Source organism: Lygodium microphyllum, chromosome 18 (assembly GCF_053477565.2).
Source record: "Lygodium microphyllum isolate KBCC chromosome 18, Lygodium_microphyllum_v1.1.10, whole genome shotgun sequence".
NCBI lineage: Eukaryota > Viridiplantae > Streptophyta > Polypodiopsida > Schizaeales > Lygodiaceae > Lygodium > Lygodium microphyllum.
Genome location: NC_141152.1, coordinates 112,066,331 through 112,354,688, shown reverse-complemented (window position 1 = coordinate 112,354,688; position 288,358 = coordinate 112,066,331). Strand labels below are relative to the sequence as shown.

Sequence of the window (288,358 nt, the reverse complement as noted above, 5' to 3'; positions counted from 1 at the left end):
CATCTTGGGGGATTGTTCCGCCAAATCTTGAACCACTTGCTTGAAGTTTCGGCCCAGTGGTGGATCTACGATGCGCCTTTCGCTCTATGTAGCCTATGGGGTCAATTTTGGGGTTCAGAGTTTTCCTAATTCGTTGCCTCATTCGTTTTTGGGTCTAGTCAGACTTTTCCACTCAGCGGGTTGCATCTAAGTCCCTGGTCTCGCAACTGCCTACCCCTAGCTACTAAGCGGCTGTGCCCTATGATTTTGCCTATTCCATGTGCCAGAATCAAGTTCTGAGTGTCCTAAGGGCTTCTGACAGTTCGAGCTGCTGAGTGTTAGTTGGGTCACGTAAAGTTTTTTGAAAATTTGGTCAAACTGCATACTTAGCCCAACTGGTCCGAGTTGCAGGGCCCAAGTGCCCGGTTCGACACGTCCGAGGGCGGAGTGGTAAGGGTCGTGTGTGACTGTCCGACTGAAAAATTCTACCAGTCTGAACCCGAGTGTCGAAGGGCTGAGTAGGGCGAGGCTGAGTCAGAGGGTCGAGTAGGCCGAGGCCGAGTCAGGTGGCTGAGTAGGCCAAGGCCGAGTCAGGTGGCCGAGTGGGTCGAGTCGAGCCGTCTGAGAGCCGAGTCTGGGCCTCAGACCAGAGTCGTCATTACTCGGATGCGCTGAGCGCCGCTCGTCTTTTCGCTGACTCTCACGAAATTCATCGTGCCGGGTGCTGGAGGCCTTCCCCCTTGTCGAGCAGCTCCAGATTGGTCCTACTGCTGTAGGGGAAGGTGTAGAATTACCTGGGCTGGCCAGAGATCTCTCTGATGCTAAGATTGAAGCAGATTCCCTCACCAAGCTTTCCCCTTCTCTCTTGCTCTCCTGAAACCCTGCAATGCACAATGTGGCCTTTCTTGCCACTTTTGGCCCTTATACCCCTTTTCGAGTATGGTATTGGCACCCCCAATAACTCACTTGCCGACCTTAGGTGTCACAAGCGAGTTTTTTACCACTTTTGCATGATTCTTGCCCTGTTTTGCTCTGTTTTGCAACAGTAACCCTAATGCTTATTTTCTTTGTTTTTCTTTGTTTTCTCCTACTCTAATGCATCCAAATCACAAAGTAAATACCTACGCTACTCCATCTCACAACATAAATCTCAAAAAGCAAAAAGCCTACTTCCCAAGGATATCGAATACCATCTTCGACCCCCTCACTTCCTACCTATCTCAAGCACCGGTTCGGGGGACAACCCTTACTTTGATGCTCGATTCGAAGTGCGCAAGCACTCAAGCTTGAATTCGTTGGTCCCGGCAACGGAACCAAAATGTTGGAGCCTTCACTCAACCGCCAAGACCCACAGACCGCTTATTGTTTCAAGCGTTCCAAGCCGAGCACTAATGGCTACCTCTCACATAGTCGACGTGCCATCCATATCTACGGGTGTAATGAGCTTACCTCCATGCCGTTCAAGTTACCTCCTCTCCCGCGCACTCCGGTTGCTTCACGATCCAAGTGCAAGCTTCAAGCAATCTCCATCCTCAAGCTCCACGCTCCAAGCTCCATAGCCGTGAGCAAGAGAAGAGAAAAGAAGAGAAGAGAAGAAGGGAGGAGAAGATGGAGAGCTTCTCCTCCTCGGTCCCTCACCCTCACACACTCACTCCCTCACACTCTTACACTCCCTCTCTCAAGCACAAGCTCAAGCAAGCAAGAACAAGAAGGAGAAGAAGAAGAGGAGAGCCACTTTTTTGCCACACATAAGAATGAGCTTCTCATTCACTTTTCAACTTTATATACAAAACCCTAAATCCCTTTTGGGCGGTCATTCCCTTTTTTACATGGTCGACCGTAGCCTAGACCCTTTTTCCCATTGTCCTTCTATCTTCCTAGCTTCCTTTCCACTTCCCGTCTACATTTACAAATTGCACGGCCGGCGCTCCTTGAATTAAACCATGGTGTGCTTGCGCTCTTTTACAAAAGTTCTAACTTGTGCTTTTCCTTGCGCGCCTTTGTCTTCCGTTTTTCTTTGCCTTGGTCTTTGTCTTTGTCTTCTATCTTAGCTTTCTAGATTTTCCACCGCCTAGCCCTCTTTTACAAGATTTCAAGGTGCACCTTTGTATTTTAAAATGTACCTTTTCCCTTTTGCATTTGCCTTGGACTTTTTAGGTTGCCCTTGCGTTTTTGGCCTTTTCTCCTCTTCTTTCTTCAGTCGAGCTACCTTTTTTCCGCCTTTGGCCTGCATCTTTTTTATTTCCTTTTGCTTTCTTTGTGTTGGGGTTAACACTCATCTTCTGGACATGGGATATACTTGATCAAGGGCCCATAAGACTTCTTGACCTGACTGTCGCCCTTGAGCATCGAGGAGATGGCATCCAAGTTGACTGGTGAGGTTTTCTAAGTGTCCATCTCCACCCTCACAGCTTCCATCCTGTTGCCTAAGAATATCAAGCTGTTACCCCAATCTTCAAAAACTCTAGCATTGCGCATCTAGGGCTGGCCTAAGAGGACATCGTAGTCCACCCCCTTCATGACTATAAAGTCTACAGAGAACTGGACACGTGCGATTTTCACTGGCCAGTTTTTAAGTACCCCGAATGGCCTCACCCTCATGCCGTTTGCTAATGTGACATTAAACCGAGCGGTCTCAACAGGTGGGTTTCCCCAGGTTTGTAGTACTGCATGGCTTAGAACACTAACCCTAGCTCCCATTTCTACAATTCCCTTTCTTGTTGTGTCTCCTAAGGCTAGGACGGGTAACATTGCATGCATCTCGGTGCCTTCCCAGAAAGCGTTAATCTGCAAGGATTTTGGCACAAAGTGTAGCATTAGACTTGGTATTTGTGTTTCTGCGTCTTGATTTGTGGGCCTTCAGCATCAAGGTTTGCCCTAAGGGGTGCCGTCTGGGGTGCAGTTGCCCTTCCTGGGTTGAGGGGGTGAGTCTGCCGTGGTCATGCTGATGAGATCCTCGCTCTCGTCCTCTAGGATGGACTCAACGTCTCTTAAGTTCACTTGTGCCTTTTTACCCAGTCCCTCACCTTCTCTATGGCCTCGAGTCGGCTCTTCGGATGTGGGTACTCCCCTACATTAGGACTCTCCTTTTCGGCCATCTTGGGGGTTGAAGTTTTCTTCTCTGCATCCTCGACTTTCTTTCCAACAGGTAGAGTTGTAGCACTCTCAGCTTTCAGTGCGATCTTAGCCTCCGGCCTCCTCTTCCTTCGCCTGCGGCTATTTTTCCCCATCGAGGTTGCATCGAGTTTGCTGGGCCATGGTAGTGATATGCCAGCCTGCTTTATCTGGGCACGGGTCATGACCCGCAATGGGATGGATGTGGCCTCCCCATCAAGGTTCTCGATGCCAAGTAGCCCCAATGGGACAGATGGTACTTTGGCTGAATTTGTAGAAGGTTTTCGCTTTGGGCAATCGACGAAGAGATGGGTAATTCCATACTCTACACACCTTAGGTCAGCTTTGTCTCTGTTCTGTAACTCCCTCTAAAGGCAATGTGATGAGACATGGCCTAGGTGTCCACAGGTCCAATAGATGATTGGATCCTGCATCTGCCCCCTAGGTCTCTACCTCGTTCTCTTCCCAATGCCATCACTGGTACTGGTCGATAGTCCATGAGGACGGCATTGCCCTCTTTGTTGTGAGAGACATAAGGGTATAAGTAAATCTCTTCCTCATTTGGCTCTTCCACGTAGTGGACTATGGGTCACATAGGGACCGGGCGGCCTAGGTATACCTGTAGGGTTTATGTCCATCCTGGGGGCAGTCGACTTCATATCATTAGGCGCAGGAAGGTCTAATGGGGCTCCCCTTCCGAAAAATGGCTGCGGTCTATTTGCTAGGTAAGGCTGACCATATGGTTGGGAGTACAGAAGTCTCCTGGGTAATCTGCAATGCATAGCGTCATGACCGAACCTGCCACAGTTAGTGCAAGGTCTCGACTGAGGGTCTTGACACTCGATTGGCAAATGATTTTTGCCATAGTACACACATTGGATGTGTGGCCACGTTGGTCGTCTCCACAGGTCTTGCAGCTTGACTATCTCCATCTTGACATCAGCTAAGTCATGGTTTGTCTCGATGGCCTTTCCCTTATCTTGGGATGATGGTGCTGGTCGCTCACTAGAGGTTGGTGCTCTTTCCAAACCTCATGAGATGGTTTCTTCTAAGTTGGAGTTCCTAGAGCTCCTCTCTTTCAATTGATTTTCAACTCTGATAGCTTCCTCAAAAACCCTAGCTAGCATGTCTCGCTGCAAGCTCGAGTTGGCTACCAAAGCCTTATACAGTTCCTCGTTTCGAAATCCGTTGATGAACACAGTTGAAATTGCTCCTTCAATCGATCATTCACCTATAGAGATTCTCTTGAAGAGGCTCCTTACTACGTGGGTTACGTAATCGTGAATATCCTCCTTCTCTTTCTACTTGACATTCATCAATTGCACCAGCAGATTGTTTGAGTAGCCAGGCTCGACAAATCTCTTAATGAAGAGATCCTTGAGGCTATTGAAGTTTGCCTGCTCTGCAGCATTTAAGCTTGTATACCAGGTCCTGCCCTTGTCACCTAAGCAGAGTCCAAACGCTCGAGAATGCTAAGTCAGGTCGCTGAGGCCGTTGGCTTCGCAAACTTGCTCAAACTGCTCTACAAAGTGTTGAGATATCGAGCTCCACTCGTGATATGCCAGGGTGACCGTTGTGCATTTATGTCATCGACGTGTCAGTTGCAGATGCGGTTGGTACACCGCCCATGAATAATAGCTACATGATAGCTATCCTTATCTATTCTAGTTCGTGGCTCAGTTAGTATGCCACCTTAGTTAGTTGAGTTCGGTTTGAGACCCATATATAGGGTTCTTCTATTTCTTTGTACTTGAGTTCTTTTGGCTTACACAACTAAGAAGAGGAAAACTGTTTTTCAGCCTCCACCCTTTGTGTATTCCCCCATTGTGCAAGCAAGAAAGCTACAAGTGAGACTCCTTCCTTCTCTCCCACAATCTTAACATGGTATCAGAGCCTTGTTCATGGTAAGGAGCTCAAGAAAGCAAGCCAAGCTCGCGGTGTTCTGGTAAGAGGAGCAGTGTTGCTTTCATTTTCTGTTTTGGGAGCAGATCTCTGCAGGTAGCACAGCCGGAAATTGCAAGAGTGCATTGTCTCAGGTTGAGACGCCCTTCGCGGTGAAGCAAGAGGGCAGTATATGCTGCGGGTAAGAGCTTTAGCTCTTGGCGACCTTGTTTTTTTGATTTGAGGCCATTTCAGGGCCTGTTTTGGAGGCGGAAGTTTTCTGCACGCACTTAAGAAAAGGCCCAGTTTTATGCTGTGCGACCACTGTTCTACAGGTCGGTGAAAAGTTACTGTAGAAATTGCATTGTATGCCTATGCACAGAGACATTGGGAGTTACAAAATCATCCCTGTTGCCTGTTGATGCAAAATCGTCACTAGGAAGTGACTGTGTGGTCAAATACCACTTTTGTCAGTTTTGCAGATTAGCCCTTGTGAGGCTGAAGCTGTGTTCTTTGCAGTGACAGAATTTTTTGCAGTGTTCTGTAATGGCGTCCGATTCTCTTTCACAGATTGTCACTGAAAAGCTTGACAAGAACAACTTCCAAGCATGGAAGTTTAGAATGACAAATTTCCTTATGGGAAAAGGATATTGGGAATTTGTTGCAGGAAATGAAGAAGAACTAGTTCTTCCTGATGTTCCCAATCAACAGCAAATGCACGCATTTAAAGCATGGCATGAGAGAGCCAGGAAAGCTATGTATTGGCTGTCTATCAGCATTTCAGACTCTATGATTGTGCATATTCAGGATGCAAGTACGCCAAAGGAGGCATGGGATACTTTGTCAAAAATGTATAGCACAAATATGCAAGCCAGGAAAATGTAGCTCAAGCAAGAGTTGCATAATGTGCAAAGAGAAAGTATGAGCATCAACGACTACCACATGAAGGTGAAGAAGATTGCAGATGCACTTGCTTCCATTGGGTCGCCAGTGGAAGATGATGATTTAGTTTCCGTGACCTTGAATGGTCTAGGAAAGGATTATGCACAGTTCCGAACATCCATTTCCGTCCGTGAAAGATTTTCTGATTTTGAGGAGTTGACTGGTCTTCTAATTTCTGAGGAGCAGAGAAATGGTGGTGCATCTTCTTCAGGAGGAACTTCAAAAGAAGCTGTCTTCTACTCAAATGCTGGAAGAGGTAGAGGAGAGGTAGAGGAGGCCGATATGGAGGCCGTGGTAGAAATCAGAATATGCAGCAAACTCAAGAAAACCAGTCCTATGGAGGAGGACGTGGTAACTCTAGAGGCAGGGGGAGCCAAAGAGGTCGTGGTGGATGGCAAAGAGGCCAAAATGCAAACAGTAATGTTGAATGCTACTATTGTGGTAAAATGGGTCATATGGCTAAAGACTGCTATAAAAAGCAGAATGACATCATGAATGGAAAACTGCAACAAGGAAATTATGCATCTTCTAGTAGACAGGGTGATGACAGAAATGAACATTTGTTTATGGTACAACACATGAACAATTCTGTGACAAGTGCAGAAGAAAGCAACGAAGTGTGGTATGTTGACTCAGGTGCATCAAACCACATGACAGGTCATGCAGAATGGATGGAGGATGAAAGGAAAATGGAAAAACCAGGATTTGTGGAGATTGGTGATGATACTGCATATCCTATTGTGCAGATTGGAAAAATTCCTTTCTCTATGCAGGATGGGAAAAAGAAAATACCTGTCAGATGTATTTCATGTCCCGAATATCACCAAGAATCTGGTTTCTGTTGGTCAAATGGTTGAGCAGGGCTTGCAGGTCAGATTTAATCCTCATGGATGCTTTGTTGAGGATATGAAAAATAAAGGTCCCTTGATAGCAAAAGGAAAGAAAAAGGGCAGAATGTTTACATTGGATGCAGACATGTCTGAATTGAGTGCAGTAATGTTTGCACATGGGACCGGTGTAGTTGCAGATATTGATATCTGGCATAAATGCATTGGTCATGTTAATGTACATCGACTTAAATCAATGCAGGCCCAAAATATTGTTGCAGGATTGCCCAAATTCAAGGTTGCAGAAATGCATAAGGTATGTGAAGCCTGTCAATTTGGAAAACAGGCAAGGAAACCATTTCCTAGACATGTTCAAGAGAGTGAGAAGCCATTGGAATTAATCCACTCTGATGTGTGGACTACTAAAGCTGCATCTCTTGGAGGCTATCATTATTTTGTCAGTTTTATTGATGACTATAGCAGAAAAGTTTGGGTGTATTTTATGAAAAAGAAAAGTGAAGTTTTTGGGCATTTCAAAACTCTTAAAGCTATGGTTGAAAAAGAAACAGGCCTACAGATAAAATGCCTAAGGTCAGATGGAGGGGGAGAGTACCTCTCAAATGAGTTTGCAAAGTTCTTGCAGGAGCATGGCATAAAGCAGCAATATTCATGCAGTTATACCCCACAACAAAATGGAATTGCAGAAATGAAAAACAGGCATATTGGAGAGGTATCTCGTGCCATGCTCAATGAAAAAGACTTGCCAGATTTTTATTGGGCTGAAGCAATTGCTACAGCAGTCTACATAATGAACAGGACTCCCACTGCAGCAATACATGGAATGAATCCAGAGGAGAGGTATACTGGTAGGAAACCAGATATTTCTCATTTGAAAATTTTTGGTTGCATTGCCTATGTACATGTGCCAGATGAGCTGAGATCCAAGTTGGATCCAAAAGCTGAGAAGTGCATCTTTATTGGTTACTCTCTGCAGCAAAAAGGGTATAGATGCTATAATCCTTCTACTCGTAAGTTTACAATGAGCAGAGATGTTTTTTTTGATGAGATGAGTAGCTGGTATAAACCAGTAAATGTGATTGATGATGTAGATGTAGAAAATGGTAATGCTGCACAAAATTCACAGGAGCAGTCACAAAATATTAGTGGACCTGGAGCGTCCTCTAGCAGTGGTTCACATTCTTCGCCATGGACAGGCAGATTGAGATCAGGAAAATCTTCTCAAAGCAATGCAGATAGTGGTATGCAGGTATCACGAAAAGGAAAAGAGAAGGTTGATCAGCCCATGTTTGATGTGAATGCAGGTCACTCTTATGTGGATGGTGAATCCAGTGGCTCAGAACAGAGCATTGATGATGAGTTGGGCATTCCTTCTATTGTTACACCTGGAGTAAGGAAAACCAGGGATGTTTTGAGAGCACCTGGGAGTGAACCTACTTTGCGCAGGTCTACCAGAGTTAGGTATCCTGTGGATAGGCTGAAATATGATGGATTTACAGCCATTCACTATGCATATATGGTTAAAGTGATACAGGAACCAGAACCCACTTCTTTTGAGGAAGCCATGGGAAAAGAAAAATGGGAGAAAGCCATGGATGAAGAAATGGATGCCTTGGAAGCAAATGCTACATGGGAATTGGTACCTTTGCCTAAAGGTAAAAATGCAATTGGCTGTAAGTGGGTTTATAAGGTGAAGCACAATGCAGATGGTTTTGTGAACAGATACAAGGCAAGATTAGTAGTCAAGGGATATGCACAAACATATGGCATTGACTATGAAGAAACATTCAGTCTGGTTGTAAGGATGGCAACCGTAAGAGCAGTCATTGCTATGGCTGCGTCAAAGGGATGGTCTTTACATCAGATGGATGTAAAGAATTCCTTCTTGCATGGTGATTTGCAAGAAGAGGTCTATATGGAGCAGCCACCAGGTTATGTGCATGCTGTTCATCCTGAGTTTGTTTGCAGGTTGAAGAAAGCTTTGTATGGCTTGAAGTAAGCACCTAGAGCATGGTCTGACAAGATAGGACAGTATCTTGTCACTATTGGCTTTCAGATTTCCAAGGCAGATTTCTCACTTTATGTGAGAAAAACAGAGAAAGGTATTATGCTACTTGTCATTTATGTTGATGATTTGATTATGACAGGTGACAGTGATGAAGATATCCTTCATGTGAAAATGCTATTGAAGTAGAAGTTTGAGATGAAGGATTTGGGAGAGTTGCGTTATTTCTTGGGCATTGAGGTGATTAGATCACCAAGTGGGATACAGCTCTTGCAGAGGCAGTATGGATTGGACATGCTGTCCAAATATGGGATGACAGGCTGTAAGCCTATTTCAGTTCCTTTGGAGCAGAATGTGAAGCTGAGCGCAGATGCAGGTGAGCTTCTAGAAGACCCTACTATGTACAGACGCATAGTAGGAAGTTTTATTTATATGACTATTACCAGGCCAGATTTGAGCTATGCTGTTGGATTGGTAAGTCAGTTTATGCAGGCTCCAAGGAAACCACATTTGGATGCGGCTAGACGCATACTCAGGTATGTGAAGTCCACATTGCAGTATGGACTATTTTATGAGACTGGGGTTCAGATACAGTTGCATGGATACACTGATGCTGATTGGGCTGGTAGCATTTCTGATAGACGATCTACAAGTGGATATGTGTTCTCTTTTGGGAGTGCTGCAGTCACTTGGAGCAGCAAGAAACAGCCTACAGTTGCCTTGTCGAGCACAGAGGCCGAGTACAGGGGTGCAGCAATGGCTGCATGTGAGGTAGCTTGGTTGCATAAGCTACTTTATGATATGCATCAGCCTACAGATGGGCCAGTTGTCATTTATTGTGATAACATGAGCAGTATACACTTGGCAAATAACCCTGTCTATCATGTTAGAACAAAGCACATTGAGGTGCATTATCACTATGTGCGGGAGAGGGTTTTACTAGGTCTTATTGATCTAGTTTATGTCAGCACAGAGGATCAGGTAGCTGACATATTCACGAAGGCATTGGGCGCAGAGAAGCTGCGCAAGTTCAGAGACCTGCTTGGTGTGCAGGAATTGGGATTGAGCTCGAGGGGGAGTGTTGAGATATCGAGCTCCACTCGTGATACGCCAGGGTGACCGTTGTGCATTTATGTCACCGACGTGTCAGTTGCAGATGCGGTTGGTACACTGCCCATGAATAATAGCTACATGATAGCTATCCTTATCTATTCTAGTTCATGGCTCAGTTAGTATGCCACCTTAGTTAGTTGAGTTTGGTTTGAGACCCATATATAGGGTTCTTCTATTTCTTTGTACTTGAGTTCTTTTGGCTTACACAACTAAGAAGAGGAAAACTGTTTTTCAGCCTCCACCCTTTGTGTATTCCCCCATTGTGCAAGCAAGAAAGCTACAAGTGAGACTCCTTCCTTCTCTCCCACAATCTTGACACAAAGCTATATGGGTTGTCATGGGGTTGGTACTTGTCGAGCTGCTTTGCGACTATCGAGATTTTAGACTCGCTCTTAGAGCCTTGGGTTGCTCCTAACCCTGCCAGCAGTGAGGTTGCTAATGTTGCAGCACTTTGCTCTGCTGCAGTGTTGTCTAACAATTGCTCCATAAGAAGTTCGCTCATCGTTAAGTCTCCTTCTAGGGCTCTCTCGTGATCCATTCGGTTTCTGCCAGCTAAGTTCAGCACTCGCTGTACCTCAGGCAACTCCATGCTTTGCCTTTGACTCATGCTAGTCTCTATTGTACGCGGCTATGCCTTGCAACAACTTATGGGCTAGCTTCCTCTCTTCTTCTAAGTCTACAATGATAGCATCTACTGTCCAACCACAGTGCTCATTCCGGGCGTGCGCATTGTAACTGTTGACCAATTGCTAAATAGCCTCTGGGAAGATGCCCAAGTCGAGTTCCTCGTTAGACCTGAGGTTCGAGCTTTCCTCCGCCATAGTCGAGTTCTCTGCTTCGCCAAGCTATCAATCGAATTGAGTGGGTTTGTCAAATCCCCTTTGTTTGCGCCGCTTGCTTGGTCCTACTTTGTGTGTTGATGGTTTGTCTCCGTTTGTGGGTTCTCTCCTATTCGTGGATTTCTTGAGTGGCTTATCTGAGTGAGTTCCTTGACTTATTAAATGCAGTCCTCAAGTTATCTCCACTCCGTGCATGTGTTCTTTCTGGTGCACATGTGTTCAATCAAGCTTTTAATTTTTCTTAAGTGCACTTCAAGTGCGGAAATTCAAGGTGAGTGCAGCAAACAACCTCCAAGTGTCTCATGCACCCTCGGGCCTGATAGGTTTGGTAGATCAATTCTCTGGCCATCTAGACGTGATTTCGGTCCTTTCAGCTACGTTGTCTTGCCATTTTTTGGGCTTGATCAGGGTTTTATGGCTTGGCGGGTCACCTCTAGGTCTCTGGGTTTCTAGGTATCGCAATAGCCTACTCAAACTGTTAAGCGGACATGCCTTACGATTTTGTCTACTTAGTGTGCCAGAATCAGGCTTTAAACATCACGAAGGCTTACGACAAGTTGCATCGCTGAGCTCCAGTTGCGTCAAGTCAAATCTCTGAGACTGAGTTAGGGCCCAATTGGTCCGAATTGTAGGGGCCGAAAGAGTGACTCGGACGGGCCGAATCTCTCCTGACCAAATGCAAAAGTTTTTTTGTAGGCCGAGGTCTGAGTGGAGTAACTCGGACGATCCGAGCCAGATGTTGGGTCGAGGGCCGAGTATTGTGTCTTGGGCCGAGTGGACATTCGGGCTGAGTGGACTTCGGGCCGAGTGTTGGTTTGGTCAAAAGGCCGAGCCAAGTAACTCGGACAGGCCGAGTCGAGTATCGAGTTTGAGGGCCGATTGGGATTTTCAGGTCGAGGTCCGAATGGGCAGGTCCGAGGGCCAAGTCTGGGACTCGGCCTGACAAGGGCTGTTCAAACGGACTGAACGCGGTGCGACAAATGCCGCGCAATGACGATTTCGATTGAATCTCCCTAGTCAGGTAATCATCCCCTACATAAACTTCCAGATCCTGGCTAAGGCACCAAGGGAAGTGATTGGTATACCTGGGGTGAGCAGTAGGCTCTTCGATGATGCGATTGAATCGAATCTTTGCGGGCTCTCTCTCTCTCTCTCTCTCTCTCACTGCAATGGTTGCAAATGAGCTCTCCCTTGGCCTCCTGGCCCTTAAACCCCTTCCCGGGCAGGGCTTTGACACTCTCAATCACTCACTTGCTAGCATTAAGCATCCCAAGCTAGCTTTCTGCCATTTTTTATATGTTTTATGCCCTGTTTTGCCTTGTTTGCAATAGTAAACCCTACCCTTTTCCGGTTCGATTTCCTAATGCTATCCTACACTAAATGCAATGAGAATCGAAAGCAACAAATTGACATGATTTCTCCCTATTTTCCAATCATCAAACAAACAAACAAACCTAAAATACTTACTTGTTTCGAAGATCTTCCTACCACACAAGCTCCGTTTCGGGGGAGAATCCCTTACTTCGATGCTTGATATGGGGCGCGCAAGCACTCAAGCTTGAATCTGTTGGTCCCAGCAACGGAACTAAAATGTGAGAGCTTTTTCTCAATCGCCAAGACCCACGGACCGCTTATTGTTTCAAGCGTTCTAAGCATGGCTACCTCTCACATAGCCGACGCGCCCTCGATCCTACAAGTGTATGAGCTTACCTTGATGCCGATATGAGTTTCCTCCTCTCTTTCGCACTCCGGTAGCTCCACGATCCTAGATGCTAGCTCAAGCATGCTCAAGCCTCCTCCTTCTCCAAGATCCAACCGCCATAGCCGCGCGCACAAGAGAAGGAAAGAGAAGAGAAGATGGTGAAGAGCTTCACCCCCTTGATCCCTCACTCCCACTCACTCCCTCCCTTACACTCACAATCACTCCCTCTCTCAAGAGCACACACAAGCAAGGAGAGGAGAAGAAGAGAAGAAGAGAAGAGCTCTTGTTGGGCACACACCAAAGAATGAGCTTCCATTCACTTTTTGAACTTTATATGTACAAACCCTAAAACCCCATGGGCACCCATCCTTTTTACATGACCGGCCATTGTGGCAAGGTTCCTTTTTCTAATTCCCTCTTTTTGCTTCATGCCCTAGGCCTATATTCGACTATTTTTTTACAGGTGGCACAGGAGGGAGCCTGGCGCTCTTTTACAAGAGTTTTTGGAGTTTTTGAGGCGCCTTTTATTTAAAACTATGCTTTTGGCCCCGGCTTAGCTTTGGAGACTGCCTGTGTGTCCTTGCTTCTTTTCCATATTCTTTCCGCTTTTTCATTCGTCCTTCCGCCTTTTCGGCTTGGGGTTAACAGAGGTGTGGATTGTATTTAAGTTGTCCTTACTAAGTCTCAAGATTACTATGATTTCTACTATGAAATCAGGAAGGGTATTTGGTATGGAAAAATCCTAACGTAAGTCTCCTAGGAAGTTAAGAGGATTACAAACCCTAAAATGTTAGGAGTAGAGGATTTCTTTCAAGCCCTATCCTGCCTAAACCTTAAAGGAATTCAAAAACCTTAAGTAATTTTATGAGTTACGTGACAAACCCTCATTCACGGAATGGGTAGGATTTCATTGTAGTAAAGCCAATGTCCCAAATTGCAATCAACATTGCAAGGATACTCCTTTATTCAAAAGAATGAGGAAATTAAATTAGGTTATCTCTGGAAATCTCAGACAATAATGGGGATAAAGCCGAGACTAGATGCTATCTTATCAAATTGAAATTTCCTTTGGCAGAGAGAACAAAGAGTTGTCTAGTAGATATTGTGTACTTCTGCTTGTGTTTGTACTTAGGAACACCTATTTGGAAAAGGAGTCATCTAACAAAGGAATTGATAAGAAGAAAATCTTTCAAATTGGATTCAGGTTGAAACACCTGGGAAAGGCGTGTTCAGCACCCCCAGCTAGCCGCCAACCCTATCAAATGGGGTTTTTGATAGCCGTGTCGGGAATGTGGACCGAACCTATCATGAGAAGTCTCTCCGTAGAAATGTCTGTTTGTAGGAGGATGCTTGGGTGCTAGGGGGCTCTGGCTATAAATGCCTTGCCTTCGGGTCCTCCTCAGATGGTCTACATGACTCGGGAAGGAATGTCGAGGTCCTGTTACTAGTGCAAGGGTGGAAACTTGGAGGGAAATAAGATGCATCCTTACAGATTGTAGGAATTGTCCTATGGATGGGAGTTGTATCTCAGTTAAAATTTTTATATTTTCAAGGAATTTGTTTGAACTGTTTTCATGCTAGTGCATAAAATTACATAAAGGAACATGTGACTAACGAGTTAATTAAGGAAGCTGCTTGTATGTGTTACTACTAATGTGCCCTTAGGTAAGTAGGAAACTAAAGCTATCAAGGGAAGTGGGTGGATAGAACCCTCAACGGGTCCTATGCCAAGGTGCTCCCAAAGAACTAGGAGGCTTCTCAACATTCAATTCACGATGACGTCTTGACCTTAGATAATGTAGGGTAGAATCTTGGCTCATATCATTTTAGGGGACTAGAATGGGAGTTTACCCTATGGGTAGAGAGGTCAAGCGATACATCCCTCTCGTTTTCCATTCTCTTTGAACCAAGTGCAATATGAGTTCGTCACCTCAGTTTAGATGCTCTGCGCAAAGTAGATCAACATTATAAGGCTATAGAATGACTTGACCATTAGAAACCCAAGAGGATTTAGGTCGATCCTAATAGAGTTGGCCGATATGCTTTGTTGGGGGTAGACTCGGGATTCGCTTTTTGACAAACCCTGTGACATTCCGTGGGAGTACCAAGCAGCGTCTTTTAGATTAGACTCTCGATGGATTGCAAAAATGTGTCGCGACCTAGGCACGCTACAATGAAGGAGGGGGAAGTGTGTGGGATGACAATCTTGCCATGGGACCAAATAAGGCCATGCTTGTGCTAATATTGGGAGTTTTCAGCCCCATGACCCCATGCTATAATTTCTAGAAGATGTGGCTGAAGTTATCATCTAATAATTAAGCTTCTATGAAGACTATGCCACTCTGAAGTAGAGGATACTCTGCATGGCCACATCCGAGAGAGTGAACCAGCCATGATATTATCTTTGCCTTGAGTGTGAGAAATATCAAAATCATAGTTTTGGAATGTTGCCACACATTGCCTTTGCTTAGGAGTCAAAGTGGACTAAGATAAGAAGTACTGGAGGACTCGGTGGTAGTCACTTTTTACTTAGAAGTGGATGCATTACAAATAGTCAAGCTTGCGGCTCTCAAATGCAATCATACCATGCTCTTGCAATACTGCACCAATACCCCTGCACTAGCATCACAATGAATGTTAAACAACTTAGAGAAGTTAGGGCAGACAAGGATAGGGGTGGAAGTAATCACGTCCTTTAACTGCTTGAAGCTATGATCAATAGTGGCATCCCAAAAGAATGATTCATTTTTTAATTGATTAGCCAAAGGTGTTGCAATGGTGTCATAGTACTTAATGAAGCATCTATAGAATGAAGAGAGACCAAGGAAGCACACAATGAAGTGGTGGTGGAGGGAGTGGGCCAATTCGGTACATTTTCTCTCCTTAGCAAAAGAGTCAACACTCTCTTAATATGTCAAACATCCTTATGACATGTGCCAAGTGCTCCTTTGGTGACTTGCTGTAAATGAGTATGCCATCAATGAAAATGAGCACAAACTTGAATAGAAAGGGTTGAAAGATTTTGTTCATGAGACTTTGAAATGCGGCAAGGGCATTAGTCAATCCAAAAGATATCACTAGAAAATGATAAAACCCACAATTAGTCTTGAAGGCCATTTTGATCTCATCTCCCTCTCTTATACAAATCTAATAGTAGCCAGAGCGTAAGTTAGAGCGTAAGTCAATCTTAGTGAAAAAGCATGCCCCTTTCAACTCATCCAGCAAGTCATCAATCCATGGGATGGGATAGCAGTTCTTCACTATGATTTTGTTCAAGTCTCCATAGTTGATGCACATGCGGAAAGAGACATATTTCTTCTTGACTAATAGGACATTAGATGCATAAGGGGAAGAACTCGGTTCAATGAAACTCATCTCCAACAAATCCTTGAATTGCTTTGTAACCTCTTCACATTCACACTTGGAGAGTTTGTAAGGTGGCCTGTTTGTTGGCTTGGAATGGGGCTCTAAATCAAGTAGGCATCTGAAATAGATCATTGTACTCCTCAAGTAGGGCCTGCAAGACTGAATCATTAGATACTTCAGAGGGATGACCTAAATTATCCTTATTCAATTGCAAGATAAAGATTTTGTGAGCGTTTCTTAAACTCCCGTTTGAGTTTCTTTGCTATAATGAGTTGAAAATCAACATGATCTTGAACTCCCCCTATGTGGATGAGCTATCCATGCATCACAAACTCCATGTAAAGCTGAGAGAAGTCCATAGCATTTTTTTCCAATTGTGTTAGACAATCACAACCCAAGACAACATTCATGGGATCCATATCTAGAGCAATTAGGTCAACCAATGTTGAGATATCGAGCTCCACTCGTGATATGCCAGGGTGACCGTTGTGCATTTATGTCACCGACTTGTCAGTTGTAGATGCGGTTGGTACACCGCCCATGAATAATAGCTACATGACAGCTATCCTTATCTACTCTAGTTCGTGGCTCAGTTAGTATGCCACCTTAGTTAGTTGAGTTTGGTTTGAGACCCATATATAGGGTTCTTCTATTTCTTTGTACTTGAGTTCTTTTTGGCTTACACAACTAAGAAGAGGAAAACTGTTTTCAGCCTCCACCTTTGTGTGTATTCCCCCATTGTGCAAGCAAGAAAGCTACAAGTGAGACTCCTTCCTTCTCTCCCACAATCTTGACATGGTATCAGAGCCTTGTTCATGGTAAGGAGCTCAAGAAAGCAAGCCAAGCTCGCGGTGTTCTGGTAAGAGAAGCAGTGTTGCTTTCATTTTCTGTTTTGGGAGCAAATCTCTGTAGGTAGCACAGCCGGAAATTGCAAGAGTGCATTGTCTCAGGTTGAGACGCCCTTCGCGGTGAAGCAAGAGGGTAGTATATGTTGCGGAAGAGGGCTTTAGCCCATGGCGACCCTATTTTTTTGATTTGAGGCCATTTCGGGGCTTGTTTTGGAGGCGGAAGTTTTCTGCACGCACTCAGGAAAAGGCCCAGTTTTATGCTGTGCAGCCACTGTTCTACAGGTCGGTGAAAAGTTACTATAGAAATTGCATTGTATGCCTGTGCGCAGAGACATTGGGAGTTACAGAATCATCCATGTTGCCTGTTGATGCAAAATCGTCACTAGGAAGTGACTATGTGGTCAAATACCACTTTCGTCAATTTTGTAGATTTGCCCTTGTGAGGCTGAAGTTGTGTTCTTTGCAGTGACAGAATTTTTTGCAGTGTTCTGTAATGGCGTCTGATTCTCTTTCACAGATTGTCACTGAAAAGCTTGACAAGAACAACTTCCAAGCATGGAAGTTTAGAATGACGAATTTCCTTATGGGAAAAGGATATTGGGAATTTATTGCAGGAAATGAAGAAGAACCAGTTCTTCCTGATGTTCCCAATCAACAGCAAATGTAGGCATTTAAAGCATGGCATGAGAGAGCCAGGAAAGTTATGTACTGGTTTTCTATCAGCATTTCAGACTCTATGATTGTGCATGTTCAGGATGCAAGTATGCCAAAGGAGGCATGGGATATTCTATCAAAAATGTATAGCACAAATACGCAAGCGAGGAAAATGCAGCTCAAGCAAGAGTTGCACAATGTGCAAAGAGAAAATATGAGCATCAATGACTACCACATGAAGGTGAAGAAGATCGCAGATGCACTTGCTTCCATTGGGTCGCCAGTGGAAGATGATGATTTAGTTTCTGTGACCTTGAATGGTCTAGGAAAGGATTATGCACAGTTTCGGACATCCATTTCAGTTTGTGAAAGATTTCCTGATTTTGAGGAGTTGATTGCTCTTCTAATTTCTGAGGAGCAGAGAAATGGTGGTGCATCTTCTTCAGGAGGAACTTCAAAAGAAGCTGTCTTCTACTCAAATGCTGGAAGAGGTAGAGGCAGAGGTAGAGGAGGCCAATTTGGAGGCCGTGGTAGAAATCAGAATATGCAGCAAACTCAAGAAAACCAGTCCTATGGAGGAGGACGTGGTAACTCTAGAGGCAGGGGGAGCCAAAGAGGTCGTGGTGGATGGCAAAGAGGCCAAAATGCAAACAGTAATGCTGAATGCTACTACTGTGGTAAAATGGGTCATATGGCTAAAGACTGCTATAAAAAGCAGAATGACATCATGAATGGAAAAGTGCAACAATGAAATTATGCATCTTCTAGTAGACAGGGTGATGACAGAAATGAACATTTGTTTATGGTACAACGCATGAACAATTCTGTGACAAGTGCAGAAGAAAGCAACGAAGTGTGGTATGTTGACTCAGGTGCATCAAACCACATGACAGGTCATGCAGAATGGATGGAGGATGAAAGGAAAATGGAAAAACCAGGATTTGTGGAGACTGGTGATGATATTGCATATCCTATTATGCAGATTGGAAAAATTCCTTTGTCTATGCAGGATGGGAAAAAGAAATACCTGTCAGATGTATTTCATGTCCCGAATATCACCAAGAATCTGGTTTCTGTTGGTCAAATGGTTGAGCAGGGCTTGCAGGTCAGATTTAATCCTCATGGATGCTTTGTTGAGGATATGAAAAATAAAGGTCGCTTGATAGCAAAAGGAAAGAAAAAGGGAAGAATGTTTACGTTGGATGCAGACATGCCTGAATTGAGTGCAGCAATGTTTGCACATGGGACCGGTGTAGTTGCAGATATTGATATCTGGCATAAACGCATTGGTCATGTTAATGTACAGCGACTTAAATCAATGCAGGCCCAAAATATTGTTGCAGGATTGCCTAAATTCAAGGTTGTAGAAATGCATAAGGTATGTGAAGCCTGTCAGTTTGGAAAATAGGCAAGGAAACCATTTCCTAGACATGTTCAAGAGAGTAAGAAGCCATTGGAATTAATCCACTCTGATGTGTGGACTACTAAAGCTACATCTCTTGGAGGCTGTCATTATTTTGTCAGTTTTATTGATGACTATAGCAGAAAAGTTTGGATGTATTTTATGAAAAAGAAAAGTGAAGTTTTTGGGCATTTCAAAACTCTTAAAGCTATGGTTGAAAAAGAAACAGGCCTGCAAATAAAATGCCTAAGGTCAGATGGAGGGGGAGAGTACCTCTCAAATGAGTTTGCAAGGTTCATGCAGGAGCATGGCATAAAGCAGCAATATTCATGCAGTCATACCCCACAACAAAATGGAGTTGCAGAAAGGAAAAACAGGCATATTGGAGAGGTATCTCGTGCCATGCTCAACGAAAAATACTTGCCGGCTGAAGCAGTTGCTACGGCAGTCTATATAATGAACAGGACTCCCACTGCAGCAATACATGGGATGACTCCAGAGGAGAGGTATACTGGTAGGAAACCAGATGTTTCTCATTTGAAAATTTTTGGTTGCATTGCCTATGTACATGTGCCAGATGAGTTGAGATCCAAGTTGGATCCAAAAGCTGAGAAGTGCATCTTTATTGGTTACTCTCTGCAGCAAAAAGGGTATAGATGCTATAACCCTTCTACTCGTAAGTTTACAGTGAGCAGAGATGTTGTTTTTGATGAGATGAGTAGCTAGTATAAACCAGTAAATGTCATTGATGATGTAGATGCACAAAATGGTAATGCTGCACATAATTCACAGCAGCAGTCACAAAATATTAGTGGACCTAGAGCGTCCTCTAGCAGTGGTTCATATTCTTCGCCATGGACAGGCAGATTGCAATCAGGAGAATCTTCTCAAAGCAATGCAGATAGTGGTATGCAGGTATCACGAAAAGGAAAAGAGAAGGTTGATCAGCCCATGTTTGATATGAATGGAGGTCACTCTTATGTGGATGGTGAATCCAGTGGCTCAGAACAGAGCATTTGGATGCAGGCTCAGTCAGTTTATGCAGGCTCCAAGGAAACCGCATTTGGATGCGGCTAGACGCATACTCAGGTATGTGAAGTCCACATTGCAGTATGGACTATTTTATGAGACTGGGGTTCAGATACAATTGCATGGATACACTGATGCTGATTGGGCTGGTAGCATTTCTGATAGACGATCTACCAGTGGATATGTGTTCTCTTTTGGGAGTGCTGCAGTCACTTGGAGCAGCAAGAAACAGCCTACAGTTGCCTTGTCGAGCACAGAGGCCGAGTACAGGGGTGCAGCAATGGCTGCATGTGAGGTAGCTTGGTTGCATAAGCTACTTTATGATATGCATCAGCCTACAGATGGGCCAGTTGTCATTTATTGTGATAACATGAGCAGTATACACTTGGCAAATAACCCTGTCTATCATGCTAGAACAAAGCACATTGAGGTGCATTATCACTATGTGCGGGAGAGGGTTTTACTAGGTCTTATTGATATAGTTTATGTCAGCACAGAGGATCAGGTAGCTGACATATTCACAAAGGCATTGGACGCAGAGAAGCTGCGCAAGTTCAGAGACCTGCTTGGTGTGCAGGAATTGGGATTGAGCTCGAGGGGGAGTGTTGAGATATCGAGCTCCACTCGTGATACGCCAGGGTGACCGTTGTGTATTTATGTCACCGACTTGTCAGTTGTAGATGCGGTTGGTACACCGCCCATGAATAATAGCTACATGACAGCTATCCTTATCTACTCTAGTTCGTGGCTCAGTTAGTATGCCACCTTAGTTAGTTGAGTTTGGTTTGAGACCCATATATAGGGTTCTTCTATTTCTTTGTACTTGAGTTCTTTTTGGCTTACACAACTAAGAAGAGGAAAACTGTTTTCAGCCTCCACCTTTGTGTGTATTCCCCCATTGTGCAAGCAAGAAAGCTACAAGTGAGACTCCTTCCTTCTCTCCCACAATCTTGACAACCAATGCTACATAATTTTCAGCCAAGCATAAGGGGACTACGGGACATACATGTGTAAATTCGTAGGGGTGCATTTCAATTGGTCAATGGCTGATTTATTGACAAAACTGTGAGCACTACCACTATCCACAAGGATGAAAACATGCTTCCCATGGATACTTCCTTGAATGAGTAGGATATTGGGGGTTCAAGAACCCATCCAAGCGTCCAAGGAGATGGAGCAAAGGGAAGTGGTAGGTGCGTGGGATATCAAATCAGGTATTTGTGATGGACTTATCTAGGTCAAAAGGAAACCCATCCTCTGGGTCATAGAATTGCTCGTTATCCACCTCCTCAACATGCTCAACATGGTCAGTGGGTAGGTCATCCTCATCATTGTGCCAATCTTCCATGGCATACATGCTATGGATTTTGACCTTAGCTGTCTTGTAAGGGCCCTTGGAGGCATGGTCAATAGTGTAATTATTCCCACATTTAAAGCATAGGCCTTTTTCCTTCTGTTCCTTCACAACATTCAGAGAAATGAAGCATTGGCCATTGGAGCCATGGGAAGGTGATGGAGAAGAATGTTTATTTTCAGCATACTTATTTTCAGCATTAGAGCCAAATGCAGTCCCAAAAGTGCCTGATTTCCTTTCAACATGGAAGGTAGGGTAAGTGGATATTTTGGGGCTATTACTAGGCATAGAAGTGCCATTGAAACCACCTCCATATGGGGCTGATCCTAAAGGGATATGGGGATGTCCAGAACCTTGCTGAAAATGTTTATTCTTACAATACTTCCTTACATATCTCTTAGCCAGTTCAATTGCTTCAAATAGTGTGGTAGGCTTTTGGGCTATGACATCTGTCGACGGTAGGCTCGGTTCCAACCCATAGATATACTTGTGCAATTTAGCATCATTGTTAATGCTCTTCACATACATAGTCAAGTTTATAGACTGATTTGTGTACTCACGTACAGTGAGGTTACGTTGGTCAAGAGTGTACCACCATCTTGCCAACTACTCTTTTTTCACAGGGGACACAAATACTTAGACCATATGCATTTTAAAATCTTTCCATTCAATAATCTGATGATTCTCTCGGTTGATATAGTGCCACCATGTGCGGAAAAATCATTCCAAGTGGAGAGAAGCAAAGATAATCTTTTGATCATCAATGAGGGGGTATATATTGAAGTAGGATTCCAACTTGGACGTCCATTCCTTCAAGTCTGATGGTGAGGGAGATTGCCCATTGTACTTAGTGAGGATAATCTTGTCACGTAGATAATGAGGTCCTTGCTACCCATGAAACCCTTGCTCTCCATACAACCCATGATGTCCATACATACCTTGCTGCCCATATATACCATGTGGTGCATTTATTCCATGCTATCCATTATAGCCATGTTGCCCATGATTTCCATGCTAGCCATTGGTACCATATTGTCCATGATGGGGCTGATTCATATAGGTTGCATGGGGGCTCTTAGGGAGAGCGGGGGAATTTCTATCAAGGGTGGGAGAGGGCCTCAGTGGGGTGTTGGCTACATGTTTGATGGGGGAGCTCAACAGAGGCTCATCATGTGCATGAGAGGGTTCACTAATCTCATAGGTAGAAGAGGGGATTCCCTTAGCATCAAGTATGCCTTGTGGACCATGCAATGGCTCCTAAGGTAGTGGATGTCTAGATTCATGCCTAGAGTCGTTTTCCTTCAATTGGGATGAAGTTGTACCTAGCTAAGGAACAAGAGTGGTGCGCTACTCCAAGGTTTGTTGAGTCATCGAGTTTGAAAGGGACATTTACTCAATTGCTTCATCAAACTTGGACATCATTTGGCATTTATTGGTGACCATGTCATTATGCCATTTCATGTGACGAAGCTCATGCTAACAAAGGGTGTGGTTGAGCATGTTGTAGGGATTTGTATCGGGCATTTCCTCTTGCATATCACCATGGTAATCTTGTGCCAAGCTTGGTTCATCATTCATAGGTCTTGGAGTCTCTAATCTCCCTCTGGAGTTCTTCATGGGTCTTACTTTTGCCTTTTTGGCGAGCCATTTGGATGCAATCCACACAGGATCCGCTATTAGTAAATGGGGTGTAACTTTTGGTAGGAAACTTTGATTGGAGAGATTTTGATTCAGATTGGAGGGGACAAAGCCTCTTTGAGATGAGCTATTAATCTTTGTGATAGAAAATGATTAGAATATTTTGCAATGGGATTTATGTGCTATCTTGGAGCGGTTTGCACCCTATCCACAGTGACCCTAGTGCACAAAAATGGGTATAACTTTCAGATCATAGCTCTGATTGGGGAGATTTTTTATTCAAACGAGGGGAAAAATCCCTCTTTGAGATGACCTATGGGTTTACTCCCAAATTCAATACACTTTTTTTTTGTAATAGGATCGTTATGGCTGTCCCACTGGTTTGACTATGACCAAAAACATTGTTTGTCCCTTAGTGCAAAAGCATTATATAGTTGAGTCACATGCTGAGAGGCTTGACCAACATTATGATTAGCATCTTGAGCACATTGATCACTATCCCAAGCATCATTGCATATCCATATGCTCTGTCATCAATGCATAAGTGAAGTTTACTACCATACATCTCTTCTGATTGCATGCAATTCAAGTGTCATACATGGGTACCATTAGTACTGAAAGGGTATCTAAGGTGGATCATTGCATCAGGAGAGGTGGTGATCATGGGAGAGTACCTACACTTGCATACAAGTATCGGCAGCTATGGATCACCAGGAGGTGGGCAAAGTCCCCCCCCCCCCCCGGGTTGTGTATCCCTTCAAGGTCTTAAGTGGTAAAGGAGGGTCACGTCTCTTTTGTCTTATCACCTCGCTTGACATCAGCATTTTTCCTTAGCCAGAGTATACATGGTAGACATTTTTATTAAACAATCAGTAGGAGATACATTGGAAAGAAAAGATTGGGGTTTTTCATGAGATGCAAGGATGAACAAATGCTTGGATAGGGGTTACCTTGGCAGTCCAATGACTCACTAGCTACTACTTACCAATTTACAAATGCTATTACTCACTTTGAGGCTTATCTAAGGCACACAAGACAAAGATGGGGGTTAATGTTAGCCAATACATTTGATTCATGATTAGTTATGATGCATTAGGAAGCAAAGGGGAATATTGACTTTCAGTAGATGCAATGCATAAGTGAAATTTACTACCATACATCTCTTTTCACTGCATGCACTTTAAGTGTCATGCATGGGTGCCATTACCACTAAAAGAGTATCCAAGGGGGATCATTGCATTAGGAGAGGTGGTGATCATGGGAGAGTACCTACACCTGCATACAAGTATGAGGCTCTAGATCACCGAGAGGTGGGCAAAGTTCCCCCCGGGCTGGGTTGTGCACTCCTTCAGGGTCTTAAGTGGTAAAGGAGGGTCACCTCTCTTTTGTTTTACCACCTCTCCTGACATCGATATTTTTCCTCAGGCTGGAGTATACATGGCATACATTTTTATTAAGAAATCATCATGAGATACATTGGAAAGGAAACATTGGGTTGTTTCATGAGATGTATGTAAACGCCCCGAACAACGTAGTATGCTTAACAATTATGATATTCACTTGTTTTTGAGATTTAATATAAAAGAGAATGAACACTTAAAGCTGAAAATGAAAATTACTCACAAAATTATAGCCATGAAAATGTAAAAGTAATGGAGACAAGATTGAGGGTTGAAGATGGGCAACCCCCTCGATGGAATGTATTTCTGCTCAACCCAAGTCCCTTAGGGAAGAGCTCAATTACAATCAACCTGAGAGTGAGAAGAAGTAATTCTTACTCTCACAAGATCATGCAAAGATGTACAAGCACAAATGCATTATCTATTATGCAATGATAAGAACTGATTTCTTTACAGTATGAGAGAAGAAAAAGGGGAAATCAGCCTTCTCCATCGTTGAACAGTAGTACATGGATAGGGCTTGCTTCTTGTTGCTAAAATGGAAGAAAGAGCTTGAAAAGGAGGTGCTGTAATGAATTTACAGGCTTGTTGTCCTGTAAAACAGTAGTGATAGAAGAGGGAATATGGAGGAATTTGATGGATGGGGTCAGTTTCGAGCTATCTGTGGGTGCTGTATATGAGTTTACATCAAAGAAAAATGATGCTAAATGAAGAAAAACGAGATCTTATTTATAGGAGAGGGAAGAGCTACTACAAAAGGGGAAAGTGGAGTAGCACAAGACAAGTGTCCAGCCACATGTCATGAGATGTGACAAGTGGTGGGACACTTGGAAACTTGTGTGACAAGTGTCTTGACACTTGTCTCTTCTCTATGGCCTTCCTTTTTGGGTTGAACACTGTCAAGAATAGAAACAACCAAATTTAGTAAGCACAGTTAGAGTACTGAATTTACTATTTTTAGGATGACATCCCTATTTTTTAGGACTAGCATTTTTAGGCTAATTCGAGGCTCCTAAAATTAAGGGACCTCCTAAAATTTAGGGACCCCCCAATATGGGTGTCATATGAAAGCTTTTTCCGTGTACATCGCAAAAACGGTATCAGAATCTTCATGTGACTTTCCTATGCAAAGAAATGTGCAGTTTAAGCTTTCAGCCCACACATGCACATTGTACAAGCATTTCATGATCATGCCATCTTGTTGATTGTAAATGTCTATTCTGGCGGATCTAGCCCATACTTCAAGGCATCAATCCTTTCTGTGTGCGAGTCTAACCCTAATATACGTGAGTTCTGGTCACAGGCGCCCAATCGGGCCGTGTAGGTGGAAGTGTGAACTATCTTTTCTCTAACCCACCACGTGGGTCCACCATAACCTGTGACCACTCATCAGTGGCCAGCTCCGATGCACTTTTCTTTATATCTAATTAGTGCAAAGGAAATAAATTTAATAAATCATTATATAGACAAATTAATGAAAAAGGATACAAATTCTGTTTCTATAGAGTTGTGACAGCCCTCTGGCTTTTATTCAGCTGTCCTCAGCTGAAAAGCTTCTTGATATTGCTGTAGAATATTTGGGTAATCCTTCATGAATTTTTCATCTATCCACTGTGCATCTGTTGTGGGTAGATTCTTGAATTTTAGTAAGAATTTTCGTGTCACAAGGCCACTTCTCGTGGTTCGATCCTTGAGAAACAAAATCTTTTCAGGTTCCAAGAGTTGCTCTGTTTCTTCAACTTCTGGGGGATCTTCAGTAATGGGTTCCTTTGGTTCTAGTCCTATGTAAGGTTTTAGCAAACTCACATGAAAAGCATTGTGTATTTTCCAATGAGTAGGAAGCTCAAGTCGATAAGAAACTTCATTTATTTTCTCAATCACTTTGAAGGGTCCAAAGTATCTACTGGAGAGCTTTGGAAAAGATGAATTTTGACCAGAACCTTGTTTGAGCCTGCTTTTATCAAACTTTAGCAAGACATATTGACCTTTTTCAAAAGCCAAAGGTCTTCTTCGTTTATCTGCTTGCTTCTTTTGTCGCTCTTGGGCAACTTTGATAGTGGCTCGAACTTGATCCATTGCGGTTTTTAAATCTGAAGCAAACTCATCAGCAGCAAAAATCTTATCTTTAGTGCGAATAATTGGAGGAGGAATCACTTTATCCTGTACTATTCCTGTGGATGAGTGCACTGTATTGTTGTAAGCAAACTCCAATAATGGAAGATATTTCTCCCATTGTGACTTATGTTCACTAACATAAGCTTTCAACATATCCAAAAGAGTGAGATTCATCACCTCTGTTTGGCCGTCAGTTTGAGGATGAAAAGCTGAGGAGAACTTTAAAGCGGTTCCCAAATTCTCAAATAAAGCACGCCAAAAGTTACTTGTGAATTTGGAGTCTCTATCTGAAATGATCTCAGAAGGCATACCATGTAATCTGAAGATATGTTGAATGAAAAGTCTTGCAGGTTGTGCGGATTTCAATGTTTTATGACATGGAATAAAATGTGATTGTTTGCTGAATCTATCAATTATGACCCAAATCATATCATGACCTTGAGGTGTTCTTGGAATACCTGAGATGAAATCCATTGTGATAGATTCCCATGGATCTTTGGGCACTGGAAGAGGTTGCAACAATCCTGGAATCTTCTGCCTATCATATTTGGATTTTTGGCATACCAGACAAGCCTCAATGAAGTTATGTGTATCTCTTCGTAATGTTGGCCAATAAAAGTATCGCTCAATTGCACTTAGAGTGGCTGCCCTCCCTCTATGCCTTGCATAAGGGGGTTCATGACTTTCTTTAAGCACCTTTTGTCGAACAAGAAGAGTGACACAAAGGCGATTGTTCATGAGAAGGTAACAATCTTTGATGGAATAATCTGGATGAGAACCTCCTTGCTGTAAATTTGACCAAATTTCTGCAAAATCAGTATCTTCATCATAAGTATTCTTCATCGTTTGAAAATCTTCATGATGAGCCACTGTAATAGTTGCAATGCGAGGCACTCGAGAAAGTGCATCAGCAACTACATTTTGTTTCCCTGGAGTGTACATAATTTGAAAATGAAACATAGACAAGAATTTTTCCCATCTTGCATGTTTCTCCTGCAAATGCTTTTGAGTCTTGAAATACTTCAAGCTTTGATGATCAGTTTTAATAAGGAATTCATTGCCTAAAAGATAATGTTTCCATATCTTTAAAGCATGAACCACTGCTAAGAGCTCCTTTTCATAAATGTCATACATTTTCTCCATATCATTTAGATGGCGGCTTTCAAAGGCTACGGCATGGCCTTCTTGATTTAGCACTGCACCAATACAATCACCGTAAGCATCTGCTTCCACCACAAATGGTTTTACCAGATCTAGAATGATAAGAACAGGTCCAGAAGTAAGAGTTGTTTTCAGCCTTTTGAAGGCTGCCTTCTCCTTTTCCTTCCATTGGAAAGAGATCTTCTTCTTTGTAAGGTCATGAAGTGGAGAAGCCATATGTGCAAAATGCTTGATGAAGCGGCGGTAATAAGAACATAAGCCAAGAAACGATCGCACCTCATGTACATCATGAAGATGAGGCCATTCTTGGATTATCCTGATCTTTTCAGGATCCATCTAAATCCCTTCAGAAGAGATGGCATGCCCAAGGTAATTTATTTTATGCATGAAAAATTCACTCTTTTTACCATTTACCAAGAGTTGATTTTGTTGTAGTAATTGTGGAACAATTTCCAAGTGTTGATGATGCTCCTCTTCATTCTTGCTAAAGACAAGAATATCATCAAAGAAAGTACCGACATATTGTCAATGCTCTCTAAAGATGCGCTCCATCATTCGATTAAAGGTGGCTGGTGCATTGGTTAATCTGAAAGGAACCACCAAAAATTCATAAAGACCGTATGAAGTGCGGAAAGTAGTTTTGTGTACATCTTGTGGTATTACCCTAATTTGATGATAACCACTCTTTAGATCAATGCGACTTAAAACCTTTGAGCCTCCTAGACGATCCAAAATGTCGTCATTTCTGGGAATAGGAAACCGATTCTTCACAGTGATTTTTTTGAGGGCTTGATAATCAATGCACATCCTGAATGTGCCATCTTTCTTTTGAACAAGAAGAACCGGTGAACAAAATGGTGAGCTACTTGGCCTAATTAGCCCACAGTTGAGTAGGTCTTCGACCGGCTTTCTGATTTCTTCTTGTTGAGGACGGCTCACACAGTATGGTGCTATATTAGGAGGAGAACTGCCCGGAATAATATCAATATGATGGTCTTCTGGCCTTTCTGGGGGAAGTTGATAAGGAAGATCTTCCGAAAAACAATCTTTATACTTTTCCAAGAGCTGAAGTCGCTCTTGGTTTTCAGCATTCATATTATCTTTTACATCAGTGACATAAAGCAAACAACATTGAACACAATCCTTAATTGGTCTAGAGACTTGCATATGTCTTACCATATGTATGGTGTCTCCAGAAACTCCAGCTTGGATCTTGTACTTCTTGCCTTTGTTGGTGAGTTCTACCTTCTTTTTCTAAGAGAAGATGGTTGAATCTACTCTATGATTCCAGGGCATGCCAAGAATCACATCGCAACCATCAAGGTCTCGGATACAGAAGGTATCTTCGTCTCTGTAGTCTTGAATTTGAAACTTGAGCTTGCCAATGTAGGGTATCATAGTCTTCACTGTGTCACCTTCATCAACATTTAAAGCTTGGTGAACTTCTGTTGGCGGAGTGTCCCTCTCTTCATTCTTTAATCCAAGCTCTTTAGCTTGTAACTGTCCCCAAGCTTTTAATAATTTGCGTGTCTCTGGAGTGTGAGTTGTGTTTGCAACTACATCACTGATAGCATTGATTTTCACTGGCGACTTAGGCTTGTTGTCAGAAACCTTGCTTTGTCCCTTGTTTGGACATTGCTTTGCTATGTGGCCTGTTTGTCCACATTTAAAGCACTTCCCTTCTTTCATGAAGCGTTGCTTTTCTTCTTCGAAAAGTTGCTTTGCTTGTGGGTATAGATTGGAGCGAAATTGAGGAGCATTAGGAGGTGCATAGGGCTTCATCTTCTTTTGATTTGATGGCTGCTTTTGTCGCTGTTTTTGTCCTTCATTTGGGGCTGAATACTCCTCATCGTCAGCTACTCTCTTGTTATCATTCTTTTGGAATGATTTGTTGCCATCGTGCTCCATTTCCCATGTCTCAACATGGTCAATGAGTTCCCTGAGACTAGAACACTGGTGCGCAGATCGGTCGCAGAATGCTCACGTAGTGAATTCCGGAAGGTCCCCAAGAACAAAGAACTCTACCTTTTTGCACAAAAAACAATGTAAAAGCATGAACGACAAGAAGCAAGAGACCAATTGGGTTCAATCTCCCCCCATGCCTTGTGTGAGCGCTTCACAAAGCATGTATTTTATGTATATTTCCATCTTCATGCTCAATAATAGCCCAATTTACAAAAATATGACAAGCTTTTAGCTTTTGAGTTTGCTTTCTACAAAAATAGGAAATAAAGCTAATGAACGATGCCCATAGAGTCTGGCATGCCCAATCTCAATGTCCAAAATAGAAATAACATATCCGTGCGCATAGGCGCATACAAAATAATAATCAATAATCGATGTCTCAATAGACATAACAAAATATAGGCGTGGCGCCTATCAAAATATAATCCAAAGGTTGAATAATCGCTAGACTCCAATGCTTTCCTCCGCCACTGCTGGTATCTCTACACATCAACTGAAGCATTCACAATCGTTAGTAAAATAATACAATTAAACCGACAAAAGTGAATACCTAGCAGTCTTCAGCTATATAAATAAATCAATTGGTTAGAAATATATCCTAACCTTAATTAATTACGAGTGCGCACTCTAAACTCATAAACGTTTATTAATTTAATATGCATTTTGCGGAATCACCCGCTATGGAATCACCCATGTACACACTAAATTAATGAAACGACCGAAAAGGACAGGCGTCCCCATCAACTTCTCGCACAAAGAATCCTCTTTGTGTATGAGCCCCGGTTATCTAAGTTTACGGAATCCATCGTAAAACCTCACGGAATCCACCGTGGAATATGCCTCCTGGCATCATACCCCCGCGGTGGGATAGCAATTGACCTCAATTGCTATTAGCTCAATGTGGAGCTAACAGAGTGGGGAAATCATTTAAGTCTCTAGCGTGCATCCATTGTGCTTCCTCTACAGGATGGTTCTCAAATTTTACTAGGTATCTAGAATACCTTCGGCCAGTTCTAGTGGTCATGTAGTCAGTGTCTATGATGGCTTCTGGTTCAAGTATTTCAGTCTCTTCCTCTAATAAAGGTGGGTTTTCATAAACAGGGTGGACAGGTAATTGGCCTCTAAATGGTCTCAATAAACTGATATGAAATGTATTATGAATTTTCCAATGAGATGGTAATTCTAACTTGAATGCATTATCATTAATCTTATGAATGATTCTAAATGGTCCATAGAATCTAGGAGCTAATTTGACAACTGGATGTCTATCTACACTTTGCAGTCTATGTTTTTCTATTCTCAGCCAAACATAATCATCAATTTTGAAATTCATGGCTTGTCTTTTCTTGTTAGCTTGTTTGGTATATGATTGCTGGGCTTTAGCAATCATATCCTTAACCTCATCAAAAATACTGTTATGCATACTAGCAATATCATCAGCACTCTGAATTCTATTAGACAAAGATGCAACATGTGTAGATAATCTATATCCATAAATGACTTCAAAAGGTGCTTTCTTTGTAGATGTGTGCGGTGTATTGTTGTATGCAAACTGTAATAAATGCAAATGAGTATCCCATGTCTGAGGTTTGGAGATAGTATATGCACGTAAAAGATCTAGAATGGTGCTATTTGTGGCTTCTGTTTGTCCATTTGTTTCTGGATGAAATGCAGATGAGAAATCAATCTTTGTGCCTAGATTTGCAAACAGTGTAATCCAAAAATTATTACAAAATCTAGAATCACGATATGAAATAATCACTTTTGGCAATCCATGGTTAGTAAAAACAGTTTTCAAAAATAACTGTGCTGCTTGTGATGCTGTTAAAGTTTTCTTACATGGAATGAAATATGCTTGCTTACTAAATCTATCTACAACTGTCCAAATCATGTCATTGTTAGATTTAGTATTTGGTAAACCAGTAATGAAATCCATAGAAATATGTTCCCAAGGTTTAGATGGAATAGACAAAGGCATTAGTAATCCATACTGTTTACCATGATGTCTCTTTATTCTTTGACAAATCAAACATTCAGAAACGAAATTAGATACATCTGCATCCATATGCGGCCAATAAAAATCTTCAGTTAACATGCGTAATGTAGATATGATACCTCTATGACCTTGATATGGGGGACAATGAATTTCATTCAAAACAAAAGATCGGAATGAAATAGTAACACACAGTCTCTTTTCATAAAACATAAATCCATCATTATATGACAATGAATCAACAGGAATGAAATTATTTTGAACTAATTTTTGCCAACCAGAATGAAAAGTAATATCCTGGTGATATGTATCTTTCATAGCAATCAAAGAATCAAAAGATATGACAGAAATATTATGAATTGCAGGTCTTCTACTCAATGCATCAGCAACTACATTTTCTTTTCCAGGTTGGTATTGAATGATAGGATAAAAACTTTGAATGAAGGAAGCTCATTTGATATGACGGTCAGAGATTTGGGGTTGGCTAAGTAAATGTCTAATGCTTTGCTGGTCGGTCTTTATCATGAATTCTGAACCCATTAAGTAGTGTTTCCACTGTTTTAATGCTTGTACAACTGCTAATAGTTCTTTGTCATAAGTGGAATATTTCAGCTTAGAGGGTTTCAGCTTAGAACTAGAATATGCTATTGGATGATTGTCTTGCATTAGTACGGCTCCTATTCCTGATCCGCTAGCATAGGTCACAACTAAAAAGAATGGTCTATTAAAGTCAGGCAATTGTAGAACAGGGGCATTGGTTAATGCACGTTTCAGTAAGTCAAAGGATTTTTGCTGAGTTTCAGTCCATTGATAAACAATTCCTTTCTTAAGAAGTTTGGTTAATGGTAAAGCAAGTAATGAAAAATTACGTACAAACTTCCTATAGAAACTAGCAAGACCAAGGAATGAGCGTAACTCATGCACGTTTTTAGGAACAGGCCAATGCAATATTGCATCAATTTTCTTAGGATCAACTTTAATTCCTTCTTTTGATACAATATGACCTAAATATTCAATTTCTTTCTTAAAGAATTCACTCTTTTCAAGATTTGCAAACAATTGATTTTCTTTCAGTAATTGAAAAACTAATGATAAATGCTCATAATGCTCTTTTTCACTTTGACTAAACACCAAAATATCATCAAAGAAAACAATCAGACAGTACTGATATTTCAGAAAGTTACGGTTCATCATTCTATTGAAAGTGGCAGGTGCATTAGTCAATCCGAATGGCATGACTAAGAATTCGTAATGGCCAAACTGTGTTCTGAATGCAGTCTTAAATATGTCAGATTTATCTAGCCTCACCTGATGATATCCAGACTTAAGGTCAATTTTACTAAATATAGAAGATACTTGCAGTTTGTCCATAAGGTCATCAACTCTAGGTATAGGATACCTATTCTTTACAGTGATCTTATTTAAAGCTCGGTAGTCAATACACATACGATAGGTATTATTCTTTTTCTTGACTAAGAGTACAGGTGCACCGAATGGAGAACTGCTAGGTCGAATTAAGCCTCTATTTAGTAATTCTTCAACTTGAATCTGGATTTCTTTTTGCTCTATTTGATTGTGCCTATATGGTGCTTTGCAAGGTGGTTGTGTGCCAGGGATTAAATCAATCTTATGGTCTTCTGGTCGTGAAGGTGGTAAACCTGGTGGTAGATCTTCTACAAAACAGTCCTTAAAATATGCAAGAAATTCCTTATGCCTAGGGTGCATATGATTTTCCTTTGCTTGCAATTCATTCACCCAAATGAGATATGATTTAGTACTCTTTCGTAATGCACATTTTGCTTGAGTATGCGAAAGCAGTGGAAAGACATTAGATGCATGCATACCATATAATGTAATAGATTTTCCTTGAAAATTAATATTCATTGTGTGCGTGGAATAATCTATATTTAGATTATGCTGGTGTCTCCAAGGCATTCCTAGAATAATGTCACTCGACTATAATGGAACAACTAAGAAATTTCTTCTTTCAATATATGAACCAATTTGAATCTCTAAATCTTGTACTTCTTGTGTGCCATTGTACCTAGTGCCTAAAAATGCAGCTTTTATGCGATAATGCATAGGTACAGTCTGTAATTTCAATTCCTTTACCAATTTTGCTGAAATAAAGTCATGAGTACTACCGTCATCATGCAAGATAGTTCTTTCCTTTCCATGCACCAAACATTTCATAGTCAATAATGAATGTGGAGTAGGCATACCTGGTAAAGTGTCGGAAGTAGTAGTAGGATCATCCTCATCTTCAGTGAAATCAGGCATATCCTCATGCTTATCTTCGTCCATGGCTCCAAGATAGTTGATATGTGCTGGTGGCTTCTTTGAATGACAATTTGCTGCGAGATGCCCCGGATGGTGACATTTATAGCATACTATTGGCTTGGCTTTGGTTACATTATTTGCAATGGCTGGAAGTCTGGGTACATTTGGATTTGCTTGTGGAATAGGCTTAGGATTTGGATTGAGGTTGGATGGTAATGCAGGTGGTTTAGCCCAATTCTTGCGGAAAGATGGTGATGAGAAATGACCTGGATTAAACCTTCTAAAATTGTAATTGAATTGTTTAGATCCATAATTACCATTGGCTTGGAATTGCTGTGGTCGTCTGTCCCTTCCGCATAACTTATCTTCAGTGTCGTGAGCTAGTGAGATGGCGTCTTCAAGAGTAGCAGGCTTGAACATGTTCACTTCAGCGTAGTAATGTCCAAGAAGTCCAGACATATACTTCTGCTTATGTGTCATCTCTGGTACGTCTTCAAGCATGCGTAGCTATAGGAGTGCATTCCAAAAACGCTCTGTATATTGTGGAATAGGCTCACGATCCCGTTGTTGAAGTAAATCCCATTGCTTGATAGCCTTCTTATGAAATTGCGGTGGAAGGAAATTTTGCATGAACTTCTTCTTGAAATCTTCCCAAGTAGCAGGACATTCTATGCTCTTGCGTACTACAGTCCACCAAAGTGATGCTCTGTCTATCAGATGATTAGTAACACACTTGATTTTATCTTTTTCTGGATAGGTTTCCTCATGGAAATAGTCATCAAACTGACTAATGAATGATAAAACAGTCTTTCCTTCTCATATGCCATTGAAAGTGCGAAATTTGAAACTTCGTTTACTTATCTTGGATTCCTTGCGAATGGTTTGTGCTTCAAGAGTGGCGTCGATGGTACGTCGAATCAAATCTTCAGCTTGTGGTTCTTCTTTGTCGGTGGATGCTCTTTGTAATTTTGTCAATTGCGCTTGCAATGCTTGCCTAGCCCTTCGCTCTTCTTCCAATTGCAGCATGATTAGATCCATCTTTTGTTCCATGGTAGGCTCAGGTAAGTCATCTTCAGTCATAGGATCATCCATATGTGGAGTCGTCATCCTGTAAAACTCAATAAACCTTTCTCACTCAAAATCAGGTTAGCGGGATGAGCGTAGCTCAAATTCGGGGTTACAAGGCTATGTATTTTTTTGGGTATTTCTTCCTCAATTTTCAGAAAATCTGCAATATTTCCGTCTTCGTTTGCTGAAAATACTTCAGCGGACCTGTAGATAGGTAGAACACTTTGCCACGAACAACTTTCCAGTTTAGAGTTTTTGTGTAGGAACAAGCCTTCTAGGAGTGTTGAACACTAGTCAGTTCTGACTCCAGTTGACTAGTCTGACTTGCAGAGTTGTAGACTTAGCCGACTTACAGAGTTGCAGACTTACAGAACTTAGGCCGACTTGATGAACTTGCAGGACTTGATTCCAGTTGACTTGCAGAACTTGACTTCTGGTGCGCAGGACCCGGAGTTTGGTGACTTTCTTGCCCTGTGTGACTTGCAGAACCTTGCTTTGACTTAGGAGATTAAGCTTAAAAAGCTTAAACAGTAGGTCGTCTGATTTCGTGGGGGGGGCCGTTTTTGTGACGGTGCGAAAAACGCGCGGGGGTCCTTTGATACCACGATGAAAAATTGGGAAGCTTAAAGCTTCTTCTAAGCTTAAGTAAGCTTAAACTTATGAGAGATGAAAGATATTAATTTTTTTTTTCTCACTGTTTCTTGACGACTTGATGAAGGAGATGGATGCGTGGTCCTCCGCTTGCACAGCCTGGTCCTTCGCGATCTGACAGTAGAAACAGGGGTTCTTGATTGCTAGAAGTCTGCCTGTATCGATGGTTCGCGATGAGATTGATTGTAGAGCCCGATCGTTCCTGGAGCTCCGCCTTCGCTCAAGATGGGTAGCGATTGGAAGCTCTTGATCTCAGCTCCGCTCTGATACCACTGGTGCGCAGATCGGTCGCAGAATGCTCACGTAGTAAATCCCGAAAGGTCCCCAAGAACAATGAACTCTACCTTTTTGCACAAAAAACAATGTAAAAGCATGAACGACAAGAAGCAAGAGACCAATTGGGTTCAATCTCCCCCCATGCCTTGTGTGAGCGCTTCACAAAGCATGTATTTTATGTATATTTCCATCTTCATGCTCAATAATAGCCCAATTTACAAAAATATGACAAGCTTTTAGCTTTTGAGTTTGCTTTCTACAAAAATAGGAAATAAAGCTAATGGACGGTGCCCATAGAGTCTGGCACGCCCAATCTCAATGTCCAAAATAGAAATAACATATCCGTGCGCATAGGCGCATACAAAATAATAATCAATAATTGATGTCTCAATAGACATAACAAAATATAGGCGTGGCGCCTATCAAAATATAATCCAAAGGTCGAATACTCGCTAGACTCCAATGCTTTCCTCCGCCACTGCTGCTATCTCTACACATCAACTGAAGCATTCACAATCGTTAGTAAAATAATACAATTAAACCGACAAAAGTGAATACCTAGCAGTCTTCAGCTACATAAATAAATCAACTGGTTAGAAATAAATCCTAACCTTAATTAATTACGAGTGCGCACTCTAAACTCATAAACGTTTATTAATTTAATATGCATTTTGCGGAATCACCCGCTATGCAATCACCCATGTACACACTAAATTAATGAAACGCCCGAAAAGGACAGGCGTCCCCATCAACTTCTCGCACAAAGAATCCTCTTTGTGTATGAGCTCCGGTCATCTAAGTTTACGGAATCCACCATAAAACCTCATGGAATCCACCGTGGAATATGCCTCCTGGCATCAAGAACAATGATAATGACTAAGAGCAGTACGAAGTTTAAAATGCAAACCTCCTTGAAACTTCCTAAGCTTTTTCGAACTGCTGATCTTCTTGAAATGTTGGACCTTCAAAAGTAGCTCCCAAAATCTCTTGGTATAGTCACCAAGTGACTCATTTTTCCTTTGCCAAAGACGATCCCATTCCATTTTTACATCTCTTTTGAAATGAACAGGAAGAAATTGGCTTTGTATCATGCGAACAAAGGACCGCCATGATTTTGAGGCAGCATGATCATATTCCAACCCCGTCCACCAAGTATGGGCTAAGTCGATTAAATGTAAAGCTGCAAACTTAATCTTTTCTTTTTCTTTATACTTGTCACGACCATACAAAATTTGAAATTGACAAATAAACTTCAGAAGAAGATTAGGATTTCGGAAACCATCATACATACTGAACTTGATCTTCTTTTCAAGATAAGATAGTGACTTAGTCTTCTTCTTCTTCTTATGCCTTCGTCTATGCTCGGATCTTGAGGTTGAAGATGATGAAGTGCTTGATGGGGATGAAGATGGAGACGAGGGTGAAGAATGTCAATGCCTTTGACGATGATGAGGTCTTCCACGAGAAGGGTGTGACTCTTCGTTACTAGAAGAGGATCCATCAGAATAGGCACCAGATGACTTTGAAGAAGAGGATGAGCTTCGACGCGATCTCTTTCTTTGTCTTGAAGTAGAATGGGACTGCCTCTTAGAAGTAGTTGGACTTCTTGATCAGCTCCTTTCATTGGTATGGCTTTGTCTCCTTGAAGTAGATGGGCTTCTTTCCTTGAATTCTTTGGGATTCTCAACTTTTTCTAGTTTGAGAAGTTGCTCACGAATTTGCTGATTCTCCTCTCTAAGACTTTGAATGGCTTGAAGGATAGCACTCGATTGATCCATTGAGACTCTTAAGAAAAAAAAAATATGCTCAAGCACTCAATGCAAGGGTTGAAAACAAACAAACTTATTGTTGTAAGCACTACCAGTGTTGGGGGTGAGGACCGAGCCAGAGCTCTAATACCACTGTAAACGCCCCGAACAACGTAGTATGCTTAACAATTATGATATTCGCTTGTTTTTGAGATTTAATATAAAAGAGAATGAACACTTAAAGTTGAAAATGAAAATTACTCACAAAATTACAGCCATGAAAATGTAAAAGTAATGGAGACAAGATTGAGGGTTGAAGATGGGCAACCCCCCCCCCCCCCCCCCCCCCCCCCCGAAGGAATGTATTTCTGCTCAACCCAAGTCCCTTAGGGAAGAGCTCAGTTACAATCAACCTGAGAGTGAGAAGAAGTAATTCTCACTCTCACAAGATCATGCAAAGATGTACAAACACAAATGCATTATCTATTATGCAATGATAAGAACTGATTTCTTTACAGTATGAGAGAAGAAAAAGGGGAAATCAGCCTTCTCCATCGTTGAACAGTAGTACATGGATAGGGCTTGCTTCTTGTTGCTAAAATGGAAGAAAGAGCTTGAAAAGGAGGTGCTGTAATGAATTTACAGGCTTGTTGTCTTGTAAAACAGTAGTGATAGAAGAGGGAATATGGAGGAATTTGATAATGGAGAAGTGGGGGATGATGATGGGGATGGATGGGGTCAGTTTCGAGCTATCTGTGGTGCTGTACATGAGTTTACAGCAAAGAAAAATGATGCTGAATGAAGAAAAATGAGATCTTATTTATAGGAGAGGGAAGAGCTACTACAAAAGGGGAAAGTGGAGTAGCACAAGACAAGTGTCCAGCCACATGTCATGAGATGTGACAAGTGGTGGGACACTTGGAAACTTGTGTGACAAGTGTCTTGACACTTGTCTCTTCTCTATGGCCTTCCTTTTTGGGTTGAATACTGTCAAGAATAGAAACAACCAAATTTAGTAAGCACAGTTAGAGTACTGAACTTACTATTTTTAGGATGACATCCCTATTTTTTAGGACTAGCATTTTTAGGCTAATTCGAGGCTCCTAAAATTAAGGGACCTCCTAAAATTTAGGGATCTCCTAAAATTTAGGGACCCCCCAATATGGGTGTCATATGAAAGCTTTTTCTGTATACATCGCAAAAATGGTATCCGAATCTTCATGTGACTTTCCTATGCAAAGAAATGTGCATTTCAAGCTTTCAGCCCACACATGCACATTATACAAGCATTTCATGATCATGCCATCTTGTTGATTGTAACTATCTGTTCTGGTGGATCTAGCCCACACTTCAAGGCATCAATCCTTTCTGTGTGCGAGTCTAACCCTGATATGCGTGAGTTCTAGTCAGAGGTGCCCAATCGGGCCATATAGGTGGAAGTGTGAACTATCTTTTCTCTAACCCACCGCGTGGGTCCACCATAACCTGTGACCACTCATCAGTGGCCAGCTCCAATGCACTTTTCTTTATATCTAATTAATGCAAAGGAAATAAATTTAATAAATCATTATATAGACAAATTAATGAAAAAGGATACAAATTCTGTTTCTATAGAGTTGTGACAATGTAAGGATGGACAAAGACTTGGATAGGGGTTACCCTGGCAGTCCACTGACTCACTAGCTACTACTTACCCATTTACAAAGGCTATTACTCACTTTGAAGCTTATCCAAGGCACATAAGATAAAGATGGGGGTTAATGTTAGCCAATACATTTGATTCAGGATTAGTTATGATGCATTAGGAAGCAAAGGGGAATATTGACTTTCAGTAAATGCAATGCATAAATGAAGTTTACTACCATACATCTCTTCTGACTACATGCACTTCAAGTGTCATACATGGGTGCCATTAGCACTGAAAGGGCATCCAAGGGGAATCATTGCATCATGAGAGGTGGTGTTCATGGGAGAGTACCTACACCTACATACAAGTATCGGGCTCCAGATCATTGGGAGGTGGACAAAGTTCCCCCCGTGCCGGGTTGTGCACCCCTTCAGGGTCTTAAGTGGTAAGGGAGGGTCGTGTCTCTTTTATCTTACCACCTCACTTGACATTGGCATTTTTCCTCAGGCCAAAGTATACATGGAAGACATTTTTATTTAGTAATTAGCATGAGATACATTGGAAAGGAAACATTGGGTTGTTTCATGAGATGCAAGGATGAACAAAGGCTTTGATAGGGGTTACCATGGCAATCCAGTGACTCATTGGCTACTAATTACCCATTTACAAATGCTATTACTCACTTTGAGGTTTATCCAAGGCACACAAGACAAAGATGGGGGTTATTGTCAGCCAATACATTTGATTTAGGATTGGTTATGATGCATTAGGAAGCAAAGGGGAATATTGACTTTCAGTAGTAGATGCATGCATACAAGAGGGATTGAACTAGTAAAACCTATACAAAATTTAATCTCTCCAACAAAGGGATTAAGCTCAACAAGTGGATAAACATGAGAAATTAAGATCAAATTGACATACCTTTTCAATGTGCTTGAAGAAGACGGTTGATGATGCACATTTGCTCCATCAAGCAAGCCCGGTTGGTTGGGGAATTTCCATGGAAGAAGACTCCGGCATTTAAATGCTTCCACTAATGATGAGGGCTCCCGTGCTTGTTTCCGAGCTTGAACTTCTAAGATGAAAAGCTTAAAATGGAGCTTTCATGGCTGCCCGCAAGAAGCCTATGCATGCTGATCTCCATATCTTCAATTGGGTAAGAAAGAGGAAATAAGGATTAAAGGTCCCTTGAGGGGCTGAGCTCCAGAGTTTGTGGGCTAGATTGCGAGCTTTAGCCGAGCTGTGATGGTTGCCCACATGCAGTGTACAACAGGGTGTTCAATTGGGAGCTCAATGTCAAAGGAAAAAGTGCCAAATCTTGCTGAAGGAGGATTTAGCCCTTGCCCTAAGGTCTAGGAATGCCAAGGGAGAGGCTAGGAGCTAGAGTAGGAGGTAGGAGGAGGGCAAGGGTGTCAGGATTGTGGGAGAGAAGGAAGGAGTCTCACTTGTAGCTTTCTCACTTACACAATGGGGGAATACACACAAAGGTGGAGGCTGAAAACAATTTTCATCTTCTTAGTTGTGTAAGCCAAAAAAGAACACTAGTACAGAGAAATAGAAGAATCCTATATATGGGTCTCAAACCAAACTCAACTAACTAAGGTGGCATACTAACTGAGCCACAAACTAGAGTAGATAAGGATAGCTGTCATCTAGCTATTATTCATGGGCGATGTACCAACCGCATCTGTAGCTAACAAGTCGGTGACATAAATGCACAATGGTCACCCTGGCATATCACGAGTGGAGCTTGATATCTTAACACTCCCCCTTGAGCTCAATCCCAATTCATGCACACCAAGCAGGTCTCTAAACTTGCGCAGATTCTCTGCGCCCAATGCCTTCGTAAATATGTCAACTACCTGATCCTCTGTGTGCTAACATAAACTAGATCAATAAGACCTAGTAAAACCCTCTCCCGCATATAGTGATAATGCAACTCAATGTGCTTTGTTCTAGCATGATAGACTGGGTTATTTGCCAAGTGTATACTACTCATGTTGTCACAATAAATACCAACTAGCCCATCTGTAGGTTGATGCATATCATAAAGTAGCTTATGCAACCAGGCTACCTCACATGCAGGCATTGCTGTACCCCTATACTCAGCCTCTGTGCTCGACAAGGCAACTGCAGGTTGTTTCTTGCTGCTCCAAGTGACTGCAGCACTCCCAAAAGAGAACACATATCCACTAGTAGATCGTCTATCAGAAATACTACCAGCCCAATCAGCATCAGTGTATCTATGCAATTGTATCTAAACCCCAGTCTCATAAAATAGTCCATACTGCAATGTGGACTTCACATACCTGAGTATGCATCTAGCCGCATCCAAATGCGGTTTCCTTGGGGCCTGCATAAACTGACTTACCAATCCAATAGCATAGCTCAAATCAAGCCTGGTAATAGTCATATAAATCAAACTTCCTACTATGCATCTATACATAGTAGGGTATTCCAGATGCTCACCTGCATTTGCGCTCGGCTTCACATTCTGCTCCAAAGGAACTGAAATAGGCTTATAGCCTATCATCCCATATTTGGACAGCATGTCCAATCCATATTGCCTCTGCAAGAGCCATATCCCACTTGGTGATCTAATCACCTAAATGCCCAAGAAATAACGCAGCTCTCCCAAATCCTTCATCTCAAACTTCTGCTTCAATAGCATTTTCACATGAAGGATATCTTCATCATTATCATCTGTGATAATCAAATCATCAACATAAATGACAAGCAGCATAATACCTTCCTCTGTTTTTCTCACATAAAGTGAGAAATCTGCCTTGGAAATTTGAAAGCCAATGACAAGATACTGTCCTATCTTGTCACACCATGCTCTAGGTGCTTGCTTCAAGCCATACAAGGCTTTCTTCAACCTGCAAACAAACTCAGAATGAACAGCATGCACATAACTTGGTGGCTGCTCCATATAGACCTCTTTTTGCAAATCACCATGCAAGAAGGCATTATTTACATCCATCTGATGTAAAGACCATCCCTTTGATGTAGCCATAGCAATGACTGCTCTTACGGTTGCCATCCTTGAGATCGGACTGAATGTTTCTTCATAATCAATGCCATATGTTTGTGCATACCCCTTGACTACTAATCTTGCCTTGTATCTGTTCACACAGAACCATCTGCATTGTGCTTCACCTTATAAACCCACTTACAACCAATTGCATTCTTATCTTTAGGCAAAGGTACCAATTCCCATGTAGCATTTTCTTCCAAGGCATCCATTTCCTCATCCATGGCTTTCTCCCATTTTTCTTTTCCCATGGCTTGCTCAAAAGAAGTGGGTTCTAGTTCCTGTATCACTTTGACTATATAGGCATGGTGAATGGCTGTAAATCCATCATATTTCAGCCTATCCATAGGATACCTAGCTCTGGTAGAACTGCGCAAAGTAGGCTCACTTCTAGGTGCTCTCAAAACATCCCTGGTCTTCCTTACTCCAGGTGTAACAATAGAAGGAATACCCAACTCATCATCAATGCTCTGTTCTGAGCCACTAGATTCACCATCCACATAAGAGTGACCTGCATTCACATCAAACATGGGCTAATCTACCTTCTCTTTTCCTTTTTGTGATACTTGCATACCATTATCTGCATTGGTTTGAGAAGATTATCCTGATCTCAATCTGCCCTGTCCATGGCAAAGAATGTGAACCACTGCTAGAGGACACTCTAGGTCAACTAATATCTTGTGACTGCTGCTGTGAATTCTGTGTAACATTACCATTTTGTGCATCTACATTATCAATCACATTTACTAGTTTATACCAGCTACTCATCTAATTAAAAACAACATCTCTGCTCACTGTAAACTTACGAGTAGAAGGGTTATAACATCTATACCCTTTCTGTTGTAGAGAGTAACCAATAAAGATGCACTTCTCAGCTTTTGGATCCAACTTGGATCTCAACTCATATGGCACATGAACATAGGCAATGCAACCAAAAATTTTTAAATGAGAAATATCTGGTTTCCTACCAGTATACCTCTCCTTTGGAGTCATGCCATGTATTGCTGTAGTGGGAGTCCTATTCATTATATAGAGTGCTGTAGCAAGTGCCTTAGCCCAGTAAAAATCTGGCAGGTCTTTTTCATTGATCATGGCACGAGATACCTCTCTAATATGCCTGTTTTTTCTTTCTGCAATTCCATTTTGTTGTGGGGTATGACTATATGAATATTGTTGCTTTATGCCATGCTCCTGCAACAATAACCTTGCAAACTCATTTGAGAGGTACTCTCCCCCTCCATTTGGCCTTAGACATTTTATTTGCAGGCCTATTTCTTTTTCAACCATAGCTTTAAGAGTTTTGAAATGCCCAAAAACTTCACTTTTCTTTTCCATAAAATACACCCAAACTTTTCTGCTATAGTCATCAATAAAAGTGAGAAAATAATGACAGCCTCCAATAGATGCAACTTTAGTAGTCCACACATCAGAGTGGATTAATTCCAATGGCTTCTTACTCTCTTGAACATGTCTAGGAAATGGTTTCCTTGCCTATTTTCCAAATTGACAGGCTTCACATACCTTATGCATTTCTGCAACCTTGAATTTAGGAAATCCTGCAACAATATTTTGGGCTTGCATTGATTTAAGTCGCTGTACATTAACATGACCAATGCGTTTATGCCAGATATCAATATCTGCAACTACACTGGTCCCATGTGCAAACATTGCTGCACTCAATTCAAGCATGTCTGCATCCAACATAAACATTCTGCCCTTCTTCTTTCCTTTTGCTATCAAGTGACCTTTATTTTTCATATCCTCAACAAAGCATCCATGAGGATTACATCTGACTTGCAAGCCATGCTCAACCATTTGACCAACAGAAACCAGGTTCTTGGTGATATTCGGGACATGAAATACATCCGACAGGTATTTCTTTTTCCCATCCTGCATAGACAAATGAATTTTTCCAATCTGCACAATGGGGTGTGCAATATCATCACCAGTCTCCAGAAATCCTGGTTTTTCCATTTTCCTTTCATCTTGCATCCATTCTGCATGACCTATCATGTGGTTTGATGCACCTGAGTCAACATACCACACATCATTGCTTTCTTCTACACTTGTCACAGAATTGGTCATGTGCTGCACCATAAACAAATGCTCATTTCTGTTATTACCATGTCTACTAGAAGATGCATAATTCCCTTGTTGCAATTTTCCATTCATGATGTCATTCTACTTTTTATAGCAATCTTTAGCCATATGACCCATTTTACCACAGTAGTAGCATTCAACATTGCTATTTGCATTTTGCCGTCTTTGCCATCCACCACGACCTCTTTGGCTCCCCCTGCCTCTAGAGTTACCACGTCCTCCTCCATAGGACTGGTTTTCTTGAGTTTGCTGCATATTCTGATTTCTACCACGACCTCCAAATCGGCCTCCTCTACCTCTGCCTCTATCTCTTCCAGCATTTGAGTAGAAGACAACTTCTTTTGAAGTTCCTCCTGAAGAAGATGCACCACCGTTTCTCTGCTCCTCAGAAATTAGAAGAGCAATCAACTCCTCAAAATCAGGAAATCTTTCACGAACGGAAATGGATGTTTGGAACTGTGCATAATCTTTTCCTAGACCATTCAAGGTCACAGAAACTAAATCATCATCTTCCACTGGCGACCCAATGGAAGCAAGTGCATCTGCAATCTTCTTCACCTTCATGTGGTAGTCATTGATGCTCATACTTTCTCTTTGCACATTGTGCAACTCTTGCTTGAGCTGCATTTTCCTGGCTTGCGTATTTGTGCTGTACATTTTTGACAAAGTATCCCATGCCTCCTTTGGCGTACTTGTATCCTGAATATGCACAATCATAGAGTCTGAAATACTGATAGACATCCAGTACATAACTTTTCTGGCTCTCTCATGCCATCCTTTAAATGCCTGCATTTGCTGTTGATTGGGAACATTAGAAAGAACTGGTTCTTCTTCATTTCCTGCAACAAATTCCCAATATCCTTTTCCCATAAGGAAATTCATCATTCTAAACTTCCATGCTTGGAAGTTGTTTTTGTCAAGCTTTTCAATGAAACAATTTGTGAAAGAGAATCAGACGCCATTACAGAACACTGCAAAAAATTCTGTCACTGCAAAAAACACAGCTTCAGCCTCACAAGGGCAAATCTGCAAAACTGATGAAAGTGGTATTTGACCACACAATCCCTTCCTAGTGACGATTTTGCATCAACAGGCAACAAAGATGATTCTGTAACTCCCAATGTCTCTACGCACAGGCATATGATGCAATTTCTATGGTATCTTTTCACTGACTTGTAGAACAGTGGTCGCACAGCAAAAAACAAGGCCTTTTTCTGAGTGCGTGCGGAAAACTTCGGCCTCCAAAACAGGCCCTAAAATGGCCTCGAATAAAAAAAACAGGGCAACCAAGGGCTAAAGCCCCCTCTCGCAGCATATACTACCCTCTTGCTACACCGCGAAGGGCGTCTCAATCTGAGACAATGCACTCTTGCACTTTCCGGCTGTACTACCTGCAGAGACTTGCTCCCAAACTCGAAAAATGAAAGCAATATTGGTCCTCTTACTAGAACACCATGAACTTGGTTTGCTTTCTTGAGCTCCTTACCATGAACCAGGCTCTAATACCATGTCAGGATTGTGGGAGAGAAGGAAGGAGTCTCACTTGTAGCTTTCTCACTTACACAATGGGGGAATACACACAAAGATGGAGGCTGAAAACAGTTTTTCTCTTCTTAGTTGTGTAAGCCAAAAAAGAACATTAGTACAGAGAAATAGAAGAAACCTATATATGGGTCTCAAACCAAAATCAACTAACTAAGGTGACATACTAACTGAGCCACGAACTAGAGTAGATAAGGATAGCTGTCATCTAGCTATTATTCATGGGCGGTGTACCAACCGCATCTGCAGCTAACAAGTCGGTGACATAAATGCACAACGGTCACCCTGGCATATCACGAGTGGAGCTTGATATCTTAACAAAGGGGAGCAACACAATTTGCATTGCAAATTGCAGGCTACTTCCTGGAGCCCATAGTAGGGTTTTCTTGGCCTCTAGGGTGTGCAAATTGACACTGAGGATGTGGGGGATTAGTTCCTGGTGGCAATTGATGGCCTAGAGGAGGCTAGAGCAAGCTAGGGAAGGTTGTAGGAGATGGCAACCATGGTAGCTTGTAGGAGAGGTGAGAGAAGGAGTGTTGAGGCAAAAAGTAATTGAGGTTTTGCCTTCTTCTAACTCTTGAGACTCTAAAATTGGCTTGGAACCCCTAAAATTTATATGAAAAGAAGTGACGACTTCCTAGTTGAACCATTTTACCTCTAGTTATGTCTAAATCTCTAGCCACAGCTCTTACTTGCTTCAAAAAGTTGAGACTAACTATAGTCCTTCTTATTGTACCTGTACCTGTAACCTAAGTAACTAGGGTTTTGGGGATTTGAGAAAGGAGAAAGGGGAAAGAAGAAAAGGACCAAAGCCTAATGCTCTGATACCACTTGTAATGAATGAAGCTAAGAGGAGAGAGGAAAGAGCTGAAGAGAGAGAAAGAGAACAAGAAGAAGAGAAGAGAAGACTAGAAGAAGAGAGAGAAAGACAAAAAATAGGAGAGAAGGAAGGAGCAAGTTGAAGATGAAGGTGAAGAGTATGTTCTTGATAATCATTGGTTGCCCTAAACTGGGACTCTTACACCTTATATACCCTGGTTAGTGTGATTGGGTGTGTCTAGCCCCTAGTTTCTATGTATTCTGCTTGTTACATGACATACCCATGTCAGTGGGATGGAGACCCATGGCTCGCCTACCTGTCCAAGGACTTACACTGCCAGATGTATCCTAAATAGATCCATTGATAGAAGAAGTGCCTTGCTGTCCATTTTTAGCATATGTGCCCTATGAAGTGCCATCATATATTGCAACCTACTTAACACCATACCAAGATGCTAACTCATCAAATATGACATCACGACTAAGCAATATCTCTCATGTAGTCAAAACAATGCACTTATATGCCTTTCTTTCATGTGAGTATCCAATGAAAACACACTTCATTTCTTTAGGGTCAAGTTTCTTCCTTTTTTCATTAGGAACATAAACATAGGCAATATTACCAAGTACTTTCAAATGTCATATGTCAAGCTTGTAGCCATATAGTTGCTCATAAGGTGTCTTTTCATGTATTCCTATATAGTAGGTGTTCTATTCATAACATAGACAATCATAAGTGCTGGTTCAGCCCAATAAGACAAAGGCATAGCCTTCTCATTTAACATGACCCTGGTGGCTACCTCTATAATTACCTTGTTCTTTCTTTCAGCAACTTTGTTCTACTCTAGAGTATAGTTGTAAGTCAATTGCCTCCTGATCCCATGCTTTGCTTAATCTCCGTCGAACTCCTTTGAGACGTACTCTCCACCACCATCAGATCATAAGCATGAGACATAATAGTTAAGATATTTTCAACATGAGTTTTAAAATCCATAAAGCTATCCAACACCTCATCTTTATGCTTTAAGATGTATATCCATGTGTACTTGCTATAGTCATCCAAAAAAGTCACATAGTATTGAGACCCACCAAGTGATGCATTATGCCCAGGTACCTAGACATTTGATTGCACAAGCTATAAGGGTTGTTGCTATTACGTGTATTCCTAGCAAATGGAAACTTGGTTTGTTTCCCAAATCAACATGCTGAGCATACATGTCCCAAATCAATATACTTAAACCTTGGTAGCCCTATAATAAGATCCTTATGATGCATATTTTTAGTTTTTTCTTCACGAACTTACTCTTTCGCTTCCAACCTCCATAGCTTCCGCCTCAAGCCATGTTCTAGATCCATGTTTTTTAATGGTATTAGAGCAATGGTGAGCATGGCATACATTAGTTAAGATTATTAAATCGCCCTTCCAGTCTCTCTCAAACTCTGATCAGCTCAAGTAAAACCAATGAGTTCATTTTCTTACTCTATCTTCACTAATCTTCCATGGCAACCATAGCTAGGCAGTACCAACCTTGCTTGGAGTTCTTATATCTCCACATCCAAGAATTATCTCTACACGCTTCCTTCTAAGGAATTATCCTTGACTTCAAGGCGCTTCATATTGTCACAAAAATTGTCCACATTAGGCAACCCATAGCCTAGCATTGCCGTTTTCTTAGCTTGTTGCCTCATTCTGCACCTGTCTGCGTTCATACAATGGCATGCTCTCTGCGATGCACAATATGGCAGGGGATCATGGGGCTTTGGTAGCCTATCTACCAAGCTTCATTTCTATATAAAAAGTTTTGGAAATGATGCACTACAGCAAAGCCATATCCAAGAACTCAAAGCTTCAACTTTCCATTATTTTCTCTCTCATGACACTCAAACCAAGTCTTTGCCACTCTGATCCAGTGAATATGAAGTTTTCTAGCATTTTTTTCAGCATCAAATCAAGCAGGGGAGATTCTGAAGTCTCAAGCTTCGAGCCATAAGCATCAATATCTCTTGATACTATTCATCTAGTTTTTTTTGGCACTTGTGCTTATCAAGTACACTCAAGATCAAGACTTCTGCTACTACTGAAATCTAATAATTTTCAAGTTGATTTGCTGCTGAGCCTCCAACTCCAGCATGGGCAAGGACTCTTCGATAGTTTGCTTCAAAGGGGTCAAGTTTCACACCTGGTAGACCCGCATCAAGCCTGGTAGACCTGATCACCAGTGGCAAAGAGAAGAAGCCTCATGATGTGGACCTTGCAGTCACCTGGCAAAAGAATGATGATAAGGCTCAAGCCATTATCAAATTGGAGCTAGATGACAACTATATCCACCATGTGGATAACTATGATACTTCATAGGATACTTGGAAGAGACTTGACACTCTATTGGTGCACAGTCTAAGTCATCAAAGTATGGTCTCTTGATTGAAATTTTCAGGCTTGAAATGAAGTCCAGCACATCACTTGCGACACATCTAAATTACATGAAGGACTTCTAACCCAACTTGCAGGAATCAACATCAAAATGGAAGAAGATGTTTGCATTGGTGTTCTGCTTAAAAGTTTGCCTCCTAAACATAATAATTTCTCAACAATTCTAATCAATATGCCAAACCCCAAGCTTGTTGATATCCTGGCATCACTATTAAAGGAGGAAAAGAAGGTAAAAACTAAGGAAGAACCAAGCACCTCTAGAGATGAACAAGCATTATACGTTGGCAACAGGTATAAAGGCAAGAAGGACCAGCTTTTCTATGATTTTTGCAAAAGGATCAGACACACCGAGAAGTTCTACCACGCCAAAAAGAGGTCCCAAAAGGCCTATCTAGTTGCTGTTAAAGAAGAAGAAGAACATGGAGCAAAAGAAGAAGAAGATGAAGAAGACCACAAGGAGAAGGATAAACCTCATCAATCCTTCTATTCAGATATATATTTTTAGCATTGTATCCCCTAGTCCTAATGGTTCGGACATAAACTTGTAAACTCTTCATATAGCCTTGTACTATAGCCTTTGTACACTTTGTGAGGCCCTTGTTATAGCCTTTGGATGTCCACCATGTTTATGGTACCCAGCCTCTGGTGCTTTGCCATGTTTATGGTGTATCCATACATTGCAGGTGTTGCTCTCACTGAAGTCTCTACACAGTTTGTACTTCTAGTTGTGATTGAGGAGGGGTGTTGAGATTTCTACAATCACACCTACTTAGCCTCTTTGTATGGAGCAGTTGTGGGCTCAGGACTAGAGTCCCATAAGCACAGTGGGAGAAGTGCTACCATCCAATTTCCTATAAAACATTGTACTTGCTCTCTTTTCTAATGCAATGTCATAGTACTTTTGTCCTTCAGTAAAGTCTCTGTGTCATTGTCAGTCTATACACAAGATTGTGTTTATGAGTCCAAGCTTCCATCTCAGAACCTAATTCAATTGTGTAATAGTCAGTCATGTCAATGTCTTCATGAACTCACCCTTTCTCTTCCAACCTGCATAGCTTTTGCCTCAAGCCATGTTCTAGATCCATGTTTTTTTAAAATCCACAAAGTCCAAGGCATATACATTGCCAAACATATCATGTACTTGTTTGTGCCCAACACAAGCCTTTCAAGGCTAAATAATTTCCACAATCCAAGCATGAAGAAGCATAGTTTCAGCCTGTTTACAATGGTTTCCAGGTTCAAACATGGGTTTCTCCTATTGTGATTAGTGCTGCTAATAATGCTTTCTTTGATTACTTCTAACTAAGCTCTATAAACTTCATGACCTCAAGCATATAGTTCATGAATACTCAATTCAAACATGGATGCATTATCCCAAAGTGTGATAGCCCAAAAACATGAGCATTTTACCTTGTTCATGTTTTTTGACACTCACTGCCCTTTTTGATGTTAGTGCTCATTCATATGGCAAGAAACCCCCTACAAAGCCTCAATAGGCTTTGGTCAACTCAAACACAATATACATACCAATGAACAAAGTTATGGTTGCCATTTCTGCATGACATTTCTGGATAGCTCTTCTTTTTCATGTAGACCACTTTAGATCTCTTCATTCCAGCTCTTGAATTTAGGCTCCAGCTCTCCAATAGGGGCAGAAGAGAGCACATAGCTCTCAATGTTCTTCTTCTTTATAATGCATCACACTTTTTCTAACTAATTAACAAAAATACAATGTACTACAATCTAAGTCAAGTAGTGTAAATGGAATTAGTCTAACTGTACCAACTAAGTCTGACCGACTTTATTACACACACATGTCATCCAACTAATCTATTACTAGATAGTGTCGACATGTAGTAGGTAGGCTGAGCTTGCATATCTCAATAGATTGTGATTGTTTCATATTTTTTTAATCTTGTCCACTAATGATCAAAGTCAAAGTTGGTTGCAAGCATCGATTCATTGCCTATACTTTTGTAACCTAACATGGAATTTGGTGTGTTGGCTAATCATTGATGTTGCAATTGAAAATAGGAGTGAAAATTGTAAGTGGGATACATGTAATGAAGAGAGTGAATGGGAAAGGTAATACCCTATCCTTAGCTCATTACAATTTAATTAATTCCTAGTTCTCACTTGCATTTCATTAAAGGATTCAAAGAAATTTTTTGCTAATGTATAGCATCACTATTTCCTTAGCCAAGTAGCATGTACTTGCCATGTTCATTCCTGTAAGAACAAAGTGGATGCCAGGTGAGTCAGGAAGACAATAGAGAGGTGACTCTCCCTTCTTGATTTTATAATATTGAAGGGGCGTATCAATTGGCTTGAAGAGGGACTTGGTATACCCCTCAAGTCTTGAAACTCACACAAATTTCAAGTTTAGGTGTAAGTATATCATCTTTGGTAGTGGTTGAAAATGGTACAACAATATCTCAACCCATTTAGACATTGGAACAAATAATGGAAGAGGAGTAGGGTATCTCTTGCTCTCTTGATACCTATAGATTGCTACAGGTCTTGCAAGTTTTCACATCATGTATCCATTATTATACAAGTCTACCTTGAACCCCACATGTGCCCAATAACCATTTCCAGGTCCCTAGAGGTGCTTGCATGATTTGTTGTACACAAGAAACTCCTACAAGTCTAAACAACAAGGCATTTACAAGTAGTAGATAGGGTGCAAGGAACTTCTATACAGTAGTAATGATCTTATTACAAAACTTTCTGCATTGACCCATAATTGGAGCTTGATAGCTCGATATGTAGAGGGGATATTAATCTTTGTTTGAATAAAAAATATCATCGATCCAATATCGAAAGCTCAAGATATTTCAAATTTACTGATAGTAGGTATAGTGGGACAACACTTGCACAACATAACATGATATATGTGTAAGGTTGGCCAATATTTTTCCACATGGGAAGAGTTCAAACAAGCCATGCTTGATGTTTTCATTTCCCCTTTGGAAAAAGAAAGACTTCAAAGAAGATGGTATGCATAGGTCCAAAGAGGGACGTTCGTTAGAGATTATTCAAATATACCTATTTGAATCTCTCTATGTATGTTAAGTGCATTTTAGATTTTGCAAAGCTAAACAAGTATATATTTGGCCTTGATCCCCATAGGAGGTGGGAGCTCAACAATCAAAAACCTTATATGAAGCAATTTAGTTGACTGAAAGATATTCTTAGAAATATAAGAGAGATGCAGGGAATTTTCAGGAAAAGAAGTTTGGGGAGTAATTCCTCCAATCAACCTACAAGATATGGACACATTTTCAACCAATTGAGAGAGGATTTCAAGCAAAACAACAAGGGTTTCAGGAGTCATAACAATAATTACAACAAAGTGCCAATTTTTTCTACTATTTATGCTTTAAAATAGGGTGGGAATTATGCTCCAAAATAGGGGCAATGTTTAAAAAATATGACTAAGACAAAATGAAATTTTCAAGGGCTAAAAGTGCTCCAAAACTCACCCAAATCAGTTCTAACAACAAGTTCCTTCTTCCTGACAAGCTTAGGGAAATACACTCCAAAGGATTGTGCTTTAAATGTGGAGAGAAGTGGTTTCAAGTTCATAAGTTGAAGTACAAGGCTAAAAACTCCAAAATCAACACCATGATTACTCAAGATTTGAAACAAAAGGAAAATTTATTGCATGTTGATACTTATTTGATGGTGGAAGAAATGCACAAAGAAGAAGATGTTACCAATGAGGACTTTTATGATCCTATAGATGGTTTCCATTTTATTTGGGTGGTACCAATGATTTTCATTGTTCCTTATGTGCTATTTCACATGATGCATGGATGTGGGCTACAAGGGAGAAAATACACTTAGAATCAAAGATATCATTAATGGTAAGGTTGCACATATTCTTATGGATATGAACATCACTCATAGCTTCGTCAATACTAAATCTTTGACTAGGCTAAAATTGTTATCCATTGATGTAGAATCATCCTTATTGATACAAGTTGCAAATGGTGCATATGAGTCTAGTAAAGAAGTGTGTCCATGTACTTCTATTGAATTGTCACCTACTTGCAAATTTACTTTGGATTTGGAACAAAAGATAATTGAATTTAATTGGCAAGGGCAACATATAGAATTGAAGGGCATTGACCATAAACACATGGAGCTCATCTCCATGAAGAAATTGCAAAATGAAATCAATGTCAAGTCATTCATCTTTGTTAGAATATCAAGCTCGTACTTGTGTGTTGACCGACATGAGCTGGACACAGCTAGTCTAGCCAGATCAGTTAGGTGTATTAAATAAGTCGGTGTTACTTCTAGTGTGAATGGTCTTTATGACCTTAGGTTGTATATGCACTATGGGGGTGTGCTAAATGAATAATAAGAAGAATAGAGAGTGTAACCATGTTGCTTCGCTTTGTGTTGCTCTCCTTCCTGCTTCCATGAAATCTAACATGGTATCAGAGCCATGAATCGTCAAAGACCGGGTGCCTGGGAGTGTGGCATTGGACTTGCAGGAGTTGAAGTCAGAGGAAAGGTCATTCTTCTTCAAACAGGCTGAAGCCATTGAACGATGGAAGGTATGCAGTGTATGGTTGTATGCTCAATGATCAAAGGCATTGTCAAAGGCTTGTTTGTAGCCTTGAGAGGGATGTGTTGAGCACCTTGGAGTGCTTCATTGCCATGGTTAACAAAAACGTGAGCTGTGCTACCCCTCCTACCAGTCTGCGCTGTTGCGCCAGATCCATATTCATGTCCTCCAGCTTCAAAACGAGGCATTAAGCATCTTGTACATGCTCTATGAAGTGTATGCTGACCCTGGGGTGTGACCTTGAAGGTCTGACAAGTCAATGGAAGCTTGGGTGATGAGGCATGGACTGTTATGCAGGTATACAGGTCTGAAATTGAATGTACACCGCTGAATACAGTGATTTACATCACTGTTTTGATCCTAAAGAGCACTTGAAGCTCCCTAATATGCTGGGAAGATTGCATTGCAGACAACACAAGTCAAGAAGTCATATGTACTTGATGTGAAGTACTTGAGCTGAATTTTCTCATTAAAATATTCAGATCTGAGAACTGTTTTACTACTGAAAACTGTCATATACTATCAGTGACAAGCATTGGATACTACTGATGCAATACAGGTCATTTTTAGAGCTCTATCACCTATGAGAGCTGACATATACATGCTGGATGTATGGAGGCTTGAAAATGCAATGAGCATCATTGAAAACTGAAGTCTGGAGCTGAAGTAAATGCAGACATATTGTCTTGGTCAAGTACAAATGGTTCATGAAGGTTGATGCTTCGGTCAATGAAAACAGGTTGCCTATGTATACCCAGATGCTCATGTATTGACCTTGTCATTACGAAGTAAATGTATGACATGATTGGAAGACAGTTTGGGGCTGATTGGAACTTGATATGCTGAACTTTGGTTGATTGCAACCTGCAACTAAATTTGTTGACACTTATATATGCTGGTTATGCACTGTTCCGTGACTCTATGCTCTTGTCATGACTGCCAAGTGTACTAGCAGCTATCTGGGAGTTTTTGGGACATGTGTGACATGATTACCACTCAGTTTTGGACTTGAAAGTGCTGCTGATTATTTACAGTTTACAGTTTTCAAACTGCATATATGTACCCTGGCAGTGAGGTTGCAGGAGTTCAAACCGAAGTGAATACATAGAATTTGCATTGACTGCTTTACTCACAGGTTAAGCCACTTGGTGTGAGCTGTTTTGGACTGTTAGTGGGCTGAAATACCGTGGTTTTTTACTACAATTAATTGCAAAAAACTGTCATAAACAGTTCCGGGCTGAAGTTGAACCATTAAGAAGATCTTGGTTTGCAGGTAGTCATGCAAGGTCTGCAACATGGCAAATGCTGATAGAACTGATAATGTAACCCAGATTGTGGGAGAAAAGCTTGATAGCAACAATTATGCAATATGGAAGTTCCGCATGGAGAACTTTCTGATAGGCAAAGGATATTGGGACTTAGTGACAGGTGTTGAGGCTGAACCTGAAGTTCAAGATAGGAATCCTACAGCTGATCAAAGACGAGCGCATCGAGCCTAGATGGAAAGAGCTCGCAGAGTGTTACATTGGCTGTCATTATGTATCTCGGATGCTATGGTGATGCAGATCATGAACTGTAAATCCCCACCAGATGCATGGAACATATTGGTCAGATATTATGGCACAACTACGAGTGCCAGGAAAATACAACTGAAGCAAAAATTCAACAACATAGAGAGGAAGAACAAATCCATACAGGACTATGTCACGGAGATTAAAACCTTAGCAGGTCAGCTCGCATCTGTTGGCTCATAGGTAGAAGATGAGGATATGGTTGCAGTGACCTTAAATGGCTTGGGTCTGGAGTACAAGTCTTTTGACACTTCAGTATCTGTGCGGGCTGAGATGCCTGATTTTAATGAGCTAGTTGCATTATTGATTCATGAAGAGGTGAAGCTTGGCTTAGCTACAGGGTCAAGCAGCTCCAAGAACAAGGATGCAGTTTTTTATTCGAATCAGCGTGGTCGTGGTAGCCGTGGTAGAGGCTATGGATCTGGCAGAGGAAGCCAGCAGAATGCATCCTATAGTAATAGCAATTAGCAGTCATCAAATGCAAGAGGTAGTGGAAACTTTCGAGGCAGGGGGAGATCTAACTCCCGTGGCAGAGGCTCTTGGCAGCAGCAGCGTCAGTCAGACAATCCAAATAAAGATAAGGATTGTCACTACTGCGGAAAGTATGGGCATATTGCAAAGGATTGTTGGAAGAAGCAGGGAAATCAGAAGGGCAAGCAGCATGGACATTTTGCTACGTCTAGTCAGGCAGATGACTCTAGTGATAGACTGTTTGCCATGCAGTATGTTAAAGATAAGGCTGCTGAAAAATCATCTGATGATGTAGTATGGTATATTGATTCAGGGGCATCAAACCATATGACCCCACATGGTGACTGGTTCACTGAGATGATTGCAGATAAGCATGGCTATGTTTGCACAGGAGATGATATGGAGCATAGCATAGAGCACAAGGGGAAAGTGCCTCTGGTTGTACATGATGGCAGGAAGAAGAATCTTCATGATGTTTTGCATGCCCCTTCGATTACGAAGAACCTATTGTCTGTGGGCCAGATGACAGAGCAGAACTTGCAGGTTCGCTTCAATAAGCATGGCTGCTTTATTGAAGAGTTTGGCAATGGATGCAAGTTGATCGCGAAAGGCCACAGAAATGGAAGAATGTTCACTCTTGATGCTACACTGCCAGAGCTGAACTCCGCTATGTTTGCCCAGGGTTCTGGCACTATCAGGGACTTAGAGATTTGGCACAAGAGAGTGGGGCATGTCAATTTGCAGAGGCTGTAGACCATGCAGAAGAAGCAGCTGGTAACAGGGTTACCTAGATTCCAATATTCAGATATTGGTCATGTATGCGAGGCTTGCCAGTTTGGTAAGCAGTCACGATTGCCGTTTGTCAGGCATGTAAGACAGAGTACATGACCACTGCAGTTAGTGCACTCTGATGTTTGGGGACCAGCTCATAATGCATCTATGGGGGGTTCCAGATATTATGTATCTTTCATTGATGACTACAGTCGATATACCTGGCTTTACATATTGAAAACAAAAGATGAGGTCTTTGCCGTTTTTCAGAAATTTAAAGCACAGGTTGAGAAGGAATTTGAATGTTACATCTCTTGCTTGAGATCTGATAGCGGTGGGGAGTATGTCTCCAATGAATTTGCTAATTTTTTGGCTGAAAATGGCATTCGTAGGTAGCTAACCTGCAGCTACACTCCGTAGCAAAATGGAGTAGTTGAAAGGAAGAACAGGGTTCTGATGGAAGCTGCTAGGGCCATGATGAATGAGAAGCATATGCCGCTTTACTATTGGGCAGAGGCTGTTGTGATAGCTGCATATATTCTGAACAGGACTCCCACTGCAGGCATTCATGACATGACACCGTTTGAAAGGCTCTATGGCTATAAGCCAGATGTAAGACACATGAAGGTCTTTGGCTGTCTTACTTATGTGCACATTCCAGATGAGAAAAGGAAAAAGCTCGATCCCAAAGCGCATAAGAGTGTGTTCATTGGATACTCGCAGGAGAAGAAGGCATACAAATGTTATGATCCCTCTACCAGGGAGACTTTGGTAAGCAGGGATGTCATCTTTGATGAGATGGGTTCTTGGTATGTATCACTAGTTGCAGTGCCATCCGATATGCCTTCCACTCATGTCTCTACAGTTGATATGCAGCAGAGCACTGCTACGACAGGACCTATCAGTCAGACAGTATCCCCATGGACAGGGAGATTGAGGAGCTCACTGTCCACTGACACGGGTATGTCAGTGAGGGGGAGACATGATGTCTTGGACAGCAAAGGAAAAGAGAAAGTTATTGAGGATGATATGATGACACCTGGCAGAATGACTTCGGGCTATGAGTCTAGTGATACTTTAGACAGCGAACTTGGTATTCCGACTGTCTATACGCCTGGCACGAGGTAGAACAGGTACATTTTGCCTCATGAGAGAGGTGAATCAAGTAGTGCACCACAGCTTAGACGCTCGCAGAGGGTCAGATACCCTGTTGACAGGTTGACATATAGTGGCTACTCTACAAAGCATTATGCGTACATGACAAAAGTGATGGAGATCAAAGAACTAGGTACTTATGCTGAAGCAGCAAAGGATGAAAATTGGTGCATGGGTATGGACGAAGAGATGAAAGCCTTGGCTGAAAATCAGACTTGGGATTTGGTACCACTACCTGAAGGGAAAAAGCCTGTTGGCTGAAAATGGGTTTATAAAATCAAATGTAAGTTTGATGGCAGCGTGGAAAGGTACAAAGCAAGGCTGGTCGCTAAAGGATATGCTCAACAGTATGGCTTGGATTATGATGAAACATTCAGCCCGGTTGCAAAAATGGCAACCATACGAACTGTTATTGCCTTGGCTGCTGCTAAAGGCTAGAAATTACAGCAGATGGATGTTAAGAATGCATTTCTTAACGGTGACCTAGCAAAGGATGTCTATATGGTTCAGCCGGAAGGGTATGTGCACCCTGATTTTCAGCATTATGTATGCAGGCTGAAAAAGGCATTATATGGGCTGGAACAGGCTCCGAGAGCTTGGCATGCTAGGATCAGTAACTACTTGTAGAGATTGGGGTTTGCTGTTGGTAGGGCTGATCATAGCCTATTTACAAAGAAGACTGACAGTGGCTTGGTAGTGCTGGTCATATATGTTGATGACCTGATAATCACTGGAGATGATGACATGGAAATTCAGCATGCTATGAAGATGCTGAAATCTGAATTTGACATGAAAGATCTGGGAGATCTGAAGTATTTCTTGGGTATTGAGGTTGTACCAGCTGAAAATGGCTTATGGCTGATGCAGAAGCACTATGCCGTGGAAATGCTTAAGAAGTATGGCATGGCTGAATGCAAACCACTGGATACACCTCTGGACCAGAATGTAAAGCTAGACATGAACACTGGGGCTGAAGTAGAAGATGTGACTATGTACAGGCAGATGGTTGGCAGTCTGATTTACTTGACCATCACTAGGCCTAACTTGAGCTATGCAGTAGGGCTGATAAGCCAGTTTATGCAGAAGCCGAGAAAGCCGCACTTGGATGCAGTTAGACGCATCATGAGGTATGTTAAGTCCACTGTAGACTATGGGTTGTTCTATGTCAGAGATAAGCCCTTGACACTGATTGGATACATAGATGCAGATTGGGCAGGATGCTCAACTGACAGACGATCTACGAGTGGCTATGCCTTTGGCTTTGGTAGTGGCATGATCAGTTGGAGCAGCAAGAAGCAGCCTACGGTTGCTTTATCTAGTACTGAGGCAGAGTACAGGGGGGCTGCATTGGCAGCATGTGAGATTGCTTGGCTACTCAAGCTTATGGCTGACTTGGATATTCAGGTTGATGCTCCAGTGAAATTGTTATGTGATAATCTGAGTAGTGTACTCCTGGCCATGAATCCAGTTTACCATGCCAGGACAAAACACATAGAGGTACACTACCACTTTATTCGTGAGATGGTCCTTGCAGGAAAGGTTGATCTTATGCATGTGAGGACTGATGAGCAGGTAGTAGATATCTTTACCAAGTCTTTGGGTAAAGAAAAGTTTTGTGGTTTTAGACAGCTACTTGGAGTACATATGCTGTCTTGAGCTTGAGGGGGAGTGTTAGAATATCAAGCTCGTACTTGTGTGTTGACCGACATGAGCTGGACACAGCTAGTCTAGCCAGATCAGTTAGGTGTATTAAATAAGTCGGTGTTACTTCTAGTGTGAATGGTCTTTATGACCTTAGGTTGTATATGCACTATGGGGGTGTGCTAAATGAATAATAAGAAGAATAGAGAGTGTAAGCATGTTGCTTCACTCCGTGTTGCTCTCCTTCCTACTTCCATGAAATCTAACAATCTTCACTCGTTTTCTTACAAAAATAGATGAAGGTCAGTCACCACCAAATCAGAAATCTTTTTCTCAAAAGAAAAGAGACCCAAGATTGAAAGAGCTATTAGGAAGGAATATAAGGATTTGTTTCAGTGAGCATCTCCATTGTTGCTATCTTCTCGGGATTTAAGCCTCAACTCCTCCTCCATTAGTAGTACACAAAATTCCTCAAACGTCAAGGCTTGGAGTCTCACCTGAGTATTTAGGGAAGTTACCAATTCATCAAACTTTGGTGGAAAAATCTAAAGATACCTCCAAGCTAGCTCCTCACTAGTCTATTCTATCCCAGTGCCAACCATATGGTCATGTAGATTCTTGATCCGAGTAATGAATACTTCAGTTGTCTCTACTAAAACAAAAACTTCTCTACTGCTAGTAGCTGATTCTCCAAGTTCTGAATCCTTGTTTGATTTCGTGTCTCTAGTGACTCCTCAATATGTTTCAAGCCTCTAATGCCTTAGTTGCATGCTAAATCAAGATCAAAACACTATCAAAATAGCTTGTAACTAAGGTACACAGTGCATCTATATTCCTTTGTTTCCAAGCTCATAGAAGATTTGCATTTGGTAGAATTAGAACACTCAAATTTGATGGGTCGGGGGTGGGCTGTGGTTTTGGGTCAATCCCCAGCACCGTCTCTAGAAGCTCATAAGAATCAAGGATAGTTGTGATTTTAAGTATAGTTTGCACCATCTAACTTGCCTTTGCTAAAGGTTGACGGATGAATCCTCATCGTTTGAATTGCTGATATAGTAGTAGCACCACTTGATGCGCTAACACTACTACTTGATACAACATACAACATTTCTTCTCTTTATTGTTGAAGCCCTTGCCTCTCACATACTCTTTCTTGCGTACTCTTGACTCCTCAAAGCCCCTTGGATTTCAAACAAATCGATACAAAGATGGTTCTACCCGCCCGTGTGCTTTCATTGTGAAGCTTAGATGGCGATCCAAATAGATAATAGGTGAATAGCTTAGAAGTTTAACTAGGTGAGCTAGATTAATGATGGCTTTAGAGGGGTCTTCCTTTTATAGCATCGGAAGGTAGTCTAGTCGACAAGTCAGAGACTATATTATGAACCTTCCCTAGTTGGCCAGGGAATATTCCCTTTACCATCGAGCCGAGGACGCTGCCCTTGAACCCTCATTAGGGGGGCTATTGGCCCCCTTGAGATCCCCTCCTCCCCTAGCTAGGGGCCACTTTTGTAGCCCTCAGACAATAAAATAGGGGTCCCTGATAACTCCCACACCCCGAAACTCGATGCATTGTGGCTCGAGTTGATACCAGCATAACTATTCTATCTAACCCAAAGGCTAAATCCACAAAGACCACATTTTTACCATTTGGTCACACAAACATCATCTCACATATAAGTCAGGATCCACCCACACATGGGTTCTCCTCATAATGGGGGCCTTACAACTTTGACCACCATGGATCATTGGTGGCATCTTATGAGGGTGGGACATTCAACATATCTTAATAGAGGACCATCAAGATGAAAGGAGATCTTCTCAAGGACAATCATGTTTTCAAAGGCAACCATTACTTGAATAGCCTTCTTTGTAAAATATTACACGGCGCAGCGAACAGAATCTGAGAAAGAGATAGAGAGTACACAACAGATAAGAGGAGAATCAGTAAATTCTTTAACTCCAAACAACTGATACAAAGATGGCTCTGTCCACCCATGCGCTTCCACTGTGTGAAGCTTAGATGGCGATCTAGACAGAAGATAGGTGAAGAGCTTAAGGCTAGTTGGAACAACAACTCTGACTGGGTGAAAGATGAGCGAGAGATGGTTGCGAAGGGGTTTAGCTTTTATAGCACGCGAAGGTCGTTAGGTCAGACCTACCATATGAGCCTCCACTAGTCGTCCAGGGAATATTCCCTTTACCATCGGGCCGGGGGCGCTACCCCCGGACCCCCGCCAGGGGGGCCGCTGGCCCCCCTGGGACCCCCTAGCTAGGGGCCACTTCCGCGGCCCTCGGACCCCACAATAGGGGCCCCTTTTAACTCCCTTACACCGCAACTCAATGCAATGCGCCTCAAGTTGCTACCAGCTTAAGCACTCTGTCTAACCCAAAGATTAGACCCACAACAGTCACCTTTTTGCCATCCGGTCACATAGACCTCATCTGATATACAAGTCAGGACTCAACCAATGTCTGGGCTCACATTTGGCTTCTCCTCATAATGGGGGCCTTACAACTTTGAGCACCATGGATCATTGGTAGCACCTAATGAGGGTGGGGCATTGATCATATCTAACATTCTTTTGGTAAGCCCTCATATGGGCAACAACATTCGTTTGGACAAGATATTCACACATAGTACTCTTTTGGATAGCATAGCAATGGATAGTGATACCATTTCAATGGAGATTATAAAGAGAAAATCAATATTCCTAACTTCAAATTTGACAATCCATCTCCCATGGAGTTAGACAAATGAGTGAACAAGTTGAAAATGCACTTTTCTTTCTAGCCAAGGATAGATAAAGCAAAGATATATAATGTTTCCCTACATCTTGAAGGCTATGGTCACATATAGTGGTGCTACATGAATAAGATAAGTGTTTCAATCTTGGGAAGCCTTTAAGAAAGCTATGGTTGATGTATTTGTTTTGGCTATGGAGAAAAAAATGTTGAAAAGGAAGCAGTACACACTTCAACAAAGGCCCATGATAGTGATAGATTATTTTGTTCTTGAAACTATCAATGTATGTTGAAGGCATATTAAACTCGACAAACTTGAATAAATACATATTTTTCCTTAAACCAAGTTTATCTTCAAAGGTTGATGCCATGCAACTTGCCACTACACATAATGCCATTCAACTTGTTGAGAGATATAACCAAAAACATCCAAGGGATGCATCTAATTTTTAGCGAAGAATAGTGAAAAAAATATAAAATACATCAATCCACATAATCATGCTAGTATTTCATCCAAAAAAGAGAAGGTTCAGACAAGAGTAAATGTCTCCAAGCACCTATAAAAGGTCATAACATTTTCTACAGATTATGGATCAAAATATGGCACACACTTTAAGCCTATTTGTTGAAGAAAAAACTAAATATAAAAGGGAAAGTTGTAGGGGAAAACCTTCAATAATGCATAATGATCAAGGTAAGCATGTATCTAATGATAACTTGAAGTATGTGTATACCAATGGTTTATATTTCAAAGGAGGTGTGAAGTGGACCCTTGATCATAATGCAAAATATAAAGAAAAGAATGCTAAGGTTAGCATGATAATTGAAGATGATTTGGGTGATGAAGCACATAAGGGAGAATTTTTCCAAGTAGAGGCTTTTCCTACCTGTAAAGAACCAGAGCAAGGAGGAAAACCATAAAAAATTCTATGATTAGATGGATGGATTTCCTATCTACCCTGGTGGATTTTATATGGATGAATCATGGGATGATATATGTTTTCCAATGTTGTGGTCAATCTCTCATAATACTTGGATGGGACCTAAAGGAGAGAACAAACTTTATCTCAAAGGGACAATCAATGGAAGAGTGGCTCATATTGACATTGACATGGGGAGCACTCATAGTTTTATCAATGTTAAGTCTCTTAACGGGCAGAAATTTTTTCCTCAAGAAACGGATTATTCATTGTTGCAAGTACAAGTGGAAAATGGAGTGCATGAATCAACAAGAAATTATATCCATGAATTTCCATAGCTTTACCTCTATCATCACTACTTTAATGGATCTGATTGCCTTAAACATCTTGGAAAATTTTCTGTGTATCTTAACAAGATGCACATAGAGTTTTAACTAGCAAGGATAGCAAGTTCTTCTTCATGGAATTCAGAGTAGAAAAGTGAAGTTGATAAGCCCAAAGAAGATTAAGAAAGAGATCAATGTCATGTCATGTATCTTTACTCTTCTACTATCAAAAGTTGATGAAAATCGACCATCTTCCTCTTTGAAAGAAATGGTTCTATGCTTTTGTAATTACCACCCCAAGAGAGAAGTAGATCATCAGATTGACTCAGCACCCAAGAATAAACCTATCAACAAATCAACCTATTGTTTATTACAATATGAGTGCAAACAGGTGGAGAAACAAGTGAAGAAATTACTAGAAATTGATTCTACTAAGCTTAGTCAATCGCCTTTTGCTTCTTCGGCACTTCTTGTTAAGAGGAAGGATGGATCATTTTGCATGTGCATAGACTATAGAGATCTCCATCAAAGCACTATCAAGAATCAATATTCTATTCCTTGCATAGATGGTATATTGGATGAGCTTAAGGATACTAGTGTTCACTAAGATTGACTTAAGATTGGAATATCATCAAATAAGGATGAAGAAAGGGGATAAATAATGAAGTGTTTTGTATAGAGTGGGATCTCTGAAATTTATCACTTACTCATAAAACCACATTTTATCTCACATGTATCTTGTATTTGGAAGGCTGTTGATGCTCACTAACTGTCGTTAATGCTCTTCCAAACATTGATATATGCTCCATCATGTCTCAACATCATCTCCCAATTAAAATCTCTCAAATCAGCCCATCCCCTTCGCTCATAGGTTGAACCATAGAAACATTCATCAAGAGGAGAGAGGAGAGAGGAGAGAGGAGAGAGGAGAGAGGAGAGAGGAGAGAGGAGAGAGGAGAGAGGAGAGAGGAGAGAGGAGAGAGGAGAGAGGAGAGAGGAAATAGGAGAGAGGAGAGAGGAGAGAGGAGAGAGGAGAGAGGAGAGAGGAGAGAGGAGAGAGGAGAGAGGAGAGAGGAGAGAGGAGAGAGGAGAGAGGAGAGAGGAGAGAGGAGAGAGGAGAGAGGAGAGAGGAGAGAGGAGAGAGGAGAGAGAAAGAATAAATTCTGAAGTTTCCATTCAGGCAGCCATTTTACGTGATACATCTCAGGCAATGAAGAGCAAAGAATTTGAGAAATTCATGGCATTGATTAGATTGGTTGCTTGCTTTTAGCCCCTCCATGCCCCATCCATCAAATCGACATGAAGAAGCGTCGTTTTGATTAGCACGTATTGTTTTTCAACATCCCCTCCTAATTGAATAATTATTTTAATTAGGCCATTTTTTGGGCCCCAAAGGCCATGCCCAACTCAGTTTTGGTTAATTTTTTACCTTCCAGGTGCCCTACTCCAATTTCTTCCCCGTTCAATGACAATTGATTCGAGGTCTGAAAAATTGTGTGTGTCTGGTGCTTGAGGTCTTGAATGGTAGGGAACTCATCCTGCTTCAATCCGGCACTTGAAAAATTTATGAAAAATTAGCAACCACTAAAAAGGTCAAAATTTGTATTCCCATATTCTACCATCACTTAAAATTGTCGATCCTCGTCTTCTGCTTCCATTGGGCTTTAAATTCCGTGTCAAATTTGTATCATTCCACTCTTTTTAGGCATGTCTTGGGTATTAAATCCCACTATCATTGGTGACCATGAGATAGGGTGACTCAGTGTGTTGAATCCACAAACTGATCTACACAAACAACAACCATAAAAAGCATCAAGTGGCCACAAAATAGAATATTTAACAAAGTACAAACACAGCTCTCACCCTACCCACAAGAGAGAGGTCCAACATAATTTGACAAAAATCTAGAGCAAATCGCTAACCAAATGCTCCAAATAGACTGGCTAAAAAGAACCATCAAAGAAGTCATCCTAGGTGGTGGCCTAAAATACCTACCCAACTTAGGACAATTGGACTAGGAACTCCTACTAAGCGAGGACTCCTATAGCAGCCTGGTCAACATATATTTTCATTTTATGATATTTTCCTCCAATTTTCCATACTTGAGTGTGTAAAAAGGAGGGAGTTGAGTGTAGTGACCTAAGGAGAACAGAGCATCAGCCTCAGGGTCGTCTTGACTCAGTACCCAAGAACCTACCAAGCCCTCACGAGGCAACACTTAAATCTTTGTTTCTTCCACTCACTTTTATTTTCACTTCAACTTGCCTTAGTATTTTTTCTAGCTATATGCCACCCCTAGGAAGATAAGGCATCGACCTCCTTGGGTGTCCTGACTCGATACCCAAGAACCTACCAAGCCCTTTCAAGGCAATGATCATTTTCTCTTTAGATCTTTCTTCTTTTCCTTTTCTATTTGAGAGATTTGAACCCCTTTTTACACACCTCTGTATTTTTATATTTCAAGTATATTTAAAATTTTCTCTTCTTTTTATTTTTCTAGGCTTCTCTAACCACCTTACTACTAACAAAATCTCTCCTAGAAACAGGTGCCTAGTAGGCTAGCAAAACATGGTCACTAGGACTACCTTCTAAAACTGTTCTTAGAATGCCTAACAATGTCTTGAGATAGGAGGCCAACAACTACTTAGACCTCCCTTAGACACACCTAACCTAACCCTGGGACTTCATGCCTTGATTACCAGTTCTCCCAACAAAAGAAAAATCCCCCACAAGTACATATGCATAAATAGCACAGAGAGAAAGTACTCGTAAAGGAAAACTATCACTTAGACTTGGCCACAAGAAGCTTCTACACGATAAGAGGCTCCCCTAGGTTTCGTTGAATCTGTATAGCACATCAGTAAAAAACAAAAACCATTACTTTTACTCGCACTAGACAAACACATGATCCTCTTGGCCTAATGAAGTATAGCACTTCACTACAGAATAATTGGCCCTTTTAGCCTAACAAAATAATTCAGGAAATGACCATTCAACAAGGTACTGCTGAAACAAGCCCTTGGTTCTGACATAACTTTATTGAAGCATAAAATTGACCAAGCTTAAGGACTCCTTTGGCCCTACACTAAGTGCATAAGGTATTTGGCTAACCCTCTTGCATAAATAGCAAGGGGTGTTTGATGAATATGACGATAAACAATTCTGTGCATCCATGATAGAATGGAAAGGTGATCAACTGCCACCTTACTCATAATCCATACTAACCATTGGTGGCCAAAATAGGACACATCAGCAAAGAAATCCCCAAATTAGCCCTGAGCTGATATTAGGAGGCAATTGTAAGAGCACCCAAGACTACAATTGAAAAAGATATCCTCAACAAAAGCTTAATCGGCCAAGGAATCTGCAAAGTAGCCCTGAGCTGATATTAGGAGGCAATTGTAAGAGCACCCAAGACTACAATTGAAAAAGATATCCTCAACAAAAGATTAATCGGCCAAGGAATCTGCAAAGTGATTCCACTATCGAGGAATAAGTTGGCAAGTCACTACCTCAAAAATATGTATCATATCCAAGGCTACATGGTGGTACATTCACAGAATAGGATCCCTCACACTATAGGTACCATTCAATTGATTGATCACTAGTTGTGAGTCACCTTTTCCTAATAACCAATGGATACCACCATGTCAGGCTACATTCAGTCCCATAATCAAGGCCTTGTATTTTGCCATGTTATTCGTAAAAGTAATGCTTAAATATGCTCTGATTTTTATAACAACTCTACATTGGTGATCTTTAATGACCACACTAATACTCATATCCTTAGTGGGCTCTCTAGAAGCTCTGTTAAAATACAAAGTATAGACCTAGTCTTCATTTTGATAGGCCACACCATATTGCTTAGCTCACTCATACTTATGATAAACAAAGTTGAGCCGAGAGAGAGGATGTGTAACAAGTAAGATCCCTCCTTCCTTATTGCTGAACTTGATAAGGATACTCATACGAATCCTTTGACAATGGTGGCAGTAGACCTTAATATCCCACGTGAAAGATCCATCTTGCCACTCAATAACCTGATAACCTTTACTCCACCAAATTATTCGACCTTGGTGTTAACGATGCTCTAAATATGGATGGTCAAGATAAGGAATGATTCTTCCCATCTGATTGTCTTGGTACCTCTATTGTAAGTTAAAGCTAAATCCTAAAGGACCTACACATGCACCAAGCCCAACATCAGCCCTTACATGTACTAAAGCTTCACCTTATTAAAGTTTACCTTATTTTTAAACTCTATCCCCTGCAAGTTTGCTAAAAGGGCTATAGAACCATTCTTTCCTATACATAAAATTTTATATGGCCCATCCCATTGGGGTTCTAGTTTACCAAGAAGTAGCTCATGACGAGCATCATAGTATAGCACCAATTGACCCTTTATAAATTTATATTTTTTAGCCTAAAGGTTGTGAAGACCTTTCATTCGCTTCTTCCCTAGCTCTTGATGTGATAGAGCCTACAATCAAATTTCATAAAGATGCGCAAGAGAAATATATATTTCATGCAATGCCTTTACCTCATCCAACAAATGATTGAGAGAAAATCGCATAATGGACAACTCTATTTCCAATGGTAAGACACACTCTTCCCCATATACCAGGTTGAACGGGGTGTGGCCTATAGATATCTTAAATGTCGTATTATAAGCCCAAATTGCCACATATAATTTATTATCCCAATCTCGCTTACTTTCAGACACTATCTTAGATAAAATCCCCACAAGCTATTTATTCATGCTCTCAACTTGACCATTTGCTTACGGATTATATGGGGTGGTTTTATTGTGTTTAATCTTCAAAGCTGTTGTTAACACTACTATAACCTTATTTAGAAAGTGTGTCCCTCAGTCAGACACTAACTCTTTAGGTAGACCAAAATGGAAAATAATTTACTCCATAATAATACTGGTCATCTCCTTAGTGTTATCATTTATTGTTGCTCAAGCTTTCGACCATTTTGAAAATTAGTCCTTCACTACAATGATATATCACTTCCATGTAATCGATGAAGGGTGTATTGGTCCAACAAAATCGATACCCCATTTTTCGAAGGGCAATGTTACTAAAATAGGATTCAATTTCTTCTTACAATTCTCCATGGTATCATGTCTTTCACAAACATCATAGCACTTAACATAATTGAAAGCAACTTGAAAAATCGGTGGCCACCAATATCTAGCACATAGAGCTTTTTGGGCAGTAAGCCACCCAACAAAATGCCCCCCCACATGTTGAATCATGGCATTCCTCAAGAATAAATGGTACCTCATTAGGTAAATGGTACTTCATTAGGTACTACACATCAACCATAAATCTTCTCTACACCTTTCCGGTACAAGACGCCTGCTATGTTAGATATGATCAATGCCCCACCCTCATTAGGTGCTATATTTTCTTATCAGTTGCTGCCATAACTGATCTTGGTCATGAAGTGAGGTTCAAGAAGACAGGTGCAGAAATTATTGATAGTGCTGACACAATTGTTGGCAAAGGAGAAAGAAGGAACAACTTGTATGAGCTAAGTGCTCTTACAGCCACCGTTGGAGTGGGCACAAGTAAGCTTTGGCATGAAAGGTTTGGACACATCGGATTTGCAGTATTGAAGGAGATGCAAAAGCAAGGTATGGTTGCTCACCTATCTACAATAACTAAATTGAAGGAACCATGTGAAGCTTATATGATGGGCAAAATGGTCACCATTTAAGAACGTTGATTTAACATCCATTTGGTACACTGGCCACTTCTTGTGGGTAGCCACTGCAAGTACTGTGCGAATAGTGGTCATTCTGGCAGTTGGGGCAAATGACTCTTGAAAATCAAACCCTTCAACTTGTGAAAATCCTTGGGCAACCAGTCTAGCTTTGTACTTTTCTAAGGTACCATCAGCCTTGTACTTTACCTTCCACATCCACTTGGTGCCAATAACCTTCCGCTTTGCTGGTCGATCCACTAGCTCCCAAGTGTCATTCTTCATTATGCTGTCATACTCCGCCTGCATAGCATCCTTCCATGATGGATCTGCAAGTGCTTCTTCTAAGTCAGTTGGCTCCTTTACTTCTCTCATAATCTCAACCATCAAGGCCATATTGACTATGTGAGCAGAAGCCCTCCTTTGCTCCTCTATTCTCTGAGACCTCCTTGGTTCGTCTGCCTTCTCCTCAACAGATGCAGGCATAGGATTATTGTGGTCATAGAGCTGCTTCACCCAGCGCGGCAATGGCTTTTCTGGTGGGGTGATGTCAGGTTGGTGAACTTTTTCCTCATCATCTGAAGATGATGCTTCCTCCTCCTTAAGGATACGGATAGCTCTCGAGACAGGTTCATAATGGACTACTTCTTCGCGTGATGATAAAGTGGAAGAACTTGCCTTCTCCTCCTCCACTGTATGCGGCTCCTCCTTGAACACCACATCACGACTCGCGATGATCTTCTTTGCCTCTTGGTCATATAACTTGTAAGCCTTCTGCTGATCACTATAACCCAAGAAGATACATTTTCTGCTTTTTGGTTGTAACTTGTTTCTCTTCTCATCTGGAACATGTGCATAACATTCACATCCAAAAATTTTGAAATGTGAAACAGATGGTTTCTTACCAGTGTAAGCCTCATGAGGTGTTTTTCCCTTGAGAGCCTTTGTATAGCTCCGATTTAGAATGTAGACTGCAGTATTAACAGCTTCAGCCCAAAAATGGTTAGGCAATCCCTTGCCCTTTAGCATGCATCTTGCCATCTCCACAATGGTGCGATTCCTGCGTTCCACAACACCGTTCTGCTGAGGTGTGTGAGGCGTCGTCAATTGACGCTTGATCCCTTTGCTCTTGCAAAAGCCTTCAAACTCCTTTGAGTTGAACTCACCACCACCATCTGTTCTAAATTTCTTCACACTTTTCCCTGTTTCATTCTCAACAAGTATTAGCCATTCTTTAAACTTACCAAAAGCTTGAGCCTTATCATGAAGGAAGTACACCCACATCTTCCTACTGTAGTCGTCGACAATCAACATAAAATAAGAAGATCCCCCCAAGGCCTGTGTAGGCATCTTACCACACAAGTCAGCATGCACCAACTCTAGAGAAGCCTGTGCTCTATTCTTGCTTTCTTGTGGAAATGCCTTTCTTCAACCTGAAGTATTTAGATATATTCTCATCCTTTAGTTCATTGAGCAAACAATGCAAACAGTGCTTTCTAAACTGTTACAAGCACAATCAATTTCCAGTGATCGTTTAGCTGGCAAACTGTTAAGGAGTGACTCCTTTTCTCCGAATGCAACCTGCATTCGCTCTGGAATCAATTGCAACTTGGCAAGATTCCTATCATTCTTGGGTTAGGGTCATACCCTACCAATACTTTAGGTTTTGTTATGGTAGATTCCAGCGACCATGTCACTTCAATTTATTGATTGGTCAATTGCTTCCAGGCAAATACCTAACTTTCCTTTTCCTTGGCAATTATTCCCCCAAGAAAAGTGATGTACCGAAGCAGAGTACAAGGCAGCTTGTTTTGCTGCATGTGAGGCCGTATGGTTGAGAAGGATTCTATGGCATATGGGAGTGTAGAATGAAGAACCAACTGTGCTGAGATGTGACAATCAGAGTTGCATCGCCATTGCCAAAAATCCAGTGTTTCATGCACGCACCAAACATATAGAGATCCAGTATCACTATGTGCGTGATTTGATGGAGGATGGGATAGTGGAATTGGTCTACTGTCCAACAGAGGAGAATGGAGCAGATATCTTCACCAAAGCACTTACGAAGGATCTGTTTCAAGTTCATCTTCAGAGACTCGGCATTGGGCCGAGGAGATAGTTCACCTATGGGTGGACATTGGGGGGGGTGTTAGATATGATCAATGCCCCACCCTCATTAGGTGCTACCAATGATCCATGGTGCTCAAAGTTGTAAGGCCCCCATTATGAGGAGAAGCCAAATGTGAGCCCGGACATTGGTTGAGTCCTGACTTGTATATCAGATAAGGTCTATGTGATCGGATGGCAAAAAGGTGACTGTTGTGGGTCTAATCTTTGGGTTAGACGGAGTGGTTAAGCTGGTAGCAACTCGAGGCACATTGCATTGAGTTGCGTGGTAAGGGAGTTAAAAGGGGCCCCTATTGTGGGGTCCGGGGGCCGCGGAAGCGGCCCCTGGTTGGGGGGTCCCAGGGGGGCCAGCGGCACCCCTGGCGGGGGTCCGGGGGCAGTGCCCCCGGCCCGATGGTAAAGGGAATATTCCTTGGAATATTCCCTGGCCGTCTAGTGGAGGCTCATATGGTAGGTCGGTCAACAGGCCAACCTAACAACCTTCGCGGGCTATAAAGGCTAAACCCCTTCGCAGCCATCACACACTCATCTTTCACCCAGTCAAAGTTGTTGTTCCAGCTAGCCTTAAACTCTTCACCTATCTTCTGTCTAGATCGCCATCTAAGCTTCACACAGTGGAAGCGCACGGGTGGACAGAGCCATCTTTGTATCAGTTGTTTGGAGTTAAAGAATTTACTGATTCTCCTCTTATCTGTTGTGTACTCTCTATCTCTTTCTCAGATTCTGTTCGCTGCGCCGTGTAATATTTTACATGCTATAATCGAAAAGCGTAGTGCTTGTTGTTGCTGCTTAATCTTTCTCTTATCAGACTTTGATGGAGAATCCCCAACCTCTCCTATAGATAGATAATGTATTACAGTTGCATGCCAAGAAGGGATGGAAGCTATATCAAACTTTCAATGTTGCTTCCTTCAGCCAAAATTTCATTTGGCTCCCCGAAATCCATAAGACATTCCAAAATGCCTACAGCTTTGGTGGCTTACTCCTAATCTCATAATCAAACTCCTACAAAGTGATTAACCACTTTACTAAATAGTCAAGTGGTTGCAACTTGTTCATCAATAGTCTAAGTCATTTCACCTTTGTAAAAAATACCACCTTCTCATAGAGAATATAGTGTCTGAATTTCTTTATCACATGAAAACCATTCCAAGGCACAATTTCTCCATATAAGTATAACCCAAATTTAAGGCTAGCAAAGGCAATTGGATGATACCATTTCTTTTTCCAAATTTAGGCTAAACAACAACTAATACTATGCATTGTTGCTATGCTGAAAATAAATAGAAGACCTCACCTCTTTTGGGTGCTTTTAGGATTGGCACTTTTGCTAGTTCCTCCTTCACATCCTCAAAAGATGCCTGACATGCTTCACTCCAATTAAACAGACAGTTGAAAGATAACAGGCTCTCAATGCCGATTTTCTATCTACCAATGCATTGATAAATCTCTGATAATATCCCACTCATGATAAAAAGATGTATACCTCTTTTGAAGTGCATGGCGGACTCATAGTGAGTATGACCTTTATATTTTCAAGGTCAATTGCGATACCAACCCAACTAACCACATGGCCTAATAATAGCCAATAGGGCACCCCAAAACACACTTTCATGGATTAAGAGAAATGGAGAACTTCATGCAATGCTCAAAACATTTATTTAAACTGATCAATTGTCTATACCTTATGGTGGATGCCCCCAGATCATCGATGAAATCTTTTAACTCCTCTAAGGAGATGCCGCCAAAAGTCTTATCAACTGTTCATTGCCAAGAATTAGGTGCATTGCATAACCCAAAGGCCATCATGTGATACACAAAGTTATTGAAGCTAGTGATAAATATCGTTTTTAGCTTATCCTCCTCTGTTGTATCCAACAAACCAATCCATAAATGAATAGATTTTCCTACCTACTAAATGATTTAAAATTTGATCAATGAATGGTATAATTGATAGTAATCCTTAACTATCTGCTTATTAAGCTCTTTGAAATCTACGCAAAGCTGAATTTGATTATTATTATTCTTCCTGATAATGACTAGTGAACACCACTCTGTGTGTTATACCAAAAATATAAAGCCAGCTTTCTATAATTTTGTTAAATCCTTGAATAACATGTCTCTTAGTTTGAGAGACATACGCATTACCTTTTGTTGCATAGGGTGGCTACCTTCCTTTAGGGGAATGGTATGAATAGCTAGGCTAGGAGGAATACCTCTCAGCTTGTCATAACCCTATGTCATAACCCCAAGCAAAGATGTCATGGAATTCCTGAACCAAGGACACATAGTCCTCCCTTTCTTCCCAACTCAATTACGTTCGCATCTCTTATCCTATCCTAAGGCTCTATCGATTCATTCAAAGTTATTTGATAGATATCCTCTATAATGGACCCCTCTTTGGATTAGTCACTCGATGACATCTCACTAGCAGATGGATCCTCTAGCATATCTAACTCTGTAGAGGATAAAGGAACTCTCTCATTTAGAGGAGATTTAGGGTAGGCATCTACTACTATATGTCTGGCACCTCTAGCAAAGATCAATTGACTAGTGGGTATATCAAACTGATAGTTGGCTTGTAAGATCCATGGCCTACCTAGCAATACTTGATAGCTAGGCCACCTTCCAAATGTGATAACCCTAAAGTCCAGAATGCATTCCACATTAGCGATAGTTACATGGACTTTAATGATGCAACCTTTAGATTTCCTTAAACTATCATCAGCAATTCAGAGAATCATGGAGACATCCTTTTGGATTTCTAACCCTAATCTTTCCATCAATTCCGAACTCATGATGTTGATAGAGAATCCCGTATCTACAATAGTGTATTCTACTAATATACCATCAACGTATGTTGATAGCCTTGGACAATGCTTTTCAGCGTGCTCAAACCAATCATCTCCTACCCATGCTATTCCCAAGGGCTCAATGATATAGCCAATGTGTAGAATGTCGGTACAAAAAATGGGCCCGACACTAGCTCTCTAGCATTAGTCGAACCTCTAAAACACACAAGATACCCCACAACACCTCATGGCCAGGAGTGTCTAAGGCTCACACTACACTAAAATCTAATATCGGTTTTGTGTTTGTAATAGAACACAATCAAACGCTTGCCTTCCCTACTCCTCAGAGGGAGATCTCATACACATAAGTATAACACCTCGTATCACATACATAGGAGGCAACCCCTTGGTTGAAACATCGTGGCCTCACTGCAGCTCTCCCATATCAAGGGGATTGGCCCCAAGATGCACTGCCTCAACATATAAGACACATGATACATAGTCCACTCTTCGATTTATTGAACGATCCAGGAGTTGATATTTCCTCACTAAACTTACCCCAAGGAGCCGCTTGTCTAACCTATAGAAAAGGACTTCCTCACACTCTTAACGTTGGTCAATGTTTGGCATACAAGTGCTATGCATCCAGGGGATTATACCATGTGGCATGCAAAATGCAAAAGTAGATGCTTATTATGCATAAAAAATTTATTTTAAAACAAATCAGTAAAGTGGAGTGTAAAAATCAGTCCTTCAATTATTTTCAATCTATTCGTTGTTGTTGCGTTGCTAGAGAGTAGCATCGAGTTACCTTGTGCTACTAGCCTCTTAAAACTTAAATGATTATCATCCTATGTGACGTGCACAAAAAAAATATCAGACTTTACTTCATTTTCAGCACTTAAACACTTCCACAACCCTCCTTTTCCCCCTACCCTTTATGTGTTGTATCGTTGCATAGGTATAGGGTTTTTTTTTTGTCATTTTCAATGTATAAAGAAATAAAAATGCTCTAAAACATACAGACAGGGGTGAGCTGAGGCTATATCTCATGTCTCAACCTTGCCAAACATGCAGGAACATTATCCATATTTTTTTGCATTTTTCGAAGCACAAAAACCTATTTTTTTCTATTTTTTGCTATTTTCACTATCTATTTATGTATAAAAATAGGTTATTTTTAAATCTATGCTTAGTGATTGATTATGACAGTTGAGAAATGTGTTTTATCATAATTTTATTCCATGTGCATCTCCACCCAAAACCAACAAAATCTTCATTTTCACTCTAAAAATGCACTTTTTGGATTGTAATTTAATTATTGCGACTATTTATCATTACGGTTTTGCATTTCTTTTATGCACAACCCTCAATCATGATGCAAACAAGATCCAAACAAAATTTTGTTCCATATGAATTTCATTTCAACCATCAAACATAAAAAAGAAGCAAAATTCCTTTGTAAAAATGAGGCATACCGCTTATGTGCATGTTGCAGGTTTTTTAATAATTGATACGGACTGCCAATGGACCATCCGATGATCATTCTTCAGTGTTGAACACCTTCCCTCGGCCTTCTCTTGATCTTGGAGCAATTGGACAAGCATCCTTTAGCCCCTCTTCTTCTTGATTTCTCCCACATGAACTGCCGCTTGGAAGAGAGAGAGGGAGGAGAGAGAAAGACTAGGTTCTGATCAGACCATTCGAGCAGCCATTCCTGAAGCTGAGAGTGGAAAGAACATGCATCTTGCTATTGCGATCAATCTATGGGGTTGCATTGAAGTGGGATATGCCCTCTCCTCCCCTTCATGAATTCGTCACCCCCTACAGCCATGGCGCCTCTTTTTTTCCCCCTCATTAAACCCTACCCCTCCCATTGCGTGAGAAATTGGGGGATGGGAGACCCCAAGGATCACCAGCTTGGGCTATTGAGCCCATTTACATTTGGCCTCTTTCGGTCTTGGCCTCGATCACGTCCGTTTCCACGTCCGGGCCTTCGTTTGATGAGCTGAAAATTTTTGCCTGATCATCTCAGGGTCCCCCCACTGATGGGCACTTCTAGAAGTCTTATTTGACATTTGGAGAAATTATGAAAATTCCCCAAGCATTGCTCGGTGGGTCTTTAAAGCACTTTTGAAACTCGTCGACTGCCGCTGCTGCTTAAAATCGATCCAATTGTCTCTACCACCTTCAACGAAATCCAAATTTTCCTTGAAATTTAGATTTTTGGGAAAATTTTGAGCACTTTTCTAGGCCCAAAATCCATCGCTCATTGGCGACCATGGGATAGAGCGACTCAATCTACTGAATCCCACGAACAAATTTGCACATCAACACACCAAAAAAAGCATCAAGCTCGTACAGAAAGTACTCAACAAAACAGATCACAGCTCTCACCCTACCCCCTTGTCAAAAGCAAGGTATGAAATCCACGAGGAGTAGGTCGAGTATAGTCTAATAGAAAACCTAAAGCTAGTCACTAACCAATTGCTCCAACACAGCCAAGCTAAAAAGTACTATCAAAAAGGTAATCCTAAGTGGTGGTCTGAACTACCTTCCTAATTGAGGACAACTCAACGAGGAGCTCTTGCTAAGCGAGGACTCCTATAGCCTGATCAAGAGGTATTATCTTTGAGCACATTCTTTTCTTTTAGGCCTTTATTTTCGATACTCGGGCATGTAAAACGGAGGGAGCTGAGTGTAGTGACCCAAGGAGAACATGGCATTGGCCTTACATCTTGTCTCGGTACCCAAGAACCTACCAAGCCCTCAGGAGGTGACACTTAATCCTTTTCTAATGCTCACTTTTATTTTCACTCCAACCTTCCTTTCCTTTTCTTATTTGTCAACTAGATGCCACCCCCAAGAAGACAAGGCATCGACCCTGAGTCTTGCTCATCCCCAGGAACCTACCAAGCCTTTGCAAGGTGATGAACAACTGCGCAATGATTTTTCTTTCTTTCCTTTTCTATTGTTATAGAGGTGAGAACTTCTTTTTACACACCTCTGTATATTTATCTTTAGATAGATTCAAAACTTGCTCGTCTCTTGGGATTTAGCTGTAGGCTTCTTTAACTGCCTCACACTCTCAGAAACTCCTAGAATAGTTGCCTAGCAGGTCAGTAGAATAGGGTCACTAGAACTTCCTTCGAAAATAGATCTTTTAGTGCTTGACAATGCCTTTGTAGGAGGCAATGACTACTCAGACCTCCCTTAGACATTCCTAATCTAAAGCTCGGACTTCATGCCTTGATCCGGTCCCCAACAAACGAAAAGAAAGTAGCCCCTACATGCACATATATAATTTTTGACTTAAGGGAAAAAGACTCAGAAAGGGGGACAAAACCACCTGGAATGGCCACAAAAAGCTCCTCCGCAGCAAAGGCTCCCTCTAATGACTTCATCAACTTGTATGGTGCAACCATTAAAATAAAAAACCATTAAATGTACCTACACCAATCAGACATATGGCCCTCTTGGCCTAATGAAAATCAAGCATTAAAACCCTTAAAGCAACCAGTCCTCTTGGCCTAAAGACATCAAGCAAACCAGCTCATATATATTCCCCCTTAGAAAATTTTATGAATAGGCAACCAGATGCTCCAACGCCCAAGGAGGAAATAGGACTCCTGCCTTAAACTAAATGCATCATATTGTCACCCATCCCTCTTGCATAAATAGCAAGATGGGTACGCATAACATATCGTCTAACCAACCTATGGGTTCAAGATAACATAGGCAAATGGGTCTCGGTCACCCTTTGCATTAGCCATACTAACCATCACCTATCATATAGGGCATGTTTGGATAAAAGCCCCCATAATCGACTGGGTCCTATCTCATCATCCATAGAGATATCCAAACTAGGACCATCGTTAAAGAAAAGTTCTTCTTCATAAGTGAAGTGTGCTGATGAATCCACAAACTGATTCCAATAATGTGGAACCAGCTGAGGAGACACTTTCTGAAACTCATTGAGCAGGGTCATAGCAATGCGATAATACATAGAAAGTATAGGATCTTGAACCGTATATGTTCCATTTAGTTGGTTCAATATACCAATTGGGAATCCCCCTTTACCAACAACTGATGGATACCAACTTTATTAGCAATATTTAACCCCATAATTAAGGATTTGTATTCTGCCATGTTATTGGTAAATCCAACCCTGAGATAAATGGCTAATTTCATCACAACCCTACGTCACGGTCTTTAATGACTACCCTTATACTCCCTTTCTTGTTGGGACCCCTGGACGCTCCATCAAAGTACATTGTGTATGTCCACAATTGGTTCACATAGCTAACCATTGTCAAGTCTACTCACAATTATGATACTCAAACTTTAGCACATGTGCAGAGGATGTATTGAAGGCTCCATCCCACCCTCTTCATTAAATGTAATAGGGATGCTTGTCAAGATTTGTAAGCAGTGATGACATAAGACTTTGATTTCCCAAACAAATGATCTATCTTCTTGCTCAATCACCTTATATCCTTTACTCCACCAGATAAGCTTCCCCTGATGATATCTCTGCTCCAAGTATGGGTGTTCCAAATAAGGAATCAGCCGCCCCATCAACCTCTTCCATCTCGTGCAGGTTTTTGATCAGCCTAGTATTGACTTGCAAGATATTTACTATGTTAGTGCATTTAGAAATAATAAGGTTTAATCTTATTAAGATTAACCTTATTTTAAAATTCCACTTCCTCAAGATCAGCCCGTAATGCCATGGATTTATTCTTCCCTATTCTTACAATCATGTAGGGACCATCCCATTTGCGTTCAAGATTTCCTGGAAACGGTTCTCTCCGTACATCATAATAAAGAACTAAATGCCATTTCTTAAATGTATATTTCTTCACTTTTAAATCATGTAGTCGCTTCATCTGACACTTAGCTACTTCCTAGTGCAATAGACTCTGCAATTTGAGCTCATCTAAGTGGGCTAGGGTCATAAAACACTCGAATAGTGCAACCTCATCACCCAAAGAATGATTGATTGTGAATCTTATGGTCAGCAACTCAATCTTTAAGGGCAAGACACACTCCTCCCCATAAACTAATTTGAATGGGGTGTGGCCAGTGGCTTGTTTAAATCTCATGTTATACACCCACACCGTTGCATACAAATTTTTATCCCAGTCACACTTCTTTTCAGAAACTAGTTTTGATAAAATATCCACAAGCTGCTTGTTAGTGCTTTCAACTTGCCCATTTGCCTACGGGTTATAAGGAGTTGTCTTGTTATGCTTAATTTTCCATGCTTCAGTCAAGATTTTAATCACCTTGTTTAGAAAATGGGTTCTATGGTCCGATACTATTTCTTTTGGCAAACCAAATCGGCATATAATATGCTCTAATAGGAAACTAGCAGTCTCTTTTGCATCATCTTTCCTTGTTGCTCGTGCTTTTGACCACTTTGTAAAGTAGTCAGTTACCATGATAATATATCGCTTTTGTGTAGTGGACGAGGGAGTAATAGGACCCACAAAATTGATACCCCACTTTTCAAATGGAAGTATAGCCATAATCAGAGTAAGTGGTCACTTCGTGTTCTCCCTACTGTCATGTCGTTGACAAATATCACATCTCTTAACATACTCAAATGGATCTTGGAAAATGGGCGGCCACCAATATCTAGCCCTTAAAGTCTTCTGTGCCCCCAACAAAGTGCCCCCCACAAGTGGAGTCATGGCACTCCTCCAGGATAAATGGAACCTCATCAGGCATCACACATCGGCGATAGATATCATCAACCCCTTGCCTATACAGGGTTCCTACAATTAACATGAATTTTAAGCCTATTGTTGAATCTTTCTCTTCTCAAATTTGATAGAGTAGCTCCAGTCTCTCTTGTAGATAGATAGTGTGTTATAGCAGCATACCAGGAGGGAATATACGCCATATCAATCTTAAACAATGTTTCCATGCCACTTCCTTCAGTCATCAAGACCTCTTTTGGCTCTTCGAAATCCACAAGACATTCTACAATGCCATGTAGCTTTGGTGGCTTTCTCTTGATCTCATAATCAAACTCTTGCAAAGTGATTAACCACTTTACTAAATGATCAGGCAGCTGTAACTTGTTCAACAACAATCGAAGCCCTTCCGCCTTTGTATAAAAAACCACCTTCTCATAAAGAATGTAGTGTCTGAACTTCTTGGTCACAAATACCATCGCAAGGCAAAACTTCTCCATATAGGTGTAGCTAATTTTTTATATACCCAACTTTTGACTAGCAAAGGCTATTGGACGGTACCATTTTTTCTCCCAAATTTGGGCTTAATAGTAGCTAATATCATGCATTATTGCTGCTAAAAATATATAAAACATATCGCCCCTTTTAGGTGCTTTTAAAACAGGTGCTTTGGCAAGCTCCAGCTTCACATAATCAAAAGATTCTTTGCAAGAATCAGTCCATGATGCAAACAGACAGTTAAAGGACAATAGGTTCATCAGTGGCAATGTTCTTTTTGCCAGGGCATTTATAAACCTTCGATAATACCCTACTTATGACAAAAGCTATGTACCTCCTTTGGAGTACGCGACGGAATCATGGCAACTATAACCTTGATCTTTTTAGGGTCAATCGCGATCCTTACTGAACTAACCACATGACCTAACAATAGCCCATAAGGTACCCCAAAGACGCACTTCCGTGGGTTAAGAGCTATGCATAATTGTCTACAACGCTCAAAATACTTCCACAAAATAATCAACTGCCTTTCTGTTATGGTGGCTTCCGCCAGGTCATCAATAAATACTTTCAACTCCTCTGGGGAGATGTCACCAAAGGTCTTATCAACTGTTCTTTCCCATGAACCAGGTGCATTACATAAACCAAATGCCGTCACATGGTACGCAAAGGTACCAAAGCTAGTATTAAATATCATTTTCAACTTGTCTTGCTTAGCACAATCGCCATTTGGTTATACCCCGCAAAACAATCCATGAACGAATATATTTCCTTACCCACTAGTTGATCCAAAATTTGGTCAATAAATGACAATGTGTAGTAGTCATTAATAGTCTGCTAATTCAACTCTCTAAAGTCTACACAAAGCCGGATTTGATTCTTCTTCTTCTTTTTTATCACAACTGGTGAATATCATTCAGTATGATGAGCAAGGAAGATCAAACCCTCTTTCCACAACTTATGTAGCTCCTCAAACAGACCATCCCTTAGTTCGAAAGTCATGCGCCTTACTTTCTGAAGTACAGGCCGACTTCCTGTAATATTTTCACACAATAGAAGTTAGTTGGTTAGTTCGAAAGTTAGTTACTAAATTAATAAGTTAGTAAGATTACTAACTAAAGACTAATTAAAGTAAAATAGAACTAACTAACGTTAATAATTAAGGAGTTTTATTTAATTAAAAATATGTGAAAAAAATCGAGAGTCGTAAATCTAATATTTTTCTCGGATTGACAAGGATCGTAGCCACCCTTCATGTAAGTTACAATGTGAACGAGACTTATGAGCTATATTAATCACTAGTATTAATGTGCATAGTTTGGATGGTCCAAATATATTAGATTTTGGGTAAAACTAGTATATTTTAGATATTTTAGATATTATCCTTAAAAAAAGATATGGAGATTTCTAGAACTGAATGTCATTTAAAAGAAAAGACGTGATGTTTTAGTTAGATTTGGAGATTTTATAATCAGAAAAAATAAAGAGAGGGATTTGTGATATCATGCGCGCCGCGATCGCAGTCCACAGACAGAAAACAACACTTCAAACAATAGAGAAAAGAAGGAGTGAACTGAGAGCTTTCTAACCAAGTGTCTTGCAAGTGTCTTGTGGTTTTACCCCCCTTTCAGAGCCAATGGAACCATCAGATTTATGATCTGAGCATTAGATCACTGATTTTTCCAAGATCCCCCCTCCACAAAGAACTCATTTTCTCAACCACAAGCCTCTTCTCTAATTCATTATAAATATGAGCCATGGGGAGGCATAAGAAGGCATAAGGAGACCCCGAGAGGCTGGGAGAGAGAGGTAGAGAGAAGGATACCCTCCAAGAGATTGTGACAGAAAGCTTGAGAGAGAGAGAGAGAGAGAGAGAGAGAGAGAGAGAGAGAGAGGAGTTACCCCGAGAGGCTACACAATTTCCTCTATCTTGATCCTCGACTTAACCATCTTCTCTTACGCTCTCCCATCTTGAATCTATTCCGCCTTCTTTATCTCTTGAATCTACTTGCGGACGATAGCCCCCAAGCAAAGAATGTCACGTGTGGATAGCAATCCCACAACCAGCAATGAAGCTTCGAGCAAAGGCATCATTGTCAATCCAATTACGGTTCCGATCGTAAGTAATGTATTTCCAAATTGATATATGAGATACGTTAGGCCCATACTATGATGCACGAGTATAGGTCATCGAAAGGGATAAATTTTATCTCATGTATTCAAAAGATCGAGCTTGCAAAGTGCATGTATTAAGGAAAGTTAATTGCACCTAGTTGCATATGGCTTGTTCGTTGATAGAGCAATTACAAGGAGGAATCAGTCAAGGGTTATGGATGGCATAATCATGACATTAAAATTTGTGCATACAAGAGTTAAGTAAATTTTACATAGAATCCCACTTTGATCCCAAGGGGAAGAGCAAATATGGATGGAAATACTATCGCAACTATTCTTGCATTGTTTGTGAAGAATACAATTGGCTTTTTTTAAATTGGTTGATCGAACAACATCCTAAATGATTTTGCATTCAATTGGTTGTTAGTTTGTTGTTTGGATGATTGTTCCAAGTGCTTGTGATTTATGCTAAATGCATGGCAAGGGTTTGTGATGACAAGTTGCCATGGGGATAAAGGAATGTTTTTCTAGAAAATGATATTAGGGCTGAATGACTTGTTGTGCTGGATTCCTAAAGGATTTAATTAAGGAAGGATATATTGCACGGGTGGATCACCTCCATGATCGCACTGCGTATTAACCCAAACAGGGCACTGCTCGATTCATGGGCCAAAGGTCGAGTGGTCAAAAGGCCAACCACGAGAATGATGTTTTGCTCCTAGACAGCTTGCGGGTCAGATGGAGCTCTAGACACCCCTTGCTAGGTCTAGAATGGAGTTGAAGACCTCAGTGGCCCCCAAAATCTGGGCATGTTGGGAGATCCTATTCTAGATAAAGGATTGAATTTGGGGTGCCATGTGATTTGGACCAGTTACTTCTACAGAGCAGAAGGGATACTTTTGTTGGACAGAAGGGATACATAATTCTCTTATATGGGTGGGAGATAAAGATTAACTTAAAGATAAGTTAAGGAACTTGTTTGAACTTGTTTTTCAATAGATTGTTTTACTCTGTTTTTGTGTATGTGTTGTAAGTTATGCGAACAAACCCTATTCCCTAAAAGGATTAATTAATGAAGCTGGCTTTAAGTGTCACACATAAATGTGGTAGGACCTAATTAGAAAACTAAAGCTATTAAGGGAAGCGGGTGGGCGAAACCCTTGACGGGTCCGTCCTATGATAGGGTGGTCCCAGAGAACTGGGAGACTTCTCACAAGATTTTACCGTCGTTCGACCTTTAGGTATTGTTAGGTTAGAACCCGATTCATGCCGTTTTAGGGGACCCGAATGGGACTATGCCCTACGGGCAAAGAGGTTGAGCGGTGCATCCCTCTCATTTCCCATTCTCTTTGAACCAAGTGCGGCATGGGTTTGCTTCGGCTTGGGTATCTCTGCGTAAAGTAGGATGCCGAGGATCCGATGCTAGAATGCTGTTAGAAGACCTTGGCCACTAGGAGCCCAAATTTCAAGTTGATCCTAGTGGGTTCAGTCGTGAACGTTCCATTGCGAGGTGGATTTAGGAAACCCTAGGCGACAAAACTCGAAACATTCCATGGGAGTACCGGGCAACAACACGTAGATTTGCTTCTCGATAGACCGCTAAAAGTGTGCCTGGATACGGGCACCTTACACTTCCCTCCTTTAGAGGAATGGTATGCATATCCAGGCTAGGAGGAATGCCTCTAAGTTCATCATAGCTCCAAGCAAAGATGTTGCACAATTCTTGAATTAAGGACACATAGTCCTCTCTTTCTTTCGAACTAAGCATGGAACCTAATTTGATTGGCCGCAAATCATTTGGCGTACCAAGGTCCAACTCAATTACATCTGCGTCTCTTATCCTATCTTGTGGCTTTATCGGTTCATTCAAAGTTATCTGATAAATATCCTACAGTAGTGGATCCTTCTTTAGATCCATTGCTCGATGATGTCTCACTACTAGATGGATCATCTACTGTTTCTAGTTTAGTAGAGGATAAAGGAGCTGTCTCACTCTGAGGAGACTCAGGGTAAGCATCCACTATTACACAATTGGCACCTCTACCTAGAATCAGTCAACTAGTGGGTATATCGACTTGATAGTCTATTCGTAAAATCCATGGCCTACCTAGAAAAACTTGATAGCAAGGATGTCATGTAAACCTTATCACCCTAAAGTCCAGATAGTATTCCACGCTTGCAATGGTAACATGGACTTTAATGATGCAACCTTTTGGTTGCCTTAGAGTGTCATCAGCCACATCCTAAGAAGTGTGGAGCCATCTTTTTGGATCTCTAGACTTAGCCTCTCCATCAAGTCTAAACTCATGATATTGACGAAGAATCTAGTGTCCACAATAGCATGCTCCACTAATATTCCATCCACATATGTTGGAATCCTGGGACAATGCTTTTCAGCACAATTGAGCGAATCTTCTCCCACTCGTGCTATGCCCAAAGGCTCTATAATATACCTAATACACATGATTTTCTTGAATTCCTTGCATACTCCTGGAGACAGTTTAATTAATTGCAGGAGATTCACCTCTAGTTTAACTTCGCAAAGAGAACTTGCTAAATCAAAGTTGTGGTAGTTAGCCAAAGTTCTCTTCTCTCACCAAACCAGTCTCTCCTTTGGTCTCTGGACTGGGCTTTGGTGCCTCTTTTTTAACTTTTTCCTTCTTTCTTGATAATTCTTTATCCTTCTTGGGATCAACTTTACTATCAATAGGCCTTAGAGTTCCACCTTCCATATCAGGATTCAGGACTTGCTTCCCCCTAGCATCTTGCTTAGGGTTTCCCTCGACAGGTTTTATAGTTCCTTTGTCATCCTCTCTAGTCTTTTGACCTCTTGTTACGGCTCGTAGATTAGAAGTTTCAGCATCATTGACACATACAGCCTCAATAAGACTGAATCCACTGCCATGAGGAAAATCCTTTACAATAGCCTTTCCTCTTTGCAGTATTTGTCTTGGTCCATCATCTTGCTGGAGATTTTTCCCTTGTGCGTGATGATTAACTGGACTTGGTTGTTTACTTTCTTATTGGAGAGAACTGATCTTACTCCAATAGGTAGCAGCTAAGTGTCCAAACATTCTGCAAATATCACATTTGAAATTTGGACAATTCCTAGGGAAATGTTGGCCACCACACCACTTATAGCTAAATCTTGAGGGGGCACCCTCTTCAGGGTGTTGACTCCCTATCAAATTCTGCTGCTTCTTAAGGAAATTAACATCCACATCTATTTGTCTATACTGTTTGGTAATCATGTCAATGTAGTGCTTCATCATATCCTTAACTTCACCAAGGACATTTGAGGCACTTGTCTCATAGCCGCGATCGTCTATCTGTCGTCCCATTGGTCTAATCACTTGATTGGGGATCGACCATTGACTTACTAGGACAACATTCGGGTTTGTTGTTTGGCCTCCACTATTCAATGGGGCCATCTAACTAGCCATAGGCATAGTCAAATTGGGAGGAGTTGGTAACATAGGAAAATTTGGCATGATACTCCCTCTTCCATTCGCATTTGACATGGGGTCCCCTTGACTCCAATTGGTCAGTACCAAATTATTGCCATTCCAATTTACCCTTGCTGCATAAGCCGCTTGCAAGCGTGACTCTACTCCTTCTACTTGGATAATAGCAATGTCAATGTCGGTCAAAGCAACACTATTAAGTTTCACCTGGATGTTGAAATCTAATCTATGTAGGAAATATTGCAATTGTGCAGCCGGTGGAATGGAAATATGTGAGAAAGCAGAGTTGCAGCATTGGAATGTGTGCACAAGAGGAAGGAGAGAGCTCAAAATACAAGAACAACATCTTGTTTACTAAGTTTCTTACTGGTACAACTTGGGTACACTCTCCCACACATGATAGTGATCCATAGGCTATTTATATAGCCTCTGCCAAGCTAGGGTTAGGGTTTCCCCTACCCCTAAGGCTATTCACACCCATCTTCCCTCATGCACCCTTGCTTACAGTGGGTTCCTATGCCTATCTTCTAACACCCCCCCTCAATGCCAAGGTGGCATTGGATTACAAGGCATGTAAGATGCCCCCCCTTTAAACAACCGGAATGCCTTTATAAATCATGCTACAAGAGTGTTTTTAGGTAGATGGTTTAAAGACTCAAAAAAGTCGATCTTCAGATGAATTGGAGGCATAATTGACCACCAGTTCTTTGGGTACATCAGGAGTGTTGGGGCATTTACTAGTGATATTCCCTGTCTTCTTGCATTTGTTACATTTCATTTTCTCATGATACTTCTTCCAATAGTTGTTTACAAGATGTCCTTTTTTCTTACAAAAAGAACATCTAGTGAGAGCTATATGTACCAATACTTGATCACGGGAAGTTGAAGATGCCTGACTGTTGCTGCCTTCTTTTGGTTCCTCTTTTCTTTATCCAAACAGGATTGGATGGTACTTGCCAATGTAGGATTTGGAATGTTAGTGGTTACAAGAGTAGGAAACACCTATTTTATAGCTTTTAGGAGAATAGCAATAGCATCTTCTTCATGTATTGGAGCTTGTACTGAGGCAAGCTGTGCCATAAGTCTCTTCATGTGAGAGATAAATTTTCGCAAGTCTTCTCCTGATCGATATTCCAAGCTAAAGAATTCAATTTTAAGAAAGATTTTAGTATTTTTACGAGTGGCTCCATAGAGCTTTTCAAGCTCATCCCATTTTTCTTTAACAATATTTAGTTGATCAACATGATGAACCAATGACTCATCTAAGTGTAACATAATGATTGCCTGGGCATGTTGGTCATCCTCTATATCAACTAGATTTGCAGAGTTAACAGCTCTAGTGCCTTGAATGAGAGCCGAATACCCTCTCTCCATCATCTTATACTTGATAAGTACCTACCATGTGTGGAAATCTTTGCCATCAAATTTTTGAATTTGAGTACGGACATCAGCATATGTTGTGGCCATTGGGAAGGTCTTACCATTTGTTAGAACAAGGGCAGTATCTAGTCCCTTATAATTTTTCCACTAAATGCGGAAGCAATTCAAAGTTGTAATGAGGAGAAAGGCTAAAAATCATACATATGTAATATTTCAAAATATGACTTTGGTGGTCCTTTCTTAGGAGCAATGTTCTTCTGAGGTTTAATGGTCTTTTTAGGCTTCAATGATTTGAACCTAGACTAGACTTCGGGCTCCTCCTTGTGGTATGGCTCAATGGATGACCCCTATGTAGGACAAGGACGGTCTATGCTTTCAATGCTTGTTGCTGATGATTTTGAGGAGAGTACAATGACACTCATCCCTCTAATTTCATTGACCAATATACTTAAGAAGAAATCACTCAAGATATGCAATACACTTCTAGTTTATAATGGTCTATGTGTTTATAGTTGTACACATAGCCTTACAACTTGAAGCAAGGTACTTAGTTGTTTTATTTTCCTGATGAAAAACATTTAGATTATGTAAGCATTAGTAGCAATGATGATTAAGCAATGTGCCTTAGTGTTTGCAAGCACTCATCTATAGCTCATGTTGCTAGAGATGGTAAATGCCGGTCTTAATGAGCTTGATGATGACCCTTTGAGTAGAGGAACCTATAAAATGAAGTTTCCAGGTTCATAACTCACTCTCGAAGAGTTAACTCAGTGATTAAAATCATTGTTGATGACCAAACATTGAAAATTTGAAGATGGAAGAAGCTTGAAGCTCCTGGCTATGGCTACCAGTGACTCACAATTAGGGTTTGGCTTGTAGCATCCAATAAAGGTCAAATTTTCTAGAGCCCTCTTAGGAGTAGTTGGCCCACTAAGCCGGCCACAAATTCCCTATGGTGGCTGCCTTCAATGCGTCTCCCACAACCCGCGCTTCAGTACGAATTGGCCGCCTACCTAGAACTGCGTTGATCTGCATTTTTTGATAATATTTCTCACCATGACGTCTAATTTTAGGGATTAATGTGCCACGCTGATTTTCCTAGTGCTTAGGAGAATATCTCTAGAAGAAACCAGATATTGAAACCCCTTCTATTTCCCACACCAGCTCCTCCAAGGTCAGGGGGTCTGGCTGGCTATGGAGTTTGAAGGTCCAAAATGAGAGAGATGGAGATTGTCTTGTGCAGTTAGTGGAGCTGCGATTTGAGGAAGCTGAGGGGATTAGAGGAGGCACTAATACCATGTGAGAAAGAAGACTTGGAGCATTGGAATGTGTGCACAAGAGGAAGGAGAGAGCTCAAAGTACAAGAACAACATCATGTTTACTAAGTTGCTTACAAGTACAACTTGGGTACACTCTCCAACACATGATAGTGACCCATAGGCTGTTTATATAGCCTCTACCAAGCTAGGGTTAGGGTTTTCCCTACCTTTAAGGCTATTCACACCCATCTTCCCTCATGCACCCTTGCTTACAGTGGGTTCCTATGCCTATCTTCTAACACCCCCCCTCAATGCTAGGGTGGCATTGGATTACAAGGCATGTAAGATGCCCCCCCCTTTAAACAACCGGAATGCCTTTATAAATCATGCTACAAGAGTGTTTTTAGGTAGATGGTTTAAAGACTCAAAAAAGTCGATCTTCAGATGAATTGGAGGCATAATTGACCACCAGTTCTTTGGGTACATCAGGAGTGTTGGGGCATTTACTAGTGATATGCCCTGTCTTCTTGCATTTGTTACGTTTCATTTCCTCGAGATACTTCTTCCAACAGTTGTTTACAAGATGTCCTTTTTTCTTACAGAAAGAACATCTAGTGAGAGCTATATGTACCAACACTTGATCGCGGGAAGTTGAAGATGCCTTACTATTGTTGCCTTCTTTGTGGTTCCTCTTTTCTTCATCCAAACAGGATTGGATGGTACTTGCCAATGTAGGATTTGGAATGTTAGTGGTTACAAGAGTAGAAAACACCTATTTTATAGCTTTTAGGAGAATAGCAATAGCATCTTCTTCATTTATTGGAGCTTGTACTGAGGAAAATTGTGCCATAAGTCCCTTCATGTGAGAGATGAATTTTCCCAAGTCTTCTCCTGATCGATATTCCAAGCTAAAGAATTCAATTTTAAGGAAGATTTTAGTATTTTTATGAGTGGCTCCATAGAGCTTTTCAAGCTCATCCCATTTTTCTTTAACAGTATTTAGTTGATCAACATGATGAATCAATGACTCATCTAAGTGTAACATAATGATTGCTTGGGCATGTTGATCATTCTCTATATCAACTAGATTTGCAAAGTTAACAGCTCTAGTGCCTTGAATGAGAGGCCAATACCCTCTCTCCATCGTCTTATACTTGATAAGTATCTGCCATGGGTGGAAATATTTGCCATGAAATTTTTAAATTTGAGGATGGACATCGGCATATGTTGTGGCCATTGGGAAGGTCTTACCACTTGTTAGAACAAGGGTAGTGTCTAGTCCCTTACAAGTTTGCCACTAAATGCGGAAGCAATTCAAAGTTGTAATGAGGAGAAAGGCTAAAAATCATACGTATGTAATATTTCAAAATATGACTTTGATGGTCCTTTCTTAGGAGTGATCTTCTTCCGAGGTTTAATGGTCTTTTTAGGCTTCAATGATTTGAACCTAGACTGGGCTTCGGGCTCCTCCTTGTGGTATGGCTCAATGGATGACTCCTGTGTAGGACAAGGACGGTCTATGATTTCAATGCTTGTTGCTAATGATTCTGAGGAGAGTACAATGACACTCATCCTTCTAATTTCATTGACCAATATACTTAAGAAGAAATCACTCAAGATAAGCGATACACTTCTAGTGTATGATGGTCTATGTGTTTATAGTTGTACACATAGCCTTACCACTTGAAGAAAGGTACTTAGTTGTTTTATTTTCATGATGAAAAACATTTAGATTATGTAAGTATTAGTAGCAATGATGATTAAGCAATGTGCCTTAGTGTTTACAAGCACTCATCTATAGCTCATATTGCTAGAGATGGTAAATGTCGGTCTTAATGAGCTTGATGATGACCCTTTGAGTAGAGGAACCTCTAAAATGAAGTTTCTAGGTTCACAGCTCACTCTTGAAGAGTTAACTCAGTGATTAAAATCATTGTTGATGACCAAACATTGAAAAAAATTGAAGATGGAAGAAGCTTGAAGCTCCTAGCTATGGTTGCCAGTGGATTGATAGTTAGGGTTTGGCTTGTAGCATCCAATAGAGGCCAAATTTTCCAGAGCCCTCTTAGGAGTAGTTGGCCCACTAAGGGGGCTACAAAATCCCCATGGTGGCTACCTTCAATGCATCTCCCACAGCCCGCACTTTAGTATGAATTGGCCGCCTACCCAGAACTGCACTGATCTTTGTTTTTTGATAATATTGCTCACCATGATGTCCAATGTTAGGGATTAATGTGCCACGATGATTTTCCTAATGCTTAGGAGAAGATCTCCAGAAGAAACGAGACTGAAACCCCTTCTATTGCCCACACCAACTCCTCCAAGGTCAAGGGGTCTAGCTGGCTATGGAGTTTGAAGGTCCAAAATGAGAGAGATGGAGATTGTCTTGTGCACTTAGTGGAGCTGAGATTTGAGGAAGCTGAATGGATCACAGGAGGCTCTAATACCATGTGAGAAAGAAGATTTTCAGCATTGGAATGTTTGCACAAGAGAAAGGAGAGAGCTCAAAGTACAAGAACAACATCTTGTTTACTAAGTTGCTTACAAGTACAACTTGGGTGCACTCTCCCACACATGGTAGTGACCCATAGGTTGTTTATATAGCCTCTTCCAAGCTAGGGTTAGGGTTTTCCCGTCCCTTAGGCTATTCACACCCATCTGCCCTCATGCACCCTTGCTTACGGTGGGTTCCTATGCCTATCTTCTAACAAAATATAAGTATCAAGTTAACAAAGAACTTGCTTTAGTTTCTTGGCATAGGCATGGGCATTCCCATTTGGCTCCTAGCGTGTTATATTCAAGACACGCAAACAATACTTTCCACTCCTCTCAGGGGAAAACTCTCTACAGAAGGCCATGAAGAATTGGTCAATGCTAGTTATGGTTCCGACTTCTAGACTATGATACCATATTGCTTCCCTTCCTTTTATTGTGATGTTGAAGAACACCATCAAGTGTCCTTCAACTTAGATTCGATAGTTGAACATGAGTTTTTGAAACTCATTGATATGGAGTTTGTGCATCTTCTACAACTGAATTGCAATGGGTTGTGCCATGGCTACAACTGAATTGACAATAGGAGTTTGTGTAGGTAAAACTACACCCCCACTTGAAGTGGGTTGATTGACTGGAAGACGGGAAGTATTAAGGCTTCCTCTTGCACTCAAAGGGTTGCTTGTGACACTTGGGTTATTAAAACCACTACTGCTTATGCGTATCAAGTTGCTCCTTTGAGGAGAATAACGCCTTAGAATCTCAGCCCACCATCTAGCCCTCTTAGCATGTTCCTCTTTTTGTATTTCAGCTTAACGGTTCTTGTTTAGAGGACATAAACCAACTATTTGGTGCCCTAGAGACCCTAGATTTGGAACCACCACTTATTGGCGGCTCTAGGCAAACACACCACCTGTCGAGACCAAAAACGGGCCCGACACTAGCTCTCTAGCACTAGCCAGACCTCTAAGATACATAAGACACCCCACACGGCCTCGTGACTAGGAGCATCTAATGCTCACACTACACTAAACACTAATATCGATTTTGTGTTTGTAATAGAACACAGTACAATGTTTACCTTCCAAACACTAAGATCGATTTTGTGTTTGTAATAGAACATAGTGCAACGTTTGCCTTCCAAACACTAAGATTGATTTTGCGTTTGTAATAGAACACAGTGCAACGTTTGCTTTTCCGTACTCCTCAGAGGGAGATCTCGTACACATCAGTATAACACCTCATATCATATACACAGGAGGCAACCCCTCAGCTGAAACACCATAGCCTCACTATAGCTCTCCTACATCAAGGGGATTGGCCCCAAGATGTGCTGCCTCAACATATAAGACACACAATACATAGTCCACTCTTTGATTTATCGAATGATCCAGGAGTTGATATTTCCTCACTGAACTTACCCCAAGAAACCGCTTGTCTAACCTACAGCAAAGGACTTCCTCACACTCTTAGCGTTGGTCAATGTTCGACATACAAGTGTTATGCATCCAAGGGATTATACCATGTGGCATGCAAAATGCAAAAGTGGATGCTTATTGTGCACAAACATTTTATTTTAAAGCAAATCAGCAAAGTGGAGTGTAAAAATCAACTCTTCAATGATTTTCAATCTATTCGTTGTTGATGCGTAGCAATTCAGAGAATCATGGAGACATTATTTTGGATTTCTAACCCTAGTCTTTCCATCAATTCCGAACTCATGATGTTGATGGAGGATCCTGTATCTACAATAGCGTATTCTACTAATATACCATCAACATATGTTGATAGCCTTGGACAATGCTTTTCAGCATGCTCAAACCAATAATCTCCTACCCATGCTATTCCCAAGGGCTCAATGATATAGCCAATGTGCAGAATGTTAGTACAAAAAATGGGCTCGACACTGGCTCTCGCAATAGTCGAACCTCTAAAACACACAAGACACCCCACAAGACCTCGCGGCTAGGAGTGTCTAAGGCTCACACTACAGTAAACTCTAATATCGATTTTGTATTTGTAATAGAACACAATCAAACGCTTGCCTTCCCCTACTCCTCAGAGGGAGATCTCGTACACATTGTCAAGATTGTGGGAGAGAAGGAAGGAGTCTCACTTGTAGCTTTCTTGCTTGCATAATGGGGGAATACACACAAGGGTGGAGGCTGAAAACAGTTTTTCTCTTCTTAGTTGTGTAAGCCAAAAAAGGACTCTAGTACATAGAAATAGAAGAACCCTATATACGCGTCTCAAACCAAACTCAACTAACTAAGGTGGCATACTAATTGAGCCACGAACTAGAGTAGATAAGGATAGTTGTCATCTAGCTATTATTCATGGGCGGTGTACCAACTGCATCTACAGCTAACAAGTCGGTGACATAAATGCACAACGGTCACCCTGGCATATCACGAGTGGAGCTCGATATCTCAACACTCCCCCTCGAGCTCAATCCCAATTCCTGCACACCAAGCAGGACTCTGAACTTGCGCAGCTTCTCTGTGCCCAATGCCTTCGTAAATATGTCAGCTACCTGATCCTCTGTGCTGACATAAACTAGATCAATAAGACCTAGTAAAACCCTCTCCCGCACATAGTGATAATGCACCTCAATGTGCTTTGTTCTAGCATGATAGACTGGGTTATTTGTCAAGTGTATATTGCTCATGTTGTCACAATAAATGACAACTGGCCCATCTGTAGGTTGATGCATATCATAAAGTAGCTTATGCAACCAAGCTACCTCACATGCAGCCATTGCTGCACCCCTGTACTCAGCCTCTGTGCTCGATAAGGCAACTGTAGGTTGTTTCTTACTGCTCCAAGTGACTGCAGCACTCCCAAAAGAGAACACATACCCACTGATAGATCGTCTATAAGAAATACTACTAGCCCAATCAGCATCAGTGTATCCATGCAACTGTATCTGAACCCCAGTCTCATAAAGTAGTCCATACTGCAATGTGGACTTCACATACCTAAGTATGCGTCTAGCTGCATCCAAATGCGGTTTCCTTAGAGCCTGCATAAACTGACTTACCAATCCAACAGCATAGCTCAAATCTGGCCTAGTAATAGTCATATAAATCAAACTTCCTACTATGCGTCTGTACATAGTAGGGTCTTCCAGAAGCTCATCTGCATCTGCACTCAGCTTCACATTCTGTTCCAAAGGAACTGAAATAGGCTTACAGCCTGTCATTCCATATTTGGACAGCATGTCCAATCCATACTGCCTCTGCAAGAGCCATATCCCACTTGGTGATCTAATCACCTCAATGCCCAAGAAATAACGCAGCTCTCCCAAATCCTTCATCTCAAACTTCTGCTTCAATAGCATTTTCACATGAAGGATATCTTCATCACTATTACCTGTCATAATCAAATCATCAACATAAATGACAAGTAGCATAATACCTTTTTCCGTTTTTCTCACATTAAGTGAGAAATCTGCCTTGGAAATCTGAAAGCCAATAGTGACAAGATACTGTCCTATATTGTCAGACCATGCTCTAGGTGCTTGCTTCAAGCCATACAATGCTTTCTTCAACCTGCAAACAAACTCAAGATGAACATCATGCACATAACCTAGTGGCTACTCCATATATACCTCTTCTTGCAAATTACCATGCAAGAAGGCATTCTTTACATCCATCTGATGTAAAGACCATTCCTTTGATGCAGCCATAGCAATGACTACTCTTACGGTTGCCATCCTTGCAACCACACTGAATGTTTCTTCATAATCAATGCCATATGTTTGTGCATACCCCTTGACTACTAATCTTGCCTTGTATCTATTCACAGAACCATCTGCATTGTGTTTCACCTTATAAACCCACTTACAACCAATTGCATTCTTATCTTTAGGCAAAGGTATCAATTCCCATGTAGCATTTGCTTCCAAGGCATCCATTTCTTCATCCATGGCTTTCTCCCATTTTTCTTTTCCCATGGCTTGCTTTTGCTTCTCTTTTCCTTTTCGTGATACATGCATACCACTATCTGCATTGCTTTGAGAAGATTCTCCTGATCTCAATCTGTCTGTCCATGGCGAAGAATGTGAACCACTGCTAGAGGATGCTCTAGGTCAACTAATATCTTGTGACTGCTGCTGTGAATTCTGTGCAGCATTACCATTTTGTGCATCTACATTATCAATCACATTTACTGGTTTATACTAGCTACTCATCTCATAAAAAACAACATCTCTGCTCACTGTAAACTTACGAGTAGAAGGGTTATAGCATCTATACCCTTTCTGCAAAGAGTAACCAATAAATATGCACTTCTCAGCTTTTGGATCCAACTCGGATCTCAACTCATCTGGCACATGAACATAGGCAATGCAACCAAAAATTTTCAAATGAGAAATATCTGGTTTCCTACCAGTATACCTCTCCTCTGGAGTCATCCCATGTATTGCTGTAGTGGGAGTCCTGTTCATTATGTAGACTGCTGTAGCAACTGCCTCAGCCCAATAAAAATCTGGCAGGTCTTTTTCATTGAGCATGGCACGAGATACCTCTCCAATATGCCTGTTTTTCCTTTCTGCAATTCCATTTTGTTGTGGGGTATGACTGCATGAATATTGCTGCTTTATGCCATGCTCCTGCAAGAACCTTACAAACTCATTTGAGAGGTACTCTCCCCCTCCATCTGACCTTAGGCATTTTATTTGCAGGCCTGTTTCTTTTTCAACCATAGCTTTAAGAGTTTTGAAATGTCCAAAAACTTCACTTTTCTTTTTCATAAAATACACCCAAAATTTTCTGCTATAGTCATCAATAAAAGTGACAAAATAATGACAGCCTCCAAGAGATGCAACTTTAGTAGTCCACACATCAGAGTGGATTAATTCCAATGGCTTCTCACTCTCTTGAACTTGTCTAGGAAATGGTTTCCTTGCCTGTTTTCCAAATTGACAGGCTTCACATACCTTATGCATTTCTGCAACCTTGAATTTAGGCAATCTTGTAACAATATTTTGGGCCTGCATTGATTTAAGTCGTTCTACATTAACATGACCAATGCGTTTATGCCAGATATCAATATCTGCAACTACACCGGTCCCATGTGCAAACATTGCTGCACTCAATTCAGACATGTCTGCATCCAATGTAAACATTCTGCCCTTCTTCTTTCCTTTTGCTATCAAGCGACCTTTATTTTTCATATCCTCAACAAAGCATCCATGAGGATTAAATCTGACCTGCAAGCCCTGCTTAACCATTTGACCAACAGAAACCAGATTCTTGGTGATATTCGGGACATGAAATACATATGACATGTATTTCTTTTTCCCATCCTGCATAGACAAATGAATTTTTCCAATCTACACAATAGGATGTGCAGTATCATCACCAGTCTCCACAAATCCTGGTTTTTCCATTTTTCTTGCATCCGGCATCCATTCTACATGACCTCTCATGTGGTTTGATGCACCTGAGTCAACATACCACACTTCGTTGCTTTCTTCTGCACTTGTCATAGAATTATTCATGTACTGCACCATAAATAAATGCTCATTTCTGTCATCACCTTGTCTACTAGAAGATGCATAATTTCCTTGTTGCAATTTTCCATTCATGATGTCATTCTGCTTTTTATAGCAGTCTTTAGCCATATGACCCATTTTACCACAGTAGTAGCATTCAACATTGCTATTTGCATTTTGGCCTCTTTGCCATCCACCACTGCCTCTAGAGTTACCACGTCCTCCTCCATAGGACTGGTTTTCTTGAGTCTGCTGCATATTCTGATTTCTACCACCATTTCTTGAGACAGTTTCTTTTGAAGTTCCTCCTGAAGAAGATGCACCACCATTTCTCTGCTCCTCAGAAATTAGAAGAGCAATCAACTCCTCAAAATCAGGAAATCTTTCACGAACTGAAATGGATGTCCGAAACTATGCATAATCCTTTCCTAGACCATTCAAGGTCACAGAAACTAAATCATCATCTTCCACTGGTGACCCAATGGAAGCAAGTACATCTGCAATCTTCTTCACCTTCATGTGGTAGTCATTGATGCTCATACTTTCTCTTTGCACATTATGCAACTCTTGCTTGAGCTGCATTTTCCTGGCTTGCGTATTTGTGCTATACATTTTTGACAAAGTATCCCGTGCCTCCTTTGGCGTACTTGCATCCTGAATATGCACAATCATAGAGTCTAAAATACTGATAGACAGCCAGTACATAACTTTCCTGGCTCTCTCATACCATGCTTTAAATGCCTGCATTTGCTGTTGATTGGGAACATCAGGAAGAACTGGTTCTTCTTCATTTCCTGCAACAAATTCCCAATATCCTTTTCCCATAAGGAAATTCGTCATTCTAAACTTCCATGCTTGGAAGTTGTTCTTGTCAAGCTTTTCAGTTACAATCTGTGAAAGAGAATCAGACGCCATTACAGAACACTGCAAAAAATTCTGTCACTGCAAAAAACACAGCTTCACCCTCACAAGGGCAAATCTGCAAAACTGGCGAAAGTGATATTTGACCACACAGTCACTTCCTAGTGACGATTTTGCATAAGCAGGAACCAAGGATGATTCTGTAACTCCCAATGTCTCTGCACACAAGCATACGATGCAATTTCTGTGGTAAAGCCCTTTTCCCGCAGCATATACTGCCCTCTTGCTACACCGCAAAGGGCGTCTCAATCTGAGACAATGCACTCTTGCACTTTCCGGCTGTGCTACCTGCAGAGACTTGCTCCCAAAACAGAAAAATGAAAGCAACACTGGTCCTCTTACCAAAACACCGTGAACTTGGCTTGCTTTCTTGAGCTCCTTACCACAAACAAGGCTCTGATACCATGTCAAGATTGTGGGAGAGAAGGAAGGAGTCTCACTTGTAGCTTTCTTGCTTGCACAATGGGGGAATACACACAAGGGTGGAGGCTGAAAATAGTTTTTCTCTTCTTAGTTGTGTAAGCCAAAAAAGAACTCTAGTACATAGAAATAGAAGAACCCTATATACGGGTCTCAAACCAAACTCAACTAACTAAGGTGGCATACTAACTGAGCCACGAACTAGAGTAGATAAGGATAGTTGTCATCTAGCTATTATTCATGGGCGGTGTACCAACCGCATCTACAGCTAACAAGTCGGTGACATAAATGCACAACGGTCACCCTGACATATCACGAGTGGAGCTCGATATCTCAACACACATAAGTATAACACCTCGTATCACATACATAGGAGGCAACCCCTTGGTTGAAACATTGCGGCCTCACTGCAGCTCTCCTACATCAAGGGGATTGGCCCCAAGATGTGCTGCCTCAACATATAAGACACACGATAGATAGTCCACTCTTCGATTTATTGAATGATCCAGGAGTTGATATTTCCTCACTAAACTTACCCCAAGGAACCACTTGTCTAACCTACAGTAAAGGCCTTCCTCACACTCTTAACATTGGTCATACAAGTGCTATGCATCTAGGGGATTATACCATGTGGCATGCAAAATGAAAAAGTAGATTTTATTGTGCATAAAATTTTTATTTTAAAACAAATCAGTAAAGTGGAGTGTAAAAATCAGCCCTTCAATGATTTTCAATCTATTCGTTGTTGTTGCATTGCTAGAGACTAGCATCGAGTTACCTCATGCTACTAGCCTCTTAAAACTTAAATGATTATCGTCCTATGTGACATGCACAAGCAAAAGATCAGACTTTACTTTATTTTCAGCAATTAAACATTTCCACAACCTTCCTTTTCCCCCTACCGTTTATGTGTTACATCGTTGCATAGGTGTAGGGTTTTTTTTTTGGGTCATTTTTAATGTATAAAGCAATAAAAAAATGCACTAAAACATACAAATAGGGGTGAGATGAGGCCATACCTCATGCCTCAATCTTTCTAAACATGCATAGACATTAACCATATTTTTTCACATTTTTTGAAGCACAAAAACCTATTTTTTTCTATTTTTGCTATTTTCACTATCTATTTATGTATAAAAATAGGTTATTTTTTTATATATGCTTAGTGACTGATTATGATAGTTGAGAAATGTGTTTTATCAGAATTTTATTCCATGTGCATCTCTTTTCCCCACCCAAAACCAACAAAATCTTCATTTTCACTCTAAAAATGCGCTTTTTGGATTGTAATTTAATTATTACGACTATTTATCATTACAGTTTTGCATTTATTTTATGCAGAACCCTCAATCATGATGCAACCAAGATCCAAACAAATTTTTGTTCCATATGAATTTCATTTCAAACATCAAACATAAAAAAGAAGCAAATTTCCTTTGTAAAAATGAGGCATACCACTTATGTGCGTGTTGCAGGTTTTTTTAATAATTGATACGGACTACCAATGGACCATCCAATGATCATTCTTCAGTGTTGAACACTTTTCCTTAGCCTCCTCTTGAACTTGGAGCAATCCGATTGTTGCCAGACAAGCATCCTTTAGCCCCTCTTCTTCTTGATTTCTCCCACATGAACTGCCGCTTGGAAGAGAGAGAGGGTGGAGAGAGACAGACTAGATTCTAATCAAACCATTCGGGTAGCCATTCCTGAAGCCGAGAGTGGGGATGGAGAGTGGAAAGAACATGCATCTTGCTGCTATGATCAATCTATGGGGTTGCATTGAAGTGGGATATGCCCTCCCCCCCTTCATGAATTCGTCGCCCCCTACAGCCATGGCGCCTCTTTTTTTTCCCCTCATTAAACCCCCCCTCCCATTGCATGAGAAATTGGGGGGTGGGAGACCCCAAGGGTCACCCCCTTTGGCTATTGAGTCCATTTACATTTGGCCTCTTTCGGTCTTGGCCTCGAACATGCCCGTTTCTGCATCCGGCCTCCGTTTGATGAGTTGAAAATTTCTACTTGACTGTCTCAGGGTCCCCCACTGCCAGGCACTTCTAGAAGTCTTATCTGACATCCGAAGAAATTATGAAATTTCCCCAACTGTTGCTCGGTGGGTTTTTAAAGCACTTCTAGAACCCCCTGACTGTTGTTGCTTAAAATCTACACAATTGCCTCTGTCGCCTTCAACGGAATCCAATTTTCCCTTGGAATTCAGATTTTTTGGCAATTTTTGAGCACTTTTCTAGGCCCAAACTCCACTGCTCACAGAATCTTCTTGAATTCCTTGCACACTCCTGGAGATAACTTAATCAACTATAGGAGATTTATATCAAGCTTAATCTCACAAAGAGAACTTGCTAAATCAAATTCATGATAGTTAGCAATGGTTCTCTTCTCATGTTGGGCCATTCTTTCTCTTGGTCATTGAACAAGTTTTGACGTCTCTTTCTTAGCTTTTGCCTTCTTCTTTAGCAATTCCTTATCCTTCTTGGGTCAACTTTACTATCAACGGCTTTTAGAGGTCTTCCTTTCATGTCAGGATTAAGGACTTATGTCCCCTTAAAATTTTGTTTAAGATTTCCCTTGACAAGTTTTACCTTGTCTATGTCACCATCTTTACCCTTTTAACCTCTTGTAATGACTCGTAGATTAGAAGCTTCAGTGCCATTGACATGTACAGCTTCAATAAGGCTGACTCCACTGCCACTAGGCAGCTCCTCTAAAATAGTCTTCCCTCTATACAGTATTTGTTTCGGTCCCTCATCTTGCTAACGATTACTTCCTTCTTGCGCTCGACCTAGTTGTTTACTTCCTTGTTAAAGAGAGCTAATCTTGCTCCAACAATAGGTACTTGCTAAGTAGTCGGACTTACCGCATATGTCACATTTAGCATTTGGACAATTCCTAGGAAAATGTTGATCACCACACTTACAATTGAATGTTAATGGACTAACTTCTTCAGGGTATCAATTCCCTATCAAATTCTATTGCATTTTATGGAAGTTAACATCAATAACTATCTGCCCATATTTTTCGATGATCATGTCGGTACAGTACTTTATCATATCCTTAGCTTTACTAAGGACATTCGATGCATTTGACTCATAGCCATGATCATCTACCTATCGTTCCATTGGCCTAACCACTTGATTAGGAATTGGCTACTGATTCCCTGGACTGGCTTCCAACATTTGGTGGGGCCATCTGACTAACCATAGACATGGTCCCACTGGGACGAGATGACAACATGGGCACATTCTAAATCATCCTTTCTCTCCCATTGGAAGTACTCATGGTGTCCCTTGATCTCTATTTGTTAGTGCCAATGTATTTCTAGCACCTAGACTCGGATTCCACTTTTCTCTAGAGCTATAGGCCTCTTGTAAAATCGTGACTCTACATCCTTTGCTTGTGTAATAGCTGTATCAATGTCGACAAGAATAACAGTACTCAAGGGCATCTGGATGTTAAAGTCCAGCCCATGCAAAAAGTATTGTAGCTGAGTAGCAGGCAGAATGGGAATATAAGTATGTAACTTACGAAATACTTCCTTTAGTTTCTTGGCATAGACTTGAACATTCTTGTGAGGTTCTTAACATGTTACATTCAGAACACATAGCCAATTCTGACCTCCCCTTTCAAGGGAAAACTCTCTTCGGAAGGCCACAAAAAATAGATCAATCATAGTTATGGTTCCAGCCTCTAGGCTGTGATACCATACTGCAGCTCGTTCTTTTAAAGTCATATTAAAGAACATCATCAAGTATCCTTCATCTTAGATTCGACAATTAAACATTAACTTTTGGAACTCATTAATATGAAGTTCCACATCTTCCTCTGCTAACCCATTAAAAATGGGAAGAGGAAATCCTAAGGCTAGCAAATCTAACATTCGGGATTGCAATGGGTTGTGCCATTACCACTAGATTCACTAACGATTCTTGAACTATGGGAATTATGGCCCCACTTGAAGTGGACTGACCGCTTATGACAGAGGGAGTACTGGAACTTCCTTCTCCTCCTAGCAAGAATATTCCTGGAACTAGGATTGCAAAGACCCCTCCCTTGTAGGGATATCGGAGCACTCCGTTGAGGAGAATGTCACCTAATTATCTCAGCCCGCCGTCGAGCCCTTTTAGATATTTCTTACTTCTAAATCTTGGCTTGATGGTCTTTGGGTCTATTTCATTGCCTTTTGACATACACCAATAAAATGGTTCCTATTGACCAAGACTTGGACACCCCACTTATTAATGGCTCCTGGTAAAATGCACCACTTGTTGGGACACTAGCTCTAAGGCTCTAGTTGGGCCTCTATGCTTAACCAAAACACCCCACGGTCTCATGGCTAGGAGCATTCGAAGGCTACACACTAATCTAACCAAATAAGCATTTGCAACATTTATAGTCCAACACATAGGGAGCCCCTACACATATTGGTAATATACACCACATAAAATGGACATAGGGAGTACTCCTTGGCCAATTGTTGTGACTTGGCTCTGCTACACCCTAGGGATTGGCCCCAAGATGTGCCATTCAAACATAAAGCACATATAATACATACTCCTCTCTTTTAATCAATCATTTTAGGGGATAGAATATGATCCTCACTATACACTCCCCAAAGAAACTGATCGCTAGCCCTATGGCTTGGGATACCTCACCCTCAACGTGGGTTAATCTTTATGAAAAAAATTGCCATGCATCTAGGATTATACCATGTGTTGAACGCAATGCAATTGTAAATGATTTATAGTGCTCAGCCATTTTTATTCACTTAAAAAAGCATTGTGACAATGCGAAACCATATCTTTTTACGCTTTCATTCTAAACGTAATTACTGTGTTGTATAGGATAAGCACAGAGCATGCTCGTGCTAATGAATCCTTTAATTCTAAAAAAACATGTATCCTATATGCAAAATGTATAAGAGAAAATTAGATTTAGCATGTAATTAGCACTTATTACCCCCTTCTCTCCCTACTATTTAGGGTTGTACATTCGGTGATAGGTTTAGAGACCATTTTGATGTATTTTTTGGATACTCACTTTAACATAAAGATAGAGGTAAACTGAGGCTAAACCTCATGCTTCAGTCCTACCATACATCCACAGACATATATTATTTTTCTCTATTTTTTTAGTGCTAAAAATCTATTTTTTCTCATTTTTATCTAATTTTCTCTATTTATTTATCAATAAATATTGATATAATTTTATTTTTTGATATGACTTGATTAGACTTGCTGAGAGTTATTTTAATTCCTTGTTTCATCCATGAGAACACCATTGACACATCAAAACCCCTAAAATCCATGATTTACCCTGAAATCACAATTTTGTAGGTTTTGCATGTTTATGGAAAAATCAATAGACGATTGATTCTTGCTAATTTTCTTAATTTTTCTCATAATTTATCCTGAAATCACAATTTTGTAGGTTTTGCATGTTTATGGAAAAATCAATAGACGATTGATTCTTGCTAATTTTCTTAATTTTTCTCATAAAATATATCATTGACAATCAAGAGCAATCATTTTCAACCATTTTCAATTAAGGTCTATCGTAAAACAATGAAATTTATCACTTACTCATAAAATCACACTTTATCTCACATGTATCTTGCATTTGGAAGGCCATTGATGCTCAATAACAATTGTTAACACTCCTCCAAACATCAATTTATTCTCCATTGTGTCTTACCATCATGTCCCAATTGAAATATCTCAAATTAGGCCACCCCCTTCTCTCATAAATTGAACCATAGAAACATGTATCAAGAGGAGAGAGGAGAGAGGAATACTAAATTTTAAAGTTTTCATTGAGGCAGCCATTTTACATGAGACATCATGCGATGGAGTAAAGAATTTGTGAAATCCATAGCATTGATTAGATTAGTTGCTTGCTTTCAGTCCCTCCATCCCCTATCCATTAAAATGACATGAAGAAGTGTTGTTCTAATTAGTGTGTGCAATTTTTTCAAACCATTCCCCCCTATTTGAAAAATTCTTTTAAGTAGGCCCTTTTTTGGGCCCCAAAGGCCATGCCCAACTCAATTTTGGTCAAATTTTGACCTTTTAGGTGCCCAACTCCAGTTTCTTCCATGTTGGGTGTGATTGATTCGAGGTCTAAAAAATCATCTGCGTCCTGCTTGAGGTTATGATGGGAACTTGTCTTGCTTCAATCCAGCACTCGAAAAAATCATGAAAAATCCACAACCACTGCAAAGGTCAAAATTTGTATTCCCATCTTCCATGGTCACTTAAAATCATCAGATTTGCATTTCAACATGTCTTAGGTATTAAATCCTGCTCTCACCCTCTCTGAAGCACAAGCATAAGCAAGAACAAGAAGAAGAAGGGAAGAAGAGAGCTAGTTTTGGTCACACACAAGAATGAGCTTCTTCATTCACTTTTGCCTTTTATACAAGCCCTAATCCCCTTTGGGCACCCATCCCCTTTTTTACATGACCAACCATTTTAGCCTATGTTCTCTTTTTCTATTTCCTTCCTATTTACATTGTGCCTTCACCCATGCCCATCTAAACTTACAAATTGCACAGGAGGGAGCCTAGCACTCTCTCATAAAAATTTAGGGTGTGCTTCTCTTACAAAAAATTAGGGTACACCTTTGCATTTAAAATACGTCTTCCCTCTTTTGTGCTTGCCTTGAACTTTTAAGGTTGAGCTTGTGCTTTTGCCTTTTTCCTCCTATTTCTTCAGTTGGACTACCTTTTTTGCTTTGCCCTATATCTTTTTAATTTTCTTTGCACTAGGATTAACACTATCCCCCTCCTAGCCGAGTGCAAGTCCCGTGGCACTTGCTGGTACTTTTTGATGAGGGCTTGAGTAGTTGAAGGGTTGCCATGTGGGTCCATGATGGGGCTTTGTGGAGATTGGACGTGGAGAAGAAGCATCACAAAATGGATTTGAGGTTGTGGAGGACGAGAGTAGATTGAGTGGGTGGTGGGGGTCTCCAAAGTCAATGGTTGGTCTCGCAAACTGTTGAATATACCTAGAAAGGAAAAGGAAGTGCACTACCTAGGGAGTGTGCCTATCTCACCGTGTAGTGTGGGGAGTCCATGTGCCAGTGAAACTGGTAGTTGGGTCAAGAACCTCAGGGAAGCCTATGGTGTTTTCCCACACTTGAGGACCCAGTTTGTGTACAAGGGGAGGTGTTATGGGTGTGACTTAGAGAGACATGTCTAGTACAAACTCTCTAGGTGTGTCATGCCCTTGATGTGCCCTAAGTGTGAAGTGGGGGGGATAGGGAGGGCTAGGGGGTTAGGCACAGAGCTAGCATCAAGACCACCAGACACTTATTAGAGCGTAAAGTTACAACAAAACAATTTCAAGAAATCTCCTTCTCTTGAGATTTGTGACTATCATCTTGTTTGAAAGGGGGAAGCTTCTAGAGTATCGAGGACAAATGAGGTATCTTTCCAAATGCACTTGATGATCATACTAGTGTGTACATAGTCACACTACCCTTGCACATATTAATGGCATTACAAATAGTTACACTAGTGTATATTGCATACCTTGCATCCATATAAGCTAGACTAAAGTACACTGCATGCCATGCACATGCACTAGGTGTTGAGATGTTTGTAATCACACCTACTTCCATCTCTTTGGAAGGAGCAATGAGGGCTTAGGACTAGAATCCCATAAGCACAGTAGGAGAAGTGCTACCATCTAGTTTCCTATAAAGCATTGTATTTGCTCTCTTTTCTAATGCAATGTCATAGTACTTTTGTCCTTCAATAAAGTCTTTATGTCATTGTCAGTCTATACACAAGATTGTGTTTATGAGTCCAAGCTTTCATCTTGGAACCTAATTCACTTGTGTAATAGTTAGTCAAGTAAGTGTCTTCATGAACTCACTCTTTCTCTTCCAACCTCCATAGTTTCCGCCTCAAGCCATGTTCAAGATCCATGTTTTTACATGGTATCAGAGCCATGGTGAGCATGGCATACATCAATTCTAATCAGTAAACCTCCCTTCTAACCTCTCTCTAACTCTACTCAGCTCAAGTCCAACCAATGAGTTCATTTTCTTACTCTATCTTCACAAATCTTCCATGGTAGCCATAGCTAGGCAGTACCAACCTTGCTTGGAGCTCTTATATCTCCACATCCAGCCCATATTAGCTCACAATTCCTTCTAGGGACTTGTTTCTCTACTCAAGGCGTTGGTTCCTGGCACCTTAGTGTGCAACATTGGCCATCATATGCTTCAACATTGTTGAAATCTTGTCACGATGTCCAGAATTTCATAGGTGTTGATTGTACACCTGATCTGTCTCCATGCAATGCGATGTTGACCATCATCATAGGGCATTGATAGCCCATGAAGTAAGCTTCATTTCTATTTTAAAAAATTTGGAAATGATGCACTAGAGCTTTTGCAATCTATGAAAAAACAGGCTGCCTTGCAAACCCTAACTGTGACTCCCATAGCCAAGAACTCAAAGCTTCATCTTTCCATTATTTTCTCTCTCTCTTGACACTCAAACCAAGCCTCTCCCACTCTAATCCACTGAATCTGAAGTTTTCCAGCACTTTTTTTAGCATCAAATCAAGGAGAGGGGATTCTGAATGTCTCAAGCTTTGAGCCACAAGCATCAGTATCTCTTGATACTATTCATCTAGTGTCTTTTGGCACTTGTGCTTATCAAGTACACTCAAGATCAAGTCTTATACTACGAAATCTAAGAATTTTAAAGATTGATTTGATGTTGATCCTCCAACTCTATCATGGGCAAGGAGTCTCCAATAGTTCGCTTCAAGGGGTTGGATTTCACACCTGGCAAACGTGCATTAAGCTCATCCTAATGAAGAAGGGCCTTTGGGCCATCACCAGTGGCAAAGAGAAGAAGCCTCGTGATGCAGACCTTGTAGTCACTTGGCAAAAGAATGATGATAAGGCTCAGGCCATTATCGAATTCAAGCTAGATGACAACTATATCCACCATGTGGATAACTATGATACTTCACAGGATACATGGAAGAGACTTGAAGCTTTGTTTGGTGCACAGTCTAAGTCATCAAAGTATGGTCTCTTGATTGAAATTTTCAAGCTTGAAATGAAGTCCAACACATCACTTGCCACATATTTAAATTACATGATGGAAGGGCTTCTAACCAACTTGCAGGAATCAATATTAAAATGGAAGAAGATGTTTGCATTGGTGTTCTGCTCAAAAGTTTACCTCCTGAATATAATAATGTGTCAACAACTCTAATCAATATGCCAAACCCTGAGCTTGTTGATATCCAGGCTGATATCACTATTAGAGGAGGAAAATAAGCTTAAAACTAAGGAAGAACCAAGCATATCTAGAGATGAATAAGCATTATATGTTGGCAACAGGTACAAAGGCAAGAAGGCCTAGCTTTTCTGTGACTTTTGCAAAAGGACTCGACACACCGAGAAGTTCTACCATGCCAGAAAGAGATCCCAAAAGGCCTATCTAGTTGCAGTTAAAGAAGATAAAGAACATGGACCAAAAGAAGAATAAGAAGAAGAAGAAGAAGAAGACCACCATGAGGACAAACCTCATCAGTCCTTCTATTCTAATAGACGTTTTTAGCCTTATATTGCCTAGCCCTAATGCTTCTTACATAAACTTGTAAACTCCTCATGTAGCCTTGTACTACAGCATCTATACACTTTGTGAGGCCCCTATTACAGCCTCTGGATGTCCACCATGTTTTTGGTACCCACATTTATCCTTTTCTATAACAACCTCTAGTGTTTTGCCATGTCTATGGTGTGCCCACACTTTGCAGGTGTTACTCTCACTAAATCCTCTACACACTTTGTACTTCTGGTTGTGATTGAGGAGGGGTGTTGAGATGTTTGCAATCACACCTACTTCAGTCTGTTTGGAAGGAGCAATGAGGGCTTAGGACTAGAATCCCATAAGCACAGTAGGAGAAAAGCTACCATCTAGTTTCCTATAAAGCTTTATACTTGCTCTCTTTTCTAATGCAATGTCATAGTACTTTTGTCCTTCCGTAAAGTATATGTGTCATTGTCAGTCTATACTCAAGATTGTGTTTATGAGTCCAAGATTCCTTCTTGGAACCTAATTCACTTTTGTAACAGTCGGTCATGTCAGTGTCTTCATGAACTCACTCTTTCTCTTCCAACCTCCATAGCTTCCGCCTCAAGCCATGTTCAAGATCCATGTTTTTACATAGGGAACACCTAGTTGTTAAGGTGAAAAGCTCAACACATGCAGATATTGATGATGGACTACTTGGGTGGATGGATCTTCATGTTTCCACTTGTTGTGTCAGTGGTCATTATGATTCTCACATGGCCACTAACTTATCACTTATTATATCTAGTCTATTGCATCTACCTATAGCTAGTATAGTTATAGTGGTTGTCGATTAGTATAGTCGGTTATGCATAGTTTGATGTAGTAGGTCACTTTGCTTTATGTTTTATATTATCTATACTTTGTGTACATTCTATTGTGTGAGGAAGAAGAAGAAAAAACCAACAAGAAAAAGGTTGCTTGGTGTATTACTATACACTTGTTGCAAAAGGTTCCAAAAGACTTGCTTGTTGGTTTGTATTATTTTTGTGATAATGGAAGAAAATAATTAAAATCCCATCATTAAGAAGCTACACAAGAACAACTATCCATCATGGAAATTCTGTCTAATGAACTTTCTTATTGGAAAATGCATTTACAAGTTCATTTCAAGTAAAGAAAATGAGTGAGCAGAGTAACCCTATGACTACAGATGACTTAAAGGCGTGGAGAGAATGGAATGCAAAGGAAAAAAAGGTAATGTATTGGTTATATGTAGTCATTGATAATACTATGCTTGGGGTATATCAAAAATGTACAAACTCATATGTAGCTTATACAATTTTTAAGAACACGTTTTTAATAAATACAAAGGCACAAAAGATTCAACTCAAGCTATAGTTGAATACTTTGAAGAAATGATTTTTTTTTGTAAATGAGTATATTTTGAAGGTGAGGAGAGCATTGCAAATGCTTTTGTAGCAATTGATGCAATGCTTGATGATGATAATTTGGTTTCATCTACTTTGGGTGGCCTTAATAATGAAAAGGCTTGAAAATCATTTTTCACTTCTATATATGTTCGAAAGCCATTTCTAGATTTTGACAAGTTGTTACCTCTCATGATTATTGAAGAGATCAATATGCAAAGTGACTTATCTGAAAGAAATGGTAACAAGGTCCAAGAATTTTACTTAAGTTCAAAAAGGGGATCTAGCAAATCCTCTTCAAGAGGCCGTGGTCTGGAATATGCCAATGATAACCAGCAAAACAAGTCAAATAAGCAATTCGGTAAAATGCATGTTTTAGGATGCCTTGAAAACTTTAGCGGTAGGGGGAGCTTTAGAGGAAGAGCTTGATAGTAGAATAGAGATTTTGACAACTCTAGTATTGTTTGTCATTATTGTTACAAAATAGGTCATATTCCAATCCATTGTCATGTTAAGAACAATGATATCCATAGTGGTAAATTGTAGCAATGAAACTATACATCGTCTTTACGACAAAATGAAGACAAAAATGAGTATCTATTTGTTATGTGTAGTATATGATGAATGCTATTATAGGAAAGGGGACACATGATTATATATGGCATATTGATTTAGGTGCATCTAATTATATGACCTTTCATGTTGAATAGTTTGGAGAGATGCATGATTTGCAAAATCCAGTTTATGTATAGATAGATGATGATTCATGTCATCCAATTTCACACATTGAAAAGGTTTCCCTGTCCTTGCATGATGACCAGATAAAGAGTTTGTCAAATATATTATATGTGCCATCAATCACAAAGATTTTAGTGTCAGTCGGCCAAATGGTAGTAGAGCAAGAATTTCACATTCCATTTAATGCAAAAGATTATTTTATAGAAGACTTTAATAATAAGTGCATGTTGGTCGCAAAAGGAAGTAGAATTGACGAGATGTTTACCTTAGATGCTGGAATTCTTGCTATGAATGCTACCCTATATGCTAAAGGAAAAGGAGTAGTTGCAAACATTGAAATATGGCACAAACATATTGTATATGTAAATGTGCAAAGGTTAAAATTAATACAATCCAAAGGATTGGTTACATGGTTGTGTGCTTTTAGAGTTGTAGAATTTCATAAAGTATATGAAGCATGTCAATTTGGTAAGCACACAATACAATTTTTTTCACATGACAGAGATGTGAGAAAAAATATACTTGATGTTGTGCATACAGATGTTCGGGGGCCTACACAAAAAATGTCTCTTGGTGCTAGTAAATAATTTGTTAGGTTTATTGATGATTGTTCAAGAAAACTATATGTATATTTCATAAAGAATAAGAGTGATGTATTTAAGCACTTCGAAACTTTCAAGGATGCTATTGAAATAGAAATTGACTTGAAAGTTAAGTGCCTCAGGTTAGATGGAGGGAGAGAGTACCTCTCTAATGAGTTTAGTGACTTTTTGAGGTTTCATGGGATAAAAAGATAGTTTATTTATAGGTTATCCCACAATAAAGTGGAGTTATAGAAAGGAAAAATATATATTGTAAAAGTTGCACGGACATTGATGGGCTGAAAAGTATATGCCAAAATACTTTTGGTCTAAAATTGTTCATATTGCTATCTATATTTAGAACAGAACTCCCACAAGTGTAGTTCATGGGATAATCCCTAAAGAATGCTTTTATAGGTAAGAAGCTCGATGTGTCACACTTAAAAGTGTTTGGCTATAGAGGGAGCTCATGCTCAACCACCAAGACCCATGGACCACTTATGCCTTCAAGTGTTTCAACCGAGCACCTATGGCCATCTCTCACCTAGCCGACACTCCTTCGATCCTAATGGGGTATAGTGATCTTACCTTGATGCCCAATTGAGTTGCCTCCTCCCTCAAGCATTCCCGTAGCTCCACGGTTCATTATGCAAGCTCAAGCATCCTCAAGCCTCCACCTCCAAGCTCCATCCTCCATAGCCATACACAAGATAAGAGAAGAGAAGAGAAGAGAAGAAGAAGAGAGGAGTGGAGAGCTTCACCTTCAAGATCCCTCACCCTCACACACTCACTCCCTCACTCATAGTCCCTCCCTCAAGCATACACAAGAAAGCAAAGATAAGAGAAGGAGAGAAGAAAATGAGTCCACTTTTGCCACATACCAAAGAATGAGCTCTCCATACCAAAAAATGAGTCCACTGTTGTAGCTCTAGTTTTCCACATGGTATTAGAGCCTCCTCTGATCCTTTAAGCTTCCTATACCCTCATCTTCACTAAGTGCACATGATTTTCCATCATCTTCATCTTTTTCCTCTTACATCCATAGCCAAACCTTGACCCCTTGACCTTGGAGGACCTGGGGAAGCCAAAGGAGAGCATTTTAGCTCCTGACCTCAACTGAGGACTTCTTTTCCAACACAAGGTGACCTGGTGTGGCACATTAGATGGTGACATTATGCATCGTGGAGGAAAATATTGAAGAAATGCGCAGATCAGGCGCAATTTTGGACACCGTGGTGTTCCAGGGCATGTTCCAAGGCATGGCGTGGTCTGCAGGTGGTGCAATCTTCTTGGCCACCATAGGACTTTCAAACCCCCCCCAAGTGAGCTATCTCCCTCTAAGAGGGTTTGCTGAAATTCTTCATGTGGTGACTAAAATCAACCAAACCCTAACTGTTTGTTCCTGGCAACCATAGCCAGGAAACTTCAAGCTTTTTCATTCTTCAAAAATTTTCAATGTTTGAGCACTAACAATGACTCTAATCACTAATTAATCTTCTCCAAAGTTAGTTGAAGGTTTGAAAGCTCCATTTCAAAGTTCTTACACTCGGTGGATCTCTTTAACTCAACATCTTACATCTCAAGTGGCATAAACCTTGAGATGAGTGCTTGTAAGCACTAATGTTGCATTGTACAATCATACTGCTAGTTGGATGTTGACTCAATCTATTTTTTTAATCAAAAAATCAAATTCATCAAAGTGCCTTATAGCATTTATCCCTTCATGTTTGGTTGTAAGGGTATGTGTACAACTATAAACACATAGACCATATCCCAATACTAGTCTGCTAGTACATCAGAGATATGAGTGCTATTGTACTCTCCTCTAATTCATCCAAGAGCATAGAATTGATCAATAAACCGTGCTCCACCAAGAAATCCACTAATAGGCCACATTATTGGGAAGAGCCTGAATTCTAGTCAAAGTTCACCTTATTGAAACTTAGAAAAACAGTAAAACCTAAATCAAGGGTAGCTCGAAGAACATGACCTCCTAAATCCTATCTTGAGATATTGCATATGTATGATTTCCAACCGTTTTCAACTCTACAACTTTAAAACTTGGCTATCACTTTTGTTATTCGGTTGTACTCGACTACCTGTAAAGGATTAGACACTGCCATTGCTTAAGGCAATTTGTAAGACCTTCTTATAATGGCCATGGCCTATACAAATGTAAGGCCTCAAATTCACAAATTCAATGGAAAATATTTCCATTCTTGGTAAGTCTTGGTAAAATACAAAATGATGGAAAGAGGCTACTGGCCCTTCATTAAAGGGACCAAAGTAATTGACCCATCCAATAACCTTGATGTAGAAGATGATGAATGGGCTCAGGCCATCATCATGCTTCATTTAGATGAATCTTTAATCCATCATATTGACCAACTATCCACTACCAAGGAAAAGTGGGATGAGCTTGAAAGGCTCTACGGTGCTACAAGGAAGAACTCCAAGATATTTCTCAAGATTGATTTTTTCAACTTGGAATACAAATAAGGAGAAGATCTAAGCAAGTTTATTTCACATATGAAGGGGCTTATGGCACAACTTGCCTCCGTTTAAGCACCCATCCATGATGAAGATACCATTGTCATCCTACTAAAGTCTATGAAGAAGGTTTTTTCAACCCTTGTGACTACCCTAACTAATATTCCAAACCTAACTTTAGTAAGTACCATCCAGTCTTGCCTGGATGAAGAGAAGAGAAACCATACTGAAGGAACGTCAGTAGTCACTTCCCATGAGCAAGTGTTAGTCCATACTGCTTCTACTAAGTGATCATTCTGTCATAAAAAATGGCATATTGTAAGTAATTGTTTCCGGAAGAAATACCCTAACAAAATGAAGTGCAACAAATGCAAAAAGACCGGGCATATCACCAGTAAGTGTCCCAATGTTCCACCAGTATCTAAGGAATCGAAGGCCAACTTTGCCTCCCAATCCACAAATGACCAACTCTTTTGAGTCTTGTAACATCCTCTAACTATGAATATCCTTGTAGCCCGATTTATAAAGGCACCCCATTTGATTGAGGGGGGGAACTTTAACATGTCTTGTGATGCAATGCCACCCTGGCATTGAGGAGGGGGGGTGTTAGGAGTCATACAGATTTTCTAGGGTGAAGATAAGGGGCTTAGTATAATTCGCATTGTAGATTATAGGAAAGTCATATCAGTCGTGGACATTCAGATCAAAATCCACTCCCATCCTTCAGGGATATGGCATGAATGTCAAGTTGTTGCATTTGAATGGGAGGGTGTTGCAAAAAGCCATCCAAGTATCCATATTTACGTCATAGATACACCTTCTCCATGTAGGCTGGCAGTCATAGCCCGGCACTGATCTCGAGACCTCAAAAACCTTGTTTTTCCAAAATTTTGCATCCTCTCTGTCTCGGAGGGTGGGGTTCCATGCTCTCTCAGTCAGCCATTTCTCCCCGAGTCTGTTCCAATGGTAATCACTTCTTCCACCACCTTGATCGGTAGAACCCTATGTTAATTGGTGGGGAATTGGAAGTTTAGATCGAAGGGATTTCTGGAAGTTTCATGTTGTTCCTAGATTACCAAGTCGGCATGGAAGCTCGCTGGGAAATTATCATGGCTCAGTGGTGGAATAGATGCGGGTGGCACGTGTATAGGTCTAGCATTTAATCTTCTCATTTCTTCCTCCACCATTTGTTTTCTCTTTTCCTTAAGTGCAGCCCTTCTTTCTTCAGATGTGTTTGCTTGTTGCTGGTCTTCTGACCGTGGTGGGGAAGGAGGCCGTGGGGCTAGCTCTTCTTCATGAGGCCCCATCTCGAAGCTTGTGCCAGCCTCATCCCCTTGCTGGGTTTTCTATTGTACCCCTTCCACGAACCCTACTACATGTGTTTCCTATGGGGCCTACCATCAACATGTATCTTTGTTACTCTTCAAGGGTTAAGCTAACTCCCACAAGCTACGGTAGCATCTACAGGCTTGCTCTCAAGGCCTTGCATGCTATCCCTAGCTTCTTCTTAATGGTTTCAATGGCCTCCCCTTCCTTCGTATGGGTGACATCAAGTAGTGTATTGAGGAAGGCACATTGCTTGTTTTCAGCAATGTGCCTCTGCTTGGCTTTCAACTAGTACTTTATCTTTTTCAACCTGAGCCACACGATGCAACAAGGTTTTGACTCTTCTTTCATTATGAGCTACCCATCAAGAAATTGTCAATTTACAGTCACTGTGTGTGTGTGTGTGTGTGTGTGTGTGTGTGTGTGTGTGTGTGTGTGTGTGTGTGTGTGTGTGTGTGTGTGTGTGTGTGTGTGTGTGTGTGTGTGTGTGTGTGTGTGTGTGTGTGTGTGTACTCTTTTTCGTGCACTATGTGCAAACAAGCTTTCAGCTTTTATTTAGTATACTTCTAGTGCTAGAAAATAGTATGAGTGCAAAGACAAGATGACTATTCAGCTTCCACACTCCCGCTTGTGTTCATGACCTGATGGGGCTCTAAGCTCGGTTCCTGACCTTTTTTTGCTGCTTGTTAGGGTTTGCGTTGTGTTGTTTAGTTAGTTTAGGGTCAAGTTGGGGTCTGTTGGTCAACCTACATCTCTAAGCATGTTGAATTTGATGCTAAGTACGTCAGCACTATTCTCCGCCATTCCGCTACGATTTCTAGATTTGGAATTTCCTATAAGGCGTTCGGTGAATTCTCCTAGTGTGGGTTGCTAGTGCGGGTCACACTCTACGTCGTCTGGGATGTGTCAGATTCCCAAATTTGTCTATCAAGGTGTGTCCCATTGTGCAGGGTCCAATTTTGGAAATTGGGCATTCGATTTACCAGTGGTCCAATTTGGATATAGGATTAGACAGGTCAAGGCAGTGGATCAGATTCTCACATGTCCGATTCTTGGAATCGAATAGGATGAGGTGGTTCGAGAGGTGACATGGCAAAGTCCGATTCTAGTAGTCTGATTTTAGTAGTCCAATTTTCAAAATTAGACAATGCCTTTGGTCCAAGTGTGCAATTCTGGGAATCGAACACTGGTAAACCTATTCGATTCTGACAGCCAAAATGCACTTTCGACTACGATTTGATCAAAATCTAGAGGTTCAAGCTATGATAGCTAGCAAGAATTTCCAAAAATCGAATATGTGTGTAGCGTAAGGGCCTCATATACCTAAATCTCGCAAAAAACTTCAGCACACTCCGATTGAACTGACGAAAGCTCATGGCCTCCAAGCTCTCTCTCTCTCTCTCTCTCAAAGCTAGGATTGCAAATGAGGCTTTCCCTTGCCTCCTGCAATCTTAAACCCTTGTTGGGCACAACCTTAATCCTCTTAATCACACCCCTTGCAATTCCAACACACCTAAGCACTCATTTTTTCCATTTTTTTCTTATTAATGGTTTGTTTGGGCTTGTATTACAGCAACAAACCCTAAGCTTTCCACTCCGATTTTTCGATTGTAACCTACTCTAAATGCTACAAAAATCAAAAGTAAAGTATTGAAATGATTTTTTCCAATCAACTAATCATAAAAAACCAAAAATACTTACTTGTAGCACGGATTAAAACCAAAAATACTTACTTTTAGCACGGATTAAAAGCGCAAAACCTCCTATCTAACTCAAGCTCTAGTTTAGGGATGAAACCCTTACTTTGATGCTTGATTTATGGTGTGCAAGTGCTCAAGCTTGAATCTATTAGTCCCAAAACGGAACCAAAATGTAGAGGGAGCTCACGCTCAACCGTCAAGACCCATGGACTACTTATTTCTTCAAACGTTTCAAGCGAGCACTTATGGCTATCTCTCACCTGGTTGATGTGCCTTCGATCCTAATGGGGTGTAGTGAGATTATCTTAATCCCCAATGGAGTTGCCTCCTCTCTCAAGCACTCTAGTAGCTCCACAATTTGTGATGCGAGCTCAAGTATCCTCAAGCCTCCACCTCCAAGCTCCATCCTCCATAGCCACTCACAATATAAAAGAAGAGAAGAGAAGATAAGGAGAAGAGAGGAGATGATGGAGAGCTTCACCTTCAAGATCCCTCACACTCACACACTCACTCACTCACACTCCCTCCCTCATGCACACACAAGCAAGCAAAGAGAAGAGAAGGAGAGAAGAAGATGAGTCCACTTTTGCCACATACCAAAGAATGAGCTCTCCATTCACTTTTTGGCTTTTATGCATAACCTTAAATCCCTTTTGGACGGTCATTCCTTTTTTACATGACTGGCCATTGTTAGCAAGGTCCTTTTTCCATTTCCTTCTATGTGCCTTCTATTTGCCTTCTCTCTAACCTATGCCCATCTACCTTTTACAATTTGCATAGGAGGGAGCTCACCTGCACTCTTTTACAATAGTTGTAGGGGTGCTTTTAGTCGTTCTCCATCCTGCCTCTTCCATTGTGTCTGATTTCCTCTTGGGCCACCTCTTTTAGGTCTTGACTTGCACTTTTCCACTTTTTTTGCTTTCTTCTTGTGTTGAGGTTAACATTGGCTATATTGCATATGTTCGTGTGTCAAATGAGCTATGAAAGAACCTTGATCCAAAGGCTGAAAAATATATTTTTATTGGATATTCTTTAGAGTAGAAAGGGTATTACTGTGTCATAACCCTATCATAGGTGAGTTTAGAGTGAGAAAGGATGTTATTTTTTATGAGATGAGTGGTTGATATGCATCTACTAGTGATACATTAGATGATGATGATGATCATAATAGTTATGTGCATAAAGAAAAGTAAAAATCACAAAGTCTTAATGGACCAAAAACATCATTTAGTACTTCATCTATAGTTAACCCTTGTTCTAGGAGACTAAAGAGTATCCCCACATCTTTAGGTGTATCTACACGTGTTGTAGGTAAAGGCAAAGAGAAGAAAGTACCATATGATAATGATGTATCTACTAGTCATTTGAGATTCGATGGAGATTCCAATGCTCTTTGTACACCATGTGTACAAAGAGTACACGGTAATGTGAAGGTTCTACTGAGTGATCCAATGCTATGCACGTAATTTGATTTTGAAGGTCATGCAACTCACTATTATGCTTATATGGTAAAGGTGGTTGAGGATTTTGAGCTCATTTTGTTTTGGGGATGCTATTGGTCATGCTCATTGGGATGCAACAATGGATGAGGAGATGATCGCATTAGAAGCCAATACTTGGGCCCATTTCCTAAGGGGCAAGAAAGCTATTAGCTATAAGTGGGTTTACAAAATCAAGCATAATGCAAATGGTTCTTTAGCAGGTATAAGGCTAGGCTAGTTGCAAAAGGCTATGCTCAAACATATGACATAGTTTATGAAGAGACATTCAACCGAGTTGTTAGAATAGAAATTGTTAGATATGTGATTGCTTTGGTAGCATCCAAAGTTTGGAGTTTGTAGTAAATAGATATCAAGAATTTCTTCTTGCATGGTGAATTGCAAGAAGAGGTGTATATGAAGTAGCCAACAAGTTATGAGTATTTAGAGCATTTCACATATGTGTGCAGGTTAAAAAAGGTGCTCCATGGGTTGAACCAAGCACCTAGAGCATGGTTTGACAAGATCGGAGAGTATCTTGTCAACATTGGCTTTTAAGTTTCTGATGTTGATCACTCACTTTATGTGAGAAAGGAAGATGAATGCTTGGTTATCATAGTCATCTATATGGATGACCTAATTATTACAGAGGTAATAATGGCAGTGGGATTGTTGAAGTTAAAGAAATTTTGAATAAGAATTTTGAGATGAAGGATTTGGGTGAGCTGAGGTACTTTTGTGGTATTGAGATGATCATATGTGATGATGATATTGTTACAATATAGGCACGGGAATTCACCTTAGGCAAGGGTATATGAGGGTTGATGGATGTAAATGGAATTAAGGGGCAAGGAAAACCCTAATCCTAGCTAGGGAGAGGCTATATAAATAGCCTATGGGTCACTATCAAGTGTGAGATAGAGTGTACCCAAGTTGTACCTTGAGCAACTTAGTAAACAAGATTTTGTTCTTGTACTTTCAACTCCTATCTCCCTCTTGTGCACACTTTTTCTTGTTGCAACTTTGATCTTTCACATGGTATCAGAGCCTCCTTTGATCCGTTTAGCTTCCTCAAACCTTAGCCTCAGTAAGTTCACAAGAAAATCTTCATTTCTCTCATCTTGGACCTTCAAACTCCATAGCCAGCTTGATCCCCTGACCTTGGAGGACTTGGGTAAGCCAAAGGAGAGAATTTTACCTCCTAACTTCAATTAAGAACTTCTTCCCTGACACAAGACCAGTCCTGGCACATCAAAGGGCAACATTGGGCAGCGTGGAAGACGGCATTGAAGAAATTGTCTAAATGGTGCAGATATGCAAACGTCAACACAAAAATCATTGTTTATATATATATATATATATATATATATATATATATATACATTTTTTCGAATCCTTGTCACTTCACTAGGATAGAAACCAATTGTAGAACTCAGGATTGTACTGAAGCGTGGCACACGCATCTAGTACACGTGGCAGCTTACTAAATACTGATAAATATTTCGCCACATCGAGTAGCATGGAACCTTGTTCGAGTCTACTGGTGACATGTAACTCCTCCTCAGTGAGAACCTTATCAAGCAGAGGGTCTTCTTGGCTTGGTTTAGCCAAGTCCTTGCCCTAAATGGCAGTCAGCACTCGAAGGGAAGTTGGTGCCACATAGGTTGGGTCTCTTTGGGATCGCCATTTGGCCAATTGCTCCTTAGAGACTATCATGATCTGAGCCCCTAGTTCGGCCATTGCGACGCAGCTTTCACACCAACGCTGCTCAAATCGAGCAGTTTGTCAGCTTCCTCGCCCGAGATGAGTAGCAAGCGTTCGTGCAGGAGCTTGCTATAGTGCTCATCAAGGTGTTCCTGCTCTTTCCAAGATAAAGGGAAGGGCAAGTAGTCTCCAAGCTGCTCTTTAGGAAATGCACGCATGTCTACCAGGACATAGATACGTGCGAACACCTTGAGCTTGGCATCCAACTCAGCTAGGAATTCTGAGACACCTCTATGTTCGACGAGGGCTTGCTCGGTTGCCATCTCACGCAAGGCTCTAGGAGTTTGCCTGGGCTTTAGCATAGCTGGGGGCTCAGGCCTAGAAGAGCAAGATAGATCAATGCTAGGAGTGCTCATGCGCTTGGGATTTCCATGGTTCTCTTGAGGCTTCGTCATTGTGTCATGGTTCTCTTTGGATGTGACTGGTATGAATTTGTCGCCCTATTGTGGCAGCGTTATCTCCACTCTTGATTGGTCAATGAGAGTTCTATTGTCGGTGGATTGAGCGTTGAAAGCAATTGTTGATGGCAACGGCTGCTTTAACTTTTCAAAGCACACGGATGTGTCCGAGGCTTCACCGCTAGTAGGAGGGACATCAATGGGTTCAGGGGTGGATGGACATGATGCTTTATTCCCCAGCTCTCCAGCGCTCTTGGTTTTAATGCTCTTGGGGTCCATGACCACCTGTAGCTACTGTTGTTTGCACTGTTTTCTCCTCTTTCTCTTGGTCAATGAAGGCATATCTCTCAATGGTTCAAGACCTTGGACTAGGTCAACCGTTGTTGTGCTTGGTTGGGGCCTTAGCATTTCCTTTCTCTAGTGTGTCCTCATGGAACATAACCGTGGCCCGCTGAATAGCCTTGCCAGGTTGAGTGGTTTGGTGCATCATTTCCTTGGCCACACCTTTGAGGGATTTCTCCTTGAGCCTAGGCTTTAGGTGCTTGGGATAGATGGGAGTTGTCAAGGCTACTAGTTGTGGCACCTCCTCCTCAGATAAAGTGTTAGGGACGCGTTCCGCAAGGGGTGTGGTCACAGTTGAGGGCTATGACTGCTGCGATCCCTGGTCGAGAGCAGTGGCATTTAGTCCAGTGGGTTGGTCACTCTTGGTGGATCACAGTGTGGAGTCCCTGGGGCGATCGGACGTGGTCATGTCTTTTGTTGTCCTCTGAACACTCACATGTGTGGATCCAGTCACATTGGGTCGCACGGGAGTATCCTTGGGCCGAGAGCTACGGCCAGTATCATGTTTTTCCTCTTGGGTATTTGAAAGCTTTAGTGGAGACAGAGGTTGGGAGTGAGCCCCTGCCATTGTCAGCTGTCGTTGTGCCTCCGGGGTCCATTTGGGAAGAGAGGACGTAGGGGACCTAGGACTCCTAGGCAGACTTGGCACCGGCTGAATGATTTGCTTGTGATTGTTGGGGGATTCTGTCGTTAGCTTTGCCGAGCAATGAGCCCTATCATGAGTGACGTTGTGCTTGTGGTGCTCCTTGTTCCCTTGGGAAGTCAAAGGCTCCTTGGCCATTAGTGGACCTCGTGTACATTCGACGGATCCCTCTGATATCTGCTTGTTAGGCACGCTAGGCTGAGGATCTTGTATTTGATGGGTCATGTTTGGTTTCTTGATTTCAATCGTGAGGGATGCAATCACTCCAACATTTTTGGCCCGAGACTTGGATTCTCATTTAGGGCTCCTCCCATGTCTCATTTTTTTGACCTAATTTGGGCTCCCGATCGAGGTGGTTTAGCAGGAGGTTTTGGTACCCAAATCCATCGGGTGCCTGCATAGTACCCTTGAGCACGAAGCAACGCCTTGAATATCCATCGTGGCATCGTGTGTGCTCTCCATGGATGCCTTCAACTATAAGGCTTGGGCTTCTTTCGTGATCTTCTACGATATTTGTAAGTCCAAGCCCTATCCTTGGGCTTATCTCCCACCCTCTTTGTTTCAAGTATGGCCTCACTTACTGGTTCTCTCCATTCAACTTGCGCTTGTATCAACTCTTTCAACAACTCCCTGCTCTCATTACTAGGCTTGCTTGGTATGTCAGAATGCTCCTTGCCCTTCTCTCGAGGTTTGGTGAGGTCACCCTTGCTAAAAGTCGCGATTATCCTCACACCTGGTAGTGCTAGGTGTATCCTCTGTGCTATACAGTCAGCTTCACACTTCGTTGCCTTTTTGAAGGGACTTCCTAGGAGGATTTCCTTTCCATAATTCTCGCTATTTGGAGGAACATAGAACAGGACTGGCAAGCTTTCTGTTTCAATAGTTACAAGGATTTTGCACTTCCCTAGAAGTGCTTGTGGGTTTTCCCCGTGAGGCTTAAGAGTTGCATCAATCGGTTGGAGCTCTGGTTGACCTAGTAGGGTCCATGCTTCGTAAGTCAAGATATTGAAATATGCTCCTTCATCAATGAGAGCATCAACACTATGCTCTCTTTTTGTGGTGAGTTTGACCCTAAGATAAGCAGGTGGTACTATGTCTTCATCGTCTGGGTCTTGGTTTACAGCTTCCAACCTTCTGATACATGCCCTTGAGTCCCTAGCTGCACAGTCAGACGTGGATTCTCCACGGAGATCTTGAGTTGTCGGTGCAATGTTGCTCAGGGTACATCTATCGTCAAGACTGTCATGTCTAATCATCTCCACATTGGTAGCTTGATGATGTTTCATTATGCTTTGACTAGACGTAGTTTGAACACAATGTACATGTGTCCTTGTAGTGTGGCCTTTTTGCCCTTGATGGCTAGATTGGCCCGTTAAGGTTCTAGGGTCTCTCTTTGCCTCTATTCGGGCGCGGGCTTCTGATTGCTCCTTTTCAAGGGAGCCTCCATGCTTGCATAGGGCCATTACTGCCCAAGGGTCTAAGTTGGAGGGCCTGTCATGGTGCGCGTTTTCTCTCCATCCTACTTGGGGAGGGCATAGAGGGGGCATGGCCCCCTTTGCGAGGGTCCGGGAGGCGGCGGTCCCCTCTCCGACCAGCAGGGTTATTACGGTGAGCACCATGCACAGCTTGGGGGATTGTTCCACCAAATCTTGAACCACTTGCTTGAAGTTTCGGCCCAGTGGTGGATCTACGATGCACCTTTCGCTCTATGTAGCCTATGGGGTCAATTTTGGGGTTCAGAGTTTTCCTAATTCGTTGCCTCATTCGTTTTTGGGTCTAATAAGACTTTTCCACTTGGCGGGTTGCGTCTAAGTCCTTGGTCTCACAACTGCCTACCCCTAGCTACTAAGCAGCTGCGCCCTACGATTTTGCCTATTCCATGTGCCAGAATCAAGTTTTGAGTGTCCTAAGGGCTTTCGACAGTTCAAGCTGCTGAGTGTTACCGGTCTGAACCCGAGTGTCCAAGGGCCGAGTAGGGCGAGGCTGAGTCAGAGGGCCGAGTAGGCCAAGGCCGAATCAGGTGGCCGAGTAGGCCAAGGCCAAGTCAGGTGGCCGACTGGGTCGAGTCGAGCGGTCTGAGGGTCGAGTCTGGGCCTCAGACCAGAGTCGTCGTTACTCGGATGCACTGGGCGCCACGCGTCTTTTCGCCGACTCTCACGAAATTCATCGTGCCGGGTGCTGGAGGCCTTCCCCCTTGTCGAGCAGCTCCAGATTGGTCCTACTACTGTAGGGGAAGGTGTAGAATTACTTGGGCTGGCCAGAGATCTCTCTGATGCTAAGATTGAAGCGAATTCCCTCACCAAGCTTTCCCCTTCTCTCCTACTCTCCTGAAACCCTGCAATGCACAATGTGGCCTTTGTTGCCACTTTTGGCCCTTATACCCCTTTTCGGGTATGGTATTGGCACCCCTAATAACTCACTTGCCGACCTTAGGGATCACAAGCGAGTTTTTTACCACTTTTGCATGATTCTTGCCCTATTTTGCAATAGTAACCCTAATGCTTATTTTCTTTGTTTTTCTTTGTTTTCTCCTACTCTAATGCATCCAAATCACAAAGTAAATACCTACGCTACTCCATCTCACAACATAAATCTCAAAAAGAAAAAAGCCTACTTCCCAAGGAGATCGAATACCATCTTCGACCCCTCACTTCCTACCTATCTCAAGCACTAGTTCGGGGGACAACCCTTACTTTGATGCTCGATTCGAAGTACGCAAGCACTCAAGCTTGAAATCATTGGTCCCGGCAACGGAACCAAAATGTGGGAGCCTTCACTCAACCGCAAGACCCACGGACCGCTTATTGTTTCAAGCGTTCCAAGCTGAGCACTAATGGATACCTCTCACATAGCCAACGTGCCATCCATATCTACGGGTGTAGTGAGCTTACCTCCATGCCGTTCGAGTTACCTCCTCTCCCACGCACTCCGGTTGCTTCACGATCCAAGTGCAAGCTTCAAGAAAGCTCCATCCTCAAGCTCCACGGAAGGTTGTAGGAGTTGGTAACCATGGTAGCTTGTAGGAGAGGTGAGAGAAGGAGCGTTGAGGTAAAAAGTAATTGAGGTTTTCCCTTCTTCTAACTCTTGAGACTCTAAAATTGGCTTAGAACCCCTAAAATTTGTATGAAAAGAAGTGACGACTTCCTAGTTTAACCATTTTACCTCTAGTTATGTCTAAATCTCTAGCCACAGCTCTTTCTTGCTTCAAAAAGTTGAGACTAGCTATAGTCCTTCTTATTGTACCTGTACCTGTAACCTAAGTAACTAGGGTTTTGGGGATTTGAGAAAGGAGAAAGGGGAAAGAAGAAAAGGACCAAAGCCTAATGCTCTAATACCACTTGTAATGAATGAAGCTGAGAGGAGAGAGGAAAGAGCTGAAGAGAGAGAAAGAGAACAAGAAGAAGAGAAGAAAAGACTAGAAGAAGAGAGAGAAATACAAAAAATAGGAGAGAAGGAAGGAGCAAGCTGAAGATGAAGGTGAAGAGTATGTTCTTGATAATCATTGGTTGCCCTAAACTGGGACTCTTATACCTTATATACCCTAGTTAGTGTGATTGGGTGTGTCTAACCCCTAGTTTCTATGTATTCCGCTTGTTACATGACATACCCATGTTAGTGGATGGAGACCCATGGCTCGCCTACCTGTCCAAGGACTTACACTGCCAGATGTATCCTAAATAGATCCATTGATAGAAGAAGTGCCTTGCTGTCCATTTTTAGCATATGTGCCCTATGAAGTGCCATCATATATTGCAACCTACTTAGCACCATACCAAGATGTTAACTCATCAAATATGACATCAGGACTAAGCAATATCTCTTGTGTAGTTAGAACAATGCACTTACATGCATTTCTTTCATATGAGTATCCAATGAAAACACACTTCATTTCTTTAGGGTCAAGTTTCTTCCTTTTTTCATTAGGAACATAAACATAGGCAATATTACCAAGTACTTTCAAATGTCATATGTCAAGCTTGTAGCCATATAGTTGCTTATAAGGTGTCTTTTCATGTATTCCTATATAGTAGGTGTTCTATTCATAACATAGACAATCATAAGTGCTGGTTCAGCCCAATAAGACAAAGGCATAGCCTTCTCATTTAACAAGACCCTGGTGGCTACCTCTATAATTACCTTGTTCTTTCTTTCAGCAACTTTGTTCTACTCTAGAGTATAGTTGTAAGTCAATTGCCTCCTAATCCCATGCTTTGCTTAATCTCCGTCGAACTCCTTTGAGACATACTCTCCACCACCATCAGATCATAAGCATGAGACATAATAGTTAAGATCTTTTCAACATGAGCTTTAAAATCCATAAAGTTGTCCAACACCTCATCTTTATGCTTTAAGATGTATATCCATGTGTACTTGCTATAGTCATCCAAAAAAGTCACATAGTATTGAGACCCACCAAGTGATGCATTATGCCCAGGTACCCAGACATTTGATTGCATAAGCTATAAGGGTTGTTGCTATTATGTGTATTCCTAGCAAATGGAAACTTGGTTTGTTTCCCAAATCAACATGCTGAGCATACATGTCCCAAATCAATATACTTAAACCTTGGTAGCCCTATAACAAGCTCCTTATGATGCATATTTTTAGTTTTTGAACATTTATATGTCCAATCCATTTATGCCATATGTCAATGTCTTGGATACTTTCCTCATCATGAGCAAACATAGTAGCATTCAACTCAGGTATGTTTTCATCTAGTGTAAACATCCTGCCATGTCTTTGGTCTTTAGCAACCAATCTACATCCTTTTCCATACTCCTCTATGAGGCATCCATCTCTATTAAATTGTACCTCTAGGTTATGCTCAACCATTTGACCTAAATATAACAGATTCTTGGTTATTGATGATACATGCAATACATCATGTGTACCATCAGACATAACCAAAGGAACAATCCCTGTGTGCGCTATGTCATGTTGAGAATCATCTCCAATACATACATAGCCATTAGCACCTAATTTCATCTTAGAAAACCATTCACCATATGATGTCATGTGGTTTGAGGTACCAAAATATATATACTAGACATCATCAGACTCTCCTTGTTGCTTGCCATTGTTGTGTACATGAGTCATAGGCAAAGAGTCTTTCATCAGTCTCAAGCTCTACATGACTAGAAGATGCATAATGACCTTGCTGTCTACCCTTTTGATCAACATAGCTTCTTTCAACACTCTTTTACAATGTGGACATGCTTTCCACAATAATGGCAATATTTATCCTTATTGCCATTTTCATAAGTAGATTGAGTACGCCAAGATCCTCTATCCCTAGGCTGAAATCTCCTTGGGAGCATCCACCACCTCTACCAGCAAATCCCTAGTGATCTTGTCCATGCGAAGATGCATGCTGTTGATTTTCCCTGCCACCATGGCTAGAACCTATGCCACGATAACCATAGCCTCTCTTATTAGAGTAAAAGGCAGTATCTTTGGTTTTAGAGCTACTCACACTCGTAGCCAAATCCAATTTCACTTCTTCATGGATAAGCAAGAATACAAGTTCATTAAAGTCGGGCATTTCAGCCCTCACCAAAATTGACGTATCGAAGGACTTGAATTCAAGCTCTAGACCATTTAGGGTCATAGCCACCAAATCCTCATCATCTACCTCAGTCATCCCAATGGATACTAGCTTATTTGCAATAGTCTTTATCTCAGTCACATACTCCTGAATGGAGCATCTTTTCCTGTCCATTGTGTTAAACTTCTACTTCAGTTGTATTTATTTGGCACTAGTGGTGGTATCATAGTATCTCATCAAAATATCCCATGCATCCTTTGATGAGCTTCAATTCATTATATTTGCATAACCATAGCTATAACCAAGTCCTAGTAGCCCTTACCAATGAGAAAGTTCTCCATCATGAACTTCCAGATAGCATAGTTGTTGTCTAATTTGTCACCCACTATTTGAGTTATGTTATTAGTTCTTTCAGCATTTGCCATCTTTGTAACTCTATGTATTTAGTGTAGCATACAACCTGTAAATGCATGACTCCCTGCAGTTCAAGATCAGACTCCTTGTAGTTTTAGGATCAGACTCCCTATTGTTTCAAGATTAGGCTCCTTGTAGTTTCAAGAATATTTTTCTTGCAGTTTCAGGAATAGTTTTCCTGTAATTTTAGGAATCGTTTTCCAGCAGTTTCAGGAACAATTTTCTTGCAATCTCACGACAATTTTCATGCTATTTCAGAAATAGGTTGTGAGTAAGCAACAATGAAAAACACAATCAAATGAGCATAGACCAAGCTCAAATCAACTCAAAAAATTCTATGGCCGTGGTAAAACATCTAGACATGTTCGTGTAGACTTCATCTCTCACATATCTTGTATGCAACCAAGCTATGTGATAATAGATAGACAAGTAGTTTGTAATGACTAGTAGTCAATTTTCTATGCAAACAAAGTCATTCTCAGCCCAAAACATCTTCAAGACATCGTAGACATGTCCAGTTGCATTAGGGATTCAATACATGATCATACAAGTATCAATGCTTGCACCATATGCAAGTAGTAGTGCTAAATATTCTTCCTAGAGGCTGTTTACAGCTAGTCCACTATTATAACCAGTAATATTTCAATACAAATTAGAGCATTTAATGCTCATTTACATCCATAAAACATCTTACATTCATGGACCAATATCCAAGCATTTAAGGGTACCAAATAGATGTTAAGATGCTCCAAAACTTCAAGTGTAAGCTCTCATATATTCAATAATAGATTTCAACCTGCAATTTCAAATCTATAAAGCATTCAAAAATTGAATTCTTAGCCCCTTTTAATCATGTAAAATGTGTTGAGATTTTTACAATCACACCTACTTAGCCTCTTTGTATGAAGTAGTGTGGGCTTAGGACTAGAATCCCATAAGGGAGAAGTGCTACCATCCAGTTTCCTATAAAGCGTTGTACTTGCTCTCTTTTCTAATGCAATGGCATAGTACTTCTTTCCTTCAGTAAAGTCTTTGTGTCATTGTCAGTCTATACACAAGATTGTGTTTATGAGTCCAAGCTTCCATCTTGGAACCAAATTCACTTGTGTAGCAGCCAATCATGTCAGTGTCTTCACGAACTTACTCTTTCTCTTCCAAGCTCCATAGCTTCCGCCTCAACCCATGTTCTAGATCCATGTTTTTTCATGGTATTAGAGCAATGGTGAGCATGGCATACATTAGTTAAGATCATTAAATCTCCCTTCCAGTCTCTCTCAAACTCTGCTCAGCTCAAGTAAAACCAATGAGTTCATTTTCTTACTCTATCTTCACTAACCTTCCATGGCAACCATAGCCAGGCAGTACCAACCTTGCTTGGAGCCCTTATATCTCCACATCCAAGAATTATCTCTACACGCTTCCTTCTAAGGAATTATCCTTGACTTCAAGGCGCTTCATATTGTCACAAAAATTGTCCACATTAGGCAACCCACAGCCTAGCATTGCCGTTTTCTTAGCTTGTTGCCTCATTATGCGCCTGTCTGTGTTCATACAATGGCATGCTCTCTACGATGCACAATATGGCAGGGGATCATGGGGCTTTGGTAGCCTATCTGCCAAGCTTCATTTCTATATAAAAAGTTTTGGAAATGATGCACTACAGCAAAGCCATATCCAAGAACTCAAAGCTTCAACTTTCCATTATTTTCTCTCTCATGACACTCAAACCAAGTCTTTGCCACTCTGATCCAGTGAATATGAAGTTTTCTAGCACTTTTTTCAACATCAAATCAAGCAGGGGAGATTCTGAAGGTCTCAAGCTTCGAGCCATAAGCATCAATATCTCTTGATACTATTCATCTAGTGTTTTTTGGCACTTGTGCTTATCAAGTACACTCAAGATCAAGACTTCTGCTACTACTGAAATCTAATAATTTTCAAGTTGATTTGCTGCTGATCCTCCAACTCCAACATGGGCAAGGACTCTTCGATAGTTTGCTTCAAAGGGGTCAAGTTTCACACTTGGTAGACCCGCATCAAGGTCATCCTAATGAAGAAGGGTCTTTGGGCCATCACCAATGGCAAAGAGAAGAAGCCTCATGATGTGGACATTGCAGTCACTTGGCAAAAGAATGATGATAAGGCTCAGGCCATTATCAAATTGGAGCTAGATGACAACTGTACCTACCATGTGGATAACTGTGATACTTCATAGGATACTTGGAAGGGACTTGACACTCTATTGGTGCACAGTCTAAGTCATCAAAGTATGGTCTCTTGATTGAAATTTTCAGGCTTGAAATGAAGTCCAGCACATCACTTGCGACACATCTAAATTACATGAAGGACTTCTAACCCAGCTTGCAGGAATCAACATCAAAATGGAAGAAGATGTTTGCATTGGTGTTCTACTTAAAAGTTTGCCTCCTAAATATAATAATTTCTCAACAACTCTAATCAATATGCCAAACCCCAAGCTTGTTGATATCCTGGCATCACTATTAAAGGAGGAAAAGAAGGTAAAAACTAAGGAATAACCAAGCACCTCTAGAGATGAACAAGCATTATATGTTGGCAACAGGTACAAAGGCAAGAAGGACCAGCTTTTCTATGATTTTTGCAAAAGGATCAGACACACCAAGAAGTTCTACCACGCCAAAAAGAGGTCCCAAAAGGCCTATCTAGTTGCTGTTAAAGAAGAAGAAGAACATGGAGCAAAAGAAGAAGATGATGAAAAAGACCACCAGGAGAAGGATAAACCTCATCAATCCTTCTATTCAGATATATATTTTTAGCATTGTATCGCCTATTCCTAATGGTTTGGACATAAACTTGTAAACTCTTCATATAGCCTTGTACTATAGCCTTTGTACACTTTGTGAGGCCCTTGTTATAGCCTTTGGATGTCCACCATGTTTATGGTACCTAGCCTCTGGTGTTTTTCCATGTTTATGGTGTATCCATACATTGCAGGTGTTGCTCTCACTGAAGTCTCTACACAATTTGTACTTCTAGTTGTGATTGAGGAGGGGTGTTGATATTTCTACAATCACACCTACTTAGCCTCTTTGTATGGAGCAGTTGTGGGCTCAGGACTAGAATCCCATAAGCACAGTGGGAGAAGTGCTACCATCCAATTTCCTATAAAACATTGTACTTGCTCTCTTTTCTAATGCAATGTCATAGTACTTTTGTCCTTCAGTAAAGTCTCTGTGCCATTGTCAGTCTATACACAAGATTGTGTTTATGAGTCCAAGCTTCCATCTCGGAACCTAATTCAATTGTGTAATAGTCAGTCTCCTATTGATTCATTGTCATATAATGATGGATTTATGTTTTATGAAAAGAGATTGTGTGTTACAATTCCATTCCGATCTTTTGTTTTGAATGAGATTCATTGTCCCCCATATCAAGGTCATAGAGGTATCATATCTACTTTACGTACGTTAACTGAAGATTTTTATTGGCCGCATATGGACACTGATGTATCTAACTTTGTTTCTGAATGTTTGATTTGTCAAAGAGTTAAAAGACATCATGGTAAACAGTATGGATTACTTATGCCTTTGTCTATTCCATCTAAACCTTGGGAACAAATTTCTATGGACTTCATTACTGGTTTACCTAATACTAAATCTAACCATGATATGATTTGGACAGTAGTAGATAGATTTAGTAAACAAGCATATTTCATTCCATGTAAGGAAACTTTAACAGCATCACAAGCAGCAAAATTGTTTTTGAAAACTGTTTTCACTAACCATGGATTGCCAAAAGTTATTATTTCAGATCGTGATTCTAGATTTTGTAACAACTTTTGGATTACTCTGTTTGCTAACCTAGGCACCAAGATTGATTTTTCATCTGCATTTCATCCTGAAACTAATGGACAAACAGAAGCCACTAACAGCACAATTCTAGATCTTTTATGTGCATATACTATCTCTAAACCTCAGACATGGGACACACATTTGCATTTATTACAGTTTGCATATAACAATACACCACACACATCTACAAAGAAAGCACCGTTTGAAGTGATTTATGGATATAGATTATCTACACCTGTTGCATCTTTGTCAAATCGAATTCAAAGTGCTGATGATATTGCTAGTATGCATAATACTATTTTTGATGAGGTTAAAGATATGATTGCCAAAGCCCAGCAATCATATACCAAACAAGCCAACAAGAAAAGACAAGCAATGAATTTCAAAGTTGATGAATATGTTTGGTTGAGAATAGAAAAACGTAGACTACAAAGTGTAGATAGACACCCAGTAGTCAAATTAGCCCCTAGATTCTATGGACCATTTAGGATCATTCATAAAATTAATGACAATGCATTCAAGTTAGAATTACCACCTCATTGGAAAATTCACAACACATTTCGCATTAGTTTATTGAGACCATTTAGAGGCCAATTACCTGTACACCCTGTTTATGAAAACCCACCTTTATTAGAGGAAGAGACTGAAATACTTGAACCCGAAGCTATCATAGACACTGACTTTATGACCACTAGAACTGGCCGAAGATATTCTAGATATCTAGTTAAATTTAAGAACCATCCTATAGAGGAAGCACAATGGATGCATGCTAGAGACTTAAATGCTTTCGCCACGCTGTTAGCTCCACATTGAGCTAATAGCAATTGAGGTCAATTGCTATCCCACCCCGGGGGTATGATGCCAAGAGGCATATTTCACGGTGGATTCCATGCCAAGTGGATTCCGTGAGGTTTTACGGTGGATTCTGTAAACTTTGATGACCGGGGCTCATACACAAAGTGGATTCTTTGTGCGAGAAGTTGATGGGGACGCCTGTCCTTTTCGGGCGTTTCATTAATTTAGTGTGTACATGGGTGATTCCATAGCGGGTGATTCCGCAAAATGCATATTAAATTAATAAACGTTTATGAGTTTAGAGTGCGCACTCGTAATAAATTAAGGTTAGGATTTATTTCTAACCAGTCGATTTATTTATGTAGCTGAAGACTGCTACGTATTCACTTTTGTCTGTTTAATTGTATTATTTTACTAACGATTGTGAATGCTTCAGTTGATGTGTAGAGATAGCAGCAGTGGCAGAGGAAAGCATTGGAGGATAGCGAGTATTCGATTTATGGATTATATTTTGATAGGTGCCACGTCTATATTTTGTCATGCCTATTTATTGATGCATCGATTATTTATTATTATTTTGTATGCGCATGGGCGCACGGTTATGTTATTTTTATTTGGACATTGTATTGGGCGTGCTAGATTCTTTGGGCACCGTCCATTAGCTTTATTCCTATTTTTGTGTAAAAGCAAACTCAAGAGCTAAAAGCTTGCTATTTTGTAATTTGGGCTATTATTTGAGCATGAAGATGAAATATACATAAAATACATGCTTTGTGGAGCGCTCACACAAGGCATGGGGGGAGATTGCACCCAATTGGTCTCTTGCTCTTGTCGTTCATGCTTTTTATCTTGTAATTTGTGCAAAAAGTAGAGTTCCATTGTTCTTGGGGACCTTCTGACATTCACTACGCGAGCATACAGCGTCCGATCTGCGCACCACACTTCTCGAGTCAAGTGTGAAAATGTGAAAATGAACTAGATAAGTTGTAGCTTTATGTTAACCTTGATTAAGAAGATGCTAAATGCTAAAAAATGAAATGACATGGGGAGTGAGGGGACAAATTTTTTCGGTGCCTCCACCATTCCCCTAAAATTTGCATTTTTAGGCTTGCAATCATTTGCTTGCTATTCTTGAGCATTGGTTGCACTAATTTTTCTCTCTTTAAAGCTCCGATTATTGTGAGAAATGATGTCATATTCAACAAGATAAAAAACCAATATTTCTATCTCCTCCTTGTTCCTTGTTCATTTGGCTATTTATGAGAGAGAGAGAGAGAGAGGGAGGGTTGATTTGGCAAATCAATGATGGACGGTGATTCAAAAGCATAAAGGGACGTACGAGTAAGTGATCATTATTTAGTTTTGATCATAATCATTAGTGTATATGATGAGAAAATGGTTGCAAATCATTAAAACATGTTTATTAATATTTGCAATGTTAGAAATTTATTTATTTTCTTTTTTATATATTAAAAATAATAAAAATGTAAAATCTGAAACACGAAATTTAATGGAAAACGTGGCTGTTTTTGGATTTCGAGGGTTCAAATGATGTTCATATGGCATGAAATTGAATATATTAATGGGTCATGCTTTTATAAGACATACACATTAGAAAGCTCAGAAAAATCAATAATTTATATTGAAATACATGGTAAAATTCATGAAAAATAGTCCAAAGAGGAGAGAAAATTACGAAAAAAATAGTTTTCATGCATAGAAATTTATAACAAATTAAGAGAATATTTGTAAATGTATAATGCAGGTTCAGCATGATGGTTTGTCTCAATTTATCTTTGTTTATGTGTTAAAGTGTATCTTTTAGGGCTTGTTTCTATATAAGATTGTCATAAAATCTCCCTACATTTGCGTAATCAATCTAAATTTAAATGGTAGGGGGTGGAGGATTGAAATGAAAATATATTTGATTACGTTATTGATTTCTTTGCATATCTTAGCATATAGGCCATGATTCCTATTCATATAAGTCTTAAGAGTTTCAGTTGTAGGGTTAGCCTGACACTGTTTCTTAGCAACGTCACGCGGTATGATTAGAAATAAATCATGAAAATTATATTTGTGCACTTAAGATTGGCTAGTTTTATGTTAAGTTATTTGAGTGCAAAATGCTATATAGTTTGCATGTACAATTAAAATATGGTATTAGAAGATAATTTCTTGGATGCATTGCAATTGTATGTTTAGGTGACGACCAACGTTGAGAGTGTAAGATTTCCCTTGGCTATAGGTAGTGTGATATCTTTGGGCAAATCAATTGAGGAATATATACAATCTCTTAGATCGTTACGTTTATATTAAGAGAGGACTCTATTACACGTGTTCTATGTGTAAGACAACACATCCTAAGGCCTATCCCCGGGGTGTAGGAGAGTCGTGGGGAGGAGCCACAACATTCTTTTGGGGGGAGATCTTTATGTGTGTGAATCGAGATGCTAGTCACCTATAGGTTTGGATCCTCCCTCTGTGGAGTTAGGAAGGGTAAAAGCGTTGGATTGCAATCGACACAAATGCGGTATTTCTTTGGACTAGTGTATGACCTCCTAATGCTCCTGGCCGTAAGGCCGTGAGGGTGGTTTGGTGAGTTTAGGAGGCTCCACTGGAGCCCTAGACTAGTGTCAGGCCTGTTTTAGGTCTCGATAACTATTGATGTGTTGACTCGCTATACCATGGATGCCTTGAAAAAGCCTATAGCGGAGGAGTGAGCCGTTGTATATGTAAATGTTCTTAGTGTGTACGAAGAGACTTATGAAGCTTATGTTTTACTTGATGCAGGGACTCAGAGAGAGATTGGTGACTTGCTCAATACACATGATTTGTAGGACACAATTGTAGTCTATGAGACAGTTTAGGAGCTAGAGACTATGCAGATACAAGATACTGGATGTAATACTTCATGGGTGGAGAATGGTTCGGATGCTTTATTCAATGCCTTAACTAGGAATGCAAAGATTCTTTAGGATATTGTATGTTAGGTTGATGAGCGTAGCGTGACAATGATAGCAGAAGAGAGGCTCAAAATAAGGTGTTTACCTACATGGAGTAGCGTGAGAACTTAAATGAATCATTGGGGTAATGTTTACTTGTGGGGACAAAGAGAAAGATGTTTTTGGCTTTGCTATGATTCGAGGAGGCTTTAGTTGATTGTAATTGCTCATACAAGCACGAGCCTTAGAAGGCTAAGTTGATTAGAAGATGTGGGTTATCTTTGTAATCCTTAGGGTTGGGAGTAGGGAATGGAGACACGTAAGAGAAGCTAACTATAGGTTTAGCTTTAAGCTAACTTTAGGTTAGCCTTTGAGGCAGCCTAACGGGTTTGTCAGCTTTCAACAAAAAGTAGGGGAGTCGAGATTACATGGAAAAAGAGGGGGATACTTTTGGTGTCTCCTTGAGGGAAAAGGGGAAGGCTTCATACAAGAGAAGGGATACTGAGAGCCTGGAGACCGGGAAGGACGGAAAGAAGACAATCAGAGGTGGTGACAATGGAGTTTTGGGGGCCATGGCATTCCATCTTTGGAGAGTTGCTTTTGCCTACAAGAGGCTCTCTTAGTGCAAGCATTATGATCGGAACATAAATCTACAACAAGTCATGTCACATTTCCATAAAAGCCTCTTTTCCTCATTGATGGAAGAGCAAAGTGTAGACACTAAGAAAATAAGTGACTCCAAGGACTACTAGTTAGTTTAGGATGACAATAATTCTAATTTTGACACAATGGATTGTGATACTAATGGGTGGTTGGACCATTGAACAAACTTATATGGACCCCAAACCCTCTTAGATTGAGAACTTGCTCATTGATGCAAGCATGGTGAGACTCAGCTCGGACATAGAATCACTCGAATACCTCAAGGTAGTTGACTAGAACAAATGATGCACCGGTTGAATGATCATTATCTAGAACTCAATCTATTCATAATCAAAGATTACATAATTACAATCCAAGAGAACATCATGATAAGTTCTGACTCCAATACAAATGAAAGTAGTGATTCTGACCCCTGACTAACCCAATTTCCTAAGTCTAAGACCAAACTTCCAATCTATTTAAGGTGCAAAAACTTAAACCAAAGTACCCACATATTGAGTCAAAAGCTTGAAGTTAGAAAAAACCACAAGGCCTTTGCCTATGGTTCAAAAAGTTCAAAAAGACACAACTAACGAACACATTGAAGGATGTAACTAAACATTGGGGCACTTGAGGAATTTGCTAAGCCTATGTACATTGTTAAAGGATCTTAGTGCAAAGGATGAGAAAAAAATGATTAAAATGATAAAGTCTTGTAGTGTGGTGAGGGAAAGGTTTTTAACTAAAATACCTTCAGGCTAAATAAAGTGTTGTTATATCTTTCAAAAGGAAGAAAAACTAAAGGTAGAAGATATTAATGGCCTTCTGAGGGCTTGGTACGTTCTTAAGTTTGAGAAGCCTAGGGCTAATGCCTTGGTCTCCTTGTTTGGGCATGTTTAAAGTAAAAGGCTGATGAGCCAACCCCACAAACAAAAAATAAAATAAATGATGCTGGATTAAAGTAACATTGAGGGAGAAGAGTTGACCTTGATCATTTTTTCTTTTTGTAATAGAGGGTCCTAAATGATCGGGAATGAGTTTAGGACTTCCCTTGGTTAATGTGCCTTATTTGGAGGTGGGATAGCTCCAATATACCTGCTATGATAGCATGGGACGATCTATCATTGGCTTTAATTTCACCTAATGAGGGAGTGTTATCCCCCTTGGTTGATTGTCATTCGTGGTTTCAAAGTCTTGGCTATGATCCATGTGCTTGGGGTGGAGTGAGCAATCTTTTATATTTTTTGTTACTTTCTTTTTTTCCTATTAGCGTGCTTTCACATTGTGTATGCTTTAACAAGATTAGCTCATGGATCCAATGGGTTGGGCTGTCATAGCCTATGATTTCCTATAAGAGCTATTTTTAAGGGCATCATTTCAACTTTTTTTAAATGACTTTTTAGAAGATTTCATGCTATTTGTAGGACTTTTGAAGCAAAAGACGCATAAGAAATCTCACGAATGTAGCATACTTTCATGCACATCAAAGGCATATTTCAATGCAAAATTGAAAGTAAAAGGTGGTACAATGATCAATATAAAGTTGCACGTAATGTATAGATCCATTAAATGCCAAATGCCATGAAAATTCTTATCTTTGTGGACATTTCATGTGTCAAACTCACCTTGTAGAGGGAGGAATTTGGAGACCATAGTGAAATGAAATGAATTTCATAAATTAAATGAAGCGACCCAATAGGGAGAAATGAACGGCCATAAAGAAGAAAAAAACATGGAGAAGGAAGATAGGAGATGCCATTCTTCATGCCATTATGGAATCGTTTTGGGGAGGATCATCATCATTATGCTCCTCCATCTAAGGATCTGATTATAGATCTTATGCCCAGAAATCATGAGCAATCTATTGATACCAATCTTGATTATTATAATGAAGAATTTTTAAATTTCTAGTTTTAAATCCTTCCCTCTCCTCCCCCACACACATGGTGAGTGCATGTGCAAGAGAGGGATGATTAATCGAAAGGGTTGGAAGCAAGAGAAGGGCAATTAATTAAAAGGGTTGGAAGGGGGAGAAGGGCTGATGGATCAAAGTGTTCAAGCATATTGTGAAGTGTGTTAACATCAAGAGCATTACTGGCTGCTTTGAACAATCTCGATTCATTTACACGCATTTCAATAGCTACAAATTCTAAGTGCATGTTTAGCATTTGAGAGAGTGATATGTGCATGTATTATTTAAAGATGAAGAGAGAATAAAAACTATTTAAAATTCTTTTATTTCATGCTAATCTATGATAATATCTATTTATTTGTGCAAAAATGAGAAGAGAGAATAAAAACTATTTAAAATACAAAAATTTGTGAGAAATTGGGAAAGGGAACATAACCACAAAAAACATCAAAATATATTCATCAAACATTTTCAAAAAATCAAAACTATATATTTAAAAAATGGGTTGGTAGTAGCAAGAAATTAGTTTTGGTGCCACATGTTGTAAGTGTAAGTGTACATGTGTTAAATGAACCAATATGGGTGACTAATAATCATGCATTTTTTATTCATTTATGCATATCTGGAATGATTATATGCTTTCTTTGTTGTTAAAGTAGCACAAGGTGGGACGTCTCCTTGATGCCTTGGTTCATTTTAAACAATGCAACAATTTGTATAGATGCATTCATCAAAAGCGAAAGGAATGATTTTGCACTATCATGCTAATTAGTTCAATATTGTTTGAGCATGTTCCATTCACTTTTGTATTTAATTTTTCATATTGCACACACCTTTGCATACTAATTGTATTCTTACAAATTGAGTGTGTGAAGATCTTTAGGCTATAGGGTGGTATTGTTGGGATTCTCTTGGGCCTTTGTGCGATTGAGAGGACTAGTGTTGTGATGTTTTATGTGCAAAGATAGGGGTGGTGGAAACCAAATCTAACTACACAAGACTCCCATAATAAAAGGCCATGGAGTTCAACTCAAGGGAGTCTTCTATGTATGTGATGCGCTTTTTAGACATCACTTATGCTTGGGAACCACTTGCTTAGAGTTTGGGGCTAGGAAATCTTGGACTACAAAATACAGTATTCAAGTGTATCTATAGTGAGAGCATAGCTAGTGTCACTCATGCCCATAAGGTTGTGGGGATTGGTGCTTTGAGGGTCGATAGTGCTTTAGTGTGAGTGAGCCTAGTTTCATGCCCCAACATTACTGATAGCTACAATTTAAGAACCCTAACAAACACAAAATATAGATGAACTCAAGACATGTAGGTCTTCTTCTTCTATTCTTGTAGAGCCAAATCTAGATAGGAGCATCTTGAAAAGTCGCATAGGTTCATAACAAAGAAAGCCCTTGGTTTCTTGTATCATGGACAAATTTTCCTTGCAAGATATATGAGAAAAATCAACACACATTATTTTCCTTGCTTAATTTCTTTGTTCACCTAATAATGTGACCATCTCCTCTACTCATTGGAAGTAGATTGCAAGGAGTTGTCTAAACATTGGGCACCTTATTCTCCATACCCTCCAAAAGAAATCCAAGGAAAACAACTTAGATGTCTCATTTGCAATTAAACATGCCCTTGGGCTACCTTCCAAATTACTAGTGTAGGTCCATAAAAGCTATAAATCTACTTATTAATCCTCATCAAGGAACTATACTTGAGGGACAAAACTAGAGCATTTTCCAACTCTCCTTATCCTTACATTGTCTTTGGCCCCCCTTGAAGCATGGTGTGGGCACACCCTTAGCCCTCCCACCTCTACCATCATGAACAACGGCCCCACATTTCTTTTCTTTCCCCTCCAACACTCGCCCAACATGTGGATTGATGGTGTCTAATGAATAGACCATTCTTTAACATCCACATTATTCTCTTTAGGGATACCTCGAGTAAGTGCTCATCCTCCCCTATCCATTAGATGATGAATTGTGACATTCTCATACTTTGACATATAACTATTAGTTTCTAACACCATTTTTGCATGCATTTTTTTTCTCTTATACTTAATAGCTCAATGTTCATTATCACTTTGCAAGTCAACTCTTATTGGCGCTTCTATAACATAGTTTATGTTAAACCCACCAAACTCTTTCTAGTAGCACTCCCTCATCCCCTACCATAAATCTATTTTGTATCTTTTAAAGACTCGGTCCAAAGCCCTCATGTCTTCCCATCAAAATAAGCTTTAGGATGAGCACTCTAACGGATTGGCATAGAAAGGTCAACAATACAAGCACAATATAAGATAACTCTCTAGGTCTCATTGGATTAACCAAGTCCACTCCATTTTTAGGACCAATAGTAGATTTTTTAAAGGCATGTTGCTCTTGTGCATGGGCCAACTCATTTGGAAACAACATGCTATGAAAGGAAGGGTATTACCTATTTGTTCTATCCTTTAACTCTAGTAATGCTTCAAGGATGAGGTTGATCCTTTCATATCTCATGTGGCTATATCCATGGTCCTTTGAAACAATTCATGATGAATGATAACCTTAGCCATAGCAAAACAACAAATATCACCTATTTTGTTATATAAGAGGAGCAACTTTCTCTAACAAGTTCTTAATGCCATGCTCACTCTGGGCGCTTGAGTAGCATGTGAACGGGTGTGCTTATTGTTTGCTAGTTGTATGCTCTTTGAGTGGCATTATATGTCGATTCAATGCACTAGTTCTTGTCATTGTGAAGAACTCCTACCCTACTATTGGTCATGTTAACATTAGTTTGTGTTCTTTTGTATGAACTATCTTGCACTACTCTGCTACTCATGTTGGTAGAGGGTGTCCTTCTGAAAGAGATAATATGTAATGATTAAGTACTTTTCGTACTGCTCTTTCATCTTGGCATCCACTACGAACAATAGCACTTCATTGCCCTTGCCATTCACATGTTTCACTTGGCAAGATTCCTCATCTTCCTCTTAATGTGACCAAAACTTAACACTATTGTTTGCTACACTTGTGCTTTGAGTTGAAAAAGTTTTCTATGATATATCCATAGAAGTACTAGTGCTTGGATTTGGAAGAGTTGTCTCTTATGTCATGTTCATCATGGTTTTGGTTGCTAGGCCATGATCAATGCACCAGTGCTCAATGTCATGAGGCTTTTAGTCTCATTTTTACCTTGACTCTAAGAAATTAGGGTCAAGTAGTCTAGATTTTTCATTAGCTCTAAGAAATTAGAGTTAATTATAAAAGGTAGAAAATAAGCATTCTACACATCTTTTTGCACATCGTCTTTTACTCTTGATGATCTACCTTGGACCTCCCACCACTCACAAGGGTGCATACCCATGACTACCTAGCATGAGGGTGAGTATTAATGCATTTTCCATTGTATAGCTCTTTCTTGATTTCAATTTGGCTACCTTGTGCCATGAGCAACATGTTAATATGAGATATTGCTATGGTATGGCATGGCTATGGCTTATTGGTAATTTCTTAGTATTTGTCTTGATTATTAAGTTTAAATTTTAGTTAGAGTTTTTCATTTTAGCTAGTATCAGACCAAGGTCTTTGGCCCATATCTAGTGTCAATTCAATTCGCCATCCCAATCAAATAGGACTGTTTGATTACATTGGTATATTTGTAAAAAAACTAATAGGATTTTCACAACTTACAGTGACATATCTATAAACAACAAATTTTTCACAACTAATCGATGTCAAATTTAGAGCTATTATGGAGATTTGGTAAAAAATGTCAGAAGATTGATATATTTGGTAGCACATCACTATATTTTAGGCATTTTTGAAAACCATTTGTCAAAATGGTGGCTACAAGACTTGGAACAAATAATTTCACACCTACATTTCAGAAGGCATGCTTCTTTCACCTCTTCTTCAAGTTCTTATCAAGATACCATGAGAGAAATCAGCCTCCGCCACTTCTAATCTTTGCTCTATGGTTCAAATGTGTGCTATAGAGTATGCTAGACATTATTCTCGATTGATTGAGCACCATTGTGCCAAAGTTTGGTTTGTGATTCCCATGGAAGCAAGTGTAATTTTTGTGCATTCTTTGATGATGTACAACACATGTTTCTAATAGTTGCCACTTATTGCTAATGATCATCTAAACCAAATGCTCAACAATAATCTCCATCGAAGCAACCATTATTGGCAAGTATTGGGCTTGAATCTTTACCTTCTTAACATCGTTCTTCTCCAAAAACCCTATTGAGACTAGGGAAACAAACTTGTAAAAGTAGGACAATATCATTTAACTCCCATTGAAAACTCCAACATTCATCAACCCCATGGTCAATGTATTCTACTTGAAAATGGCAATCCATTCGACAACATTCATCAACCCCATGGTCAATGTATTCTACTTGAAAATGGCAATCCATTCGACAATATTTGAGCCTTAATCTTCATTTTCTTGACATTCTTTCTCTCTAGACTCCTAAAACATAGCAAGGGCAACCATGAAAGTTACTTTTAAAAGCTCAAAGATTGTTCCAATAAGACTTCATATTTGATTCAAGGGTTACTCTACAACAAGCATTGATTGATATTGCATCAAGATTGCAAATATTGAAGGTTCTTGATTTAAGATTTGTTGCCTAGGATTTAACTTGGGGAAGATATTCAACTCCCGTTCCTATTACTGAGGCATTGTGGAGCATTGAAAAATCAAGATTGAGGAGTCTATGGAGTATCAAGTCTTATCGATCTATTAGTGTGGGCATTCTTGCAATCAAGCATCAATTGATCATGATTTATGAGATACTTCGTATTCATCTCTCTTTGATCCCTCTAATATCTCTTGACAAGCCATTTCGCCTTACTCTTAGAGAGATTTGTTCTCATAGTGTCACCTTTCATGAAGATTGGTTATTAGAACCCATTGACCAACACCTGTGCCTATTTTAGTAAGAATATCTCTAGTTTGGATCTCTATCACTTTGAAATTCATGGGCATTGGATTGCATTTTACTTGACCTTAACAATTAGTATCTTCTTTAGATTGATTGTATGGATTAAAATAGGGTCAATGATCTAGAAAATTAGTGACTTCATTCATAATAAGTACTGAGGTAATCCATATCCTCTCAATCCTAATTGAGTTACTTTCATTCAAAAGTCTTATCTTCATTGCATTTTCCTTTCCAAAGTTGAAAAGACTTATTCAATTCGTTACACTTGTTTTCTTAGCCTAGCATAGACTTGCGATGCATACATTCCCATCCAAGAAAAAGATGAGTATCATGTGAGGTAGTAGGGCAAAAGAGAAGTGACTCTCCCTTACTACCTGGGATTTTAAAGGGGTGCAAAACTTGGATTGGGGATGAACTGTGCACACCCTTCTATGATCCAAAACCCAATTACTTGTAGGCACATTGATTCAAAATAATCGAGGATGATTGTCAAATGAAATTTGAGGATGAAAGACCAAAATAATGTAGTATACTGCTTATTATAATAACAAGAGGACAAACTTGGCATTTGCCATTTTTTGGGCAACAAGACACTATTTTCTAGTTCTAAGAGTATGAAAAGATGGATTTTGAGTGATCCCTCATATTGTCAATTCGGATTGGTATTGAGAGACTTATTTAAGATTTATTGCAAGTTCCTATTATGGGCAACACTTAGACAACATAGATAAGGGCTACTATTTTGATTTGATTCATCCAAGCCACAAATATCCAACTTAGAAAATTACTATATCTACTTTTTCTCCATTTCTTTTTTTTTTAAAAGTCATTCAACTCTTAGTTTAGTGGCATATTCATCAAGATATTGCCTTCTAACATATCTATAGTTCATTATAACTGTAACTTTTCATATATGGCTAGAAACAGGGAGAAAGATTTGGGGAATGTAAACATCAATGAAAGTACAACCACTTAATACAACATTAGCTTTGAATAAATGCATTAGTATTGATAAAGGCTTATCAAAGTTCCAACACTATACCAAACATTCAATAGTATATAGTTGGCACAAGTATCTTCGACTTTCACACCTAAAGTTAAGAACTTGAGTATGGGCTTTCATTCGGAAATGCAAACCATGAGAGTCCAATTTGATCAATTGATTATTGTAGTCAGCATATTGAGTGAGAAATTGACTCCTACTCTAGTACCTAGTTATCCTACTCTAGCCTTAATGGTCCTATTACAGAAAATTAATCAAATTAGCATGTTAGATCTATGTATGAAATTGGAGAACCATGAAGGAAAAGAGAGCTAAATTAGTAAGCAATTCCTAATTGAAGTATAGTATGAAAACAAAGCCACAATTCTGCCCAAGGAATCAAGGTCATCATCAAACTTCTCATTGTTCTCTTAGAGAGGATGAAACACATAGATAAGAACCATTCTAGAAGCAATTTTACCTCCAATCTACTCAAATACTACATGAAGTAGTGAATCATAAATCTGCTTTACATGAAGAACACTCCTACTATGACAAATTTCAATATAATAAGACCCATAAGCAAGAAAGAAAACATGAAGACAAGCTAGCTTTTGGATAATGATCATCATTCACATGGACATCCTATATTTTTGGGTAACACACTTTTGGCAATGATTCTCGTAGGTCCCATTTATATGGATAGTTTTATAATGATGGATAACCACATTATTATTTATGACTAGGAGTATAATAAAATATCAATATGAAAAAATTTGAAGGGGATAATCCTTTACCAATTAAATTAGAAAAATGGATAAGAAAGTTGAAAATGTACTTTACGCTTCACCCATAAACACATGATGCCAAAATATGCTATGCAATGCGACATCTAGAGAATTATGCACATACGTGGTGGGGATACATGGATAAGATTTGCCTAGAGATTCTCAACTTGGGATACATTTAAGAATGCAATGGCATGAGTTTTTGTATCACCTATGGAAAGGAAAAAACTAAAGCACAAATTGTATGGTCTCCAACAAAGAATATCTTTTGATTCATTTAAAGCATATTGATTTTGTAGCCAAAACCTCATCCAAAAGTGCCCATAGCAAGCATCTATCAAGTGACAAATTGAGAGACATGCGTTCAAAAATTATGATTTAAATGTAGTGAGGAATGGTCTCCCGACAGCAAAGACAAGTATAAGGCAAAGAACACAAAGATTAGTGTGATAATCATGGAAGGTTTCAATGAAGAGTTTCGTAAAGGGAATTTACTTCAAGTAGAGGTTGTTTCTACTTATGATGAGATGAATGATTTTGAAGAGGACACTCGTGATGAGTTCTATGACCCAATGGATGGGTTTCCCTTTAACCCAAGTAGGTTCTATTTGAATGATTCATTGAAGGAGATATGTTCCTTCATGATATACTCAATCTCTCATGATGTATGGATCAATTGCAAGGGAGACAATACATTAAGACTCAAAGAGACTATCAATGGTAAAGTTGATCATATTCTCATTGATGAGAGCAACATGCTTAGCTATCAATAACAAGCCTCTTGATGGGCTGAAGTTAAATCTACAAGAGATGGACTTCTCTTTGAGACTCCATGTGCCTAACGAGGCACTTGCAATAAGGATGTTTGCTTATGCACTCCAATTGCCTTATCATTGTCTTGTATCTTATGGTGAATCTTATAGCTCTTGACATGGATCCCATTGATAAGGTTCTTTGTTTCGATTACCTTAAAAGGCTTGGTAAAATTTCCATGAATCTTAACATATGCAAATGGAGTTCACTTGGAATAGACAAGTCATTCTTGATGAAATTAAGAAAAAATCAATAGAATTAATTAGCCTAATGAAACTAAAGAAAATAGATGTCTTTTATATTTACTCTTTTTTTCAAGGTGGATGAAAATCAACAATCTATTTCTTCAAAAGAGATGCATGCATGTCAATGTAAACTCTTGAAAGAGTATAAAGACATTTTAACTACCTATTTCATTTTCTCCAAAGAGAAATGAACTATCCAATAGACTCAGGACCCAACGTGAAACCCATTAACAAGCCATCTTATAAATTGTCGAAGTATGGAGGTGTGTGGAAAAATATCAAAGAGTTGCAAGAAATGAGGTTTATTCAACCGAGCCAATTTCCTTTTGCTTCTCCTATGCTACTTGTACAAAAGGATGGATGCTTTGTATATGTATTCATCACAGAGTGCAAAACAAGAGCACCATAAAGAATAGATAGCATATCCCATACATTGAGGGTCTCTTGGATGCGTTAAAGGATGGCGAAGTGTATATAAACTCCTAAACAAGAGCACCATTAAAAATGCATATCCTAATGCATATCCTAACCTACACTTGAGAATCTCTTTGATCTATTAAGGGATGGAAAAGTGTATCTACTATCAAGTTATAATCGAATAAGAATGAGAGGAGGAGTGCAAAACAACGTTTAGGATTAAAAGAGGACTCGTTTCTTGGTTATACCTTTTGGGTTGTATCAACTTCCTTTCAAGCTTTGATGAACAAAATATTACAACCTTTCTTATTTAAAACAATCATTGTGTTCACTCATGACATACTTACCCAGGACAAGAATAAGGAAGACCGTATATAGCATGTGAGAGAAGTATTTGACACATTGTGGAAGCATAAGCTTTTTGCAAAAGAGAGCTAGTATACTTTAATCACAAATGGAGTAGAATATTTAGGTCCACATAGTTGGAGAGAAATAGATCATCGTAGATCAAAAGAAGATACAATACATCACAAATTGACATATTTTTACCAAATCTACTTCATCAAGTATGATGCCCATGTAATTGCTCCACCACTGATTGATTGAAGTGCAAGGCTTTCTTTTGGGATGCTATAACAACAATGTTTTAATTGGCTGAAATCACTTCTTATTTGAGCATCTATTTTGGTGTGTGCGAACTTTAAGGAGTTTGCTATACAAGTCAATGCTCATATCAATGTAAAAATTACGTGAAGGTAACAAGAAAAAATTTCCAAAGTGACATCATGGAATCCTATAGTTCAAAGAAAGTCTATTTGATACTTCAAACCACCTTAAGCAACATGTAGGTGAATGAATATTCTTCTCGATTGGTTGCTCATCTTGGCCTATTCAAGACTTTTAACAAAATTCCCAATAGTTTTTATTTGAGAGGGCTTCAAAAGGATGTAGAAGACTCTATTTCCCAATGCCTACCTTGCAAACAAAAAAACGATTCTTATGTTTTACCCAATGCTCTACTTCAACCCTTACCTATTCCTCGTGGCAAGTGGACTAATATAACTACAGTTGTGGATTTTACTAATTAGCAACCTTGGCCTCTTCCTCCTTAAGACAAGGGCTTTGTAACACACAAAAACTCCAGCATCGAGGCTCATTCCAAAGGTAGCTAACAAATTTCTTCACAAGGGAGACTCCAAAGGCCACACACTAACATAATCACAATAACACATATACAAGGAATATTGATTGATTGATCCATCTAGCTATGTGGATCCAAACATCCTAGAACTTGACATAAACGTCGATAACACATCCACTAGACGAGTATAGGAGATTATTAATCTTGTTAGAGCTAGGCCCTCTCTATCCCCAAGAGATTGTATCAAATAGAGCTCTCTTTATCAACCAAAGTTCTATTTTTGACTTAAAAGCTTTTAGCTTTCTTCTATTGCTCATTTACAAGTACATTTGTTCTTTTTTAGACGGTTGATATAGTTGAATGTAGCTCATGGTCTCATTGGTCATTTTGACCCCTCTCTCTCAAGTAGCTACCCCAGTGGTAAGTCACTTATTTTATTAGCCCAATAACCCGAGTTCGAATCTCCCTTTTTCCTACACCTCTCTCTCTCTCTCTTACACACACACACACACACACACACACATATACATATTCATATCTCAGATGGTGCTTTGAAAGACTTTGATGGAAAAGTAACAGAAAATATAAGGACCCACAAGGTAGGTAATGCTCCATTGCACCCATGTGTGCCCTTGTTTGCTTTAAAGCATTTCGATCGAGCAATAATACTCATAAATTTCCCCTTTTCCAAGGAGTTGAACTGCATGCTATAAATCCAAATGAGAACTAGAATAATAGTATCCAAAAAGGCCTGTGTCAAGCTAAAATTTCAGCTCTCACCCGACCAATCTGAACAACTCTGTTAGATCCTGAACAGGAACGATCAAACAGTTATAGAAAGACTAATGCATTCAATCTTCAACAAAACCATAACTTTCCTCCAGAGCTCACATTGACAGCCAACATGTTTTCACATTCACATGAAATACAGAAAATTTTAGATTGATATCATAAACATCTTGCGAGAAAATTTGTAAATTATAAGATACATGACATTACTGAAACGACACATACATATCATCAAAAACTATGCTCCCAAGATATGGTCTCATTGGCCCGTAATGTCCAGGTGGCGATACCCTGTTCCTGCTGTGCTTTTGTCATAAAGCATCCAAACTCCATCCCAGAGCTCTTCAAAACAGAACTGGAAATAATTCTGCTGTTAGCTGGCAGGACTGCAATGATTCTGCTTTATCTTGACCAGGAAAAGTGGAAAGTGCCGCACTAAACACAGACCCTTAATCATTGGTTGCTTCCTCCAACAGTGGATGTGTCAGGCGCCACCCACATGAGGATTTATCTCGTGTATTATGATAGAGTACCTGCTTAGCCAGTATAAAATGTAGAGACATGTAAGTAACAACCACCAACTCCACAGAGTTTAAATCACATTTGCAGAAGAAACATGTGTTAGGCAGTGACGTCCTTCATAGTACCCCGAATAATGCAGTCAGTGCAAAATAATCAAGGAAATTTTATTTTTTTTTAAACTGCCGGAGTAAGAAAATCTCCATTTAGAACATTGTACACACCACTTTCTGGTCATCACCACCACTGCAAATGTATTTATCATTGGGTGAAACAGCAACCTGGAAAAGAAACAAATATAAATAGGCTACTACTGTCTTGCAGAACCCTACATAAATGATAGAGATCACCTCACACTGATAGAAAGTTTGCAGCACTTACAGTGTTGATGCACCGAGAATGACTTGTCATATGTTGTATGCATGTGTCCCCAAGTGTCATGTCCCACATTGCAACACTGAAAACAGGGACAGAATCTTTAACAAGACTTACCACAGCAAAGAAAAAAGAAAATTCTTGTGGAATAAACACTACCTTCCATTTCCACTGACAGTGACCAGTACAGGCTCATTATGAAACCATCGTGCATCATTCACACCCTGATCTCCTTCATCCACAAACCTGTATAAAACAACTTGACAGCATCCACATTACATCACTGTATGCAACCTTTTTATTTAGTAAATGTGCCAACCCTTTGATTTTGGTGGTAGCCTACACCAACCTATAGAATACCAATCAGGACAGTAAATGCTCTCAATTTGCAAGTACGCAAACAGGTTGATAGATAACAGAGGGATCCAAATTCACATCTCAGGCTTTGATGAGCTCAAGGATGTACAATTTTGCATATCATACAGTTGTATATCTAGACAGATGAGGAGAAATCCAAGGCGTTTGTAGCAGTAATGAAGTTGTTTTGCCAAGCCCTAGGTTCCATCGATAAATGACACAAGTCTCATAGAGTTTGGATCCATTACACAGCATTTGCATTGCAGAACCCATGCAAACTTCGGTAAGCTCCATGAGAACCTCAGTGAGGTATTAACTGATATCACAGGAAAGCAGCAGTGGTAACCCTTCTCTGTGAGAATTGGACAGGGGCTCTGTTATTGGAGTGCAGCTAAACCTTGGCAGGGAGACTGGTTGTGGCCAGCCAAGTTCAACATACAACTCTGTGGCATATTACCTCTTGCTGGGCTTTTCCCAGATTTTGTAGAGGTTGGACGAAATGACTAATTAGGAATTTCATCTGCTAATGGGGAGAAGGGGCTTTGGCAAAGGCTAAGGTTGCCTGAGACACTAGCATGCTTGAACTACAAAGCCAAATACCATCTGATCTTCTTATCGAACTAAGACAGTCAAGAACTTGGCACATGGTCTCTACTTCCAATAGCAAGGTCCAAGCCTTTGCCAGTAACATTGCACATAAGGTTAGGGATCTTTTGGATGGCACAAAAGATATATCATGGGGTAGGTGCCAGTCTATTTTGATTGGGTTCAGCAAGTACAGGTGGTCAGTAAAGTATGCTTTAATCACATCAAGATCCAGAGGCTGAGCTTTTATTTGATTACAGAGTGACAATCAATTATAGAGTAATGCATTAGAGCTCATTCCCATCCTTGGTAGATTCACATGATTGACTCTGAAAATTCAAGAAACTTATCTTCACCAAATTTAGGGCGAACAAAAAGGGCCTTGATTCACTCAACTCTTATCGTCATTGCCCGCAGTTATAGAGGCTCTGATCACTTATATTTGCCAAATTGAGCAAATCTCTTATCTTTCAAAAGGAGAATATGTGAGTTTTGGTCCATCACTCAAAAAATTGGCTCAATCATGAAGGAGAAGAAAAGCCAAATTTTGACCTTAAGTTTAAGCAAAAAGAAAAAATCAGCTATAAGTCAAACAACCACACACAATGCACACATTCTGCTGGCATGAATGTTGGGGATGGTGACTTACATACAAATGTTCATACACACACATGGGTGTAACTAGACCCATGTTACCAACCCAGTCAACCTATCTGTGTGACAACTCATGCAAAAGGTTCATTCATCATGACATATCCAATGCTTGTAAACCAAAAACTAAATATTTTAATAGTCATCCACCCCAATCACGTATGTGACCACAAGAACACCTGAACATACATGCCAGAAGTGCGGGACGCATTGCAACAACCCATCAATCCACCCCCAATCACATCTGTGAACACAAGAACATCTGAACATACATGCCAGAAGCACAGAATGCATTGCAACAATCCATCAAACATCTCTGACAAAGAAAAAGGAACAAAAGCCCGACAGCTTACCCGGGCATCTGTCCTGCATTCTCTGAGGTTGGCATAGGCGCACCATGACTCAAGCAATGGAGAGATCGTGCCTTACGAGACATGTTGTCAGTCAATCGAAGCGGGTTATCTGTAGGTCTTGGACCAGGATCCATTGGCATAATGCGCATGTCCCATACAAACGTCCTATTTGCAGTGCTGGAAGCTTGAAGATATCTTCCACAGGAGCTAAAGGATACTGAGGTGACCTACAACGGCATGGACTTTAATATTAATGTTATTCCAAAAGATCCACAGCTTTATATCTTCAAAACACTATGTCAATAATGCACAATCTGACCTCATTGCCTGACCCCAAAGGCAATCTCACAATACCAGCACATGTCCTCACATCAGAAAGTGCGACAGACCCATCACCAGCACCTTAAAATATATCAGAATGAAGAACTAATATTATAGCTGGTTCATAAACATGATTTGAATTTGTCTAACTTAATGAAGAGCAATCCCTTTGATTTGCCACGTTTGAATTGCAGAAAGGCCAAGATGTTGAATTCAAAACAGAAATTTTAGTTAATGAATCAACTCAAGCAGTATAGTACCTGATGCAATAATTTGTCCCATAGGATCAACATTTAGCGAGGTTATGTACTACATATCGTACAGAACAAAGATCATTTTAGATTAATATTTTCTAATCAAGAAATTTGTCCCAGAAAAATCTAGGTACACACATACAGATTCATTTGCTGGAAACGACGTCACATTTTGAGGGGCTTGGACATCCCATATCTGCACAATTGCAGGACCCCCCGAAGAATCACTTCCACAAATGAGAATGTTTTGGTTGCAAAACTCTAGGGCATCCATGCAAGGAAGACTTGCAAGATGATTTCTGCAGCACATGAAGAAGACCACTAATTATATCACAAATATGAACGGCCACTTGGTAAGTATTTCATACTTTAAATTTTTCTTAGATTGACTACCTGAGTTCTCCATTGAGATCACAAACAAGCTCTCCCCTATTTATGTTCCATAGCAATACTTGGCTATCTCCTTGACCACCACTAGTGGCCACTAGATCTGCACCACAAGTTCAAAGGTCAAAGCAAGCACAATGGCCAACCTACTGAAATGAGGAAAAGTTTGAACTATTGACACAGTTAAGGGAGTATTCTACTGATCCAGAATGGTAATGAAAAGCAGTATAATCTTCAACATAATGATATGAATAGCTACACTGCTCTATGACGTAAGGCATAAAATCATACACAGCTACCTTCAAAATGCAACAAATACATACTCACTCACAACTGTCTGATCTAAAAATCATGAAAATCCATGCTTAAGAATTCTTGTGCTTCAGGACCATGTCAATACAGAAAACCACTACCAGTTGGGACAATCAAAGGGCTGCCTGTGTTGAGAGAAGGCCAGTGTGCTGAAAAAGCCGCACATATTTCATTGGCCAAATCCTTTTTGGATATCTCTTTTATTTTGTGTGTGATTTATTTACCCCCCGCCCCCCAGGGTGGGTGGTATAGAGAGAGAGAGCACTCACAAGGAAGATCCTGATTGACAGCCATTGCATTGATTTTCTTTTTGTGTCCGCTTGCATTCTCATCCAAAGGCCCTGGCCCCAATGTGTGCAAGCATGTGCCTGTAGTCGAATCCCAGATCTATTTCAACATCACCTCCACACAAAAGATAATTTCAGCAACCATCAGAAATATCTCAACACTGATTTTCAACTAGACATCTGAAACAAACATTTCATAGTAAATCAAAAGTACCAATTTCTTTTGACATGCCATGTCATTCCTTTCAGGAGAAGGCAACTATCCCAAAAGAATAATGCAAGTCATTTAACAGCTCACTCTGGTCCAGTCTGATCAGTTACCAAACAAGTTACTAAACCAAGTATCCTCATTCATCTTGAATTATGTGGACCACTTGGTAAATTGACCTGAAGACAGCATGATGCAAGTGATGGTCTTCTAATTGAGCAAATTTGTCTTCTATCTTCGATTTCATTTATTCCAGGAGGTATATCTAGTTCATGTGAGCAAATATATCATCTGGATTCTGAGCTATGACTGCCTTTGCACATTGCCAGCTAAATTCATAAGGTTGTGCAGCAACATGAGGGCAAGCTTAGATCTAAGATGGTGAAAGAGTGATGAATTACACATTCACTACTAAGCAGTTAAAGCTGACCTCATATCAAAGATCCAACATACTTTCATACAAAGTTGCTTAGCCAAGTTATCCAACTTATTAAATTAATTTACATAATATTAACTTTAAAATTTAACTAAAATTTTATTTTAGTGCCCAAAACATTAATTCCACATGCCAATAATTGAATTGGCTAGGCCAATTTGTCTCTCAAGTATCTTGGGCAGTTATTAGCCCTTAGACCCGCATTATTTAATTAATTGATGCCTAGTCTCTAATGTCACCCTACTAACATTAATGGCCGAAAAATTGGTCTAGGCCAAAATCTAACATCGGATACCACCTAGTACTTGTCAAACCTAACTTGTTACAAATTTTGCCTCTAGCACCAACTGACATCTCAAGGTCTTGGGTCCCACATTGTGAAATAATTGACCTACACCTCACATGTGCGAGTCACATTTGCACATTTGATTAACTATTCATCAAATGCTAAGCAAAGCATCAAAATTCCACATCCTTGTGATAGCAAACTAGCATACATTTGATATTTCAACACATCCAAGCAAGAGAACTTGGGAACAGCTTTGAGGTCAAATTTGTTGCATCAGTCCTAGGGGCATGGAGATCAATATCTACAAGACTTCACCATATTAACCCAATCACTGCTAAAGAGAAGCTAAGGCAACAATCTTCTCTTCAACAACTACTCAAGACAATGAGAGGCCACACCATTGAAGAGAGGACCCTTTTGTCTAGGGGAGATTCTCCTCGTAAGGTAGCTTCTATAGGGGAGTGATTTGCTTTTCTTGAGTCGTCAATTATAGAGAGATAGAATTTATGGTGTCAAGGGGGCTAGAGCCATAATGAAAAGCATCAAGAAAGTGGTATCTCTAGAACGCAAGACTAATATCGAGACTTTCTAGATATCGATTGGGCTCTTCACCATAGGAGAGATCCTCCTTGCAATGGTAGCTACCATTAGAGAAAATGTATTTACCTTTTTAGTAGAGATGGATGAAAGACTTAGATAACAGGATTTGGATCCCATAGGATGCTCTCCAACAACAGATTAAAGTTCTGACACAACTTGGTACTTAGATCTAGACCCTCACTCTCATATCACAAATAGATGGAAATATTGGGCACATATAAGGAGGCCGTTGCAAATACTTCAATGGGACCTTGGAGAGTGGGTATGGAGAGACCAATTTACAGAGATGCCATAGGATGTGCCCTTCTTTGGGTATACGACTAGGTTGGGAAGGAGGATATAGATGATCAAGATTAGACTAATGGTAGCTACAACTTAGAATTAGACTTCCCATGGTATATAACAACCTTTTTTGGTAGAGCTTTGGAGAACACTAGGGCATAGCTTAAGACAAAGAAAGATCTTACTCTTTTTTTGGTTACTAGCACACAGGAGTCTAGCAATTGACACATCGCTCTCCCCTACGCTACCTCTAGGGAGTATGAGGAGACACAAAGGCATTGCATATGGGATTGCCTAAGGGCTTACGAAGTTTGGAAAACAATCTTTAGGATGCTCTTTCATGGAATTGCAGACTCGATTGCTAGGTTAGGGACGACTGCTTGGGTCGCAAACAAAGGCCCATCTTGTGGACATGAGGATACACAAGGTGGTCATTATCTTCTTTGAGGTCCGCTTGTGAGTAGGATTATCATGCCAAATTTGTCATAGACTACGCGGACTCAGGGAAATTGTCATAGATGGGAGCTCATAGCGAGCATTATAGCTTGGTACATATGGACAACCAGATGTAATCAAGTTGTTGATTTTTTTTGAAATATCTACTGCACAAACTATCTCTAGGATCTGGATAAATATTATGCATACTCTTCATCGAAGATGGGAGAGAATAATGGAGCCTGACGGAGCTCAGAGTGAACGCGACGGATAACACACACACAGAGTAGAGAGCAGTAGAAAGGAGAGTGAGCACAACACAATGGTTGTTCGGTACAAAAGACTAGTGTACCTCTTTATGTTTTAGATAGATATATATATATGAAAGTACAAATGTGCTAAGGGTGTGTTCACACCCGTGCACATGGTCCTTGATGTGCACAAATTCCAGTGAAATTGAAAAAAATTCACTAAAATGTGAAAAGGCCCAAAATTCCCGGGCAAATGTGCACCAATTTTGCAATTTCTGAGTCAGATTGTCCAATTCTACATTAAAGTCTCCAAATCTGGGAAACCCCCAATTTTCTTGGGCAAAATTTCACTTTGTGCCTTTGCGTATGAGCACCTAGTAAAGTAATTGCAGAAATTTAAAGGAAAAAAAAAATTCAGTAGGAAAAGATGGCGTGATGAATCTATCCTGGCATAGCCCCGTCAAACGTGATGCCTAGCCCACAACCTTTAGCCGGACTGCCTGCTACCTGTTGGGGTACCTGTCGTCGCGTGTCGCAATCCGACCCATCCAATTGCACCCTGTCTCATCCAATCGCAGCCCATCAAATCCAATCCGCGGTGTCTCTACAGTATGTTCCGTCAACGCTATTCATCTGCGCTGAACCTGTTGACCTTGTTGCATGGGCCTGGTCACGTCACAAACGCTGAGCCTGCTCATGTGTGCACTGACTAGTCGTGTGTGCAGGTCCCGTTTGGCCTACGTCAACCATAGCCTGTCGACTACCTCTCCTGCACACGAGCCGATTTGTCTTTCACACTTGCCTAACTGCATACGCCCTAACTGACCTGCAACCTGCTGCACGCCCTGACTAGCACTTGTCACCTTAGGCACATCACCTCACGCCAGTTACCTCACGCCCGTCACCCACTCCGATACCAGTTTGATGGAGCCTGACATAGCTAAGAGTCAACGCGACTGATAATACACACAGAGAGTAGAGAGCAGTAGAAAGGAGAGTGAGCACGACACAATGGCTGTTCGGTACAAAAGACTAGTGTATCTCTTTAGGTTTTAGATATATATATATATATATATGAAAGTACAAATGTGCTAAGGGTGTGTTCACACCCGTGCACATATAAAAGGCACAATGGCCCTTTATTCCCAACAGTAACATGAGACGGGTTTTGGGGACAGATGGAGACGGGGACATGGGTAGGAATCTATTACCATGAGAGGGGACTCTAACATGGGGACGGGATTGGGACAGTCTAGGGACGTGAAGCTAGCAAATGGTCATTACTTGTTACTATGAGGAGGAGAGAGACCATTACTTGTTACTATGGGGACAGGATTGGGACGGTATAGGGACGAGAAACTAGCAAATGGCCACGAACCGCAAAGTCCTCTTGAAAGGGTGTGAGGGCAGTGGAAGGGGCTAGTGAGAGAGAGGAAGTGGTGGTGGTGACCGAAGAAGGTGGTAAAGAATGACTAAAGAGAGTATGGTCAATAAAGAATGAATGAAGTGACTGCCTATTTATAGGTATAAGCTGTCTAGGGTGGCGCACCACTATGTGGGCGCCCACTGAAAAAGTGACAATGTGAACACCATCCCTTTTTGGGATTATCAACACCAAACCCTAAAATGAAGTGTGTGAACTGAAGAAGTGGTTTCTCAACAAGAAGGAGAGGGACATGGAGAAGGAGAGTCCCCTTATACAAACCTATCGAGTGAGATTGTTCAATACTCCAATTGAGAGAAGATTCTTCTTATCGAAATTTTTAACGCAAGGACCTTGAGCAAACAATGCAACACATATGATTTTGAGGATTCAAAGAGACTATAGGTGATGGATGTAGAGTGGATACCTCCCACAGCCACATGCTATATATTGCCCTATTCTACTTTCCCCCACATGGATTGCGATATGCTATCACACAACTGCAACAACATGAGGGAGAGGAAGATGGAGAAGGAGAGTCCCCTTTTATAGACCTATCGAGTCATATTGTACACTACTCCAATCTAGGGAAAATTCTCCTAATCAGATATTTTAACACAAGGACACTTAGCAGACAATGTGACGCATAATTTTGATTCAAGGAGGCTACAAGTGACGAATGTAGAGGAGGCAGGCACATACAAAATATCCACTGATATTGGAGGAGAGTACTCGCTATGGCCAACACCTACTAGAGCTAGGGTCCGCGCACCATCTTGTTATTTACAACGGGATGAAGAAATGGTATGGATCCAGAGCACTAACTTGCTTCCAGCCCACAGGCTCTAGTGCAATAAACTATTTGCAAAGTTCCATCAAGACAATGGAACTAATCAGATCCTTCATCATCTCCCCTACCCAATTGCAGTAGATCATACCTACTTGTCCCTCACCATATCCTCCTCCCCACACCCAAAGATACCAATCACTGCCCATACTCAGTCCACCACTTTCTATTTTAAGCATCAGCTACCTGACGTATATAGCCATCACATATATGATGGGCTCACACAGTTTGAGCAATTTCTACCCCGGCATCAGCCTCCCTTCTTACCTCCATTCTCCACTCCATTGCCCTCTAGAGATTCCCACACTCCACACACACTAGCAAACCCACCCGACATGGGACCATGCCTCGAAACAAGTTATACTACAATGAGTGCAATCAGCTATATAGACACCTCTGAATCCAGAGAAGACTAGGGTCTATCACAAAGAGAGAGGCCCTGCATGAAAGATGCAGATCTTGACTCATTGTAAACAACAACCATACAAGGAGGCAGAGTATTGGGATTTGTACCATTTGTTCATGAGCAAAGATGTAGCCATAGCATGGCACAAATTCCAAGAGCCATGTCATCCAACACCCATTAGTGACCCAAAGAGATACCACTCCTATGCAAAGGGACACTTTGATGTACCACACCAACCATCGATTCCTCACCTACCGATGCCTCACCCTACCACATTCACCTTCTTCACACATGATAAGGTGAGGAAAGCGATACTACTATCATTCAACACCTACAACATGGACGATTGACGGATCACACAAATATACAGAGTGAGCACTTCATTTATGCAACTAACATATTCCCTCCTCTTCTTGATTTTATGTTCAATAGGGCCCTAGCGGAAGGCTTCCCAAATGAGTGGACCATGTACCATCGTGCCCATCCATAAGTCTAGGGACCCGCTAGATCCCAGTAACTATAGAACCATCATGGTGGGCCACACATTAACAAAGATATATGGAGCTCTGATAGACGCAAAGCTCAATGCATATGAAGAGAGAGGCAAATTGAGAGCAATAGGACAGGCTGGCTTCCAACAAGGATTCTCTACACTTGACCACATCTTCAGCTTGAGGAGCATGATTAAGAATGCAAAAATGAGGAAAAAGAGACTATATTGCTGCTTTGAGGATTTTTGTCAAGCCTTTCATACTATTCCACGAGATATACTACTACAGAGGCTACAAATATTCGAATTCCATTGGACATGATTTGGGGTATCTATGCACTATATGAGAGAGTGGTGGGTCAAGTGAGATGCCCAAGAGGGACTTTCAGACAGGATCTCTAGCACCATTGGAGTGAAGCAAGGATGTCCGTTGTCACCTACACTCTTCGCTCTCTACATCGATGAGATAGAAGATCACATCACACGAGAGGGCAACGATGGGGTGGAGTAGGCAACTACATTGGTCTCTATTATGCTTTATGCTAACAATATTGTTTTGATCTCTGAATAATAGGAGGGTCTACACCAACATCTCCATGTCCTTCATGACTTTTATATATAGCGTGGATTGATCATCAATCTTGAGAAAACCAAGATTCTGATCTTCCACACATCAGTTGCAGTGAGAAGGAGATCATTCTTCAATCTAGGAGCTAGAAAGGTGGAGGTTGCCGATTCATATGTCTAGATAGGGGTCACTTTCACTACACCCGCTGTGAGATTCACCATGGCGTACACAGCTAGAGACTGACTCTCACAAGGATTCACAGCATTTGCCATGATCGGGAGTGTACGCCACCAAGCACACTTCCAAGAGCCTCGCACACAAAGGTGGCTATTTGACACACTAGCCACACCAACCATGATGTATGGTGTATCTATTTGGATCCCTGGCTTGGCTACATACCTATGGATACAAATTGAGAGACCACAGATAATCATGATGTCATGGATGATCCACAATAAATCATCAGTACCACATGAGATTATTAGAGCCAAGTTTGCTAACGCCCTCCTGATGATGCAGGGCCTTTTTAAGACCATCATCTTCACACACAAAGTACGTGACATGCACCAAAATAGACTACCTAGGAGAGCCTTCAAGGCTTCTAGGCAGCTAGCTAAGGCACGACAAGAGACTTCATGATATGCACACATAGAGCAATGGCTTACAGGATAAGGGATCAACATGAACCATCTCCCCCTTTTTAGTATGATCTTGACCTCCCCTTCACACACCTCTCCCACACAGAGAGGAACTTGGTCATGCCACAGAACCTTTGTCAGTTGTACATACGATACATATGGATTTCACCTAGTCAATCTCTTCCCCTAAAGATGTTGTATTACATAGACCACTTTATGAAAACTACAGCCAATGGCTTCATTGATAGACCCAAAAACCTCAATCTATACATGCCACATGAGAGGCAAGTAGCCATTGACCAAATCAAGGTATCCTCTCACCAACTGGAGGAGACCGGGAGGCCAGTCCACATTTCCTAAGTTGAGCAGATTTGCAAGCTATGTCAAAAGAAAGTGAGCCAAGAGAACATTATCTACAAGTGCAGAGACTTTAGTGCAGTCCGAGCTCGGTACCCCTTGCTATTTGGAGGAGATACTTCCCTGAGGATAGTCATGGAGTCCCCACACCAACGCCTCCTAGGCCAGTTCCTAGTCAGGATTCAAAGGCTCCGCACATCACTACTAAGGTTGGCACTACACACAAAGAGGGATGTTACTCAGAACTCACCGATTTCTTCCAAACAATGACCACACAAACGCCCATAAAGAGAGAGGTGATAGTCAAGAGAGCCAAGGAGATCATAGCAACACGCCGCCCATAGATACACAGGTACTAGACATAGATGCTAAATCACATAGAGATGAGGGAGATCCACCAGCAACATGAGCAACAACTGACAAAGTTGAGGGCCCAATCCAGATGCTACCCTCTTACTATTTCATCTGGCATGTATGATACTCTACCCACCGATGTTGACAGGGTGTTGTGAAGTCCGTTCCTAAGCTGAGAGTGAAGGTGCAGAGTTGAGAGCAACAGAGTGAGAGAGTGAGAGAGTGAGCATGGCACTTGATGTTTGGTACAAAAGACTAGTATACCACTTTTAGGTTTTATATATATATATATATATATATAAAATAAAGTACAACAAGTGAAGGGTGCATTTCCACCCACATACTCGAACTCGGTGATAAAAAGCACAGTGAGCCTTTATTCCCAACAACCTCCCACCTAAAGGTAACGTGCCTGAAGATAGAGGAAAGAATCAGCTAAGTCTATGTATGTACAAAGCTGAAAGACATATATACTATCCAACCCCCATCATCTGACGGCAATGAGCAAACCGCTCGGTTGGAAGACCCTTCGTAAGAAGATCTATAAGATTATCATCTGTATGTACCTTCACAAGCTCAATGCCTTTGCTGTCAAGTACATCCCTGATAAAGTGATACTTCACATGTATGTGCTTTGTCTTTGCGTGAAAGACAAGATTCCGTGCTAGCATGACAACACTCTAACTATCACAATGAAGGATAGGAACCTCTATAATCCCAAGCTCTCTCACCAGACGTGAAAGCTATAAAGCCTCTTTGCATGCCTCTCTGGCAACCACATATTTTGCCTCCGTAGTAGACAAAGCAACACACTTTTGCAACCTAGATATCCAAGAGATTGCTCCTCCTGTAAACATGAATACATATCCTCAAGTAGACTTCCTGCAGTCAGGATGGTCAATAGTCTATGACAAACATAAAGCGGTAGTTCCTTCAATTAACACCTGATCTTTTCACACACGCACAAAAACAGAGACCTCACTCCCTCGCTCAACACCAGATTGGCCCCGAAGACCAGCACCCCTCTTGGTATTTCTTTATCAGTTAAAAGATAGAAAGTTACAAAAATGAAATGTTCCAAAATACATAACCTGAGAACCGTTGGTTTTCATCTTTTCTGAGTAAATCCCAACTGCATAAGGATAGTACAGCATGACCAAAACAACATCCCTTTTAGGAAAGCATTTTCTGTAACCATAACTCAATGATTTATGTGCAGAATTACAGTCTGCAGCTCTCTGAATTCACTATTCTTACTGTCCAACATGTCCAGAATAACATCCCTTTTAGGAAAGCATTTTCTATGACCAAAACTCAATGATTCATGTGCAGAATTGCAGTTTGCAGATCTCTAAATTTATTGTTCTGCAATTCTGCAGATCTCTGAATTCACTATTCTTACTATCCAACATGTCCAGAACAACATCCCTTTTAGGAAAGTATTTTCTGTGACCAAAACTCAATGATTCATGTGCAGAATTGCAGTCTACAGATCTCTGAATTCAGTATTTTTACTGTCCAGCATTAAAACAGTCCCATAAACAGCACTAAATCAGAGCTGAAAAACCCTGTCCCTGTGTGGCATGGTCATTACTTCATTTAGTTCCTACATTGGAGAAGCCAACAGCTGCCCCTGGACCTGGACAGTGAGGCTCTTGCCTCAACAGAAGTGCAAAGAAAATAGAGAACTATACCTTCGATGGAATCAGCCCATCATGCAAAGCATTTCCTCTGAGAATAGAGAGAGAGTTGATTAGAGGGAGCAAGCTCTACCTCCGTACTGAGTCAAAGACGAAGAAGTACTCTCCATGGCTGATGAAATTGCAGCAATCTACCCTCAGCTCCTCAAAACTTCACTCTTGGGTCTGCCCCTCATGCCTATTACTTCTTTTTTTTAATGCTCTCTCTCTCTCTCTCTCTCTTTTGGGAATTTGTGCCACATGACATACATGTAACAATTTTTCTGTTTAAACCTTCCAGTCTAAAATTCTCCATGATCGGTGCAAAATTTGACCTCGGCACAAACCAATGAATTAATCCTTATGCAAAAACAAAGATAATGACACGAACAGATTCTAGGGTCCAAAAATAGTAACTCCCTAAATTTTAGGGATGGTGACCCCTGCATTCCTCAAGTTGTTCTGAGTAACTTTTATCATTGCAACCACATCAAAAAGTGTAATGGGGCTCAGTTACGGTGACTTTTATTCCGTGAGCATTCTCACATGTGCATCTTCTATCTAGGCCAGGCTCATTGTCCTACACTATCTCTAGTGGCTAAGCACACAGTCCCAAACCACTAGCATTCTATTCTTCAATGCCTATTCAATCCGGTCCCAAGGCTCAGACAAACCATTAGTCCAATTTGTCCCAACGCCTGTCTCTTCTGGCCATGCAAAGATCTCGGCTTATTCCAAGAGAACTCTAGGGGTAAAAAGCACCAGCAACAAAAGAAAATAAAAATAAAATATTTATATAAGTAAATAAGATAAGCAATTGTAAAAAGTATCACCACTAGTGACACCAACATAGTTTGCATCCGTGAAACCAACAACAAATGACTTCTGCTCACCAAAGCAGATACACAAATCCTTTGCGCCCTTAAGGTATCTCATGGTACCATTCACTGCTTCCCAATGCTTCTTGCCAAGATATACCATGTATCTACTAATCATCCCGCCACAAATGCAATGTCAAGACGTGTAGCAACCATAGCATACATCAAGCTACCAAGAGCTGAAGCATAGGGTATCTTGGTCATTTCAACCTTTCCATCATCTGATGTAGGGTTGTCATCTGCACTAAGTTTCACATATGGAGGCAATGGTACACTAATAGCTTCCCCCCCTCCATATTGAAACACTACAGAACTTTCGTAATATATTCCTACTATGACAGATAAAGAAGACCCTTTGATCTGTCTCTGAGCATATGCATGCCAAGAAAGTGATTTGCCTCACCAAGATCTTTCATATCAAAGCTATTGTGTAGACTCTGCTTCAAGGAGTCCAAGGCATAAACATCCTTGCTTGCAATTAGCATGTCATCCACATACAGAACTAAGAGAAGAAGGATGCCATCTGCTGCCTTCGCGGTATATAAGCAGTGATCAACTTAAGAACAATGAAATCCCTGAGATTGCATGAATGTATCAAATTTGTGATACCATTCTCATAGTACCTACTTCAACCCATACAAACGTTTATCATAGCAACAAAGAAACGTGTTTCTTTGCTTTCAAAACTTACGAAACGTTTCGTAAAGTACAAAACGTTTCTTTACAAAAAACAAAGGTTAGTGTTAGTCTATGGTCAATGGAAAAAAAAAAAGCCAAAAAAAAAAAATCAAAAGAAACGTACCTTTTGTCACTCGTGACTTGTTGCGTGCACAGCTTGTTGCAACTCACACCTCCTGTCTCGCTCGTCTGTCCCGATTTTGCCCCGCCGACCGTCGATAGTTCCACGCCACCTCCTCCACATGTCCGCTTGTGCGCCTGTTCGCCCTATCGACTATCCCCTCCTGCCCCACTGACCATCGACAATTCCAACTCCCACACCAACTCCTCTACTTATTCGCTTTCACCCTGTCAATAGTGCTACGCAAAAGACAGAATTGCAAGGGACCAAAAGAGATCAGCCCCAACTCCTTCAAGGTGAAAATTCGCTTAGAAGAATTGGTGCATCCTACACAAGAGGATGATGAGATGTGGGCCTTACTTGTAGTAGAGAGAGCACAACTTCGGCATCAAACAAGATCTAGGGCCAAGGGTGCTGATGCATCAATTCCAACAGAAGGTTCCAGTGGGATGGTAGCAATTAGTACTCGAGCTAGTGTCATAAATGACATAGAGGATAATTGGAGTGTGAGTGAGAAGGATGAGTATGGGGATGATGGTGGCGATGATGATGATGATGAATCTGAGTTGTGACTCATGAGTCATAACTCATAAGGGTTTGCTCCAATGTACGTTTAGGAAAGTTCGCAAATATTTATATGGCTGGAGGGCTCGGAATACCAGCCTATTTGTAGCAATGTTGGACCGCACCTTTATATCTTGTTAGTGGGTAGAATTTGAATAAATTCGTACGTATCAATTATAAAGAGCGCAAATTCCTTGAATAATTTTCCTCTCCCCTTGCGGTAGTCTAAAGTGGACACTTCTGGAATTAAGCAATCTTAGAGCTCTCTATCACCTTTAGGGAGTTGTATCTCTATGACCTTTAGGTTGTTGGGAAATGCTGTATTTTATGTGCATTGTTTGCAACTGTGCCATTTTATTGAATGTTCATTTATCAAATTTTTAATTTGGAAAAAATCTAGTTGTTGAAAAGCTGTGCAGATGGGGGATTGTGGGTTGGCCACTCTCTTCCATCTTGAACCTATCCTTTTTTTGCCTTCAATTTCACCATGAGCTTGCCATTTCGCTTGTTGTTATTGCTATTATCATCAATTGCCTTTCATTCAACCCACATTAGTGCCATTCATCATTCTGGCATGATAGAGGGAGGGTGTTTGTTGGTCAATCATTTGTTGATGATTGCCATCATATGAGACCACCCTATTGTTGGTTACTTTTACTGTAGCATTTTTGCTATCTTAACATGACACTTGAATCCATAGCTTTAAGAGACTCGTCAAACGATTGCATTTTGTAGCATCTTGTTGCCATGGTCTGATGTCATTTGTTGTCTTTTAGCCTTCCTTTGCCAATTAGAGTAGTTGCACTTTTAGTCTAAATTCCTTCCTTCATCTCAATAACATCCTTTGCTCTAAGGATTGTTGTACTTGGTTACATTTGTAGCCTTATTGTTGATTGGATCATTGCCTTCACCTTTTGGTATCAAAGTTAGTAGTTTGCTATATTTGAGTTTTGTTAAGAGTATGATAACTCCTTTAGTCTCTCTTAGTTTGCTCCATGAAGCGGCATTACTTGTTGGACAACTCTTAGCTCCTTGAACATGTAACCATAAATGTGCAATGCACTAGTTGTAACAATATCCACCAACAAAAGACCATTATACACCCATATATCTGACAAAGAAACCTTAATAAAGACTCTAGAGTCTTACCTTTTTGGGATTTTCACTTAGTCAATGTAGTGTCCATGGACCATTATTGTTTGGACAATTCATTATATGACTCTAGTCTCATTTATAAGTTATCTAGATATATCATGATTCATTTTGGATTTTGACATTTTGTCATTTTATAACTTGTTTTGAAATGAGAATCATGATATTGCCACCGCTTCACCCATTTTACATTGCTATTTGCACATGGGCTATGTAAAATGTCTTTCAATTTTCTTTATGTGATATGCATGAATCAATGATCATGATGTTTAAGGTTTGATTATAGTATAGCTTATTCAAAGATTAATCTTTGACAATAGTCAACAATGGATTATGGATCGTGGATGTGTAACGTGTCATTTTGAATTGACTATATTGTTTCATGTTTTATCACTTTTGCTCAATTCACTTGTTTTTGTTTAAGAGAGAGTTCAATGGAGGTTTAAAATATCTTTCCCTAATTTAAAACTATTAAAAAAACCTTTATAAAAAAATCTCGCATTTCTTATTTTACCCCTTCTCGAAAGAAACTTACGAAACACGTTTCTAACGTTTCGTTTCTAAACGTTTCAAACGTTTCTAGCTGCTATGACTTTTATTGAGTTTACATACCATCTGCTCTTTTCCCTTTGCAACAAAACCGTCAACCCGCTGCATATAGATTTCCTCATGCAGATCACCATGTAAGAAGGCGGTTTTTACATACATCTGTATGAGTTCCATGTCCTTAGATGCAACCAAGCCCAAGATGGTTTGCAAAGTAGCCATTTTGACTATAGAAGAGAAGATTTCATCAAAATTAATTCCATGTTCTTGCTTGTACCCTTAAGCAACCAAGCATGCCTTGTACTTGGGCAAAGAACCAAAAGTGACTTTCATTTTCTAAACCCATTTGCAGGGTAGTACTTTTTGTTCTTTTGGTAAATGTACTAAATCCCAAGTGCCATTCTTCGTGAGAGATTCCATTTCTAATGGCATTGCTTTTTGCCATTTTTTACTATCTTGTTTGTCCATTGCTTCCTCGAAGCATGACGGTTCACCACAATCTGTTAACATGACATAATCTGCCACATAGTTTACTCCACGAACAAATCTACTGGTTGTTTTTGCACTCTAGTCGATCTACGCACCCAGTGGTCAAAATTTGTTGGCTATTCAACTTGCAAATCTACATTAACAGCCTCCTGTTCTACAGGTTCAGCATACTGTATAGCTCGTTCAGGTTGTTCAAAGTGCACATGTTCTTGCTGAATTTGTGGGACATCATGGGCAAGATCCTACTGATCATTTACAGCATCATTCCCTGGATTTTCAAGGACATTTTCAATAGGTATTTGTTGCTGTCTAACGAGCATTCTTTATTGTCCTATTGGTACATCCTCCCAGAATACAACCCTTCTGGCCTCCTCAATTCTTTCAGGCTATTTGTGCATGCGATCTTCCCGGAAGATGACATCATTTACTGTGTACTACTTTTCTTTTCTTAGGATCCCATAATCTATATCCCATTTCACCTTCATCACCATATCCTAGGAAAATCAAGCATTGGTGGAAAGTCCGATGATGCCAAAAGAGGAGCACCCATTGGTCGGTCCATTTGCCTGTGGAGAAGTCATAGCACTAGAGTGTCAACCTGTAAAAAGGAGGGTGGGTGGAAGGAGAATAGAAAGGTGCCACTGTCTCCTTGTGATGCAATGGAAACGAAGGGAGAAATCAATTGATGATGCCAAATCCACAACCTGTCTTTGCCTTCTCTGAGGCAGAGGATCTTCGTGGCTCATTGAGCACCTCTAGCTCTGATACCACATCAAAAAATGAGAGAGAGGCCAAACAGAGAGTAGGACTTGCTGGGAGAAACATAGTGTGTAAGGCAAACACTAAAAGAGAAGAGAAACTCAAAAACACAAAAGAACAGGGTGATGATGCACTAAATCATGCTATGAGAAGAAAAGTTGATACAATATAGCTAAAGCTCAAAAGATAACTCCACTATCCTGTTTGAATCAAGAAGCAGTACCTTTGGGAATCTACATGGTGAAGGGAGTGAAACATTTATCCTCTGAGCAGTGAGTGGATGTAACGTGTCCACTAGAATCATCCAGGACACGTCTTAGCAGTCCATCGGAAAGGATGTCTAGAAAACTCCGCCCGGCACTCCCATGGAATGTTACGGGTTTTGCAATCTAGGTCTTCCCGTGTCTGCCACGTAGCGGAAGTATCCTGGCCGTTCCCACTTAGGATCGACCTGAATTTGGGTTTTCCTGTTTGGTCATTAGCTAGCAGCAACTAGCGTCAGACCCGAGCGAACTACTTTACGCAGAAACGCCAGGTCCGAAGCGGATTCACGCTGCACTTGGTTCAAAGAGAATGGGAAACGAGAGGGATGCAAGGCTCAACCTCTCTGTCATAAGGCATAGTCCCATTCCGTTCCCCTAAAACAACGTAAATTTGGGTAAGATGTAACTCTAGGTCATCGTTCTCGTTATTCGTTTTGATGATGATGATCATCCCGCTGTTCCTCGAGATTTTTGAGAAAAGTTCCCGGCTAACCGGGACCACCCAGCCGTAGGACGGACCCATGGTCCATCCTCCGCACTTTCCTCGGTTTGTTTTAGTTATGTAATTATCTAACACATTAATTTGACATATAAAAAACAGCTTCTTTAATTAACCCTGTTAAGCACTGGTTCCTTCACGTAATCTTATCACGTGACATAGAAAAACAATATCAAACAACTTCTTTATTATCATTTCATCATTTTATCTTTGGAATACAAGGAGTTCCGCCCGTAGGCTTGTCCATAATCCGCCCGAAGGCTTATCCAGTAATCCGCTAGGGATCACTATTCCAAGCTTCTGCCCGTAGACTAGTATGCGGGCCTCGAGATCCAATCCCGAGTCACGTTAGCCTCTTGTGCAGGACCCGAAAGGCGAGGGATTTACGGCCAGAGCCCCCCCTGGCACCCAAGCGTCCTCCTGCTCCAAGTAGAGCTCAACGGAAAGACCTCTCGCGGCGGGTTTGGTCCACGTTCCCGACGCGGTCAACAACCCCCTTGGTTAGGATCAGGCAGGCAGTCGGGGGTAACTGAAGCTGCCACTCCCTTCAGGCCTTCCACCTGAAGCATTTAGATATCTTTTCATCCTTTAGTTCCTTGAGCAAACAATGCAAACAGTGCTTTCTAAACTATTCAAGCACAATCAATTTCCAGTGGTCGTTTATTTTGGCCAACTGTTAAGAAGTGAATCCTTCTCTCCGAATGCATCCAGCATTCGATCTGGGATCAATTGCGACTTGGCAATTTTTTTCCAATAAGGGTGATGTAACAGGATGACTACTCATCCCCTTGCAAGTTAAACTTGCGCAAGAACCTGCCAACCTCATTTCAAGAAATGGTAAAACTCTCTTGTGAACTAACCCCAAGTCTATGCGACGTTGCAACTTGTTTGCACAAGTGTCGCCTCTATTCCAAGGAATCATTTCACCCATTGAACGGTGTTTTCTGGTCAAGGAATTATGATTAGGCTAGAAGTAAGGTTTAGGGTGTCTTCTTACTCAACCCAATCCTAAACGCACTAGGCCGACAACGTTCGGTCATAGGGATCCAACTCAACCCAAGTTCTAGCATTAGGTCGAATGATCCTTAGGGTAGAAACCCTAGATCATTATTTGCGTGAGCGTCCAATTGACTCAACATTCCGGAAAGGTGGGTAGGACCTTTGGGTTTGAGGACTTCGACTTGGCGTCCAAGTACGATACTTGGCTGCATTTCTAACGTGCCAAGCCCTAGCTAGTACTTTGAGGTTTTTTATTGAATCGGCTAGTTATGCCTCTACGAAACCCTAACAGTCATGATACCACAAATGACTTCGGTAAATTGACCTACTTGTCTTATGACAAAGACAATTCTTTCCTAGAGAAGATAAACTTAATCTAAAGTAGAAAAATAGTTGCAAAATGTTACAATACATGTAAACATGTAATTCATTAATTCTACGCACCATAAGATCCGCAATGTCCCTATCCCTTTTTGCTAAAGTCAAAAGGCATGATAATTTGAAGAATAACTTACATAGGGCCTACTAGGATTTACATCAAGGAATAACACCTACAACCTTTTGTCTAAGTATTTGCATTTCATGCTTTTATAAGCCATGCAATCATTCCTAAATGCTACTTGATGAAATGAAATTTGCGAAAGTATAAGTGCGACCCTTAGATACAACAACATCGTGAATGAAGTTCATGCAATACTAAGGCAAGTGTCGATTTAATCTAATTGCAAGCATCTTTTCCCATGCAACTTATATAAGATCGGGGTTCTTTTTCATGCCGTGCAACAGGAATTAACAATTTCCTCATGCGAATCCTAACGAAGGGAGTTATTGCAAAAATACTCCCTTCCTTCATGACCAATGCACTTAACAATTTCCTCTTTAACCCTAGGCAATATGTGGCTTTCCTTTGAAAATGCACGACAAGGCAATTTACTGTTAAGGTCGTAAGATGGATGGACGATTAGCGTTTATATGGAAATTACCAATTTTTACCAATTGCATTTAACTTAGGTTAGGTGAATTTGAACATGCACGGTTGCTTCCTAATCCATGGAGTTGTCATGCTTAACGCATTACTTTAGTATGAATTCACAATAGTAAAAAAAAAACTGGGTCTGTGGGTTCGGGGAGATGTCCACGTGAATGTTAGGAGAAGAACCTCCCGCAGGCGCACCTTGCGACTTCTTGGGAGCCATCGTTAGCGTGCTTACGGACTTCCGGTTTGCCTTTATCCTTACGCGATCGATGAGTCTTCTCTAACCGTTGCGAGCAGCTTCAAGATCTTTCCCCTTTTCCTTCGTACGCCGGAGATCCTTTCCAAAGTGCGGATCCTTGAGAGTACCGGCTTGCGGGTTTTTGGGCTTATGGAAGGCCCGGTTTTAAAACCGGAAAGGCCGCGTAGGACCAAGGCTTATGGCCTTATCCTTATTTAAGAAGCTTCTAGGAAGCTTCTGAGACCAACAACGACGTCGTGGGAGGCCCAATGATTGGGAAGGAAAAGGCGTTGAGGACAAGGGAAAGGGCTTGATGGCGATGGCGAGGATAGGCGGCGGCCTGGTGGTCTCCAGCAAGGCGGCGGCGTCCTTCTTCTCTCCCAGCGTCGACAGCACTCCACCCTCCAACGCGGCGATGGCAGCAGCCGGCTGTCCTCCCCTCCCCCTCTTCAACACCTTAGCGGGTGTTTATATAGGCATGGGGGGGGGAGAGAAGGGCTCCACCACGTGGCCCCCTGCATGGGTTCCCCCCCTCCCCATGCAGCCCACGTCTCCACCAAGTCCATCCCCCCACACTTCCTCTCCTCCAGCCGTGCATCAGCTGGGGAAAAGGGGTAAAATAAAAAAAAAATTGCCTTGATAATATTCAATTTGCCCCTCCCAAGAGGGTGTTTACGTGCGATTTGTGGGTTTGAATCCTCGGTTTTGCTTTGCCAATGCGGAGGTCCCGATTTCTCGCGTGCAGGTCACAGATTACACTGCCGGAAATTCCAATATGAAAGATAACCTTTGCACGAGGTTTACGCCGTGTGCGGGAAATCAATATTCACGGGTGGAAATATTACAGTGGACTACCGAAGTAATCACTCAAAGGTGAAGGATAGCTCTCAAGGAAGGTCCTTTGATGCCATCAAAGATGAGAAAAATAATCACTAGTTGTTGAGGTAGCAAACCACACTCCTCATATGCCAGAAAGATGCCCACACAGCAAAACGTCGGATCAATGATGACGCCTGAAACGTGGGAGTTGCAAACACAAATGTCTGATGTGATGGGCTGCAAAACGCAAAGCAAGAACAGCTCTTGACAATTGATGCTAGGGATGGTCACCATGTGTAAGGATGTTGCCACCAGGTGCTCAATACTGACGTCAAGCAAAGGGAAGGCCTCAAGATGCAAGATGCAGATTTGAGCAAGTGGCATGGTAACCATGAAATGCATTTCGCTAGCACTGAAACACGAAATGCCCCGAGTGAAACGGCTGAGTGAAACCACATTTTTAAATCGAAAAACAATCATTGTTTTCTTACTCTTTTGAGAGTTTTTAGACACTCTACATATAGGATAGACATCATTTGTTGACATGAAAGGATTCACCTTGTATAAATATCTAATGAAATTGATTATTTATAAAGAAAACTATCTCATATATATTATTCAACCGTTTCACTTGGTGTTTCACTTGGGACTTGCCCAAATGTGAGACGTTTCGAAGTGAAAGGTAATGTTTCAAGAGTGAAAATGTTTTGTGGTTAGCTTGGTAAGTGGCAAGGCTAATAGGAGTTGACCCCAGCTGATGGAGAGCCTCAAAATGCAACAAGTGCAGGGAAAAGGATGACGCTAGCTAATGCAGACTGACACCTAATGAGGAAAAGTTGATACCTAATGAGGAAACATGATACCAAGCTGAGTGGAAGACAGCCATGAATTGTGATGTCCTCCGATAGGAGTGTGGGTAGCAATGGCGTGAGGAGAGAAGAGTCTTGGAGTAATGAAAGAAGAGGGGTGAAGAATGACAGAAGTGGAGTGTGGAATGAATGAAGTGACTGCCTACTTCTAGGCATAAGCTGTCTAGGGTGGCGACCACTAAGTGGAACTACTGAAAAAATGACCAAAATGTGGACATCAGCCCTTTTTGAAAGGCCCCAAACTCTCTATAAATAGACAACCTACGCTCCCATTTAGACAATCTCGTTTTTGCATGTTTCCAATGCTCTAGCTTTGCTCGAACACCCCATTCCCAAAGGGAATCTTAGCCAGGCTGCCAAACATTGTCTCTATCCATCCGGCAAGTGTTTCAAGCCTCCAACACGCAGTCCGCACACGATGTGGCTGTTTGTTGTTGTCGCCAGTCCTTCAAAGGCTGTGTTTGCAGCTGGGGACAACTTTCTCACCACATTTACAGCCCAGACATCATCCCTACCAGCTGGTGACATCATTTGGAGGCTGCATTTGACATCATACTGCTGCGTTTACCTCGTCCTCATGCTCTCCTTCCTATCACCAAGTTCTTGGAGGCTCTACTTTGCAGTTTTCTCTCTGCTCATTGCTCCGTCATCCGGCATCTATTGCTGAGGCTGCCTTGCTGCATTTCGAGATCCGTTAGGAGTACAACACACTCTCTAGCTCATCACCTCCAGATTGATCCTCCAGACAAAAGAGTTCGGGGTACAAATATTCCTTCACTGCATAGTATGTTTGCTACATGAGCATTGTATTATTCAGATTCATTCATTTATGATCCTCACTACATTCATTCTCTCTGAATTACCCTTACCCTAATAGTGTTCTGTACAATTTGTGCTGTGTTGTATGATTGTATTTTGTTTCTGCTTTAGGGTATTTCTTTACATGTGATATTCTAGAGCTTGGCATGGCAATCTGTCTGGGTTCATGGATCTGATATGTTTGATGTAAGTCATGATTTCAAATTAAGCCTCCACTACCATATGGGATACTGCAAGCTCTAGTATGATTATCTCATGTGGCACTAAGGGTTTACTACAAATCATCCTAGATATCATAAGGATCGTAGGTCTCATTAACTGTTGCTAATCATAAGTGGAAAGGACTAGGAGCCCCAAAAGTGTGCCACATAAATCATAGTTAGGTTGACTAGTGTATCAGAAAGCAATCCTTTGATCCAGCATCCATAAAAATGGCCATGATAGCACTCGCTCTAGGTGTACAAGTATGCATACTCGCATGTAGGTCCATGTTGAGTTGCTCTTCTCATGGAAAGTGGCTCCTTGTGCTGACAAAGTTGATACCAAAGTATACATATGAGTCTCTTACCTCTACCTAGGTGTCTCTGTAAGTTCTCATTGTCTCTCATATAACCCATTGAGATGTCTGAAAACCATAACCTTGGGTTCTCTAAGATTCTCTTCCTTGAAAGCCCTTTCTATGTCCAATGCATCCATGTTGCATTGTAATCCCAGCTCTGCATCTCAAATTTCAAATAGATTCATCAACATCAAATAAAGATTCCCCCTATCATCTTTTAATGGTATTCTAAACATATGTATTCTCTAGAGAAGCATCACTCATGGTACACGTCAAAGGCTTTGTAGGAAGCCACAAAAAAAAACAAAGTCTCCACCCATCTGGGGTATGGAAGGATCCATTTCTCGATAGACCATGTAATGTGGCCTCCTTTGCTTACACTACTAGGCTTAAGAGCACGATTCAAATCAGTAGGATCATAGCACAACCAAGAGCGCTTGATATTGGCACAGAGGGCATCTCACACCAATTCTTTTCATTTTTGGAAAAAGCTACATGACAGCTTTAAGCTTCGGAAGAAATACCTCTTCCTATGGCTTGTAGCTCATAGGAGCTTAGTGCTTGGAACTTGGTTGGGCTACGGCAAGGACCTAGTGCCATGTGCAAGATGCAATGAGCCAAAGGAGAGACACAGAAACTATCTATGGGACTACTGCAGCTCATGTGTATGGAGGAGAGCCCTCGGAATGATATGGCTATGAGGATGTTCAAGGGAGCCTTTCTTTCCTCATTGTTGTGGGTAGCATTTAAACAAGATCGTCACTCCAAATTACTCGCAAGCACAATGGGTTCAAGGATACTATCACAATTGGGAGTTGATTGCCAATATTATACATAGCTTGGTACATTTGAGCTGCAAGGTGTAATAATGCTATAGATCTTCAAGATGTATCCACAACGCAGACCTACCAAAGATCTAGATAGAGATCATCCACACTCCCATGAGAGATGGGAGAGCTTGGATGGCAACTCTAAGAGGAGAAGAAAAGAGGCCTTCTTGTGGACTTGGGACTCTGGTACTTTTTCCACACTACCCCTCAAATGGTCTAATATTATAGTAAATTAGATTGGTTGTTTATACAACCATTGAATTTGTGATGTACTTAGTTACACTTTACAAAGTTCCTTGTGCTTTGCCTTTGGGGATTTCTTTTTTCCTTTAAGTTTTTAATAGAATATTCTTTAATTGAAAAGAAAAAAGCACGCACCAATGTGCTTTTACTTGCTCAATCAAGCTCCTCAAAGTGAACATATGATCTAGTGTGCAAAATTCCTACAAAACCTGTAACTCCTTGGACCCATAGAGTTGCTAGATTTGTGAATGGGAGTGATAGAATGCATATTTCAATCATGGAGAAAGCTCTCTACTAGTATTCTACTTGCGGATATATGGAAGGCACAATGTTAAAGGGTGGCATTTTCCCTAACGATATACCATGGTGCAAAGAGGTATTGAAGTGAGAGTAGATAGAATACGGCGTGGAGAAAAAGAAAGTGCTAGGAGCACAAATGGAGGATCCAACTCCTAGTGTGCTAGATACAAAAATGAACTACAATCTAGGGTTTTGGAATAAAGAAGAGAGAAATTTGAGGTGTGGATCAAAAGAGGGTGGAATAGATGGGATTTGAGAAGATTGATTTACATGCTCAAATGAAACAGACGATGCAGATATACCTAAAAAGGATGCCTACTTCAAGAGCCGCCTCTGTTGAAGTTTACATATTGAAAATCGTCCAAATCCTACACACCAAAAGGAGAGACACAAGAGGGTTTCGATTCATACAACTCAAAGGGATGTACAAGTTGACCCTCTTTGCATGACATATTAATGATGTAGCTACTTTCCTCAGATCATATGGCAGTGCATCTGCTTCCCCTTTTCTTGCTTGTTCTGATTGGAACCCAATTGTTGCTGCTCCTAATTGTCTGATATGAAACAGTTGTAAAATCTTGCTCGAGAGACGAGCAATTTAGTAGCTATAAAATCTGTATAGACATGCCATAAATCTTAAGAAATGATCCATTGGCTAGCAGCTATAAAATCTGTATAGACATGCCATAAATCTCAAGAAACAAACCATTGACTATAAATCTGAAGCGAAACTGTGCACTGTATGATTACTACAAGAAAGCCAAATGAGCATTATTCTCTATCATTTAGATGTTTAGCCTCACATCTTTCGAAAGTGCAAGGATTGCCTATAAGCAGGGAATGTGCATCGATAGCATCACAGACAAGGAAATCTCACATGCTAGATGATAAAATGGAAACCCTAGCATATTGGCAAGATAAACTTGGAAAATCAGCTAATTGTTCTCATCTTGGGTCTGCACTTCAGCACGATTCCTTACTCCAGACTATTCACATGCACTGTGAACTCAGGGCTTTCATGCAGACATAAGATTCCAGCACCTTTTTTCATCTACGGGTTATATGGCCTGGCACAACACCTCACTTGGTTGGTTGTTCAGTCCACCATAGTATCTTGATGTGCTTAGCTGTTGTTTACAGGGCTTTCTTTCACGGTATTTTTACTTTAGGAAATTTTTCTTCCCAGGCATCATTTATAGAACTTTCTTTTCTTTCTAGGGGAAAAAGCTTAGTGCATCATCTTTTCACACAAAATCAACTGCTCACCAGAGCGAATCACCTGACTATATTCCTCAAATGTTAGCTGAAGAGTTAGTGGCTAGCAGATTTGACATATTACTAGTATATCTTTGGTGTTATGATGCACAATGCCATTTCTTCTTCGCTATGTTTAGCTCAACAAAAATTAAGTAGATGTATGATGTGTGCTACCTTCAGAAGGTTGCTCCCACATGAAATTATCCGCTCCCCCCTTGCAGCATACTCAACAGCCTGTATCTATGCATCTCACCACAAGCCATGATTTAGAGCTTTCAATCCTCAAATTTGAAACACAACAATACTTGACAAAAAGAACAGAAAGAGACTTCAGTTTAGTGCCTGACACAAGTGTGAAACAGTGAACCAAAACATGACAGTTACTAATGCCCTTACGCTATTTGTCCTGCAGAAGGAGTGAGTGCATGGTGCATGCATTGCTTGCTTTTACAAACAGCGGAAGTCAAGGGCCATAGCAGCATCCTTACCCTCATTTTAGGCCTTAAAATACACCAGAACTTCTCAGATTCACTAAACTGCTACAAGAGCTGAATGAAAAACTTTCATTATATATTTTTGACAGTACTGTGTTGTTAAGAGTAGCATAAAACATATGATGGTGGTCAACAGGCATTTGCAGGTAGTGTCATATAGAATAGAAGTTCTACACCATGATATAAACCACCATATCTGGTCAAACTCCTTTTACAACCATGGATAAGTAAGATATCTTAGTTCTTCAATCAACAAAGTTGAGCCACTGGGCAATGAAGTAAGAGTTAAACCTGGCAATTGTGTCCAGCAAGTTCAGTCACTTTTCCAGACAGTAGATCATACAGCAACAGTTCGTTTGGTGCCTGAAAATCCAATTCAATTATAAAAGCCACAAGGCCATTCGATGGTCTTAAATAAAAAAAGAAAAGGGATATGCCATCACACTTTCACAACTGTGCTAGTTGTGATTTCAGAAAACAGGCATGCATTCCTACCAGACATTTATAGAGATTGTACACCAGAATGTGCAAATTTCTCAGCCACTCAACTATTACTGCAATTCTATTAGTGACTAAATAAACGTGCATAAATTACAAAGAGAAGGTGATTATTCTGGCTAAGATCGTAAGAGAGGTGCAATATTCCAAAAAACAATCTCTATCTCTAGGATAATGTCAGCTTAAACTACTACTTATTTTTGTCATTGCCTTGCTGCCACTTTTCAGAGTCATGGATGTAGAAGGCTGAAGCCTTCTCACCCTAAAACCAGGGTCTAATTCTCAGTTTATCCAACCTAAAAGCTTAAGTGGCCATAAACCCCCAGTGCCCACTTGTTAGCAATCGTGTGTCTTGTGGTCATCCCTTGCTTGTAAACCTCAATCTGAGTAAAACACGGACATTAGGAGCTCTGACATCGTATTTGCCTATCATTTATGTTTTAGACACTTTAGATGGAGGGCACAATAGTGGATTTCTTTTTGGGCACTTCTGGCCATTTTTAGGGTTTCGCCACTCTTTGCCTATATATAGGCACCCTGCCCTCCCACTCTCATTATCCATCATTGATCCTTCGTTATTAGCTAGCCCTCCTCGTTCTCTCACCCCCCTGCTACCCTCTAGCGCCTACATTGACGCATAGAGCTCTGTGTTGGGGCTGACTGTTGCAGCCTTGTACTCAGCCATTGCAGTCACATCGTTCCTTCTCTCTCCTGCATTCTCCCTTTGTCTCCTCCTCCCCACGTTCACTTTCCTCTTTCCATTGCGCACTCTCGCACGATATTAAAGCCATGCGTGGGAGCTAGAGATTTTGAAGAGGAGCGCTCTATTCGTGTAACCAGCCATTTTGATTGTCATCTACATCAGAGCCTTCGTCTACCTCCACTTCATCACCCACTATTACCACCACGTCTATGTTTCTACACATTTATCAAGTGGAGAAGCCTTCTTCGATAGTCTCGTCTTCTAAGCAACCTTGGCTCATCAACAATGGTGCATCAAGTCATATGACTCCCCAAAGTGACTTGTTACAGGATCTCCATCCATCAATGTGTATCGTCACTGTTGACAACATCTCTTCGGTGCCTACTAGTGGTATTGCACCTTGCCTCTATTCTTTGACCATCCATAGAGCTTCGTTCCAAAGGCCCTACATATTCCAAACTTGGGCTTTTCTCTTCTCTCAATGCATGAGGAGAGGGGGCTATCTATGCTCCATTCCCCTTTCATTGTGTAGAGCCCTCCAAGGCATCTTTCTATTGCCGCACCCATTCCCAATTGTGTACCCTTTATCCCACAAGTTCCAACCCATCCCCACCATCTCCTTTGGTGGTTCCCTCGTACCTCCCATCCCTTTCAGAGGGGGACGATATCACTGATACAACTATGGATATCCTGGCCCTTTGTGTTTCAAAGAGTGCTTCCTAGGATCATGAGGAGTTTCTTCAAGGTTTCCGATCTACTTTGGGCCTTTCCTTTATGCCGCAACCTCTTTTCTTTGTCAGCAAGCCACCATCTCCTACCACTCGGCCCTTGATCCCTATTGTTTCTATGCAACTTATGGAGCCTTTGATAGTTCCTCGCTATCATCTCATAGTTGGGTTCAAGGCTTGGCTCACCTATTCCAGACTAGAGTTTTCACGAGTGATCCATTCAAGGCCTCTCCATTTCCTTCGCCCTTTGGTGGCCTTCCGTTTGATCGGATTTTCCTATGCAGAGAGTCTTGCTCCTTGGCTGGCTTTCTTCATCGACGTACTTCATTGGCATTGGCACTCTTCTTGCCATCCTCGAATCCACATCTCCTTTGGCCTTCTGCCATATCCAAAATCTGAAAGGGTGTTAGCAATCATGTGTCTCTTGTGTAGTCATCTCCTACCTATAAGCCTCAGTCTGAGTCAAACGAGTGCATAAGGAGCTCTGACATTGTATTTGCCTGGCATTTTATGTGTTTTAGACACATTAGATGGAGGGCACATTAGTGCATTTCTTTTTGGTCAATTTTGGTTATTTTTAGGGTTTTTCCGCTTTTTGCCTCTATATAGGCGCCCTACCCTCCCACTCTCATTATCCATCATTGATCCTTTGTGATCAGCCAACCCTCCTCATTCTCTCATCCCCCTACTACCTCCTGGTACCCACACTGCCATGTAGAGCTACATGTTGGAGCCAATTATTGCAACCTTGTACCTTCAACTATTGCAATCACATTGTTCCTTCTCTCTCCTACGTTCTCTCTTTGTCTCCTCTCAATGATCACTTTCCTCTTTCCATTACACACGCTCACACCACCCACCCTGAGCAATGCCAAGGCAACCACGAAACATTTCACCCCTCGTCAACTCTAAGCAGTAGGTCATGGGTGAAACACCAAGTAAATAGCTGAATAATATATGAAATTTGTATATGTAAATGATTTCAACAATATGTTGACATGAAACTAGAGTGCAAAAGAAAAATCATAATAGGGATGGACTATGTCAGGCAAGTGGTGGTAGACTGAAAAATGTAAAAACTACTCAAGAGATACACACAAAACCTAGACCAAATGAGGAAATGCATAGAAAGGCAATGAAATGGCTGCTCTAGAGTGAGCTACATTCTCCATCAAAACAAGTGACAGACATGTCAAAGCTTCTAAAGTCCTCCACTAATTCAAACTAAGGCTCACACACGAGACATGACAAAACATGACAATCATGACTACTAGCACCTCCTCTTTGATCCTGGATGTGGCAACAAGCCAAAAAAGAAATGGATCATGTGGTGGCAAGAAGAATGCCAATGTCAATGAAGTCCATCCATGTGGACCACGAATAAGGAAGCTCCTCACAATCCTGGGAAGCCTCCTTTGAAACACTAGGGGTCAAGGAATGCACAACCACATCAACAAGATTATTCCCTGCTGGAAGGTATGAGAGATACAAGGGAACCACCAGAGGAGAGGGTGGGGGATGGGAAGAAACCTATAGAATAGATGGTGCAAAAGTGGGAATGAGGGTAGCAATAGACAACCACCTCAAAGAACCTTGCATAAGAAAAGGGGAATGGAGTTTGTAGGCCACTCTCTTGCAAACTTGTCACTAAAATAGCTCCTAAAGATGAATCCTCTATAAGCACAGTCTGCTCAATGACAGCAACCCGGGTACCAAGTCTAGTCAGGCCATAAACAAAGAGAAGTGGAAAGCCCAAGCCTGCAACATGTAGGACTTTCCAAAGCGAGCACAAGATATGATTTGGCAATAACGTCAAATTACCAACAACACTAATAGGCATCGAACAAATGTTACCAAAAATAACTAAACCCTTAGATGGAAGAAGATCCTGTAGCATATCACCTCATGGAGTCATCTGACTCGAGGCACCACTATCAATGAGCCAAGGGCTCTCAAAAGACAAGTCAACCACTAAAGAAGGCTCCTCCAACACATAGATATGAAGGAACACGAACTCGGGTAACAGCTAGTGAAGAGATTGACGATGGCTTGAATGATTTAGCTCAATCCTTCACTCACAAATGAAGGTGAGGATATTGTTTCCAACATTTCTCCTCTAGATGTGTCCCCTTCCCACGGTATGGGCATTGAGGCTTCTCTGAATCAAAGTCAAAGCCTGAAGAATTCTTCTATTGTTTAGCCTTGGACTTCCCTTTCTTCTTCTCCCTTCCAGAACTTATAATAAAAGCTTTGGTGGAGTTGGATCCACTGGCGACCTCTTTAGCATGCTCATCATGTTCTAAAACCATCAAGGCAAGCTCTTCCCAGAGATGCTTCTCACACATCCTCAATGTAAGAAAGCTGGTATAGAAGACATCAAACCGTGGGAATGGCAACTAAGTCAAAAGAATCATAGCCATTTTCTTTAAAGATATCATCCTGCCAAGGGATGAAAGCTCATCCCTCATATCCTCTAACCTATTGATGTGGTCTATCGTAAAAGAGTCATCAACAATGAGCATCGATAATTTCTTCTCAAGAGTAATTTGGTAGACAAATGTCTTCTAATGGTACAAAGAAGCAAGCTTTGTTCACACCTCCCCTGCTTGCCACAACCTGCGCACATGCGCTAGGACAGAATCATGTAAGCTCATAAAGAGGAAAGATCGAACTCTAGAGTTGAGCAATCCCTTAGGGTTGCACGATCCATCGATGATCCCACTATGGGTGTCTCCACTGGACATGGAATAGGGTGGCTAACAAACTCCCAAAGATCGAAGGTATCAAGGATACACTCCACTTTACACAACCAAAGCAGATAGTTTGAACAATCGAGCCAATCTTCTTTGGGTAAAGAAGGGAGTACTGGCACCTATACAGAGCGTGCCATAGGTGGCAGTTTGAGGCCAATAGAATGGGCCTTCTATGAAACATGGAGAGAACAAGGAGGAGAGGGATCCCATACAAATGGGCTAGGTGAAATCCGTCTTTCTTCATGATCATTCTCATGTGGAATCTCTATACGCTCTTTGCGATAGTCTGCACAATAATCTCACCGCCATTTGGAGGAGTGATGAGAATGCTCCTTCTTTGAATCATCAAAGCCTTGACACTAGTTATGACATATCTTCCATATCAAATCTACACTAGACAAGAGAAATTAGCTCCAATCACTATGTAAGTGACCTGCCTCGCCAAAAATGTTGTCACCTGCCCAAAAACCTTGTCATCTCGGATAGAAGTGCTATTGCCTCAGCCAAAAGGGGTCGCCTAATGCACAAGATGTGTGTTTGCAGCAAACGCAGATGTAGATACTTGCCTTTCATATTGGGGTGGTCAAATCTGCAGCAATCTCTACTCTATCCTCTCATTACGCCATGACACCATGTGAGAGTGCGCAACAGAAGAAAGAATAGGAACAAAGACAAAGAAAGAGAGCAAGTCTGCAAGAAAAGAAGAAAAGAAATCTGCACTGAGCAAGGAAAGAATGCTGAATAGAAGAAGAGGACCCTCCACATAGCCCACAACGTCAGTGTGGGCACCAAATTAGGCTGATGATGAAGGCAGCACTAGAGATGAAGGAGAAAGCTGAAGTCGAAGTGTGCACCTTCCAAGGGGAAGACGAAGTGTGCACCTTCCAAGGGGAAGACGAAAAGATGAAGATGACCAGCCAACTAAGGGCTATAAATAGCCTAAATCCCTAAACGCTGGCTGACCTGCATTTGGGGGCCCAAATTATGGGACGACTACATTTAATGCAATTGCAATATGCTAATGTGGCACTACAATGTAGGAAAAATCCTAGCAAGGATAGATAATGTTTGCTAGATGATCGTAAACTACAAAAGGCAAAAAAACTACTCATGAATACACACAGAAACCCGACTAGAGGAGGAAACGCACAGAAAGGCAATGAAATGGCTGCTCTAAAGTAAGCTACCTCCTCCATCAAAACGAGTGACAGACAAACATATCACATAAAGTCCTCGTCGGACCCATTCTGAGGCTCATAGGCAAGAGATGACAAAGCATGACAATTATGAGTGTTAACAGTCCCAATATCATTGAACCAATCCGTCTACACTGCGTGAATAACAACACTAGTACATGGAGGCCATTGCCTACTAACGTGGTGGACAAAGGCATATCAATTCGCAGCCAGGGGAGTTGATGGGGCTCGGGGGTGGGCTACAACCACAATAATGGCTGAGATTATGAGGAACCACGGAGATGATGCAACGTTTGGGTTTTTGGGGGGATGAGGTGGTAATGTCCTCTAGAGATTAAAAAAATCAAATCTCACTCTCCACAACAAACACAGAGAACACAAACACAAACACACAAGAAAGAGAACTCTAAAGTGAATGAATAAATGTTGTACATGAAGGAAAGAGTGTACAAGATGCTCAAGAGAAGAGTTGTCCCACAACCAATCATGGGAGCAAACTAAGGGAGTAATCGGAAGAGTGCGATGTCCATCGGAGATGGATCCCAAGTGTTGTAACTACTAGTCGAAGCTAAGATGATGCTAAACGTGGAAGAGCACACTACTAACCAAAAGCAAGCAAGCTCTAGGGCTGAAACTTGTAAATGCAACAACACAACCACCTCAAGATGATGGCAGTAAATCATAGAAAGTTGTAGAAAACTATGCAATAGTAGAGAAAGATGAAGATGATGTTGAATGGGCCTACATTGCTTTAAATGCAAGTTGCCACATGCAATGGAAGTAGCACGACAACAAGGCGACTTGCTCAAACCGTAAACGCAACTGTCGAGGAGAAAAAACTTGTCACCAAAAGCTAGAATGAGTAGAGGGCAACATTCAACAACCATTGAAGGGAGAGCTAATAGCTGAAACCTACAAGACAAAGGATAAGGCTAAGTGGTGGCACCTGTCAATTTATAGGTGAGTGGATTTTCCCAAATTAGGGTTTGGCTTGTGGGACACAAACACTCTCTAAGACTGTGCACTATTTAAAAGGAGATGAGAATGAAAGGCAAAGCAAAAGCATAAGCACGAGCAAAAGTAAAATAGAAGCAAAAGCTATGGAGATTCAAGCAAAAGAGAGTAAGATGGTATGTGGGAACTCCAACAGTCACAATGTGTGACCTACCTTTCTTATTTTATTGTCATAGAAAGAATAAAGAATAGAGTGACAATGATGGGTGGCAACCACCTACAATGTATAGGTGTATGGGTGATAAGTGCAACTAAATGTAGGTAGCTAGACACATGTAACCTTTAACCCCCCACAACCTCCCACTTAAAGGCGAATGTACCTAAGCATAGAGAAAACGAGAAAAAAGTAACAAAGTACAATATGTATATATAAGTACAACAGGATGAGAAGTAGACGCCATCTCATCCTATACCCATCATGTTTTTAAGGAAGGCATACCGTTCCACTAGAAAACTTTTGATAAGCAAATCTACAAGATTCTCATCAATCGAGATATTAACAAGCTCTATCTGCTTGCCCTCAATCACCTCTCTGATAAAGTCGTGACGGCGGACCTTAACATGCTTGGTCTTCACAAGAAAGACTAGGTTACGTGCCAACTAAATAGCACTCATAGAGTTCGAATGCAATGTAAGAGTCATAGTCATGCAAGGTCTACCACCAATCGGTCTAACCATAGGGCCTCCTTGCAAGCCTCAGTGACTACAATGTACTTGGCCTCAGTAGTAAACAAAGCCGTGCATTTCTACACCCTAGACATCCAAGAAACAACACCTCCAACAAAGGTGAAGACATAGCCAAAGGTGGACTTCCTACTATCCCCATATCCTTCATAGTCAGAGTCTATGTAATCCACAACTCTAATATCTCGGCCACCATAAGAAATGCACACATTTGCAGTGCCCTTGAGATATGTCATGATCCCTTCAAAGCATTCCAATGCCGCCTACGAAGTGTCACTACATAACCAATCACAACTCCAACTACAAATGCTATGTCAGGTCAAGTGGCTATCCTGACATATATCAAGTTGCTCGTTGTAAATGCATATCGGATTTTGGTCATCTTGTCCCTCCCATCATCTAACTGGGGAAAATCTACCTAATCGACCTTCACATAAGAAGGTAATGGGCAACCAATAAGCTTGCTACCCTACATATGGAATCGCTCAAGGACTTTGTGAATGTACTCCTATGACAAGTAGAGAAGTCCCTTAGAGCAATTACACATAATGCATATACCAAGTACATGAGAGGCATATCCCATGTCTTTCATCTCAAAGCTCTTCTTAAGCTGAGTTTTCAAGGTATTCAACTCATCATGAGCACTCCCAGCAATCAACATGTCATCAATATATACCACCAAAATGACAACGCTACCATCACGGGCCTTCTTTGTGTAAAGACATGAATCCATATCACTCCGAGAATAACCCTATGAATGCATACACGCATCAAACTTATCATACCATTCCCTAGGTGTTTGCTTGAGTCCATAAAGATCTTTCCTTAACTTGCACACTAAGTGTCCCTTGCCTTTTTCCTCAAAGCCCTTAGGCTATTGCATATAGATATCCTCATGCAAGTCCCCACATAAGAAAGTTGTCTTAACATCCATCTGCTACAAGTCCAAATCCATCTATGCACTAAAGCGTATACCAGCGAGGGTTTGTTATCTTGACCACAAATATCTCATCAAAATCAACCCCTTTTTCTACTTAAAACCCTTAGCAACCAAACGTGCATTGTATGCTTGCTTAGGGCGACCAAGGATGCTCTTCAATTTCTAGACCCACTTGCATAGCAGTTTATGTTTACCATCTAGCAAGGAAACCAAATCTCATGTACAATTTTTCTATAGTGAGTCAAACTTAGATTGCATGGCCCACTCCGAAGAATAACTATCACCTCTGTGCAAAGCCTCCTCATAGATAAGGAGCTCATCAAAATCTATCACTATCACATAATACATAAAGGCACAAAACGATCAAGAGAACACAAGGCTCTAGCTGAGCCTCTCAAAACTAGCTTTGGGGCCTATATAGCCAATCCTCTCTATATCACATTTTGATCCTACATAACAGGTGAATCATGGGCCACTACATCATCATCAACAGCTACTACAAGTAGTCGAATTAGGATTGTTGAACTGTAATAGGAGGCTCCTCTTGGGAGATCACCTTGCGTACCTCAACTACCTGCTCTGGTCTCATATGCATCTTTTTCTCATTAGCATGATATCATGGGTGGGGATAACCTTCCGAGCTTACCAATCCTAAAAGTGATAGCCCATCTCACCTCCATTACCATATCTAATAAAGATGCATTTGAGACACTTCACATCCACCTTATCGCGGAGGCAAGCTTGCCTCACTAAGCATACTACGGACTCTTTCCTAAACAGTCCTATTCATGCACTCTGCAACACCATTCTGGGGTGGCATATAGGAGGTGGTCAACTAACACTAATACCCCTCTCACCACAAAACTATTTAAATACCCTCCAGACATATTCACCCCCATTGTCAAATCGTAGGTATTTCATCCTATACCCAAACTAGTTCTCAGCCGTAGCAAGAAAGCATGGAAAGGTGGGTAACACCTTTGACTTCTACTTAATAAAATACACTCAGACCTTATGCAAATAATAATCAATAAACACAACAAAATAATTAGTACCACCTAATGAGTGACAAGGCATGGAATCACAAACATTTAAGTGCACAAGAGCCAACGGCTCATCCATGCGTGTAGAACCAGACTTTTTATGCGCATTACGAATCTGCCTTCCATATAAACAACAATCACAAGAGTCAAATTTTAAGTAGTCAAGAGAGAGCAAATACTGCAAACAAGTGAGTACTTTCATTCCTTCAAGGGACATATGCCCAAGACGGCGATGCCAAAGAGATACATGAGGAAGATCGGTCACGGCCAAAACATGACCAACAGTCCCAGATACAAGCTGCCAACCTTGGCACCTTTAGCAAAAATGAGATTATCACTTGTAATCTTCCATGCAGCATCACCAAAAGAGACATGATACCTTTTATCATCCAACTGTCCAACTCAGAAAAGGCTTTTGGTCAAAGCCAAGATATGACGTACACCATGAAGCACAAATGGAGCACAAGTATCAAACTGCAGTCTCACATCACCTATGCCAGTAATGTCATATACATGATCATCACCCAGGACTAAACTTGTAACACTGTAGTAGATACAAAACCAATGACAATGGGAAGTAACAGGAAAGGAAGCCCCCAAATCAAAAAGCCAACACTAAGCATAAGCAAACCAAACATCAAGTAACTGAGTAGCATCAAGTGATGAAGCAGCATGTAATCATCTCAGGTATCTCTTCTATCTTAACACTAGACTTGGAAACAATGGTGAGATCATCAAAAGACTTAGTATTATCATGTGCTTTTCCTTTGCCTTTCTCACGCCTATCATTGCGCATCTTATGCGCACTATGGTCTTATGTAACCTTGTTGCCCACAATAATGACAAGTAAGAGAGGACTTAGGACAATGGGACTTACAGCATGATTACCCACGAGACTTAGACTTGCCTTTGTTGGGCTATGAGTCTCTACCACAGTTGTTATTCCCTTTCCTACTAGGTTTGCCTCTAACTCTAAGTGCATGAGAAGTACGGGCTGCATCAATGTTCTTCCTATTCACTTGTTCTGTAAGCAAAACCCATCTTCAAAAGGATTAGCACTCATAACAATACAGAATGCATCCCAAGTCTCACGTAGTGAGACAATCAAGAATAGCGAATTTATGTTATTCTCAAACCTAATGCCCTGTGAGATAAGCTAACTGACAATGGAATGGAACTCATTCAAATGAGTAGACATAGTAGTACCCTCCATACGAAGGTCCACAAGCTTATTTAACCAATACAATTGAGATGCCTCTGTTCTTTCACTCTCTTCTCTAGCTTATAAAAGTGCTCCTTCCCTCCATCCTTTCATACTAAATCAACAAGCATTCTCATTGCTCAAGCCTCTCTATCTATCTATCCCAGCCCCCCTCTCTCTCTAACTTTCAAGCTTCTAACTCTCCCTCTCCTTCTCAAGGCTAAAGGTTCAAGCCTCTTGCTCTCCCTCGAGCCTCTCTCTCAAGCCTCTCTCACACTTGTGACTCTCTCTCTCTCTCCATCGACATCATGAGACCTCACACCATGTTGGGCGGATGACATAGTCCACATCCTAGAGAATGGATTACCAAGACGACACATAGAAAAAGCTAGGTTAACAAGGCCTTCAATTTGCACGCCATCCATGAGGAGAGAGACACGAAGAAGTCCAACTCCCACCATCGAACGTGCAAGTATTGCAAGTACCAAGAAGCGCTACGCAAGTGATATGATCCGACTTCTCCAATGTATTTCCCAAATAGGGGGGAGGGCTAGTTGCGAGGGGGATCCCTAGAGGAGGAGAAAGTGTTGGGAATAAAGGGCCATCGTGCCTTTTATATCTGCACGGGTGTGAACACACCCTAAGCACATTTGTACTTTCATATATATCTATCTAAAAACCTAAAGAGGAACACACAACAAATTGTACCCAAGAACATCATACATCTATATCTCTGACTCTCACTCGCTACTCTTGCTCACGTTTTTCTCTCTAACTGATATTTTCGTCGTCGGAATTGCATCACCATGGCGCATCGCTCACTTCAAACTGGTATCAAAAATGTGCGGTTAAAGTGTTTGCACTTCTCAGAGTCCGTCCAGGTTAGCTTGTCATTGTTCTTCCATGTTTTCAATCAGATGACAATTCCAGGTCACGAGCAAGTTAAAACGTCACTCGTGCAATCAGGCGCAGGTTAAAACGTCAAAACATCACTCGTGCAGTTAGGTGTAGGTCAAAATGTCACTCGTGCAGTCCAGGTGTAGGTCCAAACGTCATTTTTCCACGTCACGAGCAAGCGACGAGCTGGCGACTGTAAACGAGGCGAATTCGTAACTTTTCTTTTGCAAATTTTTAATTTTTCAAAGGTTCCCTGCAAGCAAGCCCTTTGCTCACTAACGGGCGTTTGTGTGTGTAAGCACAGTTCAGAATCTTGGGCACATTTGTGCCAAAAATTTGGCAATTTCTCCAAACTTGATGCGAGCAAGGCACAACAATGATATTTGTCTCAAAAATTGTACATGCAAGAATTGGGCTGAAATTTACCCAATTTCTCAACATTGATGCACATTGGACCCCATGCAATTTGGGGCTTTTGCTGTTTGGGCGAAATTTGTGCGCCATTTGGTCATTTTATGTACATGTGGATTTAATTCCATGCAATTTGAACATCTAGCACTTGGAAAAATTTGGGGGTTTTGCTGAAATTGCTCTTTTTGGAAAAATTGGCCCATTTTATGCATGTCAGAGACAGTGCAAATGTATGGTTGGTGCTTGTTAACCCCAACACGAAGAAAGCAAAAAGAAGTGGAAAAGATGCAGGGCAAAGGCGGAAAAAAGGTAGCCCGACTGAAGAAAGAAAGGGAGAAAAGGCCAAAAGCCCAAAAACGCAAGGGCAACCTTAAAAGTCCAAGGCAAAGGCAAAAGGAAAAAGGCGCATTTTAAAATAAAAAGGCGCACCCTGAAATCTTGTAAAAGAGCGCCGAGCTCTCACCCGTGCAATTTGTAAATGTAGACGGGCGGTGGAAAGGAAGCTAGGAAGATAGAAGGACAATGGGAAAAAGGGCCTAGGCTATGGCCGGCCATGTAAAAAGGGAAAAAGGGGATGACCGCCCAAAAGGGATTTAGGGTTTTATATATAAAGTTGAAAAGTGAATGAGAAGCTCATTCTTGTGCGTGGCCAAAAGTAGCTCTCCTCTTCTTCTTCTTCTTCTTCTTCTTGCTTGCTTAAGCTTGTGCTTGAGAGAGGGAGTGTGAGAGTGTGAGGGAGTGAGTGTGTGAGGGTGAGGGACCGAGGAGGAGAAGCTCTCCATCTTCTCCTCTCTTCTTCTCTTCTCTTCTCTTCTCTTCTCTTGCTCGCGGTAATGGAGCTTGGAGCTTGGAGCAGGAGGATTGAGCTTGCTTGAAGCTTACACTTGGATCGTGGAGCTACCGGAGTGCACGGGAGAGGAGGTAACTCGAACGGCACGGAGGTAAGCTCACTACACCCGTAGATATGGATGGCGCGTCGGCTATGTGAGAGGTAGCCATTAGTGCTCAGCTTGGAACGCTTGAATCAATAAGCGGTCCGAGGGTCTTGGCGGTTGAGCGAAAGCTCCCACAGTGCTTTGAGCACAAAAATTTTGGGGCTTTTGACCGTATCTGTCAAATTTTGTGCCCATGGGTGCATGTACAACAGAAATTGCAGCTAAATTTTGGGACTTCTCATGTAATGTGATGTATTTGTCCTTGGAAAAGCTGTAATCAGTTGTGGAGTGCTATAGCACAAGGTTTAGTGCTTATGAAAATTTATTTATAGATCTGAAATTTCTACTTTTTCATGGTTATTTATTGCTGGTTGGTACTTGTTTGTACCTTGGTCAATTGTGTGACAATTTGGGCTTGCTTTTGCTAAACATTTGGTCACATTTGGGCTGAAAATCATGGCTCGCAGCAGTGACAGCAGTCATCTCATGCACATTAAGAAGCTTGAAGGAGTACATAACTTTGCAGTCTGGCAAAAACACTGCTATAATATCCTGTTGAAGAAGCAGGCAATGCCGATTAAGACCAAAGGAGCAAAGCCCACAAATAAGGAATAGGAAGACTGGGATGAGTTAAATGAGCTCGCACGCTCAACCATCGAGCTATCGATTTCTGATGCCTTGCTGTTTAACATTGAAAGTTTGGAGTCTACCTATGCTATTTGGACTCAACTCGACGAACTATATGCCCAAAAGAGTGCCGCAAGCAAAGTTTACTGGCTGAAAAAGCTTATGGATTTGCGTATGAAAGAAGGTACAGCAATGTCTACTCACTTAATGCGATACTTTTGTATGCTAATATAGAGAGTGTTTTACCCATGGAAGAAATGAATCAGCAGAACAATGAATCCAATAAGTCTTCCAGTGCTTTGCGTACTAGGGGGAGATCACAATAGAAAGACAAATCTAATAGCAAGGGATGCTGGAAATCACGTGGTAAGGATGTTGAATGCCATCATTGTGGCAAGAAGGGTCACTTTAAACATGATTGGTACAAATGGAAGAAAGAGAAAGAAAAGGACAAGAAGACAGATGATAGCAAGAAAAAGAAGAAAGAGAGTCAGCCTAAGAAAAGCAGTGTTAAAATTAAAGAGGTGAATGTAGTTACTCATGACAGTGATAGTGGGAATGACGTACTCTTTGTCTCTTCACACTTTAGTACACGTGCTTTACTTACAGATACATATGACGACATGCACACTTGGATTCTAGATTCAGGTGCTTTCTTTCATGTCACCGCTCATCGTGAGTGGTTTTCTGACTATACAGGGGGTCGACATGGTGTTGTCTATCTTGGGGACAACTACCTGTGAGAGTGCGCTGCGGAAGAGGAAATACGAACACGGAGGGAGAGAGAGAGAGAAAGCAGAAAATAAGGAAGAGAAATCTGCACTGACTGAAATGAATGCTGAATACACTGAAATGGACTGATCAGTCCCTGCACGCAGCCCACAGCGTCAGTGAGGGCACCAGATCAGGCTGATGATGATGGCAGCACCACCACGGGGGAGAAGGAGTGTCGGAATCTGAAAGAAGACAAGTGATCAAGTGGGGAGGGGGGCTGCCAATAAATAGGCAACGAACAAACCCTAACCCTAACCCTAAAATGGACGCAAACCCTAAAATGGGCGCAAACCCTAAAAGTGCCCTAAAATGGGCGCCCCACAACAGTGACCAAAAAGTGGCCGGGCAGCCAGTGGCTGCCCACTAAAAGAGGCCAAAAAGAAATACACAACCTAAGACAGCCAGTCGAGAGTGACTAGCCTCCCCCATCATAACACATGACAGACATGTCAAAGCTCCTAATGTCCTCGTCTGACTCAGACTGAGGCTCACAGGCAGGAGATGACAAGGCATGACAAACATGACTACTAACACCCCCTCTCAGATCCTGGATGTGGCTGAAGGCCAAGGGAGAAACGGATCCTGGGGTGGCAAGAGGAATGCCAAGGTCGATGAAGTCCGTCGGTGTAGACTGCCGCTGAAGGAGCTCCTCACGATCCTGGAAAGCCCCCTCTAAAACACTAGGAGCCAGGGAATCCACAGCCACATCACCGAGATCGTCCCCCTCTAAAAGGGATGGGGGGTACGAGGGAACCACCGGAGGAGAAGGTGGGGGATGGGAAGGAACCTGTGGAATAGAAGGTACACAAGCGGGAACGGGTGTAGCAATAGACTGCCGCGGAGGACCCTGCATCAAAGAAGGGGAATGGAGCCTGTAAAGCCCGCTCTCCTGCCAACCTGTAGATAAGACAGCTCCTGTAGAAGAATCCTCAATAACAACGGCATGCTCGGTGAAGATCACTCGTGTGCCAAGCCTCGTAAGGCCATAAGCTGAGAGGAGGGGAAGGCCCAAATCCGGAACATGTAGGGCCTGTGAAAAGGAGCTCGAAGGTCGGTCGGTAAACAAAGGCAATGTGCCAACACCACTAATAGGCACCGTTAAAATGTCACCAACAGTGACTGAACCCTCTGATGGATGGAGATCCTGTAACAAATCACCTCGGGGAGTCATATGACTCGAAGCACCACTGTCCACTAACCAAGGCTGCGGAGAAGACATTGCAGCCACGGAAGAAGGATCCTCCTCCAAAGCATGGATATGAAGGAACACTGACTCATGGGTAACAGTTGGTGTAGAGGTAGAAGAAGGCTCCGATGTAGATCCACCCTTCGCTCCCGGACGAAGGTGAGGGTACTTCTTCCAGCATTTCTCCTCGGGATGTGTCCCTTTCCCACAGTGTGGGCACTTCGGTCTCTCTGAATCTGAGTCAGAGCCTGAAGAACTGTCCTTCTGCTTAGCCTTTGACTTCTTCTTCTTCTGTCCTCCCGAACCTGCAACAAAGGCTCTAATGGAGTCGGATCCACTAGCACTGACCTCTCTAAGTCGCTCGTCATGCTCCAAGACAAGCGGGGATAGCTCCTCCCATAGAAGCTTCTCACGGGTCCTCGATGTAAGAAGGCTGGTGTAGAAGACATCAAACCGAGGCGATGGCACATGAGTCAAAAGAATCATAGCCATGTCTTCAAAAGATATCGTCCAACCGAGGGATGCAAGCTCATCCCTCATATCCTGTAAGCTGTTGATGTGGTCCTTCATGGAAGGACTATCATCAATAGCGAGCATCCGCAACTTCTTTTCAAGAGATATCCGGTGGGCAAACGTCTTCTGCTCATAGAGAGACGCTAGCTTCTGCCACACGTCCGCTGCAGTCTTCAACCTATGAACATGAACAAGGACAGAATCCTGCAAACTCAGAAAGAGGAAAGATCGGGCTCTAGAATTGAGCCGATCCCATAAGGTTGCGCGATCCATAGATGTCCCATCTGCGGGATCCACCATAGGCCGGGGAGTAGGAACAGAAACAAGCTCCCAAAGATCGAAGGAGTCCAAGATACACTCCACCTTGCAGGACCATAAAGAAAAGTTGGAGCCATCCAACCGGTCCTCTTTGGGCAGCTGAGGAAGTACGGGTACCTGTACAGGGGGTACCAAAGGCTGCATCTTCGGCCCACTGGAAGGGGCTCGCCGAGATACATGAATAGAAGGGGGACGGAAAAGAGGAATAGACTCCGTATGACGATCCTCACGATAGAAATCACGCCTCCGTTCAGATGAATATCGGGACAAAAGCTCATCATCTGAATCATCAAAACCTGTAGACTGATGATAAGACATCTTCCAATCTGCAAAATACCAAACACCAAAGAAAACTGTGCCGATGCCGAAGAATGACCACCAAATGGGTCACCAACCACCAGAAGAACCACCAAACTCCAGGAAATCAGGTCGCCTATCACCAGGAGGTGAAAACGCAGCTGTGTAGGGCACAAAATCCGGAGGGAAAGTTGCCACGCACCAAAAAGCAGCCCAGAAAAGAAGCGCCAGCTGGAGATGAGCCGCCAGGAATGAAAACGACCACCTTGGATGCAAAACGCAGCCTGTAGGGGAGTTGCCCAGCTGAAGAGAAGGTCACCCAGCTGAAAACGCAGGGAGCAGGAGCTGGTTGATGACGTGACAGCCTCTGGAAGGGGCTGATGCAGCAAACGCAAATATTCAGACCACCTATGCAGCAAACGCAAATATTCAGACCACCTGGAGGGGCCGCCTGGCTGTTGGAGAGAAGGGGGGCAGCAATAGATGAGAGGTGTGGTCTCTCTCCAGTTGATGAAGACCTCCGTGCTCTCAGTTTGGCGATGATACCATGTGAGAGTGCGCTGCGGAAGAGGAAATATGAACACGGAGGGAGAGAGAGAGAGAAAGCAGAAAATAAGGAAGAGAAACCTGCACTGACTGAAATGAATGCTGAATACACTGAAATGGACTGATCAGTCCCTACACGCAGCCCACAGTGTCAGTGAGGGCACCAGATCAGGCTGATGATGATGGCAGCACCACCACGGGGGAGAAGGAGTGTCGGAATCTGAAAGAAGACAAGTGATCAAGTAGGGAGGGGGGCTGCCAATAAATAGGCAATGGACAAACCCTAACCCTAACCCTAAAATGGACGCAAACCCTAAAATGGGCGCAAACCCTAAAATGGGCGCAAACCCTAAAAGTGCCCTAAAATGGGCGCCCCACAACAGTGACCAAAAAGTGGCCGGGCAGCCAGTGGCTGCCCACTAAAAGAGGCCAAAAAGAAATACACAACCTAAGACAGCCAGTCGAGAGTGACTAGCCTCCCCCATCATAACACATGGCAGACATGTCAGAGCTCCTAATGTCCTCGTCTGACTCAGACTGAGGCTCACAGGCAGGAGATGACAAGGCATGACAAACATGACTGCTAACACTACCATGTGACATTGCAGGTATTGACAATGTGCAATTGCAGTTTAAGCGTGGTTTTGTCTTCACACTTCAGCATGTACAGCATGTATCTCAGCTCAAAAAGAGCTTCATTTTCTCAAGGTAGCTAGATGAGAATGGATTTCATACCACCTTTGGTGATGGGAAATGGAAGATCTATAAGGTATCTAAAGTGATTGCCAGAGGTTGTAAACGTGATATCTTGTATCCTCTCCATGTATCTAGTGTGCGTGACCATATTGTTATTGTGACCAAGCAGCCAAGTGTTTCTTTGTGGCATTGCCGGTTGGGACACATGAGTCAAACTGGAATGAAAGTGCTTTCTCATTTGGGTTACTTGCCTTGTCTTCATTATGCTGATTTTGAGCATTGTGATCATTGTGTTTATGGTAAATATGCACAGATATCTGATAAGAAGTCTCTTTCACTGAAATCTTCTCCTCTAGTGTTAGTACATTCCGATGTATATCAGATGCCAAGGTGATCTTTGAGGGAAAAGAAATACTTTGTCACCTTTGTCGATGATGCTACACAGAAGATAGGGGTTTACCCTATTCGTAGCAAGGACGAAGTGCTTTCAAAAATTATTGACATTGGTTGAAAATAAGACTGATAATACACTTAAGTGCCTTTGCTTTGACAATGGTGGGAAATATGTATCCAAGGCCTTTCAGGCATTTTGTGCTAGCAAAGGAATAAAGAGGAAGCTCACAGCCCCTCATAATCCACCCCAAAATGGAGTTGCAAAGCGTATGAATCGGACCATACAAGATAAAGTCCATACGATGATGTCTCATGCTGCATTACCCAATGCCTTTTGGGCAGAGGCTGTTATGACAGTTGTTCACTTGATTAATCAGTGTCTTTGGGTGGGGGAGGGGAATGTGAAGGAAGCTGCTAGGGTTTGCAGTGAGGACACACAGAGTGTACGACCATGATAGAAACACAAAGAGACAAACATAGACACAGAGGGTAAAACTCAAACCCTAAATACAAAACTCAAAAACTCAAACCCTAAACTCAAAACTCAAACACAAACAGAAGAAGGGAGAGAGAGAACACAACTCTGAAGTGAATGAATGTTGTAAATGAGTGTATAGTGTGCCCAGGGGCACAGCAATGTCGGAGTGTGACGTCCACCAAAGACGGATCCCAAGTCTCTGACCACCAGTCGGAGTGTAGGAGTGCTCAAGAGTGAATGGCAGTAGGTTGGTCATCAAAACGCAATAGTCTAGAGACTGGAAACTAGTAAACGCAGCAGTGTACCACCGATCGGAGGCTGAAAATTGTGCACAATCTGCTGTAAACAGCAAGCTAAAACAATGTCTAAGAGTGTAAGGGCTTGCAATGCTGAAAACACAAGCTGGCTGAACCTAGAGATGATGGACAGCAGACTGAACAACAGTCTAAAACAGTCTAGAGCAGTCGCCAACAGCTGAGAGTTGTTGCCTATAGCAATGGACAGGCTGAAGGTAATGTGGCTGCAGTCAATGATGGCTAGACAACAGATAGAGGCGGGCTGCGGGCTGAAAACTGGGCGCCAACAGCATCAGAGGGTGTGTGGCCTGGTGTAACCTACAAACAAGGATGATGGTTGCATGGGGGCAGCCTGCCTATTATAGATGTGGAAGGGCGCCCCAAAAATTAGGATTTCCACTAAACTCTCTCAAACCACTCCTCGCTTTAGGGTTTCCACTGAACTCTCTCGAACCGCTCCCCGTTTTAGGGTTTTACTCTAAAAGAGAATTTTTAGTGTGTTTTGGGGCTGTGTAAGAGGCTAAACAACAAGTAATGCATATTTTAGCTCAACAGGGATCCCTCAGGAAGCGTGGTCAAGCAAACCACCTTCATATGCTCACCTGAAAGTGTGTGGCTGTGAGGCTTTTGTGCACATTCGTAAAGAAAAACGCACCAAACTTGAGCCAGAGTCCTGTAAATGCATTTTCCTAGGATATGGTGACAAGGGTGAAATGGGATATAGATTATAGGATATGGTGACAAGGGTGAAATGGGATATAGTTATGGGATATAGATTTACACGAGAGTTTGAGGGTGGGTCAGTATTTCAACTTTGCATTGTGTGTTTGCTGCATTGAGCATCGTACATATATTCGATAATTGTTCATTCATTATCCTCTTCATTGTTCATTGTCTCCAAGTTACCCTAACTCTAATTGTGTTCTTTATCAGTCCGTGCTTTGTTGTACATTTGTGTTTGTTATCTGCAAACAAGTATTTCAACCTATTCCTTGGAAAATATACTTATCCTAAATAAACTGTTCATTCTGTTTCCTGAATCAGAACTCTTGCAAGAAAACAAGGACCTAAATTGAGTAACCAAACTTGCTTCCTGAATTAGACTATCATGTTTTTCTTGTCTAACCTATCCAAATTTTCATATTCTCTGATCAAGTGCCAAAGTTTTTAGCTTACAAGTTGGAATTTGTTTTTGTTCTCCAAAGAAGACAAAATTATATTAATAGGCTGCTTATGGAAAAACCTTTTCCAACCTTGAAATACAAAGCCAACCTTGTATATGACTACAAAGACGAATCAGAAATGAGAAGCCTGATACAGGGGCTGAGTAAACAGCCTGTTGTCTGGTGAAATTTTGTGTTGGCACAAATTTTGCTAGCTTCCTCTATCAGCTAGTAATTGGGAGAGATGGATGACATGTTGAAGCAAAGCGTCATTCAAAAGTTTGCTGCGTAATGTCTATGCACTAAGAAGGCCACTGGCTCATTATGGATATGCAAGGGCATGTGCTCTTTTTGACGAAAACAGTTTCTTGTGTTGCATAATTATTTCCTTGACTGGAACTCATATCTTGCCTCTAACCAGCCTGTTTCCAAACTTTTACTGTGCATCTAGCAAGTCGAATGCTGCTGGACTGGATTATCCTCCAGTTCAGGTGTGCGTCCCAATGTGGCGTCTTGTCAATGTGTGTGCATAATCAGCTTATCCATTTTGTGTACTCCCTGAAAGCCAACTCTCGGATACACACATCACCTGTCCAACTACAATATATTCCTTCACTAGACCCTACTCTTGCACATGATGTGGCATAAAGCCAATCTTCATTCATTTGGCCCTTTTTGGCAAACAAGAAACCTAGGTTTGTTTCTTTGCCATACAGTAAGGAAGATGAAAACACTGTTTGGCAATTGGCATCTGGCTTGATTATGGAAGGTCCTCGATAGCTTGGCTCAGATGTGGAGAGCCACATGACACACAAAGGCACTACTTACAGGTAGAGTAGAGTCACAAGATAACCATTTAGCTTGTTCATAGTTGATGTATCTCAAAGGCACTCTGCTATCTAGGAGATTTGGACATACGCCTAAAGCTTAGTTCTCAGGCTACAAGAGGTACAGCCTACTCCATTAAATGATAAAAGGATAGCCATGTAAATTACTCAAAGCTGCTAGTTGAAACTTGTCAAGTCAAACACATGTTTTGGTACTTATGATAAATATCTTACCCAAAAAAAAAAGGCAAGATAGGGTTTACCGCATTTGAACTGCAAACAAGTTGAGCATTATTCTGTGGATGAAACCTTACGTCCAACACTTTCTGTACACCTTGCTGCAGAAAGATGGTTGACAGAGGCTTTATCTCACTTAAAATGGTACTAACTTGACGGAACTTAAAGAGTGTCACACAAAAACAATAAAATCTTTGGATATAAACACAGTGACAGATCTATAAATCAACTCTACATACTGTATAAAAACAGTTCGGCTCAGACATGACAAAATTCATACATAATACCCAAACTCTGAATCAAAAGTTTGTATCCCTAATTTGGTCAATTGAGACACCGTGTAGCATGAACTATCGTATCTCAAAGCTCTTGTCAAATTCTGTCTCCGATAAAAAGGGACTGGCAAGTAGACTCATGAGGAAAGTAAAACAATTCTCCATAGGATATGCTGGACAAAGCAAACATTTGTCAATATTTGGGAAACTAGCATGTATCATGTATTTGCTTAATGCAGGTGTATGGTTGGAACAAGTTACATAGAAAACCGAAGCAATGGTTAAAGCATCTAGAGTTGTTGCTGGAATTGCTTAAAACATAGATATCTTTCAGTGTACAAGAGTGAATCCAAAGTGCGTGCGTGCATGCACGCATGAACACATGCACGCATGCACACACACACACACACACACACTCTCTCTCTCTCTCTCTCTCTCTCTCTCTCTCTCTCTCTCTCTCATGAAAGCAGAATCATAGGCAGGTAGCAAATACTGGTGAAGTCAAAAGCCAACAAGACACAATGCTACATGGACAAGAGAAGAGGATCGTGAAGTGTGCACAAGAAGAGTGGTGTGAACGATATTGAGCCATTGAGCAGCCACCTCATTGAGTACCAAACCAGCCCAAACCATGGAAGTAAAGTACCACCATAGCAGTCCTCACACATGACCTACATGACTACAAAACCCGAGGCCGAGTCGAAAATGAAACCATTGCAAGTACACCAGATGTACCGAACACCGATCCGTCACATAAAATGAAAGTGTTAAGGATGATGGGGATGTAACGTGGTCATGGACAGCATCCTGCCCAAAACCCAAGAACAGGTGGCCATCCCACCAACATGTCATGAAGGTCCACAATCAGGAAATGAAGTTCAAAATCTGTCTCACAACTGGGGCAAGACAATTAAAGACGAGCAGGAGTTTCATCACAAGTAGAACAAAAACATCCCCCTTAAGGAGGACCCCAATAAGAAGCCTCCACATGAAAACTTTCCCCTAATAGGGAAGCTTGGACTTCCATAGTTGAAGTAGTCAATCACACCACTTCGCTCTACTATCACGAATAGACAAAACCTGATCAGCTGACCCTTTTAGAAAATCCTCTAGTTTCACAAAAGCCCAATCCGACTATGGGGATAAAGACTAAAAGGCAAGCAAAGGGGAATGTTGCCAAAGCTTGTCCTCCAAGTTCAACCAAATCAGCCCGTAACCTTAAGGCACCCAAAAGTACTAACAAATGCAAGAGAGAGAATAAAACCGAGACTTTGACCCAAAATGACACACCAAACTTTATTTGCTTTCTCAATGACACATCTCTTACCCTAAACCATATTATGGAAAATCTGATTGGCTAACCATTTCACAAAATCCTTTGGTTTCACAACACCCCAATCCAACCACAAGGATAAAGGTTGAAAAGCAAACAAAGGAGAATGCCACCAAAGCTGGTTCTCCAAGGTCAACCAAACCAGCCTGTAATCTAGAGGCACTTGGAAGTACCAACAAATATGGCAAAAAGAATCTAACCCGGAATAACAACATCCTAAACAATCTTCAAACCCAATCTTGCCATCCAATTGAACTTATCCCTCTCAATGTGCTTCTCCATCCAATCAAGAAACCTGGATGTTGACAAACCCTCATCTTCCATGGAATCAATTTGTTACGTTTGCATTGCTCTTGTACCATATAGCATATGCACTCGTCCACTACATGCCCTCCATCAAATCCTTCATTGCTAGTGCAATGGTCACCGTGCCAAGAGCTAGGGGTACCAAAATTCCAGTTCATTTTAATTAAAAATCTTTGTGAAGTTAAAATAAATCATTATGTTCATTTCACATTCTAGTGACACAAGTATAGAGCATATTCTATTAGTTGGGGATTGTAATGCAGGCACATCACAAGGAGAGGTATCGTTCTTCAGGTGCGAGAATCCTATATATAGAGAGCTAGCATTAAAGGAGATGGAACTCAATGGATATCACAAGACACCACAGAGTGCAAAACTATAGAGACCATCTCTTGGCCCTAGGAGGTGCACATGGACTGGCAATTCTTAATGGCTTGGCTAGATGGTTACAATCAAATGCTCTCACATGCTTTCCACATAAGCATGCATCTACAAAGCTAAGAGAAGAGTCATCTATAAGACCTACACAAAGGCTTGAAGCAAGCATAGAGGACTAGTTATTAGGATCCTTACCTCTCATCCCCGATATATAGTCTTTTAGCATCTCCCCATACCCCATTGTAGTAGCTAAAGATCATGGCTTCCTTCATTTCAACTTCAATTGTCATTACAATTCAAACCAACCATGGAGATGGTCGCATCAATTCCCTAGGTATCATTTTACCAGAGAGAAGGGAAGTGCCTACTCCAACCACATGTATTGGGCCTTGCAAGACATAGACCCGTACATACCTTTCAAGGAGTTTATGACACAACTTGCCTCCATAGTACGTTTCTTGACTACCACATATTTTCCTCACCTCATACTCATCCTTTTAATACCCCTCTAAGCAAGAATATCCCACAAATAACTAGTACAATAAGGAATGCAAAGAAACTCGTGTTGACCTCCAGTATGAGGAGGCACGAGCAGCCTACATGAGTTTTATTAGCTATCTTTGTGGTAGGACAAGAAAGTATTGTGGACAAGCCCATAGCCCATATCCCTATAATCTCTCGAGAGACATGACACATATGCTACCTCACTCTACTAGGTGTCTAGATAACCCTCTCTCACTCAACTACCATAGAGCAAACCCACCTCATCTGTCACCAAAAGGAGAAATAAACTTAATGACTTAATTAAACTTTATGAAGGTTTTTAATTAAAATCAACTTTAATTTTGATATCCCTAGCTCTTGGCATGGTGACCATTGCATCAGCAATGAAGCATTTAACACATGAGCATAGAGTAGACAAGTGTGCGGGCCATGTGGTATATCGACAAGGGTAAAAAAACAATGTGCAACGTAAAACTTTCACTAAATTGAAAGTTTGCACCTTAGAATTGAGTTACATTGAAAGTTTCATCTAGTAAGCAATTCACTTAGGGTACTTAAGTTATTAAGCAAACCCTAAGCTAAAGTTTCGCTTAGTGAGTAGCTCACTTATGATTAATGAGTAAGTCATTAATTAACACTTAATCAAAAACATGATATGTGATATGATTAAAGGGTAACTAGTTACTCATTTGAAAAGCTTATCTGGGCTATTTGGGGTTTCTTCTCTCTCATTGGAGCAAACCAAGTTTAGAGATGACTACTAATATCTTTCTTGCTACAAAAAATTGTAGATTTCAACCAAGGAATGAGCATACAACATTAGATGGAGTGTAGAAGGCAACCAATTTTTCTCCTTTTGGTATGGGGATTCAAATGGACAGCCTCGTAACTCCATATACAACAAGGTATTCTGTTATTTTTGAGCTAAATATCGAAAAAACAGGTTCTGATAACACTATAGACTGAGATCCTTTCTTCTTCTTCATCATCTCACGCCCAATGCACTTTCTAGACAATTTTGTCACAAAGAAAACGACAATCTCACAATTTCATCACAAGAAACCCCTCTTTGTGAAAAGAACAATGCAGAACTACATGGGGACTATGCAAGAGAATTATCTCAGCAAATGCTCCGCAAATTGGGTTCAAATGTTTACTATCGTTTTTAGGGTTTGGCACGCTGAAGTGTTCATTTGCAATCTTGAATACTCTATCATTGGTTGGAGTCCAATAGTGAAGGTGTCAAGGTCATTGTGCACCCGTGGATCAATTATGTCACGAGAAATTGCTAAAACACAGCCATTTATAACCACTTTCGATGATATTTCAATAACCTTAAAAAATACTGAAAGAGGTGCCAAGCTTTAGGGCGAACAAGTGTCAATGAGTGATGCACGAAGACCCTAGCTCCAGCTATATGTGGAGTTTTCTTGCTAAATTTACTGTTAAACTTAAATCAAGTGTTTGCTAAAATGTGGTTTACTGCCCTTTAGGCTTCCAAAGGCTAGTTTCATAGTTCCATTGTTGGGACATCACTAGATTTCTGAAGGAGGTGAGCTTGTGGTCATCTCGAGGAGCAAAAATATATATTTTGGTTTCTTGTAATTCAAGTACAGCAAGGTTTATACTCACTGAAACAATGTGCAGCAAGAGGCCAGCAATAAAAGGTGTCACGCAACAATGGTAGCAAGAGTGAGAAACGAGAATCCCCTCTTGAAGGCACTCAACACATGGTTTTAAGTCTCCAAATGCTGAAAGGGCTCTAGGACAACAAGCAACAAATGTGATTGGTGAGCATGCAGTTCATTCAACAATTTGATGCAGCCTACTCTCAGGGGCAATTTTTCCAAGCCTTTAAAAGTGCACAAGGCAACCACTTTTTTAAAAGAAAATGCACTTCAACGGTGGACAACCCCTTTGATGCAAGGCAAGGCACCAACAACTTGGATTCAATTCAAATAGGTTTTCTCTTCTTAATGGCTCACAAACACTTTTGAAGTAACAACAACTTGGCACAAATTGGATGCAATTCATTGTGTTGATTTGGAAGAGTACACAAACAAATTTTGGGCAACTTTGTTGTCAATTAGCTCTTTTCGTAAGGTCACAATGGCTGAGGAAATAGAGACCTATTGTTGTGGTCTACCAAAAGAAACCCGTGACTATTGCACCAAGACAAAAGTGACCAGTATGGCACAATTGACTTAAAATACAAATACAAGTTACACATTGATGAAAGGACATGTCACTGGATTTAAGGGCAGCAAAGATACTTCAAAGGACAATGCTGAAAATAAGGCCAAGAAAACTAAATTTTTGGGAAGCAAGTTTAAATCCTCAAAAAAGGGTCAACATGCTGAAAATCTGTCAAAGTTATTTTCATGAAGGTAGACAAGGCAAAAGGTCATTAGCGAGTCCCAAGAAAGCTGCTGAAAGAAAGGTATTGTATGATGCAAACAAATGCTATGTTTGTGAACAAGAGGGGCATATAGCACGTGAATGCCCAAAACGTAAGTCTCAAAACCATGTAGATGACAATGAGGATCAAAAAAGCAAGAAGCATAAAACTTCTGCTGGATTGGTATCCGATCTTGTTGGTGAGCAACCAAACAAGGATGCTTCAGAGCTATGCTATGCAAGGGGCAAAGTGAGGGATCAGCATGCTTTAGTTTTCTTTGACGTTGGAGCTCGTGCCAACTTCATTTCCCTAAAATTGGCAGCCAAGCTGGGTATTAGAGATGATGAGATAGGTCCCATGGGTGAGGCAAGTTTGTCTTGTCCTGGGACATGCAGAGCCAATCACCCCTATCATTGGAAAACTCCGAATTCATTTGCAATCATATGTGGATACTGAGGATTTTCACATTATACCAGTGGAGGGTTGCTATGTCTTATTGGGTATTCCATGGTGTCATAGACTGTATGCAATGATTGATGTATATAATACGAAAAACGCTCTTAATCATTAAGAAAGACAACATGTTCTTGATGTAAAGTTGAAGGAAGAGTCTATTCCTCTTGTATATGTTTCAGCAATTTCTTTAGTAATGCAAAATCATCTAGTACTATGTCTCCAAACATTGTTATGGGAAATAGGGAAACGGAAAATAGAAATGGCAAAAATTCGGGGTTTTAGGAGTTTCCAGTAACTAAAGGAATAAGAAAGGCAAAAACAAAAATGGAAACAGTGAAATAGTAAAAATGTGGTGTTTCGAGGTATTTCCAATAAGTATGCCTTCAAATAGGAGACCCTATAGAGTGAGTGCTGCCCAACAATATGAAATAATCAATCAAGCTAATGGGCTGTTAGAAAAAAGAGTTGATTCAACCTAGTTCATCACCCTTTTGCTCACTTGTACTCCTTGTGCAAAAAAGGAATGGTTCATAGCGAATGCATATTGATTACCGCACCTTGAACAAAAACACCATTAAAAATAGATTCCCTATACCAAGGATTGATGATACCCTTGATCGGTTAGAGGGAAGTGCAATCTTTAGCACAATAGATCTTAAAAGTGGATATCATCAGATACGTATAAGGCTAGAAGATGTGCACAAGTCAACTTTTAGGACCACTTTTGCATTGTGTAATTCTTGGTCATGCCATTTGGGCTTACAAATGCACCTGTGACATTTAATCACATGACGGATCTAATTTTTCAACCTTATAGGTCTCTCATTGGCACATTCTTTGATGACATCATAGTCTTTTCAAAGAATGAGGCAAAACATTGGATGCATTTGACTATTTTGTTTAAGGAACTTACAAAACACAAGCTGGTTATTAATGCAAAAAAGAGTGAATTCTTTATATCATGATTCTGTTGTACAAACAGATTGTCAAACTTTGCAACATTTTTCTCACTCAAACTAAGCTATCTAAGAAGCATATCCAATGGCCCAACTTTTTATCCATGTTTCACTTTCAGATAGTACATCTGGAGGGTAAAAAGAATGTTGTGACTGATGCATTGTCTAGGAAACCACAGGTTGCAATAGTATCTATAGCATATCATCATGAGTTAGATGAGATGAGGACACAGTATCCAAACGATGAGGACTTTGCTAGAGTCTATGATTTGTTATCAAATGGCCAGCACCATGAGCACTATATTCTTAGAGCGGAATTCTTGTGATGCATGGTTGATTATGTGTTACAAAGCAATAGAGGCCCAAGGTTATGGTTGAAAGTCATGCACCTTTGTATGTTGGGCATCATGGCATTGATGCTTAGTGAAAGTAGTTAAGACTTTGTTTTATCAGCCAGCTTTAAGACGTGATGTAGATCACTTTGTGTGCACGTGCATTGTATGTCAAAAGGTCAAGTTTAACTAGCAAAAGGCACCGGGTTTGTTGCAAGGCTTGCCAAAAAGATAAGATCTTTGAGACTGACAAGTATATTGAGAGTTTGGATGAAGCTTATGCTAAAGTAAAGATAGCTCTCCAAAGGACTCAAGTAAAACAAAAGGAAGCAATTGATTGTCACAACTGCCAATAGTTCACCACATCACGCTTGTAGTCCGTGAACTTGCCGCCTGATGGACAACACAAATTTTCATTAAAGTATTTGATACTCCAACCTTATTCTGCATTTAGACCCTTCAAATTGCTCCTGTTCATGAGCAGTCCCCTTGTGAAGCACAAAAATTTGGGCATTTTGCAATCTACCACACATTTCCCCCAAATTTCATTCCAAATTTTGGGGCTTTTAACTAAAAACCCCAAATCTCACAAAATTTTTGGGGGTTTTGCACTTAGTGCCCATAAATTGTTTCGGTCTTGTGCCAAAATTTAGGGCTTTTCACATTCGAGCCTCAATTTCACCAAATCTAACAAACTAAATTTGGGGCTTTTGCAAAATTTTCCCAAATTCATTGACATTGAGCCCAATTACACCTCCTACATCAACATTTGCGCACATTGGAGCCCTCTCAACTACAATTTTTTCATTGCCGCCATAAATTTTTCAAGAAATTGTGAGTTTTTGGTATTTTCTTTGCTTTATTTGTGTGTTGCGACTGCATTTATACATTGGACATCAGCTGGTTATAGAAAAACCAAAAGTTCCAGCAAGCAATGGCCGAGTAAAATGATTTGCTCAACATGTTTGGGGACTCTGACAAATTAGATGCCACTAATTATCCAATGTGGAAATACATGATGAAGTATGTATTTGTTGCCTACCAGCTTTGGGGTTACATATGTGGTTCAAAAGTTAGGCTTGCATTTCCACCTACACAAAATGTCACAGGTTCTTTGAGCTCATCCACAATTAGGTTCTTCAAGCTCATCCACAATCACTAGTGGATCTTCAGCTCCAACTCCTACTACACCAACAACAAATCAATTCAGATGGGGCGAGCGTGATGCCCAAGCCCATACTTTGACTGCACTTTTGTGTAAAAGACAGGTTATCCCACATATTCGTGTCAAAGTGAAGCAATGCAAAAGCAAATGACCAAGACAAAGAGTGGAGAGAGAGAGTGAGAGAAGTGAAACACAGAAAATCTGCAGTGAAGAATGCTGTATACGGATGCAAAATTATGCGCGCGTGCAAAGAGAATATCTGCATATGTCTCCACCTCAAAGATCTCAATCTCCATCAACCCCGAGGGAAGTCTCCACAGTCTACAGCTTGAAATCTGTGAAAACAACTAACTAAGACTAATGAAATCAGAGCCTATAAATAGGCTCGAGAAAATGCCATATATAATGCAGGTCGGCTGCAATTAATGCAGCCAACCGGACAGCAGCTATCCGGTTGCACAGCCTGACTGTCCGATTGACCAGCTGCCACATGGCACTCCTCCAGCACCTGACGCCTGCTGCACCAACTGCTCTTGCTACTCTTGCCTGTCCAGGGAATGTCCAGCTCTAACATCCCCTCTCAGATCCTGGACATGGCAGATGGCTAAGGGATCTAGAGTGGTGTTGAAGTAAAGCTTGGGAAAGCGCCTTAGTAAACAAGTCAACAAGATTGTCCTCTGTCTTGCAATATACCAAGGAAATGGTCTCATCCAGAATCTTCTTCCGAATGAAATGGTACTGGATCTCGATATGCTTCGTCCGAGCATGAAACACAAGATTCCTAGCCAAGGCAATGCAACTCTCATTGTCGCACTGTGTAGAACCACACTGTCTCACATGTAGTAAAAGCCACCACCCGATACTCCGCGTCACTCGAAGAGAAGGCAACCATAGGTTGCTTCTTACTACTCCAAGAAACAGCATCAGGATTCAGCACCCAAGGTAAAAAAATAACCTGTGGTGGATCTTCGATGATTCCACATCACCAACCCAATTGGAATCATTGCAACCTGTAAAGACCAACTCCGTAGCACCAGTATCAGCAGGATAATAGATCCCAAGATCAGGAGTCCCCCGTAGGCCCACAAAATCCTTTAAGCAACCTATCGGTGCACCATCTTAGATTCACTCGTAAACCCGGCCAGTACACCTATAGCATAACATAAGTCAACACCGGTATTAAGAAGCCAGATCAAGGAACCAACCAATTGCCTATAACGGGTAGTATCTACCAAGGGAGAATCAAAATGAGCTATAACCTTCCAATTCGAGTCCATAGAAATCGTAAGAGATTTGCACCCCTCCATCTCACACATAGCCAAGAGTTCCTGTACATATCGTTGCTTGGAAATAAAGATCCCCCTCGGAGTCTAATAGATCACATGACTGAGAAAGAAGTGAAGAAGTCTCGTATCTGTCATTTCAAACTTCCAGTGAAGTGCTACCTTCGTCTGCTCAACCGTCTAAGTATGGTCTCCTATCACAATCAAGTCATCCACATAAACGACAAATAACACGACCTCCACCTGAGGTGTGTACATACAACTGGGGGTCGGCTTTGGCACACTAATACCCTTATTTCTCTTGGAGGAATGAGTCAATCTTCTCATTCCAAGCATGCAGAGCCTGCGTAGGGCTATAAAGAGCTTTCCGCAACCTACGCACCTTACCATTAGAAGAACCGAAGCCAAGAGGCTGCTCAACATAGATCTCCTCCTTCAATTCATTTTGATCCTTTCCCTTTTTCTGAGAGGACTAACCAACCAAGGTCTCACATTTCAAAGCATTGGTTCCTTTCAATTGCTCCTCTTGGTCCAAGACCATAGGAAGAACCAACTCTTTTCACCAAAGAGTCTCAGACTACCCTGAAGCAATCAAGGTGCAATAAAAATCACTGCAGCGGGGCGATAACTGTGAAAGAAGAGTTATTGCCATGTCTTCAAAAGTGTTCACCTTCCCTGCATTTTGAACCTGCATCTGAAGCTGCCTCAGCTTCTTGATATGCTCTCACATAGAAAATGACTTGCTAACACTCGTGGTGAAAGATGAGAAGGATCGAAGCTTGCACTCGAGAGCTATGGAGAGAGAGCAAGAGCAAGGAAGAGAGAGACAAGAAATGGAAACTCCAACAGTCACAATGTGTGACCGGGCCTTCCTTTATTCAAACTGTCACTAAAAGAATAAAGAATAAAGTGACGGTGACGGGCGCCCGCCACCTGCAGTGTGCAGTGGTGGTGACTGTCAGTGTAGTAATACACGGGCGGCTAGGCAGAGGTCCCTTTACCCCCAAAAACCTCCCACTTAAATGTGAATTTGCCTAGTGAGGAGTGAAAAGAAAAAGAAAAAAAAAGACAATACAACATGTACACATATACAACGAGATGAGGAAAGACGTCATCTCATCCCACGCCCATCAACCTCCTGAGGAAGGCAAAGCGCTCTATAGAGAGGCTTTTCGTGAGCAGATCTGCAGGATTCTGGTCAATCGAGATCTTAACAAGATCAACAGATTGGTCTTCAAGGACCCCACGTATGAAGTGATACCTCACCTCAATGTGTTTCGTCTTCGCATGGAAGACTGGATTCTAACTAAATAGCACTCATAGAATCCGAATGCAATGTAGGGATAGCATCAATACCAAGGTCAGCAACCAAACGACCCAACCAAATGGCCTCCTTGCAATCCTCAGTGGTTGCAACATACTCGGCCTCTGTAGTAGAAAGGACCGTGCATTTCTGCACCCTGGACATCCTAGAAACAGCACCTTCAGTATAGGTGAATACATAACCGAAAGTGGACTTTCTACTATCTGCATGTCCTGCATAATCAGACTCAGTGTACCCCACGACTCCAGTAGTCTGGCTGCCATAGCATATGCACATATCTGCAGTGCCCTTCAAGTACCTCATGATACCCTTCACAGCATCCCAATGCTTCTTGCCAAGTGTAGCCATATAGCGTGCCACAACACCAACTCCAAAGGCAATATCTGGACGAGTGGCGATCATGGTATACATAAGACTGCCCACTGCAGATGCATAGCGAATCTTGGCCATCTCGGCCCTCTGCTCATCTATCTACGGGCAATCAACCTGTGATACCTTAACATAAGAAGGCAATGGACAGCCAATAGGCTTTATGTCCTTCATGCGGAAGCGCTCAAGGACTTTATGAATGTACTCCCTCTGTGACAAGTAGAGGAGTCCCTGATGCCTGTCGCGTCAAATGCGTATACCAAGTATGTGAGAGGTATGTCCCAGATCTTTCATCTCAAAGCTCTTCTTGAGCTGAGCCTTAAGAGCATCTAGCTCATCATGAGCTTTTCCTGTTATTAGCATATCATCCACATAGAGTACCAAAATCAATAAAGAACCATCACGGGCTGTCTTCGCGTAAAGACACGGATCCATAGCACTCCTACTATAGCCCTGTGACTGCATAAAGGCATCAAACTTATGATACCACTCCCTAGGTGCCTACTTCAAGCCATAAAGACTTTTCTTCAATTTGCACACTAGATGCTCCCTGCCAGGTTTTGCAAAGCCCTTAGGCTACTCCATATAAATCTCATCATGCAAGTCCCCATGTAAGAAAGCCGTCTTGACATCCATCTGGTATAAATCCAAGTCAAGCTGAGCAACCAAAGCCAAGACTAAGCGCAGGGTGGTCATCTTAACCACAGGCGAAAAGACCTCACCAAAGTCCACACCATGCTCTTGCTTAAAACCCTTTGCTACTAATCTAGCCTTGTATGCCGGCTTGGGTTGTCCAGGGGTACTTTTCAGCTTGTACACCCACTTGCATGGCAAAGCCTTATTGCCCGTAGGCAAGGAAAGGCTCTCCTGCATAGCCCTCTCCCAGGAGTGATTGTCACCCCTCCGCACAGTCTCATCATAAGTGAAAGGCTCTCCTGCATCTGTAACCAAGATATAATGCATCGAGGGCTGAAATCTATCAGGTGGACGTCTATCTCTAGTAGACCGTCTCACGGCAGGCTCTGTTGCTTGTCCAACTGCCTGTCAAACACCCTGAGCATGAGCATCTGCTGCAACTATAGGCTGTCCAACTGGCTGCGCAGGAGCTCTCGGCTCCTCCTGAAATATGACCCTGCATAGCCCTCTCCCAGGAGTGACTATCACCCCTGCGCATAGCCTCATCATAAGTGAAAGGCTCTCCTGCATCTGTAACCAAGACATAATGCATTGAGGGCTGAAATCTATCAGGTGGACGTCTATCTCTAGTAGACCGTCTCACGGCAGGCTCTATTGCCTATCCAACTGTCTGTCCAACACCCTGACCATGAGCATCTGCTGCAGTTGTAGGCTGTCCAACTGGCTGTGCGGGAGCTCTCGGCTCCTCCTGAAATATGACCCTGCGGATCTCAACAACTCTCTCAGGCTGCCGATGCATCTTATCTTCATGGAAGACTACATCATGACTGAGGATGACTTTCCGCGCCTGCGGATCCCAAAGACGGTAACCCATCTCACCTGTATCCCCATAACCAAGGAAAATGCGTTTGACACTCTTAGGATTCAGCTTACTTCTCTTGTCCCTGGGCACATGGCAAAATGCCTCACATCCGAAGACACGGAGATGCGCATAAGGGAGGTTTTCCAATCCATACCTCCTGCAACCTGGAAATCCAAACCACTAGAAGGTGATCTGTTTATGACATGCACAGCTATACTAACTGCCTCAACCCAAAAGCTCTGTGGTAGGCCTGCATGGCTAAGCATACTACGTACACGCTCCTAGATGGTTCTATTCATCCGCTCAGCCAAACCATTCTTAGGGGGGAGGGGGAGGGGGAGGGGGGTGTAGGGGGCGGTCAACTAACGCTTAATACCCCTCTCATCACATAACTGCTCAAAAGCACGTGAGACATACTCACCCCCATTATCTGTCCTTAGGCATTTTAGCCTATACCCAGATTAGTTCTCAACCAATGCAAGCCATCTCTGAAACACAGCTAAGACATCGGATTTCAGCTTAATGGGATAAGCCCAAACTTTTCGTAAAAAATCATCTATGAACGTAACAAAATACTTTGCACCACCCATAGACTGACAAGACATGGGCCCACAGACATCCGAATGTACCAATGCCAAGGGCTCACTCATGCGTGGCCTACCAAACTTCTTATGTGTAGACCTAGTCTGCTTTCCATAAAGACAATGCTCACATGAATCAAAACATGCATAATCAAGGGGCGGTAAATACTGCAAACCAAAAATCATTTACATTCCCTTCAAGACATATGGCCCAAACGGATATGCCAAAGAGATACATGTGAGATAGAACCCACAAACAAAACATGATCAAGGGAAGAAGCGGATACAATCAAGGGATAGAGGCTGTCAACCTTGGCACCTCTCGCAATCACAAGTCTGCCACGAGTGATCTTCCATACAGAGTCTCCAAAAGATACATGATAACCTACGTCATCAAGCTGTCCAGCTGACATGAGACTGCGTGTCAAAGCACGTACATGGCGTACATCCTACATAACAAAATTGCTGCCAAAAGAAAATTACAGCCTAACATCACCAATGCCCACAATATCAAGAGAGTTGTCATCACCCAAGCGCACAGAACCCGAAATAGTACGGTATGAATGAAACCACTCTCGGCAAGGTATCACATAAAAGGACGTACCTGAGTCCAAGAGCCAACACTGTGCATACATAGAGTGTATCTTTGTCATCTGCGAAGCACTAGAAGAAGTTGCAAGGATATAATCATCATCAACATCCTCAAACTGCATAACATTGATTTCTTCAATTTTAATACTAGACTTTGCAGACACAATGTTGCGATCAGAAGACTTATCCTGCAGTTTGTCTTTCCCCTTATCTTTGTGCCTTTCATTGCGCAACCTAAGTCCAAGAGCCAACATTGTGCATATATAGAGTGTATCTCTGTCATCTGCGAAGTACTAGAAGAAGCTGTAAGAATATAATCATCATCAACATCCTTAAGCTGCATAACATTGATTTCTTCAATTTTAACACTGGACTTTGCAGGCACTATGCTGCAATTAGAAGACTTATCCTGCACTTTGTCTTTCCCCTTATCTTTGCGCATTTCATTGCATAGTTCATGGCATTGTGGCCTAATATGGCCCTTTTTCCTACAATGGTGACAAGTAACATCTGCATTCTTGCCACAGGATTTGCTACGTGACTTCCCACGAGACTTGGACCGAGATTTCTGAGAATCCCGTCCACGGCCACTACCACTGCCATGCTTTCCATATCCATCATTCCTGCCTCTAACTGTCATAGCATGCGACACATGAAAGGCATCCAAATTCTTACGGTAAACCTCTTCCTGCAAAAGAGCACTCTCAATATCAAATAATTTCAAGGCAGCAATAGAGGCACATAATGCAGTGCGAAATACATCCCATGACTCATTAAGAGTACCAAGCAAGAAAAGAGGAGTGACATCCTCTGCAAAAGCGATGTCCTGCAAAGTCAAGTTCTTGAGTATAGCATGGAACTGGCTCAAGTGAGCAGACATAGTCACATTCTTCTTCACGTGCAAATCCATAAGCTACTTCAGCTAATACATCTGACTCGCTGGACTTTTCTTGTCATAGAGATTCTTGATTTTATCCCACAACTGCCATGCACTCTGTTCTTCCTCAAATACATTGTAATAAACCTGTTCTGTGAGAGATAATACAATAGTAGACTTGCATAACTCATCAAGATCAAGCCATTCCTCATCTGGCATAGTTGCAGGCGGATGCCCGCTCAACCTTAAAGGTTTGATCTGCGATTTCTACACCAACACCTGCCAAATCTGGCTCTTCCAATAAGAGTAATTCGTACCATCAAGCTTAGTGATGTTGAAAATAGCACGATCAGTGGACGAACTCGCCATAATGCAGGCTAGAAGACTGCAAATAGTTTAAAAACTGCTTGCTGTTTACTGCAGAAAATGACCAAAAAATCACCAAAATCGAGAGAAAATGGCGAGAAAAGTGTAACCAAAGCTGCTGCCCACCAAGTACTAGTGAAAGTACATCATTTCAGAATATTTCAGCATGAAAAATCCATGTCAGTCCAGAGTTATACACTTGCTGTAGTAAATGACAGCAGGGTACTATGAGAGGCAATTACTGACCAAATCACTGCATAAAGTCAAGAAATGACAGTCAATACATGACCAGCCATAAACGGACATAAATCAGCACCAAACAGTCATCAAGACCCTGAGCAAACACCTAAACATGTCACCAAAGGATCCGTTAGTAAGTAGGTATACCCCCTGGACAATAGGGCAAAGTATACATAACACTGGCAAGACATGACACCAGTAGGTGTATGCTCACAAGAGTGCAAAGCCCAAGCTCAGGTCAAAAGCAACTCCAAGATATTAGTGCATGAACCATGCAACATTTAAGTGTAAGAGATCCCAAAGTCTCAAGTATCTGCAAAATGCTCAAAATAGCATAAACCTCCTACTCAATTTCGGTCAAGCATACAAGATGCTCCCACTGGCACAAAAGACGGATAAACAAGCTCAACAACTCAATCAAACCAAGTCAAAGTATCAAAGACAGGTAACCAAGACAATGTCTCAATAGCATCCAAAGTCGTAATGGAAAAAGCCAAGTCGTAACGGAAAAATCCAAGTCAATGTCCAACTGCTCAAGGGAATACTCAAATCAATGTCGAGACGAGCTCAAACAACTACCATCCATAACCAAAGCATAAAGCATTCACCAAGACATCATAACCCGTACTGGGTAGCCTAGGCATAAACCATGTCATAGATGAAATGCCAACTGCAAAGAAGTGACAGTCAAATCCAAATCGCGCTCTAATCTCAGCTCAAAAGCATTCCGAAGCATAAACAAGACATGTGGCATAGTCCAAATACATCATGACATCATACCGAGTAGCCGGAAGCACCCCGTGAGACCAATAGACATAACCCAACTATAGCATAAATAGCTTCAGTCCTGAAGTTTCCAGCAGCATATAACCTCTGTAAATTGAGCAAATCAGTGCTCAATCCAAGCTCAAATCCATAGGCATACATTCCCGTATATATAGGCACCAACCGGGTATAATCCGACATCAAATGCCAAGACTTGTAAGCATAAAATTGAAGTAACAAGCGGCTGCCCTGTTTTGGACAGATCTGGGATTGTTCAAAACAGTCAATGGCTGAGCTAAATCAGCTCCAAATGCGTCTCGCATAAGAGGCATAACATCCACAAGTGATCCGGTATCAATCGACATCAGTAGAAGTATCACATAAGCCATAGGCATACAAATACATGCTGTCTCACACTTGAAATCTGTTGCAGAATATTCTGTCATTAGAATTTGGCAAATCTAATATCACCATTGCGTCCGGAGCGTGTCAAAACCCCAACTTAGACTCTTACCTTGCCTGAATCGGGTTCCAAATGCCCGAGATATAACAAAAAGAGTGATTTTTGGGCCAAATTTTGAAACATGCACAAAAAAAATGTGAGCTGCCTGGAGGGGTCTGATGTCCCACATGTCAACAATGGGGTCCAAAGGGGGCATAAATGGGGGCCAAAGAAGGCCTACACCAAGCCTCAGCAAGCCTTGATAGGCTGGAAGCAAGATCCAGGTGAAGGAAGCTCCAAGAGGTGTGAGCTATGGCTGCCCACAACCTGTGAAAACCCTGTTTACCTAGGCCTATGGACTGAAGTAAAACTCTGAAATAATGAAGCAATACCTCAATGTCAATGCCCTGATGGTGCCTCAATAGGTCGGGAAGAAACTCGGGAAGCCGAGGAGTGACGGGAGCTCAAGAGAATGATCTATGGCTGCCGAGAAGGAGACCCAATGCGAGTGGGGAGTCAATGGAAAGCTGAGAATACAACGAGCCAAGCTCAAGAGTCGGGAAGCCGTGCTCTGATACCAGTTGAAAGGTGAGAAGGATTGAAGCTTGCACTCGAGAGCTATGGCAGGAGAGCCAGAGCAAGGAAGAGAGAGACAAGAAATAGGAACTCCAACAGTCACAATGTGTGACCAAGCCTTCCTTTATTCAAACTGTCACTAAAAGAATAAAGAATAAAGTGACGGTGACGGGGACCCGCCACCTGCAGTGTACAATGGCAGTGACTGTCAATGTAATAATATACGGGCAGCTAGGCGGAGATGCCTTTATCCCCAACACATGGTCTGCATCTGCACTTCCAAAGAAACTCGCCTCATGACGGTCATTCCATTGTACATCTGATCAAGCTCCAACCATATCTCCCGAGCTACCGTCAAATGCTCAATATGAGAGATAACAGTTGTAGTACATGAGAGAAATAAAAACGAGCGCATGTGAGCATTGAGTTTATCCCAATGTGCCTAAGCCTTTGCAAAATCCACCTTTTCACTGGAGGAGAGTCTGGACTCGTCTCGCCAAGAAGGATGATGAATAGTCTCTGTAACAAGCTCCGCCAAATCATAGGACTCCACAATAGCAAGTATTATGACCCGCCGGTAAGATGGGTACCTTCTGGTCCATGATCGCCTAAAACGGTGTCTCGACCTCAGAAGACATCTTCACCTACAATGCCTGCACAAAACACAAAGAGCAACCCCTTCTGATTGTTAAAAGACAACCTGCTAGGGCTATGGTTCGCTCATCCCGCTCCTTCTTCACCCACCGGAGGCAATGAAAAGGTAAATATGCACTTAAAGGCCCAAAACGCAGCCCTCTTCCTTCTCTAACAGCAAAAACCAGCAGCAACTTCAACAAATCTCCTCTCTCGCACACCCACGCTCACCTCAATCGTGTTCTAATGCACAGCCTTTTTGCTCGCATTTGTGTCACGCTGAAATCTCCTCTTCAGATGAGTCCGCCGTCCTTTGAACGCGGAAAACACAGCCTTGTGTCACGCTGAAATCTCCTCTTCAGATGAGTCTGTCCTTCGATGCTCTAATACCATGTCAGAGTGAAGCAATGCGGAAGCAAATGACCAAGACAAAGAGTAAACAAAGAGAGGAGAGAGAGAGAGAGAGAAAGAGACAGTGAAACACACAAAATCTGCAATAAAGAATGCTGTATGAGGATGCAAAATTATACATGCGTGCAGAGAGAATATCTGCATATGTCTTCACCTCAAAGATCTCAATCTCTCTCAGCCCCAAGGGCAGTCTCCACAGTCTGCAGCCTGAAATCTGTGAAAACTAGGACTGTTGAAATCAAAGCCTATAAATTGTTGGAAAATGGTAGCCACCTATGGAGAGAGAGAGAAGAGACAATGACAGCAAGAGAGTCAGCTGAAGAAAAAAAAAAGTGTACTTGCTGGAATGAAAGATAGAGTGAAAGTACAACTTATATTTAGGTCAAGGGTTGACCTAACCAGCCTTCCGTCAACTAACTAGAGTTAGGTTTATCTTACTCTAGATCCTAGTGTCACTATAAGTTTCTAAGACACTAGGTATACACACCTTACATTGACACTTTAATAAGTGTCCACACCACACAAATTACATTGGGTGCTGCCCATAGAATCAATAAATTCTAACACCCCCCTGCAGTGTCAATGTGATGAAGTACAAGAATGATCAATCACCAAACAGTAACAAGTTTAAGGACTTTCGAAAAGCCTCAAGCTTCTCGCATGGTAGTGCCTTGGTGAAAATGTCTGCAACATTTTTCTGTGTGGGTATATACATCAAGTTGATCTCCTGCATAGCATCTCTCTCTGACATAATGGTAATGCACCTCTATGTGTTTCGTGCGAGCATGAAACACAAGATTTTATGCTACTGTAATAGCACTCTGACTATCAGAAAGAATGGGTGGACCCTCCAATGATAAATGTAGATCAACCAACAATCTGCGTAACCATACACATTCCATTGTTGCCGTGAAGGATGCCCTGTACTTAGCCTCCCAAGACGAGGTCGCCACTGTAAGTTGTTTCTTGCTTAGCCATGAAATGCATGAACGGCCTAGAAAGAAACAATGTCCACTAGTAGACTCCCTAGTGTCTACATCACCAGCCCAATCTGAATCATTGTAAGCATGTAAGTGCAAGTCTCCCCCCCTAGGAAATAATAATGCATGTGACTGAGTACCTTGCAAATATATGAAGATCCGCTTAACAGCTTGCCAATGTATGGTTCGTGGGCTATGCATATACTTGCTCACCTGAGATACGGCATATTGAATGTCAAGGCGTGTGTTACAAAGATAAATAAGACAGCCAACAGCCTTGCTGTAAATTGCAACATCAAACATCTCTTCGCCATCATGCATAGACAGCTTTAAGCATGGCTTCATAGGAGTGTACATAGGTTTGCAATCTTGCATACTAAACCTATGTAGCAGCTTATCCACATATTGTGACTGTGACATGATGATACTGTCAGAGTGCAGCGGTGCAGAAGTGTAGGACTGAGAGAGAGAGAATGCAGAGAGAGAAGAGAGAGAAAGAGACAGTGGAAGATGAAGATCTGCTGTATAAAGTGTGCTGAATACAAAGATATGCAGATATATACACGGGCGCAGTGCGATGGACTGCGTGTCTCTACCTCGACAATGCAACCTGCTGTTCACCTCGAAGTCTGCTGCAGTCTACACTGTCTCCTGTCTGAAATCTGCGAACAGAAACAGAATCTGCGCGTGCCACCAGTCTGTAATCTGCAAGCAGAGAAGTGTGGGAGACTGCTGAAGTCCTCGGCTATTTATAGCCAGGAAACTGGGCGAAAACCAGGGCAGGTCGGCTGCAGACTGGACTGCAGGCAGTCGGCGGACTGCCACGTGGCGACTGCACACTCCGACTGGACAATGCAGTCCCGTACAAGCGCTGATCTCTAACACCCCCTCTCAGAGCCTGGGCGGGGCAGAAGCCTGACGGATCTGGAATGTCTCCGAAGTAGAGCCTGGAGAAGTGCCTTCGTAAACAAATCTGCAAGATTGTCCTCGGTCTTGCAATACTCCACAGTGATAGTCTCATCCAGAAGCCTCTCTCTAATAAAGTGGTACTGGATCTCTATGTGCTTCGTCCGGGCATGAAAAACAGGATTCCGTGCCAAGGCAATGCAACTCTCATTGTCACATTGCAGCAAAGTAGGACGAGTCTGGGGGCAGCCAAACTCCTCCAACAATCTCCGAAGCCACACAGCCTCACATGTGGTGGAAGACGCGGCCCGATACTCCGCCTCAGTAGACGAAAGGGCTACCGTGGGCTGCTTCTTGCTACTCCATGAGATAACACCTGCACCCAAGGTAAAACAGTAACCTGTAGTAGACCGCCTGTAGTCCACATCACCGGCCCAATCCGAGTCGCTCCAACTTGCAAGTACAAGATCTGAACCATCTGTCCCTGCGGGATAATGAATCCCTAAATCAGACGTCCCCCTCAAATACCGAAGTATCCTCTGAGCAGCCTGCCAATGCACCGTCTTAGGTTCACTCATAAACCCTGCCAAGAGCCCAACAGCAAAACAAAGATCAATACCAGTGTTGAGAAGCCAAATCAAGGATCCAATCAACTGACGATAGCGGGAAGCATCCGCCAGGGGAGAAGCTGAATAGGAAGTGGCCTTCCAATTCGGATCCATAGGAGTAGAAAGGGTCCGACAATCCTCCATCGCAAAAGACACCAAGAGCTCCTGTACATATCTTTGCTGAAAGATGAAGATCCCCCTCTGAGACTGATAAATCTCATGGCCCAAAAAGAAATGGAGTAGACCCAAGTCCGTCATCTCGAACGTCCGATGTAAAGCTGACTTCATCTCTTGGACCTGCTGTGCATGATCACCTGTGACAATCAAGTCATCAACATACAATACAAAAAGCACACAACCATCCTCGGAAGTGTGAACATAAAGCTGCAGATCGGCCGTAGAACACCGATATCCCAACTGAGACTGAAGGAACGAATCAATCTTCTCGTTCCATGCACGCGGAGCCTGCTTGAGGCCATACAAGGCCTTCTTCAACCTGTAGACTTTCCCATCTGAAGATCCAAAGCCAGGAGGCTGCTCAACATAGATCTCCTCCTTCAAATCACCATTGAGGAAGGCCGACTTCACATCCAACTGGTAAACAGGCCAGCCAAGGCAAGAACAGCTCTAATGGTCGCCATATGAGCAATGGGGGCAAAAGTATCATGACAATCAATCCCTGGGCACTGTGCAAAACCTTTAGCAACAAGGGGAGCCTTGTGCTTATTCAAAGAACCATCGCTAAGGTATTTGGTCTTGAAGACCCATTTGACGCCAATCACCTTCTTATTCGGGGGGTGAGGTACGAGTGACCAAGTGCCATTCCTCTCAATAGCCTCCAACTCGACTTCCATAGCTTTCTTCCATGGTGCAGACTGTAAAGCCTCCTTCACGGAGGTGGGCTCTCGATCCTGCATAACACGAGTCATCAAACAATAGTTAGAGCAAACAAGCTCCGTAGAATGTGCCTGGTGCCTCCGTGACCGCCGCGGACCATCCTGCGGTCCCCACTCCTCAGGAACCCCCTCGATCCCTGAATCACGGAGTGTGTCACGGGCCCATCGAGGAGGAGGCCGAACCTCCCCTCGTCTCTCTCCATCAGCTGAAGACTCTAGAATATCCACCGGTGGTAACTCCTCAGGGGTGACCGGTGGAACAATAGACTCTATGTCAGAAACAGAATCATAATCAAAAGGCACGGGCTCCAATGGAACTGTAGCAGGAGCCCAACTCTCCCCTAGATCTCCAAGAACGGGATGCTCCTCACCCGTTGATATGGCCGAAACCTCCACAAACCGCACATCACGGCTAGTGTACACATCCTGCTTGACGGGATCATACAATCGATAGCCTTGGGACTGGGAGCTGTAGCCAACAAATACCTGTCTTCGGGAAGCTGCTTCAAATTTATCACGGTGAGCCTTGGGAATGTGAACATAGGCATCACACCCAAAGACCCTGAAGTAAGAAACATCGGGCTTAGTCCCAAAGTAAGCCTCAAAAGGGGTCATCCCATCAACAGCCGAAGTGGGCGATCGATTAAGGATGTGGACGGCAGTAGCCACAGCCTCGGCCCATAGAATCTGAGGGGTCTGTCGGTGCTCCATCATGGTGCGCGCCATCTCGATCACACTGCGGTTTTTCCGTTCAAGAATGTCATTTTCTTGAGGAGTGTTGGTATTGGCAAACTCCTGGTAAATACCTTTATCTGCACAAAACCGAGCAAAATCATTAGAAACAAATTCACCGCCCTTGTTGGATCGCAAGGTCTTCAACTTCCGGCCCGATCGGTTCTCCTCAAAGAGAAGCCAATCCTTAAAGCGGGAGAAAGCTTCTGACTTCAATGCTAAGAAATAGACCCATGTCATCCTGCTGTAGTCATCTACAATCAACATGAAGTACAAGCTCCCACGTAAGGACTCGTTCCTCATAGGGCCACATAGATCCGTAGATACAAGCTCCATCGGTGAAGTAGACCGCCGCAAAGCTGTGTGGGGAATGGCATCCCTATGCTGCTTCCCACGAATGCAAGAGACACATGGCTGCTGGCTCACCACTATATCCGGCAACCCTTGAACAAGCTGTCCACGTGACGCCCTCCGAAGATAATCATAGTTGAGGTGACCAAACCGAGCATGCCATAGCTCTGACTATGTCTGAGAGGTAAGAAGAAGAGTAGAGAGGGCGATGGAAGACTTCAATTTATAGATGTCGTTCTCCTCATATCCGGATGATAGAACCTTCCTTGAACCACGATCAAGGACTCACACCAAATTACTGTCAAACTCCACCAAAAGTCCAAGGGAGCAAATCTTATGAACTGATAGGAGATGATACCCTAATCCTGGTACATGCAAGACCTCTGAGGTATGGGTACCACCACGTCCATCTGGAATAAGCTGCATCTTACCCCGTCCTGCAATAGACACTGAAGAGCTATCTCCAATGAGAATCTGCCCACGCGAGGGTTGCAACTGGGCGACACCATCTGATGAAGGAATCATGTGCCGAGAGGCACCACTATCAACGATCCACTCTCGAGCTTGGGGAGCCGTCATCGCAGCATCAGAAGCATTCGGTGAAGAGTCCTCAATGACAGCTAGATGAAGAAATGCAGCTGATGAGGGTGCAGCCACCGCTCCAGAATCCTTTGTGTCCTTCATGTTGGTGTCCTTCTTGTCTTTGTCAGGGCAATCCTTCTTCCAATGGCCAGTCTTTCCACAAATATGACATGTGGATTCTTTGTCCTTGTCCTTGTCCTTGTCCTTCTTTGACTTGTTATCCCCCTTCTTCTTCTTTTGGTCCTTCCCCTTCTTCTGAGAGGCTTGACCTGTCAGCGCCTCCGACTTGGAAGCATTCTGTCCCTTTAATTGTTCCTCTTGGTCCAAGACCATAGGAACCAACTCTTCCCACCGAAGAGTAGACTCCCGCCCCAAAGCAATAAGGGCGGAGTAGAATGTACCGAATCGTGGCGGCAACTGGGGCAAGAGTGTGATCGCCATGTCTTCGGAGGAAATCGGCTTCCCCGCATTCTGAACCTGCATCTGAAGCTGTCTTAGCTTGTTGATGTACTCCCGCAGCGAAGAAGACTTGTTTACAGACAAGGTCCGCATCTGAACCTCCAAAGAAACCCACTTCATAAGGGTCATCTGATTGTACATCTGATCAAGCTCCAGCCATATCTCCCGAGCCACTGTCAAGTGCTCGATGTGAGCGATCACGGCTGTAGTACAAGATAGAAAAAGAAAAAAACGAATCCTGGCATTCAATTTGTCCCAGTGAGACTGAACCTTGGCCAACTCCGTACGAGCAATCGGAAGAGAGTTTGGACTTATCTCTTACCGAGGACCGGTCGATCTCCTGTACAAGCTCCGTCAAATCATAGGACTCAAGGATGGCCAACATCATGATGCGCCAGATGCGGTAGTTGTCGCCATCGAGCTTCTGATCTGCGGGAAGAGCCGGTAAGACAAGCACCTTCCGGTCCATAATCGTCTGGAACTCCAAGTCAATCTCTGCAGACATCTTCACCTGTAATGCCTTCGCAAACGCAAAAGCAGCCCCCTCTGACTGTGAAAACTCAGCTTGCTAAGGCTCTTCCGTGTCCTGTAACTTCTTCACCCGCCGGAGGCGATGAAAAAACAAAACCGGTACTTGGAAGCTGAAAACTCAAACTTCCTCCTCGTCAAACAGCAGTAAACAGCAGCAAATCCACCACTTGGACTCCTTTCCTGCGCGCCCACGCTCACTTCAGCCTTGTTCCGAGGCGCAGCCCTCCTGCCTGCCCTCAAACGCTGAAAACGCAAATTTGTGTCACGATAGAAACTCCTCTTCAGGTTGGTTCTGCGCTCAGTCAGCCCTCTAACACTACTCTGATACCAAGTCAGAGTGCAGTGGTGCGGAAGCGTAGGACTGAGAGAGAGAGAGAACGCACACTGTCTCCTGTCTGAAATCTGCGAACAGAGACGGAATCTGCGCTTGCCACCAGTCTGTAATCTGCGAGCAGAGAAGTGTGGGAGACTGCTGAAGTCCTCAGCTCTTTATAGCCAGGAAACTGGGCGAAAACCAGGGCAGGTCGGCTGCATTAAATGCAGCCGACTGGACTGCAGGCAGTTGGACTGCCACGTGGCAATCCGACTGCAGAGTCCGACTGGACTGTGCAGTCCCGTACAGGCGCTGATCTCTAACAGATACCATGTGCTCTTTCGCTTTGACCACAAACCCTGGAGGTTGTGACACATAAACATCTCATGCAAATCCCCATTCAAGAATGTTGTCTTAATGTCCAACTGATGTACTTTCCAGCCATAATTTGCAACCATAACAATCACACATCTCACCGTACTCATACGGGATGTAGGAGCAAAAGTTGCTTTATAATCTATGCCCTTCTTCTGTGCATTGCCTTTTGCCACCAACCGTGCTTTGTACTTGTCAATTGTACCATCAGCCTTGCATTTGAGTTTAAAAACCCATTTTGTGCCAACGGCCTTCTTGCCAAGTGGTAAATCCACAAGATCCCATGTAGAGTTAGTGGCAATAGAGTCTAACTCATCCTACATGGCATGCATCCAATGTACATCTTATTGAGCTTCGTCCAAGGAAGTAGACTCATTATCATCCAGTAGTGAGGTCATAAACACATGCTCATCACAATCATCTACTTCTATAAAATCAATCAAATGTGTCCCCCCCTGCATCATTTGCTGCATTTTTGGCAACCCTTCTAGTGCGTTGAGGTATAGGAGCATCCATTTTACTCTCCTGTAGAGTTTGTAACAGCCATCTTGGGACTGTTTTGGCTACATTTACACCAGCCCTTTCATGTGTATTACTTCTTCCACTACATGTGGCAAACCATCATTGATACCCTGCTGTTCCGGAGCATATGGTGCAGCAACAGCTTGATGTATTAAGTCTGTCCTGCCATTTACAGTAGGCACAAACTCCAAAGTAAGTGGCAAAAGACCCTCAAAGACATCACCAATGTCGTGGGTGGCTGGCGTTTGAAACTAATCATGTGAAAATGCAGCATTTTCAGCAAATAGGGCATCCCTACTAACAAAGACTTTCTTCGTGCGTGGATCATACAAGCGAAAACCCTTGCTCTCCGAACTGTACCCAATAAATATGCATTTTACAGCCTTGTCATCAAGCTTCCCACGAAGCTCTTTCAGAACATGTACATAGGCTGTGCAACCAAACACCCAAAAGTAGTCTACTTTGGGTTTCTTGCCATGCCAAGCTTCGAACAGTGTGATCATCTTCAGTGCCTTAGTTGGTGCACAATTCAACACATGATTTGCACACTAAAGGCCTTCTAGCCAAAATTTATGAGGTAGCCCCTTGCTTTTTAGCATACAACAAGTCATCTCCATAAGAGTCCAATTCTTCCTTTTAGCAACACCATTTTGCTGAGGAGTCATTCTAATAGTGGCTTGATGCGTAATGCCATGATCAAGCAAATATGTCTCAAAAGCACGAGACATGTACTCCCCCCCCCCCTCCTATCTGTGCGAAGTGTCTGCACTTTTAAGTCAGTTTCGGCTTCAAGGTTTGCAACAAGATGTTTGAAATGCATGAACACATCGAATTTTTCCTTCAGCCCATACACCCATGTATACCGAGAGTAGTCATCCATAAATGTAACAAAGTATTAGAGTGAATAAGCTCATACACCCATAAATGGAACCACAAACATTAGAGTAAATAAGCTGCATTTTTCGGACAGCACGCACAACACCATCCTTTTTTAAGGCAAACCTATGCATCTTGCCCAAAATACATCCCTCACATGCATGAGGAGGTGGAGTCTCCACTGGAGGCAATGCATCTACCATATGACACCTCTGGAGGTTCATCAAACTCCCAAAGCTCATGTGTCCATAGCGAGCATGCCATAGCTCCGCGTTTTGCATAGCGGACGAAAGAGTAGTGACTGCTAAAGCATCATAAGACTATCTATCATATGTATCCAACAAAAATAGACCCTTATACACGGTGCCAGACCTAAGTGCATAATCCATCTCTCTGTCTCTAACATTGCATTTGTCATCCTCAAAGATGACCTGAAAGCCATGCTTATTAAAAGCAGAGATAGACAACAAGTTCTTTGTAATGCCAGGTACAAACAAGACATCTAGAAGCATGAATTCACAACCATCTGCAGCAGTAATAGTGACTGTCCCAATTCCATATACATCATAACTGTTGTTGTTCGCACATGTAACACGCTTTCCAGCAAGGGCTGAATGCAAAGAGGTAAATAAACACTTCTTGGAAGTGATGTGCTTTGATACCCCACTATCAAAATACCATGTTTGCTACATTTCAGCAGCATTAAATGCTGAATCAGCCATCGAAGAATCATAATTGCATGTGAGAAATGCATAGTCCTCCTCTACAAAGTTGGCTAAAGTGTCATCATCAGTAGATTTGTTGGCTAATGTTTCTTGGACAGCCAAACCGGAGTTCTTTTTCTTCTCTTTGGCCGATCTCTTTCTGCATTCATTGATATAGTGACCGGGCTTTTTGCAATAATAGCATTTCCCCTTCTTTTTAGTCTTTTCTATGTCTTGGACAACCTTATTTGATGGCTGTCCAGCATCACCCTTTTGCTGATTTTATACATTTTGCTTGACTTTTCCTTTGCCTTTGAACTTGGAAAGCATAGCCACATCACCTGAACACAATGCCACATTCTTCCAGTCTGTTTCTCTTGCAGCAAGAGGCCTTCCAACTCCACAAATGTAAGGGGATGCTGCCCCCTCTCCCCCCCCTCAAAGACAACATCAAAGAGGTCTGGAAACCAAGGTATGACTCTGGAAAAGAGTTCAATGTGATTTTTCCAATTCAACACCCTGAATGACCTCATCAACATTGAGGAGCTGCTCACGCAAATCCTATATGTGAGTAAGGTGCTCTGTCATGCTATCACTTTCATCCATGGTCACATTGACTAACTCTCTGCAGAGATAGGATATCCTTGCCTCATTGTATACTGCAAACATACGCTCAAGTACATTCCATGCTGATTTTGAGGTCTTACAAGACCGAATGTGCAGAATAATTATCATTTTCACTGACAAGGCAATCAAAGAAAATGCATGTGTATCTTTTGAGCCCCATTTCCTCTGATCCTCAATAGGAGGGAAAGGAGAGGCAGCAATAGTAGCAGCACCAATATCACCACCAACAACCTATCCTCGAGCGTCACACTAAGGTGTCTAAGGTGCAAGGCCTCCTGGTCATTGCAAATCACCTGTAACATAGTTCCACAAGTCCTTCACCACAAGAAAGTTACGGACCATAAAACTCCACAATGGGTAGTTTGAGCCATCCAATTTGTTCTCCTAAGTGAGAGCACCAAGAATGTTGCTCTGATCATTATTCCCTTGACGTGCCATACTGTCAATGATAGACAAACATCTGCAGCCAAATACTTCAATGCTCAAGTATAGAGTATACTCCTCAAAGTACCAAAATTCCCCATGGGATTAATAAACAAGTATCAAATTATCACTCAAATGCCAAAGTGTGCACAATGCCACCCAAATCAGCACTCAGCCAATAAATTACAGCACTATACTGCTGTACCACACCCGCCTCCAAATATGTGTCCACAAAAGTACAAAATATAGCAACTTAATGCTGATTCTTACCAAAATTTACCGATTTTTCACAAAATTCTCTATCCAATCTGACTGTAACAACAATTAAATGTTGTTGTATTGCTTGTTGCTTGCCTTGGAGTGCGTGTTGGGCAAAAGCCCCAAATTTCTTTCTAAAATTTCAAAGAAATTGAAGAAATTTATATCTTACAACTGGAATTTCTGCAAAAATATCACCTCGGGATGTGTGTCAACAATGAACAGCAGCTGAAATCTGCCTTTGATGCATGTCGGATCCAAAAAACTGAAAAGCCCCAAATTTTCTTGAGCCAATGTGGAAGAAATTGCACAATGTCTATGAGTTTGGTAACAATTTGCACAAAGGGCCTCCAATCAGGCAAAAGCTCCAAATTTTTTGTGGGAATGTCCCAAAAATTGAGAAATTTCTTCGAATTGGTTGTCAATTCGAACTCCGCGAGTAAAAATTAGTAAAAGCCGCAGATTTTTGGGCAGCACAAGCTGAGATTCAAGAAGAGACGGCTGAAATAGGCTGGAAATTCCAAAAATTTCGAGAAAACCCCAAATCTGAAAATTAGGGTTTTTGAACTTTTTAGGGTTTGCAGGAATTGGTGGGCAAGACCGAGAAAATGGCGGGTAGAGCTGAGAAAATGGCGGGCAAAGCTGAAAACAGCAACAGCTCCTCCGGCTGTGTGCAGGGCTGCATGTGGGACTGCGCGTTGGACTGCGTGCAGGCTGAAAACAGCAGATCTGGAGCAGATGACTGAGCTGGACAGATCTGAAGCAAATGGACAGATTTGGAGCTGATGGCTGAACTGGACAGATCTGGAGTAGACAAGAGACGGCTCAGCTACAGCTCCTCCTCCACGTCAGCAGCGCCTCACAGCAGCTGAAAACTCTACCTCGAGCTGAGAACCAAGCTAGCGGCAGTAGGACCTTGGGCGAGTTGGCACCGGCTGATGGTGGCACAGTCCGATTGACCAACTGCCACGTGGCACTCCTCCAGCACCTGTGACACCTACTGCACCACTACTCCTGCTACTCCTGCATGTCCAAGGAATGTCTAGCTCTAACAATGCGGTCATACACAACCACCAAGGATACTTGGGATAAGCTTGCCTCACTGTATCAGGTGTGCAATGAGACTCATCTAGCCTACTTGTGTAAGCAGCTTGAGATGGAGCACATGACAAAGGATGCTTCTGTGGAGGTCTATATTATACGTGTCAAGGACATTACAAAGCAACTTGCTAACATTGATGAAATCATTCCTGACACATCTCTTGCATCTAGGGTCTTGGCTGGTCTACCTAATACTTATCAAAGTTTTGACACTACACTTCATTTGCTTGCAAAGGGAGATGCTAATGCTTATACATTTCATGCGTCGGTATCACTATTGTTGCAAGAAGAGCAATCAAGGCTGAATCATTCTAATACAAGTATGGATAACCAATCATTGTAACAAAGGCAAGTCATGGCAACCCTCAAACTCCAAAGGAAAAGGCAAAACAACTTCTTCTATGGACTCTTCGAGCACCAAGGATGATGATATTAAGAAAAATAGGTGCAATTATTGCAAGAAGGGGCATGTAATTGAAGAATGCTGAAAGAGGATGGCAAGTGAAAGAAGAAAAAATCAGGCATCACTTTGCTGAAAATTAAGCTAATGCAAAGAATGCAACAACACATTTGGCAAGCTTGGACATTGGTCAACAATCTTATACCTCTGTTATGCATTGTTCATATGATCCTTCTTCACATGAGCATGGTCTTTTAGTTGCTGAAAATTGCAGCAGTTGGTATTTTGACAATGGCGCTTCTAAGCACATAACGTCCTTTCGTAACTTGTTTGTATCATATGCAAATGTACAAAAGGGGGGATCTGATTCCTATTATTGCAGTAGTAGGAAAACTATTATGCTTGAGGAGATCTTGTATGTGCCAGGTATAAAGAAAAACTTACTTTCAGTTTCATCCATTGCATATGCTAGTTTTGTGGTCAAATTCCACATGAATCAATGCATTGTTTACGATTGTAGTGATGGGGATGCCCTCATTGTCACTAGTACTTTGTATAATGAACTTTATTAGCTTGATTTACATGAGAGGAGAGCATCATAGGATACATTACATGTTGATGCCACCATTGTGGATGACACTAAGTTATGGCATGCACGATTCGATCATCTTAATTATGGAAATTTGCTACATCTAAGAAGCAAAAATATGGTTCTCAATCACCCTCCGGTGAAAGCACCTACTCACAATGTATGTGAAAGTAGTGTACTTGGTAAAATGCCTCGTGCTTCATTTCCCAAGGGTGGTACTATGCATGCTGATCAGAAATTACAGCTTGTGCATAGTGATGATTGTGGGCCCATGCGTGTCAAATCCATCAAAGGGTACTTGTACTTTGTTACATTCACTAATGACATGACTCGTCATTGTTGGGCATATGCTTTGAAACACAAATCTCAAGTGTTTGCATGCTTTAAAACATTCTTGGCCTTGGCTGAAAATGGCAATGGATGCAAGTTGATTACACTCCCTACCGATCAAGGGGGGGAATATATGTCACGAGAGTTCAGCTCCTTGGTTGAAAGGGGTATTTATCCATCAATGTAATACACCTTACACACCTCAACAAAACAATGTGGCTAAAAGAAAAGATCGTATTTTGATGGAAATGGCACGTTGTATACTATCACACAATAGACTGCCCCCAAAGTTTTGGCTCGATGCTATCATGTGTGCATTGTATGTGTTGAATCATAGCCCAACTAAAGCATTAGCTGATTGTATGCCTTTTGAGGCTTGGAATGGCCAAAAACCAATGGTATCACATAGTCTTTGGCTATTTGGCATATGTTGTAGCGCTACAACCACAAAGACATAAATTAGAAGACAAGGTTATCGAATGCATCTTTATTGGTTATAGTGCACAAAGTAAAAGATACCGCTTGTACCAACCGTCCACCAACAAGGTTTTTGTTAGTAGAGATGTGGTATTCTCTAAACATGTTGGTCAGTCCATCATGGACTGCAAACATCAGCCCAATGTGGGGCCTATGGACATGTTTGACAGCTTGTTCCCTTTATTTCAATAAGGTGGACCCGATTTTGGTCAATTTCATCATTCAATTGAGGGGTTACAATAACAACCTCAGCAGCAAGCGCATGCTGAATGGCAGCCTGATTTTCAGCCCATTGATCAAGGCATTGCTGATTATGAAGCAGCTTATAAGAGGGCTACTGTTCGGGAAGCTAAAACAGTCCCTAGATGGCTATTAAATACATTATGGGACAGCAAACAGCCCATTCCTCTTCCCGGTAGAACTAGAGCAGCCACTCGTCATGCACAGGGTAACTTGGCTCCGCAATCACATGTAGCTACTACATGCAATGAAGAACCTGTTTTTTTACATGATGCTTTACAAAATGAACATTGGATGGCAGCTATGCAATCGGTGTTAAACAATCGTGATAAAAATTGCACATGGGAGTTACGTGACTTGCATGTTGGCAAGCGTGTTGTAGGCACTAAGTGGGTTTACAAATCAAAACACAAATCTAATTGTAGTATTGATCACTACAAAGCATGTCTTGTTGCCAAAGGGTGTGCCCAACAACATGGGATTGACTATGACAAGACATTAGCACCCACTTCACATATGACCATCATTAACCATGTCATTGCTTTGGTTGCTCATTATGATCGGCATACACATCAATTGGATGTGCTTTTTTGAATGGTGATCTTCACGAGAAGGTTTATGTCACTCAACCTCCTAGCTTTGTTCAAAAAGGGTCAAAAAGCAAAGTGTGCCATTTGCATAAGGCCCTCTATGGTTTAAAGCAAGCACCTAGGATATGGTATGAGAAGATACATGCATACTTGATTGCTCTTAGCTTCAGTAATTCACACATTGAGAGCACACTATGTCCGCAAGAATGGGGATGGCCTCTTGATTGTCATTCTTTATATGGATAACATGTTGACTAGACCTCATGAGACACATATTTCAGATTTAAAAGCTAAATAGCAACATGCTTTTGATGTGACAAATCTTGACCACTTACACTACTATCTTGGCATATAGTTTACTGCAATTGAGGGGGGCATTATTTTGCAGTTCTTTAAGTACATTGGACAGCTCCTTGAGAGTTTTCAAATGCTAGACTGCAAGCCTATCTCTACTCCCATTAAGACACGCCACAGCTTTACACTTGACAATGCAAGAGAGCCTTTTGATGCTTCTCTTTACCAATAGGATGTTGGCTATTTATTGTATTTGTGCAATACACGGCCGGATATTCAATTTCAGGTCTCTCAGTTGGCATGCTTTATGCACAGCCCTAGTACTACACATTGGCAAGCAGTTAAACATGTCTTTCATTATCTCAAAGCCACTCAAACATTAGGCCTTTTTTATCCTAATCGCACTACTCTTTCCTTACATGCATTTATAAACAATGATTGGGCTGGTTGTTTTGACACAAGGGTGAGAAAGCATACTAGACCTCATCCTAATGCTCTTCAATAGTCAAAATTCGAGGGGGCCTAAGAAATTTGCTAAGAATGCATCGGGAGAGAGCACACTAGACCTCATCCTAATGCTCTTCAGTAGTTACATTTCGAGGGGGCCTAAAAGATTTCCTAAGAATGCATGGCTTTGCATGTAGCCCTTTGGTTAATTGTTACATTGAGAGGGGTAGTGGAGAGGAAAGGATGATTACATTTTGAGAACCTACTATCACTCATATCTTCCAAAAGGCTCATGCAAAAAGTTAGCAAGAGAGCAGCCCTTAACATCAGGCAAGTCATTGCATAGCTATCTATCCCTAGATTGATATCAAAATAGAGGGGTGGCAAGCGCTCTTCTTGGGCTACTGGTTTTTGTTTTAGTAGGATTCACAAGAGGCGGAGGTATTACAAGTGGTGGGCATGCTGTGAACTCGTTCAAGAAGTGAGTGATGGAGGGTCAGAGATCTTCTACCCCAAAGGTCTGGCATTCTTTAGGAGTGGCGACATTCACATTGTAGATTAAAAGAAAGTTGTACCTGCCATGCTTCCCCTAGTCAAAATTCAAACCGTGGCACCTCAGATAAGCCATGTAGATGGGATCATCCCTTTTATATAGTAGCATGTTACAAAAAGCCATTCATGCCTCAAAATTGGTGTCCCTGATCTTTTAGCACCATTTAGATTGGGCTTCATAGCTCTCTCGTCTAGCCATTGCTTCCTTAGCCTCTTTGCAACCTGGATGGATCCTTCAACCACTTGTGGGGGTAGCAGTCGATTCGAGGTAGAAGGGGAGAAGAATTCAAATTCAAATGGCCTACACCCATTCTCCCAATGATTCAATTACAGTGCCCAATTGATAGGCAGTTGTTCCTCTATTTGCAGCATTTGTACATCGAGTGTTTCTTGTGGTCTGGCATTAAACTTTCTCTTCGCAAATTCAACCAACTCCCTACGTTTCCTTTTGGACTCAATCATTCTTTCTACAGTAGCAATAGCAAAATCTTCTTTTTCTTGGCCTTCTGCTTTTGTTGATGGAGATGGAGGGTGGGATTTGTTCACTGGGCTCTACCTTGATGTCATCAACTAACAAGTTACTCAAAATTGGACCCTTCGTTCGTTGGTGATTCTTCTTGGGCCTCTGTGGTTGGCTCCTCTCGGTGCTCCTATTCTCCAATTCTGAGCTATACTCTAACTCCTCTGTCGAGAGCCTCGCTTGCATTAAAAGTTACCTTTGTTGCATCAAGCTTGGGCTAGTTCTAGATCTAGGGGTGTGCTCTTGGAGCTCATACTTTATGGCTCTCCTTGAGATCTTCAGCTTCCTTTTTAGCCCTTCCATGGAGGCATCATGTCTGATGACCTGAGTTACGTGAAGCACTGTGTTTAGGAAGGTGTATTGCTGGACTTCTAGCCTTGCCTTCACTCCTTCGACCCTCGCCTTCACCATGATTCTCCCACTTTCTTCTAAGGCAAGGCCACTAGTGGCAATTGTTTCATGCTTAGTAATTCAAGCATCTCTTGGCAAAGTAAGAAGCAATCTATAGTGGCCACATCTAGCTGTGAAGCTGAATACAAGGCAGCATTTACAGCTACATTGGAATGTGTATGGTTTGGACGCCTTTTGGTCGATCATACTATGGGACAACAGTCAATCTATAGAGGCCACATCTAGCTGTGAAGCTGAATACAGGGCAGCATTTACAGCTACATTGGAATGTGTGTGGTTTAGACGCCTTTTGGTCGATCATACTATGGGACAACAGTCACCCACTCCTGTCTACACTGATAGTCAAAGTGCCATGGCAATTGCGAGAAATCCAATTTTTCATGCTCACACTAAGCACATTGAGATGCATTATCATTATGTCAAAAAAAGGCTCCATGCAAGGGAGATTGACTCGGTTTATGTCCCTACACATGACAACTTGGCATATGTGTTTATGAAAGCTCTCTCTAGAGTTCGAACCCTTTCGCAAGGCACTCGGCTTGATACCATTTGGGGATTGATCTACCTATTCCTTGTATACGTTCACATCATTCACTCAAGGGCAGTTTGTTACACTTATTGCATTCCTCCTATGTTCTAGTGTGAATGCTCCCTTATCTCATGGGCACTTTTTACCTTCTAGCATCAAGCAACTCTACCCTGATGCTTTAGCTTATCCATGTTGGATAGACCCATGAGAGATATGTTGGGATGATATTGATCCTTATATAGTTTTCACATTGTCCCAATAGTTTGTGCTACATACAAAGAAATCAAGCCACAAATCCACTGTTTGTGGGATTGCCCCAAGACCCATGAGGCTTTTCTTGGTGTACGGAACTACGACATCCTTTTCCATTTAGAGGAACATAGCTCTACCATTATAGATCTTCCAATTCACCTATCACATAGCCATTGTATTATGCAATCTCTTCTTACCTTATGATGCACCACTCTACTTATATATACATCTTGTAATGTTGTCTTCTTACCTTAAATCTATTTTGGATTGTGTCGAGTTGGGGTTTTGGTTCTTGAGTTAAACACTTCCAAAATGCTCAATAACTTCTAGGCACCTTAACTTTTCAATAAACCTTCCTTAGAGTTAGAAGATGTATGACACACAAAAGGACATCCTTCATGTGCACAATCCCTGTCAGGCGACGACCTTGACAGGAGATTCTGAAGAAGACGATGAAGACCCGAGGAAAGCAATCCCATACCAAATGAGCATGAGTGATCGTTTCACCTCCCAGCCTTGCCTAGTTCTTTGCTAGCCACCTTCATCGTCATCCGATTGCCAGCCGTCAAACCTTGGTGAGTCCTACTATTCTTGGACTCTCTTTGGTTCTAGGCTCCCCTAAACCCCGTTCGGGCGCCCAAGACCCCGGACGGTCATCCTCGTGCATGTTTCCCTTAATTTACCTTATAATGTAACAATCCCCAAACATGTCATACTAAAGATTTTTGTAGGACCCTTTTTCTCCTACCAATCAACACCTCAAGCAGTTGCCAGCATATCATTGGATAAACAATTAGCTTGCTACATAGAAACAAGGAACGGCCATTTCAGCCAATACGAATGGCCTAAGGTGTTCCAAACCCTCCCACGAGGTGAAACGTCCACGGAACCTTTCTTACCGTTCCTTGCCCATTCCAGGCTTGCTAGCCAAAAATTGATGTTTTTCCTTTTTTTTTCTTGCTTGTGTCACACTCCTGCCACCTATTCATCCATCTCCATTGCCTAATGTGCACCCACTACTCTCTCTCCCTCGCTCCCCCCCCCCCCTCTGTGTGTGTGTGTGTGTGTGTGTGTGTGTGTGTGTGTGTGTGTGTGTGCACACGCGCACGCAAGGTTCACATTCAATGCATCATCAACTCTTGCAAATCACAATCAAATTTGGGGTAATTTAGGGCAATCTGGATCTAACAGGGTAATCAAGTCAAATTTGGGATATTTGGGCAATTTGGAATTTTGGAGAGGGTCATCTGGGCAACTAGAAGGGCATTCAGGGCATTTGAAAATTTGTGGTATTTTTGGGGCATTGAGAGCAATTTGGGGGCATTGGTGCGATTTTGGGACATTCAAGGCAATTTGGGCACTTTGTAGCATTGGAGGCCTATTGATGCAATTTGTGGCGATTTGGAGCAATTTGGGCCAATTTGGGACATGTAGGGTATATTTGGAGCACTTAAGATGTGTGCCATTTTCCCCCATTCCCTGACCTTAGGCGTCCCCCTCCCCACCCACCCCCCCTGGGGGCCTCTTCCAGGGGCTCCTGTTCCCCGTTCCAAGTAACTATGGCTTGCTGACCAGTGAGTGGATGCTCCCATTTTGAGTGTAGTAACAATCCCTACCAAGAGATAGTATAACAACACTAGTTCTATGAACTTGGCAGGCTTGTCTTTCTACTATAAAATCCAGCCTGCTGAATCAACTCCCTGGCCATAACTACAAACAGTGTACAGATTCTGAAAAATGCCCAGCACAAACCCATCATGTGCACAATGGGACATCCAACAAAGCAGCATCATCTAACTGCCTTGGAATGGTGATAAGTCCAATGAAACCCATGCTTGACCACACCCATTACCCTCCTTGCATGGCATGACCTGAAAAGGCTGCATGATCTCCTAGAGTTTTCTCAAGTGATGGAAGGAAAGGATGCCACATCGCTCACTATCATTATGCCACATTCAAATGGACATAGTCATCTTTGCATGGCAGTTGGTCATCTTTCATGATTACATTTGCAACATCTTTGTCTTCCGTACTAAGAGAACACATATAGAGGCTAAGAACCGATTATTTGTGCACTTCCCCATACACATTTTCACACAGTTCACTATTATTCAACATAATGCAATGTCAACATTTAACGCACATCCGTTCAGCAAATTATCCAATAAGCAAGAGAGACTACCTTAAAACAACAACTTCATTATGCAAACACTGTCTAGCTTTCTGAACAATTAAGGCATATAATTCAGAAAAGATCATTAAATGCAGTCTAAGACATATATTTCCAGGGCTATAGGTCAAAGCCCCTGATAACATAAAGCACATACTTACATCAACCATCCCTAAAGGCAGTGCAACAGCAACACTAGAAGTATAAGCACTCCAACAAGGCAGCCAGGAAGAAAATGACCTCCGCTGCAGCCAAGAAGAACAGCCTGTAAATTGTCTCTCAAGTGAACTCCATCCTGCCATGAGAAGACATGCACATACACCCTTAAATCTCTAGGTAAAACCATTTTACTTTTTCATGTTTATACATAATGAAGCCTTCAATGTGGGCAGGCTTGACAAGTCTGTAAGTCAGACAGTTTATATAAATGTATAATAATCAACCTGTTCTAAATTCCAAAATGCACACCATGCCACCTGACCATGAACTATTACGATCCTTTCACTTTCAGCTATCCAACTGACAGGACCATGCACAATCAGGTTACCCCTGAAAGGACTTGTGAGTCACCAAGTCACACCCAGAGCAAGTGCCAGTCTCACATCTATGAAAGCAACTAGGGCACTTCTGCCAAGCTTCTAAACCAGAGGAACTCCAGGTAAGAAACTGCTATAAGATATACTGCACACTGCTTTCCACGTTTGTTTTGTTACATTTGTTAATGCTGTCCATCACTTCTATTCTAGCAACCATCAATGGCATATGTTTTGCAAGCGAGCCAGATTGGCGAGAGCGTACCTAAGACATGGTCACAGTGGGATGAACTGAATGTTGAGCATCCCACCTGTTGTAAAGGACCTTATTCCTAGAAAAAAATAGTCTTCAAAGGATTATTTTTTAACTATATGTACTTTTCAAAATTTCAGTGCAAATTAACAAGAAACACTTAAAATGTATCATTTACTACACCATTTCCTCCTCGTTCCTGTTGGCTGGTGTAGCTCACAAATGATGGACAGTAGCTAAGGCAGATGGGACTCCATGGAGGGGGGGGAGGGGAGGGGGATTTGAAAAGATGTCTTTACATGCAAGAAACCAGATTTGCCTGCAAGACAAAGAAATGAGTGCATCTCACCATGTCATCTCGTCTCAAGAACAACGCCGAAACAAAAATGACTAACTATGTTGACGCTTACAATCATAAGGACTGCAAGTATAGGCTACCAGTGTGTACAAAATGAGCTGTCAATGATCCTTCGGCTGACCAGGAGGGTCCCACCTCGATCAACACGACTTTCCAAAAAGATTGTACTCACCTTGAGGCAAGAATATCTGGCTGGGGTGGTCCATGACAGCGGGTCCACGAGAGGGGGTACTTGTCTCTAATGGCCAGCCAGTCACAATGATGGCTCACATCTGTCCAACAGTAAGAATGTTGAGCACGGCGAAGGGTTTTTTTTTAAGGTGGGATTTTGGGTGTTATGTGTGTGTTTTGTGTCTATGTCTCCAAAAAGCCAAAATGGCCTACAAGACAAAGAGATATAGGCTACCATCATATGCAGAATGTTACTCAATGATTCTTCAACTAACCTATAGGATCTGTCATGAGGACATGTATTTTTGAAGCCTCACTTAACATGTGGATTCATTTTTAATCACATGATTAAGTAGATGTTGCACATGTGAGATGTAACTCAGGTTAGAGTAAATTTACAAGCCCGAGACCCAAGGAAATCACGGGATATCAAAGTCAAAAGTTACTATAAGTTATGCCGCACAAGTACTTGGTGGTATCTAGTGCCAGTTGTTGGTCTAGGTCATTCATTTGACCAAAAGTATCAGTTGGTGACACTAGAGAAGTGGCGTTTAATAGTACCTAATGCCAATCCGATGGTCAAAGATGGCACAGAGACACTTGCGAATGGAAGTTGCGGCCAGTCAGATTATTTTTCAAGGCACTGAAATAATTATTAGATTAATTTTCAGTATTTAAATACTGAAAATAAATATTTAATTATGGATAATGGTGAAAAAACCATTTGGAAAGGCTATCACTTGTCATAAATGCCCATGCAAGACTGAAAAATGTCTTTAGAGGCTAGAGGAGGCATTTTTAGTGTATTCAATCTACAAGAGAGAGAGAATTTGTTAATTGCTGTAAATAGTGCTTAATTAGATTATTTACCACCCTATCCGAGGAGGAAGGCTGGTTTCAGGATCCAACCATGATCAATATGGCTCTCGAGAAACTGTTAGTAGTCGTGATTGTCATGCCTTGTCATCTCCTGCATGGAAGCCTAAATCTGAGTCAGACGAGAACTTACAGGAGCTCTAACATGTCTGTCACTTATTTTGACAGAGAAGGTGACTCATTCTAGAGCAGCCATTTCATTGCCTTTCTGTGCATTTTCTCCTCTAGTCAAATTTTTGTGTGCATTTCCCGAGCAGTTTCTACATTTACCAATCTACCTTCACCTACTGGACATTGTCCTTATTTGTCAAGATTTTTATGAGCACATCTAACATTTTGCCCAACATTAAAGCTGGTTGGTCCATTTTTAGGGCCCAAAGTGCAAATAAGTCAAATTTAGGGGCAATTGGCTGTATATCGGCTCCCCCACTCACTTGGCAAACCATCTTCCTTCTTCCTTGGCAAATGCACACTCCAACTCCATCATCATCCTCCGACTCTAATGCTGCTGTCATCATCAACTTGATCTAGTGTCCTCACTGACACTATGGGCAGTGTGTAAGGACTAATCAATCCTCCTTTGGTATTCATCATTTATTCCTTGTTCACTGTAGATTTCTTTCTTCTTTTCTTCTAGTCTCTCTCTGTTCCTTTGTCTTTGCGTTCATGTTTCCTTTCTATTGTACACTCTCACAAAAACAATGTACCTAATCGAGATAAGAATATCTATAATAGGATGGTCCAAGACATTGAGTCCACTAAATGGAGATACTCATCTTTGATGGCGAGTGATGATGGCTCAAGTCTACCAAGTCAAGGTGTCAGGCATGGCGTTAGGGTCGCAAGTGTTGTGCCCTAGGGAGTGTGCCTACCTGCTTTACTATGACCCCCCTCGCATGCGCGCACGTGTGAAGACTTTTTTATTTGGTATCGGGCAACTATGGTCATGTGAGGTCGTGTGCAAGGATTGCTATTATGGCAGATTACTTCCATGGTTTCAGCTAGCTTAATACTCAGAGAGGTATCTACTCCATGTATGGATATTATTTACGACTTCGCTCCACCTCCTATTGTGCCCACTTCATCATCGCCTTTTCTTCCTTTAGCATGATGTTTTCATAGTCTTTTGGCTTCATGAGTATTTGCTGCCAGCTTTGATGATGCTTGGCTAACTAGAAGCCTTGATGTAAATACTTCTAAACATTAATTCAAACATCTTCACCCAAAAAAAAAAAAAAACTTGCAAGTACCAAAAATATTTTATTAGTCATTAATGTCATTAGTGACATTACGAACTAGGCATTAATTAATGTGAGTTCAAGGGCTAATAAATACTTAGGATAGCTTGGATGACGAATTGACCTAGCCAATTTAATTGTTGGTTGTCAAATTTTTTTCTATGCAATAATTAATAATTAAATTAATTCTCAAATAATACTCTAAATATTAATTGGATTGAAAAATGTATTTAGAAGGCTACCATTTGGCAAAACTTGCCTGTGCAAGTGAGGGAAAGGCTACTAGAGGCTAGTGGAGCTTGATTTTAGAATTGGAAGAGTTGAAGGGAGAAGGAGAGGACCAAGCTATTCCAAATGCCTATTGTGATGGCTATTTCAGCCATTGGAGGGTGTCAAGAAGCTCCCCCCCAATTGATTAAGAGGCCATTGGAGGCAGGTGACAGCCGCTACAAGCTATCTACAAGCAAGTGACAGCAATTTTGAGGTCCATAAGGATAGGTGATTGCATGTGGGACTCTTGTTGACGGTGGGCTGCAATCATAGCAGCCCAAAAACGTCAAAAACGTTTAGAAACGAAACGTCAAAAACAAGTTTCGTAAGTTTCTTTCAAGAGGGGGTAAAATAAGAAACGCGGGTTTTTGTATATAGGGATTTTTAATAGTTTTGAATGGGAAAAGAGATTCTAAACCTCTATGGAAATCTCTCTCAAACAAAGAATGGCTAATTGAGCTTGAGTGATAATAGAGTCAATTGAGAATAATGCATTATACGTTACATATCCATGATCCATTATTGACTTGTCACTTATGTCAAAGTTAGTCTTCGGACAAGCTATACTATGGTTTAGAACTCAAACATTATGATTCATACATATCATACAAAGAAATTTGAAATTAACATGTAAATAGCCTATCTACAATATGGACTAAGTCAAGTTGTAACATCATGATTCCCATTTCAAAACAAACTGACAAAATATCAAAATCCAAAATGAATCGTAATATATCATAAATAGCTCATAAATGAGACTAAAGTTGTATAATATTCAAATCTCAAGACAAGAATAGATACTAATTAACAAAGTCCAATAACTAAACAAAATCACAAAAAAATGAGTCTCTCATCCAAAATCTTTAGCCCTCACACGAGTCATTACACATCATCATCATCATGTTTAACATTGCCCAATAGTTTTTGTCAAAAAAACCATATTTTGGATTCCAACTCACCAAAAAAATAAAAATAAATAAAAACATTTAACGTTTTTTACTCTCAAAAACGTTTCGTAAGTTTCAAATTCAAAGAAATGTGTTTCTTAACTGATATGGCTGCAATGAATCCGCCCTTCACAGCAAAGCATTAAATTGCAGCTAATTCTAGCAATGAAACTCTAAAATTTCTCTCTCCAACTTTGTCTCTATTCTCTCAGTCCATTCACCGCTTCCCTCGAGATCTCAAACAAATTCAGTCCCACAAGGGTGCAATTGAAGAATTTTTGCTACTAAACCCTATCTTTTGGCAGAAACTAGGATTTACCAACTAGATGTACACTCAAAATTCAAGGCCTAGTGGTTGAAATTCAGCTGCTGAAATTTATGGATTTTAGAGAATTTCAAGAGACCAGCCAGTAACATTAAGTTTGGAGCAGAATTTGTCTTCCAAGGAGCAAGTTGAAGGCCCATCCCCAAGCAAAACAAGAGGCAAATTGATTTGAATATTCACCGGTTGCTATGGATAGCACCATGAATTGAAGATTGAAGGAGATCACACTTGATCTTAACATATTTGAACCTTTAGCAATACAAGTTAAATAAATACCACAAGGGATGCCAATTTTCGAGGCCAACAAGGTGTCCATTGTCCAAGATTAAGTGGTAACATTTGCATTCCAGTTTATTTGAATTTTATTGCTTGTTGTAATTAGTGTTTAATCAAGTTATTTACCACCCTATCCAAGTGGCAAGAAAGAAGGTTGGTTTCAACCTATCATTTTCCACATCCAACGTTGCCACCTATGGAAAACTACCATATCTTACTATGTGTAACTATATCTTAACATTCTCTACAACCGAATATACTTTATTGGCAGAAAATTCACTATTTCACTACCACACGCCACTCACTTTGCTTGACACACCAAACAACCCAAATATATGTTGGATGGAGTACAATATGAGAGTAGAAAGTGCAAGTATGGGGGGATGATGTTTATATAAACTGCTCAATATTAACCAATCATAGAAACAGGTAATCCGGCAAACTAGACTCACCACCATGTGATCTGTTCAACCACTCACCATCAGCCACTTATATTAAATAATCATAATACCAAAACTATTAAAGAAATATTCCCTATATCATTAGGATAGATATCCACAACCAACATCATAGTTGCCAGGGGTTTCAAAAACAGGAGGTATGAAAGGGGTTTCCAAGGTTTCATACGAGTTTTCTAAAATGTAAAAAAACGGATTTATTCAAGATAAATTATATTTCAGATTTTTATACATGTAAATACACTTTAAGTCCCATGACCACAACAAAATATATATTGCACATGATTTGGCATTGTATACAAAATCTAAGTGAACAATCAGTAGTCCAACAATTTGCATACACCGCATACCACATTTCACAATTCATCATGTAGATGTCAGAAATGTAAAAGAAGCATAATACCATAGATTGAAAACTACTATTCAGCCACTCACCATCAACCACTTATATTAAATAATCATAATACTAGAACTATTGAAGCAATATTCCCTATATCATAAGGATAGGTATCCACAACCAACGTCATAGTTGCCAGGGGTTTTAAACATGAGAGGTACAAAACGGGTTTCCAAGGTTTCATACAAGTTTCCTAAAATGTAAAAACAGATTTATTCAAGATAAATTATATTTCATATTTTTATACATGTAAATGTACTTTAAGTCCCATGGGCCACAACAAAATATATATTGCACATGATTCGGCATTGTATACAAAATCTAAGTGAACAATCAGTAGTCCAACAATTTGCATACATAGCATACCACATTTCACAATTCATCATGTAGATGCCATAAATATAAAAGAAGCATAATACGATAGATTGAAAACTGCTTAATCATATAAGCTACAATCAATCAATAACAATCAATGCCTCTATAGGACTTCAAAATGAATCCATGGAACATGTGACATGTCACATGAATCATAAAAGTTGCTATTAAACATGTTCAAACTTCAAATCCATTTCTCTATAGGCCAGCTTTGACTAGGCAAAAAAGGACAATTCGATCGATCCCATGTGCAAAACTAGGCCAATTCTAATCTTCAAGGACCAAAATTCAGCCATTTCCTACGTTTGAGAAACACATGGAAATTCCTAGCACTTCCTACGTGTAGGAAACGTGTTTCCTGGAAACTATGATCAGCATGTTAATGGTCAAGTCCACATAGGCCATCTCATAATTATCAAGCTAACCCAGTTTCACCTAGGTTTTAAAATTTGCTCTTTAATTCCTCAAGTTTTGACCTTCTTTTCACACAAACGAGAAATATATTAATGAATATCTAAGGAATAAGCATCGCCATGTAGAATACAAATACAAAATGGCCCTGTAGAGGAGTCCCATGATGTTACAAACCAAAAGAAGTATAATACATGGGATGGATGAACAGCCACTTGGATAGTTAGTAATGTCAAGCCATGTGTGATGGAAGAAGATACATTTACAAGTATCTCTCCTGCTCATAGGCTCAGAGTCACCCTATAGCCTCTCCCATCTCCCATGAAGAGAGTGAGTAATCCCTGTCAAATCCTAGAGAGTATGTGATGAATCTATGGCATGACTATATCCTACAATCCAAATGTACTAAGCCATAATACTGCAATACCCCTCAATCCACTCTAACTGCAGTAGCCCAACGCACGGTTCCTGCTCAAAAGGTGGCCAATACTCAGAATGCCCAAATACCAAAAAATAAGTGAGCTTTGCAACAAATTTCAGCTTTCAAGGTTGCTTTAAAGTGAGTGCATTGAAGACAGTGCAGTATAAGATTATAGTTTAGGTTATGGATAACAATATAAAAGCAAACTACCAGAGCTTTCGTTTAACTCATGGGATAGCCGCCACTACAACAATGAAGGGATTACACATTTACCTTCAAAAAAGGACTTCCATCTTCCTTTTCCAAGCACCAGGAATGGAGAGGTTGGAGACCCCGCATTAGCACCTATCTCACGTTCTTGAAGACACCTTACAGGGCTGCATGCAAACTTGGGTTGTCTGATTTCACCTCCTGACGTTTTCGAAGTGGCCTGCTCCAACAAACTTGGATCTTTTGATGTAGAAGCCAAAGGTGGACCTTTTTCTGAGTGACTATCAAATCCAGACCTTGAACCATTTGAGCTGCCTACCATTCCAAATAAAAGTTAGCAACAACTCACTCTCCCCAGGAATTAAAATTGCAATCCCACAGAGCCAGAAAGTAAACATCTAGATAAAGCAATGTAACTGTGTACACCGAGGCTGAACATCAGTAAATGCTTCAACAAAACTCCACATACAAAAGCCACATATGGTCTAGAGACTGGCATTATAGACCTCCCAATAGGCTTGTCACATGGCCCTTGTATTAGACTCTCTCTTAGTATTAAAGGTCCTGTGCTACACCTTTGCATTGGTTTTTATTTTTGGGGAAAGGCAGCAAAAATTTAGAGAAAAGGATGTAAGTGCATCAACATACACTGAGTTTTCAAGTGACCCTCAAGGATTTCTTGATCATAGAATTGAAATAGTTTGCTTGGATTACTGATAAATACAAGAAACAGACATCCACCTTCAGTGGTAACAAGGGTTTAGAGAATATGAAGAATGACCTGTCAAAACCTCACTATACGACCAAGATAAAATGGCATTATCAAGCTTCTCCTTTCCTTTCCTTCTCCTCTTTGCAGATCTCATATCTAAAGATGACCTGGCACGAGTGAAATCTCTAAATCTTCTTCTCAATCTTCCCTCTACATCTTCACTTTGACCATCAAACCCGATGTATGGTACACCAGCTGAATTACCAGCCAAAACAGAACCGTCTGTCAAGGGAGCTGTAGAAGTACTTGGCTGATCAGAATTTTGTGTATGTTCATTCATGGAGGCCATATGTAACTGATCCCTGGCTTGAAGAATTTGATCCAGAAGCTGTGCTTGTAATTCAGATAAGCTGCAGAAAGCATGAAACAATGGCACCATGCTTGAACTTCACTCATAATCAAATTATTTACCAAAAAACCTCAGTAAATGTGACATTAAATGGCAAGACACAAACCACATGACTATTGCAGTAAATTATTCGACAATGTAAACCATGACATTCTCAAAATATTATGAGACAAAGACATAAAACACAGCAGTCAAGACATTACATTTCATATTTTCTCCTCGCCTCTTCCTTGAGTGTAGAGGTAGCTCCTCTATGCTCCTGGAATACCTTGACATTGCCACCTGTATGCCATTCCATCTATTAGAAGAATGACAAGCTAGCTAAGAAATGAGCATATGAAATGAGTCAACTACGAAATGAGAATGTGAAAAGCTAAACAATTGCATACCATCCTGATTGAAAACCATAGGTGCCTGCAGAACAGTTTGTCTAGAATCTATGAGATTTGAGTCTATGTTAACCTGCAAAACCAAGTGAAATACATTAGTTACAATAAAAACACAAACAAATCGACCACCCTCCCTTTGTTATTATGATGGTGCACATGTCTACAAATTGTCTGTGTCACTGGAAATTCTAACAAATAAATTATTAATGAATCCACAACAAAACTAAAAAAACTGTTCGTACATCTGAAGCTTTCACAACAACACTGGAAAACTCTTGGTCAGCTGGATCATGAACATTCTTGCTGGCACCTGCTTTATGCATTAGTAAAGTTAGCTACAAAACAAATGAGATCCAAAAGAAATCCACTAATCCTAAGATAGATTTATGTACACACCATTTTTAAATGGTTACATAAGACCAAAGAGAAAAATACCATCAGGTCTTAATTTTAAAGCAATACCAGCATCAGGTCTATTAATTGCAAAGCCATGGGCAGCAAGCTGTACTCCAGACTTTTGTGGTACCCTCATAAGGGCTTTCCTCTTCCTTTTCCTTTTCTTGTCTTCATTCTTTCTTTGCTGTTAGAAAGATTGTGCGAGTTAGCCTAATTTCATGTTAAAAAACTTGACACTGAATCTGTCTACAATAGACAATCACCTTCACATGCAGAAAATGCATATATCATATCATGCATTCTCAGATGCAGACGGATATTTCCCTATCAATCTCTGCCACATCTGACAGAAATCAAATTAGAAAAAGAATTGTGAGCCTCGACCTGGGCTGGCAACTCCAGATGCACCTTACTTCTTGGAGTCACAAAAAACTAAATGCATTTCAAACAGTGAGACTAGAATATTTGACCACCATTGGCCAAGTACTGCTTGAAGAAAATAAATCATAAGCCTCAGCATGAGGTGGCAAGTCAAAGCTGCACCTTACTCCTAAGAGTTGCAAGCAATTGAATGCATTCGAATCTGTGAGGCTAGAATGTTTAAGCACCATTGACCTAGACTTGCTTGCATCTATCCTAGCTCAGCCACTAGATAATTAGGACCAACTTACAATAACATTAAACCATATAAGTCATACCACTGTCTGGAGCCTAGAAGATACATCAACCCATTAGAAACAATTAGACAAACCTAGACTAGAAGACCAATTAACCAAGCATCCAAAACCTCTTAGCCACAGTCCCCAAGAAATTTGGACGTTTGTAACTGTCCCTTTAACTGTCTGATCTAGTGAGCAATACGAAGCCCCAGTTATTTCCACTGAAAAACTCCACGAGTATAAACCAATCTTAATCTCAACCATATTGTGAATCCAGTTAGAATGGCAAAATGCAATTTTTAAGGATTTTTATGTTAGTACAATATCAGCATCTTTTTCTGCTAAAAAATCGGCCAAAAGAAGATTTTGATACATGGCAATCCACACATCTGTCAAAATCATTAAGTAAGGTCTCTAAAACAAAGCTAGAGTCTCACCCCTGGGCCATTTAAAAGCTCTCTCTTCTTTTTCTTTATAATGTTGGTATGGCATTTTTGGATGTAGTGGAACAAATGATGACGAGTATGTTTTCCCAGGAGATCATCCTTAATGTCCGGATTTCTTGAAAGCCATGCATCAATAGCTTTGGCTCCAACAACAGATCCTGAATCTAGAGTTTCAAGCCACGCATAAACTGGCTTCCATTTATCACTCCGTCTGAACCGTGCAGTAGGTGGCTCCAAAACCTCCAAGTTTTCCATCTAAAAATAGCACCAATTGCAACAAATCATTTGCCAGCATTAGGAGTAAAATACAGAAATCACATCAATGTAATGAAGAAGACAAGCTAACCAGTAAAAATCACACTTTTACAAAAACAGTGAGGATTGTATGCAGTTTGCCAATTTGCAACTTTGCTGCTGTGAGAAAATCAACAATCTGTAGCTAGCCTTTGCAAAATGAAGTGCAGATTCATGGTGGCACTGGCATAGAGTGCTTCATATGGAACATAGAGAACTGTATCATGGCACACAAATGCTATTGCCATCCAGCAAAACATGTTCAAAAGCAGATGATAAAAGGTACAACAAGTATAAATTATCATTCCTATGATCACTTGCACAAATACCTAGGTGAGGTGTGCAGTTGCACAAATCTACAGAAAGAGGGCTTACTCAAGATTGATTACTAAGTGTAGAAGGTTTGATGAAAATCATTGCAGCAATTGCAAAGGATAAAGCAAGTTTTGCCTTCTGTTGTTTCTCCTCAAGTCCCTCCCTCCCTCTTTATTATAGAATTCATAGACTGAGATGAGGCCAAGAACCACGGTGTCACCCAATGATAGTCCAAGGGCTTTGAAACGTTGTTTGTTGCATTGTTTCTCTTGAAAAGAGGCCTAAAAAGGCAACTGTGTTCCTTTCTAGATTCACTTTTATTCAAACAAAGCAACTCTATAGTCAACAAGCTGATGTAACCACAAGGACTTGTGAACATAAGAGTAGAAACTAGGTTTAAAGTCTTAGTGAAGGTGAGGAAACTGTTTAAACGTAGACAAAACTAAACATTAAAGATGATAACTAAAAGCAATATTTACCTAGAAATGCATTACAGCTCTAAAATGGTTTAAGGAAAAAATGGCTTAGAATTTAGTCAATACAACCACAGACTTATCTAGGCAATATTATTTTTTATTGACTAAGCTAAGCTGTAACACATATATTAGAATTTACTCCATTAAGTTATAGTGTCAATTGGTCATAAGTGACTATTGATGAGCACTCCCAATAATATTACGTTTTTTGTCCATGTGTTATCTACATGTACTTACATATTTACATCCTATGTTCATAGATCAATGTATCTACGCATGCATGCAAGGTATGTATACATGTGTATGTGTATATGTATGTATGTATCACGTATAGTACAAAAAAATATGTGTATATGGATCAATGCAATTGGGCATGCACATATATACACGCAAGGTAATCGCGCACGTGTGTGTGTACGTGCACGCACGTGTTACTAAATAGTTGATAAGGTGTAAAAGTAGTCACAAAGGTTTGTCTTGCTAGATACAATAGAAGTACTTTAATAGAAGAAAGTAACCGCTAATTTGCCACAGCATTTATCAATTATATGACAAAGTCTTTTAGAATAGATGCATCTTGTTGGCTTGTCTTTATCCTTGCTGTAGAAGGTCCCAATGGTTAATTCCATGTCTTGGCCTCCCCATTCTTCATCCATGGGAATTGCACCCATTTTTTCATAGGGCATTTCACGTCCTACCTTCAATATTGCAATAGTTTCCTTCAATTTTTCTTCTTTAGCAAAGTTTTTGAAAAGCACTACTTTGTTATCATCATTATGGAATCAGCTTTAAAGGGTGGGACTTATTGGAAGAGAAGACTAAACATGTTTGCATGTTGCTTGAACGATGCTAATGGATTAAATGGCCATACTATAGAGTTGCATCTTTGAATATAACTTTAAGGTATTTACGTTTCCAATGAAGGTACTTTCAAGATTAGCCCATATTGTAAAAAAATGCTAAGGCAAATAAAGAGAAACACAAAACACACAATGGCACGAGGAAAATGAACTCGACATTTTAAAAAAAGATAAATTTAAGAATTTTTCATAATTCTTCAAAAGTATTCAAAGATACTCTTTAAGCACACTCTAGACATCGCATTGCATTAGTAAAATCAAAATGAATGATGCATCATATATCAAGAGAAGTCAGTGCTGCAAAATAAGCACATTCTACTACTAAAACATGAAAGGTGAGAAGGATCGAAGTTTGCACGCAGGAGCTATGGCAGGAGAGCAAGAGCAAGAAAGAGAGACAAAAAATGGGAACTCCAACAACCACAATGTGTGGCCGAGCCTTCGTTTACCCAACAACCTCCCACTTAAAGGCGAATCTGCCCCAGTAAGAGAGAGAAAAAAGAAAATACAGTACAACATGTACATATGTACAGCAGGATGAGGAAAAAGACGTCATCTCATCCAATGCCCATCAATCTCCTGAGGAAGGCAAAGCGCTCAGTAGTGAGGCTCTTCGTGAGCAAGTTTGCAGGATTCTGCTCAGTCGGAATCTTGACAAGGTCAACAGACCTGTCCTCAACGACCTCGCAAATGAAGTGATACCTCACCTCAATATGTTTCGTCTTCGCATGGAAGACTGGATTCTTGGCCAACTGAATAGCACTCATAGAATCCGAATGCAATGTAGGCATAGCATCTATCATACCAAGGTCTGCAATCAAACGGCCTAACTAGATAGCCTCTTTGCAAGCCTCTGTGGCTGCAATATACTCGGCCTCTATAGTAGAAAGGGCTGCACACTTCTACGCCCTAGACATCCAAGAGATAGCCCCTCCAACATAAGTGAACACAGCCAAAAGTGAACTTCCTACTATTTGCATGTCCTGCATAATCAAAGTCAGTGTACCCCACGACTCCTGTATCCTGGCTGCCATAACAAAGACACATATCTGCTGTGCCTTTCAAGTACCTCATGATACCCTTCACGGCAATGTTTCTTGCCAGGTGTAGCCATATAACGTGCCACAACCCCAACTGCTAAAGCAATATCTGGACGGGTGGCTATCATGGAATACATAAGACTGCCCACGGCTAACGTATAGGGAATCTTGGCCATCTCAACCCTCTACTCATTTGTCTGCGGACAATCAGCCTATGAAACTTTCACTTAGGTAATGGACAACCAATAGGCTTAACATCCTGCATGCGGAAGCACTCAAGGACTTTATGTACGTACTCCTTCTGTGAGGGATAGAGAAGTCCCTGAGATCTATCGCGCGTGATGGGCATACCAAGTATATGAGAGGCATGTCCCAGATCTTTCTTCTTGAGCTGAGCCTTAAGAGCATTGAGCTCCTCATGAGCTGTCCCTACTAAAAGCATGTCATCCACATAGAGTACCAAAATCAATAAAGAACCGTCACAGGCTTTCTTCGTGTACAAGCACGAATCCATAGCACTGCGGATGTAGCCCTGTGACTGCATGAATGCATCAAACTTATGGTACCATTCCTAGGTGCCTGCTTTAAATCATATAGACTCTTCTTTAGCTTGCACACTAGGTGTTCCTTGACAGGCTCTACAAAGCCCTTAGGCTGCTATACATAAATCTCATCATGCAAGTCCCCATGTAAAAAAGCCGTCTTGACATCCATCTCATACAAGTCCAGGTCAAGCTGTGCAATCTAGGCCAAGGACCACACGAGAGAAGACTTCATCAAAGTCAACACCATGCTCCTGCTTAAAACCCTTAGCAACCAATCGAGCCTTGTATGCCGGCTTGGGGTGTCCAGGGGTACTTTTCAGCTTGTACACCCACTTGCATGGCAAAGCCTTCTTACCCTGAGGCAAGAAAACCAAATTCCAAGACTTATTCTTATCCAATGAGTCAAGCTCAGACTGCATAGCCCTCTCCCAAGAGTGACAATCACCCCTGCGCATAGCCTCATCATAAGTAAGAAGCTCTCCTGTATCTGTAACCAGTACATAATCCATAAAGAACGCAAAACGGTCAGGAGGTCGTCTATCTCTAGTAGAACACCTCAATCCAGGCACTGTTGCCTGACCGACATCCTGTCTAACATCAGCATGTCTACCATCTAGGCCATAAGCATTAGGTAATGTTGTACGTTGTCTAGCTGGCCGTGGAGCGGACTGAATGGGAGCAGATGGCTCCTCCTGAAAGATAACTCTACATACCTCAACCACTTTTTCAGGCTGCATATGCATTTTGTCCTCATGAAAGATGACATCATGGCTGCGGATCACTTTCTGCGCCTGCGAATCCCATAGACGGTAACACATCTCTCATGCATCTCCATAGCCAATGAAAATGCATTTGACACTCTTAGAATCCAGCTTATTGCGTTTGTCCTTGGACACATGGCATAATGCCTCATAACCAAAGACACGCAAATGATCATAAGAGGGGGGTTTTGCCTGCCCATACCTCCTCTACAACCTGAAAGTCAATGCCACTGCTAGGCGACCTGTTAATGAGATGCACTCCAGTAGTAACTGTCTCAACCCAAAAGTGTTGCGGTAAGCCAACCTGGCTAAGCATGCTACGGACCCTTTCCTTAATGGTCCTATTCATGCGTTCAGCCATACCATTCTGGGGTGGGGTGTAAGGGACGGTCAACTGACGCTTAATACCCCGCTCGTCACAAAACTGCTCAAAAACACGTGATCCATATTCACCCCCATTATCTGATCTTAGGCATTTCAGCCTTTTCCCAGACTGGTTTTCTGCCAATGCAAGTCAACGCTAAAATGTGTCTAAGACATTGGATTTTCTCTTTATGGGATAAGCCCAAACCTTACGTAAGTAATCATCTATGAAAGTAACAAAGTACTTTGTCCCACCAAGTGGCTGACAGGGCATGGGCCCACATACATCTAAGTGCACAAGAGCCAAGGGCTCACCCATGCATTTTTTACCAAAGTTTTTATGCGTATTTCTAGTCTGCCTGTGGCATACAAACAATGATCACAAGAATCAAAATGCGAAGAGTCAAAAGACGAAAGATACTGCAAAGCACGGAGCATTTTCATTCCTTTAAGAGACATATGCCCCAAACAAGCATGCCAAAGGGATACATGGCAAATAGAATCCATAGACAAAACATAATCCAATATAGCGTCAAATACAAGTAAGGGATAGAGGCTGCCAGACTTGGCACCTCTTGCAACCACGAGTAATCTTCCATACAGAGTTTCCAAAAGACACAAAATACCCTGTATCATCAAGCTGTCCAGCTGACATAAGGCTGCGAGTCAACGCAGATACATGGCGTACATCATGCAAAACAAAAGAGCTGCCAGAAAAAAACTGCAACCTAAAATCTCAAATTCCCACAATGTCAAGAGACTTGTCATCACCAAGGCGCACAGAACCAAACATAGTACGATAGGTATGAAACCAATCTCTACAGGGTGTCACATGAAATGACGCATCTGAATCCAAGAGCCAGTACTGCGCATACAGAGAGTGTATCTCAGAAGTTTGTAAGGCATCACATGAAGAAGCTGCAAGTATGTAATCGTCATCTGAATCAATTGCCTGCATGACATTAACCTCTTCTATCTTACCACTAGACTTTGCAGGTACTATGCTGCGCTCAGAAGACTTTTCCTGCACTTTATCTTTTCCCTTTTCCTTGCGCTTATCATCGCGCATTTTATGGCACTGCGACCTAATATGTCCTGCTTTCCCACAATAATGACAGGTAAGATCAGACTTCCGTCCACGGAACTTATTGCAACCACGTGACTTGGATCTGGACTTCTGAGAGTCCCTGCCCTTATGATCATGATCATGCCTGCCATGTCTGCCACCTCTAACGGTCAATGCATGTGAAGAGCGTGAAGCATCATTGTTTCTCCTATTGATTTTCTCAGTCAATAAAGCACTCTCAGCATCTTTGATTTTCAGCCCATCAAGCTTGTTCATGCATATGCCAGTACAGAAGACATCTTATGATTCAGACAAGGTGCCAAGCAGAAACAACAGGTGCAAGTTGTCTTTAAACTCAACACCCTGTGACAACAAACTCTTCATGATAACATAAAACTGACTGAAATGAGATGAAAGGGAGATCCCCTCCTTCATGTGAAGGTCCATTAACTGCTTCAGCCAATACATCTGTGACGCAAGACTCTGTTGCGCATAGAGCTCCTGAGTCTTCTCCCATAAATCCCATGCACTCTGATTCTCATCTTCAACAACATTATGATGGACCTCTTCTGAGAGTGACAAAATAATGGTAGACTTCCACAGCTCATCAACTTCCATCCAAACATCATCATCCATATCCTAAGGTTTGACACCTTTGAAACGCAAGGGTTTAATCTGCAACTTCCGCACCAAAACCTGTCATATTTGGGACTTCCAATACCCATAGTTGGTACCATCCAACTTAGCAATGTTAAAGAGAGCTGTGTCTTTCAGATAACCAGCCATACTGTCCCAAATCAACGCAAAAATGTAAAATTGCAGGTTGTTGTAATTAGCAAAAAATGCACTAAAACCACTGCTAAAACTAACTGAAAGAGTGGATTTTACCAAGAGAAGCACCTGTCCACCAAATATGACCAAGATAACATCAAATAGTAAGCATTACCCTTAGAGAAGTGCTCAAAATCTACAGATTTCAGCTTGCTGTAATAAATGACAGATTTCAGTAAATGAGAGCTAACTATGCCAGAAGCGGATCCCAAGTCAATCATATACTGCCAAGACCATAACCAGCATCATGCGGGCATAACATAGGGCATATGACAATCAATAAGCATGAATCCAACACCCAAACATGTCATGAAATATCTGCCAGTGAGTAGGCACACCCCCCAATCAACAGAGCAAAGTGTGCCTGCCACTACCAATACTTGATACAAGTAGGTGTCAGCTCACAAGAAAAGGGACCCAAGTCAAAGAGTCAGCTCATAAGCATCGGAAGAAACCGAGACATATGAACCATGCATTATCCCAAAGGGTAAGAAATCCCAAATAGTCTCAAAATCTCAAATAGCATAGACCGCCTGCTCAATGTCTGTCAAGCATCCAAAGACGCTCCCACTGACACAAAAGTCGTAAATATCAAGCAACAAAGCTCGAACAAAGCATGTACAAGCACCAGTGATTGACAAGTGTCCAAGATCAAGCATCAATGATGTATCCCGAACATGTAGGCAGTAGAGCATCCATATGTAACATCCATAAACATCAAGTGCATCCCAAAATAAACTCTGGCAAGCCAATAAATAGCCCAAGTAAGCTCCGGGAGTCCAAAGTTAAGCCAAGACAAAGCTCCAATAGCAAGCGGCTCCAAACAAAGGTAACTAGCATGCATAGGTAACATAACCCATAATGGCGGTCAAGGCAGTCAAGCAAAGACCAAAGCATGCCGTAAGTGCATCAAAGATGGAGCATCCAAATGCTTTCCAAAGCCGAGCTCAAGCTCAATCAATGATCTGGAGTGTAAGCCAAGCTCAAAGTCGGTCCCCAAATGTCAAAACATCACTATGTATGCCCGAAACATAGCCGAAATAGCATAGGCATAACCAAGCATGAGTTAAATAGCTTCAGCCCACTGTATTACAGCAGTGATTCACTACGCAAAACTGAATATTTCAGCATCAAAATCAGCTCCAAAATGGTGGCAAATCAATAGGCATCAACTGGGACCAACCGGGCATCAAATAGCAATGCCGGGCAAGCATAAACATCAAAATGTCACTGTAGCACTGTTATAAACTGCCTATGGACTGTTATGACAGTCCCAAAACAGTGCCAAATCAAACCCAAGTCAATGTCAGTGCTCAAGCCTTCAATACCAAGCTCCAAGCATGTGTATAGGCATCAAATGAGACCCTTTTGAAGTGCCCAATGGCCAGGGAAAGAAGCTGGAGATGAAAAGTGTGGGGCTACTGTCAAGAACATGCTGAAAACTAGCACATTTTCTCCTGTAGATGTTGCTGAAACACATGGGCTTAATGAGGTGGAGGGGGGGCTCAAATGGGTGCCAAGGGTGGCCTACAATAGGCCTTAACAAGCCTCAACAAACCAAGTGGAGAGAGAGAGCTTCAAACCTCCATGGAGAAGCTTGACAATGGCTGTCCTGTTTCCTGCAACCTATGAACTGAAGTAAACCCTCAAAAGAATGCTTGAATACCTCTAAATGAAGGGCCTAAGGGTGCCTCGATAGGCCGGGAGGAAGCTCAAGAAGCCGGGGAGTGACGGGAGCTTAAGAGAGTCGGCTATCGCTACCGGGATGGAGACCCAATACGAGTAGGGAGTCGATGGAAAGCTGAGAATGCCACGAGCCAAGCTCAAGAGTCGAGAAGCTGAGCTTTGACACCAGTTGAAAGGTGAGAAAGATCGAAGCTTGCATGCGAGAGCTATAGCGGGACAGCAAGAGCAAGAAAGAGAGAGACAAGAAATGGGAACTCCAACAACCACAATGTGTGACCGGGCCTTCCTTTATTCGAACTGTCACTAAAAAAATAAAGAATAAGTGATTGTGACGGCGGGCGCCTGCCACCTGCAGTGGGCAATGGCGAGTACTATCAGTGTAGTAATACACGGCGGCTAGGCAGAGGCACCTTTACCCCTAACAAAACAGTCTGAATAGTAAAGACTCAAGAGCCATAAATATCAAAAGGCTGAAGTAGATATCATGAAAGTGCCAACGTCCCAATTCACAAGTCCATAGTAGATACAAATATCAACCCAAACAATCAACACAATGCTCATAAATAGCAAGCTACATCTATGAACACCCATGGCTCAACGCCTACTAGGCTCATCCAAGATGTCCATAATAGCATCCTCATCACCAAACTCTTCTTTGGTCTCCTCAAGTGCCTCCTCATTTCCTTCCGCAAATTCTCAAACATGCTCTCCAATCTACTCCTCTTGCTCCATCCCCACTAAATCAAGGGATTGGCTTTTGAAATTGCACTCTTACAAAGCATATGCAAGTTAGCACTGTGAGGACAAAGATCACTAGCCTTCTACACACAAAGGTTGCTCCTCTCTTGGAGGCAATGTGATAGAGCTCCAAAAGGAGTTAATGACCTAGCTCAAAATGTGAATTGCTAAACATTGAAGCTGAAGGCTATCTAATCCAAGAGCCTCCTTAAGTTGATTCCTCACTAAGTGTCTCGTGGCAACATTAGATACCATGTGCTCCAAGATATACCTCTAGCGATCACTAACCTCCCCATCATTTCTCTACCCACAACCCTTGTCACAACACAGCAAAAAAACAATTCATGTAATTTTTTAAGTAATTTTCAGAATCGATTCTCCATTGAATTAATACATATCTAGAAAAGTGAATTAGAGTTAGCCATGATAAGTGATCATTGATTATGGTGAATCCACATTGTAAGTTAGAAGAAAGATGGTAGATATGTTACGTTCCTAAACATCCAAATAAGCACTAGTAGCATTGGTCACAACAACCATGAGGTGACTCAAAGTGAACGCACTAAGGATACTTTGAGATTAGGGCAGCTAAGTCTTATTTATAGGACTCAAGGCCCTATTGTGCACATTCATTGTGTGATCACCACTATTGGACTCTTGACCCATTGGCCAATGCATCCATACACCAAGATGACGTGACCAAGATGGCGTGACCATCCCGTCACCAATGCCGCAGCACATAAATGACCATGAATTCCCCTCCTTTGGCCAAACCGCCAAAGTGTCCCCTCATTTGAGCTCTAGATGAAAGCCACCCGCTCTCTATCTAATAATCAGCCCATCATGAACCTAGATATCAATCCTAACTCCAAGATTTGTACCTGCCAGACTTTAGTTGATACGTCAGGGATGTCCCTCTCTGGATCCTGTGCATCTATATAGAAATATAGATGAGGTGCGGTTGCCCCATCTCACCACCCTCTCACACTCCTTCTCTAGAACCACCACTAGAAAGCAGCTAAGGAAGGGGCCACCAAGCCCTTCTCACGATCCGAAGAAGAGGATCCCTTCTGCGCCTTGGACTTCACCTTGGCCAGAGGATCTAAGTCGGAATCCAAAGCAGATGATGACTCATCAGAGGAGTCTGCATTCTGCTTCGTCTTCTACTCCTTTTTCTTCCTGGAAGCCGCTAACTCTTTGCAATCTTTCCGCAAATGGCCCTTCTTACCACAGTCGTAAGATTGGGCCTTCGGCTTCTTTATCTTCGAACCCCTCTCTGTAGATGCAAGAGCCGCACGAGGATCTCCATGTAGCGTATCACCAATGGATGTGCATGGAGGAGTAGTCTGTAGAAGATTTTGAAGAGGAGAAAAAATAAGGTATTTGGAGAGAAAACACAGCCAAAACACAAGCACAAACTACAAAAAACAAGAGTTCACATATTGTAACCCAAAATCTGACCAAAATAAGACAAAAGCTGCTGCAAAAAGTCAAAAAATCAATCAAAAACTGCCAAGAACAGCAAAAACGGCCTAATAATGTAAACGCCCAGCCAAGAGGAGATGCAAAGGCACCAAAACGCAGACTGAAACGGACACGCAGCTCTATGGATGCTAACGTCAACAAAAAACACACATAATACAAGTCGCCTAATCAGCAAGGGTAACAGTCCTGAAATCAGCAAAGAAAACACAACAGGAGCACTAATCCTGAAATCTAATACCATGTCAGAAGTGGTGCAGCAATGGAAGCATAAACATGTGCTGAAATAAACTGCTGAACACAAGACAAAAGAAAAGAAAGAGAACACAATATAGATGAGAAATCAGATGTATGCTTGAGAAATGGAATCCATATATGAAGACATGAGACTGTACAAAAGCAATGTGAGTTACTGGTTGTGGGGGCACTAGCACGTGCTCCCTCTCCCCAAGAATTGTCAAGCGATGAATATGTGGAGGAGGGAGCCTAAGAATATATAGGCCAAATAAATGCCATAAATATGACTAATCGGCCAGCATCCAAGTGGCTGCAAATAATGCCTAATCCCAATAAATACTGACAAATAAAATGCCTAAAATATCTTTGGTGCCCAACCTGCTGTACCACATGCACAAACTCAGCCATGAACTAACTAATCTGCTAACACACACTTCCTGAATAGCTGTCAAGCCCAAATCCCTGCTATAAATTAGGGTTTACAGGAGAGATTCTTCAAAAGCTCCACCTCCAATGATTGGAACTACTAGAATTTGCTGAGAAAAGTTGAGAATTGGCTAGAGAATGTAAGAGAATACTGAAGAGAGAGAAATTTCAGACTTACATTGTGAGAAAATGGAAGAAATCAGCTACTGCTCTATCTAGACAACCATGAAAGGTGCCAATAACTAATGGAACACACCAAAAACGTTATCAACGGGATGCAACAGCCCTCCTACTATTGTCGCTTACTGCCATAGGGCCTTTGGCAGCTTATTCCTTGCTCCAATGGCTGCTTTGGATGGCCAATACTGCCCCAAACTGCTAGCGACCAACTACATCAGCTTTCTCCCTTTCTCCCTCAAGTTCGTGAAGTTAAACTGAGCTCTTTCCAGCCTCCTACAACCTTCTCGTTGCTTTTGTTACATGGGTAAGTTCAACAAAGTGGCAACCTTCTTAGCCCAATTTCCAACAATTTTCAGCTTTATTAAATTAATTTTTAAAACATTAACTCTAAGAATTAATCTAAAATTAATTCTTGCCAAAAAATAATAATTCAATTGGCTAGGCCAATTGTCATCCAAGTATTCCCAAGTGTTTATTAGCCCCTTCAACCAACACTAATTAACTAATTTTAATGCCAAGTTCCTAGTGTCGCCACTGACAACTTATGGCTAACTGTCACAAGGATGTGAAATTTTAAGATACTTTAATCTTGCCAATAAGCATTTGATTAAGTTATCAATTACATGTGCAAGGCCGTTTAGCACATGTAATGCACATGGAACCTATTTCATAAAAACAAGCCAAGGACCCCAAGGATGCAGTGGGCGCCAAAGGCAAAAGTTATAATAAGTTATGCCTAACAGGTACTAGGTGATACCCAATGTCAGATCTAGGCCTAAACCAATTTATTGGCTACTAATATCGATGGTGATATTAGAGGCTAAATATTAATTAATTAATTAATTAATGTCACTCTAAGGGTCAATAATTGCTCAAGGATTCTTGAAAGACAAATTGGCTTAACCAATTTAATTATTGGCTAGTGAAATCAATTTTTTGAACACTAGAATAATTATCAAACTATTTTTCAAAATTAATATTTTAAAAAATAATTTAATAAGCTAGATAATGCTGAAAAATGATTTAGAAGACTGTCACTTGGCAAAACTTGCCCATGCAAGTAGGAAAAACGTTCTTAGGGGCTGGTGTAAACGCCCCGAACAACGTAGTATGCTTAACAATTATGATATTCGCTTGTTTTCGAGATTTAATATAAAAGAGAATGAACACTTAAAGCTGAAAATGAAAATTACTCACAAAATTACAGCCATGAAAATGTAAAAGTAATGGAGACAAGATTGAGGGTTGAAGATGGGCAACCCCCCCCGAAGGAATGTATTTCTACTCAACCCAAGTCCCTTAGGGAAGAGCTCAGTTACAATCAACCTGAGAGTGAGAAGAAGTAATTCTCACTCTCACAAGATCATGCAAAGATGTAATTCTCACTCTCACAAGATCATACAATCAACCTGAGAGTGAGAGTGAGAAGAAGTAATTCTCACTGTCACAAGATCATGCAAAGATGTACAAACACACATGCATTATCTATTATGCAATGATAAGAACTGATTTCTTTACAGTATGAGAGAAGAAAAAGGGAAAATCAGTCTTCTCCATCGTTGAACAGTAGTACATGGATAGGGCTTGCTTCTTGTTGCTAAAATGGAAAAAAAAGCTTGAAAAGGAGGTGCTGTAATGAATTTACAGGCTTGTTGTCCTGTAAAACAGCAGTGATAGAAGAGGGAATATGGAGGAATTTGATAATGGAGAAGTGGGGGATGATGATGGGGATGGATGGGGCCAGTTTCTGGCTATCTGTGGGTGCTGTACATGAGTTTACAGCAAAGAAAAATGATGCTGAATGAAGAAAAACGAGCTTTTATTTATAGGAGAGGGAAGAGCTAGTACAAAAGGGGAAAGTGGAATAGCACAAGACAAGTGTCCAGCCACATGTCATGAGATGTGACAAGTGGTGGGACACTTGGAAACTTGTGTGACAAGTGTCTTGGCACTTGTCTCTTCTCTATGGCCTTCCTTTTTGGGTTGAATACTGTCAAGAATAGAAACAACCAAATTTAGTAAGCACAGTCAGAGTACAGAACTTACTATTTTTAGAATGACATCCCTATTTTTTAGGACTAGCCTTTTTAGGCTAATTCGAGGCTCCTAAAATTTAGGGACCCCCCCAATATGGGTGTCATATGAAAGCTTTTTCCGTGTACATCGCAAAAATGGTATCCGAATCTTCATGTGACTTTCCTATGCAAAGAAATGTGCATTTCAAGCTTTCAGCCCATACATGCACATTATACAAGCATTTCATGATCATGCCATCTTGTTGATTGTAACTGTCTGTTCTGGTGGATCTAGCCCACACTTCAAGGCATCAATCCTTTCTGTGTGCGAGTCTAACCCTGATATGCGTGAGTTCTAGTCACAGGCACCCAATCGGGCCATATAGGTGGAAGTGTGAACTATCTTTTCTCTAACCCACTGCGTGGGTCCACCATAACCTGTGACCACTCATCAGTGGCCAGCTCCAATGCACCTTTCTTTATATCTAATTAGTGCAAAGGAAATAAATTTAATAAATCATTATATAGACAAATTAATGAAAAAGGATACAAATTCTGTTTCTATAGAGTTGTGACAGCTGGTGGAGTCTATTGCAGCAAATGGCCATTGTGAGAGAGAAGAAGATTGGTAGAGAGCAAGAAGAGGCTACTAATGTGATTTGCAACCACCAAGGATCAATCCTATAGCATGTAACAACAATTTGGAGCCCTTCAAGAGTGGGTGACAATAGCCCAAGATCCTTCTGGTGCAAGTAACTGCAAACAAGAGGAGGCAACAGTCTTTTTGGTGGTCCTAACATCTAGGTGACAACTTCCATGGCCGTTTCTTGCAATAAAACTTTGAAAATTCTCTCTCTACAACATTCTCTCTCATCCCCTAGCCATCTCTCAAGTTATCTCAGCATTTTCCAATAGTTTGAGTCATCAAAGAAAGAGATTTCAATCAATCTCTACTGTAAACCCTAATTTACAGCAGAAATTAGAATTTTCACAATCATCTTGAGATGTGTGCTTAAAATTGAGGGCCTAAGACTTGAATTCCAACAGTTGGATTTGAGAAATTTCAAGGAGATTCAAAAGACCAACCAACCAATATCAAATTTAGGGCTGAATTTGTCCTTCAAGGAGCAGAGTGAAAGCCAATCCCCAAGCAAACCAAATGGCAAATTGGTCTGGAGGCTTCCTGGTCAGTTTTGACATCAAGAGGCACTTGGAATAGCGAATGAGATCAAAGGATCTCAGTTGTACTCCTTCCATTTGCACTATAAGATAAAGAAATACCACAAGGGGCGTCATTTTTGGGCGTCTGGTAATAAGTTACTAGTCCCCACTCCACAAACTAGAACCATAGAGTTGTCACCAATGATGACAGTGCCCCCTCTGAAACTCAAGTCCTAAAGCCAATCCTTCCAAAAGGTCACATGAGAAGAAGCTCCACTATCCACGAGCCACGGCTTCACCTGAGTGAAAGAAGCAAGGGTTCTATCCTACTTGGCAAAGACATGCACGAAGACAGACTCTGTCATGGTAGGTACGGTCTTCAAATCCTTCTCCTTTGGCTTCAAATGGGGATACTTCTGCCAACACTTCTCCTCAGTGTGAGTGCCCTTCCCGTAGTGTGCGCACTTGGGCTGCTTCTCCTTCTCCTTGTCCTTGGCCTTCTCCTTCTTCTTCTTCGTGCCACTGGTAACCACAGTAAAAGTCAACGAGCTAGAACCACTAGCCCCTACCTCTCTGAATCGCTCCTCATGCTCCAAGACAAGCAGTGAAAGGTCCTCCCATAAGAGTCTCTCGAATGTCCTTGATGTGATGAGACTAGAGTAGAAAACATCGAACCTAAGAGATGATAGCTGCATCAATAGGATCATAGCCATATCCTCAGAGGATATATTCCGTCCAAGAGAGGCAAACTCACCTCTCATATCCTCCATCTTCCTGATGTGCTCTACTCCTTCGTAGAAGGAAAGTTGCCAAAACTCAGCATCCGCAACTTCTTCTCTAGAGCAATCTTGTGGACAAAGATCTTATGCTAATACAAAGATGAAAGCTTGCACCACACCTCCACTGCGGTCTTCAACCTGTGAAGATAAACTAGGACAGATTCCTGGGATCTAAACACTCATAAACAAAAAGGTTCGGACTCAAGAGTTGAGCCGATCCCACAAGGCAATACAATCTAGCAAGGTACCATCAATTGATCCTCTTAAGGGCAGGGAATAGACTAGGAAACGAGCTTCCAAAGATCAAAGGTGTCGAGATCGCACTCCGCCTTGCAAGACCACAATGAGTAGTTGGCACGGTCGAGTTTATCTTCTTTGGGTAAGAAAGGAAAAACAAAAACCTAGATAGAGAGTATCAAAGAAGGCATCTTCACTCAGATGGAGCCTTCATTTCAGATGGGACCCACTATGAAAGATAAGTAGAAGATGGACGAGTTGTAGGGGCCTCCACCTGTCAAAACTCCCTATAATCATATAAGGTGCCCGTCAATGATTGATGCAAGGAATTTCTACGTAGTGCCCCCTCTACCATCCGTCATTAAAGCACAAGAGACTGTTCCCTTCCGCCAGCCGTCTCCTTAAGGTGAGTTATACTATTTTAGAACTCACTCACTTCCTAGGCTCCCCTTGACCCCATTCAGGTGCCCAAGGCCCCCAGATGGTCTTCTCTCGCACTTGTTCCCCAAAGTATTACACCATAACTGTAACATTTCCTCCCCCTTAAGAATCGGTTTTGTCCTCGAAAAAGATACTTGGAAGGTCCAACTGTAAGTTGGGAAATCTTTTCCTTAAAGTACTTACTCGCTCCCATGTTGAGCTTTCTTCTGAACAATCTTTCCATTTAACCAGATATTCTTAATAAATAGTATTCCTTGTTCGTCTATTACGAACATTTAAAATTCTTTCTGGTTCATGTGGATTAGATTGGTCATCTAATAGCTCCTCAATGTTATCATTTAAGATTAGATTATCTATATCACCCAGCTTCTTTCTTAGCTTACTTACATGAAAAATTGGATGTGTTTTACTACCAGCAGGTAGTTAGAGCTTGTAAGCCTGTTCTCCCACCCTTTTAAGTATTGTGAAAGGACCACAATACTTGAGTGATAGCTTTGGACATCGTCCCGTTTTCATGGTTTTAGTTTGTTTAGGCACCTTAAGATAGACCAATTCTCCTTCCTCAAAGCAGATGTCTCTTCGATGAGGATCTGTATAAGCTATTGCTTGATTTTGAGCTTTCTTAATATTTTCTTGAGCAAAATTTAACATATTATTCATATCCTCCAAAAAGTCCTTGGCTGCCTGAACCTTTTCCTTATGCAGTCCTACTGCATGAGGAGCTCTGGGTTGAAACCCATACATTAGCATAAATGGACTATATCCAGTGGAAGAGTGCTTGGCACTATTATCTACAAACTCTGCTATTGGTAGATACTCTTCCCAATTAGTTTGCCTTTTACTTACATATGCTCTGAGCATATCTTCAAGGATTTGGTTAACCCTTTCAATTTGCCCATCAGTTTGCGGGTGCTCCGCCGTACTCATGCTAAGTTTAGTATCCAACTTCCTAAATACAGCACACCAAAATTGACTATCAAATTTTATGTCCTGATTAGAAACTATATTCGTCGGAAGCCCATACGATTGGTATATGTTCTCTATGAACAATCTAGCCAATTCTGGTGTTTTAACATCAGTTGAAGTTGAAATAAACCTAGCCATTTTGGTTAACCTATCCACAATCACTCACACAGAGTCGTGCCCCCTCTATGTTCTAGGTAACGCGACAATAAAGTCCATGGAGATACTCTCTCATTTTCCCGAAGGAATCTCTAATGGGTAGAGAAGTCCTCCCATTTTCAATCTTTCAGCTTTATTAACCTGGCATTTATTACATTTGACCACATAGTCAAGGACGTCCTTATTCATTCCAGGCCAATAGAACTGCCTTTTAATAAGACTATAAGTCTTATTAACTCATGGATATCCCGCACTAGGGGTATCATGACACTCAAAGAGTATGAAGAATCGATTAGGCATAGAAATAGAGGTACATAGACCTTACGCTCAGTGAGAGAGACAGAGAGTGCGAGTAAGAAGAGTAGAGAGTGAACACGTTTTTCGGTACAATGACGACTGTACCACTTTAGGTTTTAGATAGATATATGTATGAAAGTACAATGTGCTAAGGGTGTGTTCACACCCGTGCACATATAAAAGGCACGATGGCCCTTTATTCCCAACAACCTCCTACCTAAAGGCAATGTGTCTTAAGAGGAGAAAAGAATCAGCTAAGTCTAAGTATGTACAAAGCTGAAATAAATATATCTATCCAACTTCCATCATCTATCGGCAATGAGCAAACCGCTCTGCTGGAAAGACCCTTCGTGAGAAGGTCTGCAAGATTATCATCTATATGCACTTTGACAAGCTCAATGCTCTTGCTGTCAAGTACATCTCTAATAAAGTGATACTTCACCTGTATGTGCTTTGTCTTTGCATGAAAGATAGGATTCTGTGCTAGTATGATAGCACTCTGACTATCACAATGGAGAACAGGTAACTATGTGATGCCAAGCTCTTCCACCAGACATGAAAGCCATAAAGCCTCCTTGTATGCTTCAGTGGCAACTACATACTCTGCCTCTGTAGTAGACAATGCAACACACTTTTGTAGCCTGGAGATCCAAGAGACCGCTTCTCTTGTGAAAGTAAACACATACCCAGAAGTGAACTTCTTGCAGTCCGCATGACCAGCATAGTCTGCATCCGTAAAATCAACACCAGATGCTTTCTGCTTTCCAAAGCAGATGCACAACTCCTTTCTGCCTTTGAGGTATCTCATAATACCTTTCACTGCATCCCAATGCTTCTTGCCAGGGGTTGCCATGTATCTACTAACCACTCCCACTGCAAAAGCAATGTCAGGACGTGTAGCAACCATAGCATACATCAAACTGCCAACAGCTGAAGCATATGGTATCTTGGCCATTTCAGCCTTCTCATCATCAGATGTTGGGCTGTCCTCTGCATCGAGTTTCACATATGGAGGCAATGGAACCCCAATTGTTTTCCCCCCTTCCATATTGAAACACTGCAAAACTTTGGAGATATACTTCTATTGAGATAGATAGAGTAAACCTTTAGATCTATCTCTGAGTATTCGCATGCCAAGAATGTGATTTGCATCACCCAGATCCTTCATATCAAAGCTGCCATGAAGACTTTGCTTCGATGAATCCAAGGCATGAGTATCCCTGCCAGCAAATCAGCATGTCATCAGCATACAAAACCAAGATAATCAGGCTGCCATCTGTTGCCTTCTTGGTATACAAGCAGTGATCCACTTAACTTCTATGAAAGCCTTGGGAGTGCGTGAATGTATCAAACTTATGATACCATTCTCTTGGTGCTTGTTTCAGTCCATACAAACTCCTTTTGAGTTTACATACCATTTGTTCTTTCCCTTTTCCAACAAACCCTTTAGGCTGCTGCATATATATATCTTCATGCAGATCACCGTGTAAAAACGCAGTCTTTACATCCATCTGTATGAGCTCCATATCCTCAACTGCAACCAAGCCCAAAATGGTTCTCAATGTAGTCATCTTCACTATAGGAGAGAAAATCTCATCAAAGTCAATTCCATGCTCTTGCTTGTACCCCTTTGCAACCAATCTTGCTTTGTACTTTGGTGAGGAACCAGAAGTGACCTTCATTTTGTAAACCCATTTGCATGGAAGGGTTTTCTACCCTTTAGGCAACTGCACCAAGTCCCAAGGCCATTTTTGTCAAGAGATTCCATTTCTAACAGTATGGCTTTATACCATTTCATGTTGTCCTGTCTATCCATTGCTTCCTTGAAGCAAGACGGTTCATCATAGTTTGTCAACATGACATACTCAGCCACATTAATTGCACCAGGAACAAATCTGTCAGACAATCTCCTAACCCAATGGTCATTGTTTGCTGGCTGTTCCTGCAAATTTCCATTTTCAGCATGCTGTCCTGGCATTTCAGCCTGCAAATCAATATTAACAGCTTACTGTCCTTGCTGTTCTTGCACATGTAATGGCTCATTTTCATGGGCAATAGCTGGCTGATCATTTCCAGCATCATTTCCTGCATTTACAGGTTCATTTACAGCAAGTATTTACTGCTGTACAACGGGCACATTTTGCTATCCAAAAGGTATTTCTTCCCGGAATACAACCCTACGGACCTCCTCAGTCTTTTCGGGTTGTTTGTGCATGCGATCTTCCCGGAAGATAACGTCATTGCTGCGTACTATTTTCCTTTTCTCGGGATCCCACAATTCATACCCCATTTCACCCTCGTCACCATATCCTAGGAAAATGCATTTATAGAACTTTGGCTCAAGTTTGCTGCGTTTTTCTTTACGAATGTGCACAAAAGCCTCGCAGCCAAACACTTTTAGATGAGCATATAAAGGTGGCTGGCCCAACCACGCTTCTTGGGGAACTCCCGCCCCCCCCCCCCAAAGGACCTGTTTGGTGACCGATTAATCAAGTGAACGGCTATCATAACAGCCTCTGCCCAAAAACCATGGGGTAATGCAGCATGAAATAGCATCGTACGGACCTTATCGTGTATAGTCTGATTCATACGCTCTGCAACTCCATTTTGAGGTGGATTATGAGGAGAAATGAGCTCCCTCTTTATCCCTTTACTGTCACGTAATGCCTGAAAGGCTTTGGACACATATTCCCCACCATTATCAGAGCAAAGACACTTAATTGTCTTATCTGTCTGATTTTCAGCCAATGCCAAGAATTTTTTAAACTTGTCAAGCACTTTATCCTCGCTATGAATAGGGTAAACCCATGCTTTCCGTGTAGCATCATCGACAAAACAGAATATTTCTTTCCCTGTCACGAGGACGTGAAAATTTGATGCCTTGCTTATGTTTAATTGACATTTGATTAAAGGATTAATCAAATGTGCAATTAAAAGATGCACGTGTTGCACATGTGAGGTGCAAGCTACTTTCTCACAATTGAAGACCGAAGGACCCTGTGAAAAAGATGGGTGTCAAAGGCAAAAGTTGTAACAAGTTATACTTGTTAGATTCTAGGTGAATTTGGTGTCAGTTTGCCCCTAGGACCATTAATTGGCCATTAAGTATCAGTGGTGACACTAGGAACTAGGCATTAATTAATGGATTAATGCTTGTCCAAGGGTCAATTAATGCATGGGACCACTTTGGGTTGCAAATGGCCTAGCCAATTAATTTTTGGATGGGCAAGGTCAATTTTTTGGGCATGGATTAAGGGCTGAATTAATTTTTAGAATTAATTAATTCTGAAAATTAATTAAATGGCTGGAAATTGCTGAAAATGGATTAAGAAAGCTGCCACTTGGCAAAACTTTCCCCTGCAAGTGGGAAAAAGGCTAAATAGGGCTGAAGGGAGAGGGAAATCTCGTTTTTTCATTTTGGAGCTGTTGGAAAGAGGTGTTGGACTGTTACTTCTAGCTTTTGGGGCCAATTCCCAGCCATTGGAGACCATTTTGGTGATGGAGATTGCATATTCTTGACCTTGGGAAGCTGACAATTGCTGATGCACTTTCTCCTGAAGATCACAGTCTTTGATGCTCCTATTGCTGTTGGTGCATCCGTTTGGGGCTGATACAACAGGGCAGCAACTGATTTTGATCAGTTCTTCGCCACAAATCTCAAAAATTTCTCTCTCTACAACATTCTCTCATCTCCTTCAGCCTATGCTCAGCCATTCTCAGCAATTCTCAGCCATTCGGAGGAGATCTCAGCCATTTTTGGTGGGCTGATCTGTAATTTCTGCAGTAAACCCTAATTCACAGCAGAAATTAGGGTTTAGCAGCCACCTTGGGATCCGTGCCAGAGATTGAAGGCTCAAGGGACTGAAGTCAACAAGATAATTGAAGATAATCAAGGGATTTCAAGAGCCAGCCCATCCCAAATTGATTCGGGACAGCATTTGGCCAGCCAAGTGTCGAATTGAAGAAGAAGTCCTGGGTGAAACAAGGGGCAAATGACCTAAAAGGCTTGCTGGACATTTATGACAGCAAGAGCAATTGGTTAGCAGGAGGACATTGAAGAATCTCACGTTGTACTCCTTCCAATTGAATAAAAGCTAAAGAAATACCGTAAGGGGCGCCAATTTTAGGGCCAACAAGGTGTCTACTGTCCAAGAATGTTATGGTAGAGTGTGTATTTCATTTTATGTGCATTTATTTATTGCTGTAATTAACTCTTAAATCAGGTTATCACCACCCATTCCAAGAAGGAAGGCTGGTTTCATTCCCCCTAAAGATAATCCTGGCATTTGACATACATCTGAATGTACTAACTCTAGAGAAGAAGATTTCAAGGAAAGAGACTTTTTGTGAGAAGTCTGTGCATGTTTGTCATAAATACAACAATCACAATGCTCAAAATCAGCATAACGAAGACAAGGCAAGTAACCCAAACAAGAAAGCACTTTCATTCCTATTTGACTCATGTGTGTGTCCCAACCAGCCATGCCACAAAGAAACACTTGGCTACTCGGTCACGGCAACAACATGGTCACGCACACTAGATACATGAAGTGGATACAACGTATCACTTTTGCAACCTCTAGCAATAACCCTAGATCCCTTACAGATCTTCCATTTTCCCCCTAGATCCCTTACAGATCTTCCATTTTCCATCACCAAAGGTGGTATGAAAACCATCATCATCTAGCTGCCCTGTGCTGATCAAGCTCTTCTTGAGTTGAGGTACATGCCGTACATGTTGAAGTGTAAAGACAGAGCCTTGCTGAAATTGTAACTGCACACTGCCAATACCTGCAATCTCACATGCATAGTTGTCCCCAAGATGGACAACACCATGTCGACCCCCTGTATATGTGGAAAACCACTCACGATGAGGGGTGACATGAAAGGAAGCACCTGAATCAAGAATCCAGGTATGCATGTCATCATTTATATCTGCAAGTAGAGCATGTGCACCAAAATGTGAAGAGACAAAGAGTACATCACTCCCACAGTCACTGTCATGAGTGACTACATTCACCTCTTCAATTTTTACACTGCTTTTCTTAGGCTGACTGTCCTTCTTCTCTTCCTTGCAATCATCTATCTTCTTGCCTTTTCCTCTCTTTCTTCCATTTGTAGCAATCACGTTTAAAGTGACCCTTCTTGCCACAATGATGGCATTCAACATCTTTGCCACGTGATTTACTGCGTCCCTTGCCATCATATTTGCCCTTTTGCTGTGATCTGCCCCTAGTATGCAAAGCACTGGAAGACTTACTGGATGTATTGTTCTACAGATTCATCTTTTTCATAAGTAGAGCACTCTCTACATCAGCATACAAAAGAATCACATTAGAATTGCTCATAGCAGTCCTGAATGTATCCCAACTCTCTTGTAGAGTACAAAGCAAGAAAGTAGCCTTAAATTCCTCATCAATCATGAACTTCAAGGCAACCAGCTGGCTGAAAATGGAGTTAAACTCACTCAAGTGAGTAGACATTGCTGTACCTTCTTTCATACGCAAATCCATAAGCTTTTTCAACCAATACACTTTACTTGCAGCGCTCTTTTGTGCATACAGTTCTTCCAGTCTAGTCCATATAGCATATGCAGAATCCAAACCTTCAATGTTGAAGAGCAAGGCATCAAAAATCGATAGCTCTATGGTTGAGCGTGCAAGCTCATTCAACTCATCCCAATTGTCCTGATCCATGTCCGCAAGCTTTGCCCCTTTAGTTTTGATCGGCTTTGCCTGTTTCTTTTGTAACAAGATATTGTAGCACTGTTTTTGCCACACTGTAAAATTGTGTACGCCTTCAATCTTCTTTATATGCATCAAATTACTGCTGTCATTGCTGCCAGCCATGGTTTTCAGCTCAAAAGTGACCAAAAACCAGTAAATGCAGGCCCAATTTGTCACCCAAGTGACCAAGGTACAAACAAGTACCAATCAGTAATAAATGACCACGCAGAAGTACAGATTTCAGATCTGTAATTCAGTTTTCAGAAGTACCAAACCAAGTGCTATAGCATTATCCAACTGATTACAGCTGTTCCAAAGGGCATGTGCATCACATTACATGAGAAATTCCAAAATTTCAGCTACAATTTCTGTTGTACATGTACCCACGGGCATAAAATTTGACACGAACAGTCAAAAGCCCCAAAACTTTGTGCTCAAAAGCGTCAAACACACATCTGCGTTTCCTCTCATGCATAGGGCTGTCCAATTTTGCCAAAATAAAGCAATTTCAGCAAAACCCCCAAATTTCACCAAGTGTTGATGTCCAAATTGCGCGGAATTCAACCTGCATGTACATAAAATGCCCAAATGCTGCACAAATTATGCCCAAATTGCACGGGGTCCAATGTGCCTCAATGTCTGGAAATTGGGTTAATTTCAGCCCAATTTGTACATGTACATGAAAAGCCCCAAATGTCGAGGACAAAATGTCACAATTTCCTACAATTTCTGAGACAAATTTGCTTGTTTTGCATCAAATTTCCCAAATCTGGGAAAAGCCCCAAATTTTTGGGCCAAAATTGCACAAATTTGATGTTTTGTGCTTGCGCGCGCGAACCCTGGTTAGGGGAAGGAGTTTGAGAAAAAGATTTTTTTTGAAAAAAAAACTTCCGAATGACGGGTCCATTGACCCGTCAGGCCTCCCCGTCGCACGCTCGCCCGTTGGTCCCGTCACCGTCGCGCACCCTGTCAGGCCTATCCTTGCCTGTTGGTTCCGTCACGCGTTGCACGCCCCGTTAGGTCTCCTTGCCCGCTGCTGGTTCCGTCACGCATTGACTACTGCCCACTACCCGTCACGTCACGCTGCAATACTGCAGACCTACTCGACTAGTTGTCGCCCATCACTCCACGCTGGAGCCACACGGCTATAGTTCCCGCCGCTCCACGTTGGGGGCCAAGTGCACACTCTCCACGGCCTGTCCGTTTTCTACAGCTCACGACTGCCTCAGCCTGACTGTCGATTGTGCTTAGCACGCTCAGCACCTTACTCTCTAATACCAGTTTGAAGGAATCGATTAGGCACGGAAATAGAGGTAGACAGACCTTACGCTCAGTAAGAGAGAGAGAGAGTGTGTGTGTGTGTGTGTATGTGTGTGTGAGTGAGTGAGTGCGAGTAAGCAGAGTAGAGAAAACACGTTTTTCGATACAATGACGAGTATCCCACTTTAGGTTTTAGATAGATATATGTATGAAAGTACAATGTGCTAAGGGTGTGTTCACACCCGTGCACATATATAAGGCACGATGGCCCTTTATTCCCAACAGAGTATCTGGCGCCTTATTTCTTCATCTTTCGAGACACATACCCTACCCTTGTAGACTAAATAACCATTATCAATGGTAAAATTTTTCCACTTGAACCCCATTTGAGCAACGCCTGATGCTCCATTTCCTTGTTAAACATCCTGAGATGTTCCTTCCTCAGTGAAGGCTCTTTCATTTGGATCCCCATTTTCTATTGCTTCCCATATGTTGGAATATGCAAGATCAACCTGGCATTTCCCTTTTAAGGATTCAAGCAAATCGAAAGTGAACCGAGTAAAACTCAATTCATTTATGATGGGCATTCTGTTGAGTGCATCAACCACTATATTGTACTTTCCCTTTCTATACCTTATTTCGTAGTCGAACTCTTCTTAATGCTTTCATGATCCGACAAGATCAAAAGTTTGACACCATACAAACAGTGTCTCCATTTCTTCATTGCATGTACTATTGCATACAGCTCCCTCTCATAAACAAAATAATTCCGTTTTGCACGGTCTAATTTCTTGCTTTCAAAAGCAACTGGTCGACCTTCTTGTAATAAGACCACGCCTACTGCCCTATCACTCGCATCAGCTTCAACCACGAATGGTTTTTTGGGATCCACAATTAATAGTATTGGGGCTCTCGCAATAGCTACCTTAAGTTTTTTAAAACTTTCATTTTGGTCTGTTCCCCAATTAAAGCTCTTCCCTTTCCCTTTAAATTGGTCCGTTATTGGGACAGCTAACTTGGCATAATCTCGAATGAATCTACAATAAAATCCAGATAAACCTAGGAAGATCTGCAACTCTTCCAGGTTCCTTGGAGATGGCCATTCAATAATTGCCCTTACTTTTTCTGGATCCATCTTTTTCCCTCTTTCGAGATAATATACCCTAAATATTTGACCTCTTGTGCGAAAAATTCACATTTAGTTTTCTTTGCATAAAGGGAATGGGTTCTTAACAATTTGAATATTTACTGTAAATGTTCCAAATGTTCTTCTCTTGATTTACTAAAGATCAAGATATCATCCAAGAAGACTACTACAAAGTGTCCTAGATAGGGCCGTAACACACTATTCATCAACTTCATAAAAGTAGTTGGTGCATTAGTGAGGCCAAAAGGCATCACCAAAAAATCATAATACCCATATCTAGTACGAAATGTTGTCTTAGGAACATCCTGTGCCTTAATTCTTACTTGGTGATAGCCTAATCTTAAGTCTATCTTTGTGAAGAATTTTGCCCCTTGTAATTGATCAAAAAGACCCTCCATTCTGGGCATAGGAAATTTATTCTTCACCATTACTTTATTAAGTGCTCTATAATCAACACAAAGTCGCATAGAACCATCTTTTTTCTTTACCAATAAAATTGGCGAAGCCCAAGGTGAATTGTTGGGTTGTATAAACCCTTTATCATGGTGATCCTTAATTTGTCTTTCGATTTCTTGGTGTTGTGTTTCACTTAGCTTATAAGGTGGTTTAGAAATAGGGTGTGTATCCCTATCTATGTCAATTGGGTGATTTACATAACCCCTATCTGGTGGAAGGCCACTTGGTAAATCAGAAGGAAACACATCTTTAAATTCATCTAACAAACCACTTAATTCATTACTTACATTCAACTCACAAACATAAGAAAATTGTTGCTTTATATTACAAAAAGTAAAAGTGTCATGTACAGGAAGGAACCATAACATATATACCTCACAAGCTTCCTTTTTTATCAGCTTCTGAACTTCAATGGAACGCATCAAAGGGTTATCAGATACTTCATGTTCACCTTGAATCACAAAAGTCTTACTATCCCTTTCAAATTCCAATGTATTATGATGATAACTACGCTTTAAGAATGGTTCCAATCCCCATAGCCACTCTCTCCCTAAAGCAATATCGGCTCTTTCCATATTCATAATTTGGAAATCAAGTTTATCTTTATATCCTTGGATCTCAATTTTCAAATTGGATACCATTGTATTCCATATTTTATTTTATTATCTTGACCTTGCATCATACAAACAACATATCGATGCCCATTCTTTAGTTAGGGAAGTTTCAATTCTTTGACAAGTGCATAATTTATGAAGTTGTGGGTGGCAAAGTCATCAATCATGACTCTAACCCTCTTTCTAGCTATCAATCCATGCACTCTAACTAAATCATGTGGCCCGAAAGTAGGCTGCCAAATAGAAGTTGACATACAACACGTGTTGTACATCCTTGTGTAAGACCTCTAAAGATTTATACTTTTCATGCCCCTTTAATTCCAGGGTCTGCACTACATGGATTTGTTTCTCTTTTCCCTTGCCCTTGTCCTTATCCTTTCCTTTATCTTCCCCCTTTTTCCTTTGAGGGCAATTCCAAGCAGCATGGTTAGGGGATAGGCAATTAAAACACAGCCTTTCTTTTTTAGCCTTATCAAGTCATCTTGGCTTAACGTTGGCCTTACATATTGTTTCTTTTCAAAGGGTTATTTCTTGCCCTTTAGGAATGGCATTTTCCTTTTAAATTTGCCTACAAATTTTGAGGCTTCAAATTCCTTAGTCTTGCACTCCGTATCAGTGAGACTAATGAGAGCACCTAGACACGTATTATCTTCATTAATCTACAACAAAAATTAGGGTTTAGCAACAACCCCGGGAAGCGTGCCAGAAATTGAAAGCTCCAAGGCTTGGATTCAATAGGACTAAAGCTATTTTTAGTCTATTCAAGTGTAGGGACCAGCAAATAATTGAATTTGAGGCATTTTCCATCTCCATAAGGCCAATTGATTGCCCGAATCAAGAGGCAAATCAGATTAAAGACTGGCTGGTCATTTTGAACACCAAGGGAAGTTGGAATACCGAAAGGAATTGGGAGAATCCCATTGTACATCAACTTCTTCTTCAATTAAGTTAAATAAATACCGAAAGAGGCACCAGTTTTGGGACCAACAGGGTGTCCAATGTCAAAGATTATATGGTAAAGTGCACTTTTCAGTTTTGTGAATTTGTGAATTGCTGTAAATAGTACTTAATCAAGTTATTTACCACCCTATCCGAGGAGGAAGGCTGGTTACAAAGACTTTTATTCCAATATGGTGGTTCCAATGAGGCATTTGTAGCTTCAAAGAGGAGTGGCCCCAAAAAGAAGTCAAAAGCCCAATGTTATCACTGTGGTAAAAACATAGCTACGCGAAAAGGCCCGAAATGGCACTTAGGAAGGGGTAAAATACTAAAACAGAGTCAAAATCTCTTGAAACGCATTTCCTAGACCGAAACATTTTGTAATCTCAAAACTGTACCACATGACGTTTCAAGTGAAACCCAAAACGTTTCGCGACATAAAAAGTCTCCACGGAATAGAATGCAATATTTATGGTCAAAAATTAAAAGTTTGTGCACTTTTGAGAAAACATAATTTATTTTAGACATCCTTCCACGTGTAAACATTAAAAGTGAACAATTGAAACAAGAATCATGGTCACATTTTTTGTTCCAACTACAGTCTATCAATCAAGACCAATACTTATGACAATCAATTATGACCAATAGAGACCTCTCTCTCTTTTTTTTTCTTTTTTTTTTCGTAAAAGGTAATTGTATTAATTACGAAAAGTTTCCATGATTACAAGATACACGATGGCTCTACCCCATCATGTGTACAAACTGACTGTTTACAAAACCAGAGGGCCAAATAGTTACAAAATCATAGCAAAGACGCGGAGGAAATTGCCGTGTGCCAGGGGTGTAAGTCCTCCCGAGAGAGGATGTCAAAGTGCCGGAGAAGATCTGTCTACCAATACAAGAAACCTTTAAGCCTAGCAAGATACCGCTGAATATTATAAGCAGAATCAAAAAGGAAAGCATTCCGAATGGTCTAGTTGTGCCAACAGCCCCAATATCGAAGAAAGTGAAACAAGATCTTCATATGTGGCTATGTCGGTGTGGGATATTTGGGCTGCACGAAAACCCAATCAAACGGGCGAAGCGAGAAACCAACCACCGCTCGCCAGAAGGCTGACAAGAATGACCAGATTTTCTAAGCAAGGGGACAAGAAATAAAATGATGACGGGCGGATTCCACAGTGGTGGTGCAAAAGAAACAGTTGCCATTGGAGATTCGGCGCTTTGAAAGAGCTGAAGCAAGCGGAAGACCACCAATCATCACCCTCCAAAGAAAGACCTTATATTTGAATGGTGTCTTATTTAACCAGCCCTCCATCACAGTTACCCTCCACCATGACGAGGATTTATGCAATCCCCATAGAATATTAACTTTAGTAACTAGCCATTGATGATCTTTAATCAGAAGATGATACACCTAGTTAGCTAAAGCCTTTTCTAAATGCAGCCGACCTGCAAAGTCCCAATCCTGCCAGGGACGATCCGTAGCAAGGGCAGGAAAGGGTTGTCTGCTTTGAAGCACCCTCAAAAGGTGTTCCCATAAAAACCTGTATCCACGAGGGATCCTGAAAATCCTCCTAGCTGTACGAAACGACATGAACACATTGCGACTGGCAAGAGTAGCATCCGCGACCGAAGTTAAGCCCAAACGTGCCATACGGTTGAATTGTGGTCGAAGCTCATGTTTACCGTCCCACGAAATTAACCGCGAGACTGCCAACAGTTCCAATTGAAACGAATTAGTGGCTGAACGATCCTCCGCTGGATGCCACTGAGACTTCCGGAGGACCAGTTTCCAAGAACACACGAAATGGGCAAGCAGAGATGAGGAAGAACTGGAGAACCGAGAATCTGCATTAAGAACATGCCACCACGAACTGCGGATGTGGGTATTACCATGCAGAAGCCCGTGATCCTCAAGAAAGTAACGGGCTATGACGACCCAAGGATGACAATCCGAGCACATGGCGCGAAAAAGAGACCAGTGGAGTGCCAGCATATGAGTGTGGGCATCCAAAACAGCCCCTCCACCCATGCGTTTTGGGGTGCATGCATGCGACCAAGAAATCCAGGAAATACCCGCATACAAGGAATCCTTCTTCCATAACATGAAACGAATAGACTTCGTAAGATCATTCAGTGTCGTAGTAGTCCAGGGTAGCAATGGCAAGAAATATGTAAGCATTGGCAACATTATTGTCTGGGCTACTTTGAGGCGAACATGGAAGGGCCAGGCTTGAGACTTCCAATACAGAAACTTAGCCGCCAGTTTCTGTGAAATCCACTGTAATAGCTGCTTTGGGGAAACATCAACCCCCAAAGGGTACCCAAGATGCCTGGCAATGGAGCCACGGGGGACAACCATGCCCTGCCAGTCCAGTGACTGCAAATCCGACTTCGTGCAGCTGAGAATGGCCGATTTCAAGGCATTAATGCGCAGACCAGAAGCCTGACCAAAAAGAGCCCAAACATCTAATGCTTGATGAAGATTATCTTTGTCCGCATGCAGAATCATAAAACTGTCATCAGCCAAGGATTGACCAATGAAGTGCTGTCCAGAGGGAATCAACAATCCAGCCAACTGAGTAGAAGCTGCCATATGAGATAGCATCGAAAGAACCGGATGAGTCGCAAGGGCAAAGAAGAGAGGACTCAAAGGGCACCCCTGTCTGACAGAGCGGGCAAGGACAATTGGCTTGGTAACTCCTCCATTCAACATGACCCGCGAAGATGCTGCAACACTAATAGTATAGATCAGACGAGACATCTGGGCACCAAAGCCCATAGCAGACATAAGTTCTGCAATGAAAGACCAGTCCAGATAATCAAAAGCCTTTTCCAGGTCCAATTGAACCAGTACGACCTCCTGATTTGAATGCCTTGCATAATCAATTGCCAATTGCGCATTTAAGACATTGTGCAAAATGTTTCTGCCCTTAATAAAACCATATTGGAGAGGATACACAATGGCAGGAAGATGCTTATGGAGGCGATTCGCCATAACTTTTGAAAAGATTTTATACATAGAACCCATCAAAGAAATTGGACGCCACTGTTTCAACATGGATGGCGACGGAACTTTTGGAAGCAGTTTAATAAGACCGTCTTTCCAAGAGGAAGGCATAATCCCCGTTTCCCATACGCGCTGAAACAAAGCCGTCAAAGGTTTCGCGAGCTGGGTGGCAAAAAACTCAAAGAACTCATTGATAAGACCATCCCAGCCAGGACTTTTATCCTTAGGCAAGTGTAGCAGAACATCCATGACCTCCGACTCACAAATATCTGCCTCCAGAGTAGATTGCATATCCTGAGGAACCTGATTGCGGTCCAGATCATAAAAAACTGAACGGGCATGAATAATTTGGCCTAAAGGCGGAGAAGTAGAACCAAGAAGGTCGAGGAAATAATTTCTACACATATTCACAATCATCTGCGGATCAAGAACCATTTGACCTTCTTCATCCTGGAGCCTCGTCATATTCTCTCGAGCAGGAGAGGCATGGAGAGCTTGAAAAAACTTATGGGTCTGACAAGCACTGTCTTGCAGAGTGCCCGTCAGCTGTTGCAATTTGACCTGCTGATAGGATTTCAACTAAAACTCTTTAATAAGATCAGCCAGACGCGTTGCCAGTGATAGCAGAAATGCGTCATCGGGAGTGTCCACCAGCAAAGAACGAACCAAAGCCAGCAGTTCCTCGACTGCTTGTCGGCGCCGCCGACAAAGAGAGGCATGATGGATCCCATACTAGCGAGCAACCCGCTGCACATTGGAGAGCAATCGTTGAAAGGAAGCAGTGCCCTGGGATGAGAAATCCAATAAGAACCGATCAATCAATTGCTGCATATAGCCCTGGAAGATTGCATGCTTCAAATAAGACGAGTTGAAACGCAAGGGGAGTCTATCCAGAAATTGCTTGAAAGGAGCAATTGGTTGTGCAAGGAGCTCAAGTTGCAGAGGGAAATGATCCGACAATGCATATTGTTGTAACACTTTCATTTCGAGCATCTCAGGAAGGAAATCATCATCCTGCATGATGTAAATGCGGTCTAACCGCGACCATGTTGTGGCATACTGGGCAAAATGGAAGGTAACCCTGTAGAAGAAGGATACAGCCAAGACCAGAGATCTTGCTTAAGAACGGCAAAATCCAACTGCTGCCACGTACGTCTTTCCGGCGCATCCATGATCGAATGTTCTGATGTGGACTGTAAAGAATCAACACACATATTAAAATCCCCCATCAAAAAACCTCGTCTGCCAAGGGACAAGGAACTCTGCAAGGTATACCAAAGCTCCCGACGAGAGAGAGGATCATTTGGAGCATAGAGGCCAAGTAACCATAAGATCTCTCCTTCAAATAAAATTTCAATCACCACAAAGCGGCCATGTACATCATTCTTGATAAGAACCGGCTGATATTTTTCATGTACAATCATAAGCACACCAGAATACTGCCTGGCATGTGTCCCTGCATAGAACAAACGAAAACCATGGCAATCCACAACTTTACCCGCTTCACTATGACTCTTGTGTTCAACAGCACACAAGACATCCCACTGATTCTCATACAATATTGTCCACATGGCATGTTGCTTATGGCGAGAACAAATTCCTCACACATTCCACGTAGCTATCTTCGAGACCTCTCTCTCTCTCTCTCTCTCTCTCTCTCTCTCTCTCTCTCTAAACTTCTTGCGTTTTATTGCTTCATTAACATCTTTGAACTTATAATTGTGAGTTTTTGCATATTGACAAATTTAAGTTTTTAACATAAAAGTCTTTAAACCTTATACATTCCTATTCCCGTTGGATAGGTAGTCTTTCAGATTTTCACCTCCTAGAGTGTACTTATAGTAGGGTTTTGGAAAGCTTATGTTATTACTACATACACTGGTTGGGTTGATCCAGAGGATCCTCTGTTTTGGTTCTAATTCAAAGCTCCTATTGAGACTTGGGGTTGTTGATTTCAATGGGTAGGATTTTATTATTAAATTAATTTTCAAAATCAATATTCTAAATTTACATTTAATAAAGTTGAATAATACTGGAAATTGTTTTGGAAAGTTGCCACTTGGCAAGAAAAACGTTTTTGAGACTGATGGGAAGAGAGAGAGAGAGAGAGTAATTCCAAGCTTGTGCAAGCTAGTATGTATGTATGTATATGTATATATGTATGTGTGTGTGTGTGTGTGTGTGTGTGTGTGTGTGTGTAATATATATACATATGTATATATATTATACATATATATACGGGTCACTCAAAATGCATTCATTTTTTATGCCACCTCAAGCATTTAGCATCATGTTGCAAAGCTTAAGGGACTGAGAGAGAGAGGAGGGGGGGATGGGGCTACCATTGCTGCTGCAATAGTTGACAAAAGCCATTTCCAACTAGCAGAGATCAGGAGCTTATGACATGCCCAAAAGAGCCAACAACAATAGTAGACGATAGAATTTTAAAGCTACTTCAGCCAAGCAACATCATATTCGGGGTGTTCCATCAACGGACACAACTTTCATGGCTGTCTAGATAGGGCAACAATTGACTTCTTCCATTTTCATGGCTGTCTAGATAGGGAAGCAATTGATTTCTTCCATTTTCTCATGATGGAAGTCTGAATTTTCTCTCTCCTTAGCATTCTCTCTCATCCTCTAGCCTTTATGATCCTTCCTCAACAAATTTCAATAAAATCAACCATTGGAGGTGGAGATTTTGACTAATCTTTGCTATAAACCCTGATTTACCATAGAAATTAGAGTTTAACAGTCACCTCGAGAAGCGTGCTAAAAAATGGAAGGCCTGGAGGCTCGAATTTTAGTCACAAAAATTGGGGCAATTTTAGGAGATTCAAATGGCCGTTCAACTAGCAAGGCCTGAATTTCTCATCCAAGGAGCACAATTAAAGATCAATACCTCAACAAACCAAGGGGAAATTTGGTTTGAAGCTTGCTGGTCTTCTATGACAACAAGAGGCACTTGGATTAGCTGATGAGATTAGAGAATCTCAGTTGTACTCTATGTTAGAATATCAAGCTCCTATTACTCTTCAATCAATCTATCTTTATGTGTGTTGTCATCCCTCACGACTCTCCAATGCCAGAGCGGGAGTGTAAGGGTGGAGAGGTTGGGTAAGTGAGCCTCCTCTATATGGGTATACAAGTGCAATGGATCCAAAGAGACTTCTCTTCTACATCGACTGAAGTCTGGAAGGTTTTTGAAATCCTAGAGTTGGCATTGACTTCCAGTTTCATGATGGGCTATTACTTGACAAAGGGTAAGATTGGATCCTAGTTCAAGCTCACATAAGGGGACACTTTGTCTGTCTTGGCCAAAGGCACGGAGTCTAAAACTAGCCTTCTTTCTTGGATAGCGTGGTAAATAAAATGATTTAGCACTAATTACAATAAGCATAAAATTCACATAAACTGAAAATGTACACTTTAATCTTGGACATTGGACACCCTATTAGCCTCGAAATTGGTGCTCCTTGCGGTATTTTTTTATCTTATATTGCAAATGTAAGGAGTACAACTAAGATCCTCTTATCTCCTCTCCTAATCCAAGTGCCTCTTGTCAAAACTGACCAACAAACCTCCAAACCAACTTTCCCCTTGGTTTGCTTGGGAATTAACCTTCACCCACTCCTTGAAAGACAAATTCAGCCCCAAATCTGATATTGGTTGTCTGGCCTCTTGAATCTCCCTGAAATTCCTCAATTTCAACTACTAGAATTCAAATCCTAGACCCTCAATTTTGAGCACACATCTTGAGGCAGCTGTCAAAACCCTAATTTCTGCTCTAAATTAGGTTTTACAACATAGATTGATTGAAATCTCTTCCTCTGACAGTTCAAACTATTGAAAAATGCTAAGATAACCTGAGAAATGGCTAAGCGATGAGAGAGAATGCTGGAGAGAGAAATTTCAAAGTTTCGTCATGAGAAATGCTAAAAAGCTATTGTTACCCTGCTCAAACAGCCATGGAAGCTATTACCTATAGCTTAGGACCACTAGAAAGACTGCTACCTCCTCCCATATGCTATCATCTGTACCAAAAGGATCTTGGCCTACTATCACCTGCTCCTTGAGGGCTTCAAATTGCTATCACATGCTGTAGGACTGATCCTTGGTGGCTACAAATCACATTAGCAACCTCTCCTTGCTCTCTAACAATCTTTTTCTCTCTCACAATGGCTAGAATAGGCTTTCACTAGCCCTTAAAAATATTTTTCCCACTTGCATTGCCAAGTTTAGCCAAGTGGCAGCCTTATAGCTTCATTATCCAACTTATTAAATTAATTTTTAAAATATTAATTCTAAATATTAATTTATTTAATAATTATTCTAGTACTTTAAATTTTAATTCCATCAAACAATGACTAAATTGGCTAGGGGAATTTGTCTTCCAAGAATCCCTAAGCAGTTACTGACCCTTAGATTAGCATTAATTAATTAATTAATATCTAATCTCTAATGTCACCACCACTAACATTAGTGGCCAATAAATTGGTCTAGACCCAAATTTGACACTAGGTACCACCTAATACCTATTAAGCATAACTTACTACAACTTTCGCCTTTAACGTAAAATCCACTGCATCCACGAGATCCTTGGCATGTTACCATGAGATAACTGCCATGTGCATCACATGTGCAAATTTGATGAATATCTTAATTAAATGTTATCAGTAAGGTTAGAGTATCTCGAAGTTTCACGTCCATGTGATAAAGTCCATGTTCACTTATACTCAAAGGAATTTTTGACAAGGTGGTCAGGCATGCTACTACGAGATATTATTAACAAACACAAAGAGATGCTATGATTCTTCTCTATTTTTTAGGTTTTAATACACTCCACATCGACATTAGGTTCTCTCTGAGGCACCTTGAGTAGCTAGATCACCCACTACTTCGATATCCATGGTCCTATTTTGGTGGTCTTTGTTGTATGGACTATAGAAGTCATTATCATTGTATCAAAGTCTAGAAGGTTTTTGAAATCCTAGAGTTGAGATTGACTTCCCGGTTCATGATGGGCTATTACTTGATAAAAAGCGAGATTGGCTTCTAGTTCAAGCTCACAAGGAGACACTTTAATAGTCTTAGCCAAAGGCAAAAAGTCCATATTCACATATACTCCAAGGAATTTTTGACAATATGGTCATGGATGCTACAACGAGGCATTGTTGACACACACAAAGAGATTCTCTATTTTTCAGATTTTGGCACACTCGACATCAACATTAAGCCTTGGCGGTGGCTTGATCACCCACTGTCTAGGTATCCATGGTCATCTTCTAGTAGTCTTTGTTGTATGGACTATGTTGAGTCATTATCATTGTATCAAATCACCCATGGTCTGAGAGAGGGCGTTAGTAGTATAGTTAGCTCATGAGAATCCAAAATGTGATTCAATGGGCACATAGTAACATGGAACAAGAAACGGAAACGGAGACGAAGACAAGGTCGGGGATGTGGAACAACTAAAAGCAAGAAACAGGGACGGGGGGTGGAACGCGGGAGGGAACGGTAGACATAAATAATAGCATTTGAAAATGTATGCATGTGATGTGGTGGATAGATGTGTGGGCATAATAATAGGGAATGCCCATTTTGTAGCTTCTCGTCCTAGTCCCATCCCCATGTTAGAGCCCCCTCTCATGGTAACAGTGGATGGCAATTCATTATTTCTCTCCCCATCCCTATTCCCATGCCTATCCCCAAAATCGATCCCATGTTATTGTGTGTGTGGATGGATGTATACTACCAAAGAACATACAAAAAAACCACCCCCTAAAAAAAAGCCCACTCCATCCAAAAAAAAAAAAAAACATGTTAAAAATGTCCCCTAAGAGGGGACTTGACAAGGGGACAGGGTAGGGGACGACCGGGACGGGGGAATGGCTGTTGGGGACGGAACAGGGGATGTCCCCGTTCCATTTTGGAGTCCCCATTCGGCCCATCCATTCAGGACGGAGTTCCCGTATTCCAAGGCCTCGGGATAGCCATTCCCTGTTACTATGAGTGGGCAAGACATTTTAGATGCTTTGGTATTTTTAGTGGTCATTGTTATGATATTTATGGCATTTATTGCTGACCAACCAACATTAAATGTTGGCCAACCTGATGCATTTATTGCATTATTTTTTGCCCATTGGCACCCTCCACAATCAACCATTCATCATCTGCAAATTCCAATGCATGCCTTGTTGGAGAGAGAGTCAATGCCAATGCCCCCACAAATAGTGACATACTGTTAAACGCAACTATCTCATGCTTGATATATGGATTCCATTTCTCGAGCATATCTCTAAGTTCTCCTTTGCAGCGTTCTGTGTTCTTGTGTTTGCTTTTCTCTCTTTTGTCTTGTGTTCAACAATTTATTTCAGCATTCTTCTATGCTTCCATTGCTACATCCACTTCTAACAAAGCTTACACAATTTTGTCCTTGTCCTTGTCCATGTGCACAGACTTCAAACTGCAACAAAAGTGTGGAGAAAGCTAGCTTTCATCTATCATCACAAGACCTTTGTCCACCACACTATCCTAGAGAAGAGACTCCAAATGCTCTTAGTGATGTTTATGGCATATTTAGTGGTCATTATTATGATACTTATCGCATTTATTGTTTGCTGACTTGATGCATTTATTGCATTATTTTTGGCCCATTTATTTGGCTCCCTCCTCCACAATCAGTCATTTATCATCTGCAAATTCCAACCCATGCCTTGTTGGAGAGAGGGAGTCGATGCCCATGGCCCCACAGCCAATGGCTCACTATTATATGTAACTGTCTCGTGTTTGGTATATGATTCCATTTTCTGAGCATATCTCTGAGTTCTCCTTTGTAGTGTTCTTGTGTTTTCTTCTCTCTCTCGTCTTGTGTTTAGCAATTTATTTCAACATTCTTCTACATCCACTTCCCATTATTTTATTGCTGTTGGCCAGCATTAATTGCACCTGTTTGACCAAGTCAGCTAGTTTTTGGCATTTCTACCTATTTGTAGCTGGTCTCCCCTCATTGGCTGGTCATTATCTTTTGCAAGTTTTCGGCACTCTCCAACATCCGGGTATTTCTCCATCTTCCAGTGCCGCCATTCATCACCAGCCTGATCTAGTGCCTTTACTGATGCCTTGGGCTACATGCAGGGGCTGATCAGTCCTTGTATTCGACATTCCTTCAGAGTTCAGTGCAGATTTTCTTCTTCCGTTCTCTTCTTCCATTGCAGTCTTTCTCTTCCCTTTTCTCCCCGCGTTCATGTTTGCTCTTCCATTGCGCACTCTCACAAGAACCACCATTTCACGAGTTATTCAATGTTATTGCACTTCATCACTTGCAAATATCCATAGCCCTTAAGGTTGTTGGTAACTACGTGATAGCAAAACAAGAGGGTCAATGGAGGAGTTCTTCCTCCAACCTTGCTTATGGGTTAACAAAAACAAACTGATTTGCCATTTCGTTCATGGATCTGTGTGCATGCAGGTGAAAGTCCAATAGTTTTGGTATTGTCAACAGTCTGTTACTGCTATTCTAAGCCTGTCTTGTTGCTAGCAAAACAAAAACACAATAAAGGCTTTCTCAGTCAGATGGCCCCAGCAGGCCCCAAATACACCAGGTAACAGCAAGCATGCATAGAGCTGAACGCAAAACAAGGTTGTCTGCCACTTTAACTCGCCCTCTAGTACTATCAGCTCTGCTCCAGGCCTGACCAAAATGATCAGGTCATACCACCTTGCCATCCTGACCATCGCCACCCATTCAGTATAAAAGCCCTGTTTGCTACCTGTTCTGGGCAGAAAGTGGGTTTTATATGACACTTGCATTTCAAGTATGAGGTGAGTTTCATACATGTAGAGCCCACATCTTCTACATAAGCATGGAGACACATATTGGCATTCCATTCGATTGATTGAGGTAAGAGTGACTTGATCAGCCCAGGGAACTTCCAGATACATTTGCATGCAAGAACATGGAGCTAAAACAGCCAAAAATCCACACAAGCAAAGAAAACCATCCCCCATCCCAAATGGTTGCTATTCTTATTGACGAAAACATGCTGAAAATTTTGGCCTTTATCACTGACGTCATCTGATTTACCATTACTGTTTCATATATGGGCTTCCTGACAATCAGGAAGGGAAAGCAGCATCTGAAACATTTACTTCTGAAGCCACCGCAAGCTTAGGCTATCCCAGCCAAGGGAAAGGAAAAAAAGGAAGAAGGCAGCCAGCCCCAGGGGGCGGTGGGAGGGTGGGTTTGTTGGGTTGGGAGGATCGCTCCTTAGTTGGCCATGAAAGATATAGAGGTCAAAATCTGGACAGTATATTAGAGATTAACCCCAACTTTTTAAGTGGTTATATAAATTATTAAATGGGTGAGTCTTCACCATCCTTACCTGTTCTGTACGTCTCATAAGTTTATGCTGAGAGACCAAGAAACGAAAGAGAAGACCTCTTGGCATCGTAACAATCTCCCGCGAGAGCCTCCGCTTGTTGATTTGCAACCATTCTTCCATTTCCTCATACAACACATTCCTTCGCCGCGGTAATCTCCATAGCCAAGCTCGTGCAGCCTCCCAGCCATCCTTAACTCCTTCCTCCTCTTGTACCGTGTCTGCCCTTGTATCAGCAATATGCTCTAAGTTTCCTTCAAGTGGAATTACAGCTACTGTATTATGTGACCTGTGATCATCCTCCTCAGTAAGCCTGAAGTCAGAATTTTCCTGCTGAATCTGCAACACTACACTCGTCGCGACATCGTCCACTCGATTGTATTCTTCATTACTATTTCTGTGAGAATCGTGCAAACTTAGATCACCTTCACCTTTCGCTCCGGGACTGCCACCGTCATCGCTAGTGTCAAAATCTTCTTCTTGCCTTGCTTCAACGCAACTCTCTATCTTCACACCTTGCTGAAAGCCACCATCCGTCACAAAAGCAAGGCCGGTGTGTTCTATTTCTCTTACGCTTTCACATGGCTTGCCTGTGAATGACAGCTCGTTTGCAAGAATTCCAGGATCACGGCTGAATTTCTTAAACTCTGTTTCACAGTGGTGGAGGTTTACAGCTTCTTCATGAGAACTCCCGTTTTCTGCTACTCGATAGCTGGACGTCCCATTGCCAGTAATTTCCATATCGAGCTTGCATTCTTCAGCTGTTTGTCCCACACAAAATTTTTCGGCCTCTGGTACTCCATGCCCGAACACCTTCTGCTGTGCTTGGCCATGAGCGAACTCGGCCGCTAGAGAATCGCAATGGAAGTCGCCAAAACCCCAATCTGTGAGGGTGTCGCATCTGAAGATGACCGCATCTTCATCCTCGTTCTCGGCTAGGGTTTCGCAGTCCAATCGAGCCGCCTCAACACTGTTTGCAGCACCATTTTCCATGGCCACCTTAAGGAGTTTGCTTTTACGGCCAAAACAAAGCCAATAAATTAAACGGAATTTTGCTATTGGCCACAGGTCACATCGGGTTCCGCCATGAGCCAAAACCTTTTCCAAATTTTCCTGCATATGCTAAGCCATGGTGCATTGCCATGGTACACACAGATGATGTTGTGGCAAGGAAACCAGGAAGTCCGCACGCGCGATAAGATGGACAAGAAGGAACCTTGCTATCTGCTGTTGGTGTCGAAAGGGGGAGGAGAGGAGAGAGGACGATATTACTACCTAGGCCTAAGGAATCCTCTCTCTGCGTTTTGCTTTGAAAGGTCGCAAATTAACCTAACGCTTTCCTCCTCCAAACCACCATAAGCCATGATCATCAAAGCCTAGTCACTCGCACCAAGCTTTATAGGGCGTGTCTCCACATTGCAAGAAATTGTGCTAACCAAAAAATTTTATTGCAACCAATGGAAACGACAGCCAAGGTAGAAGGGCTAATAGTGTGTCTGGAACAAGGAGGAGCTTGAAACTTTACATCTAAAGCATCTCACACATGATTCAGCTATTGGCACAAATAGAGCAAATAACTACATAGAAGGAAAAAATATTTGTCATAGATTTAGAGGTTTCATATGAGGGTCCAATAAGGTAATTGCATATCATTAGTATTGAAGCTCCATCAATATGGTGAATGCTCAACACATTGCCAAGACCAACCCATCACCAACACTCATTAGTGTCAACCTTTCAAGCCTCTATTATTTTATTATGGGGGACTATCACTTTAATAGCCCTTGTACCTTAGAAAGAGAGAAATGCATAATAAAGAATATCATGTGAACAAGCATTATGGCCCTTCGAAAGTAAGAACTAAAAAGGAAATGTGAGCAAAGAAAAAGGAGAAAATTCAGTACAAAACTTTGAATAAAAAGAAGACAGTTTATCATCACTACAAGTAAAAGCATTAGATGGTAACCCTTACATGTAATAGTAAGGATTTACTACTCTACATGCAAAAACATTAGACACCTTACATCTAAGACTAATAATAACCATTCTATTAAATACGAATAAAAAATTAAAAGTGCAAGTAAAAACCCACTAATAAATGTAGTTTTTAGTTCTCCAAAAACTAAATGAAAAAGAGACCAATAAGAAGACAAATTAGAACCTCTACTTGTAATAGCATTCAATGGTAAAGCCTTGTATGTAAGAGCAATCATTACCATTCTATTAAACATTTAATAGAATGTTTTAAAAGTACAATTAGAAACCCACAAAAGAAGGATCCCAAATGTTAAAAATTAAATATATACCTTATAAGCAACCAAATGCTACCATGTAAATGTTTAAAGATGATCTTTTATTAGTGTTAATGACTTTGGATCATTTAAAGGAATGTTATGCCTATGTCTTACCTTTTTGGGAACACAAGAAATGGGTGGCTTATTTAATCTTTGTAAATAATGACTTTCATTTTTAAAACTACTAAAATTATGGTATGTTTTCTAAGAACAATATGAAAAATTTGTCAATTTGCATCCTCAAACCATGTATTGGAGGGTGGACTTTTGCAAACCTACCATGAAATTTCAAGCATTGGTGGGAAATTTTCAACACCATTAGGGTGGATAACTATGAACAATATCACACGTAAATGAAACTATAAATTTGGTTGGATCTAATACAAAAAACGTAGTCATTAAAAATGTGATGATTCCTAGTGAGATAACTATGGTCAATATCACATGCAACTTACGCTATCAATTTGGTTGGATCTAACATGAAAAAAGTATTGGTTAAAAATGTGACGATCAATTTGGTTGGATCTAACATAAAAGAAGTAGTGGTTGATCCCTAGTATGGATTTGGATAATCTACTTTGAAAGCATGAGCTTAATCCATCACTCGTATTGAAGTGTAGCCACAAGCTTTAAGTGTAGCATTGTCCCCAAGGGCATGCTACTATAATCATTGATATATACTCTTGCACAAAGCAATTGAATTACATTAAACTTTTTTAATGCCACTCATGTGAAACATATAATAATAATAACATATATTTGCATCATCCAAAAGGATAGGGGACAATGCTCTGCTTAATTTCAAAGTTAATAAGCAACCTAGTCCTAAAAAGAGATTCTAAATTTACCTAATTGCTTAAATAGGGCCTCTAACTCATGACACATTTTCCCAAAATCCTCCATACATCCTCTCTTACATTCCAAGTTCTCCTTATTAGGAGCACCACTCTAGCCACATTCTATACAACCCTAGATTCTTCATCAAATTTACCCCTATCTCCCAAAAAAGGCTTGTTTCCACGTTATCAAATCCTAAAACTTTAATTGCCTCATGAGTCCATAAGACTTCTTCCAAAGGACCTTTACTTCCTTGTAATCCTAAAGTGCATGCTGGATATTCTAATCCTTAGCACAAGACAAAATATATATCAAGGATGTATGCTTATAACTCAAATGGTCCTCTATTAGAAGCTTACGTGCAAGAACCTTCCATAACAATACATTTAGATTTGCTAAATGAGTAATGCACCAAGCATTGTTGAGCCTTCTTTTCCAAGTTCTAAGATCTACTCTTCCATCAAACCTCCTCCAACATGCTCTTATCTTCTCAATCCACTTAAACTATTATCAATAAAGTCACTTCTCTTCTTAAGCACAATTAAAGGTTTTCCTTCTCTATCCACACTATCTTTCAAGATTGGATTATGGCTATATCACCTAGAAGTTGTCAACCTCTTTGAGTCTCCCTACCACGCTTCACTAACCCACCAAGCCACAAAATTTTACCACTTAAGCTCTATCTACAACTCTTGCATGGTTGGAAACTAAAGTTCAAACGTAAGATCAAACAAACTTCATCTACAAAGGCTATCTCTTATACCCATATAACATAGGTGAAACTAGCATTGAGCCTCCCATCTTCATCCCTACCCATTTTGCTTCCTTCAACACCTCTTTTCAAAGCTGTAACAAGTTGTTGTGCCACTTCAAATTGCCCTATGTGAAATTTAGCAAACATACAAAAGGAAACATCTTCCTACCACCTTGACTCCCATCATACCCCACTTAGTAGTTTGCACCTAGCTATTTAGTGTCTCATGAAACACACCATGCATGGGCAAGTTCTTTCTCCTCACTCTCGACACATTGGCCTTTAAGTGGGAGGTTGTTGGGGGTTATAGGCTGCATGTGCCCAGCCGTCTATATTTATCCAATACTTAGTTCCTACACACCTATACATTGTAAATAGTAGCCACCCATCACTATTATGTTAATTCTTTATTCTTTACTATGGAATAATAAAGGGAAGGTAGGTCACACGTTGCAATTGTTGGAGTTCCCACATACCAGTCTTGCTCTCTTGAGTTCAAACCTCCATAGCCATTGGTTTCTTGCTTCCACTTATGCTTCTCTCTCACTCTTACTCCTGCTCACCCTTTCACTACGTAGCTTGTACTCCAAACTCGAAGCCATCTAGTTCTCTTCTCACACTCTTTCTACGAATGCAATCAAGAAAACTAAGCAACTTAAGAGGTATAGTGGAGTCACCTACTTGGCTTTGTATTGTGATCCACACACCTTTCAAGGCTTGATGGTGGCCTCACAATCTATGTGGTGCTCCTGTGTTCACTTCCTTTACTCCTTTGAATCCAATCTAATCCATGTGCCTCTAATGATCAATGGAAAAGTTTGAGAAGAAGGAGAAGGAGAATCAACTTTTGAAGAAGAGCTCTCCAATGTTCCCTTGCTCTCTCTTACACACTCTCACTCTACTTCTCACCCTTCAAACTATGGAAGCTAAAGGAAAATAAGAGAGGGGGCCAAGAGAAGAAGATGGGTTTCACTCTATAAGTCCTTGACTCAAAATCTCACTCTTACTTTCACTCACTCACTCTCTCTCTCTCACTCTCAAGTAACCATCCACAAAAAGATAGACAAGAAGGAAGAAGAGTGGAAGGTCCAAAGTGTTCGGGGTCATGTGTGTCTTGTATAGTCATCTCCTACTTATGAGCCTTAGTCTGAGTTTCAGATGAGGACATTAGGAGCATTGACATTGTAATTGTCTGTCATTTTGTGTATTTTAGACACTTTAGGTGGAGGGCACATTAGTGTTTTTTTTTTGCACTTTTGGCTAATTTTTAGGGGTTTGGCCACATTTAGGGTTCTTGACCCTAGTGCAAGACAGAGAAAAATGAAGCAAAAGAAAATAAGAAAAAACAAAAAAAGGCGGCCCGACGGAAGGAATAAGAGGAGAAAAGGCTAAAAGTAGAAGGGCAACCTTAAAAGTTCAAGGCAGGCACAAAAGGGGAAAGGCACATTTTAAAATGCAAAAGTGTCCATAAGTATTTGTAAAAGAGCATCAAACTCCCTCCTGTGCAATTTGTAACGTGTAGACGGGCATAGGTGAAGGGACAATGTAGATAGAAAGGAATAGGAAAAGAGGATCTAGGCAAGATGGCCCATCATGTAAAAAATGGGATGGGTGTCCAAAATGGATTAGGGCATGTATAAAAGCCAAAAAGTGAATAGGGAAGATCATTCTTGGTGTGTGGCAAAAAGCGGCTCTCCTCTTCTTCTTCTCTTCTTCTGGTTATTGCTTGTGCTTGAGAGATGAGTGAGTGAGTGAGGGTGTGAGGGTGAGGGACCATGGTGGAGAAGCTCTCCATCTTCTCCTCTCTTCTTCTTATTCCCTTGTTCTTCTCATCTCTTGTCTCGTGCGTCTATGGAGCATGGAGTTTGAAGGTGGAGGATTGAGGTTGCTTGAGCTCACATCTTGGATTGTGAAGCTACCGGAAGGTTCGAGAGAGAAGTGTACTCGATCGGGCATGGAGGTAAGCTCACTACACTCGTAGGGTAGAGGGTGTGCATGGCTATGTGAGAGGTAGCCATTAGCATTTGACACCAAACACTTGAGCAATAAGCGGTCCATGGGTCTTGGGGGTCTAACGAAAGCTCCCACATTTTGGTTCCATTGCCAAGACCAATAGATTCAAGCCTTGAGTGATTGCGCACCCAAATCGAGCATTGGAGTGGGGTTTTCTTCAAACCGGTGCTTGAGGTAGATAGGTAGGAAGAAAGGGTATTGATCTTCATTGCAAGTAAGTGTTTTGGATTCTTGAAGTTTAGATAGGTTAGTTTTGATTAGCATTGGTATTTGCTTGTGATTTCTAGGCATTTGTAGGCATTTAGGTAGGAAAAATAAGAGAAGAAAAAAGAAAAACATGGTAGGGTTTTGCTGATAGTAGGCCTAAATCATGGTGCAAAAGAGAAAAACGGGTTTGGAATCCGGGAAGAAAGAGAAAGGTGTTGGAAGAGAGGGAGAGAGA

At 41.3% G+C, this 288,358-nt stretch overlaps 1 protein-coding gene across 3 annotated transcripts; it reads right to left on the bottom strand.

Annotated features, from left to right (window-relative positions):
* Positions 1–145,947: 145,947 nt before the first annotated feature.
* Positions 145,948–283,366, bottom strand: LOC148021265 (ribonucleoside-diphosphate reductase subunit beta). Of its 3 annotated transcripts, none has more exons than XR_015694698.1 (23): positions 282,022–283,366; positions 243,122–243,385; positions 242,092–242,209; positions 241,872–241,939; positions 241,630–241,702; positions 241,444–241,522; positions 240,901–241,241; positions 240,183–240,434; positions 232,762–232,895; positions 195,523–195,597; positions 174,434–174,505; positions 173,823–173,888; positions 150,510–150,627; positions 149,935–150,031; positions 149,684–149,840; positions 149,548–149,596; positions 149,286–149,368; positions 148,967–149,193; positions 147,180–147,266; positions 147,027–147,102; positions 146,870–146,926; positions 146,352–146,659; positions 145,948–146,146 (listed from the first exon to the last, which is right to left on the bottom strand). XR_015694698.1 is itself a non-coding variant. In XM_087699125.1 (23 exons), exons 1-22 carry the CDS (start codon positions 283,135–283,137, stop codon positions 146,576–146,578), a joined length of 3,693 nt encoding a protein of 1,230 aa, XP_087555251.1. In that variant the 5' UTR covers positions 283,138–283,366; the 3' UTR covers positions 146,192–146,481; positions 146,574–146,575. The 3 variants fall into 3 exon arrangements, 2 of the variants coding, with proteins under 2 accessions (XP_087555251.1, XP_087555250.1); XM_087699125.1 differs by lacking the exon at positions 145,948–146,146 and having other exon boundaries at positions 146,192–146,481; positions 146,574–146,659; XM_087699124.1 differs by lacking the exon at positions 145,948–146,146 and having other exon boundaries at positions 146,192–146,659.
* Between the last annotated feature and the right edge of the window lie 4,992 nt (positions 283,367–288,358).

Coding starts and splice junctions, on each gene's coding strand:
- LOC148021265 (XM_087699124.1), bottom strand. CDS start 283,137: ATGCAGGAAAATTTGGAAAAGGTTTTGGCTCATGGCGGAACCCGATGT. Junction 241,242..241,443: donor GCGAGGAGAAAATATGAAAT/GTAATGTCTTGA, acceptor TGCTTTCTGCAG/CTTATCTGAATTACAAGCAC. Junction 240,435..240,900: donor GTATAGTGAGGTTTTGACAG/GTCATTCTTCAT, acceptor TTGGAATGGTAG/GCAGCTCAAATGGTTCAAGG.